The sequence below is a fragment of the Arachis hypogaea genome, chromosome 6 (genome assembly GCF_003086295.3).
Source record: "Arachis hypogaea cultivar Tifrunner chromosome 6, arahy.Tifrunner.gnm2.J5K5, whole genome shotgun sequence".
Taxonomy (NCBI): Eukaryota; Viridiplantae; Streptophyta; class Magnoliopsida; order Fabales; family Fabaceae; genus Arachis; species Arachis hypogaea.
This window is the reverse complement of record NC_092041.1, coordinates 3,682,569-3,959,493: the sequence shown is the minus strand read 5'-3', so window position 1 is coordinate 3,959,493 and position 276,925 is coordinate 3,682,569. Positions and strand designations below refer to the sequence as shown.

The 276,925-nt window shown below is 33.1% G+C and overlaps 22 protein-coding genes, 2 long non-coding RNA genes and 1 pseudogene across 41 annotated transcripts; 13 read left to right on the top strand and 12 right to left on the bottom strand.

Annotated features, from left to right (window-relative positions):
* Window positions 1-14,204: 14,204 nt before the first annotated feature.
* Window positions 14,205-18,937, bottom strand: LOC112695431 (uncharacterized). The gene has a single exon (XM_025747774.3). The coding sequence runs from the start codon at window positions 18,637-18,639 to the stop codon at window positions 17,758-17,760; it is 882 nt and encodes a 293-aa protein (XP_025603559.1). The 5' UTR covers window positions 18,640-18,937; the 3' UTR covers window positions 14,205-17,757.
* Window positions 18,938-30,042: 11,105 nt separating this feature from the next.
* LOC112695430 (uncharacterized) lies at window positions 30,043-31,469 on the top strand. Its single transcript, XM_025747773.3, has one exon. It carries the CDS (start codon window positions 30,312-30,314, stop codon window positions 31,212-31,214), a length of 903 nt encoding a protein of 300 aa, XP_025603558.1. The 5' UTR covers window positions 30,043-30,311; the 3' UTR covers window positions 31,215-31,469.
* Window positions 31,470-43,380: 11,911 nt separating this feature from the next.
* LOC112695428 (probable aldo-keto reductase 1) lies at window positions 43,381-46,084 on the bottom strand. The gene is made up of 7 exons (XM_025747771.3): window positions 45,862-46,084; window positions 45,614-45,784; window positions 44,868-45,068; window positions 44,591-44,763; window positions 44,358-44,454; window positions 43,954-44,107; window positions 43,381-43,829 (listed from the first exon to the last, which is right to left on the bottom strand). The coding sequence occupies exons 1-7, from the start codon at window positions 45,925-45,927 to the stop codon at window positions 43,606-43,608; spliced, it is 1,086 nt and encodes a 361-aa protein (XP_025603556.1). The 5' UTR covers window positions 45,928-46,084; the 3' UTR covers window positions 43,381-43,605.
* Window positions 46,085-56,712: 10,628 nt separating this feature from the next.
* Window positions 56,713-61,570, bottom strand: LOC112695429 (probable aldo-keto reductase 1). Of its 3 annotated transcripts, none has more exons than XM_025747772.2 (7): window positions 61,435-61,570; window positions 60,903-61,070; window positions 60,623-60,826; window positions 60,374-60,546; window positions 57,544-57,640; window positions 57,117-57,270; window positions 56,713-57,034 (listed from the first exon to the last, which is right to left on the bottom strand). In XM_025747772.2, the coding sequence occupies exons 1-7, from the start codon at window positions 61,486-61,488 to the stop codon at window positions 56,832-56,834; spliced, it is 1,053 nt and encodes a 350-aa protein (XP_025603557.1). In that variant the 5' UTR covers window positions 61,489-61,570; the 3' UTR covers window positions 56,713-56,831. The 3 variants fall into 3 exon arrangements, with proteins under 3 accessions (XP_025603557.1, XP_072054001.1, XP_072054000.1); XM_072197900.1 differs by having other exon boundaries at window positions 57,133-57,270; XM_072197899.1 differs by lacking the exon at window positions 60,374-60,546 and having other exon boundaries at window positions 57,544-57,645.
* A 30,505-nt stretch (window positions 61,571-92,075) lies between these two features.
* LOC140172975 (protein FAR1-RELATED SEQUENCE 5-like) lies at window positions 92,076-107,019 on the top strand. 5 transcript variants are annotated; one of them, XR_011862797.1, is made up of 2 exons: window positions 92,076-92,503; window positions 106,836-107,019. XR_011862797.1 is itself a non-coding variant. In XM_072197898.1 (2 exons), the coding sequence occupies exon 2, from the start codon at window positions 100,822-100,824 to the stop codon at window positions 102,019-102,021; it is 1,200 nt and encodes a 399-aa protein (XP_072053999.1). In that variant the 5' UTR covers window positions 92,102-92,503; window positions 100,333-100,821; the 3' UTR covers window positions 102,022-102,884. The 5 variants fall into 5 exon arrangements, 1 of the variants encoding a protein (XP_072053999.1); XR_011862796.1 differs by lacking the exon at window positions 106,836-107,019 and adding an exon at window positions 92,690-95,954 and having other exon boundaries at window positions 92,086-92,503; XR_003150390.3 differs by lacking the exon at window positions 106,836-107,019 and adding an exon at window positions 93,798-94,282 and having other exon boundaries at window positions 92,086-92,503.
* A 2,301-nt stretch (window positions 107,020-109,320) lies between these two features.
* Window positions 109,321-112,065, top strand: LOC112695427 (ammonium transporter 2 member 4). The gene is made up of 3 exons (XM_025747770.3): window positions 109,321-109,947; window positions 111,011-111,296; window positions 111,385-112,065. Exons 1-3 carry the CDS (start codon window positions 109,381-109,383, stop codon window positions 111,972-111,974), a joined length of 1,443 nt encoding a protein of 480 aa, XP_025603555.1. The 5' UTR covers window positions 109,321-109,380; the 3' UTR covers window positions 111,975-112,065.
* Window positions 112,066-116,468: 4,403 nt separating this feature from the next.
* LOC112695426 (uncharacterized) lies at window positions 116,469-120,443 on the top strand. The gene is made up of 4 exons (XM_025747769.3): window positions 116,469-118,085; window positions 118,601-118,795; window positions 119,553-119,734; window positions 119,914-120,443. The coding sequence occupies exons 1-4, from the start codon at window positions 117,785-117,787 to the stop codon at window positions 120,223-120,225; spliced, it is 990 nt and encodes a 329-aa protein (XP_025603554.1). The 5' UTR covers window positions 116,469-117,784; the 3' UTR covers window positions 120,226-120,443.
* Window positions 120,444-121,334: 891 nt separating this feature from the next.
* Window positions 121,335-124,530, bottom strand: LOC112695425 (GDP-mannose 3,5-epimerase 2). Its single transcript, XM_025747768.3, has 7 exons — window positions 124,259-124,530; window positions 123,474-123,884; window positions 123,260-123,353; window positions 123,035-123,164; window positions 122,801-122,933; window positions 122,158-122,365; window positions 121,335-121,696 (listed from the first exon to the last, which is right to left on the bottom strand). Exons 2-7 carry the CDS (start codon window positions 123,881-123,883, stop codon window positions 121,541-121,543), a joined length of 1,131 nt encoding a protein of 376 aa, XP_025603553.1. The 5' UTR covers window position 123,884; window positions 124,259-124,530; the 3' UTR covers window positions 121,335-121,540.
* A 10,488-nt stretch (window positions 124,531-135,018) lies between these two features.
* On the top strand, window positions 135,019-138,273 carry LOC112695423 (light-inducible protein CPRF2). 2 transcript variants are annotated; one of them, XR_011862795.1, is made up of 7 exons: window positions 135,310-135,754; window positions 136,508-136,604; window positions 136,847-137,066; window positions 137,186-137,261; window positions 137,354-137,479; window positions 137,651-138,112; window positions 138,199-138,273. XR_011862795.1 is itself a non-coding variant. In XM_025747765.3 (6 exons), exons 1-6 carry the CDS (start codon window positions 135,371-135,373, stop codon window positions 138,047-138,049), a joined length of 1,302 nt encoding a protein of 433 aa, XP_025603550.1. In that variant the 5' UTR covers window positions 135,019-135,370; the 3' UTR covers window positions 138,050-138,273. The 2 variants fall into 2 exon arrangements, 1 of the variants encoding a protein (XP_025603550.1); XM_025747765.3 differs by having other exon boundaries at window positions 135,019-135,754; window positions 137,651-138,273.
* A 161-nt stretch (window positions 138,274-138,434) lies between these two features.
* On the top strand, window positions 138,435-140,967 carry LOC112695424 (sec-independent protein translocase protein TATA, chloroplastic). The gene is made up of 2 exons (XM_025747766.2): window positions 138,435-140,194; window positions 140,701-140,967. Exons 1-2 carry the CDS (start codon window positions 139,880-139,882, stop codon window positions 140,845-140,847), a joined length of 462 nt encoding a protein of 153 aa, XP_025603551.1. The 5' UTR covers window positions 138,435-139,879; the 3' UTR covers window positions 140,848-140,967.
* A 240-nt stretch (window positions 140,968-141,207) lies between these two features.
* Window positions 141,208-149,354, bottom strand: LOC112695421 (mediator of RNA polymerase II transcription subunit 14). Of its 2 annotated transcripts, none has more exons than XM_025747763.3 (8): window positions 148,642-149,354; window positions 147,307-148,383; window positions 146,669-146,766; window positions 146,406-146,580; window positions 145,280-146,273; window positions 144,173-145,173; window positions 142,747-143,801; window positions 141,208-142,390 (listed from the first exon to the last, which is right to left on the bottom strand). In XM_025747763.3, exons 1-8 carry the CDS (start codon window positions 148,852-148,854, stop codon window positions 141,589-141,591), a joined length of 5,415 nt encoding a protein of 1,804 aa, XP_025603548.1. In that variant the 5' UTR covers window positions 148,855-149,354; the 3' UTR covers window positions 141,208-141,588. The 2 variants fall into 2 exon arrangements, with proteins under 2 accessions (XP_025603548.1, XP_025603549.1); XM_025747764.3 differs by having other exon boundaries at window positions 146,669-146,763.
* A 5,104-nt stretch (window positions 149,355-154,458) lies between these two features.
* On the bottom strand, window positions 154,459-157,040 carry LOC112695420 (uncharacterized). The gene is made up of 4 exons (XR_003150388.3): window positions 156,866-157,040; window positions 156,720-156,773; window positions 156,501-156,624; window positions 154,459-154,779 (listed from the first exon to the last, which is right to left on the bottom strand). It is a non-coding gene; the product is annotated as an uncharacterized lncRNA (long non-coding RNA).
* A 1,337-nt stretch (window positions 157,041-158,377) lies between these two features.
* On the bottom strand, window positions 158,378-164,291 carry LOC112695419 (mediator of RNA polymerase II transcription subunit 14-like; annotated as a pseudogene).
* On the top strand, window positions 164,108-168,379 carry LOC112805186 (uncharacterized). Its single transcript, XM_025847591.2, has 5 exons — window positions 164,108-164,147; window positions 165,727-166,151; window positions 166,773-166,864; window positions 167,430-167,565; window positions 167,988-168,379. Exons 1-4 carry the CDS (start codon window positions 164,108-164,110, stop codon window positions 167,482-167,484), a joined length of 612 nt encoding a protein of 203 aa, XP_025703376.1. The 3' UTR covers window positions 167,485-167,565; window positions 167,988-168,379.
* Window positions 168,380-185,334: 16,955 nt separating this feature from the next.
* Window positions 185,335-185,958, top strand: LOC112695418 (pathogenesis-related protein PR-4). The gene has a single exon (XM_025747762.3). It carries the CDS (start codon window positions 185,371-185,373, stop codon window positions 185,806-185,808), a length of 438 nt encoding a protein of 145 aa, XP_025603547.1. The 5' UTR covers window positions 185,335-185,370; the 3' UTR covers window positions 185,809-185,958.
* Window positions 185,959-186,594: 636 nt separating this feature from the next.
* Window positions 186,595-189,620, top strand: LOC112695416 (E3 ubiquitin protein ligase DRIP2). Of its 5 annotated transcripts, XR_003150387.3 has the most exons (9): window positions 186,595-186,927; window positions 187,009-187,108; window positions 187,177-187,399; window positions 187,514-187,989; window positions 188,073-188,123; window positions 188,385-188,467; window positions 188,564-188,607; window positions 188,740-188,812; window positions 189,250-189,620. XR_003150387.3 is itself a non-coding variant. In XM_025747759.3 (7 exons), the coding sequence occupies exons 2-7, from the start codon at window positions 187,042-187,044 to the stop codon at window positions 189,421-189,423; spliced, it is 1,059 nt and encodes a 352-aa protein (XP_025603544.1). In that variant the 5' UTR covers window positions 186,595-186,927; window positions 187,009-187,041; the 3' UTR covers window positions 189,424-189,620. The 5 variants fall into 5 exon arrangements, 4 of the variants coding, with proteins under 4 accessions (XP_025603544.1, XP_025603540.1, XP_025603542.1 ...); XM_025747759.3 differs by lacking the exons at window positions 188,385-188,467; window positions 188,564-188,607 and having other exon boundaries at window positions 187,182-187,399; XM_025747755.3 differs by lacking the exons at window positions 188,385-188,467; window positions 188,564-188,607.
* A 234-nt stretch (window positions 189,621-189,854) lies between these two features.
* On the bottom strand, window positions 189,855-193,753 carry LOC112695415 (uncharacterized). Its single transcript, XM_025747754.3, has 13 exons — window positions 193,427-193,753; window positions 193,278-193,340; window positions 193,030-193,200; window positions 192,785-192,916; window positions 192,533-192,672; window positions 192,257-192,343; window positions 191,849-191,974; window positions 191,492-191,644; window positions 191,100-191,162; window positions 190,684-190,785; window positions 190,388-190,558; window positions 190,203-190,282; window positions 189,855-190,098 (listed from the first exon to the last, which is right to left on the bottom strand). Exons 1-13 carry the CDS (start codon window positions 193,455-193,457, stop codon window positions 190,041-190,043), a joined length of 1,377 nt encoding a protein of 458 aa, XP_025603539.1. The 5' UTR covers window positions 193,458-193,753; the 3' UTR covers window positions 189,855-190,040.
* Window positions 193,754-200,860: 7,107 nt separating this feature from the next.
* LOC112695417 (uncharacterized) lies at window positions 200,861-202,397 on the bottom strand. The gene is made up of 2 exons (XM_025747761.3): window positions 201,815-202,397; window positions 200,861-201,082 (listed from the first exon to the last, which is right to left on the bottom strand). Exons 1-2 carry the CDS (start codon window positions 202,395-202,397, stop codon window positions 201,000-201,002), a joined length of 666 nt encoding a protein of 221 aa, XP_025603546.1. The 3' UTR covers window positions 200,861-200,999.
* Window positions 202,398-204,420: 2,023 nt separating this feature from the next.
* Window positions 204,421-207,418, top strand: LOC112695413 (receptor-like protein kinase ANXUR1). Its single transcript, XM_025747752.2, has one exon. The coding sequence runs from the start codon at window positions 204,421-204,423 to the stop codon at window positions 206,998-207,000; it is 2,580 nt and encodes an 859-aa protein (XP_025603537.1). The 3' UTR covers window positions 207,001-207,418.
* Window positions 207,419-207,884: 466 nt separating this feature from the next.
* Window positions 207,885-210,869, bottom strand: LOC112695414 (uncharacterized). Its single transcript, XM_025747753.3, has 8 exons — window positions 210,377-210,869; window positions 210,033-210,302; window positions 209,735-209,861; window positions 209,451-209,512; window positions 209,107-209,334; window positions 208,771-208,892; window positions 208,517-208,655; window positions 207,885-208,390 (listed from the first exon to the last, which is right to left on the bottom strand). The coding sequence occupies exons 1-8, from the start codon at window positions 210,668-210,670 to the stop codon at window positions 208,229-208,231; spliced, it is 1,404 nt and encodes a 467-aa protein (XP_025603538.1). The 5' UTR covers window positions 210,671-210,869; the 3' UTR covers window positions 207,885-208,228.
* A 6,494-nt stretch (window positions 210,870-217,363) lies between these two features.
* Window positions 217,364-222,271, bottom strand: LOC112695412 (uncharacterized). 3 transcript variants are annotated; one of them, XM_072196559.1, is made up of 8 exons: window positions 222,124-222,271; window positions 221,906-221,949; window positions 220,083-221,651; window positions 219,576-219,664; window positions 219,362-219,461; window positions 219,203-219,274; window positions 219,019-219,129; window positions 217,364-217,929 (listed from the first exon to the last, which is right to left on the bottom strand). In XM_072196559.1, exons 3-8 carry the CDS (start codon window positions 221,619-221,621, stop codon window positions 217,753-217,755), a joined length of 2,088 nt encoding a protein of 695 aa, XP_072052660.1. In that variant the 5' UTR covers window positions 221,622-221,651; window positions 221,906-221,949; window positions 222,124-222,271; the 3' UTR covers window positions 217,364-217,752. The 3 variants fall into 3 exon arrangements, 1 of the variants encoding a protein (XP_072052660.1); XR_011862087.1 differs by having other exon boundaries at window positions 217,791-217,929; window positions 219,019-219,274; window positions 219,362-219,467; XR_011862088.1 differs by lacking the exon at window positions 221,906-221,949 and having other exon boundaries at window positions 217,791-217,929; window positions 219,019-219,274; window positions 219,362-219,467.
* A 10,093-nt stretch (window positions 222,272-232,364) lies between these two features.
* LOC112695411 (flowering locus K homology domain) lies at window positions 232,365-236,958 on the top strand. Of its 2 annotated transcripts, none has more exons than XM_025747748.2 (7): window positions 232,365-232,493; window positions 232,615-233,040; window positions 234,984-235,236; window positions 235,499-235,647; window positions 235,722-236,003; window positions 236,095-236,289; window positions 236,496-236,958. In XM_025747748.2, the coding sequence occupies exons 2-7, from the start codon at window positions 232,636-232,638 to the stop codon at window positions 236,688-236,690; spliced, it is 1,479 nt and encodes a 492-aa protein (XP_025603533.1). In that variant the 5' UTR covers window positions 232,365-232,493; window positions 232,615-232,635; the 3' UTR covers window positions 236,691-236,958. The 2 variants fall into 2 exon arrangements, with proteins under 2 accessions (XP_025603533.1, XP_025603535.1); XM_025747750.3 differs by having other exon boundaries at window positions 232,371-232,493; window positions 232,618-233,040.
* A 1,654-nt stretch (window positions 236,959-238,612) lies between these two features.
* On the top strand, window positions 238,613-242,660 carry LOC112695410 (myosin-binding protein 1). Its single transcript, XM_025747747.3, has 4 exons — window positions 238,613-238,855; window positions 239,205-240,297; window positions 240,567-242,075; window positions 242,269-242,660. The coding sequence occupies exons 2-3, from the start codon at window positions 239,283-239,285 to the stop codon at window positions 242,060-242,062; spliced, it is 2,511 nt and encodes an 836-aa protein (XP_025603532.1). The 5' UTR covers window positions 238,613-238,855; window positions 239,205-239,282; the 3' UTR covers window positions 242,063-242,075; window positions 242,269-242,660.
* Window positions 242,661-254,857: 12,197 nt separating this feature from the next.
* LOC112695408 (uncharacterized) lies at window positions 254,858-257,742 on the top strand. Of its 3 annotated transcripts, none has more exons than XM_025747745.3 (5): window positions 254,858-255,059; window positions 255,133-255,353; window positions 256,169-256,245; window positions 256,670-256,754; window positions 256,953-257,742. In XM_025747745.3, the coding sequence occupies exons 2-5, from the start codon at window positions 255,273-255,275 to the stop codon at window positions 257,391-257,393; spliced, it is 684 nt and encodes a 227-aa protein (XP_025603530.1). In that variant the 5' UTR covers window positions 254,858-255,059; window positions 255,133-255,272; the 3' UTR covers window positions 257,394-257,742. The 3 variants fall into 3 exon arrangements, with proteins under 3 accessions (XP_025603530.1, XP_072052658.1, XP_072052659.1); XM_072196557.1 differs by having other exon boundaries at window positions 254,880-255,059; window positions 255,133-255,506; XM_072196558.1 differs by lacking the exon at window positions 254,858-255,059 and having other exon boundaries at window positions 255,061-255,353.
* Window positions 257,743-270,317: 12,575 nt separating this feature from the next.
* On the bottom strand, window positions 270,318-272,410 carry LOC112695407 (uncharacterized). The gene is made up of 2 exons (XR_003818908.2): window positions 271,100-272,410; window positions 270,318-270,975 (listed from the first exon to the last, which is right to left on the bottom strand). It is a non-coding gene; the product is annotated as an uncharacterized lncRNA (long non-coding RNA).
* Window positions 272,411-276,925: the final 4,515 nt, after the last annotated feature.

The window sequence follows — 276,925 nt, the reverse complement described above, 5'->3', positions numbered from 1 at the left end:
GTGTGATCTTCTATCATTGAATGGTTTTTCTCTCATTTATTCTTGGTTTTATTTATAAGATAAGTGGTGAGAGATCATACTTTATTCTGTAAAGTGAAATTCAAAATTTATTGGTTTCATTGTTTTGCATCATGACAAATTTCTCGGGTACTGTAGTCCATCTGTGCCAACTTGCGTTAGTAATACAAAGATATATTTATTTGAGATATTCAAACATTAAATAATTTTTACTTTTCTAAAAGATTTTTTTAAAGATTACTTGAAAAAGATCTTTTTGTAAATGTTCACCAAAATAAGCCCTCAATTTTTATTAGTTCAAACAGATTTTGACTCTCATCGACATTCATTCGATATGCTCATCTATTGTATCCAACTGTATCTTAATTAAAAATAAAAAATTCAACATGTTTGGACATATTTGAATATCATTACGTGTTTAAAATGTATTGTTGAAATAAATTTATAAATATTATATATTATTATTTATTAAAATAAAATATTTTAAATATTTTATATAATTAAAAAAATATTAAAAATAATTAAAAAATTAATTTATATTTTAATATTAATGAAATATGAAAATATCATTACAATTTATTCCATATATATATATATATATATATATATATATGGTTAAGTATTTTTTTCGTCCTTAAGGTTTGGGTCAAACTCAAAATTGTTTCCGACTTTTTTTTCATATTAAAATTACAATCAACGTTACAAAACATTATAACTTTGTCCTTTTATCCATAAACAACATTTTTCAGACAATTTTACCTTTAAAAAAAACCTCCCCCTCCCCTCCCTAGCTTCATCAATTATCATCATTACCGAGCCTCTTTCTTTCTTTCTTTTTTCCAGACTTATATTCTCCCTCACCAAATTACTTTTAACTAAAAAAAATTATAAAATAAAAATAAAAAACAAAAGAGGCAAAGAGAATTTAAAGCGGTGAGAGGGGAGGTAGAATTGGAGTGAGAATCATTGAGATCGGAGGAGGGGTGTTCGATGGAGAGACCTTCGAATTCATCCTCGTCGAAATCGAAGGTGGTGAGCGGCACTTTCGAGAGATTGGAAGGTGCGGGTTTGGGATCGGGTTGCGGATCGATGGGGGTAGGAGGAGTGAGGTCAGTTGTGAGAGGTTGGGAAGGTAGAAAGCGGAGAGTGGTGGGATCGATAGAAACGTCTTCGAATTCTTCGTCTTCAGCTTCAAATCCCCTGACATGGTGGCACTGTGACGTGTTCTAGGAAGGGTGAGGCGACGCTTGTAGTGGCTGTTGGCTTTCGACGAATGGCGACGGTGGGTGGTAGTTGGAAGGAAGAGGAAGAAGAAAAGAATGGAAGGAAGAAGGAGGGTAGAACCGGCGCACTGAGGGTGCGGCGGCTAGAGGTTGATGGCAGTAAGTTCCCACACCGTCACTTGCTTCCTCCTCTTTTTGTTCTTCTTTTTTTTTTTGTTTTTTAAGTTTTGAAGAACATATACATCATTTCTTTTTTTTTTTAATTTCTGTTGTTGCTGATTTTGGATCTGAAGTTGCGGTTGATTATTGCTAAATTGTTGTTAAATCTGAAATTTTTGTTGATTTATTTTGTGGATGTTGCTGTTGATTCATTTTGTTGTTGTTGTTGCTGCTAAAAGTGTGTTGTTGTTGCTGAATTTGTTAAAATTGTTGAATTTGTTACTGAATTTGTTGTTGCTGAATTTGGTTGTTGCTGTTGCTGAATTTAGTTTGTGGGTGGGTGATAGTTATTTAGGATGATGAATAGGTAATAGAAAGAAAGAAAGTGTGATGGTTATGATGGTAGTGGTGATGGTAATGAGGAAAGGGAGAGGGAGAGAGAGAGATGTGCATAGCGATGATGATGATTATGTAGAAGTTAGTGGTGAGGATAAGGAGGGTTTTTTATTTTTGTTTAAGGGCAAAATAGTCCGAAAAATATTATTTATGGACAAAAGACAATTTTATAAGGTTTTGTAACGTTGAGGATGATTTTAATACGGAAAAAAGGTCGGGAACAATTTTGATTTTAATCTCAGACTTTAGGGATGAAAAAAGTACTTAATCCTATATATATATGTCCCCATGTTTATAAGATTTTAAAATTGTGTGTCTCCGTGTCCCATACCATAGTGTCCCGTATCCATGTCAGTGTCCGTGCATCATAGATTGATATTATATTAAAAAATACATGTATTTATATATGAATATATTATGGTTAATTTTGTGTATATGTAGTATTTTTTTAAAATAATATTTTGGCCATGATGACAATGATGTCTGTTCATACTTTAACCCTAAAACATTAAGCCAGGATCAAAAACAAGAAAAGCCCACCTAAAAGAATGATTCCTTCTACTCTTACGCAACCTCATAGAGGTCGGGCACGATGACAATGTTCTACCTATTTGAATAAGTAACTGACTCTTGAAATATGTCTTACTTTCTCTCCACTTTATCTAGACTAGAAAGGAGTTCTAAACTAATTCCCAAGATAAAGGGAACGGTCATCCACTATCAAAGGTGGAATTACTCTAAAGGTGGTTATCCTTCAACTATAAATACACTCACAAAACCTAAGGTATATTCAAGACCAATCTACTAAAAACTTACTTAAAACCCTTGCTAACTTAAGCATCGAAGTCCCTTGTAGGTACCACCCCCAGCTCCTCACAAGGAACTTAGACAGCGACACCTCGACAACAAAGAAGTCGGACGCTATTCCTAAAGGAGCTTGGAGGCCCAAAAGTAACCCAGTTTAAGGTAATCCTCGGAACATTGGCGCCATTGCCGGGGACGTAGAGGTCTACATCCAACCATGGCGGACGAACAATTAGAAGATGGACGTGCTGCATCTGAGTTCAAGCCAGAACATCACAATGATGGCCGAGCACTTGCACTACCCCCACCACGGGAAAGAACAAGCGCCCCCCTATGGGAAAGGAACATCAGGAAACTCCCATCCACATCGAATCCACTCAGAAGTCCACTCAGCCGAGACAGAGGAACCTCCTCATCTGACGGAGATATTAGAACTAGTACATGGACACCACATTGGAACAGCTTGAGCAGGAGGCTACACGACATCGAGAAACAAAAAGAGAATTACGAAAGGAAGTACGCCGGAGAGAGGTGAAGGAAAAACTCTCGAAGTTAGAAGTCGAGCTTCGAAATCGGAGTCATCGGACGGATCGGGAGGAAAGTCCTCTCGGAGGGGAGGATCCGTTCATTGAAGAGATCATGCGAGTCAGGGTTCCTAGAAACTTTAAAACACCCGACATGGATTTCTATCACGGAACAACCGACCTGAGACATCACCTTAGAAATTTTAAAAGTCGGATGTATCTAGCTTATGCGTCCAATGCGACTCGTTGTAAGGCCTTCGCAATGAAGTCGCTTGATAACTACCACCCAGGTCAATAACCTGCTTAGGAAAAGGTTACTATAAGGTGTCCGACTTGAAAGGGAATGAGCTCCCTATGTCGTGGCATGCATGTATCTTGAAGAGGTATTACCGTTAGAAAAGCATACCTTGCTCCCTGGTGTATTCTTTATACCGACTTCATGATTTTTTCTCAAAAAGAATTTCGCTGAAGGGGGTTTTAATGAGGCATCATAGCAAGGGTTAAGGATTACAAGAAAAATCCTTAGTAGCAAACAAATTTATGTAAACCCTTTCTCCCTTATTAATAATAAAGTATTTTTTCAACCAGATTTTTCATTTCAAACGCATTAATTTAAATTCAAAAAATTGCGAAAATCATTGCCCGACCTACATGGTCAGCGAGATGAAGTGACCAGGTACAAATTAGTATAAAAAGTTATGTAAGCAGTTCGTGAACCGACCTCAAAACAAGTTGGACCGAAAATGAAATACAAAAGTAACTTGGTAAAAATCCAATTACTTGAAGTTGGAACGCTAACACTTAAAGGAAAATAATATTTACGAAAGGTCCAAAAAGGATCGATCTACTTCGTCGACGTCTTTTCTATCTTAGCAAAAAGCAGCATCGAAAGTTGTCGAAATAATAAAAATTTGTGTTCAACTAGACAACTGTATCGACTAAAGAAATATGTTTTAAATGATATAATCATTTATGCCAAATATCCACTATTAAAATAGCCAAGGAGCTCGGAATAAACTCCCTAGCTAAAGCTGCATAAATGTAAGCTGTTCGGACTCTACCTCAGGTAAGGAGATGAAGGTGGCTTTTAATGGCAACATTATCCATACTGATAAAGCTATGTGGAATGATGTGCTTTTCACTCCAAGTAAGGACATCAAAATCCTGCTCATATATACTTTCTGATTCCGAAGTCTTGCATTTTTTGGGATTGGGTTCGATAGTAGAAGGTGGAGGATGGGCTGTTGGCTTGGCCGAGTTAGAAGGAGGAGGAGTCGGTTGAGGAGTCGGGTCGGGAATAACCTTTAGAGAGGTTGAGGCACCCGAGTCCGACTTCGATGGCAAGGAGAGGTCGGCGGTTTCACCCACTTCTTTCAATTATATGCTCCGAGCGACAACATTCTCTCTGACGGTCTGAAGTATTTTCATTGCAGTTGATTTGGGAGTCATCGTATCTGCATCAAGATCGAAACATGTTACCCATGAAAAAAAAACAAAACTAACAAAATTACACTTAAAAAATGGAAAGAGAGCTACTTAGTTCGGATTGAAGTTGGCTAGGATTCTCTAAAACTTCTTCGTATCCAAAAAGGGAGCTCGACCCTAACACTTCTGGAACAGACCGACTACACTCTCATCAAGCTCATCTAAGTCGTTCACGTTATACTTAATTATTATAGGTTTTTTCTCCCAATATAAAGGAAAAACAGGCTCATCCCCCTCACTAAGGAAGAAAGGTTGGACCCCCTCAACAGAACGGATCTTGAAAAAATAATTCTTAAAATTATAGAAAGATTCGTCAAAGATAGCAAAGACTTTTCTCCCCTGGACAGCTTGGAAGGAGACCCAACCGTATTTTTTGGAACAAAAAGGCTTGGTAAGGACAAAAATATAGAAGAACACCTTAACCGAAGGTCGGACATCAAGTTTCCGACAAAGAAGTGATATATCTTCAAAAAACTCCAAGAATTGGGATGCAATTGAGTGGGGGCAATATTACAGGTCCTGAGGACCTCAATCTCGAAGTCCGTAAAAGAAAGGCTAACCTCTAACTTAGTAAAAAAAATCATACATATAGATGAAATGCCGCTCTGACCTATGCAGTCTGAAAAAACAGATCCTCTCCTTAGGATCAGCGACAACAATCTCATAATTCCTCTCATCCTCCTAAAACACATCGAGTGTCCAACTCACCCCAAAAAGGCGGTTTACCCGACGTGAAGGAAGATCCATCAATGCTTGAACCCGATCTCATACAAGCTCGAACTCAAGTAGGGGCACTGTTCATACCCTAACCCAAAAACATTAAGCTAGACCCAAAAAAAAGAAAAGCCCACCCAAAAGGATGGCTCCTTTTGCTCTTACCTATGAGGTTGGGCATGACGACGGTAGTTCTACCTATCTGAATAAGTAACCGACTCCTGAAATATCTCCTACTATCTCTCCACTTTATCTAAAAGGGAGATCTCAACTAATTCCCAAAATAAAGGGAACGGTCATTCACCATCAAAAGTGAAACTATTCTAAAGGTGGTTATCTTTTTACTATAAATACACTGACAAAACCTCAAGTATATTCAAGACACAATTTACTAAAAACCTGCTTAAAACCCTTGTTATCTTAAGCATCGGAATCCCTTGTAAGTACTACCTCCCACCTTCTCACGAAAAATTTGGACGGCGACACCTCGATAAGAAAGAAGTCAGACGCTGCCCTTAAAGGAGCTTGGACCTCACGTTCAGAATCAAAAGCAACCCAGTTTTAGATAACTTTCGGAACAATGTCTATGCTACACAAATTTAAACATTTAAATATCGTTTCTGCTCCCTATATATATACTATTTCATGGAAAAAAAGTTTCATTTCATTTTTTAAAAAATAAAATTTTAAGACAATTTTAATTGTCAGTGTCGTTACTAACTGTTTTCATGGCATTTTTATACTAAATCTTTTAGCCAGTGATTCCTTTAAATATATTTCCTGTGAGCTGAAATAGAATTTGTGCGCCACAAACCTTGTGTAATATAAGTCTGAATAATAATTCTAGGGGACTATGTACATTGTGTACTACCTACACCTACACACGCTTTACACTCCATTGTGGTTGTTGTCCTCTTCATCATCTGCTGAATCTCCTCATAATCTGCCAAACCAGATGGATCTAAACACGAGTCACAATACTGTAGTATGCTAATATAATATTATGTTTTCTAACACGCATGCATAAAATCAATAAATATTTTATTCCACTTTAAATGAGTTAATAATAGACACTATTATAAACTATCCACTTGATGATGGTTAGTATCATCACCTACATGCATTTTAGATAAACATAAAAAATTTATTAATTGATGAGGGATGAATTGTGAAGTGTGAGGGAGAGAGAAAGAAAAGGAAGGCTAAGAAAAGGAAGGCTAAGAGTTATTATAGGAAAGTTTTGTTTCTATCCATTGAAATTATAGCATATAACCACTATATAAACGTTTGTAGAATTTCAATTCAATCATCATCAACAATAACAACTATATATACTCACATCTTCTTTTCATATTATTATTATTATTTTATTTTATTTCCTTTTCTTATATAGCGAGTGCATTATTGTGAGTAGTGTTCAATTTCATATTACTTTGTAGCTATTAGAAGTCAAAATTCCGCTGCAGACTCAACAATTGGTATCAGAGCCAACATTATATTATTCATTATTTGAGTGGTAAAATTCAATTTTGAATATAATGGCTTCTACTAGTAGTAATGTCAAAGTAGGCAAATATGAAATCGAGAAGTTCAATGGAAAAAATGATTTTTCCTATTGGAGGATGCAGATGAAAAATCTGCTTATATCACAAAAGTTACACAAGGCACTAGCAGGAAAAGAGAAAAAGCCGGAAGGAATGGAAGATGAGGATTGGGAAGAATTAGATCTTGAGGCACGGGCTGCAATAATCTTATGCCTTGAGAGGGATGTTGCTTTCTTGGTGAACGAAGAAGCAACTGCAGCAGGCGTCTGGTTAAAGTTAGAGAGTAACTTCATGACGAAGACTCTAACTAACAGGATCTACTTAAAATCCAAATTGTATACATGCAAGATGGAGGAAGGCACCTCAATCCGAGAATATATCAATAAGTTCGACAGGATCATATCAAACTTAAAGGATATAGATGTGAAGGTTGATGATGAAGACCAGGCACTCATATTGTTACTTTCATTACCGAAGTCCTATGAAAATCTGGTGCAGACATTGATGCTGGTGGGTGACACTCTGACCATGGATGAGACGAGGGCATCACTTTTAGCAGATGATCTACGTAAGGTTGCTACAAGTGTAATGTCATCTTCAAATGGAAGAGAGTATAATGATCAAGCACAAGGATTGTTCGCGGCCAGAGGAAGGACTAATGAAAGAGGAAAAGGTAATAAGCGTGGAAAGTCTAGGACAAAATCTAGACCTCACGCGGAGAGAACATGTTTTAAATGTGGTGAGGCTGGACATTTTAAAGCAAATTGTCCAAATAAGAAGATAACTTTCAAGAAACAGAACAACGACAACCCAAAAGAAAAGCAAGAAGCAAGCTACGTCTCAAATGATGAGGAAGATTGTTACTCTGTGACAGAACAATCTTATGAAATCTTCGATAAGTGGATTCTTGATTCAGGAGCCTCTCACCATATGTGTCCAAATAGGAAGTGGTTTACTACCTATGAAAGCATAAATGGTGGCACAGTTTTAATGGGCAATGATCATGCTTGTAAAACTGTGGGATTGGGTACTGTAAGAATCAAGATGCATGATGGTGTCGTAAGAACCTTAAAGGATGTGAGACATATTCCAGACTTGCGGAAAAATCTGATCTCCATAGGTTTGTTGGAGAAAAATGGTTGCAAAATAGTTGCGGAAAATGGGGTACTGAAAGTTGTTCGTGGTTCTTTGGTAGTGATGAAAGGAGTTCGTCACGGTAATCTTTATTCCCTTTTGGGGACAACAGTTATAGGTGAGTTAGCAGTTGGAATCGGTCGAAGTAGAGATCAAACAGATTGCACGAGAATATGGCACATGCGGCTTGGACATATGTCAGAGAAAGGTCTATCATTGCTTTGTGGACAAGGTTTGCTGAAGAATATGAAGAAACCACAAATGGAATTTTGTGAGCATTGTGTGTATGGAAAGGCACATAGGGTGAAGTTTTCTACAAGCAAGCATAAAAGCAGAGGGTTGTTAGACTACGTGCATACTGATGTTTGGGGCCCGGCTAAAGTTACTTCCAAGGGTGGTTCCAGGTATTTTGTTACTTTTGTTGATGATTATTCCAGGTATGTTTGGATTTACTTCCTCAAACATAAGAATGAGGTATTCGATACTTTTAAGCGATGGAGAGCAATGGTTGAAAACCAAACAGGTAGGAAGCTGAAAACTCTACGATCTGATAATGGCACAGAGTACACGGATGGGGCTTTCAAGGAGTTTTGTGACCGAGAAGGCATTACAAGACACTGGACAGTTAGAGAAACACCACAACAGAATGGAGTCGCCGAACGACTGAATCGTACGCTACTTGAAAAGGCAAGGTGTATGCGCTCTAATTCTGGGTTAGGCAGAGAATGGTGGGCAGAATCGATTGCTACAGCTTGCTACATAGTGAATCGATCCCCACATTCTTCTCTAGATGGAGACACACCTTATAAGGTATGGTCAGGGGAACATGCAGATTACGAGAAACTCAGAGTCTTTGGATGCACAGCCTACTATCATGTTAAAGATAATAAGCTTGATGATAGAGCTAAGAAGGCAATCTTTTTGGGGTATCCAAGAGGGGTTCAAGGCTATCGCCTCTGGAGTGTAAATGATTCTAAGTTTGTAATTAGCAGGGATGTTACCTTTGATGAACGATCTATGGTAGCTTTGTCTAAAGATGTGGTGCCAGATGATGGTGATGTTGGAAAAACTTCAAATACTCAAGTGGTGGAGATAGAGTCTAAATACCAACAAATAGACTCTAATAATGTTCAGGTGGAGCATCCTAATGCTACTCGAGATGACGCAGAAGATGAACTTGATCATGAGGAAATTCAGCGAGAAAATGCACATGCATTACAACAGCAGCAGCAGGATTCTTTGGCATCTACTAGGCCAAAGAGGAATTATAAATTTGTTCAGAAGTTCGGGTCAGACAAGCCTTTGAGACATTATGGGCAGCTAAACCTGGTAGATTATGCACTCTCAGTGGAGGATGATGAGCCGGTCACCTTCAAACAGGCTATCAAAGACAAAGATAGAGAGAGTTGGTTTGTCGCTATGGAGGAAGAGATGCAATCTCTTCATAAGAACAAGACATGGGATGTGGTCCCATTGCCCGTGGGAAAAACTGCAATTGGTTGTAAGTGGGTGTATAAAAGAAAAGAAGATCCTACTAAGTCAGATGGTACAAGATTCAAAGCTAGGTTAGTAGCAAAGGGATTTGCACAGAAAGAAGGTGTTGATTACAATGAGATATTTTCTCCTGTGGTGAAACACACTTCCATACGGGTGCTTTTAAGTCTTGTCGCTCATGGTGATTTTGAGTTGGAACAACTAGACGTGAAGACTGCATTCTTGCACGGTGACTTAGAAGAAGAAATCTACATGTATCAACCTGAGGGTTTCAAGGTTGAGGGTAAAGAAAGTCAGGTATGTCGCTTGAGGAAATCGCTATATGGATTGAAACAATCTCCTCGGCAATGGTATAAGCGATTTGACTCCTTTATGTTAAAACAAGGTTTTTCCAGAAGTAATTATGATTGTTGTGTATACATTTGTAAGCTTCCTGGAGGTGATTATATCTATCTTCTATTATATGTGGATGACATGCTTATTGCCTCTAAGAGCAAGGTAGAGATAGATATGTTAAAGGTTCAACTTGGTAAAGAATTTGAAACAAAAGACTTGGGTGCTGCACGAAAAATATTAGGCATGGAAATTAAAAGGGAGAGATCAAGCCAAAAATTGTTCTTGAGCCAAAGAGGATACATTGAGCGCGTCATTGAAAGATTTGAAATGAAAAATGCTAAATCAGTGGTAACGCCGTTGGCTCCACATTTTAGGCTCTCTGGTAAACAATCTCCCATAACAGCAGAGGATAAGGCTTACATGGAAAATGTACCTTATGCTAGTGCAGTCGGTAGCCTAATGTATGCTATGGTATGTACACGCCCAGATATTTCACAGGCAGTCAGTGTCGTTAGCAGGTTCATGGCAAACCCGGGTAAGGCACACTGGGAAGCAGTCAAGTGGATATTAAGATACTTGAAGGGCACCATTGACACAGGTTTATGCTTTAATGGAAAATCATGTCAAATCAGCGACTTTGTTGATTCTGATTATGCTGGTGATTTAGATAGAAGACGTTCTACGACTGGTTATGTATATAAAATACAAGGTGCTCCAGTTAGTTGGCGATCGATGTTACAAGCTACAGTGGCACTATCTACTACAGAAGCTGAGTACATGGCAGTAGCAGAAGGGGTGAAAGAAGCATTGTGGCTAAGAGGTCTTCTAGATGATTTGGGGTTGAAGCAAGATTGCGTGGATCTGAATTGTGATAGTCAAAGTGCAATTCATTTGGCTAACAATCAGGTTCATCATGCTCGTACCAAGCATATTGATGTTAGATATCACTTCGTGCGTGATGTTATGGAGAAAGGTGACATTTCTCTTGTAAAAGTACACACGGATGAAAATCCCGCTGACATGTTGACTAAAGTGGTGTCAGGAAGCAAGTTCCAACACTGTTTGAAATTACTCAATATTGTTCCATGTTAGGCAGTCATTGTCAAATGATGCAACCGAATACGAATACAATTCTTTGATCGTCCAAAATTTGCATAGATTTCAAATTGTGAACGAGGTGGAGAATTGTGAGGGAGAGAGAAAGAAAAGGAAGGCTAAGAAAAGGAAGGCTAAGAGTTATTATAGGAAAGTTTTGTTTCTATCCATTGAAATTATAGCATATAACCACTATATAAACGTTTGTAGAATTTCAATTCAATCATCATCAACAATAACAACTATATATACTCACATCTTCTTTTCATATTATTATTATTATTTTATTTTATTTCCTTTTCTTATATAGCGAGTGCATTATTGTGAGTAGTGTTCAATTTCATATTACTTTGTAGCTATTAGAAGTCAAAATTCCGCTGCAGACTCAACATGAAGCTTGGCTTGTAGGAAGCATTTACCAAACAATGCTGTGGTAGCTTCAAGATTATAAGATCAAAGTTTGCGATATTTTAAAAGAAAAATATTATTCTTGTCTCCTCAACAATTTTGCTATATATAGATATAAGATATTCTCTGTTTAGAACAACAACTCGTGCTATTGATCACATGAAATAAAAAATGGCAATTTTTGAAAACAAACACAGATTTCTCTTCCTTTTCGCAGCAACATCCTGTCATCGTCATCATCTTCGATAAACAAGAATCTCAGTGTCTTGCAAGATCTGCATCAGTGCATTCACAACAAGCTTTGGCAGGAGAATGCATCCATGAACTATTAGATGGAATCAAGGGAAAGCGTGTGTGAGCTCGAGTCAGTTTTTTGCAGGCGAAGTAAAGCCAAAGATAGAATCTCAATTGAGGTTGGAAAATACATTGCATCAAGGAAACAGATCAAGAAGGCAATAATTCAGAAAGCCTTTGAAAGGATTCAAGAAGGATATTATGGTTGCTTCTTCCTCAAGCAAAGACAATGCGGTCTTAAAAGAAGCAGAATTAGTCACATTGAACTCATTGGAATCTTTGTTGTTCATCAATGTGGTCCAAAGGAACAACAAAGTGTGGAAAGTGATGCAAAAATTGTTGAAGTCTAATAGTGTAAGTATAATACCCACAACTAATTGGCCCTAGGATCATTCACTCATATAAATGACACTATCATATTTTTCATCTCTCAAACTCACTAACACTCATAAAACAAGGAAGAGAATTTTCACATTTCAAAACATACACATTTCATTATGGAACACACACATACATTTCACAAGGCATATGTGCCTTTATATAGGCAATGCTTCTCTACTAAAATAATAATTTATGAATTACAACTTAATTTTGTAATGACTACTATTTTATGAGTTGGCTTCATGAATCTTCTTTCAACTTGTATTCATGTAGTTTCCATAATCTTCTAATTTGCTTAACTTCCAATTTCAATTCAATTTGATTTTGAATTTCTTCAATGTTGTAGAATGTTGTAGGTATACTACTCTCTTGAATGCTCTTCAAAAATCTTCAAGCTTCCAACATTAGCTTCTAGCAATATCTAGCCAATTGATGATTATTGTATTCAACTAAAATTTTGCTTCTTCTTTGACCATTTTGACTTCAAAAACTCTTCATGAAAATTCTAGTGATGCAAGTTGATTTAAAATTTTAATCAACATTGCCTCCCTTAAATCAAACTTGCAGAATTAAGCATCTTCTTCAATTTGTAAAATAACTCGATCTTCAATGGCTTTATAAATATATTAGCAACTTGTTCCTCAGTTGGACAATACTCGATCACTGGTTTTTGTTTGTATCCTTTTGCAACTAATCTTGCTTTGAAACGATCAACTTTGCCATTGGGTTTGTACTTAGTCTTGTAAACCCACTTTACTCCAATCGGCTTCTTATCTGTTGGTAAATCTGTCAGCTCCCATGTGTCATTCTTCTCAATGGCATGAATCTCCTCATCCATTGCTTTTTTCCAATTGTTGTCTTTAAAGGCTTCTTCAAAGTTCAACGGCTCATAATCTGAAAATAGAGCAAAATTTATGATTTCTTCATCAGACGGATCGTTGTCATTGCCAACTTCATAATCTGCTAATCTAGCAGGTAGTCTCCTCTCTCTTTGAGGTCTTCTAGATGATTCTGTTTGTTCGGTTGTGTCTGGTTGTCTTTCTTCATTATCATCACATGTATTTGAAATTACAATCGACTGTTTTTCTGTCTTTGTGTTCCAGTCCCACATGGCTTTCTCGTCAAACGTCACGTCTCTGCTGATGATCACTTTCTTTGTTTCTGGATTGTACAACTTGTATGCTTTTGAGTCTGTGCTATAGCCAATAAAGATACACTTCTCGCCTTTGTCATCTAACTTCTTCCTTAATTGATCTGGTACGTGGGCATAAGCAATACACCCAAAGACTCTGAAATGATGAATGGAAGGCCGCTTTCCACTCCAAGCTTCCTCTGGAGTTTTATCACGAACACTTTTTGTTGGACACCTGTTTAAAATATGAACTGCTGTTGCGACTGCTTCTGCCCAAAACTCTTTAGGCATTTGTTTTGACTTGAGCATGCATCTGACCATATCCATGATGGTTCTATTCTTTCTTTCAGCAACTCTATTTTGTTGAGGAGTGTATCTAGTTGTTAGTTGGTGTTGAATTCCGTGTTGCTTAAAGTATTATGAACATGCAAGATATTCTGTTCCTCTGTCTGTTCTGAGAATTTTGATTTTACAGCCACTTTGTTTTTCGACAAACGCCTTGAATGTCTTAAAGACATCACATGCTTCTGATTTCTGCTTCAGAAAGTATACCCATGTATATCTACTAAAATCATCAATAAAAGTGATAAAGTACCTGCTACCACCATTACTTGGAACTTCTACAGAACAAAGATCTGAATGCACAATTTCAAGTAATCTTCTAGCTCTCCAAGACTTTCCTGTAGGGAATGGATCTCTGTGCTTCTTTCCCAGTTGACAAATCTCACAAATACAATTGGGAATATGAATCCGTGGTAGACCAGAAACAAGTCCTTTTCTTGACAGGTAGTTTAGGCCAGAAAAATGAAAGTGCCCAAACCGCATATGCCACAACCAGTTATCATCAAGTATCACAGAACTCATGCAAGAGGGATTAACATGTTGAATTTTTAACGGAAACATTCTGTTTGAGGTCATCTTTGCTTTATCTATGAACCTTCCGTTGTTGTCAAATACAGTACAATATCCATGATAAGTTATCATCTTATATCCCTTCTCAGATAATTGCCCCATACTTAGTAAATTGTAATCAAGTTCAGGAGCATAGAAAACATCAGAAATATAACTCAGAGAACCATCTTTCAATCTAATTGGTATGTGCCCTTTTCCTTCAATAGGGATCTTTGTACTATTACCAAACTTCAATAATAGTTTAACTGAATCATCTATTGAAGAAAATAACTCCTTTCTACCAGACATATGATTACTGCAAGCATTATCCAAGTACCATATATTTTCATCTTCAGCACATGAATTACTTGTAAAAAATAAAGTCTGAGTACCCGGATTATCATCAGTGTTTTGATGCTGATTTTCTGCAACGTGTGCTTGATTGTTATTCACCATTTTGAATCTGCAATCTGCTGCTTTGTGTCCATACTTTCCACAATGAAAGCAGTTGAAATTGGTTCTTTCTTGATGAAAATTTCCTCGACCTCTTCCTCGGTTGACAGGCCTGAAATTCGTTCCACCTCTTCCTTGATTAGGTGGTGTAAAATTGTTGTAACTTCCTTGGTTGTAATTGCCACGACCTCTACCTCTAAAACTTCCTCTGCCTCTATTGTGAAAATTAAAAACACGACCTCTTCCTTTCTTGTGTACGGCTTGATTCTGCAACGTTGTTGAAATTCACTCGACTTTTCAGGGCTTCCTCGGTTGATTTTTCAGACTTCTCTAGTATTCTACTGATGTGGCTTTCCATGGTTCCTTGCAACTCTGCAATCGTCATAGTATCCATATCGTGGGACTCTAGTATCGTAGTCACCACATGGTCATACTTCATCGGCATAGTGCGAAGAATTTTCTCCACCACTTTGCTATTGGACATATCTTCTTCATAGACTCTCATTTATTGACAAGATCTGTAACACGAGTAAAATATTACTCAACGGTTTCTGAGCTAGACATCTCGTACCTTTCATATTCTCTTCTTAAAGACTGTAGCTTTGCTTTCTGAGCTTTATCTACGCCTTTGTATGACAGCTTCAACGTGTTCCATGCTTCCTTTGCACTTTTGGCATTTGCTATTTTGCCAAACACCGTATAATCTACTCCTTGATGAATTTGAGATAGCGCCAATTGATCTCTCCTTTGTTGGGCAGCATCTGCTCCTTCTTGCAAACCTGGTTCAATGAAATTCCACAGGTTCTGGGCCTTCAAATGGGTGGACATCAAAGTCTCCCAATAACTATAATCAAGTTTCCCATCTAACTTGGGACCGGACCACACAATATTAAAAGTGTTTGCCATACTGACTCTATGAATAAACAACTATGTGAGAACTCTCTCACACCTCACAAACTCTCAAACACCAGGCGCTGGACTAACCAGCTCTGATACCAATTGTAAGTATAATACCCACAACTAATTGGCCCTAGGATCACTCACTCATATAAATGACACTATCATATTTTTCATCTCTCAAACTCACTAACACTCATAAAACAAGGAAGAGAATTTTCACATTTCAAAACATACACATTTCATTATGGAACACACACATACATTTCACAAGGCATATGTGCCTTTATATAGGCAATGCTTCTCTACTAAAATAATAATTTATGAATTACAACTTAATTTTGTAATGACTACTATTTTATGAGTTGGCTTCATGAATCTTCTTTCAACTTGTATTCATGTAGTTTCCATAATCTTCTAATTTGCTTAACTTCCAATTTCACTTCAATTTGATTTTGAATTTCTTCAATGTTGTAGAATGTTGTAGGTATACTACTCTCTTGAATGCTCTTTAAAAATCTTCAAGCTTCCAACATTAACTTCTAGCAATATCTAGCCAATTGATGATTATTGTATTCAACTAAAATTTTGCTTCTTCTTTGACCATTTTGACTTCAAAAACTCTTCATGAAAATTCTAGTGATGCAAGTTGATTTAAAATTTTAATCAACAAATAGAGTTGAATCATGTGACACAAATGAATTTGAAAAGGTTGATGCAGCTTTGAGTTTTATTGTTATGTTGACAAAAAAGACAAATATATTTTGAAAAGAAATTAAAAATTATGCGTGTATGTAACGTGTAGGATTCAATATTCATGAATTAGGATATTGACTTGCACTTCTTTTATCTTTTTTTCTTAAAGAAAAATAAACTAACTCATTAAAATTATGCCCACAAAATAACATCTTTGAAAAATATCTTCTTCAAATGTACCTTTAAATCATAACTTATCTGTCTTGCTGCTAGTAGCCAACAAATCAATTCCCTCAAATTGAAGCCGGATAGACCACATCCATAAATTCTCTCTTCTTACTCTACATTTTTTGTTTATTTATTTATCAGCCCTACTACACAGCCCCTGGCTGAAATCGCCGCAAGAGATCTTGTTTGAACCTCCTCCACGAGAAGAAAGGCGTATTCTCCTCCCACCATTCCAACCACGTTAATGCTTCTCCATGGAAAGCCAACATGACGTAGTCGAGCTTCTCTCTGGAAGTGATATGGGTCAGCCGGAAATAGCGTTCTATCTGCACCAGCCACCCACACACATCGTCCCCATCAAACATTGGTAACTCCACCCGTCGGTTCTCCTCTTTCCTCCGCACCCTCTCCGTGCTCTTGCTCTTCTCTATCACGATGCAATCGGTTTCTATTTTCCTCCACATTCAACCCCTTACTCAACTCCTCGAGTCTCTTCGTAATCATCTCAGTGCTGCGTGCATGTTCGCCTCTAAATTCCTCCATCTGTCTTTCCAATCAGTCCGCCCTAGCCTCTATAGTTGCAGCTCGCGTGGATGACATGTACAAAATCTCCAGGAATCGTGTTCTAATACCAGTTGTAACAACTGGTACCTGCACAACTAAAAATATGCACATCAACAACACAGCAACACACAGAACAGAATAGAAGAGTGATATAGATGTAGAAAATAGTAAGGAAGATACAAGAACAATAAAGAAAAATGATAAGGGCTGTGTGTAAGAGCCAGCCTCAACTCTCCTAATCTATGTCTTAACTTTTTTCAAAACGTCCCTCCTGCCACCCCAATTCTGTTACTGGTATACTCAATTCGGTTAGGATTCTCCAGCTGATCCTTTTTCACGTTTTTTCCACTAACAGTGCCAGCTGGCATATTAATTACATGAATATCCCCTTCTTTCTTTTTTCCAATTCTCCCTTCCACTCTCCTCTTTCTACTATAGTACAAAGGCAGAGGAGGAATTTTTCTTTCTTTAGGAATAGAAACTTCTATTCTCACTATTGTGTCTGGGTATATAACACGAAAAAAAAAAATTAATTATCAATTAGAAATTATATATAAAAAAAAAACTTAATTGATATGACATTTTAACTAAGTGTTCTCTCTTATTATATAGAAAAGAATTTAGAACAAGGAGGGATAAATTTATTCTTTTGCTTTGCATGATTTGCATTTAATTTCAAATTCAATCATAAGTTTACTCAATTTTTTTTATTTATTTTGGCTGAACACAATTAACTATATATAATTTGTAATTCCATCCTTATCAGTTAAACAATTTCATCGTTATCATAAAAATAAGGGTTAATACATTATCTGCAATAATTGTATACAAGCTGCTAATTAATTAATATATTACAAAATTCAAAAGCCGTTAAGTTGGATCAACAACTAGTGATTAAGAATGTTGAGAAGGGCAACTCTGATTTTGATTAAGCGCCTAAACAATGACTCAAGTCCTTCTTCAAGATCTTGAATGCATGACCCCAATCTTAGTAACTTGTTCTGCAAGTCATCGATGTTTCCCATATTGAATGCAAAGAACTGCAATGCATCATCCACTTTTGCAAATTCATTATTGTCCTCTGTGTTGGATAACATCCTTTTCTTGTTCATCAGCTTCGAAACCAACAGCCAACCGCCACGTTTCGATTGTGTAGATCCAGAAATAAAGTTCAAAAGGGACTCGAATATGGCAAAACTAGTAACTTGAATTTCTTTCAACAAGTTAACTGTTTGATATTCTTTGTTGATCATAGAAGGGTTGCATTTATTTGCATTATGACCCTTTAAATTTTCCAAGGCTTTGAAGATTGATTTTCTCACCACTTTCCTTGATGTCAAGAATTTTTTAACCTCTATTGTTAGCTCAACTTGGCCTTGCCTTCTTCGCCGGATTATCGATTGAAGCTCGCGGCTGCACTCTTTGGTGTGAAGTAGAGCATCTTTTGTTGTTGTGCAAGCATCTAGAAGCATCAAGGAACCTTCCAAGAGTTCATCCACCCATTTTTCGCGGCGTTGGTGGACTAATGCTTCTTGTGTTAGAGGTAGTTGAACCAAATTTTGGACACAATTGTGCAAATCAAGAAGGATACTTAGTTTTTGGGTGAGCAATGAAGCAGAGGAGGTAGTGGTGGAATCAGAAGAAGCACCACCTCCCCCTAATATAGCTAAGTATTCATCGCATTGTAGAATAATAGGGTGTGGCTTAGAAGGCAAACTATTAGAACGAGCATGGTTATGAATTTTGATGTTCAATGAGGAGGCTTCCATGTTTTTCTTCTAAACAAAAGAGGAAAGATTAAAGGGTGTTTATATTAAGATTCAATATGTGGAATTGAATTTCCAATTTGCTTTCCTTTATTGGCTATGATCAATATATATATGTGTGATAAACTCTATCATATCAAATTATATGATAATAAATAAATATTATGTGCATAAAAAAAAAAATCACGCACTAAATCAGTTATTATATTAAAAAATATATTTTAGATGAATAGTTAATTTAATAATCGATATTTATATATATTAGCATGATTGATATATAATTGATTACTAAATGATCTAATACTGATCAAGACAAAAATCAAAGATATGTTATATCTAATGTCTCCTTAGCATATCTCTACAACTCATACTTCATTTTTTTTTTTAAATTGTGAAATCATATTTGGCCAATATTTGTTTATGGTTCATTGTATCTTTATTATACAATGCACGAGGGACATTGACATTGCAATTTAGTTGCTATTGCATAATTATAAATATCTTGTCCTTTTGTGAAGTATTAATTTCTTAGAACATGTAGATGCAAACTACTTTAATGCATGAAAATCAAAAGCTCCATGCTATGCGTTTGTTTGTAGTATATAATAATGGATCTCGCTAGGGAGACAATGGTTTATTTGTACAATGTGTATAATGAACTATATGAGTTATAAAATGAACATCTTTTATACTATCTAGAGCTTTAATACCATGTCATGATACCACTCATCCCAAAAGCTTTCACTGATAGAAAAATGTAACACTAATGGTTATATCTCTAATACTCTTTAAATCTTCATTGTATACATTATACAAATATTTCATTGGCTCCTTATACTTTTCCTATAATTATTTACATGACTATATACCAATAATTACTTATAATTCTATCACTTTCTTCCAACTCTTTAATGGCAATTGACTTGAGTTTTTTTTTAACGAGATGATCAAACAATATTTACATGTAAACGATTTTTTAATAAATATAATACATGATATAATTTAATAATATTGTTTAATTCATATAGCCGATCTCACCTAATAAAACAAGACTTTATTGCTCATGTTGCTTTGTTCAATCATCTCCTTTTAGCTCCATATTAGTAATTTCAGGTAAAAGAAATCTACTAGTAAATGATAAACAAATATATGAAAGAATAAAAAAGTGCCTTTCTTTCTGTTGCAATATAATGACTACTTTCTACATTAGTTTGAAATATATATGAACTTTAGTCAAATCAATATTATTTTACTATTCTTTTCTCTCCCTCTTTTCCTACAATGAAAGTGATGGTTTTGTTTTTCCTCTTGATTGAGTGAAATTATAAGGTGCTGAAACATTATTGTCAAATATAAATATATATTTAACATATGTTTCTTTTGCCAAAATTTTGAGTCGTGACGGTGGTGATGCATTATAGATTATGCTGTGCTATATCTTCCTATGATGTATGTATGTATATATATCTAGAACTTAAGGAGAATGCATATTGATTTAATTTAATTTGTTTATTTATCATTATAATAACAAGAAGACAATAATCAAATCATTCATTAGATTCAACATGTGGAATTTAAGCCCATTACTTATAATTGATAGCAATAATAGAATTTTCATCATTGTTCAACCACCAACTTGATCAGCTTCAATATTCATTCAAAACAACATGTGTATTTAATACATGTACTAATACTAATCAAGTTGTAAATTAAGTAAAATTATTCTGAACATTTTAACTGTGTCCATATATATAGATTCATTTGAAACATAACAGCTATAATTGAAGTCTCAAATCAAATAATGTATACTGATTAACAAAATTTTCATTTACAAGTGTATGAATATGATATTATTATCTACATAATTTCTTAATAATTATATATGTTGAGAAGTGAAACTCTGGTTCTAATAAGTTGCCTTTCAAGTTGCTCAATTCCTGAGTCCAAAATCTTAATGCATAATTTCTGAATGATAAATTAAAATAAATTATAAAAATTTAATTTATTTTTATTTTTTTATTTAAAAAAATATAATATAAAAAATATAATTATAAAAATAATAAAAAATAAAAAATAAATTAAATTTTTTGTTAATATTTTTGTATTTTTTATCAAAATAAATATAAAATATATTAGTTTAAATATTTAATATTTTTTATTTATATTTCATCTATCAAACACAATTTTATATTTTTATATTCATATGTCTCAATATTTTGTACCTATAAATAAATACAGCCTAACCTAAGTGTGTATAAAATCAGAAATCAAAATGGTTATTATTCTAATAATTAACGCTGAGGCCATTATAATTTTGTTGGCTACTAGCGGCAAGATAGATAACTTATGCTTTAAAGGTGTTTTTTTTTGGGGGGAAAAAAGGTACATTTGAAGAAGATATTTTTAAAGATGTTATTTTGTGGGCATAATTTTGATGAGTTAATTTATTTTTTTTAAATAAAAAGGAAAAAAAAAGTGCAAGTCAATATCCTAATTCATATATATATCTATATATATGATGAATCATACACGTTACATACACGCATAATTTTTAATTTCTTTTCAAAATATATTTATCTTTTTTTGTCAACATAACACGATGTGTGTTCAATTATAACTTTATAAGGAATCCGGAACCATATCCATATAATAAAACTCAAATCTATCACAGTAAACCAAAGAATAATATAAAACACTAATGCCATCTCATTTTGTATTCGACTGTTTTTTATGCCTTTAACCTAAAGCATTGATTCTAGTTCGTAGTTAACACTACTCATCCAAATCAGATGCATCGCACAAATAATACAATAATAATAATATAAGGAATGAAAAATATAAGATATCAATATATTATCTGTTAATTTATTGTTAAAAATAATTAATTATTATATTTTAAAATATGTATAAAGAGACACATTTAGAAAATATATTTATAAAGACACTTCTATTAAACACAATCATAAAAAAAATATTTTTATTAGATACATTCATAAAAATACTTCTATAAAACATTATTATAAATAAGATTTGACAAAAATTAACAGAAATATTGTTGGCAACGTAACAAATTGATAAGTAATTATCATTCGTGAATAATTTTCTTCTTTTTTATTATTATTATTATTATTATTATTATTATTATTATTATTATTATTATTATTATGTTCTTCCTGCACGCTATGTTCCATCAAGAATGCAAGAGTTACATTTCTATAATGTTGGGATGCATTATTGGCGGAGCCATTGGAGACAAAACAAGGACTGTGGAGAGTGGAGACCATCAAAAAGTTAATTCTAAGTTCTTTAATTTCAAGCTTGGGGCCTTCAATGAATATGGATGAATTTTATGGTATTTTTATTGTGGTGTTTAGATTGTTTAACGCACTTTTAAAAGTAAAAAATAAAAAATTTAAAATAAAAAATTTAAAATTTATTAAATATTATTTATTTATTTTTTTAATAAATTAAGTATAATATTAAAAATATACTATAACATTTACCTATCTATATATAAATACAAAAATATCATATGCATAAAAAAGTTTGTCATAAAATTGATTATTATATATTGATATATACACATTGTTTTATACGGTGTATTTTAATTTCAGCATATATATATATATATATATATATATATATATATATATATAATTTAATAATTTTTTTATGTATAATTAGCATGTTTGTTATAAATAATTAAATATAGGGAAATTAAAGTAAGAGTGCGTGTCCTTTCTCTTAGCCATGAAGAAAATTAGTTGCCGATTTATGGGATATGTTGCTATTATTCAATAGTGATCATGCCACAAATTTCACTACTAAGACTATTAACTAAGATATTAACTAATTATTTTAAAATTTAGCTAACAAATATTCTAAAGATATTAACCAACATATGAAATATAAAAATTTGTAATAAAAAACTAAAAATTTATTTTTTTAAATTATTATATAAAAATGTATATGTACTAAAAAAAACGTACATAAATAGTTTATTTTAATTAGTGTTCTTAAGGCATTTGTTGCTATAAAAATCTATAATTTTGCACTTGTTATCATGTATTTATTTATCTTTAAATTTATGTGATGTCTTAAATAAACATTAACTTGGAGTGTGCAAATAACATGAATATGTTTTTTTATTATAGACATGTACGTTATTAGTATATATTATAATTTGCTTAATAATTACTTTTGTCCGTTAGCTCGTTCAAAAATTGTCAAGGAGTTATAACTTAAATAATATAATCATTTTATTCTTATTTAAAAATTTTAAATTCGAGTTTTATTCCTAACTTTAAATAAAAAAAATTCATTCAACAATTTAAGAAGAATTATTTATTCTCAAAATTGGTCCTCTTTTTAAATTAAATTTATCCTTCAAAAATTTTAAATTAATCATGTTAGTTCTTTCGTTACTTTTTTTATTGATGATGTCAAAATTTTCTAATGTGATACATTAAGTGACATTCTAATACATACTTAAGAGTCTTAATTGACTATTACCATAATAAATTTATGAAATTATATCAAATTAAAACCTAATTGAAGAAAAAATTTGAGACACTGAAATCTCTCAATTTGGGATTGATTTGATCTAATTTCATAAACTAATTATGTTAATAGTCAATTAGAATTACTAAGTGTGTATTATGATGTTATTTAACGTATCACATCAACAAACTGTTATGCTATTAATAATGGAAGTGACAGAAGGACTAACATGACTAATTTTAAATCTTTAAATGATGAATTTATTAAAAAAAAATTCGAAAACTAATTTAGAGAACGAATGATCTTTTAAAGACTAATTTGACCATTTACTCAACAAATATATTGTACCTTTTTTTGTCTAAGATAGTGATTTCATTACTAGAAAAAGGTCTATTAAGAACTTACATGCACCAAGGGGTAAATATGAAAAAGTTCCACCAACAGAATTTATTTAAAGTTTAATATTTGAAGAAGTATGAAGAATTGGTAAGGTCAGTTCATCCCCTTCCATTCTTGTTGCATAGCACGGGCTTCTTCAACACAAAGGGACGGAGGCTTCCTGTACCCATCAAAGATGAAGTTATTCCTGACCTTCCAAAGCTGCCATAGAAGGGTTGCCGCTAGCTCTACTCGATTTGATTTGTCACTGAAAGCTTCCATTTTCTCTATAACTTCTTTCAAACATTGCCAAGGGTGTTCATCTGGATTTGGGATGGGAAAATTCACTAAGTGTCAAGCTTCCAACGAATCAGTGCAATACCACAAATAATGATGGACTGACTTTTTCGTCAAACCACATCTAGGACAGGTTGAATTCACTCTTTCAATTCTGGCACTGATTTTGAGCTTTACCAGTAAGGCATTGTGTAGTAATTTTCAAAGAAAGCTTCTAATTTTTTGTTGGCTTTTCAAATTCCAGATGCTAGACCAAAGGGGTTTCGAGTGGCATTGTTTCGGGAGAAACTCAAGCGGTGGATGATTGATTTAAAAAGCAATACTGTACCCAGACGCAGCCGAGTATGCACCAGTTTCGTTCAGCATCCAGGTAACCTTATCTTCTCCTATATGGATATTTGTCTATAAAATAGCTATTGTTACTGTTGGGCTGAATGTCTCTATTATTTTTTTGTTGATTCCACTGGCCATTTGATTGAATTAGTTCAAACAACCATTTTGGAGCATGATTTGAGATTAGGGTAGGATTAGGAGTAATAGCCACAAAGTTCATGACCCAAGAATCTTCCTTAATTCTGATTGATCTGCCATATCCAACTCCCCAGAGAATTCCTTTTTCCAATACCTTTCTGCTTTCTATGATGCTACGCCATCCCCAAGAGGGGTTTGTTCCTGTCTTAGCACTCAAAAATGTGAAAAATCTAAAGTATTTGCTTTTTAGGACCTTGTAGATTAACGAATGAGGCCTTGTTAAAAGTCTCCACCCTTGCTTTGCACAGCAGCCTAGTGGCTGTAAATGGCGCCTCCATTAATGAAGGAAGGGGTTCGAACCCTGTCTCTACCATTTTGAATCCTAATGGCCTCTCGGATGGACTGGTGGTGGCATGGAAAAAAGGGGTAGAAGTGTAGATTTTACGTCAAGAGAGCTTCTTTGTTCATTTCAAGATGGATAACAATGGGAGGCTATAGGGGTATATTTGAGCACGGAAGGGCGAAGAAGGGAGGAATAATTTTGTCAACTGCTACAAGTCTTTGTTCATTTCTCTTATAAGAGTCAACAAGGTGGACAACAATGGGAGGCTATAGGGGTATACTTGAGCACGGAAGAGCAAAGAAGGGAGGAACAATTTTGTCAACTCCTGCAAGTCATGAAAAACAGCAGGGACAATATTATAGTTCTTGGTGATTATAATGCCATCCTAGCTAACCATGAAAAGGAAGGAGGTAGACCTAAATTGAATACATCTATCCAAGCATTTAATGACTTTATTAATGAGGGTAGACTATTGGATTTGGGTTATGATGGGGAGAAGTTTACTTGGTGTAATAGACAATTTGCTGGTAACTTGATCCGAGAAAGACTTGACAAAGTGTTGGTCTCTAAAGATTGGAGAGAAGAATTTTTCAATGCTTATGTCTCTCATTTGAACGATATTGGGTCTGATCATAGGCCATTGCTTCTTATCACAATGAGACTCGAAAGAAGAGCAAAGAGGAGATTCCGATTTCAGGAAAGGTGGTGCGAGAAATTTGAAGTGGTGAATGACAAACCCCAATTTGACGGTTTATCTTGTATTGAATTTAGGGGATTTTATCACCTTTTTCCCACATTTACCCAATGAATTAGCATGGTTTTGTATATTCTCCTTTAATTGTGCTTAAGAGTGAAAACATGCTTTTTAGGTCTTAAAATAGCTAAATTTAATTCACCTTGATTCTATTAGATGCCTTGATATGTTTGTTAAGTGATTTCAGATTTAGGAGGCAAAGATTGGATCAAGGGAATGAAGAAAAAGCATGTAAAGTTGGAGAACTCATGAAGAAATGAAAGAACCGGAAAGCTGTCAAGCCGACCTCTTCGCACTTAATTGACCATAACTTGAGCTACAGAGGTCCAAATGATGCGGTTCCAGTTGGGTTGGAAAGCTAACATCCGGGGCTTCGAAATGATATAAATTTTGCCATATGTTGCTTCGCGTTCAGGGGCGCGCACGCGCACTTTGCGCGCGCGCGCCGATTCTGTCCGTGGCCCACTTTAATGAAATCGTCCCCAGCGGTTTTAGGAGCCATGTGGGCCCAATCCAACTCATTTCTGATGCTATTTAAGTCAAGTATTGAAGGGGAATCAATATACTTTAGATACTTTTGATCATTAGCTTAGTTTTAGGAGTTAGAGTTAGTTTTAGAGAGAGAAGCTCTCACTTCTCTCTAGGATTAGGAATTAGGGTTAGATTAGGATCTCATAGTTCTAGGTTTAATTCAAGTCTCCTTCTACTTCTACCTTCAAGTGGTGATTGCTACACTTTGGTTCTTCTTTCTATCCCTATCCTCTTGTTGTAATTTCTCTTATTTTGTCTCTAGGTTTTGTAATTGAGATATTCTTGTTCTTTTGTTTCCTTTTAATAATGCAATTTGAGATAATTCATGTGATTGTGATGTTGTTGATTGTTGTTTTGTTAATTCTTTGTAATTGTTGGTTGTTGATTCCTTTTATTCTTACAAATAAAAATGCTTTCTTTCATTACCCTCCAAGTGTTTGATGAAATGCTTGAGAGGATGTTAGAGTAGGATTTTATGTTCTTGGCTTGAGAAGGTAACTTAGGATTTCTTGAGTCACTAGTGTCCAATTGATTGCTAGTCGATAGCCATTAACTCTAGCCTTCATTAATCCAATTAGTGGAAAGCTAGGACTTATGGACTAGGATTGATATAACTCACTTGACTTTCCTTTGTTAATTGATTTAAGGATGACTAAGTGGGATTAATCCTTGCAACTACCATACTTGTGGCTAGTGATAATGATGAAGACCCTTGACAACCAAATCTTGCCAAGACCATTTTGTTAATAAAGTTTTCTTACCATTTACTATTCATTTTTCTCATCTAAAACCCCCAAAATAAATAAATCCATAACCAATAACAAGAACACTACCCTGCAAGTCCTTTGAGAGACGACCCGAGGTTTAAATATTTCGGTTTATAGATTTTAGGGGTTTGTACTTGTGACAAACAAATTTTTGTATGAGAGGATTATTGTTGGTTTAGAGACTATACTTCAACGAGATTTCATTTGTGAAATTCTAAACCGTCAAAAATCCAATCGTCAGTGAATTTGATAAAGAGTTGTTGGAAACATACAAATATAGGGTCTTCCATGTTTAGACTAGTTGAAAAACTCAAGCTATGCAGACACAAGTTGGTGGTGTGGCAGTAACACTCTAACTCCAATTCCCAAAGCAGAATCTCTGAGTTAAAGGGCCGATTAAAAAATGAGAAAGAAAAAGTTGATCAAGCTAATCCAGTGATAATCCAGTGTTTGGAGGCAGAAATAGAAGATGAATTAGAAATGGAAGAGAGGTACTAGAAAGAAAAATCAAGAGTTCAATGCTTTAATTGGGGACTGCAACACTAAATTCTTTCATTCTAAGTTTAAGACAAGGAAACGTAAGAATAAGATCCATATGTTAGAGGATGAAGAGGGGCATATAGCAACGGATACAGAGGGAATAGCTTTTATTGCTCAGAATTATTTCACAAAACTATTCTCAACCAGTGAACCGAAGGACCCCACAGAAGAAATGTGTGATATTCCACCTAAGATCAACGCTACCACCAACCGTATGTTAACCAGACCAGTCACAGAATAAGAGGTTAAAGCTGCTACTTTTTCTATAAACCTATTCTCAGTCCCTGGTGATGATGATTTCACAGCCAAGTTTTTTCACTTCTTCTAGGAAACAATTAAGGAGGATGTGGTACAAGCGGTCAAGAGCTTCTTTGCTGGAGGTAAACTTTTAAAAGCTTTTAATCATACAAATATCTGTCTTATTCCGAAGATTGAAAATACTACCTCAATGACACATATTAGGCCCATAAGTCTTAGTAGTATTTTCTAGAAAATTATTTCTAAAATTCTGGTGCATAGACTACAGTTGGTCATGAACAGAGTTATTAGTAATTCTCAAAGTGCTTTTATCAAGGATCGTTTGATTAGTAATAATGTTCTGATAGCACATGAATTTATGCACTTTCTAAAGAATAAGAGATTTGGTCAGTATGATTTGGCTTTTGAAACTGGATATGAGTAAAGCGTATGATAGGGTTGAATGGTCTTTTCTCTGGGAGATAATGAGAAAATTTTGATTTTGCAACAAATAGATTAACTGGATCAAGGAATGTGTGATGACGGTTTCTTACTCTGTTACTGTGGATGGACAACCTCATGGTTTTTTCAAACCATGTAGGGGATTGCGACAAGGCGACCCCTTCTCCCCATATCTATTCCTTTTTTGTGCAGATGGATTATCCCATCTGCTCCACAGAGGAGAACAGAGACACAAATTTTTTGAATTGAGACTAAATCACAGTTGCCCAAGACTCAGTCATCTATGTTTTGCAGATGATTCCATCCTTTTTCTGCCAAGTCTCTGAGGAAGATTGTCACAATCTTATCAGAATACTGAAGACATATGAGGAAGTAAGCTGCGAAATGCTGAACATGAATAAATCATCTGTGTTCTTTTGTAGGAATACCCCAGGACCTACTCAAGATCACCTAGTTAATATTCTCCTAGTGTCTCATGTGGAGAATCAGAATAAGTATCTGGGACTCCCAGCAGTGATTCAGAGGTCAAAAGAGTTACTTTTAACTATATCAAAGACAAAGTAAACCAGAAACTCCAGCTATGGAAAATGTCTCTCTTGTCTTCTGTTGGTAGGAAAATTTTAATTAAAGTTGTCGCAACAACAATTCCGATTTACACTTTAAGCTGTTTCAAGTTACCAGACACTCTATTAAAAGAGATTCAAAAAGCTATTATGTAATTTTGGTGAGGATAAAAAGATAATGAACAAAAGATGTATTGGGTGAAGTGGAAAATAATGTGTAGACCAAAATCACAATATAGACTCAATTTTAAAGACATGAAAGTTTTTAACTTTGCAATGCTTCCAAAAGAGGCTTTTAACAAATATATTGTACTTAGATCAACTTGTATTTGTAAAATGTAAATTGTATAGCTTTTCCTTTTTAGTATTACTTTAATTTTGATCTTGTAGCATGAAGAAGTTTCACGTGCTGTTGATTGGCCCCTAATTAGGTTCAACACTTTGCAATCAAGAAAACAAAGTGCATTATCATTCGATTAAATATTCTATACTTTTTTTCATAAATAATTTTCAATAATCTTATTTATATAATAAAAAACACAAATATAATATAATGATAGTGGCAAGCAAAATCATGATTCTGTGTCTTTAGTTGTTATAATATCTATATTAAAAACCGTACTAATTTAGTATTGAAATAATATTATTCTCTTTGCTATGTTGGATTGTTTAGAAGAATCTATCTCCATTAACTTAAAGCATACCTTTACCAAAGTAGGTGACTAACTCAATAATAGTTAGTAAAGATAATTTTCTTTTTCTCTTTTTTTTTTTTAAACCAAAGATTGTCTTGTTCACACTAGGTATACATTAAAACTTTTTGTTAAGAAGTGCTAAGAGCACTTGTTCAGATCCTTAATTGTAAAATATTATTATTAAAAAATAAAAAAATTATAGCTTTTTAATGATGGTTTTATAAATTTTAACAATTCTCTTTAATAACATCTTTAAAACTTTATTATGTGGAATGTGGATATGCCACTAATCTAGTTTAGTGCATGACTTATTGTCAATAAAGGAGACACCTTGATAAAACACCAAAAAGTGAAGCTAAAGTAGATAAAGGAATATTGAGAAGGAAAAAATATATTTTTTTAAAAAAAGATTTAATAAGTTAGAAATAAAATGATTGATTTTTTTATGGACAAAAATATTATATTATGTGTATATTATCTACACTAAAAATCAATAACTAAATTATTTATTATATATTTTTGTATAAATATATGTATTAATTTATATACTTCTAACATTTATATTTTAATATATATTTTATATAAATTATTAATTTAATAGTTAATTTTTTACGTACACATAACATAATTATTTTGTGTATTCAGTATTCACTTGAAATTTAATGTTTTATCACTCTAAATTAAAATATGACTCATAGTCTCATACTTCTAATAAAAACCATATTCCATCTTAAAATACTTAAATAATGAATTGCAAAATAATTACACACCAAAAAAAGTTAAAGAAATATTTTTTTTCTTCAAACAAAAAAGAAAGATAAGATTCCATTTCCACCCTATAAATAAGAGTAAACAAGAGGAACTAAAAAAACCGTCTTCCAACAAAAAAAAAAAACAGAGGAGCTTTGTTTCACTCACTCCATCACTGACTCACTCTGTTTCTTTTGTTTCTATGCTTCGAAGTGCAAGAACCGCTGCAGTGATTTCTTTGTTCTATGCTTTCAAATACATGTTTAGTATCACTTCTATTCACAAGCTTCCATTTCCCTTTGAGTGAGAAATATTTAAAAGAATAAAAAAATAAGTTACTTCTCTGTTAACAAAACAATTCACATAACTCTTAACACCCTTGGAGCAATGGATTCATTCAGTTTCCATAATCTTCAAGCCGAGAAAGCCAACGCGATCCTTAAGAATCGAAAGCTTGGAAGGATCACAGGCATATTACGCTTCCTTGAGGTGTGTATTGTTCTAGTTTTGATCTCAAGGCTCTCTCTACACCTCCCGGTTGCAGTTAAGACCTCGAGTGAGTACTTTAGGGACTTGTCCATATTTGTTAACAATCCTCGGTTCGTTTTCCTCATTGGAAACGCAATAATCATCGCTCTTTTCGCTCGGTCGGGACAGTTTTCGGCTCAAGGCTCTAGAAGAAACGATTCGGAGAACGATCTTTACCAAGAAGTTCTTCATAATGCAACAAAGAAACAGAGAGTTCAACAACAAAACCTAATAAACAGAGCAAAACAGGGGATAGAAACAGAGGATCCCATAGAAGACATCAAGAATCAAGAAAAGGAGGGAATAAAAAGTGAGGATAGCACAAAGAATAAAAGAATCAATAGAAACATGGTGAAACACGAAGAAAATAATGGAATCTTTTCAAGAAAAGAAGCGAATTTCGGCTTAAGGAGCAAAGGAATTGATGCTGGAAATAACAAGTGTGATGTAGAGAAACAGAGCATGAAAACAGGGGAAGTGAATAATTGCTTGGAGATGAAGAAATATAGAAGGTGTCAAACAGAGATTTTTCACCGTGAGAATCGCGATGAACAACGACATGGCGATCTACGAAGGTGTGAGACAGATAAGAGAATCAAAGCTATTGAACATGCTTCTAATAGGGAGGAGGAAGAAGAAGAAGAAAGAGCTTCATACCCTGAAGATACCATGAGCAATGAAGAGTTTCGCTGCATCATTGAAGCTTTCATTGCAAGACAACAAAGGCTCCGAAGAGAAGAAGAAGATTACTCTCTAGCTTGAAACTATTTCAGTTCTGATCTTAAAATTAGGATGGAAAAAGGGAAGATATTGTAGAAACTAGAAACTATGTAAATAAAGTGAAAAAAATGTATCAGTAGGTTATCAGGGGTGTTATAGTGTATGAGTAGGTTGTTAATCATGTTTAGAGTAATGTGATTATTTTTTCTCCACCTAGTATTGATGTGTATATATTGTATAAATTTCGTATAATACCAGTATGAATAAGAGAATTAAAGCATGTTTTATGATGGTAAATACTTTGGTTTCTTAATTACAGATATTGAATTCGAGTATTAAAAATGAAAAATTACATTATATCAATTCAGTGTCATGTCATGAAGAGGGTACTCTGATTCCTTTACGTGCAATAACAGCATGCAGCTAAGAGCATTTCCAAGAGCATATGTCTTTCTCTATTTTGGGTTGAAAAGGAACTATTTAATACCTGTGTCTCACAATCTTGTCTAAAAATCTTGTTATATTCTTTGATGCCAAAGTTGCCAAGTGGGTTAACATAAATTCCTGACCTAAGGGGAAAGGAACAAAATTACGTGGACAAAAGCATTTCCATTTTGAACAGCCACTTAGCTTCTGTTTAAGTGAGGAGAATATTGAAAATAAAAAGGTATACACAACATGACCGCACATAGTCTGGTGTGCCCTTGACATGCAAATTAGCAAAGTCTAACTTTAAAAGGCCAAACTTTAGGTGTAGAACAAAATCAGTTATAACAATAACAAAGTCTTGTTCCATTAGGTGGGATTAGCTCTATGGATCAAACAATGCTATTGACTTCTATCATATATTATATTTACAAAGAAATTGTTTACATGTAAATCTCGTTTGACCACTTTATGGATGGTCTTTCTCTGCCTTTCACCCCTTATCCATCTTCCATCTCATTCACCATCCTGACTGTCTGTTCTATCGGTCTTCTTTTCACATGTCCAAACCACTTGAGACGCGATTCTACCATCTTTTCCATAATAGGTGCTACTTTAACTATCTCTCTCTCTTATATCTTCGTTCCTTATTCTATCCAATCGCGTATGACTATTCATCTATCTCAACGTCTTCATTTCTACCACACTTAACTTATGTTTGTGTTCCTCTTTGATCACCCAACACTCTGTACCATAAAGCATAGTTGGTCTGATAGCAATGTGATAGAATTTACCTTTAAGTTTTAAAGGCATTTTTTTGTCACATATGAGATCAGACGCACTCTGTCATTTTGACCAACTTATTTGAATCCTATGATTTACATCCTATTTAATCTCTCCATTATCCTGTATGATGCACCCGAAATACTTAAAACTTTTAACTTTTCGTAAGATGTTTTCTCCAATATTCACCTCTATATTAGGAATTTTTCTTTCGGCAGCCGAACTTACATTCCATATATTCCGTCTTGTTACGGCTTAGACGCAGGTTATATACTTCTAGAATTTCTCTCCATAAATTCAACTTTTTATTTAGGTCTTTCCTTAACTCTCCTATAAGGAAGATATTATTGGCAAAAAATAAGCTCTTGGATATGCTCTGTGAGTACTTTCAAGACTAATGTGAAAAAGGTATGGACTTAAAGATTATTCCTAGTGTAATCCTATACTAGTAGAAAATTTCTCTGTCACACTACTTTAAGTCGTCATACTAGTTGTAGCCTCATCATACATGTCTTTAATTGCACGAATATATGCGATTATTACTCTCTTCCTTTCCAAAATCTTCCATAAGACCTCCCTTGATACCGTATCGTACGCTTTTTCCAAATCAATAATACCATATGTAGATTTCTTTTATTACTACGATATCTCTCTATCATCTTTCTTAACAGGTATGTAGCTTCAGTGATGAATTTGCCTGGCATAAAATCAAACTAGTTCTCTGTTACTTGTGTCTCTTGTCTCAGCCTCTATTCTATCACTTTTTTCTAAAACTTTATGGTATGACTCATGAGTTTGATCTCTTTATAGTTTCTGCAACTCTATATATCTCCTTATTCTTGTAGATAGGTATCAAGGTGTTCTTTCTCTACTCATATGACATCTTCTTTGACCTTAAAATCTTATTAAAAAGCTTGATTAACTAACTGATTTCTTTCTCTTTAAGGCCCTTCCAAACTTCAATCGAAATATTATCGAGTCCTACTGCCCTTCCATTTTTCGTTTGATTTAGAACCTCTTTTACCTCGAAATCTCGAACCATTTGATAGTAGTCGAAGTTTTGATTTTCTTTCCTCGTAAATAAAAGACCAAGGCTCGAAAGTGTCTTCTGTCCTTCATTAAATAACTCGTAGAAGTAACTCATTTCACCTTTCATTGATCTTCTCATTTTGATCCAAAACATCTCTATCTTTATTCTTTATGCACTTAACCTAATTCAAATCTCTTGTTCTTTTTTCATGGCCCTTTGCGATTCTATATATACATTTTTTTGAGAAAAACCCAAAATAGCCCCTGACAATTACCTCGAAAGACAACAAGGCCCTTGACAAAAAAAATACCAACCCGGCCCCTGAGATTTGCTTTTATAGGACTGATTAGCCCCTGAGCCAAAAAAAGTTAATGTTGGTTTTTTTTTGGCACATGAGCTAATCAGTCCCAAAAAAAAATATTAGGGGCCGGATTGGGTGTTTTTTTTTTTTTGAGAGCCTCGTTGTCTTTTCGAGATAATTGTCAGGGATCGGGTGGGGTATTCACTCTACATTTTTCTCCATCTTTCGTGCATAAAGACTGGTAGAGACCCTCATATACTCTTGTTCTTGCTTCACTTACAGCCACTTTTGTTTCTTTCTTAGTTGTCTTATATTTTTTCCAATTATCTGCGTTGCGGCACAAAAACCACTCTTTAAACCACTTTTTTTTTGCCTTTATCTTTTTTTATACACTCGCATTCTACCACCATGGCTCCTTGTCTCTTGATTCTATCCCTCCAGATTCACCAAAATTTTCTTTTGTTGTTCTTCTAATAACTTCTGTCATCTCCTTCCATATTTGATCTCTTCTGTGCTTCCATCCCCTTCCCACTTTGTCTCTTCTCTTACCCGTCTTAGTAAGCTTTTTTGTTCCTCACTTTTCATTTGTTACTACCTCATCTTTGGGTTCTTCATATGATGTCTTTTTCTCAACTTTTATTCAACGCGAAAATCTATGACGAACATCTTATGTTGTGTTGTTAAACTTTCTCTTAAATAATTTTATAATTAATGCAAAATTTTCGATCGACTCTCCTCAATAAGAAGAAGTCGATTTGAGAACTTGTCATATCACTCATATAAGTTATAAGATGTTCATCTTTGTTTTTAAAACATATATTTGCGATAAAAAGGTCAAAAATTAAAAAAATATAAAATAATTTTATCTTCGGTATTGACCACCCTAAATTATTATTTCTATAAATATTTTTATACTCAGTCCCTTCTCTTCTAAAAATATATATTAAAATATAAATATATAAAAATAAATTAAATAATATTATTTATATAAAAATATATAATATCTAATTTTAGTATATAAATAATATTTGTATACTCATAATAATTGTTGTCGAACTACAAATATAAGGTGACAACTACTCTAAAACGTCTATATGAATACTTCTGTCAGCAAAACATCTATCCATGAAAAAAAAAATCCTAAAAGTATAAAAATCCTAGTAGTACACCTTGGCGAGCAAGAGTTCGTTAGCATTAGCATCATATATATAACCAGTGTCGAAAAAAGTGATGCCTTTGTAGAATGCATGCTTAACGATGGAGTTGCCTTAGTCTTCATTGAGAAGGTGATTGTAAGAGCAACTCCAATAGCATTAATTTTGGATATTATTTTTATTTTTATAGTAATTAATTTTGGATTTTTTTTTGTTTGATTTTTTTTATTTTTATTATTGTTAAGAGAGTAAAATAAAAAAATACTTAAGAAAGTAAAACAAGAAAAAAAAGATGAATAAGAAAAAAAAGGAAGATGATGATGAAAAAGAAGAAAAAAAAGTAGCTGAAACAACAACAACAACAAAGCCTTGTCCCACTAAATGGGGTCGGCTACATGAATCAAACGACGTCATTGTGCTCTGTCATATATCATGTTTACAGAGAGACCGTTTACATGTAGATCTCGTTTGACCACCTCATGGATGGTCTTCTTAGGTCTTCCTCTGCCTTTCGCCATATGTCCATCTTCCATCTCATCCACCCTCCTGACTGGATATTCTATCGGTCTTCTTCTCACATGTCCAAACTACCTGAGATGCGATTCAACCATCTTTTCCACAATGGTGCTACTCCAACTCTCTCCCTTATATCTTTATTCCTTATTTTATCCAATCGCGTATGACTACTCATCCATCTCAACATCTTCATCTCTGCCACACTCAACTTATGTTCGTGCTCCCTTTAGCCGCCCAACACTCTGTACCATACAGCATAGTCGGTCTTATAGCGGTGCGATAGAATTTACCTTTAAGTTTTAGATGCACTTTTTTGTCACATATAAAACCAGATGCACTCCGCCATTTTGACCAACCTGCTTGGATCCTATGATTTACATCATGTTCAATCTCTCCATTATCCTGTATGATGCACCCAAGATACTTAAAACTTTTAACTTTTCATAGGATGTTTTCTCCAATCTTCACCTCTATATTGGGGTTTTCCCTTCTCAAACTGAACTTACATTTCATATATTCCGTCTTGCTACAGCTTATGCGCAGACCATACACTTCTAAAGCTTCTCTCCATAACTCCAACTTCTTATTTAGGTCTTCCCTTAACTCTCCCATAAGGACGATATCATCGGCAAAAAGCATACACCATGGCACAGGCTCTTGGATGTGCTCTGTGAGTACTTCCAAGACTAATGTGAAAAGATATGGACTTAAGGATGATCCCTGGTGCAATCCTATACCAATGGGGAATTCCTCTGTCACACCACCTTGAGTCTTCACACTAGTTGTGGCCCCATTATACATGTCTTTAATTGTCCGAATATATGCGATCCTTACTCTCCTCTTTTCTAAAACCTTCCATAAGACCTCCCTTGATACCCTATCATACGCTTTTTCCAAATCAATAAACACCATATGTAGATCCCTTTTATTACTACGACACCTCTCCATCATCCTTCTTAATAGGTATATCGCTTCAGTGGTAGATCTGCCTGGCATAAATCCAAATTGGTTCTCTGTTACTTGTGTCTCTTTTCTCAACCTCCGTTCTATCACCCTTTCCCATAACTTCATAGTATGACTCATAAGCTTAATCCCTCTATAGTTTTCGTAACTTTGTATATCCCCCTTATTCTTGTAGATAGGTACCAATGTGCTCTTTCTCCACTCATCATGCATCTTCTTTGACCTTAAAATCTCATTAAAAAGCTTGGTTAACCAGTTGATGCCTTTTTCTCCAAGACCCTTCCAAACCTCAATCGGGATATTATCAGGTCCTACTGCCCTGCCATTTTTCATCTGCTTTAGAGCATCTTTTACCTCGAATTCTCGAATCCTTCGATAGTAGTCAAAGTTTTGATCTTCTTCCCTTGTGCATAATCGACCAAGGCTCGAAATAGTCTTCTGTCCCTCATTAAATAACTCGTAGAAGTAGCTCTTCCACCTTTCATTAATCTTCTCCTCTTGAGCCAACACCTCTCCATCCTTATCCTTTATGCACTTAACCTTATCCAAATCTCTCGTTCTTCTTTCCCTGCTCTTTGCGATTCTATATATACATTTTTCTCCTTCTTTCGTGCCCAAAGACTGGTAGAGACCCTCATATGCTCTTGTTCTTGCTTCACTTACAGCCACTTTTGTCTCTTTCTTAGCCGCCTTATATTTTTTCCAATTATCTGTATTGTGGCATAAAGACCACTCTTTAAAGCATTCCCTTTTTATCTTTATCTTTTCTTGTATACTCGCATTCCACCACCAGGACTCCTTATCTCTTGGTCATATTCCTTTAGATTCACCAAAACTTTCTTTTGCTGTTCTTCTAATAACTTCTGCCATCTCCCTCCACATCTCTTCCGTGCTTCCATTCCCATCCCATTTTTCCTCTTCTCCTACCCGTCTTAGGAAGCTTCTTTATTCCTCACTTTTCATCTGCTACCACCTCGTCTTTGGGTTCTTGGTATGATGTCTTTTCCTTAACTTTTACTCAACGCAAAAATCTATGACGAGCACCCTATGTTGTGTTGTCAAACTCTCTCCCGGGATAATTTTACAGTTGATGCAAAATTTCCGGTCGACTCTCCTCAACAAGAAGAAGTCGATTTGAGAACTTGTCATGCCACTCTTATAGGTTATAAGATATTCGTCTCTCTTTTTGAAACATGTATTTGCAATGAGAAGATCAAAGGTTGAGGAAAAGTCCAAAATAGTTTTACCCTCGGCATTGATCACCCCGAAATTATGGCCTCCGTGAAAACTCCCATATCCATTCACTTCTCTCCCAACATGGCCGTTTAAATCTCCTCCTAAGAAAATGTTATCTCCCAAAGGTATGCCTTGAACCAAACTCTCTAGATCCTCCCAAAACCTTATCTTGTATTGTTCGTCCGAACCCACTTGCGGTGCATAGGCGCTAATCACATGGAAAGTACCTCCCTCCACCACAAGTTTTATAGAGATGATCTAATCTCCCATCCTTTTGACATCCACTACGTCCTTCTTCCACTGCTTATCCACAATAATTTCAACCCCATTCCTATTCTTCACCTTTCCTGTATACCAAAGTTTGAAACCAGAAGTATCCAACTCCGTAGCCTTTGCACCAACCCATTTCGTTTCTTGTAGGCACATAATATTAATCTTTCTCCTTGTCATGGTGTCCACCACCTCCATGGACTTTCCTGTTAGAGTGCCTATGTTCCATGTCCCAAATCTCAATCTTCTGTCACTTCGACCTTTACCTTTTACTTTGTGAACTAGCTTATTTACCCTTGTCCGTTCACGAAAACGTGAGAACCCTTACTCATTTAACATTACATCCGAACATCGATGCAGCGGCTCTTACTTTGACACCGTACTCGAGCCATACGGCGTGTTACTTCCAGACAACGACCTAGCTTTAGCGCAATAATGTCTTTGATTCATGTCATGGGGGTTCGGCTATATTTTTATGTTGGTTGCCGAAGACCTAACACAACCCTCCTCCTTTATTCGGGCTTGGGACCGGCTATGTACCGCAAGTGTAACATATGCGGAGTTAAAAAAAAGTAGCTGAAGATGAGGAAAAAAAATAAAGAATTTTGAATTATGCAGAATTTATCAGAATAAAAATAAACCAAAATTTCTTAACAAAATACATATAAATTTCTTAGTTTTTTGCATCGAAACTTTGCTATAAAAGCATAAAATATCTTTTTTAATGCTATATTTTTTTTCTTCTTCTTTTTATTTATTTTTTCTTTTAGTTAAATGAACGTAGGTTCATTATTTTTATTCTTATTAAAAAAGTAAAATAAAAAAATTGAGAAAGTAAAATAAGAAAGAAAAGATGAATAAGAAAAAAAAGATGATGATAATGAAAAAGAAGAAGAAGAAGCAATTGCAAGACCTATAGTACTTTAGATATCCTAACACAAGTAGTTATGGAATGATTAACACTTTAATACTGCGACATCTCATTAGCAAATTAATGTGCAGGAATAATCGAATAAATTGTGTGCTTTTTGGTTGGGTTGTAGATAATATTCTCCCTCACCTTGAAGAAGGAAGGGTTGAACCCCTCATTGTTGTGTTTAGTTATGAATTATACAAAACTTATCAGAATAAAAATATATCGAAATTTCTTAACAAATACACATAAGTTTATTAGCTTTTACACCAAAATTACTTAATGATTGTGATACGCAAACTCAGTTCAAAAACAAGTACATACACAAACAAGACTAAATTATGAATAAAAACACATCCAAATTAATTTTGCATCAAACAATGTCATTAATATGACAGAAATTCAACGATAACGATAATAATAACGACGATAACGATAAAGAAGATGACGATAACGATGATAATGATGATAATATAATGATAACAATGACGATGATAATGGAAAAGAAAGAGGAGAAAAACGAATGAAAAGAAAAATTCAAACGAAAAAAAGGAAGAGGAGTAGGAGAAGGTAGTGATGGTGATGGTGACGGCGATAACGAAAGGAAAAAAGAGAAAAAAGAAGAACAAGAAAAAATAGCAACTGAGATGTTAGTGAGAAGAAGAAGAGAAAGAAGAGGAGGAGGAGAAGGAGAAGGAAACGAAAAAAGAGAAGGCGCATGATTTGAAAAGCTGTTATAACAATTTGGGTAAACTTGATTAAGAATTTTATTTAGATGTAGAGCTTTATTCATTTTTTTATGCTACGCATACAAGCCTTTTTGTCTTACAAGCTATACAAGTTGGTCCAAGTCCAAGAAAAAAAATGCGCACCACTCCTTTAAAATCGAGCGTCCAACACACGCGTTCATTATGCCACACTCTTCCTCTTCTTCCTCAATCAAAACGCAAACCGTCAAGATTCGCACTCTTCCTCTTCTTCCTCAATCAAAACGCAAACCGTCAAGATTCAAGTGACATTCGAAACAAAAGACACGTTCCAACTCCTCGCGAAGAGTAGAAGAAATCAAGAAGAAAAGATACAAATCTCCATAAAAAATCACCAGAAAAAATAAAGAAACATTATTCAAGGTACTGTTTTACTGTTCTTCTAGGTTTTTTTTCTAGATTGTCCCTGTCATGTGCCTCATCTTTAACCAGCACAACATTAAAAGATTTCAAGAAGAAATATATTGTCTCCCCCATATTTTGGGTGTATTTCTTAAATCTTTCGGTATATTTTTGTAATTCTTTGAGTGTATTTCTGTAACCGTTTGGGTGCATTTCTGAAGTTTCATTATCTTCAAAACAATTTCAAAGATTGATTTCAGAAACCATGAAAATCGAAAAAAAAAACAAAGCAAGAAGAAAATCCAACAAATTTGGCAAGAAATTCGAAAAAAAAAACGAAATCTTTTGAAAAATGGGAGTTATATATTTGCGCGTTAATTGATTTGAATTGATTTAAAAGTCTGTTAAAGAGGCACGTAACATAAGCAGCGTGTTTAGTGGATTTTGTTTTTTTTTAGACTTGTATACACAAAACACTTGTATGTAGAGATTAATTCTATTTAATTATTCTTGAAAAATCAAAAGAGGATTCATCTTTAAACACTCCTTACTTATTCTTATTAAATAAGGAGTGTTGTACTCCTTGTTAATTAAAAAGATTTCAGCTCTTAATTTATTATATTTTATATCAATGATTCAAATTTAAAATTTAGAGTTTAGAGTTTAAAATTTAGGATTTTAAAATTTAAGATATAGGGTTTTAAAATTTAAAATTTATAGGTTAGAATTTTAGGATTTAGAATTTAAAATTTAGAATTTAAAATTTAACGATTAGAGTTTAGTGTTTAAAATTTAGATTATAGAGTTTAATGTTTAAAATTTAACCTTTAAAATTCAAGAAGTAGTTTTGTACAATTGCACTTCTTACTTTTTTTTGGAATGTATTAATATTCGGCTATTCGTCAAAAAAAAAAAAAGATAATACCTAAAATGATCTTAGAATTTTCAAACGCAAATCAAAATAGGTCCTGACTTTCATAATTAATCAAATAATAAGTCCTTTAAATTTACTTTGGTGAATTTCCATTCGTCTCTCATCAAAACTTCTGTTAGTGCAGTACTTATTTGAATTAGTAATAAGCACCAATATGGCATACTAAGATAATCAAAATAATGTCTTAAATGATTGATTAGACTCAATTTAGTCTCATCCCTAATATAAAATCTTAATCCCCAAAATTAGAGCAAAATCTTTATGTTCATCTTTTATTCTCCTCTTTTTGTGTTTGGTGAGTAACTAACACTTTATTTGGATGAAAGATAGAAAATGAGAAGAAAGAAAATGAAAGGAAAGAAAATAAAAGGAAAAGTTGATTTTCTTTTATGTTGTTTGGATGAAGAGAAAATGGATGAAAAGAAAATAGAAGGAAATTTTTCTTGTGTTTGAATGAAAGAAAAAGTAAAAAGAGAAAAAATCATAACCAAGTGAAATTACATTAATACTCTTCTTTATAATATATATAAATTATAATATCCTAATGTATATTATGTAAAATAATAGTTGAAAATGTGTTGCACAAATGCTTTCTTGTGCAGATAAAAAAGGAAATAAAAGAAGGATATAATTAAGAAATGAAATCAATACAAAAAAAGGAAACAAATAAAAAAGAAAGTTAAAAAATCAAACATGTATAAATGATTGTCATAACTGAGCAACATGTGTACATATTTTATGAACATTAAAATTTAAATTTGAAACTCCCAGCTCCTTAAAACTTTGTTTATTAATAATTATACTATACTAATATCAGTATGTAACACAAATTAATCTCTACTTTTAGACAATAAGAATATAATTAGAATTTATCAACGGTAATTATCATTACATACATATAGATTGAAATTTAACAAAATTAAATATAAAGTATGCAATTAAAATTTCTTAAACTTTTCAAGGTGGAAACACACTTTATCCATGAGCAATTGAGAACAAATAGAAACATGTGTATTGTATATAGCAGCCGGGAAACGAAACCAATTCAAAGACCATCAAAAACTCATAGATGTATGGCAAAGTAGTCCCACAACCAGGCTTGCAGCAGCAAAGTCTTTCCTATCAAAGAATGTTCTAAAACATGTTTTCCTTACTCAAGTAGGCCCCTTGCCTTTAATTTGATGGCTGCACCATACTAAACTTGTTCCTCTTTTTAAATAGTATTTGTTTATTGACTGAGTAACCTTAAGTTAGAAACAAGTATACTATAGTATTAAATTGCTAACAGGAATTTTTTTTAGCAATTCAAGTTCTTTTCAGTAGCCTTGTTATTTTATCTAAGTGTATATTATAGTATTAAATTGTAGTACTACAAAAGGGCTAAATAACCCTTCAAAATATCTAAGATTTACATCACACTGCTAAAGTATTTGATTCAAAATATTGTTGCATTGAATACTCCAAATTAACAGTTATTTAGTCCCTTCTTTGTCAAATTCAAATAATTAAGTTTTAATTTTTGAATGACCTCATTTCCTAAGAAAGGTTCTGAAATGAATTTATAATGAACTTGAAATCTCAATTTATTTATTTCATACTGTGTTTTGCTATTTGTATCTTTTTAACTATTGTGGGTATCTACATAACTATTTTAGGAAAGTCAAAATTGAAGTTTGAAATGAGATCATACCAAGACACAGTAGAGAGCAAGATAAAGCATATAAATGATGATAGTCGATTGCTTGGATATTTTAAGGATAACATAGCTAAAGAACAATTGAAATCAAAAGTTCTTGAACAGTCTTTATCTAGAATGACTGGAAAATTACGCATCACAATGAAAGAAAACCGTGTTATAAGGGAGCGTGTTAAAGAACATCACCTTCGTCTGCCCTTTACACGAATGAAGACGCGGTGGAGCTCTCACGATGCCAACGAAGCTGCTAGTGATGTTGAGGACGGTGGAAATTTGCGGTGGCTCTGTTGAGGACGCCGGCAAAATAGGAGAAGAGTACATCAATTTTTCAGAGAGTGTGGGTTAGGGATTTTGCTTTTTGTTAGTGAAAGTGTAACTTTGGAATTTCAACATTGTTTAACTTTCTCTTGTAGTTTTCTTCGCAGCATTGAAAAGAAAAAATTTGTATGAGGCCCATGGTAACTTTTTTGTTTTCCATTCATTTTCCTCTCTGATCCAAACAATGGAAAATGAGCTTTTCCTTCCATTTTCTACTCTTTCATTTTCTTTCCTTTCAAAATCTCTTATTCCAAACAATGTGTAAATGTGGAAATGATAAATTAAGTATTGAATGATAAATTTTTCATTCAATACTCTAGACTCTGGGACTGAATTGAAAGTTCATACTCTATATCAAACTTGCATTTCATTATCACCGCGTCTAACGTTAACGGAATGATTAACTTAATCCTTGCTTTATTCTTAGTTGGATAACTAAGAATGACGAATAGTGATGTGGTGTTTTTTTATTGTTTCTGCTTTATTACGATTTACAATTGGATAAATAAGAACAATTAAAATGCCACTCTAATAATTTTACTAATAGCAGGTACATGAATGGATAATAAAGGAAAGCCCTATTATTATACATAGTTGTTACATTAAAAACCTGTATTACACATAAAACTGAGACATCATGTAGTATCTACCTAGCCAATCAACTAGAATAGACTTGGACTAATATCTTTCTATATTTTCAAGGAAGTCAGATTTCAACATTTTCCAATAAAACAAAGTGTTATACATCTGGATCATGTATTGATAGATGTAAAATTACCCTTTTTCATAATTTAGTGCTCCCTACTCTAGGTACAGTTGAGACACTTGAATCATTTGGGGGTGTGTTAGCAGATTTCCAAGAAAATTTAGCATGCCTTTCATTATAGTACCTAATTCCTGCCACTTCATCAATTGGAACTGCTTCCGAAATTTCCCTTAGGTCCTTTTCACTAAGTTTCACTGACAAGGCACCTATGTTTTGATCCAGGTTCTTGATTTTAGTAGTTCCTGAAAAACTCTACCTCCATCAACATAATTGTCACAAACAAGCTAAGCAGAGTGCGCGCGTACGCACACACATATATCACATTACCAGAACAAGATTCTATCCAAATTAAACAATTGATCATACCAGGAATAGGCACAACATCATTGCCTTGTTGGAGTACCCATGCTAATGCCAACTGAGGAGTGGTGCACTCATGCTTCTTTGCAAGGCTTTCTATTCTCTCATATATCCTCTTGTTCTTCTCCATGTTCTCTGCTTGATACCGAGGATGACCGCTCTAAAATGTGAAATAAATTAAATAACCAGCAACCAAACATGCAGATCATGTTTCTTGTTGAAAAATTAATAGTCTAATGATCTTGCTGTTCATTAGAAAAATAACATGGATGACACCCTAATTCAAATTCATCACAAACTAGTTCAATGTTCCTTCTAGGATTAAGAATTATATTATTTCTTGCTGTTTATTAATTTGCCACATCCTAATAACAAAAATGAAGCATAGTAACCAAACATATATGGCATACCAAGGAGCTAACAGAAGGCACGGTTTCCACAACTCCCTTGCCGCCAAAAAAGCCACGACCAAGAGGGCTATAAGGCACAATTCCAATACCAAGTTCCCTGTATTAAAACAAGCATAAAGAAAAGATTAAAGACAAAAAAAGTGTAGTCACATAGAGAGACATAGTTTCAAGTAGCTGACATCTAATCACTATGTTCTTTAAATAGAAACTCTAGAAAAACAGCCATAACTAACCTGCAAAGAGGGATTACTTCGTCCTCGATGTCACGAGTCCAAAGGGACCACTCTAATTGAACTGCTGTAATAGGATGAACAGCATGCGCTCTCCTTATAGTATCAGGGCTGGCTTCAGATAACCCTATATACTTCACTTTCCCCTCCTCAACCAGTTTCTTAAGTTCACCCATCTATTACATACGCCAAATTTATTCAGATATCAGAATGTAACAAATGAGATAAGGCAGATAAATAGATCAAGTAATTTCTTTCATTAGTGTGTATCATCACTTACTGTTTGTTCTATAGGCACCGATGTATCGACTCTATGTTGATAATAGAGATCAATGTATTGAACATCAAGACGTTTCAAGCTAGCTTCACAACATGACCGCACATAGTCTGGTGTACCCTTGATCTGCAAACCAGAGATGCCTCTTGACATGCCAAATTTTGTTGCTAGCTGTATCTTGTCCCTAGGCAATTGCTTCAAAGCCTGGTTTGTGGTCAAGAAGGAAATCCATAACAAAAATGTTAGGAAACCATCAAAATTTATTGTTTTTGTCTACCGCTTAGTCATCAATTCAATTTCTTTAGTTTAGTAATCTAACAATATATTTTATTCAATATTTTTAAACATTAATGGCTAACTAATAACAAAAAATAATAAATTCTGATAGTCCTCTAACATTTCTCATTTCATAAATATTTTTTATTAATTGGTAGTAGTAGCAACATAACCACGGTTACATGAATTCACCAATTGGCGCATAGTAATTCGTAATTCAAAATCCATGTGTGAAGGGTAAACACTAATTCGTCGTAAATCGCAATTCTATTTAAAAATTTGTTGTTAGCAAATAAATTGCTGCATATACAGAACAAGATTTGAGTCCTCATTCTTACTTAAACGTATGAGTGAATTAACCACCGAATCAACCAAGTTGGTTATCTGCGAAACACTATGAAGTACTTTCCACCTAAGATCTGTAGCATACCGTGTATAAAAAGTAATGACGATGATTAGTGAGTAGTTAGTACCTTGGCAAGCAAGAGTTCGTTAGCATGATTAGAACCATAGATATCAGCAGTATCGAAAAATGTGATGCCTTGAGTGAAAGCATGCTTAATAACTGATATGGCTTCTTCTTCTGGGAGAGGATCGTTGTAAGCTCCAGTAAGCCCCATACACCCAAACCCTAACTTTGAAACCTACGTATAAAAAGAGGAATTTCAAGGAATTGGGGGTGAAAATAATTACATGGATTAAGTGAATGAAAGAAGCTAACTTGAAGGCCTTGGCAACCAAGGTTCACGCGAGGAATGGAAACGCTCTCACTCCCTGCTTCTGCCATTATTATGCTGCTTCACTCCTCAGTAAATTGCAAGTTTGCAACTGTACAGTGTACGTAATGATCGAGGATGGATGAATGTATTTGCTCGTATGGACAAACATCATCCCAACGAAAGGTTCATGTGTTTTACTAAAGATAATTCGACAAAAATATCCTCTCATTGACAAAATTATTTATAAAATTATTAACAACAAAAGTATTTTTAAAATATGATAAAAATAATTAAAATTGTAATTTTTTACAGGATAATTCACTTAAATAAAATATTTAGAAAAATATTTTATCAGAATACAATTTTGTAAAACTGAAGACGTGATTGCAATATTCATTAATTTATAAAAATAGCTACTGTAGTAGCAGATTAGAGCATTACGTAAACTGCTATTAGTAGTCGTAATTTACATGGGATAACGCACAAGCAGAAATCGTTATAGACAATAGTGGTTTTTAAATGAATGAAGTTGGTCATAAATCGCTACTGGTAGTAGTAATTTATGTGTACTGTATGCATATGGATCTTGCCTATATGTATACTATCCCCTCCAAAGTAATGAGGTAGCAGTGGAGTGCCATTTTTCACAAATAAATGGTGAGGAGAGTTTTCTAACTCTAGTATATTATTATCGTAAAATTCATAAAAACAAAAAACATGGTGTTAAATTTACGGATAGAGAACCGCTTAAGTTTTTTATCCTGTCGTCGAGTACGTTAGCCGATATAAAAAGTACCATATTACAGAAGTTGGGGTGTTTGGGACAAAGTGGGTAAAAAGATTGTTTTACAAGATTTTTATTGGTGTTGTGTCAACCGATGTGAAGTATGAGACATTTGTGATAGGGTCCGATGAAGATATGCAGGTCTTGTTTCACTGTAAGTGAAGTTTTCTGAAGTTAGAATACCCGAGTTGTTTGCCAAGTTGGAAGATGGCGTCGACAGCTCTGGAGCATCAGCGCTGAATCCTCAGTCGATGACGATGGGATGCCTTGACGTCGATGCCTGTGGTAGCACCTGCGTGTCTGTTAGTTGAGCCTCCATGTGTTACAGTTGGTACTGCTAGTTTACCTTGGGGTGTTCTTGATTTTGCAGTTGAGTCTGGACTGGCTCGAGTTGAGAATGCGATGCACGACGATGATTCGGACAATGAGCCAGTGGACATTGTTGGGGACAGTGATAATGATATTCTGAGGAATTCACATGTACCCTATGGGCCATCGAGTTCCGACACACAGGAACATCCTCCACATTTGTCGACCTTGGACTTGAAAGCCATAGGCCAACAGCCGGATGTCGATGCAACCTTTGGGAGTTAGGGACTGCATGATGCAACCGCTCTAATAGAATTTCAGATTGGTCAATCTTTTCAAAATAAGGAGGAAGTTGTGCTAAGTGTAAAGAATTATAGCATTTGGCGTGGAGTTGAGTATAGGATGATGGATATAGCGGTTTATGACCAACTCCATTCATTCAGAAACCGCTGCTGTCTATAACGGTTTCTATTTGCACGCTGTTTCACGTAAATTGTGGTTGCCAGTAGTGATTTACGTATTACTCTAATTCGCTGCTGTCAGTGATGGTTTTTATAAATTAGTGAATGTTACAATTATGTCTTCCGTTTTACAAAATTGTATTATGGTAAAATGGATCTCTAAATATGTTATTGAGTACTGTTATACATACAAGTCTTTTTGGCATACAGGTCATATAAGTTAACCCTAATCCAACAAAATCCACTTACATAACGAGCGCGTGAAATCACATTGTTTCTCTTTGTATCCCGCGTTCCTCCTCCTCCTCCTCTACCTTCTTCTTCTCCTTCTTCTTTGTGTTTCTCCTCCTTTTTCTTTGCGTGTTTCATCTTCATCGTCGTTTTTTATTACTGTTGTTGCTGCATTTTTTTCTCCTCCTATTTATATTGATTTTACAATATTATGTATTTTTTTTCTTCTTTGTTTGATTTTTTTCTTCCAAGAAGAATTATGAGAATATGAAATAAGAAGATAAAGAAGAGAAAGCAGTAGAAGATGAGAAAGAGGAAGAGGAAGAGTTTTGAATTATGCAGAACTTATCAACACACATACACCAAAAATTCTTAAACAATACACTTAAATATCTTCGTGTTACACCCAAATTTGTTACAAATACAGAAAAATATTTTCTCTAATGCTACATTTTTCTCTTCTTTTTTTTCTTATTTTTTTCTCTTAGTTGAATGAATGTAAGTTCATCCTCTTCCAAGTAATTTTGCAGCATTATATATTTCTTCTTCTTCTTTGTTTGATTTTTTTGTTTTTATTTTTGTTAAGAGAGTAAAATAAAAAAATTAAACAAAAAGAAAAATATGAATAAGAAAAAAAGAAGAAGAAGATAGCGATGATGATGAAAAAAAGAAGAAGCAGCAGAAGGTGAAGAGAAAAAAGATGAAGAATTTTGAATTATGCATAACTTCTTAGCACACGTACACCAAAAATTCTTAAACAATACACTCAACTTTGTCTTATACCCAAATATCTTCGTGTTACATCCAAATTTGCTGTAAATACAGAAAAAGTTTTTTTCTCTAATACTGTTTTTTTTTCTTCTTTTTTTTCCTTATTTCTTGCTTTCTTTTAGTTGAATGAATGCAAGTTTATCCTCTTCTAAGTAATTTTGTACCATTATATATTTTTTTATTTTTTTATTTTTATTTTTGTTAAGAAAGTAAAAGAAGAAGAAACTTGAGAAGGTAAAACAAAAAGGTAAAGATTAATAAGAAAAAAAGAAGAAGAAGATAGTGATGATAATGAAAAAAAGAAGAAGTAGAAGATGAGGAGGAGGAAGAGGAAGAGTTTTGAATTATGCATAACTTACCAGCACACATACACCGAAATCTTTTAAACAATACACTCAAATATCTTCGTATTACACCAAAATTTGCTGCAAATACAGAAAAATATCTTCTTTAATGTAGAACTTTTACATTACATTATTCAATTCAAACAATCAACGATGAACAACAATTTTCACAAACAAAAACAACATTATTTACGTACAGAATCATAAACTACTAACGAAAACATTAACTAGAATCGAACCACATACACCTCAGCCACTTGATTAGATTTAAAATAATAATTAATTTTGTTTTGATTCAATTGACAATATGAACATAAATTATTCATTATCTTCAACAACGAGATAACTGATGATGAGGGAGAAGAAGAAAAAGGAAGGAGGAGAAGAAATTCTAATGAGAAAAGGAGGAGGAGGAGGAGGAGTTGGTGGTGGTGGTGTTGGTGACGACAATAACAAAAGAAAAAAATAACAAAGAAGAACGTGCAGTAACGGCACAAAAAAGAACGTGTGCGTGTGAATATAAATGACTTGTATAGACTTATATCGAAAAATAAATTATATGTGAAGAATAATTGTATTTTATTTAAGTGAATTGTCCTTTTTGTATATAGTAAATGATGTATATATTTATAAATTATTTGTATGTTTGATTCAAAATTTTATAATATTTAAATAATTATTTAAAAATGTACTAAAAGAAAACAAAAATGTAATCTCTATTTTTTAAAAAAAAATGGCTATTTTTCAAATTCAATTGCAAAAAGATATCTAATTATGATAAAATAATCAAATTTAAAGAATAATAATATCGCTTTTGTAATTATACTTGCAAAAAAGAAAATGAGGTAAGTATTATTTTGGTCTCTGATGTTTAGGGTTAGAATTGAAATCGTTTCCAACGTAATTTTTTATTTAGAATCGTGTTTAACGTTTTATTTTATATTAAAATCGTCCTTTTTAATAAAATTTTTAATTTTATTACTAAATTATTCCTATCCTAATAAAAAATTATAAAAAAAAGAAAAGACGCGAGAGCGAGAGAGAGAGAGAGAGAGGGGAGAAAGGGAACGGGGAACGGACGCGAAGGGCGGGGGAGGAGGGAGGGGAGAAAGGGAAAGGGGAAAGAATGTGAGGGAAAAGGGGAAAGGGAAAGGGAGAAAGGGGGAGGTGGGACGGCGCCGGCGAAGCTTGGAGCCGTCGTCACCATCACTGTTGCCATCATGAGTTAGGAAGAGAGCTTTTATTTCTGCACCGCTTCTTCTCACCGCCGCCTCTTCGCTGCTCCTCGCCGCCTCGCTACTGCACCTCCCCGTTTCTGCTTCTTGCTCGGCCTTTGTTTCTGCTTCGGCCTCTACTTCTTGTTTCAGTTTCTGCTTCTTGCTTCAACTTCTGCTTGAGCTTCTGCTTCTGCTTCATTTTTTTGTCTACTTTTTCTTCTACTTCTAATCTGATTTTGATTTGTTATTTTCTGATTTTATTGTTGTTGTGTGTTGATTTGGTTATTGAACTTGATGTTGTTGTTTCTGGATTTGTATAATATATTATTTTTGGTGTTCTTGAATCTGATTATTAGTATTTGATGAAAGTAAGAGAAGTAATGGTGGTGGAGTAAATGAGATGGTGGTGATAAAGGTGTTGGTGGTGATGGAGGGTATTTTTGTTCGTAAAAAATTAAAAGAACGATTTTAATATGAAATAAAACGATAAAGACAATTCTCAATAAAAAATTACGTTAAAAACCCGTTTCAGTTCTAATCCTAAATATTAAAAACCAAAATAATACTTATCTTAAAATAAAGGAAAAATAGACAAAAGTACACCCGATTTTCACACGGTGAACAGATGTACTCCTCAATTTTTTAATGAGTCATTTGCACACATGAGTATAAAATTCCGTTGTCAATTCTATCCTTCCGTGGCCTGAGTAAATTTTCCAGCGGTGGTGGAAGCCAGGTGGCACGGTATTGTATGATGTGGCCAATTTGAGATGACACTGTAAAAAATAGAAAAATTCATTATGAAATTTGTTAAAATAAATATAAGAAAATGGAATAATGAAATCACTGTTCATCCTCTTCCTTCTTTAATTTCTTCAAATCATATGAACCCTAACACTGAGTGAAAAAAAATTCTTCCTTCACTATTCTCATTTTCCTTTGTACATCTTCGTCCTTTCTATTGTAACAAGGGTTTGTAAACTCTAATGTATGAAAATGTCACAGTCTCAACGAAGAAAGAATATATCTCATGCTTGTGCCAGTGGTTGCGGTGGCTCGTCTTCTGCACCAAAAAATAGGAAGAAGAAGAAGGATGACTACAACAATGGCAAGTGCCTGCATGGACTTGACGCAGTGATGCTTGATTCTGCTATAGAGTGGAACCCTGGAAGATTGTTTCTTCGTTGTCCATTATGGGAGGTATGTGAATTCTGATTTTGTTTATGATGACAAATGTTAATTTTCTACAAAATGGTCAAAATTATCGTCGAATTCATGATGCAAAAAGTTGAATTGAGGTGTGACTATTTCATTTGGATTGATGAAGTTGTTGATGCTGAAAGAGACTGCGGGATTCAAGAGCAGAGTGAAGAAAGCAAATGAAGGTTTGCAGAAGAAAGCAACTGAAAGGTAGAAAAATAAATGAAGAAGATGTTGCAGACAATTGATGGAATTAACCAAGAATTGAAAAACATTAGAAAATGGATGCGGTATGTATGCTTAGGGATAAATATATGGGGCAAAAAACAGAAATAAGCCAAGAGAAAAGATAATTTACGTGAATCAGCCAAAACAAAAATTGCTTCATGAATCCACCAATGCACGTTTATACGTAATTCGAACTTGGTTCGAACTCCATTTCTACATAATTCGAACCAGCTTGGTTCGAATTACACACAAACACACGCACACACTAATTCGAACCAGCTTGGTTCGAATTACACAAAGTAATTCATGGTATAATTCGAATTATGCTGTTAAAAAATTAATAATTTATTAAAAAAAATTTAATAAAAAATTTATTAAAAAATTAATAATTTAAAAATTAAAAAAATATATTTTTTATTTCATACGTTAAAAAAAAGCTAACAAAATATTTAATTACGAGACTTCTTTAAAATATTAATGAGCTATCAATTCGAATTCCATACAATACTTTTCTGTCCACTTTTAATAGCTCATGAACATTTTTTAATAATTTTTTTAATAATTTTTTTTAAATTATACTACAAAAAATATTTTATGCTATGCAAAACAATTTAAAAAAATGGCTTAAAAAATGTTAAGAGTACTATAAAAATTTGTAATGTTATAATAACTTAGGTAAATATATGCATGTACTCAAATTTTAAATAAAATATTCTACATAGTCAATAATAATTTAGAAATGAAAGAAAATATTTTATTCCATATAAAATAATTAAAAAATATATTTTATTCTATACAAAATAATTTTAAAAAACAGCTTAAAAGATGTTATGAGTACTATAAAAGTTTATAATATTCTAGTGATTTAGGTAAATACATGATAAAGATATTTTTTCTTTAATTTCTAAATTATTAGTGACTATGTAGAGTATTTCTTTAATGTCCTAAGTCATTAGGACATTACAAATTTTTATAGTACTTCTAACCTTTTTTAAGCCATTTTTTAAATTATTTTGCATAGAATAAAATATTTTTTTGTGGTATAATTTAAATAAATTTATTAAAAAAATATTCACGAGCTATCAAGAATGGGCAGAAGAGTATTGTATAGAATTCGAATTGCTCACCATATAATTTAAATCAGAGTGATTTGAACTTCCTCATGCGTAATTCGAATCATGTAATATCTCACCATATAATTTAAATAATTTTATTAAAAAATTATCATGAATATTTTTTAATAAATTTATTTAAATTATACCACAAAAAATATTTTATTCTATGCAAAATAATTTAAAAAATGGCTTAAAAAATGTTAGAAGTACTATAAAAATTTGTAATGTCCTAATGACTTAGGATATTAAAGAAATACTCCACATAATCACTAATAATTTAGAAATTAAAGAAAAAATACTTTTATCATGTATTTACATAAATCACTGGAATATTACAAACTTTTATAGTACTCATAAGATCTTTTAAGCCATTTTTTAAAATTATTTTGTATAGAATAAAATATATTTTTTAATTTTTAAATTATTATATTTTTTAATAACATTTTTTTAATAAATTATTAATTTTTTAACAGCATAATTCGAATTATACCATGTAATTCGAACCAAGCTGGTTCGAATTAGTGTGTGCATGTGTTTGTGTATAATTCGAACCAAGTTGGTTCGAATTATGTAGAAATGGAGTTCGAATCAAGCTGGTTCGAACTACATATAAATATGCATTGGTGGATTCATGAAGCAATTTTCGTTTTGACTGATTCACGTAAATTATTTTCTCCTTTGGCTTATTTCTATTTTTTACCCCTAAAATTATCCGCTCAGTTATTAATATATTTATATATAAATATATGTATATTTTAATTTATTTTTAATATATATTTATATCTTTAAAAATAATATATTTAAAATAAATACAATAATTATATATTTATTAGATGTGCTATATTTATATAAATTATTATTAGATAAAATTTAAAGACTAATATAAAAAAAATATGAACAGATTTTAATAAATACAAAATATCTTAATATATAAATAAATAATTTAAATAACAATAATTTAATACACAATATTTTAAATAGTAGTAGAATATTTTATTTTTAAATAATTAAATATAAAAATTAAAATATATAAATACAAAAAATATAAATATTATTTATTCATTAAAATTTTATGCAAGAAATTTTTATAATATTAAAAAATTATATTAAAATAATATTTTAAATTATAATATAAAAATATAAAATAATTAAAATTTTATTTTATATTATTTATTAAATAATTAGATTATTATATTCAAAATTTACTATTTTTGTTAAAAATATTATATATAATATATAAAAATATTATTTTTTATTAAAAAAACAGAATAATTAATATAATTTTAAATACATGCCTATCACATTATATATTTATTTATATTAGTAAGACCTAAACTAATCAAACTTATACAATTAAAAATATTAAAATTGTATATAAAATTAGGCTATTGTAAAAATATAATCACATAATATACTATTTTTTTATACTTTTTTTAAAATAATATATACTATATACTATCTGGGGCAAAAAACAGAAATAAGCTAAGGGAGAAAATAATTTACGTGAATCAGCTAAAACAAAAATTGCTTCATGAATCCACTAATGCATATTTATATGTAGTTCAAACTAGCTTGATTCGAACTCCATTTAGTTCGAATTATAAACAAACACACGCACATACTAATTCGAACCAGTTTGGTTCGAATTACATGGTATAATTCGAATTATGCTGTTAAAAAATTAATAATTTATTAAAAAAATGTTATTAAAAAATTTATTAAAAAAATTAATAATTTAAAAATTAAAAAAATATATTTTATTCTATACAAAATAATTTTAAAAATGGCTTAAAAGATGTTATGAGTACTATAAAAGTTTGTAATATTCTAGTGATTTAGGTAAATACATGATAAAAATATTTTTTCTTTAATTTCTAAATTATTAGTGATTATGTGGAGTATTTCTTTAATGTCCTAAGTCATTAGGACATTACAAATTTTTATAGTACTTCTAACATCTTTTAAGCTATTTTTTAAATTATTTTGCATAGAATAAAATATTTTTTGTGGTATAATTTAAATAAATTTATTAAAAAATATTCATGATAATTTTTTAATAAAATTATTTAAATTATATGGTGAGATATTACATGATTCGAATTACGCATGGGTGGGGAAGTTCGAATCACTCTGATTCAAATTATATGGTGAGCAATTCGAATTCTATACAATACTCTTCTGTCCATTTTTGATAGCTCATGAATATTTTTTTAATAAATTTATTTAAATTATACCACAAAAAAATATTTTATTCTATGCAAAATAATTTAAAAAATGGCTTAAAAATGTTAGAAATACTATAAAAATTTGTAATGTCCTAATGACTTAGGACATTAAAGAAATACTCTACATAATCACTAATAATTTAGAAATTAAAGAAAAAATATTTTTATCATGTATTTACCTAAATCACTAGAATATTATAAACTTTTATAGTACTCATAACATCTTTTAAGCCATTTTTTAAAATTATTTTGTATAGAATAAAATATATTTTTTAATTATTTTATATGGAATAAAATATTTTCTTTCATTTCTAAATTATTATTGACTATGTAGAATATTTTATTTAAAATTTGAGTACATGCATATATTTACCTAAGTTATTATAATATTACAAATTTTTATAGTACTCTTAACATTTTTTAAGCCATTTTTTTAAATTGTTTTGCATAGCATAAAATATTTTTTGTAATATAATTTAAAAAAAATTATTAAAAAAATTAATTAAAAAATGTTCATGAGCTATTAAAAATGGACAGAAAAGTATTGTATGGAATTTGAATTGATAGCTCATTAATATTTTAAAGAAGTCTCGTAATTAAATATTTTGTTAGCTTTTTTTTAACGTATGAAATAAAAAATATATTTTTTTAATCTTTAAATTATTAATTTTTTAATAAATTTTTTTAATAAATTATTAATTTTTTAACAGCATAATTCGAATTATACCATGAATTACTGTGTGTAATTCGAACCAAGTTAGTTCGAATTAGTGTATGCATATGTTTGTGTATAATTCGAACTAAGCTGGTTCGAATTATGTAGAAATGGAGTTCGAACCAAGTTGGTTCGAACTACATATAAACGTGCATTGGTGTATTTATGAAGCAGTTTTTGTTTTGGCTGATTCACGTAAATTATTTTCTCCCTTGACTTGTTTTTGTTTTTTACACACACATATATATATATATTTGTCAAAAAAGAATTAAAAAAAATAAATTATATTATTTATTTAATTTTTTTAAAAAAATTTAAAAAAAACAAAAAATTAATATTTTTTTGTATTATATATAATTTTTTAAATAAATTTTATTTTTACAAATGTTTTGATAAAGAATTTTTTTTATAATAATTAGTTTTAATGAATAAAATATATTTATATTTTTTGTGTTTTGAATTACGTAAATTTGATTAGTTTAGGTCTTACTAATATAAGTAAATATATAATGTGATAGATATATATTTAGAATTATATTATTTATTCTATTTTTTTAAAAATAATTTTAAAAAAATAAAAAATAATATTTTCATGTATTATATATAATATTTTAAATAAATTATATTTTTTAAATATTTTGATAAAAAGACTTCTGGCTATGGCGTGTATCTACTATCTACCGAGAAAGTAAAACCTGAACGCAAACCGTTATTTCATTTTTGCTAAGCCGAAAATTGGAGGTACAAATCATGAATAAATTTGCAAAGCGCCCCATCATGAACCTGTATCAATATCGACTCCCGAGTGGGGAGCAATGTTATAGTCAAGCTCCCAGTCTAGGTCAAAGCTGTTATCATCCCAATTTCGAACCATATTCATGGAGGATTCTGTGCTTATCTCGCACATATTAACTAAATTCATCCCCAAACACTTTAAATAGAAAACTCAAGCATATATAGGTTCTAAGTATGCTAACTATAAAGGATAAATTCGAACCATACCCACATATTAATGCCTAATCATTATAAATAGATATGATTATCTTGGGTTAATAACTTAATAGGTGAAAACTCAAGTGCAGTTGACTTCACGTGAAGTTGATATCTCAGAGCCGTTAGATAATTTGACTTATTTGACTAAATTTTCATCTAACGACTCTGAGATATCAACTTTACGTGAAGTTGACTTCACCTGAGTTTTCACCAACTTAATATCATATATCATATATCATACCATGCATACTATGTCTATATATAATAAGGAACTTACGTTCAAACTTTCATCAATAAAACTGACATATATTATTTAATTACTAATAGTATCATTGCCTATGCATGTTACCATCATCCCTTCAATTCATGATTGTGTGTTTCAATTAAGTTCATAAACGCTTGAATCTTTTGGAGGTGTGTTAGCAAACTTCCAAGATAACTTGCCATGCCCTTCATTGTAGTGCTGAATTCCTGCTATATCATCAACTGGAATTGCTTCCGAAATTTCCCTTAGCTCCTTCTCAGTAAATTTCACCGACAAAGCACCTATGTTTTCATCCAAGTTCTTGATTTTAGTAGTTCCTGTAAAACTCTACCTCCATCAATATAATTATTATCTCATCACCAGAACGAGTTTATATCTAAATTAAACAATTAATGATACCAGGAATAGGCACAACATCATTGCCTTGTTGGAGTACCCATGCTAATGCCAACTGAGGAGTGGTGCACTCATACTTCTTTGCAAGGCTTTCTATTCTCTTATATATCCTCTTGTTCTTCTCTATGTTCTCTGCTTGGTACCGAGGATGAGCACTCTAAAATGTTAAATAAATAACTAGAAATCAAACAATCAGATCATTTTTCTTGTTGAAAAATCAATAGTCTAATAATGTACTTTACTCTTGATGATTAATTTTAAATTAGAAAAAATAAAATGGTTGACACCACCTTAAATCAAAGTCACAAATTGAACTAGTTCAGTGTTCCTTCTAGTAGGAGTAAGAATTATTCCTAGCTGTTTATTAATTTATTTATCACAACTTAATGACAAATTAAAATCAAGCATACATAATGAACAAATATGGTACCAAGGAGCTAACAGAAGGTAAAGTTTCGACAACTCCTTTTCCACCAAAAAAGCCACGACCAAGAGGGCTATAAGACACAATTCCAATACCAAGATTCCTGTACTAAAATAAGAATAAAGATTAAAGACGAAAAGAAAAGTGTAGTCACATAGCTACATAGTTTCAAGTAGGAGGTTAATAAAAAAACATAACCAAACTGAACTAAAACTGAATCAAACCCTTCTAAATAAATCAATATCATCTCTCTCCTCAAACTGCTTCAGCACCGGCCGAATGGCCGGACCGTACCAACCGTCCGCACTAACAGCGTCACCCGGCCCGGCAAAGGCTAGAGCCTCCGAGAGTTCGGTCCACCATAACATATTTTGGCTGACCACGTTGGCTAAATGCGGTTAAAAACCTTTTTCAATATATAAATTAGTTTAAACTCGTTTTTAAAATTAAATTGCTTTTATTTTCATGTGTGTTTATTATGGCGTATCATATTATAATTTATTGTTTTTATTCAATATTTTGTGTCATAAATTTAATTTTTTTAGCTTATATTTTTAAATATTATTAATTTAAATGTTGATAAAAAAATAATAAATTCTGCTAATTTTGTAGTGTTACTAAAAAAAATACATTATAAATACTCTACTTAAAAGTAGCTTATATATCTAAAAAATAGTGTTTATTATATTTGTTTAAGTAGAGTGCGTTTGTAATGGAGATTAATACTAAAAAATAAAGATTAAATTAAATTTTTATATTGTATTTGATGTAAAATATAGACCGAACTGAATCATATCTTAAAGATAAATATAAGAAGAATGTTAGAAGATTAGCCATTTCTTAGCCATCAATATTTAAAAATATAGGATAAAATATGTTGTTGAATTTTTAGATTAAAAGAATTAAGTTGATGGCTAAATGATGACCAAAAATAATAAATTGTGATCATCTTCTAATATTTTTTAAATATAGAGATTAAGAGATAAATTTAAAAATTTTATTTTTGTATCCAAAAATTTTAATCCTCTAAGTGTGAATTTTAATTTTTTGACCACCAAATATATTTTTAGACCATCTCCATTAAAAAACTCATCTTAATTCCTATTTATGATTCACTAGTCATAAAAAGTAATTCCACATCAGTTTTTGAGTCATAAACAATTAATAAAAACTCAAAACATCTCTTTCTTCTTCAAGAGAAACTAACTTTACTTTCTATTGTGACCTCACTTAATTAATTAATTAAAACTAATATAGTTACTATTTTTTGCAATAATATTATTAAAAAGTGTAAATTCAAAAATAATTTACTATTAAAAATATAAAAAATGCTATTTGTACATCAAAATTAACCACTAAAATCAGCCACCAATGTATTTGTGTATAAATACATGTGTGATTTAATTTATTTTCAATATGTATCTATATTCTAACATGTATTTTATAGTACTAGTGGTTGACTTTGATGGCTGATTTTGGTATACATGTAGTATTACTCTAAAAATATTAATATTAAAAAAAATTAATTCGAGATTACACTAATTTGTAAAATTACGAAAAAAAAAGTATAATAAAGCTCTATAGTTGACGACAAATATTATAAAATTGTCATATATGTTCAATTAAGTCTTCTTTCAACGGTTAATATTGTTACTTATTATAAAGTTGGACATTTTTTTGAAGAAATTAATAGTACGATACAAAATCTTTTTCTACCAACTAAGATAATTAATATAAATTAAATAAAAATATAATTATTATAATTATTTATTAATTATAAATTTATATAATTATTTATTTTTATAATAACTTGTCATACTACAAATTATTATTAGATAAAAAAAGATACTCTCTTCTCTTAATAAAAAAGATGTAGGACTCTCTTTTCTTCTTTTTTCAATAATTGAGCACGGTTTTTTTTTTAAAATAGTATAATTAGGTATTTTTTAAAAATTATTCATTATTTAATTTTTTAAAAGAAAAAAAATAAAAAATAAATAATTTTTTTACAAAAATAAATAAGTCTTTATAAAAATAAATATTTAAATTAATTAAATAATATTATTTAAATAAGACTAACTAAGGACCGAAAATTTAAAAGACAGAATAGATTATGGTTCTCAAAAATAAGATCATTCTCAAAAATAAGATCCCATATTTTGGTCGTTGGAGTTGGTTTTATATATTTTTTTCACTTGAGTTTTAATTAAGGGAGACACTCAAATAATGACGCTGAAAACGTCTTTTTATAAAAATGTTTTTAATAATTAAAATTTAATACATATAATCGATTAAATCGTGTTATTTTTGTCAAAATTATGCTAGACAAATTGATTTGACCGAAAAATGGTGAATTAAATCTTAAACTGATTTAAATTAATATTATTTTTTATAGAAAATGACTACAATACCCTATTATAGAAAATGACTAAAATACTTCTATTATATATATTAATTTTGAGAATCCTAAATTTTAGTCTTTTATTTTTCTATCATAGATTAGGATTTATAATTATTAAAATTTTTATATATAATAAAAGTATTTTAATCATTTTTTATAATAAGAATATTGTAGTCATTTTTTATAAAAAATATAATATTAATTTAAACCAATTCAAAATTTGATTCGCCATTTTTTCGATTAAATCAATTTGTATAACCTAATTTTGACAAAAATAACATGATTTAATCGATTATATATGTTAAATTTTAGTTACTAAAAAAACATCTTTTAGAAGAGACGTTTTAAATGTTTTTATCTGAGTGGTTTCTTTCAACTAAAACTAACCTGTAAAGAGAACAACAAACTCTACCTAAGAGAACAACTAAAACTAACCTGCAAAGAGGAACTATTTCGTCCTCGATGTCTCGAGTCCAAAGAGACCACTCTATTTGAACTGCGGTAATAGGATGAACACCATGCGCTCTCCTTATTGTATCACTACTGGCTTCAGATAGCCCTATATATTTCACTTTTTTCTCCTCAACCAGTTTCTTAAGTTCGCCCATCTATATATTCATACACCAAAGTTATTCAGAAGCTAAGTGATGAAAAGAGGAAAAAATGAAAATCATGATGAGTTACTGTTTGTTCTATAGGCACGGATGTGTCGACTCTATGCTGATAATAGAGATCAATGTAATCAACGTCAAGGCGTTTCAAGCTGGCTTCACAACATGACCGCACATAGTCTGGTGTACCCTTCACATGCAAATTAGCAAAGTCTAACTTTAAAACGCCGAACTTTGTTGCTATCTGAATCTTCTCCCTAGGCAACTGCTTCAAAGCCTGCAGAAGAAACAATGACTTTATTAGTTCTAATTGCAGCATCTAATAATGAAAGAGAGAAAGATAGAATAGTTACCTTGGCGAGCAAGAGTTCGTTAGCATTAGCACCATAGACATCAGCAGTGTCGAAAAAAGTGATGCCTTGATTGAATGCATGCTTAATGATGGAGATGCCTTGGTCTTCAGGAAGAGGATCATTGTAAGTTCCAGTGAGGCCCATACACCCCAGTCCCAACTTCGAAACCTGTTAATAATTAAATAAGAAATAATGTAATATGCTATAATTGAGGCTAAGGCATTATTATTGGCATGCATGCATATAATAACATTATCAATAAATGTTCTTTCCGGTCCTAACTATTTGTCCGATAGACTTTTCACCTCCTAAGAAATCTAAATACTCAAATTGATTCTTATCTATTTTGATATATGTACGTTCCAGTCTCTATCTACTTTGAGTAAATGCTTTTTTTAAGTCCCTAACAAGAGACGTACATATATCAAAATAAATAAGGATTGATTTAGCCTTTTAGATGTTTTAGGAATAAAAAATTCATCAGACAGATAATTAGACACCAAAAAAAGACATTTACTCTAAGATTATTTACCACAAGGCCTTGGGAACCAAGGTTGACAGTAGGAATTCTCTGTGGTTCTGCCATTTTGGTGAAACTGAATCATCGTTATGGAATATATATAGAAGGATATTTTCCCTGAGGAATGAATGGTTCACGACATTTAATTTGTTACAATCATATACACAGTAGTAGAGCACATTACATGACAATCATCAATGGTGGCGCGCGTGTTCAATGGTGGCGCGCGTGTTTAAATGTTGGCCAAAATATCTTTGATAGTTATCCATGTAAACAACGGATCCTTGGTGTTTGTGAGTTGTGAGTTGTTCTTTATCATCACTTTTGAGATTAGGGGATGCAAACGAGACATGGGTGTTGATGATCTTCTTCCTCTTCTTTATTTTTTTTTTCATTGAACAATGCTAGGGAACAAAAAAGTATTAGTAAAAAATCAGTCAAAATATTTTTGATGAATCTAAAATTTCTATAGTTAATATATATGGATGTTTCTTCTGCTAAATATCATAATGTTTCTTTTTTATACTAAATGGATGTTTTTTATATATTTTTCAAATTTTTTTGTATTACAAATGTGAATGCCTCTATTTCTTTAAAAATTTCATATTTTTTTTTATTTTATAGATATTTAATTATTTTTGCTAAAATATAACTGGATATTTCTTTTGTTAAGTATTAGAAATTTTTTTCATATTAAATGAATGTATTTTTTATATTTCTATAATTGTGTAGTTTGCAGTCTCTTTAATAATCAAAATGGCACCTAATATCCTAAAACGCAAAGAGCTATCGTGATGATGCTTCTACCGTGCGAACTACTGTGAAAGCCATTGGCAATCCAAATTTCACATGATCACCTGCATCATAATACCTTCCAACCAAGTCCACCTTCAAAAGTAAGAACATATAAAAAGGGCCAGAATCATCAGAAGCAAAAAGCCTTCCCTTCTCATGCGATCCACTTTGAGCAAAGGAGGTGGTGCCTAGCCGAGATGAGAGTTTTCGTTTCATCCACTACATCAAACCCGAAACTCGTAGAAAGCACAATCGACCTCAAGTCTATGCCGGAGTTACTTGGTCTCGACGCGCCTGTTCCTGTCGCTGTTGACGCCGGCTCCGAGGGAAAAGTCACATGCGCTGACGCGCAGAAGCTCCGAGACCCGAACCCGAGTCTGAACATAAGGTTCACGAACTCCCGATCTGGTAAAGACAGTTCGGGGTGGAAGCAGAAGCGATCGGAGGAGTGGGTCGCGGTGGGGAGGCGAAGAGGACCTGACGGTGAGAGAGAAGTCTGTGTGTGTGATTGTTAGAAGTGGGTAGGTTAATGTGAGAGAGAAGAGGAAGGTTTTTATAGGTTTTAATTAGGTTTAGTTAATCAATTTTAAATTTTTAAAATTAATTATTAATATAAATTAATGTGGTTTTGTTTAGTTTTTGACTGGTAACTTCTTAGTTCCATATACTTTTCCTTTTTCATTTTATTCATAAATATGCTGTTGTTTGTAGATGTTGGCCGGTATTTGTGGGTTAAGAGATGTGGTACCTGTAGTTGTTTGTTTGGGAAGGAAAAGTATATGGAACCAACTATAACCAGCCAACTTTTAACAACTCTATTTAATAATTAATTTTAAATTTTTTAAATTCAAATTTGAATAATTAATAACTGATTAAATAAATCCTAATTAAAAACGATAGAAAGTAGAAACCCTTCTTTTTCTCTCTCATTTCTATAGCCCGCACACAGAAACCCTTCCCCTTCTTTCCCTCTCCCACTCCCACCACGCCGTCCACACTCCTCTCCAATTGGCATAGCCACCGGGACACCCAGAACTGCGCTGTTAGGCAACACCCTATAGCCATCTCTCCTCCGTCGCGAAGAAAATCAGAAACAGCTCTGGAAGGAATGCCATCGGCAACCACCGTCCAACAGCGCGGGCATTGTCCTCTCGCGCTCGCAACCACCTTCGCACACTGCTGCCATCACGGCTTCCTCCACCGTCGCAGCAACCACCGACGACGTAGCAACCTCCGCCTTGACGTGTACCCTAGTCGATCAACCGCATCTCCTTCCCAGCGACCTGGGTTTTTTTTCTTTCCATCTTAGAGTTTTAGTTTAACTTGTGGTTTTTATTATGAATGTTTCTTTTGGATGTTCTTATTTGATATTGTTCTGAGAATTTAACTCTTATAGTATTGGATATTTCTTTTTGAGATAATTAGTAGTTTCTTTTTAGTGTTACTCTTTCTTATGCAGTTTATTTCTTTTATACTTAAGGTTCTCCATGCCTTCTTTATTAGGTTTTAATAATTAGGATTCAATTTAGATAATTCATTCTTCTAATTTTGACTAATGAATGTTTTGACTTGAATTGGAAGCATGATCAAGATATTTAGAGATGAAGATTTTTTGTGCTTGCTTGTGTTAGATTACTGCTTTTACCATTAAAATAAATGCTTTTACATCTGAAATTGATATTAAAAATTTTCAAGAATTAATTATTTTCTATTAAAGGGGTTGATGTCATTTTGTAATCTGTGATCATGTAACTTTCATATTCTTTTCAGCTATTTTATATTGCCAAACTTGATTCTACACTGTGTATAAGAAAGTGAAGTCAGTTTTGAGCTTATACTTTACATATTTTCACCCATAACTGTATAAGACAAGATTGATAAAATGGAATTTTCTTTTTTAATACAAGATTAATTTACAATGAGTGATAAAATCAGTTTTTTCCTTTCTTTTTTAGTTTTACAGCTTTATTTACAAAAAAGAATAACATTATTTTTTTTATTTTGACAATTACTACTCGATGTATAGGCATAGACGCATAGTGGAGCAACTAGCAAGACAAACAAAGAGAAGTACAGAATCTGTACAAGGTGTTGAGGCCAAATTATGGCAAGCATGTATTAATTAATTAACTAATATTTTTGACTTACCATATAAATATATGATATCATTCCTAACCATATAGATTTTCATTTGCAGTATATATATCCAAAATATCCATTTGAGTCAAATTTTCTTATTTGAAAAAAAATGATATTAATATGAGCAGTACCTGAGACACTACCAAATGGAGTGCTTTATAAGCTGAAAGGATGTTGCATAAAGCATATAGTATTTTTGTCTCAGTGAAAAGAATATTATACCACCACAATGATCGAAGATTTTTGGTAATTTTTTTTACAAGGTGATATTGATTTTTATAGAGTTCTATTCTAGTACTTTTGTGTTTATCAAACACACAAATAGATTAAAGTTTTATTTTAGTCCTTTAAACTTTATGAATTAGTCACTTGTCATGGATAAGGTTGAGAATGAGGACTTTGTATTTACTTTGGAAACAGTTATATATGGCCAGATTTGGGAAGAAATGGCACCATATGCATTGGATTGCTTTTATAAATATTTACTAGATTCAAATAGCTAGATTTTTTTAGGTTGAATAATAATTATGTCTTTTATGTTTAAAAGTATATGTTTCTTTGTATATGATTGTTGATGTTTTTTGTTTTTATAATTGTCATTAGATGGTTGTTTCTTTGTTTTTTAGATAGATATTTCTTTGCTTATGGCTGCATATGTGTCTTTGCTTATGATTGCAGATGGATGATTGCAGAAAGTCTACTTTAAAATGATTGATAAATTTAAACTGATTGAAGAGGAATTTGAAACAGTTGATGAATTTGATGAAGTAAAAGAGACGTGATCCAAGTGTAGGAACTAGAAAGTTATTCTTTGTTTAGCTAGTTGTATAGTAATGATATATCCGTTTTCTAAACGATGTAGCTTTACCCCTCTCACAAAATATAAAGTTTACATCAGATGTTTCTTTTATTAAACAAATAGATTTTTTTATATACTAAATAGATGATTCTTTTTGTATTACTTTTGGTCCTGATAAATTTCTGTATCGACAGTGTTCCAAATTGTATGGATAAGTTGAATGAATATCATGATTCCTTTCATTGTATTTTAGCATGATGACAAATTTATAGTTACTTATGTAGGATAAACTTTTTTGAATTTTCATTTACATGGCTTCTGCTAAAGTAACATTTATTTAGTATGAAAAAGGAACATCCTAATGCTTGATAGAAGTAACATCCTAGTAGATCTTTGAAAAAATAATTAGTTACCTAATTGAAGTTACTTATATTTATTCTTTACTACAGAGATAATTCAATTGATAGTGAATACAAGTATCATAAAAGATGGAAAAAAATTTGTATTTATTTTGTTGCTTGTTTAACAAAATTTAAAAAAGACAAAAAAAAGGATAAGGAGAAGAACAACAAGAATATCTTGTTATTTATTTTTTCAAAAGCAATCAAAGTATTTTGACAGTTTTCTTTTTATCCACTGTTTGCTTTTTGTAGTTATTACACTTGAACTTTGGAGTTACAATTTTTATCAAATTAAAATTGAGTCCACATACACAACATACTACTTAGTACTACTTAGCGATGAACTTATGAGCAAGTGTTACTTCCATAATTAAATTTATTATCAAGTGGGGAAGGTGTATGCAACAAATGAATAGCCATCTATGTCTATTATATATTAACTATAAAAATACTTATAAATCACAACAATTGAATCAATAAGTACAATATGCATTCAATTACTTCAAAGTTAATTTTTATCTTAACTGATGATTCATTTCAAAGAATCATCCATTTAGTATAAAAAGAAACATTCATTTCTTTAACAAAAAAAATATCTGAGGTAGATTTTTGCATATTGTGCTCGGCTTTTCAGGATGGCCCTGGAAAGTGAAAGCAAAACAAACCAATTATGGTCAAGGGGTATGCAACAAATGAATAGCCATCTATGTCTATTAGGTAGCATTTGGTGGAGAGACAGATACTGAAAGACTGAGATTGAGAGATAGAGACTAAGAGACAGAGACTGAAATAAGTTTTGGTATTCTGTTTGGTGCCAAGTGAGAGACAAAAATTGAAACAAGAATAAAACTCTAATTTAATTTGCACAAAGGATAAAATTAGAATTAATTAATTAAAATGAGAGTATTTTAGGTATAAAATGTTATTAAAATTTCAGTCTCTGTTTCTAAAAATATCAGTCCCCTGTGTCCCTATATTTTGGAGGCACTGAAATACTGAAATTTTAGGGACAGAGATAGAAATTTTAGTACCAATCTCTGAGCCAACAAACATGATACTGTGTCCCAGTCTCTCAGTCTCTGTCCCAGTACTGCAGAACAAACGCTACCTTATATATTAACTATAAAAATGTTCATAAGTCACAACAATTGAATCAATAAGCACAATATGGATTAGTTTACTTCAAAGTTAATTCCCTTCTTAAATGATGCTTTTTTTTAAAAGAATCATCCATTTAGTATAAAAAGAAACATCTATTAGTTTAACATAAGAAATATGTGACAAAAATGTTTGCATAAACATTCAGGTTGCCTACAAGAAGAAAGATACAAAGTAGGACCAAAATAAAATGCATCCTATTCTTAAAGTATTATAAAAATTCACAATTGTAACCTAAGAAAAATCTCAAAATATATCAAAAGTGTTTCAAATGGTAACGTCATCACATGTATACATTATAATGAATTCCATTCTTTGCATAATTTTTAGGTGTATAGACTCAAACCGAACTTTAAATTTGGCAAAATTAGACTAACTCTAGTCTAATTTTTATCCCAAACTCACAAACCACATTAAAAAGAACCTAGTGCAGCATGTTCTTGCATTATCAATTAAAACAAGGATCATTAAACTAATAGTATAAAATTAGCAGCATCCACCCATTGAACGGAAAATAACAATTCTATAGAAAATTTAAAAAAGCTGACATATCACAAACGAAACATTCGCATTTTCATTCATAAATATCATCTTTGTTGTTCAATTTCTTGCAGCAATTTTATATGATTAAATTCACACCGAACTTCGAATAAATCCAAATTAAGTTAAATTAGAACTAATCTTTTTTTTAAATAACAATCTTATGGTAAAAACAACATTCGTGATCATTTAGTAAGAACTATCCATTCACAACAAAAAGCAATACCCAATAAATTATAATTAAATCATATAATTTGCATGATTAGAAACATCCAACAATTGAAATCAGAGACAAATCCATTTATCAATCTAGAAAAAATCAGAATATCTTCACACAAGAACCAACATACATTGTTCTAAAACTAGAAACAGAATAGAAGCATCTTCTATTACTTAAACCCCTAACAGTATACTACCCCAAGTTGAGAACATCTTGGTGAATTCAACAAAATTAAACATAAATCGACAACAACCGCAATTCCTGAACCCTAGTATAGATTAGCAACATCCAATTTCTAATAAAACCCTAACATGCACTGACCTGCCAGCGTCAAATGAGGTGGTTCATGTGCAGTAGCGTGCGACAGAGATGGAAACCAGGGACATCCTGACGACAGCGCCGGCTTCCACGACTGCGTAATGAATGCCAAAAACGGTGGACGTTGTTGATGCACCTACCGGAGAAGACGAGTCCGTAATGGCGTATTCAACTAGCGTCCGATGCAGAGGCGGCAGTAAGTAGAGTCGCGGTTGAGGAGGATGGCTTCCTTGCATGTGATGGCAGCGGCGTCTTCGCTGGAGTACTGGATGGCGCTGATTGAGGTTAGTGGTGGGGGAGAAGACAACCAGGGAGCGAGACCCAGAATACGCCGCCGTGAAGAAGAAGCTCGACGATAGTATAGAGTTGGAGAGAAGATAGCCGCAGTTGAATTCTTCATGGTAATTAGGGTAAAAGTTAAATATTTGGGTAGATGATTTTTGGGTCATTTGGGTTTTGGACTCAATCCAATTGAGTTGGCTGATAGTTGGACTGAGTTGGTTCCCTAGCAAAATTGGTTTGGGAATTGTGTATTTTTGTCTAAGTTTCTATGATTTGTGACATGATATACGAATAATGTTAGATAATTATTTTTTTTCAATATTAAGTTTATCGTAAATTTTAGATTTTAAATCATAATCATTAAATTTTAAATTATACATTTAAAAGATTAAAATTGGTTAATACTAGTTAACTAAAAGTTGGTTCTTTTTATTTTTTATTTAATCAACAAAATAATAATAAGAAAAAGATAAATGTTATGAGCTAACACTTTTTATTAATATTATCTAGTATACACTCGACTAATATTTTATTTTTATATAATCATATTAGGTGATGTACACTAAAATTAGTTACTAGCATAAATTATATATTAAAATATGAATATATATTAAAAATAAGTTAAACAATACATATAGTCAAATACATAGTGATTTATTTTAATGGCTAATTTTAATATATAAATAATATTTTTTATTTTTATACTATTAGAATTTATGATTTAGAATCTAAGATTTAAAATTTTGATTAAAATTTATGATTTAGAATCTAAAATTTAAAATTGTCTTTAATTTTTAAAAATGACCAAATATTAGTAAAAAAAATAAGATTTAAGGACAAAGCACATAAAGAAACTAAATGAGAGATAATTTTACTTCGATCCCTAAAAAAACGTTACGTTCATGTCTTGAACCATATATATATATATATATATATATATATATATATATATATAAATTGAATTGACTAAAGTAAATTTAGCCATTCTAGTGTTAAATCAAATCAACATGATTTGAACTACTAGAAAAATACATAAATCGAATCCGGTGGATTCGATTACTAGGGTTTAAAATTCGAATGGATAGCAACCTATAGTAAATCAAAGTTAGTTGCTTTGATTCATGCCCATGGTTTATATCCCTAATAATTCGAATTGATTGAATATGAATTAGGTCCATAGTAAATCAAAGTGATTGAATTTGATTTACATGCAAGGTACGCTAGCGGTAAATCGAATCCACTAACTTTGATTTAGTATATATATATATATACCTATATAAATAATTCGAATCCACTTGATTCGAATTACACTTTATCAAATCTCCAACTTCTCAACGCCGAATCCAAAGAGAAGTGAACAAAAAAAACAATATTCAAACTACGAAAATGGAAGACGACTTGAATCGTATCTGTTAGTTGGACAATATTGTCTATATTGTTGGTTCCATCCATAAAGAAATTAGTGACTGAAATTTACTTTTTAAAAAAAATAAATAATTGTTTGTGATATTAAGTCGTTTAGAATTTTATTATATGCATTTTTAGAAATTTTAAACTACAAATAGTAGTTAGAGCAGTGATTTAAATTGCTTATTAAAATTTTGAAAGTACAAATGCAAGATGGAGAAGTGATAAACAATGATTAGTTAGAATAGTAATTAACTAGGTTAGAATTATTTTTGGAGTTTAAGTTAATCTAGTTTAGATTTAGAACGTTAAATTAAATAGGCAGTAGAAATTTGACAAAGATTTAATTTAATTTAATTTTTTTAATTTAATTTAGTTCTTAAACATTAGATTAACGAAGCAATAATTTAGTTCAATTTTAATTTATTTAAAATTAATTTAAAATAATCCTTCAATGTTAGAGTTTGTTAATGTAATTTAACTTAGTTGAATTTTATAATTTACGTCTTAAATATTAGATTAACTATGTATAGTTAGAAATTAATTTAATTTGATTTAATGCTTAATTAAATGATTGAATGTTAAGTTATCTACGTCTACGGTTGCAATATAATTTATATTAAAGTTTATTTTTAATAGAGTTATCTGCTTTAGGTGATTTTTTATATAACTTGGATATGATTTTCTAAAAAATGGTCTACATTATTTAATGGTCTTTTGGGAATTGGTTTATTAATTGTCATGGTTCTAAGAGAATTTTTTCATCATCATGCAATCCACCGATGTATCACCAGTATGAGGAGGCAGTATGATATGCCCCTAAATGATATGATCATATTGTATCTGCAGATGGTCGAATCATTGCATCTCGTGAGGCTCATTGACCACTGGTTTAGATTGGATGTACCGCTAGTCAGTGCATTTATCGAGCAGTGGTGGCCTAAGATGTATACCTTCCATATGTCTTTCGGAGAGTGCATGGTTATGCTACAGGATGTTGCGTACCAGTTAGACCTCTTCTTTGACGGACAGTATGTCAGCAGATGTCTGACGGACTTCGAGTAGTACATTGATGGCAGCCGACCTGCATGGGATTGGTTCCAAGAGTTATTGAGTGTGTTGCCTTCGGCGGACTGCATCGATAAGTTCGCTGTGAAGTGCACTTGGATGCAGGAGATATTCAGATACCTTCCCCAAGATGCAGACAAGGAACAATCAGGAGGTACGCGATGGCGTACATCATGATGCTATTATCTACGCAGCTCTTCAGTGATAAGTCCGGTACACGCATGCATATTCGGTGGCTACCATACATAGAGAGATTAGAGGACATAGGTGGATACAGCTGGGAATCTGCTGTTCTCTCGTTGTTATACCATTGCTTGTTCCATGTGGCCAACAGGAATGTGGTTAAGTTGGACAGTCCATTGCAGCTCCTGGCTTTTAGTCATGGATCTTCTAGCAATTCCCGAGTTTTAGGCCCGATGGGATAGACGCTTTTCAATAATGGCCATTGATTGGCGACGAGGTACTTACCATTTATGGTTGTCATGTTTAGTTATATATTAAAGATTATTGTCGTTGTTTATAACATGTTTTGGATGTCAGGTGGTCCGGTTATCAGTCAACATTGAGCAAGAAGGGGTCTAGAGTCACACAACGAAGGCTTAGGATAGATTTACTTCAAATACGGGATGTGAGTGTTTTAACTTTTAAGTTTATTTTGTTAAATTTTTTTCAACTATTTACTGGATGTAAATTGACCTGCAATATCTGTTTTTCTTTATCCGTTTACGTGAATGTCATATAGCGTACTGGATGTCGTTTAGGTGGTTCATCTCGAGATCTTAAAACCCCAACATATGGCACTATAGAAAATTGTGATGACATTGATTTACTTTGCTGTGATAGAATGACATCAAGTGGATAGAGCCCTGAACTTTGTTGCTACCTGGATCGATCTTGTCCCTAGGCAACTGTGCTTCAAAGCCTGGTATCTACGGGGTCAGAAACAATGACTTAATTAGTTCTACATGCTAACACACAATTATATTATTGCAATAATTTTCTATTGTCAGTTGCTATTGTATAAGTTATATTATTATATCAACAATAATTGTTATCACAATAATAAATATAAGGTGAGTTTAAAGTGGTAACAACATTAAAAAGACGTGACTGTATGAATACTTTTGTTAGTAAAAATTTTGTCCTTGAGAAAAAATCGTCGCTATAAATATAAATGATATTACTCGTAGTATACCTTGGCGAGCAGGAGTTCGTTAGCATTGAAAGGTATCACAAGTTTGTAATCCAAGCAAGGAGCTGAAGTTCTAAGTGTGAGTCAGATTAGAGAGGAGAAGAATGAGGGAGACTTTGTGATTCTTTGCATTGCATCCAGTATGATACAGGTGTTAGTTTATATGCAGGGGAGTGTGGTCAATTGGTTGCTAACAGAATTTACAGCTCAGCATAACAGAAATAATAGAAGGGGAAAGGAAAACATGTTGCATAACTAACTTTACCAACTTACTGACTGAAGTTCTAACTGAAGCTCCTGAACTTTCATCATAAGCTTTACGTGTCTTCATCACCATTCCTTCTGTCATGCCCCCGCAAACTCAAGGGGGCTGAATTTTTCAAATTCTGCACCTTGAGTTTGTCCCTGAGATGAAGGAAGGCTAAGGAGGGAAGAGCTTTTGTGACGGTGTCTGCGATTTGAACTGTGCTAGGGACATGGCTCACCTGAACAGTTTTGCTTGTGTCATGATCCCTGACAAAGTGCAAGTCAAATTCAAAGTGTTTTGTCTTTGAGTGCAGAATAGGATTTGCTGCTAAGAGCACAACACTTTGGTTGTCACAATAGGCCATGGGATCTTCATGAACAGGCCATTTCAACTCTCCTATTAAGTCTTTGATCCAAATTAGCTCGGCTACTAGATTTGCCAAAGCTCTATACTCTGCTTCTGTACTTGATCTGGCTACTATTCCTTGTTTCTTTGATTACCAAGAGACCGGGTTTCTTCCCATATACACACAGAAGCCTCCAATTGATTTCCAGTCACTGGAGTCACCAGCCCAGTCTGAGTCATAGTAGGCTGTTAGCTTCATGGATGGATCTTTGTGAAGTTTGAGGCCAAAAGTTGCAGATTCACTTACATAGTGCAGTATCCTTTTCACTAACTTCCAGTATAATTCTAGTGGAGCTTGCGTGAACGGGGCCAGCTTGTTTACACTGAATGCAAGGTCAGGCTTTGTTACTGTCAAGTACTGCAGGCTTCCTACTACTGATCGATATAGGTGGGGGTTTTCAAATTCTGTTCCTCCAGTGGCTTGAATTTTTAAAGAGGATGGGAGTAGTGTTGAACACGACTTGCAACCACTCATGCCTGCTTTTGCAAGGAGATCTTTTACATACTTGCTTTGAGTCATTAGCAGTCCTCCATCATTAGTCGTGACCACCTGAATTCCCAGGAAGTAATGCAGCTCCCCCATGTCTTTGAGAGCAAAGGCTGAGTTTAGCCTTTGAGTGACAGCTGTGATTACCTCATTCGAACTCCCAGTTACAATGATGTCATCAACATAGATTAGCACATAGGTAATTGAGGAGTTTGTTTGTTGAACAAACACAGAAACATCAGATTTGCTTGGAGAGAAACCAAACTTCTGAAGGGTTGAGGAGAGTTTGTGGTACCAGGCCCTGGGTGCCTGTTTCAGGCCATAGAGTGCCTTAGTGAGCTTGCACACCAAAGTACTGTCGCTTGAGATATAACCTGGTGGCTGCCTCATATAAACATCCTCTGTGAGCTCACCATGTAGGAATGCATCATTAACATCCACTTGCCTTATTGACCAGCCTCTTGCCAATGCAATGGAGAGTATTATCCGAATGGATGTCGGCTTGACTACTGGACTATAGGTCTCAGTGAAGTCACGGCCTGGTATCTGGGAGAATCCTTGAGCAACAAGTCTTGCCTTGTATTTCTGCAAGCTCCCATCAGCATTATATTTGACTCTATAGACCCACTTGCTACCTATGGCTTTCCTACCAATTGGCAGTGACACCAGTTCCCAGGTGTTATTTTTTTTGCAAAGCTTCAAATTCTACATCCATCGCTTCTTTCCACTTTGGATCATTCAGTGCCTGTTGTACACTCTTAGACTCCATACTTGCATGAAAGACTTTTGGTTTCAGTGAACCAGTTTTGGTTTTTGTTACCATAGGGTGAGAGTTTGTTACTGCATCACAAGTTTTAAGAGAGGTTGAAGTTGAATCCCAGGAAAGCACAATTTCAAAATCTGATATAGGGACAGGGACAGGTGTGTCAGATGGAGCTGTGTGAGGATTGGTAAGGATTTTGACTGAAAAATGTATAGGGAACATTCGAGCTGGAAGGTATAGTAGGAGAGGTAGCAGGAATGCTTTGGGGTGGGGATGTGTTGTTGGACCTGGCTGGGATAGGTACGGGTTGAGGTGTTGTAGGAGGTTTGGGTATGACTTGTAGTAGTGAAAGGGTATGGTAGAATGATTGTTTTGAGGCTGCTGTATTGCTTTGCTAAATTCTGAGTGAGGGTCCTTGAAAGGAAAGTTGGTTTCATCAAATATTACATTTCTAGTGATCACTGTCTTGCCTGAGCTTGTGAGACACTTATAGCCTTTGTGACTAGTGCTATATCCAAGAAACACACAAGTTGAGGACATGAACTGGAGCTTGTTCTTGTTATAGGGCCTGATATGTGGAAAGCATTTGTATCCAAACACTTTTAGGCTGTCATATTGTGGTTTCTTGTTAAGTAATCTCTTAGTGGGTGACACACCATTTAGCATTGGTGTGGGCAAGATATTTATGATTTTTGCAGCTGTTGTGAAGGCATCCTTCCAAAACTTGATAGGCACTAATAATGCAGCAAGCAATGTTAGTCCCATTTCCACCACATGTTTATGCTTCCTCTCAGCCGTGCCGTTTTGTTGATGAACATGTGGACAGAAAAATCGATGAATGATACCTTGTTCTTGTAGTGACTTTGAAAGGCTAGTGTATTCTACTGCATTATCACTCTGAAACACTTTCAATTTAGCATTTAATTGCAGTTTAGCCATGTGTTGGAAATGTAAAAATATAGATTTTAACTGAGCTCTACTTCTGATAAGATAAATCCAGGTAAATCTAGAGTAAGCATCAATAAAATTGACAAAGTAGTTATTGCCATTTGAATCAGGAAGTGGGGCGGGACCCCAAATATCAGAGTACACGAGTTCTAAAGGCTTATTATAAACAGATTCAGAATCAGAAAAAGGTAAGACATGGGACTTTCTAATGCAACAGGAGCTACAAAGAGACTTATTTGGTGAAAAAGAATGATTACAAGACTTTAGGACTTTGGAGATAACATCAGCTGAGGCATGTCCAAGTCTGGCATGCCAGAGCATGTACTTGTTAGTGTCTGTATCGAGTGAACTGGTGAGTGCAGAGAGTGAGTGTTTAGGACGAAAATTGAGAAGCCTGTACATGCCTCTTGCAACATCCCTTTGCAGGATTACTTCTTTAGTATCCTAAAATTTGACATAACAACCGTGAGAATGAAATTCAAATAATACATCATTATCACAACAAAATTGATAGACACTTAGTAGATTCTTTGTAATATCTGGTACCAATAACAGTTTTTGCATTATTAGTTTCTTTGAGCTCAAGTTAGGTTTGAAATATGCTTTTCCAACACAGTGAATGGCCAAACCTATACCGTTTTCAACTACAACTTGATCTGGCCCCTCATAGCTTTGCTTCTCTGCTATATTTTATGGATCTGCAGTTATACGGTGAGTGGCCCCAGAGTCTGGATACCAGACTACATCTTGAATTGTTGCAGGATTTGCTAAGTCACTGCTCATGTTTGCTTCTGGTTGCTTAGTCTTTTGTTGCCTGCTATCATACCTTTCTCTATGCTGAGGCTGAGAGGAGTTGATTTGTGCATCATCATCTTCATACCTATACCAGCAGGTTCTTGCAGTGTGTCTAAGCTTGTTACACAATTGACATTGGGGCCTGACCTGTTCTTGCATCTTTTCTTGACCTTGTGGTGATCTTCTATAACTTTGGTATCTATTTGAGTAATTTTGATTTCTGGACCTGTCTGAGTAAAATTGTTGTGATTGCCTTCCTCCCCTGAAGCTTTGGAATCTGCCTCTACCTCTAAAATTGCTTCTTGAGCTACCTCTTTGAACGAAATTTGCCTGATAGCTTTCTTGAGGATACTGACTTTAGTAACTTGATTGAGCCACATTCATTTGTACCAGGTGATCTAATTCAGGCCTTCTGAACCTCTCTAGCATGCTTTCATGTGCCAAAAGAACTGCCTCTAACTCTCCAACTGTGATTCCTTGAGGCCTTGTAAGAATTGAGGTGAGGACTGGTGCGTACTCTTCAGCGAGACCGTGAATAATTGCATTCACATGCTCGCTTTCATTTACCTTTTCTCCTACCGAGGTTAGTGCATCAATTATTCTCTTGATTGTTAGCACATAGTCACTCATTGAGGCACCAATTTTTGTACTGCTTAGCTTATTTCTCAACTGAATTACTTTTGTTTTGACCTGCGATGCAAAGTGACTCTCCAACCTATTTCAGATCTGATAGGTGAAGACACAGCCAACCATTCGAGTTGTGTATGGCTTAGACATTGAAGCCAGCAACTACGACTTGAGCAATACATCTTTCTTCTTCCATCTTTGAAATTCTGGATTGGCTTCTCTAGTTTCAAGAAACTTTAGTGGAAGGTTTGTTCCTGTGATATGATCGAGTAAATCATTTCCTTCTATTGTGGCTTCTACCTGATCTTTCCATTGAAAAAAGTTATCATTGTCAAATTTCATGTATATCGAATTTGCTGTGAAATTTGGTACACTCGCCGTTTGAGCTTAGTGTGAATCAATGGTGGGATTATGTGGAGCAGCCTTGGTTTGTGCAAGAACCAAGTTCTAATACCATGAAAGGTATCACAAGCTTGTAATCCAAGCAAGGAGCTGAAGCTTTAAGTGTGAATGAGATCAAAGAGGAAAAGAATGATACAGATATTAGTTTATATACAGGGAAGTGCAAAGAAATGTGGTTAATTGGTTGCTAACAGAATTTACAGTTCAACATAACAAAAATAACAGAAGAAAAAAAAAACGTATTGCATAACTAACTTCACTAACTTGCTGACTGAAATTCTAATTGAAGTTCTTGAACTTTCATCATAAGCTTAACGTGTCTTCATCACCATTCCTTCTGTCAAGCCTTATTATATTAGCACCATAGACATCAGCAGTGTCGAAAAAAGTGATGCCCTTATTGAATGCATGCTTAACGATGGAGATGCCTTGGTCTTCAGGAAGAGGATCATTGTAAGTTCCAGTAAGGCCCATGCACCCCAGTCCCAACTTTGAAACCTATTAATTAAACAAGGAACAATAATATAATCGAGGCTACAGCCTACAGGTATTGTCATGCATGCATATACATAATGAAGTAATGAAAGATAAAAAATTCTATTTAGATACTAAAATTACTTACTAAATTTGGTTATTAGTATAAAATGCACGTGAAAATATAAAATATATATTAAAAATAAATTAAATAATATATATTTTTACATAAATATATAATGATTGATTTTAATAGTTAATTTAAGTTTAATTTAGTAAAATTTTTATTTTTTAAAAATAATTTATTAAACTAATTTTTAAAAAATTATAACATTTATATTTAATAAATTGAATTAAAAATAATTTTTATTAAGTATAAACAAAATAATTTTTAAAATAGATATTATTATAAGAATTAAATTTATATATTAATTAATATATGAAATTATATTAAATTTTTTAATTTTAATAAATATAAATTAATTTTAAATTTTTTTAAAAAATATTTTTAATTTTTAAAAACAACAAATATAAATATAAATATATAAACTTTAAATTTATCAGTATAAAATGAAGTGTTGTATAAACACTTTTTAAAAAATTTTATCAAGCTAAATCTTAGTATTAGGATGATTAAATTAAGATATAAATTGCCTAAAGATCAGACCTTAGGAACCAAGGTTGACAGTAGGAGAAATTCTCTGCGCTTCTGCGATTTTGGTGAAACTGAATCATCGTGATTATATATATAAAGATATTTTCCCTAGGAAATGGTTCATATTCAATTCCTTAGGATCAAATTAAATCTCATGATATCATATTCATATACACAGTAGTAGAGTACACTATATGCCTCTATATATATGGCACTCATCTACCCTACTCATCAGTCTAGAAATAGTGTGGTGGCGTCAGGCGTGCGTGTTTAAATGTTGGCCAAAATATTTTAATAGTTAATTAATTATCTTTATTTTAAAAATTAAATCGAAATTTTAACTATTATAGATATTACAATATCACAATATATTCATACTATATATTCACCCACACAACACTAAAAAATTCATATTCAATACTTAACATATTTATTAAAATTCGAATTCAGATAAAATATATTAAAAGACATATAGTTTATTATTTGAATTAGGTCTCAGCTGCATTGTTATCCACTTATCCATGTAATGAACGGATAAATGTTTGTTTTTGTGTACACCATACATGTAATCACTTTCTGTTTTTGAGAATTTGGAGTTCACACATACTTGAGATTTGTCTTCACCAAATTAGACCTCTTCTTCTTTATACAGTACACACAAATAAAAGCCCAATGCGAAGCTTCATTGAATAAGCTACTGAGAGAAGAGAGACTAGCCCAAATGCCCAATTACCTTTTTTTTAGTGAAAAGCACCCGAAGGAGAGAGAATTGATGTTTCCATTGCTTTTGTTATACACTTTCTTTTTATATATTTTTTATATTTTATCTTTTTTCATTTTTCATTATCAATTATGTTTAATATTAAAATAAAAAAAAGAATACGCAAAATTAATATATAATATTTTTCGTAAAATTAACTCACTTTAATTCTAAGCTAAATTTATAGAATACATATTCACAAAAAATATTATTTATACATTAAATATTTTTGACACATGTATAAAAAATATTGTTATTATTAATTAATGATATATATAAATTATTTTTTAATTAATAAAATAAAAATATGTATTTAATTATTAAAAAATATTAATATTAAAATAATATTTATTATAAAAAGTGTAGACAGTACCGAGATTATTACACATTCACCCTACTCCTTTTTATTTGATCTAGTTCGCGAAAATGTCTATTACATATTATTCATGTCTTAATAATTATAGAAAAAATTATTATAAAAGCCTATATATATGTTCATACCCTGGCCCAACAGTAAAGGTCAAGGTCCAGGTCCAAATAAAAGGCCTAATTCCACGGATTGAGTCTCACCCAATACCCACTTTCGTCCTATGAAGTCGGTTCTCACCACGACTTGCTCTAAAGAAGTCGGGTACGAGGGTTAGCTGGCAGATAAACACTCATTCAAATGAATAACTGCCCCTAGAATCTCTCTAACCACTTCCAAGAGCCATATCCTAACCTCCCTAAGATAATGGGACGGTTAACACCCTAAAAAGGTGGCACTACTCCAACGGTGGTTATTGGTTCACCACTATAAATACACTGACACCCCACAGGTATCTCTAAGTTCCAATACATTCTAAACCTGCTTAATCCTTTGCTGACTTAGGCATCGGAGTGTCTTTGCAGGTACCACCCCCCATTCTTTCGCACACACAAGTCGGACGGAGGTTCCCGAGTTGAAGATCCACTTGAAGCCTCCTTCTTCATACGTTTGGGCCAACCAATGCCATCCAGCCCATTAATCTCCGGTTACCCACCGTAACATTGGCGCTGTTGCCGGGGACCCGAGAGATCAACCAGTGATGGCGGACAGATCCCCTGAAGAGAGTCATGTGGAGTCAGATTCTGAACAAGAGAATCTGGACACAGGTAATAATGATGCAGACTTGACCCTCCACCAGGGAACCAATGATCAACACAGGGAAGGTACCTCCGGAATAAAAAATCCGAAGGTAAACTCTTCAGAAGGTCGCGAATCAGAGAAAGAGGGACCATCCCACGCAACCGAACTCATGGGATTAGTCCACAGTCGCCTGGAACAATTAGAACAAGAACGGGAGCGACAAAAGGAGACCAAAAAGAACCTAAAAGAGGAGATGGAACGACGAAAAGAGTTAGAAAGAAAACTCTTAAAGTTAGAATCCTCCCTCAAAGGCCGGAACTCCCGTGAAGAGCAAGAAGAACCGCCCCTAGGAGGGGAGGATCCTTTCAGTGAGGACATAATGAGGGCAAAAGTTCCGAGGAACTTTAAAAGCCCCGATATGGACCTCTACGATGGAACCACGGATCCGAAGCATCACTTAAGCAACTTCAAAAGTCGGATGTACCTAGCTGATGCTTCCGACGCTACGCGATGCAAAGCTTTTCCGACCATTCTATCGAAAGCAGCGATGAAGTGGTTCGACAGCCTCCCCCCGAGGTCGATCACCAGTTTTGAAGACCTCTCAAGGAAGTTTCTGATGAGGTTCTCTATCCAGAAAGACAAAGTGAAACATGCACCGAGCCTCCTGGGAATAAAACAGGAGGTCGGAGAACCCTTACGAGTCTATATGGAAAGGTTCAACAAAGCATGTTTAGAGATTCAGAACCTGCCCACAGAGGCAGTCATAATGGGGCTAGTCAATGGACTTAGAGAAGGTCTCTTCTCACAGTCCATATCTAAAAGACACCCCGTCTCTCTAAGTGATGTACAGGAAAGAGCTGAAAAGTACATCAATATGGAGGAAAATGCTAAGCTGAGAGACCTGAGTTAGCGACCTGGACACCCTCCCTCAACAAAAGAGAAGGAGAGGGAAACCAAGAAAAAGGAAGAACTCGGTCTCGAGAGGCCAAGAAAATACCACTCTTATACTCCTCTGAAAGTTTCTATAGTGGATGTATACAGAGAGATTTGTAATACTGAAAGGCTGCCGCCCCCTAGACCCATTAAAAATAAAAAAGGGGGAGCTGCAGCGACTACTGTGAGTACCATAAAATATATGGTCACTCCACAAACGACTGCTACGACCTTAAAAATGTGATAGAAAAGCTGGCTAGAGAAGGTCGGCTTGACAGGTATCTCATAGAAAGGTCGGACAGTCATGGAAAGAGAAAGCGAGATGATATGGATAGAAGAGACCCACCATCGCAGACTCCGGAGAGACATATCCATATGATCTCAGGGGGGTTCGTGGGAGGAGGGCTCACCAAATCCTCTCGCAAAAGACATCTCAAAAGAATCTACCAGGTCGGAGAGGAATCATTCAACCTCCCTACCATTTCATTCACAAAAGAAGATGGGTAAGGAATAATCCCTGGACACGATGATCCAGTAGTAATAACTATGATCCTGGCAAATGCCCATCTCCACAGAACCCTAGTAGACCAAGGAAGCTCAGCGGACATCCTTTTTAAGCCCGCTTTTGACAAACTAGGGTTGGATGAGAAGGAATTAAGAGCCTACCCCGACACCTTATACGGATTAGGGGACACACCGATAAAACCACTGGGATTTTTGCCCCTCCACACCACTTTTAGAAAGGGAGAAAAGTCAAAGACTCTGAGTATAGACTTCATAGTCATCGATGTGGGGTCAGCATATAATGCTTTAATCGGCAGAGCTACTCTAAATCGACTCGGAGCAGTAGTATCCACTCCCCACCTTTGCATGAAATTCTCGACTTCAGCGGGGATAGCAACGGTAAGGGGAGATCAAAAGTTGGCAAGAAAATGCTACAATGAAAGCCTAAACCTAAGAGGAAAAGGCAGAGAAGTTAACACAATAGAGCTCGGTGGCGCAAGGGCTAGAGAAGAGCTGCGACCACAACCGGGAGGAAAAACCGAGAAAATACAGGTCGGCAAAGAGGAAGGAAAAAATACTCACATAGGAGCCAACCTAGGGGAAACCCTAAAACAAGAGTTGACTAAGCTCCTAAGAGATAACTCCGATCTCTTTGCCTGGAAGGCCTCCGACATGCCTGGGATAGACCCCGAGCTCATGTCCCATAAGCTCTCTGTCTATCCGGGATCCCGACCTGTACAACAAAGAAGACGTAAGCTCGGTCCAGAACGAGCCCTAGTAGTGGAGGAGCAAGTACAAGCGCTCCTGGAAGCCGGCTTCATCAGAGAAGTCAAGTACCCAACATGGCTAGCCAATGTAGTGCTGGTCAAAAATCAAAATGGCAAATGGAGAATGTGTGTGGACTATACCGACCTAAATAAGGCGTGTCCCAAGGACCCTTATCCACTGCCAAGCATCGATACCCTAGTAGACTCCAGCTCGGGGTATCAATACTTGTCGTTCATGGATGCCTACTCGGCGTATAACCAAATCCCGATGTACGAGCCAGACCAGGAGAAGACATCATTCATCACACCCAGAGCTAATTTCTGTTACGTGGTCATGCCATTTGGATTGAAAAATGCATGGGCCACATACCAGAGGTTGATGAATAAGGTGTTTGCTTCTCACCTTGGGAGCCTAATGGAAGTATACGTCGACGACATGCTGGTAAAGACCAAGAAAGAAGTCGACCTCTTGTCGGACCTCTCACAAGTCTTTGACACCATAAGGCTGCACGGGATGAGACTAAATCCCGCAAAGTGCGCCTTCGCGGTGGAGGCAGGGAAATTTATAGGATTTATGCTAACACAAAGAGGGATCGAAGCCAATCCCGATAAGTGTAGAGCCATCCTAGAGATGAAAAGCCCGACTTGTTTAAGAGAGGTCCAGCAGCTAAATGGCCGACTTGCAGCCCTCTCCAAATTTTTGGCAGGATCAGCACTAAAATCCCTTCCACTGTTCTCCTTATTGAGAAAGGGACGTCAGTTTGAATGGACCCCTGAATGCGAGGAGGCGTTCCAGGAGTTCAAAATATTCTTAAGCCAACCTCCTATTCTGACCCGACCCGTAGCTGGAAAAGACCTCGTCCTATACTTATCTGTAGCAGACAAGGCTGTCTCATCAGCCCTGATAAGAGAAGATGAGGCCGGCCAACATCCAGTATATTTCATCAGTAAAGTTCTACAAGGCCCTGAGCTAAGGTACCACAAACTAGAGAAGTTTGCCTACTCCTTAGTAGTAGCCTCATGAAGGCTACGGCCTTACTTTCAAGCTCACACAATAAGAGTCCGTACGAACCAACCCATGAAGCAAATCCTCCAAAAGACGGATGTTGCAGGGAGAATGGTTCAATGGGCAATAGAGCTCTCCGAGTTTGACCTGAGATATGAAACTCGGACAGCGATTAAAGCCCAATGCCTCGCCGACTTCGTTGCGGAATACGCAAGAGATCAGGAGGAAAAACCAACTACATGGGAACTCTATGTAGACGGATCCTCCAACAAAACAGGAAGCGGTGCAGGCATAATATTGGTAGATGAAAGAGGAACCCAGATAGAGGTCTCCCTAAAATTTGAATTCCCAGCTTCAAATAATCAGGCAGAGTATGAAGCCTTGATTGCTGGATTGAAGCTGGCAGAAGAAGTCGGTGCTACAAAGGTGATGATATACAGTGACTCACAAGTGGTGACCTCCCAAATAAGTGGAGAATATCAGGCAAAGGACCCAAATATGAAGAGGTACTTGGAAAAAACTATGGAATACCTTGGGCGCTTCGCAGAAACCGAGGTCAAGCACATAACTCGGGATCTGAATAGCAGAGCAGACGCCCTATCCAAGTTAGCAAGTACCAAGCCAAGAGGAAATAACAGAAGCCTGATCCAAGAAACTCTCCAGGAACCCACAGTGGTAAAAACAGAAGACAAACAAGAAATCTTTGAAGTGGTCGGATTAAACCTCGGATGGATGAACCCCTTGGTCGAATACATGAAATTCAACACCCTCCCCAAGGAGGAGAAAGAGGCTAAGAAGATCCGAAGGGAAGCACAACACTACACCTTGGTGAGAAATATTCTCTACAGAAGGGGGATATCAACACCATTGTTAAAGTGCGTACCGACCTCAAAAACCACCGAGGTGTTAGAGGAAGTCCACAGTGAAATCTGCGGAAATCATCTCGGAGCAAGATCACTAGCCAGGAAAGTAATCCGAGCAGGATTCTACTGGCCGACCTTGCAGAAAGATGCCACAGAATTTGTGAAAAAGTGCCAACCATGTCAGATGCATGCAAATTTCCACGTGGCTCCCCCAGAGGAGCTCATCAGTATCATTTCTCCATGGCCCTTTGCAAATGGGGAATGGATTTGTTAGGTCCTTTTCCCCAAGTACCAGGACAAGTCAAATACCTGATCGTGGGAATAGATTACTTCACAAAGTGGATAGAAGCAGAACCATTGGCCACCATCACCGCACAAAGAAGTCGGAGGTTCCTCTACAAAAATATCATCACAAGGTATGGGATACCTCATTCCATTACTACAGATAATGGAACCCAGTTCACCGACTCTACCTTTAGAAGCCTAGTAGCCAGTATGAAAATCAAGCACCAGTTCACCTCGGTGGAGCACCCGCACGCCAATGGGCAAGCCAAGGCAGCCAACAAAGTCATACTGGCAGGGCTAAAGAAAAGGTTACAAGATGCAAAAGGAGCCTGGGCTGAAAAGCTCCCACAAGTGCTATGGGCTTACAGGACGATCCCCCAATCCGCCACTGGAGAAACACCCTTCCGACTAGTTTATGGCGTGGAAGCCATGATACCAATAGAAGTCAACGAACAAAGCCCAAGAGTTATTCTCCATGATGAGATCGGAAATATACAGGGGCACAAAGAGGAGCTCGACTTGCTCCCAGAAGTCCAAGAAGAAGCCCAGATAAGAGAAGCGGCGTTGAAGCAAAGCATGACTACAAGATACAACAAAAAAGTCATTCGAAGAGCATTCACCCCAAGTGACTTGGTCTTGATCAGAAACGACATTGGAGTCAGCAAATCAGGGGAAGGAAAGCTCGCTGCAAATTGGAAGGGACCATACAAAGTCAATGAGGTCTTAGGAAAAGGTTATTATAAAGTGACCGACCTGAACGGCACCGAGTCACCGAGGTCGTGGCATGCTTGTAATATGAAAAGGTACTACAGTTAAAAGCGAACTCTACTCCCTGATGTACTCTTTTCCCAACTTCACGATTTTTTCCCAAAATCAAAGGGTTTTTTCTGGAGATGGGTTTTTAATGAGGCATCATAGTAGGGGCTAAGGGAAACAGATTGTCAAAAACCCTTAGTAGCAATAAAGTACCTTCCCCAATTAATAAAGATCTTTTTCATCTTACAAATATCTCTTATAAATTCCTTTTTGTTTTCTCTTTCTTTCTACGAAACGCGCCGACTTAAGCTCGACAAAACGTGAAAATCCCATGAACCGACCTAGATGGTCGTCAGGATAAAACGACGAGGTACAAGTCGGTGTAAAGAGGTTATATAAGTTGATCGTAAGAAACTCAGGGACAATCTGACTCATAAGTCGAAATGAAAACCCGAGTAGAAAAGCTCGGAAACACTTCGACCCGTAAATCGGAATGAAGAACCGAGTAGAAGAAAAACGCATCGCAAAAATAACCTAAGGCATAAAAGCTCAATAAACCACAAAGTTGAGCATAAAGGAATAGTGAAAAAAAGAGGTCGAAAAACTATTGAAAAGACTGTCCTAGGTTCTTAAAGCGAAAAAAGCTCAGAAGAACAGACAAGTCGAATAAAAGGTTTCTGGGAAAAGGTCGAAAAGACTTCCTAAAATATCAAAAACAGAAAAACATGCACGCATAAGGTAACTTAAACCCTTATCAAAAAAAGGGGTATTTATTTTTTAACTTAAACCCTTATTAAAAAAGGTGTATTTTTTAAATATTTTGTTAACAGCCTTAAAAGGCCAAAAGAAATTGTTCAAACACCACCAACAAACAAGATATAAAGAGTTTAAAAAAGGGGGGACTCACAGGTCGAGCCCCCATATAGCCATATAAAGCTATTTTTGCAGAGGAGTAGATGGATCACCACCACCAGAGTCAGGAAAAGCGCCATCAGGACCGGGAAGAGAGGCAACCACAGGAAATGAAGAGGAAGTCGGAGGAACAACAGAAGAGCTCGGAGCGTCTTTAGAACGAGGAGGGGACTCCATAATCCTCTGCCCCCGAGTCTTCAATTCTGACTCGGAAACAATTACGGGGGCAGGAGGATCCACAATAGCACCATCAATGACGACTTTGTCCGGATCTAAAGGAGAAAGGTCCAGGTCAGGGGCAATGACTCCGACCTGCTCCTTGAAAATCCTCCAAGCCTCCTCGGCGCCATCGGCAATAGAGTCCTCCAACTCAACATATGCATTCCGAGAGTTCAACAAGTCCTTCCTCACCGACACAAGATCTTGAAATAAACTCTGGTAACTCTCCTGTGCTGCCTTCCTCAAACCCGCCTCCATGTTGCATTGGGCCTGCAACTTACTCTCCTTCTCCCGAAGGGTATCTCTCTCCTCCTTCAGCTTAGCGACCTCCTCCTTCAACTCCCTCTCATGCTCTTGATAAGCAAGAAGCCTTCCTTCCAGCTCCTCAACCTTCGAGGTCAACCCCAAAGAGCTGAGATGAGTCTTCTCAAAAATATCAAAGAGCTTGCCACAAACACCTGCCGCCCTAAAACTCTCCTCAGCCAGAGTGGTAAGGTGGTTCCGAACAGAGACATCATCCATACTTATATGAGGATAGATGTTCTTTCGGACGAATGCAAGAGCATCCGCCTTAACCCCACCATCAAAAGAAGAGCCAGACTCTAAAGTCTTGCGCTTCTTCTTCTCTGGCTCAGAAAGAAGTCGGGCGGAGGGGAGTGGCCGAGACAAAGCTGAAGAAGAAATCACAATGGGTTGGGAACAAGTCCCCACGTTCTGAGGAGGAGGAGGAGGAGGAGAGACGATCGCCCTGGTGCCACCAGTCCTAGCCCGAGATCTTGCCTTAGCCTCCTGAACTCTCTGGTAAGATTCTTGAGCATTCTTCCTTGCCATATATGCAAAAGAAACAATTAGCAAAAACAACAAGTCGACAAACCTCAGGTCGGCAGACACAAGTTGAAAATAAGAAACGTATATACATGTATAAAAACTACCTAGTTGCGACCGAACAAAAGTTGGCGATCCCTGGAGGAATTTTCTAGTATCCAAGTATGGGGCCCTCCCCCACACTTCTCGGAAAAACCCCACAATGGCCGCCTCCACCTCGTCTAGGTCGTCCAGACCATACTTCTCACAGGGGGAGGCCTCCAACCAATAAAGGGGAAAGCAAGGGGAAGAATTCTCATCTAAGAAAAAGGGGTGGTGACCCTCTACAGCTTGCACTTTGAAAAAATAATTTTTAAAGTATTTATAAGTACGTGGGGGGCACAATGGTAAAAACGGGGCAGTCATTAATGAGAACGCACCGTTACCAAGAATTCCTACGCACATCCCTAAACGGACACGACGCTTGATTAGACGTAACTGTCAGAACCAAAAGGCTACGAAAAGTCACGTCGGTTTCGGACCATCACGTCGGTCCTCCTACAAGTCGGCTACGACCCCGAGTAGAATACTCGAACCCAAATCTTGAAAAGAAAATTGGGCTCGAGTAGGGGCACTGTTCATACCCTGGCCCAACAGTAAAGGTCAAGGTCCAGGTCCAAATAAAAGGCCTAATTCCACGGATTGAGTCTCACCCAATACCCACCTTCGTCCTATGAAGTCGGTTCTCACCACGACTTGCTCTAAAGAAGTCGGGTACGAGGGTTAGCTGGCAGATAAACACTCATTCAAATGAATAACTGCCCCTAGAATCTCTCTAACCACTTCCAAGAGCCATATCCTAACCTCCCTAAGATAATGGGACGGTTAACACCCTAAAAAGGTGGCACTACTCCAACGGTGGTTATTGGTTCACCACTATAAATACACTGACACTCCTCAGGTATCTTTAAGTTCCAATACATTCTAAACCTGCTTAATCCTTTGCTGACTTAGGCATCGGAGTGTCTTTGCAGGTACCACTCCCCATTCTTTCGCACACACAAGTCGGACGGAGGTTCCCGAGTTGAAGATCCACTTGAAGCCTCCTTCTTCATACGTTTGGGCCAACCAACGCCATCCAACCCATTAATCTCCGATTACCCACCGTAACAATATATATTAGGAAGATTTAATTATTAAAAAGGATTGTTAATATGAAGATTATTAAAATTAATTAATTTTTATAATATTTAGAGAGAATGACTAAATTTTGTTAGAGAGGCAAATATATTGTTAAATGATTTTAAGATTTGTCTTATTATTGTTCAAATCTTTTATCTTGGTATGTCTAAAATGAGCTCAACATTTATGTGTTTATTTAATGTGTCACATTTATATAAATCATTAGATTTTATTAGATTAAAATCAAAAATTAATATAAAAGAAGAGCATTGATGAACTCTAATAAATACAGAATATTATAATATATAAATAAATGCTTTAAATGACAATACTTTAATACATAATACTTTAAATGGCAATAAAATCTTTTATTCTTAAATAATTAAATATAAATATATAAATACAAAATATCTGAATATTTTTTTTATTAAAATTAATTATTATGCAAAATTTTTTTATAATATTAAAATGATATTTTAAACTGTAATATAAAAATATAAAATAATTAAAATTTTATTTTATATTACTTGATAAATAATTAGATTATTATATTCAAAATTTATTAACTAATTACTTTTATTAAAGATATTATTATATAATATAATTTTTCATAAAAATATTTTAAAAATATAATTTACGTATATATAGGATTGTATAATCTACGTACATATATCATGTATTATGTACAATCATGTATTATATATAATATTTTAAATCAATTATATTTTAAATTTGATTATATTTTCTTTCTTTTTTTCCCTTTCTATTTGGTCGTTTAGAACGTTACTTCCTTATTACTTGATTCCTAAGTTTATGAATTTTCTTTGCCTTACTTAATTCCAGTTGGTGTTTCTATATGGAATTTCACTTAAAATTTCGTCCCGTAATGCTTATAGTTTATTTTCTTTTGTGTTTTTGACGGACTCTCTGGATTCTGAATATGAATTCGTTCCTGAAGCCTGAAAACGCCCTCATGAGGACTGTAAGTTTGTTCAAGAGATATTTCATTTAACATTTTGCGGTTTATTTACTTGATGTTTGCCCTTGTTTTGAATAAACAATGTAATCTTAATTTCAATGCACATAATTGATCAATGTTGTGTTGGGCAGAAACAAATTATTGTTATAGATGGTATATAAAATTATAAATAAGGATTTGAATATAAAAGTAAATCATAAAAATTATATTTATAAAAAAGAAATAAATAAAAAAATTATTTGTCTATTTAAAAGAAGTTGATTTTTCTCTCTAAATATTATAGAAATTAATTTTTTTAAATAATTTTTATATTAACAATTCTTTTAATAATTAAATCTTTCCAATAATTTTCCCATAATTAGTTCTAACATGATTCCTTATCCGGCCCCGCCTCTTGTGGCCTAACCCATCGTGCAACTGCAACAAAACTAACAATGACTCGCAAAATTAAATAATACTCCTAGCTATAAAATAAATATATGTGACAAGTACTTAATTTGAAGAAAGTTTCGATTACAACTATTATGTTCATGTGGCTAGCTTGCAAAACATCAACTTGAAGAATTATAATGCTGCACTTCTTTGGTTAGAGAATCTAATCGAAGGCTCTATCAACTACCAACAACGCACGTAAAGGTATGCATATATAGCATGTGGGGGCTTTGTAGATCCCTGTTCAAGGGGAATAGATCCTCTCAAAAAAATAAAAGTGAAATAAAAGAATAATAATTTAATTATTCTTAAATTTATAATTTCTATCATATATGAATTGTACAGCTTTAATTCAAGAGAGATTGAAGCTTATTAGTATATAAGAAGAGGATGGTTTCTTTCAAATTGATAATAGTTACATATAAGGGTTAAGTACAATTTTGGTTTTTAAAATATAGGCTAAAATTTTTTTGTTTTTAATCTTTTTTTACATATAAAATTGTTCCTAAGATTTAAAACAAAGTTTTAAAATCGATATTTTTACTTAAATTTTAAAATTTTGGACCAAATTACCTATAACAAAAAAATTATAAAATAAAAAAAAGAGAAAAATAGTATTTTTGCTCCTATAAAAAAGAAGGAAAGAAGAAAGAAAGAAAAAAAAGAAAAAGAAGAGAAAAAAAAGGAAGAAGAAGCTGTTTCCGGTCCACTTTCACTACCACCTCTGTACGATTTTAGTCTCTAAAATAAAGACGATTTTAAAACTAAGTTAAACTTTAAGGACGATTTTGTATGAAAAAAAAAAGTTGGAGATAAACAAAATTTCAATCTATATCTAAAAGACCAAAATCATAATTAATCCTATATATAAATTTCTCTATCTTATAGTTTGGTCTCCTGATTTTATTTTTTGCGTCCTTTTAATTAAATTATGTCTTTCACGTTTTCCTCTTCCAGCAAAAACTCTAATACTGCCACTTAGGCCTATCATTTTTTTTATTTATTTTATCAATCTTTTCACTTAAAAAAATGTTTAGTCTTTGTTTAGATAGACAAATTTTTTAGCATAATTAAACTTGTTGTAACCAAATAATCAAACTTTTGTTTAGTAGCATAATTAATTTTTTTTTTCTTGAGCATCTAATATGTATTTATGTATAATGGCTATTTTAGGTATTCATGATGTAGTGAAAATTTTGTTGCGTATGATAAAAATTTTGATACTGTTTTCATCCTTAACTATTTCCCCTTTTAATTGTGTGAACCGTATGGCATATGATCTGATTTGATAGAACCTATGCAGAAAAGTGAAAATTGCAAAATGGTCCCCTACTATAGGGTACCACTACTACTACTCATTGCTCGCACACATTCTAGTTTATGCCTACCTTACATGCAACACGGGCAGATATATATATAAGAAAGATAAAGTTGTTAAAGCATGAAAGGTTCATTCAACTAAAAGTTTTAAAAGCTCTCTTGGGTTATATCTAGAATAATAGTTATAATTTATAGACTAGTCTCTGTGGTGGCGTGAGCGTGATATTTTTAAATTCGTTATAACTATTGGACCACATGCATGCATCTTTCGCTCCTTGTTTGTTTTACTTTTCAGCATCTATTGTATATATGGTTTAATATCCAACTCATCTTTATTTGGCCTAGTTAATATAAATTGACTACTTTAATTTGTTCTCAAGTGCAGCTATTTCAAAATCAAAAAAATATTAACTACAATATGCATACATAAAGGGATTAGGTATGGATGTCTATCAATAGGGTAGATGCTGCTACTCATAGGCAACGTTTTTTTTATAAGAAAAAAAAAAGTAAAAACAAAATATAAAAAAGAGAGACAGCGATCTATCTTAATGTATGTGTATATGAGACAAAAGATATGACACCGGAGACAGCAAAACCTAGCTGCTTTTTGGAATCAAGAGAGATGGTCCAAGTCTCTAGCCGATCCCTTAATTAATAATAATAATAATTTAATTTTAATACAATTTCAGTTTGAAATAATTATATATTTATGTTTAATTATATAATCACATATCACTACAAATAATTTTATATTAACATGTAAAAATATTATTTATACATTAAAATAGGAGTGTATAGGGAACAGATAAAACTGAGTTTGTCCTCATTTAGACTCGATCCTAAATATACACTGGGTCTATTTTTTAGATTCTGATTCGATTCTAAACTCGATGAAACTTAAATATTTTTGGGCAACAATTATATCGAATCCAAACCGGATAAAAACTGGACCTTTATAACTTTAACAATAATTTATAAAAAAAATTTATTTATGATGTATTTATTTATAAAAAAAACTTATTACTAAGAAGCTAATATCCATATTTGAACTTAAATTTGTCTATAAATTCTAATTTAATACTTTTTTAATCTATTTTCTAATTCAATAAGTATGATTAAAAATAAAATAGTAAACTTATAATTAATATAACATAATATTGATATATACTTTTTCTATTTCTTAGGATGCACACGAACCGAATGAAGCCGGGTTCGCCTTGACTCAGATCTGACATGAAATTATGACCGAATCTATTTTTGAAACTCGTACCCAGTCCTAAATCAGATAAAATCACACCAAACTAGCTCTTAAAATATTCGGGTCTAGGTCGAATTGGGCCATGTACACCCCTATATTAAAATTAACAATTAAAATCAGTTATCAATATATTTGTGTATAAATATTTGTGTGGTTTAATTTATTTTTAATATGTATTTGTATTCTAATATGCATTTTATACTAGTAGCCGACTTTAGTAGTTAATTTTGACATACACGTAATATAGTCATTATTTTATACATTGACCAGATAAATAGTAATTAAAAAAATAAATGTAATTAAATAATTACATAGTTGATATATTAAAATTAAATTTTTAGTAATAATAGTAATAATTAAAAAAGGGACAAAAAATAAAATAAGGGAAAATTATAAGGAACAAGTGGATATATATATTCCTATTTATTTCTACTTATATAAAGTTTGTATGAGAAGTGTGTTATCCCTACTTAGAGGCTCAAGTTAAGAAAAGAAGAGAGATAATAAGCAGCGCAAAATTCAAGTGTATTTGTTCTCTCTTGTTGTTGGCGAATCTGGTGCACCTGCAACAGTTAAAGCTGCCAGCATGATCTGAACTTATTACCTTCCTTCTTCCTTATATTTGTGTGTGGTGGCAAGATCAGATCATGTGGGAGCTTCATCTGTTGCAATGGTAGCATATATATATAAACCCTAATTACTTCTTCCCCTGCCACTACAAAACCCTAGCTAGAACAAGGTTTCCTTCCTTCTTTCTTTCTTTTTCTTTAATTTTTGTTATATATGGATGGATAAGATAAGAGATTTCAAATTATGCGTTGTCGCTGAACGGCTCAAGAATTTGCAGGATTCAAGTATTCATCATCAGGTGTGTATTCAAGTATTCAAGTATCCATATATTCCTAGCTAGGTTTTCCGATCTGCGCGTAGCTTGATCTGATCTATGAATTACAGTAATCTTTTTTCCTTTTAATATCGTCTCAATTCATCACTTACGAATTAACCTGATGAATTACAATATATTAATTAAGGTCGTGTTCCTCTTAATTTCCAGATCTGAAGAAATAAACTGAAAATAATTCTTCCTGTTATTTGTTTCCAATGCATCATATATAATAATTCCAGAGAGGCTTGCAAGTCACAAATTGTTTTCAACAATAATATTGTATATTGGAGCCATTGAATTCATGCTATAAGTTATACTATTAAGCAATTCATTACTGCAACATCCATTGAAATATCCTATCATTGTTTTAATTTAGCGTAAACAGTGTATAAATTTCTGATTAAGCCATCTTAAATAAAGCAAGAGCTAGTTTGTGAACATTAATTTTAAGAAACTAATTAAATTACTGTCCTTTTTTTTCATTTATAAAAATGACTATAGATCATATCATATGTAGCAATTGGATTTATAGGAAGAAAGGATCAGGGTTATCATTACTGAAGTTCCAGCTAGCGTAATTTCCTTCTACTCCTTTTTGGTCCTAGCTCCCATGGAGGTAACATATATAGAGGGTGGCTTTTCCTTCGCTCAAGCCACCATTTGGTTTCGATGGAACCAACACAATCTATATTATTAGTTTGTAATGGAGTTTTCTAATATTTATTAGGAATGGTAGAGGTAAAAATTGACTAATATCAGTTCAAATATAATATAAGGTAAAAAAAAAAATATTGATCGCTTAATATTCATCCAAGATAAAAACTTGTATTATTTTTTCTCAGTATTTTTAGCTATAAATTTAATTTTTTTAATCTAATAATAATCCAATAATGTAATTATAGCTAACACTTTTAAACATTACAAATAATAAAATTATCATTAAAAATTATCACTTTTAGAGATAAAAAGTGAAAAATTAGTTAGTGTTAATTTAAATGCACAATAAAATAAATAAAAGAAATATTAGTTATATCTGTAAATCTTCTTAATTATTAAGCAAGACAAAAAATTTAATATATTTATGGCATTTATCTTATTGACTCATCATTTTAATTATTATGATGAAGAAAGTCTATTTTTCTTTTATTTAATATTTAAAAAAGATATTTAGAAGGTTTATTATATATGATGTTACATCATAATACTCATTAAAAGGAGATTCAATTTTTTTCCTCCCTAACTTAGCTTGTTTCCATATTATTGGTTATTATTGTAGAATAATATTTCTGATCTTATAGAAGTGGGATTTTGGATAATATGGATTTAGTAAGGAGAGATATTTCCAATGGTGTTGACCTTGTGACGAAAGTAATGAAGAAAAAGGATTTCAGAGTGGGTTGGGCTTGGTGAGTGCATTAGGAACGATTAATGGTGACCCATTGAGTTAATTTAATCTCATCCGTCCTTAATGTCCATTCAATCATGCTTTGAAGAACAAATATATTATTAAAGAGTATCCCCAAAATTAGAAGTTTTTTGGATTATGAGAAACTAGCAGAAGCAATGCAATCGAGGAAAGAGATCGGAATTGTATTGGATAATGTTTCAATTAATTTATGTTGTTGATCATGTGTGCATGGAGTGTAACAATGTATTATATATTGCAATGCCTGGCCTTTTGACTCTTTTCAGCACAATGAGCACATAATGTATTTAGAAAATCTCTTCCCATATTAATGATATGTTATATTATATTATTGACGGGGCATTTAATTATATAATTAAGTACTTGGACATTTGAAACAGTTAGTTCGAAGGTATTTGAATCCAAGTTAGCTAAGTATAAAGGATGGGACAAATTAAAATAACATATTAGGTGTTAGGATTTGGTTGAATTAGTCCCACATTGCTTAGGATAGCAAATGGAGTGGGTGGCCTAGGCTATAAATATGAGGCTAAGTTCTCCATTTGTTTTTGCACCAGTCAGAAACACTTTAAGCTTGTATCTGATTTTTCTTTTCCTCTGTACTCTTTGATTAGAGAGTGTTGTGAGGTGTAGTTAGATATTTGCTTTGAAAGAGTGTGGGTGTACTGGGGTGCCGGTGAGAGAAAGAAGTCTATGTGTTGTAACAATTTTCACATAGTGATATTCTCTGGTTGTCATTTGACAACGGCCGTGGTTTTTTCTCCGGTAATTGGAGTTTCCACGTTAAATTCTTGTGTTGTGATTGTGTCTATTTTATTTCTCTGTCAAAGGTGTTTTCTCAAGGGGGAATTGTGTCTTATTCCCAACAAGTGGTATCAGAGCTTCGGTTCGGTGGGATTTATTCTTAGTATGCTCTGTGGTTGCAGCCTAGTCTAATCTCTTTGGTTGCTGTTGTTGTTGCTGGAAGGCAGTGTGACTCTGTGAGAGTGCAGTTTGGAAAAGGTTCTGGCTAAGGAAAGACTTGGTATTTAAGTGTGTCCATTGTGACCCACCTCTCTTTCCTGGGGACCCTTCCTAGTGCACGGTCTACAGTTGAGTTATACTATTCCAGTATACGGTTGCAACAATGTCAGGATATTCAAGTGCTGTGAAGCTTGAAATAGAAAATTTTGATGGAAGAATCAATTTTGGCTTGTGGCAAATACAAGTCAAGGATGTGTTGATACAATCAGGTTTGCACAAGGCGTTGAAGGAGAAGATCTCTGGTTGCTCTCTCTATGAGAGAAGATGATGTTCTCTAGAAGACAAGAAGTATCCTCATGGTATTACCGCACTGCCATGGATAAGGATGAGTTGTGGCAATCAGGTCCACAATTGCACACGGGCATTGGTTGGCGTTGAGATGCAAGGTGTGTGGCGGAGTTAGGTCGATGGCTGAAGAACTTCCAGGAAAAGCCAATTTGGAAGTTGCACCATGAATTTTCAGCAAGGTTTCGATCTGTACCAAGGCGAAATGCTTGGAGTGGTCTAATTCCAAGTGAGTATACTTTCATGGTGGAGTATGATAGTTCTCTGAACTATGATTGTCGGTATAGACAATGGCAGCAAAGAATTGTCGGTGTTGACAATGGAAGCTGAAGATGTGTGACTATTTCAATCAAGGTGGAGATTGTTAGGATTTGGTTGAATTAGTCCCACATTGCTTAGGATAGCAAATGGAGTGGGTGGCCTAGGCTATAAATATGAGGCTAAGTTCTCCATTTGTTTTTGCACCAGTCAGAAACACTTTAAGCTTGTATCTGATTTTTCTTTTCCTCTGTACTCTTTGATTAGAGAGTGTTGTGAGGTGTAGTTAGATATTTGCTTTGAAAGAGTGTGGGTGTACTGGGGTGCCGGTGAGAGAAAGAAGTCTATGTGTTGTAACAATTTTCACATAGTGATATTCTCTGGTTGTCATTTGACAACGGCCGTGGTTTTTTCTCCGGTAATTGGAGTTTCCACGTTAAATTCTTGTGTTGTGATTGTGTCTATTTTATTTCTCTGTCAAAGGTGTTTTCTCAAGGGGGAATTGTGTCTTATTCCCAACATTAGGGTGCATATGCAATAGCCTTCGGCTAACTAGCAGTATACTTAAAAAATGGTTACGCGCTAATCATCACGTATAAACTCTCACATGCATTGTCTGTGTCTTTATTAATAAAATTATAAGACATTTTCTATTTTTTAAACAGTATACTAATGTCTTATTCCCCAACTTGTTTTGCTTTCTAGAAGTATGGAAACAGTTCCTCACTCATTTAATTTCTCATCAACATTATCTCTTACCTTACCCGCTGTTTTATTTTATTTTTTTTTTTTAACAAGAGAACCCAACACAATTACAGTGGAGCAACAAAATAAAAAACAAAAGAAATATAAAGGAATAAACTGAAAATAATCCCTAGTGTCATCTCCGACATTGCCATCAACAACTAAAAGGATCCAAACTACTCCACTCTCTATAACTGGTTAAAGATCTCTAAAACACCTCATTTGCACTCCCTTCTTTGTTATTGAAGATTCGTTCGTTCCTCTCTAACCAAACGTTCCAAATAACCGAAAAAAAAAACAAATGAGCCATATGTTTCGCTCCCCCTTCCTGGTAGCAATACCTGTCCAGCTTTCAAAGTGTTCTTTTAGTGAACCCGGAATAGACCACAATCTCCCCAAGTCAGATAGCCATTGACACCACACCTGCCAAGTAAAGTCACAACTTAAAAACAAGTGGTGAATATGTTCAACGTCTTTTTTACACAAAACGCATATGTTATCAGTATGATTAATAATCCCCAATCTAAGCAGTCTTTCTTTCGTATTTACTCTACCTATCAAAGTAAACCAAGTAAAAAACTCCACTCGTGGTGGAACCAAACCTTTCCAAATGGTTCTGGTGAAACTGTATCTGGTTATTTCCTCCGAAAGGGTTTCTGACTGCATCACCTGCACAAAAGAGTTAGTTGAAAATATACGTTCATTGTCAAACTTCCAAACAACTCTATCTTGCTTATTATATGATAGCTTAATAGGGCTTAGCGTCTCATGTAAATGATCCACTAATTCCAACTCCCCTTGGTATAACTCTCGCTTCCACTGGAAGTTCCAGATCCACTCTAACTCATCCCAAAATCCACAATCCCCTATGACAGATCCTTTTTAGTTTGAAACAGAGAAAAGTCTCAGAAAACATATCTTTAATGAACCACTACTTTGTAGCCATACATCTTCTCAGAATCGAGTCCTCCTTCCGTCACCCATCTCCATAGATAATCCTGCAATCATCTTATCTCTCACATTATTATCCCTCATCACCTGCAGCTGACATATATCCTTCCATAGATCCCCTCTAGTAGGTAATGTTTAAGCCAATAACATCACATTGGGGTTCAAGTCATAGTAAGAGCACACAACCTTCTTCTATAATGGACGCTCCTCTTTTGAAAACCACTACCACCACTTGAAAAGTAGTGTAGTGTTTCTAATAACGGCATCACCTACCCCTAATCCACCCACCTTCTTAGGGGCCTGAACCACCTCCCATTTAACTAACGCTAAACCATTTCTACCTTCCTTCTTACTCCACAGGAATCTCCTCTGCAACGATATCAACTTTTCTTCCACAGCTATTTAACACAGATTTAATAAGAACTAACTTACCCGCTTTATTGAGGACTTTTGTCTTTCACACGCTAAGCTTCTCCTCAACCTTGTCAATTATCGGTTTCTAAGTCTTGACCAGTCTTGGATTCGCTCCTAAAGAAATGCCAATATATCTGACTGGTAGGCTGGTCTCCTTGCATCCCAATAAGTTACACATGTTGTATGTCCAATGCTGTTCGTAATTAATTGGGATTAAACTTGATTTATCAAAGATAATAGTTAACCCTGATATCATCTCAAAGCACCTTAGCAACCTGACATAATTTCTGATGATTTTCTCCTCTGGTGGACAGAACAATATAGTGTCGTCTGCAAACTGTAGATGTGATAACTCTATATTGTCCTTTCCAATCAGTAGTGGCATAATGCGATTGTTCCTAACTGCCTCCCCTATCATCCTATGCAGAACATCCACAACCAGAACAAACAAAAAAGGAAATAGTGAATCTCCTTGTCTCAAGCCCCTCTCCATCTTAAAAGGTTTAGATGGGGAGCCATTTATTATCAGGATCTACATGGACGCTGTACCAACACATTCCTTTACCCATTTCCTCCATCTCCAACCAAAGCCCATCTTTTGTAGCACAATATCCACAAAACTCCATTTTACTCGGTCATAAGCCTTCTGGAAATCTAATTTAATGATTGCCGCTTTCTTCTTTCTCGTCTTTAACCAGTGCACTGTTTCACAAGCGATAATTGCCCCCCATCATGTATTTTCCGCCCCTTCACAAATGCGCTCTGAGTCTTCCCTACTAGATCTGGCATGACTGGTCTCATCCTCCTAACCATTACTTTGGAGATTAGCTTGTATACGCAACCTACCATGCTGATCGGCCGAAGGTCCTTGATCTCCTTGGCTCCAGTCAACTTAGGTGCAAGGGCCACCCAAGTTATATTGGAATCAGAAGGCAATCTCGACGATCGAAAGAAATTCAGTACAGCTGTCATGAATTCTGCACCAATCTCACCCCAACACTTCTTAATGAAATTCATGTTATAACCATCACTTCCTGGAACCTTGGAAGATTTGCAATCTTAAACAGCTTCCCTAATCTCCTCTACTGTCGACATTCTCTCCAAAACTATCGCATTTTTTACATCAATCCGATTTACCAGTACGTCCCTAAACCCCTCAACTGGGATCTTTACTGGTGATACAAATCTTTACCCCCTGTTAAAGTTGGTCTTGCTAGTTATTTCTTATGGCATAAAGAATTAGTAATTTAATGAAATCATTTTTCATACATTCACATATTAAAATAAAATATTTAAACCCAAGACTGTTGTGCATCTCAATTAACCTACAGGGCAGCATTAATATCATTGAGACATTTGCCAATGTTTGTGATATATATATAGGTGACTTCTATGGTGGCCAAGGTATTTGGATGGACAAGGTGGCTAATAAATATGTAGCCAATTGAAGCGTGACACATGGAATGAATGTTGACTAACTTCCAAATGAGTTTGACCATAGAAATAATTAGTTTGGTTAATGAGCCACGGTAAATGTGAGTAAACACCGGTAAGTAGGAAATGTAATGGATTAGTAATTGTAGTTTGTGAGGGTCATTTATTCAAATTTCAAAATACTTGAAACAGGGGGAATTGAAATAGAAATCAAAAAGAAAAATTAAAAAATATCCCAAATTTTAGAATTGAATGAGCAGACCTTTAAGCAAGTTAGAGAAGTTATGGTTCATCTTGAAGTTGTGCAAACTGTTGCGGGAGGTGACTGCATGCCATCCCCAAAGAGGCGATTGGAATCTATGTCGGCGATTCAGCGGAGAAGAGCAGAAGAATAGTGGAACAGTAGGGTTCGCGCCATCGTTGTCTCTCCTCTGTCTCCTTTGAAGTGCCCCTTCGATCTCTCTCAAGGGTGGAACCCTTGAACTCTGGAGGCTGGTTCTGGATCTCTGACTCGCCTGGTGTCCCTTGTGTTTGCTGGGTTGCGTCGTTGCTCTTCGGAAATGGTGAAATTTGGCTCCTGTTCATTCTTATTCTGTGCTCTTACATTGGTGAGTATAATTTTTTAGCTTTGTTCTATATTGGAGGAATATGCAATTATGCTGAATTTGTTGAGATGGTTGTTAATCTGTTGTGTTAAGCATTGGATATACTGGTTTTGTTTCCCAAAAAATGCACAGAATTGCTTAAATTGAATTTCTGAAAGTAAGTTAATACCTCTATTATGATGCTTAGGAACAAGATGAACCCTGTAATCGACCGCCGAAAAAATTGTTTATTAGGGGCTGCTTGTGATTGGAACAACAGCAAATCCTTATGACTTTACCAAGAACAGTAAACTTAACAGAATATTTAACCGTTGTCATGGTCTTGAGGTCCCCATGCTGTAAAATCAAATGACCAAACTTATGCTTTTGAAAACAAAACTATGTGCGTTTAGTATAAATGATTTTAGTTAAACTGAATTTGATATATTCTTTTAGCAATTCTCTTCTGGTCAACCTTAACCCAAAAATTAAAAAATTGTCTTTGTAATGTTAGAAACCAATGAGTCAACCAATTTATTTAGACCATACACTGTAATAAACTATTAATTGACGACTATGGACTTCGCTTAATGCTAATTTAAGTAGCAATTTTCTCCATTTAAGTTAATTCCATAAGCGACAATGTGTACGACATGCTTTGTTCCTCAATGGATATTTTTTTTAAAATCCAGGGATGTCTGATAGTGAGTCAGATTTGGATGATGGCAGCACGTCAGGGTTGTCAGGTCATTGGACTGATGGTTGGAGCACCGATTCGGGAGATGGGGATGACTTGAATGGGTTGGAGGAACCGCTGACTGAGGAAGGGGATAGTGGCCGTTCCGACAGTGAATACGACGGCAGGGATTGTGGTGGAAGCTATATGCATGCTGCTGCAGAGGATCATGCAAACTTCGAGAATGTCATGGGTAAACAATTCAGCTGTCCAGACCCTGTGATTGCTTCCGTGTTGTTATCTGTAGAATTTAAATGGGATTGGAGATGCGTATGCAAGCTATGTCGCGTATGCAAAGGGTATTGGCTTTGCAGTGCGAAAGGGAGATTCTATTAAAGACGAGGAGGGGAATATTGTTAGAAAATTTTTCTACTGCAATCGGCAAGGGCTGCGTAAAAAGAAGCATTACAAGTGAGTTGATAGAAAAAGGACTCATAAACCGGAGATGAGAACGAATTGCAATGCCAAGCTTGTGGTGTTTCTGGACAAAAGTTGTAGGAAATGGCGGACGAAAACATTGGTCGAGGAACATAATCACGAATTGGCGCCCCAAGAGTTCACTAATGTCATGGCTCCACATATGAAGATCCCAGAAGGGCACCAAGCGCATATACATAGCATGCATGAAGATGGGTTCAAAACAACTCAAATAATAGGCTTCTTTGCCCACATGTGTGGTGGATATCGGAATCTTAACTTCATTAGTAAGGACTTGTATAATTATATGGATGGAGTTAGGCAATCAAGGATTGTCGAGGGAGATGCAGCCGCAGCAATAAGCTACTTGAAGGGCAAGGCTGAGTTGGATCCGACGGCAGTTGTGCAGTACTCTTATTGCGCTGAGAAGCACCTTGGGCACCTATTTTGGTCAGATGGTAACATGCAGCATGACTATGAATGCTTTGGTGATGTGTTAGCATTTGACTCAACGTACAGAAAAAACTTATATAACAGACCTCTTGTGATCTTTTTTGGCACCAACCATCATAGACAGACAATTATTTTTGGGTTTGGTTTGCTAGAGGACGAGAAGATTCCGTTCTACAAATGGTTGTTAAGTAGCTTCTTGGAGGTAATGAGGCACAAGGAGCTGAAAGTCGTTATCACAGATGGCGATGAATCCATGCGAGAGGCCATTAGATGTGAATTCCCTAGTGCGACACATAGACTATGCACCTGGCATCTTGCTCGAAATGCAGTTGTTAATATTAAAGACAAAGATTTGTGTGCTGCGTTTAAGACTGCTGTGTATGGTCACTTTGATATGGAAGAGTTTGACAGATATTGGATGGACATGATCACGTCATTCGGTTTAGAGGACAACGATTGGGTCGCAAAGACATACGAAAAGAGAGAGATATGGGCAAATGCTTATTTGTGTGAGAAGTTTTGTGCCGGCATACGAACCACTTCTCGGTGCAAGGGTATTAATTCATCACTTAAGAAATTTATCAAGTCTGGGAATTGCTTACTTGAGTTGGTCGAGAACTTGGATCGAGTAGTTAAAGATTACCGAAATAACGAGTTCATTACAGATTACAAGACTCTTTACTCAAATCCGGTGTTGACAACGGGTCTTGAAGCATTGGAAAGATCTGTGAGCAAGTTCTACACGAGAAAAATATTCTATGAGGTGCAAAAATAGATTGAGGGAGTTGGGGCATTGTTAGTGTTGCACAGGGACAGTATTGGTGGCACGGAGAAGTTCATGTTCCGAAAGTATCAAAAGTCCCATCATGTATACTCGGTTTTCGTGGATAGAAGTTGTGATAAGTATGAATGTTCTTGTAAGTTGTGGAGAGATTATGGATACCTTGCTGCCATATATTTTATGTCCTGAAAGAGCTAGAGAAAGAAGAATTGCCGAGCCGATTGGTCCTGCGCAGGTGGTGCAAAGATGCCAAGGTCGCTGATAGTAGTAGTCAGCATGCCTCAGTCAATCCCACAGATGGATTTCGCGTTAGATACGGTGCATTGTGGAGTGTCTGCCTGTCACTGTGTTTTACAGCCGCGCAATGCACGAAAACATACAACACTGCCATGACAGAGGTGGCCAGAATGTCGAGGGAGTTTGAATCTCTAGGTGGCATAGGACAAATGAGCAGTCGTGTTCAAGTAGGGGCGGATGAAACTCATATTCTCGACTCAAAGGTTATCAGGTCCAAGGGTGCACCTCGGGGGAGCACAAATGCGAATAACGGGAGGCGTACTATTGAGTTTTTAATACTATTGAGTTGTTACTATTATAAATTTTTGGTATTTTGTGTACTCCTTATTTTAGAGATTTTTTATATGAGGAGTACTAGGGGGCTAGCAGAATTTGTGATGTTTAGCCATCAATTAGCCATCATTAATATTTTTAATGGTGTGAAATGGATTAATCATTTTCCTTTTGATGGTTAAGTGCTGGCCAGATTTCAACAAAAGTGCTAGCCCCCTAGACTTTCTCTTTTGATATTCTTTTACTGTTTTTTTTTTTTACCAAAGATATGAGACTCAAACTCGCAACTTCTTAATTGAGTATGGGAAGACTATGTCATTTGAGCTATAACTCATTGACTTGATATTCTTGTACGGTTAGTACTCATATTTTTATTAAAAATATTATATATACATCAATAATTAAAAACTAAATTAATCATGATGCAATTCTGTATAAATATTATTTAACTTATTTTAAAGTTTAAATTATACTTTTAAGTTGACTTTTTAAATTTAAATACTTATATAAATGATACTATTTCTACTCGTTATCATTGTTTTACATGGAATAGAAAACCTATAAATTTAAACTAATATAAGATATTAAAATTATATATACAATATAAAATTATTCATGATGGACACTCAATGCAATTTGATAAAATAATAAACACTAAAGAAAGTGTATTTATGAATGTTATATGTAAAACAGTCATTTAAAAAAAATAAACCGTCTATACTGTAATTTTATTTTTAAACAAACTTTATTTAATTTAGACTAAATTTTATTTTTATTTGTTAATAATAATAATTCTTTACAGTATGTAATTAATCAATTTATTTTTAATCACATATAACTAAATTACTCTTAATAAAACTTTTGCTTTGAATTAGCGTTTATAAAAGAGTTAATTGCTAATAAAAAATTATTAGAAAGATAATTTTTTTTCAGAATTTTGACAACAATAAATAATATTATAGATTTTTATTTTCGCTAATTATTACTCAAAACTGTTCCTAAAGCTGGTTCACATGAATAATTTATCTTACTAAGTTGAACAAGGTTAAGACGAATTAACTGTAATATTGTTCCTAACTTTAGTTCGCGGTGTCCATCTAATGACTTTAATTAAGAAATCAGAAAAAGGATTAAACAAATAATGTATTACAGAGCCAAAATGAAGTACCAGAGCCAAAAACAAGTATTGTATTTTTTTTTCTGTTATGCTTAATTAGATTATAGTTTAATCTCTATCCTATGTTCATGTGTAATGAGTTTTAAACATGGTACAAAATTTGTAGTTCAATAATTCTTTATTGTAGTTAACTTATACTATTTAAAATGTATACAGTGGCCGTGGCTAACAAAAATTACACACAAGCATAGTATTCTAAGCTAATTCACATTTCTCATGATGCACCTATCGAAACTCTATAATGGTTTTTCTAGCCAATAGGTCTCCACTCTTTCTGCAAATGAACAAAGTAAGTGGAGCCCATTTTATGTGGTGAAGGGGATGGATCTCTTGCCTATTTATACTTGTATCCAGACATTTTCTTGTCTTCACGCTGCCTCGTATAGAACACACATAAGGCCCTTCAAACTCACGTTGTCTCTCCAACCCGACAACCATGTCGCACCCGATCAACCCTGCCGCCATCGCCGATGAAGTTGCATCTATGGAGCACATCCGAGCACTAATTTGTGCAGCGCGATCAGCGCGGGCGATGATCTGGCTCAAGCATTCGTGCTAATCCATGGTCATTCAACCAGAACGATGTCCTTCGCCAGTTGACCCTCGCCGACCGCCACGACCACGGTACGTGTCCGTCATCCTCCACCTACTTGAACATTCCCATTTTGCACATGCAATACGTGTTTGACCACATGTTTCTTTGCAGGAGTCGAATTCGTTCCAGATCGTGATTGGAGCCATGTGGCTCTTTACAAGAGCCGCCAAACCTCACTCCGGCAAGTGTTACTAGTCTGCACGAACCTCCGCCTGTGTACCACAAGCAGACCTACGAATCCACCACCAAGGGAACTGTTCACAGATTCCTGGTTGTCGTTCCAACCGACTCGGAGTATTCCTCTTGCAGTGCGGCCGGTAGATACTCGACGGACGAACATCTTGCGCACGAAGATGCTGCAGCGGCCTTGATGAGAAAGCTGTTGGAGTTGCATTCGATGGTCGTTGATGACTTCAACCACGACTTGTTAGAGGAGGAGAAACTTGTCCACTATGAGACCCGCAACGCGCTTGAACGACTTCGTGCACGTTATCGCAACATGGCTTCATCATTCAGGAATTATCGCCGCCTGAATCACCCTGAGTACATGTCATCAAGTTCCGAGTATGTCTCGAAGTAGACGATCCCTACGTCTTTGTAGGCCTCAACGACGTCTTTTTCACAACCGATATCAAGTTACCTTTAGAAATAGGAGAACCTTAAGCCATTAGGAACAATGCTTTTTATTTTGCTATGGCACCAATTTAGATGTTGCACTTTGGTGTACTACGCGATCGAACATTATTGTGTATCGGTGTACTGTCTCTTGTATAACTTTTACGTTGCCTTTAAATTTGAAACTATTTATCATAGTTTGTGATCTTTTTACATATCCATTTCAATATTAATTAAAAAGATAAAAGGTACCTACATGTCAGTATTATTGTTTTATAAAATGGCTAAAAATTACAAATTTAAATTTAAAAGTAAAGAAATAAAATGAAGTTTACAAAAACTAAAATATTTTTTAGAATTAATTTTGTTAGTGAAGTAACAATGTTACGTATTAAATTAGATTTTGAAGGATTGGCATACATAAGGTTTATATTTTTAAATCGACAAACAGGCTTGTCGTGTAAATAAGGCAGGTTAAAAAAGTTTGCATGCGATATTAATGGATTTGAATTCTCTAAATTTTAGATTTTATTTTAGAGTATAAAGAATGATCTTACGCCATTAGAAATAATAACACAAAATGAAATATATATTTTTATTTCCTATTGAATTGTGCAGTGTTAATTTATAATATATTAAAGTATAATGTTCTCATAGATAAGAAAATATGATTTAATATTATTCTTTTCTAAAAATCATATCTGTGCAAACGTATTAGAAAATAAGGAGGTTTTTTTGCTGGGAAAAGAATAATCTGAACCCTGAAGAACCAGGTTATAAATTCAAATAATAAAAAATACAGAAATTGGTTCACAAATAAAGCAGAATTACAGTTGAGAGGAATTTGAAAAAAAAGTATAAAATTTTTTATTACAAGAAAGCACCAATGTCGCGTCATGCTGGAGGGGATCCACTTGGTCTCATCGCTGCGTTGTCTTCCCCGGCAAGTTGGCGTAGACTCAGTGCTGCTAGTTGAGGAGATCTAAGAGAAGAGCAAAACAGAGAGATTCATAGAGGAGAGAGACCTCGCCTCGCCGTCGTCGTTGCCGTCGCCACCGCTGTTCATCGCCTCTCCAGATCTAGTCGCAACGTCCAAGTCTCTGAGAATGTTCCATTACGAAGTGGGGGTGTAGGTGGAGGCCACTATCGGAATTCTTTGCAGCCATTTTTCAGTACTTGAAATTTAATGGAGATATGGAGGAGACAGAGGATTCGATAAGGGTACTCAGCAGCAAGAAGATTGTCTCCCTTAGCTTGAAGTTCATAACAAGATGATGAGTTGGATTAAGGATGTGGAATCAAATGTGCCTGCAATTGATGTGCTGGGAGGCGATTCACATAAACAAATCGGTGAAATTTTACAGCCAGAAGAAAGATGGGAACACGAACTGCCCTGACTTCAAGCCCGAATGTGTTGGGGTGTTCGAGGTCATCTCAATTGACTCAGTCACAATACTGCAGGTCCGATGTCGCGACGAAGCTGGAAGCTGATCAATCTTGCTATTCTTTTTTTTTAATTAATCAGAGTAGTATTTTGTGGATTGTGTTGGTATATAACTTTTTAGGAATTTCGTTACCTGATGCACCGATTCTATTCAACCAAGACACTATGGTTTTTGAGAATAAAATGTTATCTTCCAAAATAATACTAAATAAAAAAATATTGAGAATATTAAAACAATTATAGAATATTTTTTGTTTGATATTGTAAAATTTATCATTGTAATTTTTGTGTATTGTTTATTATTCTAATTTTTTTATAATATGTATTATTGTTCCTATTAGAAATGATAAATTAAATCACTTGGGATTTACTATAAACTCATTTTCATTTTCTTCAAATTTTTGCAGGAAAAAAAAAATCATATGTCAATATGAAAGCTGAAGTTGTACAGGAGAATATGTGTTTCACTGAAATATGTAGTGTTTGATCATTAAGATATGGTAGTAATTCAGGCAATTTTTTCAGAGTATGGAGTTATGTTACATTATTTTAAGTCCATGTTACAAAAAAAATATAATTGGTAAAAAACAATTCATTTTTTGTAAAAAAAAAACAGTCTTTAAATAATTGGTCCAACCAAACTATAGTGAACTGGTCTGCAAATTCATTAAACTTTAGGTCAAACATAGAAATTCTAACAGTTGTTGTAAGGATACAATCCTAGCTATTGAATTTGCATCTTTCCACTAGATCCATCAAGATATGAAAAATACCATCACCACCAAAGACAAGGTCTAAAAAATAATAGTATGCCATCCAATGAAAGAATATAATTAAAAATAATAATTCTAGAAGTTTAACCGGTTCGATGATCAGCTCAGTTTCGACAACTATGACACAGAGGCAGTAACGAAATATGTTCTGACGAGGATTCCACGACAACGTGTAGAGAGTTCACAAAGAACATCATCTTCTTCAACGTTCGTGGAACTTTTATATGTTACAATTGGAGGAAGAAGGTCTACGTTGGAGTGGGTGGGATCCAAGTCGGAAGTATAGGTCTGTTGGGAATGGGTTGAATTCTGCGGATTTGGTCTGCTTTTGTGAACCTTAACCCAAATCTAAAAAAAAGACAAGTCAGTCATTAAACTAATAAATTAGATTGCTTCATGTATTTCAACTATTTTATCTTCTCGAAAAAAATAGAAGTCTAATTTTCTTTATAATTTTAATTATTTTTTTGTTTTTCTATTTTCAGAATATTATATTTTATAATTTTAATTCTTGCATTAAAAATTTAGTCTTCACTTTAATTATCTACGATGTGAATGCTTTTTTTTCCTCCAAATCATCAAAAGGATACACGATTAATAAAAATTACTTAAAATGTCTTTATGTCATCTGATAACAATAATAGGCAAATAATTTTTTTCTAACACAAAAGAATTATTTTAAGTAAATAAATCTATAATAAATCGTAAAATAAACGAGATAACGGAGCAAAGGAGTTTATTAAGTTGAAAACAATATGCCATCTAAATTTTAACGAGAGAAAAAAAATTATGTTTTACATTTTAATTGTTAAGTTATAACAATAATAATAAAATTGAATATAAATTTCAAAATAATAATAATAATAATAACAATTGAGTTTTATTTTTTCTGGGCTTCTTCCAACTGAATCTAGGTTTTTGCTCTCCACCATTTATTTCATTCAGCTTTGTTTTTTATTTAATGGTGAACATCCCAACGGCCCATCCTTTTCAATTTTTGGCTGATTGTTTCTCTGTGGTCCATCTCAACCCATTCTTTTTTATCTTAAAATTACTTAAATGCCCTAACAGTAAACCCAAAATAATAATCGTGCTCAACTTTAAACTTGTTTTGACAACCCCTTCAGCAACTCATTCCAATAACCCATGTGTTTCAAGGTTATTGGACGGTCAACCAAAAGTCATTTTTGGTCACTTTTGGTCGCCTAATACATTGTCACCACAGAGTTGCCCATATATATATATATATATATATATATATATATATATATATATATATTAAGTAGGAAAATTAAAGTAGCTATCAATACAGAGACATAGAAAACAATGAGTAAAAAAGAAACTGTGGCCTGCAAACTGTCGTTGATATTGGTTTGGCATGCATTGAAGTGGTGGTAAATGTCGATATTATCTAAGTTGCACTAAATCAACTAAGAAACATAATTCTACTTCAATTCCATGTTGTGCGTTAGAATGTAACTGATGATATTATTTACATTCGCGGTCCTTAATTAACTCTAGATTGTTTAAAAATCTTATGACAAAATAATCACGATTGGAGAGGAATGCGCAAGGCCATCATTAACTTAAGAGTAAAGTTAGGAACCAAAAGTATATCAGCCAAAACCCAACCAAATATCTTTGGATGAATTTAAAATTTTTACGAGTTAATATATATAGATGTTTCTTCTCCTAAATATTAGAATGTTTCTTTTTCATATTAAATGGATGTTCTTTTATATATTTTTTGAATTTGTGATTGTTAGAAGTGGATAGATTAACGTGAGAAAAAAGAGGAAAGTTTTTATAGGTTTTAATTAGGTTTACTTAATCAATTTAAAATTTTTTAAATTTTGAATTTAAAAAATTTAAAATTAATTAATTATTGATATAAATTAATATAGTTTTGTTTAATTTTTTGCTATAAGCTTTTGGTTCCTTATACTTTTCCTTAACTTAAACTTTAAAATTAGTTAAGCAAAATAATCAAACATCACTCACTTTTAGAATGATTTGATAGCTGACTTTTTCATGTATGTGTTGCGATTATTTAGCCGGCCTATCCAGTCCTATATACGAAGAAAGAAAGATTAGAATGAAACTAATTAATAAGGTTGATTATAAGTGACATTAATTAGTAGCTAATTGCATAGAAAGAAGCTAAGGGAGGTGATCGATAATGGGAGACGAGACGAGTCCTGAGTGGATGAACAAGGGAGACAATGCATGGCAGCTGATGGCGGCAACAATGGTGGGGATGCAAACAATTCCAGGGCTAGTAATCTTGTACGGAAGCATGGTGAGCAGGTCATGGGCCATCAACTCGGCCTTCATGGCCTTATACGCTTTCTCCGCCGTGTTCGTTTGTTGGGCCAGCTGGGCTTACCGCATGTCGTTCGGCGAAGAATGGGTGTTTTTCTTGGGCAAGCCGGCGGTGGCGTTGGACGAGAAATTCCTTCTAGGGAAGTCGTTTCTGGGAGCGTTCCCTACTGCAACGATGGTGTTCTTTCAAGGAGTATTTGCGGCCATTACTCTGGTTCTTATTGGCGGTTCATTGCTAGGAAGAATGAACTTCCGTGCATGGATGCTGTTTGTTCCTCTCTGGCTTACATTTTCATACACGATCACTGCTTTCAGTATTTGGAGCCCGAATGGGTGGTTATTTAAACTTGGAGTTATTGACTTTGCTGGTGGCCTTGTTATTCATGTCTCTGCTGGTGTTGCTGGCATTACCGCAGCTTTTTGGGTATGCCATTACATCTTTTTTTTTTTTTTCCATTAATAACCCAACTTTTCTTTTTGGTGACTATTAATAACCCAGCTTGTACAAACTAGTAAGGCCTCCACTCCTACAAACACAGTAAAAACAATTTTTTCTAAACTTGTTCATTTCACAACGGTTAAAAAATATTAATAATAAAAATATAAACTATGAAAAAAATTAAATCAACAAATAAATTAAAAAATAATTAAATTACATAAACTAATAGACCAAGAATTATTGATTTTAACTAATATTAATTCAAATGATGATACTGAATTTTTTTCAAATCAATACAATTTTTTTATTTTAATTTTATAATAAGTTTTATTTAAAAATTCAAAAATAAATATATATGAATTGTTAAAATAAAAATCCTAAATTTATCATATATCAAAAAATTCTAAAAGCATTCAAATAAACATTTAAAATTAAAAAAAAAAGAGAACTCAAAATCTTACCACCAATAAGATCATTCAAAATATTTAGGGTTAAGTATGTTTTTGGTTTTTAAAGTATAGATTGAATTTTTTTTCATTCCTAATATTTTTTTGCATACAAAATTATTCCTAAAATTTAAAATTAAATTTTAAAATCGTCTTTTTTGCTTAAATATTAAAATTTTGGACCAAATTATCCATAATAAAAAAATTATAAAATAAAAAAATAAGAGAAATGGACTGTTTCTGCTCCTATAAAGAAAAAGAGAAGAAGATGGGAAAAGGAAAGAAGAAAAGTTTCCCACAATCTACTTCTGCTTCCTCTTCTGCCATCACTTTTGTATGATTTTAATCTCTAAAGTAAAAATAATTTTAAAATCAAGTTAAATCTTAGAAACGATTTTGTACGTAGAAAAAGGTTCGGAACGAAAAAAAATTTTCACTTGTATCGTAGAGATCAAAATCGTACTTAATCAAAATATTTACGATAAATTATCCAAAATATGAAAAGGTTGGGGAAGAGAGAGAGAGAAAGAGGCTTTTTGTATTAATATTTTTTTAAAATAGTTATTGTGAATGTTAATATATTTTGGTCACAATTAAATTAGGTGGGTCCAAGATCAGAGAAGGAAAGAGAAGCATTTGCTTCAAATAATATGATTGTAGCATTGGGAGGTGCGGGCTTGGTTTGGATGGGGTGGTCAGGCTTCAACGGCGGTGCTCCGCTTGCTGTGAACACACTTGCATCTCTCGCAATTCTAAACACTCATGTCTGCGCTGCTACTAGCATCGTCACATGGCTCGTCCTCGACAGTTTATGTTTCGGTAAGCCAACCATGTTTGGCGCCATTCAAGGCTTGATCACCGGCCTTGTTTGCATTACCCCCGCCGCAGGTATACTTTAACGCCCAAGATTCAATGCACCTGCAGTTATGTTTTTTATAAAGTTGATAACTGAAAACTGTTAGATAATAATTTTCAGGAGTAGTGCAAGGTTGGACAGCAATTTTGATGGGTTTGTTCTCAGGAAGTGTACCATGGTACACATTGATGGTGCTTCACAAGAAGCTCAAATTCTTAAACAAAATAGATGATCCAATGGCCATTTTTCACACACATGCCATAACCGGAATTCTTGGTGGAATTCTAACAGGCTTATTTGCTGTTCCTAAATTGTGTCGCCTCTTCTATGGAGTGCCTGATTGGAAGAAATACACTGGACTCTTTTATGGCCTTAAAAATGGTTTAGCCCATGCTGGTTTGACTCAGTTGGGGATCCAACTTGAAGCCACTATTTTTGTAGTTGTATTTAATGTTATTAGTACAACCGTGATATGCTTGGTTGTGAGGAGCATAGTGCCATTAAGGGTTGATGATGAGGATGCATTGCAAGTAGGTGGTGACAAAAGCATGCATGGAGAAGAGGCATTTGCCTTGTGGTGTTCCCATCAGGATAAGGATACCAAGTTTGAGAATGTAAAGCAAAACAAAGTTTATGACACAAAAGATTTTTCGTCCTCCATTGACGAATCATCAACCAAGAAGGCTTCTAGTGAAGTTCAAATGGTTTGAGTCTCACTTGGATTCTTCAATTTATTATAGAGCAATGCTAGGGGCCAGTAATATTTGTGATTGGTAGTCATCAACTAGCCATCAATGATGATTTGATGGTATGAGATTGGTGTGAGATTTCATCCAATGACTCACATTTCTCTGCTGGTTACATGCTGGCTAAAATGCAATAAAATTGCTGCTCCTAGACTTTTCCTTTATTATATTCCCATACATGTAAATAAAGAACAATCCACATGGAGTTCTACTTGTAAGGGGAAAAAAAGAAAATCAAAGATAGGATAAAGGATATCATCATGTAGAGTTGGAATATAACGATGACCACGCTGATTTATAAAGAAGATTAAATGAGTGTGTAGTGTGTATTGTACGGGTGATATCTTTGTAAATGTGAACAACATTGAAATAACTAATTAGGACACTAATTAAATATATAAAAATATAAAATACAAAATACAAAATACAAAAATAAGTTTTTTTTTTTAAATACAACAGGGATATTCTCCAAATCTAGATATCAGGTATAAGATAAAGGAGTTCTTTTATAATTATCGATAATGATAAGCTTTAATATGACATGGGGTAAGACTAGAAAGTTTAGGGATCAGCATTTTTATTAAAATTTAGCTTGTACTTAACCATCAAAAGAAAAATAAGTAATTCTACGCTGTTAGATGTCATTTCACACCATTAAAAATATTAATGATGGCTAATTGATAACTACATATCACAAATTCTACTGACTTCCTAATCTTCGAGTAAGAAAGTCTCGGTAAGACTTGAGACTTTCTATGATAAGTTACCTCGCTCCTCTGTTCCCTTATGCAAAACAGTGTTGACATTGCAGTTTTTATTCTCTATTTATCAGCTGAAAAATACTACGAATGATGGAATTTGAGTGATCCATTAGATCTTCCCTCCTTGTTAAGACCTTAGTTGGTAATTATTTGGTTAGTATCATTCAAAGTCAGAGACAGACACACACAAAAAGAAACACAACAAAAAGATCATTTGTATATTGTTGATAATGATGCACAAGACATAATAGTTTAAGAGAGGAGGTGAGAAGGATAGAGAAGGGAGCGTACTTGGATGAGAAAGTAGGAGGCAGAATAAGGAGGGACATAAAATGGAGAAAAAGAAAGGAGGTTCAAGAAGGATTAAGACTAGGACAAAGGTCAAAGTTAAAATTTTAAAAAATAATTTTGGACAAAGTGAAAACAGTGTCTCATAAATGGTGTGTTTTCGTTTTGTAACTTTAAAGAAATAAAACGAATATATATATATATATATATATATATATATATATATATATATATATATATATATATATATATATATATATATATATATATATATTAACCTAGCTAAACATAATTAACCTAAAACCTCTCTTCTAATTTTACCGTTTTATCGTTTCACAACTCAGAAACCATAAACGGCAGTGCCATACTACCAGGTTCAGCTCGTGGCGTCATCCTCCACCCCTGACAGACGCTGCTCTTCGGTCCACCATGTGTGGGCAACATCTGACTTCCGTAACTCGCTTCAGAACGCCGCAAAGTTTCTTTCCCATCAGCGTGGTCACTGCCGCGTTACTTAGAGTTAACACTATTTACGCTGCAGCATCGCCGTGCCACCCAGTTGCGAGGAATAAAGAGGTTCTCTTTCTCATCAAGAGTGCACTGCTACTGCTGCATGTCGGTGATGGCGGCGTCCTTGAAGCCTCTTTGCCCTGCATTGTCGCGATAAGACGTCCCTTACCCCAATCTCGAAACATCGCTTGACAGAACTAATTGGTAAGTGTTTAGTAATTGGAGTTGATTGATATAGTGTCTGAGTACCATGGTTTACAAGTTGTTGGATGTTGCCATTGATTTGGTAATAAACATAGATTTGTTAGATGTTGATGTTGATTGCATTTGACGATTTTGTTAAAGAATTTGGTTATGGTGTTTTATTTTGCTAGATGATTCTTTTCTACTATAGTTGGAAAATAATTGAATACTAATTGTATACATTATTCGATTTTGTCCAATAGTTGATTTTTAAAATAGGGTGCCCCTGATCTGTTGCTGAAGCTTAGCATCATACATAAATATAGATTTCCTTTCATACTTCATATGCACTTCCAACTTGTTGCTGAAGCTTAGCATCATCTGTAACGGATCAGCTAACTTCATATGCACTTCATCAGTAACGGACCGCCACTCGGCACATGCACCGGTACAACCACGCGAGTGCTGCCGACCCCCAGCTGTAACCACCCATATCCTCAAGCCTAGCCACGTAGGGTAGCCACCTAATGTGAATATAGGTTCCGGACTTGTCGGCCAACAGCTGAGTGCCTAATAGCATCATGATATAGGCTCGAGCATAGCGCCTGACTGTCTCCTCGTCGGCTCCCTTAGGGCACTCTCCAAACGTCTCCTGGAACTAGCTGCAATTCACTGCAAACTTCTGGATTTGGTTCGCAGGAGGTAACACACCGAGCAACTCCTGAAACTACACCCAAGCTGGACGGCCACCCTGGATGTATATCTGGAAATCCGTCAAGCAACCACTGACATAACGTCCGTCGATCGGCAACCCCAACTAGTACACCACATCATGCAGTGTGATCATGCACTCCCCGAACGGCATGCGAAATGTGTGAGTTTCTAGACATCACCGCTCGACGAAAGTATTGACAAGGGACTCATCCAATCTGAACCATCTCTCATTCAGTCTCGCAAGATGATATAATCCCGCCATCTGTAAGTACGGAACGTATCTCTCGTCGAGTCGCATGCCCTGCCGCCGTCGCATGCTCGAGATGCATCGCTGGGGTTGCACATATAATGGACCAGATTATTAAAATCAGTTACAAAATCACTAATAGAAACCACTAACAAAACCCACTAACATAATTCACTAACATAAACCACTTGTAAAACCACTAACAAAATCACTTACAAAATCACTAACAAAACCACTAACATAAACCACTAACAAAACCATATACATTGTCACTAACAAAACATAAAAAATTGGTCACATACAAACTTTACCAACGTCACTTACCAAAAAAGCCACTAACACGACGTATATAAACAAACGAATAAGTTACTTAATCCTATTTTTAAAAAAATATTACGTACTAACCTCGTCGTTGATGACCCCGACTATATGAGCAACTCTATCCAAATGATATAGTCTGTCTGGATTATCCTCCAAGGGCTGAATATCCTGCTCGAGCCTTTGTTAGAGTGAATCTGGGTCATTTTCTCTGGGATTTTGGGGGATATGATAATGGAAAAGTGATTCGAATGAGGTTGGTTCGAACTCCTTTTATAGTCGAAGCAAGTGTAATTTGAAACACCCCAATTCGAATTACTACTAGAGCCAAAAAATGACTAATTCGAATCAGCCAGATTCGAATTACTTAGGAACGCGTGCTTGGGTGTAATTCAAATTACTGTGTGTATAATTCGAATTAGTGGGTGTGTGTATGTGTGTAGTTCGAATCAGTATAATTTGAATTACATGTAAATAGAATTCGAATTAAGTTGATTCGAACTATATAAAAATATCTCTTGGTTGATTCATGAACCAGATTTTGATTTGGCTGATTTGTGTAATTTTTAACTCCTCTTGACTTATTTTAGTAGTTTGCCCTAATAAATATGTTTTTTTTACTTCATAAATAAGTGCATCATAATATTTTGACATAAAATTTACAAGACCTGGATTTCATCTATTTTAAATTTGATTTTAGTATAATTCAAAAGTAATGTGATTTTACCAAATTTAAAATTGAATAAAAAATTTAAAATTATTATTTAAGATCGAATCTAAATCAAAGACAAATCTAACTTCATTCGACTTATATGCACCCTCCGTAAAGGTTTTCTCCCTTGGTTTTTGGATTTCAGCTAAGTTTGAAAATTGAATTAGGTTGTAACTTGTAAGTAAAGTAGTAAACGCAATGCTTATTGCTTCTGTTAGTTCGGTATTAATTTCGTAGTATAGCATTAAGTTAATGGTAATACACGTGATACTTGAACTACGTTATTGAATAACTTAGAGAATGAAAAACCCTACATTTTAAGCAAGCCTGCAGCAAAAATCACTTTGAATTCCAAAAATATATTGTACTAAATACTAATTTGACTATAATTATAGCATATAAACAATAAAAACTTGAGAATCTACTCTTTGTCCTGTCTTGACTAATACTCCATCAAAAAATTTTAACAATATTAAATCTAAAAAATAATTTATATTTGAGATAAATATTAAATCGATATTCAAAAGATTCTGACGCTTATAAAGTGATACCTGATTTTTATTATTAACAAAATAGTCCTTGAATAATTTTAAAATTTAACAATCATACCTCTAAACTTACTAAAGCACATCTCCGACAAAAAAAAATGTTGAAATGGCCACCGTATTTAGATAATATGACAACCTTATTAAATATATATACCAAAGTGAAATTTTTAATTAATTATCTCAATCTAACCTGAAAACTCCCACTCCCTGAATCCTAATCATTCCTCCTTTGCCAACACACATTCTCACTCACAAAGCCAAAACACAGCGCCTCAACTTTCTCACTCTTACAGAGCAGCTGTCGCCGACACCGTACAGTCATCGCCCCGTCGATAGGTCCTCTGTGTTTGCCAACTCACGTCGTTTCTGCACCTTTACTACTATCGCTTTGCCTGACCCACTCTCTATCGTCCATGCACCTTTATTGTTGTTTATCACTTATTGGCCTCGTTGCGCCTCTCGCATGTAGTTGTATCTCGTCTTTCCAGCAATCACTGCTTATTGTTTTTGTCAGTCGTCGCTCGTATCTACTTGTTGCTCGCTGTTAGTTATTGCAACTGCCTTTTCTGCCTCCGCCTCTTAATGTTATTTGAGGTTTTCATTTTAGATGGTTGTTTTCTGATTTTGTTATTTATATGTTGGATATCAAGTTTGAAACTTGAAGTTTCTATTGTGCAATTTGGTGTGTTGTAGCATCATGGATCATGATTTACTGTGTTTTAGCATCTAGTTTTTTTTTATTGTTCTTCAGCGTTTGTTTTTGGTTTTTCTTTTTGAACTATTTTGTTTTGTCTTGTTATGGTAGACAAACTACTTCTTTTTATGGTGATTTTCAGACCAGTGGTGGTGGTACCTAGAACAACAATAGTAGAAGAAGGAGGGACTGTGAAAGGCGTGAGGCGAATCCTTTTGCAGAAATTAACTTGGAAGAGGGTAGCTTAGCAAAATTAATTAAGAGAAAAGAATTAGAATTTTTTTGTTTGTAATTTTTAAAATTAATTATAAAAAACATACAATATCATTAAAATACGATGGCTATCTTAGCATTATTTTTGTTAGAAATGTACTTCAACTAGTTAAAGAGTATACGTGTCAAATTTTAAAATCATTTAATGACATTTTTTCAATAAAAAAATTAGATATAATTTTTATCCGAATCTTTCAAGTACCAATTTTATATTTACTCCTTTATATTTTAAATACTTTTTTTGCTGACCTTGTTGTTGTAGTATTAACCAATAAAAGAATTACAATTTTATTACTTGACCATCACAATTCACAAGCTTAAAAAAGCAAAACCTTTGAATATTTAATAATATAATAAATTAAATTAAATTAAATTAAAACTTGTTGAAAAGTAGTAAGAAATTGGAAGAGTAGTTTCTTTGCGTGAATGAATTTGAGAGAGAGAGGGAGTGAGTCGCAAAAGACGCATTCTAATACCGTTTTTCATTCATCCGTTTCCAAAGTCGTAAAGTCTTCGCAGTCCAAAAATGTCAGACGGAGCATTGCAGGTACTCGACGGAACGCATCTTAGGGACGTCGATCTCACCCTTCCGCCGCCGCCGGAGCTCCATTCCGCACTCTCCGGAGCTTACATACTCGACATTGCTCATTCCAGAGTCTCTGCTTCTCTCTTTGGTCTCTCATTGCCCCAACGTCTCACCGCCACCGCCCTCACGCGCCTCCCCGCCGCCTCCGACCACCACGCTTTCCGCTCAGCAGAGTTCGACCTGGAAAAGGCCTCGCAGATTCTGAGAGACTACGTAACCGCGATCGCCGATGAACTCAAAGGTTAGTTATGTCTTCTTTTTCGTTTTCTTTTTCTGCTGCTTCTGCCGATGATGATGATGCATTCGTTACAGGTAACGTCGTTCGTGTGTTCATCGTTATCAAACTCAATATTAGCAAATTAAACTAAAAGAATCAACTAATTGATTAAAATGTTTTCTTATTTCAAGTATTAAGGTATGGATTCTCGATCCACAACTTTGTTCAACTGAACTGAATAATAGGAATTGCAGAACAGATCCATGCCTTTGGTATCACGTGGAAGAAAATAAATAATAATACTAGAAAGCAGAAAGCCACTGAGCTTTCTATATGATCAAATTTGACGGAAACATGATCAGGAATTCAGGATAGTTGAAACTGGTGGACTTGGATTTAACCTTCTTAGGAATAGAAAAGCCACTGGAAATTTTGTTCTGTTTTTAAATTTCATATTTCAATGCAATATTTACAACTTGGTTGTAGTATTTAAGATTTAAGAACAATACATATTTATTTATTTAAGCTTCCGTGTATAGATAATCCTCTTGTTGTATCGGTCTTGGATGGAAGCACTCTCAATTTGTTATTAGAGGACGAGGATGATTTTGCTATGTTAGCCGAAAATCTGTTCACGGATTTAGATGTTGAAGATAAGGGAAAGATCAGCAAGAGTCAAATTCAGAATGCGCTGTCCCAGATGGGCGTTGATATGGGCGTTCCTCCTTTCTCAGGTTCACTTTCTATTCATTGTTCTTGTTTCCAGGTTTATTATAGATTACCCAATCAGTATTTGACATGAGGGCCTGCAACTTTGTCAGTTAATCAAATTGTTATTGATGATGTGTTTTGATTTGTCTAATATCTCATCCCTTTTTTGTTTCTTTTTGGTTCCATGAATTATTGTCTAAGCTATGTTAGATTGATAGGAACAGGTAATATAATGCTATCATCTGTAAGACTGTAACAGACAATTGCATTCTTGTCTTAAGTTTTATATGGTATCAAAATGGTTTCCCAATGCATTTTAATAGAAATTTGCTGACTGCAGAATTTTACAAAATATTCTATCTTGAGAAAAAAACAAAGATTTTAGCTTGCCCTGACTAGTGATTAGTCCCGAGGCTTATATGACTCTGTTCGTTGTTCAATTCTGGAATGCACAGGAGTTTGCATCACATTACCACAATTATTAGAAGACTTCAATAATAATATTAAATAAATAAAAACTGATCCCTTGGATTGTCATGGCCTCACGGGGGTATTTACAATTGAGAAATCTATATGCATTCTATCTTTCACCCCTCAAAATTATTGAGGGTATGCAAGATCGTAAGCTATATGTTATGCAACATAGCTGTGAGTCTGTGACTTTGTTTATTGACGATCATGACTCATCACTTTGTGAACTAATCTTTTTGCCCGTTGTGCACTCAGTTTGATTAACTGAGTACTCCGATAAAAACTAATATTTTTAGCGCAAATGAGCAGAATTTCCTCAGCTAAATGACTTGTTGAGAAAACATGGAGCGGATGGAGAGGAAGAATTGGGTCAGGCACAATTTGCACAGCTTCTCCAGTCTGTACTGCAAGATCTGGAAGAGGAACTTTCTAAAAAGAATGTTGTTTATATCCACAATATTCAAATCATAAATGGCTCTAAGCTAAGACAGGTATTTTGTTCCCCTCCTTTGTGGCTACATCATGTATCTTCATGTTGTAAAGTTTGACTTCTGGCCTTCTCTCTAGTTTACAGAAGAGTAATGCATCATCATCATGATTAAAATAAAAAATAAAAAAAGTAAAAAACACAAACTTGACTCATCAGTGTATGTTATGGACGATGCTGCAGGTATTGGGCAATGAAGAGGAGCTAAACAGCATCGTCGTGAAGGTATTGAAGGAAAAAGCAGAGGCAAAGGATGGGTTAGGAAGCATAGAAATAATAAGGAGCTTCCTGGAGAAAAACGCTAAGGAGTTAGGTTTACCACGATCTGAAGCTAACGAGGCAGTTGTTCTTCTGTACGATGATGTTTTTACTAATGTTGCGAAAGCAAAAGGCAGTGCAGAGTTAGAGAAAGAGGAGCTGGTAAAACTTGTGAAGGATATACTAGAAAGATTGGCAGAGCAGCTCCAGTCAAATCCTATTTTCGAGGAAGCTTGAGGTAAGTAAAGAGCCACATGTATTGTAAGTTATACCTAGTGAGTGATGTATGTTTAAAATGCGGAACCATGATTTGGGATCTCACACAGGAGGATTATGTTGTGTAATGAATTTTACGGATGTGAAGCTTGCTTCAGTAGCATGCCCGTGGCATTATTAGTATCTCTATGACTATCATTATTGTTATTATTAAATATTAATATATTATAATTACTACATGAAACTGGACACAGTTGTGTAAAGTGTAAACCATATATAGAGAGGGTTGGAATCATTTGCTAAGATCATATAGAAAGTTGGTGGTGAATACTTTTGGCAAAGTAGCAAACACAACCAGCGATGAGTGCAGATATCCGAAAGCCTGGGAAAGTGATTCAGAATAAACCAGCAACCCATTTGGGGAACCATCGATTTGATTGGCATCATGGCAAAAGTAGCAGTGAACTTTACAAGAAACAACATCAACACACAACACACATTGGCCAAGTTCCACTCCGACAAGAGAAGAAAGACTAGAAAAATGTGCGGTCAGCGTTTTACGTACGAGTAGGATTAGTAATTACTTCATTTAGTTGGACCTCCACGTTGGTTGAAGAATGTGTAAGCAAAGGTTGGCTCACAGGAATCAAATATAAGCCGCGCCCGACAACGACATAAACAAAAAGGTGGTGTGCCCATCCTAATCCCATTACCAAGTCCGTAGCTTAGCCCAGAAGAAAAGAGAGACAACTTACAAAACCTACCGACAGAATCTAACCCCACTTGCTCTTTTTCCGTGGCTCTCATCAAAGTCACACTTTTCTTATGGTCTCTACGGCTCTACAAACAAACAAATAACTTGAGACCAAATAATATCAACAAAATATATTAAAGGATAACAAAACCTCGATTGATAAGAAACTCAGATCTCGTCCAAAAAACGAAACTGAAAGATTAACAATTAACAGGCTACATAATGATAACTGACTTAATTAAGACAAAACTTGTGTGTAATATCTGCTTTATTAGATCTACTACACGGTTTATTGTAATACTCAAAATTTTTAATTTACTTGTTATTTTCGCCACGTCATGGACATCACTTGCATTGAAATTCATAGAGGCGAAAATTACAAATTTCGAAAATTTATTAAAATTCCACCATTTATTTAGACTTAAAAGCACATGCTATTTTAAAATTTATAATGCCTTAATAGCACCTTATGCACCACAATTTTGCCTTAACAGACTACACTGAACAATAGGAACCTCCAACCTGAAGTACACATGACACATTTAGATGATTATCACAACATCTCACTGCATTATATTAACTTTATTCTTTGCCATCTGCTGCACGAAGTGAACCCAGTTGAACCGGGGCTTGAGTCTGAACCACTTTGGATGAGCCATAGCTTGATAAGTCAATACCTTGAGCCTTCTCCTTCTCAAGCTGCTCTTTAATCCAAAAGTATGTAATTCTTAGACCATCCTACAATAACAGAATTGATATATTGATCCGTAAACCATACAATCCTTATCCAAGAGATACAAAGAAAAAGACAATACTGAGACAGAAGCAGCATCATGGAAGATAAGATCAACTATGCAGAGTCAAATTCGACGGATAAAATCAAATATTTGATGGATAAACTACAAAAGGAATATTCTGAGAATGTAAGATAGGATCGAAAGGAGGCGCGGCAGGAAGAATGTTTTGATTATTCCAGTACTCTTCTCTTGAAGATGATGATGGTTTGAAATTAGCAGGATTAATAATTAATAATCAGACAGAACTAACGGGAAGCTTTGTCACAACACATTAAACTGAAACCTGTGCAATGGGTATATGATTGTTAAGCAGACCTTAAACTGAACTCAGAGCTAAAAATAAATTTTATAAAATGGAATCAAGAGGTAAGGTAACTTTCACTACATCAATAGAATCAATACCTTCAATTTCATAGTTGGAGCCCAACCAAGTTTTTCTTTGATTAGTGTGTTGTCTGAGTTACGACCACGAACACCCTCTGGGCCAGGAATGTGGTGTATGGGAATCTTCTTGTTCTCAAAGCTAAGAACAATCTCAGCCATCTCATTCATGCTGACCATCTCATCACTTCCAATATTTACTGGATCCCGAAAATCTGATTTTGTCAATCTACAAACAAAACCAGGCCATGTTAAAAATAACTGACCAATAAACAGGAAACATGCTTTCATATATATAGCAACAAACTTATGAGGTTTTCCGGCAGAAAAATCCCTCTTGCTTTCATATATTCAATGGTGGATAAGGCTATTTAATAAGATAATTTTCCATTTTGAAAGCTCAACTTAATGTACGGAAATTTGCAAAGAAGCCTTCCTAAGAATTTTGGAACGCAAATATTATTAAACTAACTTTAACAACATCTTTGGAAATAGAAATCATTACTAACAGAGACTGATCTTAATCTTCTTTAAATTTCTGACAACCGTAAATGGAAATTACAATGTCAAGTTCATCATTAACAGAACCACAAATCTAAGATTTCAATTTCAAAATGAGAAACGCTAGAAAGAATTAATATAGCTGCATGAAAGAACAACAAACCTAAGAACACCTTCAACACACTCGTCAATAAAGGTAAATGATCGTGTTTGTAATCCATCTCCCCACATCTCAAATCTATCTGCAGAAGTAATTGCCTTTCGACAAAATGCAGCAGGAGCCTTCTCCCTTCCACCTGCACAATAAACAAAAACAAAGCAAAACAACTTGTCAAATTCAAAAGGTTATTTGTTGGTTAAGATAACGCAAAACTTTCAATTCAGTGAAAATGTATACCTTTCCATGTCCCAAAAGGACCATATATATTATGGAACCTCCCAATGCGACACTCAATTCCAAAATCCTTGTTATAGTGCTTGCATAACTCTTCTGTTGCAAGCTTCTCAAGCCCATATGCATCTTGTGGCTAGGAGGAGTTATAAAAACACATTTATATCGAGTCTAATTTGCAGCTGAATAACCAACATAACTGAATCAAACAATTAAAATTGATCAACAAACCTCAGCAGGCCAGGCATCAGACTCCTTCAAACTGACATTAGTTTCCAACTGTTTGAATTCAGGGTAGATACAAGCACTAGAGGCATAGAAAAACCTAAAACAAATGTTTGAGACACCGATAAAGCAATCATATAATCAAAACTATATATATGTCTGCTAAAAGATCAGTCCAAAAACTGTTTGTGACATGTAATTGAACAATGGACTTGCTAACCTCTTAACACCATTAATCCTGGCAGCCTCAATCATGTTAAAGCTAATCATTGTGTTGTTATACATAATGACAGAGTGGTTGGACTGGATGAAACCCATGCCACCCATATCAGCAGCAAGATTGAAAACATGGTCCACACCCTTGGTAACAGTGAGGCAGTTATCCATGACCCTGAGATCAACCAGATGGAATTCATGGCAGAACATGTCCTCAGTCATGTGCTCATTCTTCTTCCAGTCAGAGGCAATGATGTAATGCCCCTCGGTCTTGAGGCGCCGCGCGATGTGAGAGGCGATAAAACCACCGGCACCAGTGATGGAAATTCTCAGCTTCTCTGATGGCCAGTAAGGTTCTCTCTCAAGCTCCTGGTAGGTGTATGCACCATAGTCGGTTGTTCCAGAACTTCCCATTCTACAAACAGAATCATAATCATTCACATTCACAAAAAAGGCACATAATTGTTCCGGGAATTAAATGCAAAAACAATTGCGTATCATGAAATTAGAACACAACAACATAAGACACATGGTTGCACATGGAAGACAACGTCAATTATTACATAAGAACAATAAAAATAAGGGCAGCATATGCAAATGAATCACTCGCTCTATTTCCCTGTGGAAAAAAACATACTTTTTTACAATTACGGAAATAAACAAGAAAATTCTAATATATTCAAAGCTAAATGACAGGAAAGTATTGAAATTGAAGCAAAACAGAAAGAAAATAAGAAGTAACTAGAGGATTTGATAGAGAAATTGCGTAGAAAAAGGGAAAATAGGTACCTGAAGGTGAGATTGGAAGGCTAAGAGGAAGAGATAGTGAGTTGGGAAGGAGAAGAATGGTGCGATAGGTTTTATATATAAATATATACACTGTTTCTGAACTGTAAAGTCAGTGAGGACTGCGGACCACTCATTTCTCTCGTTTCACTTGTCACTAATATCACAACGATTTTCATATGCAACGAAATCATTCACTTTCCACCCTTACTATTTACTCCTTTAGATAAGCGTTTAGACGAGTACAGAAAGATTATACTATTTTTTTTATGACTAAAAAATTATGTTATTTAATTTTTAATTTATTGGTCTCTAATATCTTTTATTTTACTTATATGATCAATTCATTTAATTGTTTCTCATTCTTTAATTCCAAAATAGAATTCTTTTAAATAATTTAAATGAAATTTATGAATACAAAATGTGTTTTTTTTTTTATTGAAAAACATCTCTTGATTTTAATGATAATTGAGTGAAGTTTTTCTTATTTTAGAGACGATAATTTAGTTTTTTTTATTCTATCTCTTATAAAATTTACTTTATTCAATAAATATTTATTGATGTGTATTTATGTAAAGTACGAAAAATATCTATTTAATTTATGTTTTTATTAATATTTTTTAAGTTTATTTTACCAATTTATAAAAATTATTAAGAGTCTTAATTTATTTTTTTAATTATTTTTCTAATTTATAAATAAATAAAGTTTTATGCTTTTTATCTTTTTAATGTTTCAGAAAAATAACATATATATTTAAATTCTTACTCTTTAAGTACTAGGAAGATGAATTAGGCCTCTAATTTTTACTCGTATTTTATTATTCTATATTATATATTTGTATACATATTTTTCAATAATTACTAAAAAAAATACAAATTTATATTACATATTCATATATGATCAATAAAAATTAACATGTTTATAACGCAATAGTGTAATTACAAATAAAATGGCTAAAATAAAGGTATTGTAAATTAAATAAGATAAACACTTATATTATTATTATTATTATTATTATTCAAAATATCAATTCACATAATTCATTTTTTATTGTATCTCTCGATTAGATTCTCATATATATATCAACTATTTTTTTAAAATGCGATCTAAATAGTAAGAATCCAATAATTTAAATACCCACATAAAATCATCCAAGTTATTAACTTTTTTTACCAATATTATCCAATAATATATTGTAAATAATCTCTTCCAAAATTTTAAATCACATAAATAGAAATAGATAATTTAAATCATAAACAGAATTATATACATACTCATATTTATTTATTTATTTATTATCTCAATATATCGTATCTAACAATTTAAGAGTATTGTTCTAAAGATGACCTGAAATCGGACTAATTGGATTTGAATGTATGGCCCAAACATTGGAAATAGGTGGTTTTCGACTGGTTTATGTCTGTAAGCCGCTTTTCAAGTTGTTTGTAAGGTTGAATAGATGGGGGTGGTATCTGCAAGACACTCCAATGCCTAAGTCAGCAAGGGATTAAGTAAGTTTAGAATATTGGAATCTAAAAGTATTTGAGTGTGTTAGGGTATTTATAGGAGATGAGCTAATAACCACCATTGAAGTAGTTCCACTTCTGATGGTGGATAACCGTCCCTTTATCTTAAGGTTGTTGAGATCTCTCTTTTAGAAGTGGGAGAGAGATTTACGGAGGCCGTTATTCACTTAGATAAGTGTTAAGTGCATGCTTACGTGGAACCCGACCTCTTGAAGGAGGTCGGACAAGCGGTAGAGACCAATCTGCTGGATTGGGCCTTTTAACTCGATTTTGGCCTGGCTTTATTATTTGGGCCAGGGTATGAACAGTGTCCCTACTCGAATCTGATATCTTTACTGTGAGTTGGGTTTGAGTATTAGTCGAACTCGGGGATACTTAGGTCAAGGTTCTCCTTTCAAGTCGGAAAACCGACATGATTTTTATTTTAAAACCGACTTGATTTTAAATTATCAACCGTCGCATCTTTTGGCTCTTCGCATTTACACATTGAGAGCAATTACATTGGTAATTGCGCCCCCTTCAATCAGTGGGCTACTTTTATAGTTATGCCCCCTGACTTCTTATAAGTACTCTTCAATATTCCTCTTTCTCCTCTTTCGTCTGCTCTCTAAATTTTCTCTTCATGCTTTCTTCCATATTCGAAAGACCTTCGCGCTTTGGTGCTTGCCTTCTATGTTCCTGGTTTTTCAGCACTTTCGGCGTCCCTTTCATTCTTGCTATCAGTTCTTTTCTCCAAGAAAGGTTAGTTTCTCATTACCTTCACTCTTTATTGGCTTTTACAGTATCTTCGTTGTTTTTATTAAGTGTACTGAATAATCGAGGAAGAGACTCTCAGTAGGCTTTATGGCACCTTCATTATTTGTAGTAGGAAACTTTGGATTTTCGTGCTTTTCTTTTTACAAAAATCGTTTCCTTTGATGTGGTTGATTGTTTTGTTTGAAAAGGAACCATTTTGTTTCAAAATCTATTTTTGATGGTTTCTTTTTCTTTGTGCAATTAAGGTATATCTTCCTATATAATTTTCCATTTCTGAAAATATCCTCCCAAATTTCAGAAGCCTTATTGAGATGGGTAGATTTTTATGTCCTTTCAAAACACCAATAGTAGATGACATTTTTATAACCGAACTTAGGAAACACCATATGATCTGTAGTCTTGATGCTAACGAACCCAAATACGAGATAGTGGCTCTAAACCCTGAAGACCGAGTTTGCTGTGGGAGAATTAATGACTCTGACCCCCACTTTGGTTTTATGTACGATTGTCTGTTTATCCACTTGGGGATTATCCTTTCATTCTCTGATTTTGAAATGGAGATGTTATCCCATTGTTGGGTAGCTCCTTCTCAACTTCATCCCAATTTTTAGGGTTTCCTCAAAATTTACCAGCTTGTCAGCCATGCACTCAATTTTTTGATCTCTTTAAAGACCTTTTTCTATCTTTTTTACTTAACAAAGCCTTTTAGTGCTAAAAATAAGCAACAGTGGATTTCCTTCTGAACTATACAAGGCCGGAAATTTTTTTTCATTTTTGATGAGTCTTTCCATGACTTCAAAAATTTCTTTTTTAAAATCCAAGCCACTGAAGGCCATCATCTTTCTAAATGAAAATAATGAGTCCTGATTTCCTCTATACTAGGTTGAAACTTCTCCTGTAGAGAAATATAGCCTGGTAGATTTGGACGAGGTAGAGGACGCTATGGTAGAGTTTTTTTCGAGAAGCTTGGGGACGGGCTCCAAACATGGACACCAAGAAATTTCTTCTTGGATCTCCGAGCTACGTCAGGACCAAGCTAGGTGGTTTTTATTTTTTATTTTGTAGGCAACTTTTTCTACTTTTGACTTGTGTACTAATCGTTTTTACTTTCCTTTTCAGAAAAAATGAAAAGCGGGTCGAAAGCTTACCAAAAGGTGCAGGAAGCCAAGAGGAATGCTCGTGCCCGAGCTGCTGCACAAGAGGTCAAAACCTCTGCCACTTTTCCGTCTCAAAGCTCAGGTTTGGGGACTTCTTCTTCTCAGTCAATTTTGGTAAATCCAATTCTTACTCCTCCTCTTCCTCCTCCTGCCCCTATCCCCCCAATTCTTTCTTCCTCGGAACTTGAAAAGAAAAAAAGCAAGATCTTGGAAGCCGGTGCCTCTAACGTCGGGGACACCAGTTTTGACAGAGTGAAATTTTTAGAAAGCACATCCTTTCACATAGTCAAATTGCTATGGATGATGCTACTATCCGCAATCATCTTCAGATTTTAATCCGAGGAGGAATTTAGACTACCATGGTCTGTACTTCTCTTCTTGATATGTTAGAAAAAACCCCTTTGAGTGTGACCCAGCTTTCTTTAGAGAATCTCCAAGGGTGACTGGCCATGTATCAAGAATACGAGAAGAGGCTACAGGAGGAGAATGCTCAGCTGAAGGAAGAACTTTCTAAATCCCAGGAGAGGGAGAGAAGCTGATGGCCTCTTGTGCGATGGCTGAGGGCTTGAAGGAGAAAGTCGAGCAAAATTATGTCAGGATCTTTTTGGACAATATTGACTTCTAAAAGGAGTTGGAACGGCTCTGGAAAGGTTATCAGGATTTGGAGGATTCCATTGTTGAAGGGACTGAGGAGGTGTTCAGGGTTCTGAAGGAACAGGTCGGAGTTATTACTCCCAACATGGACCTGTCACCTCTTCACCCTAACAAGGTTGTCATTAATGGCGAAATAGTGTTTCCTCTCCATCGTGTAATTGATTCCGAGCTGAAGATGGCGGGCCAACGCATAATTGAATCCCCTCCTCATGAAGTTAATGTATTCGAGGAGTTACTGCCGAATTCTTTTGCCCTACCTGATGCTGCTCCGACTTTTGTGGCTAACCCGACTTCCCCTCTAGATGATAATCTTCCCATTGGTCCTATTTGAATCTTCCCTTTAAGGCCCGGCTTGTGGGTATGTTTTATAAACACTTCATGTATTTTTGTTTATTTTTGCTTTGTTGATAGTTCCTGACTCTTGATCTCTTAAAAAATATCTTTAACAACAACTATTGCTTGCTTTTTGGATGTTTTTGGTCCTTTTTTATCTAAGTAGTTGTTTATGCAAAGTTTCTATTTTATTTATGTTAGATAATTTTTGCTGCTGTTTAGCAAAGTTTTTGAGAAAAACTCTTTTACTAAATAATCTCTATCTTGGTAAGGTTTTTATGAGGACACCTTTACCTTCAATTTTCTAAGGGACTTTCCCATTTCTTGCTTTTCATTACTTTGTTCGTATACGCTCGAGCTTTGCTTTGTTTATTAACCCCCGGCAACGGCGCCAATGTTCCGGGGGTTATCTGAAACCGGATTGATTGGACTTGAATGTGTGGCCCAAACATTAAAAAGAGGTGGTCTTCGACTGGTTCGCGTCTGTGAGTCGCCTTCCGAGTTGTTTGTATAGTTGAATAGGTAGGGGTGGTACCTGCAATAGGGGTTAAGCAGGTCTAGAATATTGGAACCTAAAGGTACCTGAGTGTGTCAAAGTATTTATGGAGATGAGCTAATAACCAATATTGAAGTAGTTCCACTTCTGATGGTGGATAACCGTCACTTTATCTTAAGGTTGTTGAAATCTCTCTTCTAGAAGTGGGAGAGAGATTTATGGAGGCCGTTATTCACTTAGATAAGTGTTAAGTGCCTACTTACGTGGAACCCGACCTCTTGAAGGAGGTCGGATAAGCGGTAGAGGCCAATCTGCTAGATTGGACCTTTTAACTCGATTTGGGTATGACTTTGTTATTTGGGCCAAGGTATGAACAAGTGTGTTGATGCATGCAGAATGTGAGATTCAAATTTCTTATACTTACTTAAGCGAACGAGTGAGTTGACCACTCAACTAACCCAATTTAATTTTATATACATAAAATTATATGATAATATATTTGCACCATGATTTTTTTTGGTAGTTAGCACCATGATTTATTTGTTGGCTACACTACATTTGTTGTTGAATATGTTAATACCATAAGATTTAAGGTGCATTGTATCAAATTGTCTTATGTATTTATTTGTTTATTTATTTTGAGCAGAGGGTCCAACGACCCAAGAACAAGCTTTAACATGGAGTTGGAGTAGAACCATAATCAATTATTTATGTTACGGAATTGGATTTGGATTCCGGAGGCTCTACAAGGCACCTTCCTAATTTAATTTATTCACATGGTTCACCTTCCACACTTAAAAAATGTTGGACGGTAGTGGGATTCAAATTCTTTACACTTATTTAAGTGAGTTAATTATTCAATCAATTCAATTTGATTTTATACGTAAAATTAAGTGAATGAGTTGACCACGCAACTAATTTAATTTGATTTTATATACGTACAATTATATGATAATATATTAGCACCATGATTTTTTTTTTTTTTTTGGTAATTAGGACCATGATTTATTTGTTGGCTACACTACATTTGTAGTTGGATATGTTAATACCATAAGATTTAAGGTGCCACTGTATCAATTTGTCTTATATATTTATTTAATTATTTTGGGCAGAGGGCCCAACGACCCAAGAACAAACTTTAACATGTATTTGGAGTAGAACCATAATCAATTATTTATATTACGGAATTGGATTTGGATTCCGGGGGCTCTACAAGGCACCTTCCTAATTTAATTTATTCACATGTTCCACCTTCCACACTCAACAACTCAATCTCGAAAATGTTGGACTGTGGCCCAAACCGTAGCTTAGTCCAAATATTTTGAGAATAGGGCCCAAATAATGGTCCACTTAGTGTTAGTCTATGTTTTTTTGCCGAACTTTCGCTTTTTGGAAAGATGCAGCTAAGGGTTAGTTGGTAGTTGATACATCACCCATAACTAGGGGTGTGCATGGGCCGGATAAAATCGGTCCGACCCGAAATATATACCGGGCTTATTTGTTAGACCCAAATTCAGTTCTAAACCCGATGAAATCTATAGACTTTCAGGTAAAAACCGGATGAAAACCGGGCCATTAATATTATATTACCTTGATACCTTCTTATAAGTTATCATGTAAAAATATCCAAATTTCTAAGACTCTAACCATTATTTGACATGGTAAAATTCACTTAGAAAAATATAACAAGATCCAACTCTTCTCTAAAATTAAATCATAACCATAATCAATATTAATATTGTCTAATAACACCAAATATTTAAATCAATACAAATAACACAAGATTATGCATTAGTCTAAAGTCTTATGCATTTTAAACATAAAACATTAATTTATATCTTATATATAATGACTAATAACACAAAATATTAAGGTTTACAATACTTAAATTCCACATAATAATAGCCATCATCCATCACTAATAACACAAAATATTAATTGTATATGTTGATCGGGTCACCGGACCGATTTCAGGTGACCCGAGCTATGACCCGGACTCGATCCGAAATAATGACCGGGTCTATTTTTGAGACCATTACCCAACTCTAGACCCGATGAAATCACACCAAATTAACTCCTAAAGTGTTCGAAACCGAACCAGATTTTCGAATCGGACCAAGCCATGCACACCCCTACTCATAACTAATAGTGTTAGTTAAATATGAAGCTATGTTAACTTGCATAGTTTAATTTAACCATAGTTAATTGAATTAGTTTGTTATAAGTAGCTTGTCAAAAGCTCCTTTATTAACTTGTATTTCTATTCATTAAAATATGATTCATGTTTTGGGATACTTTTCATTTTCTAATGCAAAACTTCGGTCTTTACAAATCTAACAAGGTCGTTGTAAAATATAAATAAATGAAAATAAACGATATCAAATTTGTTTAAAAAATTATAGACTAGATTTGATCGAATGTACATGAAATCCAGACAAGCATAAAAAAGGTGAAGACTTTCTAAAAAGTAGATTAATATATGGCGAATACTATAGTATTTATTACATTGTACCTAAATTATTAAAAATAATAAATAAATAATATTTAATAAATTTTATATGATTTAATTTTTATTTAAATATTTTATTTTTTATTTTAAATTAGACAATTTAAATATCATAATAAAAATACCATAAAATTCACTTTAATATATTGTGAGTTGAATACTTTAATAATTGATTATTTAAAAGCGAGGTTAGAAAGGTGGGGGCCACGGAGACACTTGTGTTTATCCATTTGAGTCAGTGACAACGCAACCATGACTTGGACACACGCCTCGCCGCATCCCTCGTTAACCCAAATGGTCAAATCTCAAACTAATTCGTTCCTTCCTTCTTTGTCACCAAAACTGGCTAATTTTTTAACAAATAAAAAAAATTAAAATAGCGTGTAATTTAGTATCATGATTAATAATTGGTATATTTTTTTACTTTAAACAATTATTTGGAGAGTTAAATTTTACAGTGTAAAAATCGAAATATCTAATTAGTATATTTAAAAGATTTTAAAATAAAAAAATTAAATTTGATTTCAAATTTATATGTTTTAAAAAATAAAAAATACAAATCTAAGAGATATTTTATTTACACAAAAAATATATCAAATTTTTACATTATTAAAAAATACCACTAAAATTACAACACTAAAATTAAAAAGCACCACACAATACTAAAATAAAAAAACACCAAAACTTGCTCCAATTTCAATTTCAATTCCACCACTATACATTCCATTCCTATCCCTAGTTAGGGTGGCAATATGCACCCTAACTGCGGATACTCAATTCGATCTCATTCGATTGGATAGAATTGTCAATTCGATTTGTAGTGGATAAAACAGAATACAGGTAGAATTTTTGTATGGATCGAATAGAGTGTGGGTTGAGTCTCAATCCTATCCGCACTTTATATATGTATATGTATATTTATATAAAAATATGTTTCAAGTGAATGTTGAACTAAAGACCTCTCACTAAATGCAAATAATTCTTAGCCACTAAAAAAAATGAGAAAATTCTACTCCCCTTCCCTGTGAGATGCTAAAATGACACTCCATTCCCCTCTATTTTACAAATGTACATTTCCCTCCCTTCTAACTTTTAAAAAACCTCATTTTTAATCCATTTTAAACTTTTTGTGTTAACTAATGTTAACTTTATCCATTTTTTAAGAAAAAAAATTATTTTTAAAAAAAATATTCATTAACAAAAATTTTATTTTTTATTATTAAATTTTGCTTAATAAAATATTCTTTAATAAATTATTTTTTTATTAATTAAATTATATTTTTAAAAAATTTAATAATTATGTTATTTTTTTAAATACCCTTTAATAATTTTTTAATTATTAAATTATAATTTTACCAAAATTTTTGTTAACAATTTGTTTATATTTTACTATTAATTTTTCGATATCTATATATTATTTTAACATTAAATAAAAAATTTTAGTAAGATTATTTTTCAATATCAATAAATATTAATTGTTATACATATTACCAGTGGTAAGATTTTTTTATTTAATATTAAAATAATATATATTAATATAAAAAAATTAATAGTAAATATAAAAATAATTGTTAACAAAAATTTTAGTAAAATCACAATTTAATAATTAAAAAATTATTGAAAAATAGGTATCTTAGAAAAAAATAATTTAATTATTAATTTTTTTGAAAATATTTCGTTAAAAATACAATTTAATTAATAAAAGAATAATTTATTAAAGGATATTTTGGTAAGCAAAATTTAATAATAAAAAATAAAATTTTTGTTAATGGATATTTTTTCAAAAAATAATTTATTTTTTTCATAAAAATGGATAAAGTTAACATTATTAACACAAAAAATTTAAAATGGATTAAAGATGAGGTTTTTTAAAAGTTAGAAGGGAGAAAAATATATATTTATAAAATAGAAGAGAGGGGAGGGACATTTTAACATCTCACAGGAAAGGAGAGTGGCATTTTCTCAAAAAAGATTATTAATTGATAATTTAATATTTTATTTTACGTTAAAATCAGTTCTATTTTAAATTATAATCAGATTATATAATAATGCATATCTTTTATAACTCACGAATAAAATCGAGTATCCGCAAATTAAAAATAGATAAAAATAAAATTGGAATATTCTCAACCCACAAATAAGATTAGGATTAACTTAAAATCTTACCCTAACTTATCCTATTCATTACCACTCCTATTCCAATTCTCAGTTCCATTTCAACGTTGATACATTTATTGAATCTTCTTATCTAATGTTTATTTAAGAAATGTTAGGTCTAAGCATGCACACTTGACGTGCACTCTATGTTGGTAATGTTGGTATATATAACGAACAGACGAGAGACCAGAAAAAAAATCAGAGGGGAAAAGGAAACATTCAAAAAGGGAAAGGGGTTTAGGATATTGAAAATTAAAGGCTGAAATTTTGGATAGGGCAGTATTGATATTGAAACATGATCCATAGAGTGTAGGAGGATTTCTTAGATTTGTTCCAAAAATACAAACTGCTACTAACAAGTTGGTTGGAGAAAGCGATGGATGGAGCCACTTTTGAATTCCATAAAAGGCAGAGACTAGAGATGTGGATTAGGATGCACAAACACAACACCAACCAAAACGGATGAACCTTTCATGCCATATCACCGCCCATTCATCCCCACAATATTAAATTCTCCTAAATACTATAAAAATTAAATTTATTTAATAGTGATAGTGGTGCCCCCAAATATCTTAAATTAAACGTGACATTATTTTTGTGGTGATCATTTGATTTACTACACTACTAGTACTACGCTTTTACACATCCATACAACTTATCAATATCAAATAATGGTATATTAAAATTCAAATACTATTTATATCCAAAATTAACTACTAAGATCAGTAATTATGTATTTATATATAAATATATAATATAATTTAATTTATTTTTAAAATATATTTTATATTTTAATATATATTTTATTTTAAAAATTTATTTTAATCATTAATTTTAATATATCACTAATATAATTAATTTAAATTAATGTGTTATTTTTATTAAAAATAATATTTTTACTTTTTACATTAAAATCAGTTATTAAAATCATATTTGTATATAAATATTAAATACATATTTATTTAACTCATTTTTAATATGTATTATATAATTTATATATATTTTATATTAGTAGTTAATTTTAGTATATATCTAATATAATTGATATTTATAATATATATATATATATATTTTTTTTTAAAATATAAAATATTTATTATTTAAATAAGTTAAATATATAATAATTAATTTAATATATATATATATATATATATCATTTTTTTTATTAACATCCATTGTTAGCACGCTGCCTAGCTAGGGCACCCTAATAAAAATCTCAAAATATTTTTTATTTAATTATTTTTTAAAATTTAATTTTGATGTATATTATATACAATAATCTAATTGCATATATTTTATTAAATGATCATTTACATAATATATATAAAATGCATTTTTTTTTGCTAACGTATTATAATTAGATTAGATACAAATATAAAATTAATTTACATTAATAAATTAAATTCTGCCTTTTATCCTTATCCATTAATTCTGCCTTTTATTAGTTACCCCATGATAAATTTGAATATTAAGCATATAAATACTAGAGAGAGAGAGAGAGAGAGAAGAGAGAGAGAGTTAAGAATAAGATGGAAAGGGTGTTCTCAGTTGATGAAATATCGGAGCCATTTATTCTGCCGGCGGCGAAGAAGATGGATGAGTTGACGGCGAAGTCAACGATGAATCGCAGCGCTTCAGAGTGGGCGTTCCAACGGTTTCTGCAAGAAGCTTCTTCGGCAGTATCAGCAACAGTGGCGTCGCCGTGTTCTTCGTCGTCTTCTGTGGTTGAGATCAAACAGGACCTCTCCCAAAACATGGAAACCAAGCCTCTTCAAAACGGCACCACCGTTGCCGTTTTGCCCAATGCCACTGCTTCTTCTTCTTCTTCTTCTGTCGCCGTTGATTCAGAGGATTACCAAGCTATCCTTAAGACCAAGCTCAAGCTCGCTTGCGCCGCCGTTGCTTTGACCAGGGTAACATTCTCCTTTAATTTCTCTTCTCTCTCTTATCTTTCTCTTGATAAAAACTCCAACTTTTCAGGAACACAACTTGAATTTTTTTTTTTTTTAAATTTATTAGTGGTGTTTTTTACTGCATAAATGGATAATCAAATTCAAGAGTTCATCTATACGAGTGTAGGTAAAATTTCATGAGAATTTGTTAGGAGTTTACATTTTGACTTGAGAGTTTGATAACAATGGTTTTTCTTTCGGCATAAATCATAAAGGATCCACCTTTTTTTTTTTTTTCATGGAAGGAATTTTAGTAGCAAAAGCAAAAGGTGATTCTTATGTAGACAATAAACTATTTATGAAACCAAAAAGTTTTACTTAAAATGGGCAAACAAGTTGGCTCTTCATGGAAGAAAGAGGCATCTTTAGATGCACTGATGCAGCTGGTAGTAGCACTTGCATCTCCAAAAGTTAAAAGAAGAAAAAGTTTTAGATCAAGTTAGCCTTTTAATTTTCATTTGGACAAAATGAGATAATGTTCTTTTGACTATTAGGTATACAGAAGGCATAGTAATTAGATGATGATATTTTAAAATTAAGGTTATGCATAAATGCATGGATGGATGAGTCTCTACCTACATGAGATTCCATTTTAGATTTATGTATGTCAATCCTAGTCTTTAGAGTTGCAGCCATTCCTCATTTGCATTTCATTTTTTCCCTTTGTGATGAATAGAACCAGTATCTAATGTTTTCTTCTGCTCATGGTAATAGGGATCTTTGGTAAAATCTCAAGTTCCTGCCTCATTTTCTGAATGTACATCACAGGCAACTAATCTTTCTCAAGTTGCATCTCATGCTACTTTAAAAGGTTTGAATTAGCACATTCATTTGGATTTGTTTATGATAGTTTATGCATGAATTAGAGCATCAACCTAAGGTAGTAGATTACATTTGTAACGGAAACTATGAGTATGGTGAATGAACAGATCAAGGTTTACAGTTTTGTTTTTGCTAGAATGCTTAGAGGTTGAGTGTTGTCTCTCTGTATACATGTAACATCTGCATCTACTGAAATAAAAAGTTATATATCTCCTTGTATTTTCTTTGTAGGATCTGGCCCTTCTGGAAATGATTCATCTAAAGTACAAAATAAAGATGCCAAAGTACCAGTGGGGATTCCTTCCTTATCTGGTGTGCAAAATAAGCCTGCTGTTGCAATCAGATCAACCACAAGTGGATCATCTAAAGACCAGTCAGATGATGAGGAAGCTGAGGAAGAGATTAATATGACTGAAAACATGGACCCTACTGATGCAAAACGAGTAAGGAGGTAAACATAGCCGTAGAATTCATATATTCTTTATTTAGTTTCCTTTATTGTAAGACATTAATTTTGTGAAATTCAAGGACACTGCTTGTTATTCAACAACTAATAATGTTGTCTTTCAGGATGCTTTCTAACAGAGAGTCTGCAAGACGCTCAAGACGAAGAAAGCAGGCTCATTTAACCGAGCTTGAGACACAGGTGTGTAGGTTTCTTGTAGATCTGGCTTATGCTCTCTGTATTAGCCATTGCAAATTAGTATTCATATTTTCTGACCTAATATTCTCTCTTAGGTTTCTCAATTAAGAGGTGAAAATTCATCGTTGTTAAAGCGTCTAACAGATATTAGCCACAAATACAATGATGCTGCTGTTGACAACAGAGTATTAAAAGCCGATGTTGAAACCTTAAGAGCAAAGGTAATGCCTTCCATGAGCATCAATTGAAATTATGAAGTCTAATGCTCATTCAAATTTGTTCACTTGGCCTGGTTTTTCTGACAAGCTGAGGATCGAGCCCAATCAGGGCCTCGTCCTTTTTGCCATCTACAATGGCGTTTATCATCTCTGCTTACATGCTTTCTTTTTCAGGTAAAGATGGCTGAAGAAACTGTCAAAAGAATTACTGGGTTGAATCCAATGTTTCCAGCCATGGCTGATTTATCATCAATCAGATTGCCATCATTTGATGGAAGCCCTTCTGAGACATCAACTGATGCAGCAGTTCCTGTTCAAGAAGACACGAATCGTCACTTCTTTCAACGCACTTCAAACAATCCTATGTCGAGCCATGATCATGGAGTCAACAATTGGTTGGCAGACGTATCTTCAGACGAAAATGTGCAGCATAACACTACCGCATCGACTGGTGGGAACAAGATGGACCGAACATCTTCCTTGCCAAGGGTGGCTAGCTTGGAACATCTTCAGAAGCGAATCCGTGGCAATGCAGATTCATCTGCTCCTGTTTCTAATGGAAAGCACCAATAAAAATAGCGATTAAACAATCCCTTAACCGCGAAATCATTATTAAATATTAGTTCCACTATCTCTGTAAGCAAAGTTCGATTCTTCACACCAATTTACTTTGTAAATGAATTTGACGTTTCTTAGGATGATTGGGCATATGATGCTTTCAGTTTGGAGTACAAATGCACGCGTGTAGAGTTAGCAGCTTCACTTCAGAAATGCAGAATTGTATATCTGTTACTTCATATGTCTTTAGTTATTGTTAGTTTCTGTGACTGCATCAATGCAACCATGCATAATATTCCCTCTACTTGAGGCAGAAGTAATACTGATACAAAGAAGTACCTGAGGTCTGAGGATTAGAGAATGAGCTATGATGTGAAGCTCAACAAATTAAGATAACAAGATCAGAATATTTAGCAAGGAAGAACAATGACTCGAAGTGGCTACAGTTTGTTTTACTCTTAGATTGGGTGCAAATAGAGATAACTACTAGATTGGATAATGACTCGCAATAAAATTAAGAGGAATGTTAAAAAACATCAGAATTTATTATTTTTTTATTATTAGTTAAATATTATTTAAAAATATGGATAAAATATGTTGTTAGACTCCAACCCGATAGATCAAGGACTAATCCGCCGCGAATCGGAGTTCAATGCCCAATGGGTTGCTGCATGCACAAGACGGAATTTAAATCCCCAACACTTGCTTAAGCGGAAAGTGAGCTGACCACTTGACCAACCCAAATTACCAAGTTGGTTTGTTCTGTTTTATTTGTAAAAACAAACGCTATGATCCCAAAACGCAAGCCCCTTTCCTAAAAAATATGCCCCTTTCGTATGATCTGAAAAAGTCTTTTTTTTTAAATGCATTTCCACCAAACAAAATTGGAAGCTCCAAAACTGGTCTTTCATGCACTAAAATAGTATCTAAAATTTCAATTACACTAATAAATTTTATAAATTTGTATTGGTGCAATTAAGATATCGAAAACTATTATTTCAATAACCACATAATCTGGTTTAACTAAAAAACTAGACAAGATAAGTTAGGAGTTTTGATTTTTGTCGCTGTGCCATCTTACTTGTTAATAATATATGTGATAAAAATTAAATATATAATAAATTAGGAATGAATTTTTATTTTTTTAAATTTTTTTAAGTATGAATTGATATGGATACTAAACAAGTAAAACATATAATATAGTAATATACAAACATATTAATATATTGATATTGATAAATTAAAATATTTTGTATTAGTGACTAATTTATTATTTGTTTTTGCATTATAAATTATATTTAAAAATTGATATTTAATTATTAATTAATATATTTTTTGAAAATGCATTTAATTTTTTATTTTATTTTTATAATTTTATATTTTTATTTAATTATGACTGGATCATTGATCAGTGATCCATCAGTTAAACTAGTAATCCGATCGTATGAATGGATCAATAACTATAAATTTTGCCAATGTAAATTATGTTTGTAAAATTTAAAACTAAATAAAAATAATTAAAATTTAAAAAATTAAATTAAAATTTGCAAGTAAATACTAAATACAATGACCAAATTGAATATTAGTTCAAGATGGTTAAAGTTAGGTAGATATACTATACACGTGAGGAACAAATGATTTTCTTATTGTTAGTTGTGTTATCTAGGAAAGGACCCGCTGGTCAAATGATGCTGTCTTCATTTTAATTTTGAGAGACAGAGTCGTGTTAGGTTACTCCTACGCCCATTCCCATTTCTCATAAAAATAAAAATAATAATAAAAGAAAAAGAAAATATCTTAGCAGAAAGCAGAGACAGAGCCACCAACCAAAACAAGAAGAAGAAGATGGAGATGACGAGTATGAGAATGAGGGCCGCAATCCCCTTAAGATCCACACCCTCCATTAATGTTGCTCCTCCTTTCTCCGCTTCCACTTCGTCCTTCTGTTCCGCCAACGTTGCACTCTTCAGGAGAGCTTCTTTATCTCTCACTGCTCCAACCACCATCAGAAAGAAGAAGGGTCTCACCTGCAACGCCCTCTTTGGCCTCGGCGTCCCCGAGCTCGTTGTTATTGCCGGTGTCGCCGCCCTGGTCTTCGGCCCCAAGAAGCTCCCCGAGGTTGGTCGCAGCATCGGCAAAACTGTTAAGAGCTTCCAACAGGTTCATCCTCTTTCCTCTCTGTCTCTCTTTTGTTCATCGATTCAATAGAGTTTAATTCAATTGTACCTTTTTGGAAGTTGGGTTCTGATAAAGTTCGTATCTTTGGTCGTTTCTCACGGGATCTGTGTTCCTTTCTGATGTGAGCTTATTAATATGCCTTGAAGTTAGGGTTTTGGGTTTTCATATTGATGTGTCCTGATCTAAACTAAACAAATGTTAAATGTGATGATTTACTCAATTGAATGATTTGACTTGTTCCGCAATATGTTGATACAACTCAATTGAGAGCATACAAAACACTTAACCCTAAATCTATCAAACATTATACAAGGGCCTTCAAAGAACTGATCCCATAGTAGTTGACATCTTCATATGGCTATGGATAAACTCATACTGATTATGCATTGTTTGAGATTGCCCCATGTTATCATTTGTTAACTGTTAAACATTTTTCTTCATTGCATACAAGATTGTTTATTTGTTCTGTTTTTTGTTAATCTTTGTAGGCAGCAAAGGAGTTTGAGTCAGAGATTAAGAAGGATCCTGAGTCCCCAGGAGAGGGTCCATCAGAGGAAAAGCCTGTTGTTGCTCTGAGTGAACAGGAGGAGAAGAAGCAAGGCATGGAGGTGTCTAGTTCTAAGGATAGTGTGTGAACCGTGTAGTGTGTATCAACATATTATGATTAAGTAATGCACCAAATTTTCACCATGGCATCAATTGTGCGTTTTGGGAACACCATTCTTATCTTATTGAGACCAAGTCTTAGTTCTTCATTTTTCACCTCGCATGATGGAAAAGAACTTTAAAAAGGATGATATTAGCAAGTAGATATAGGTTTGGTGGGTTGATTTATTTAAGAAACCAATAATCTTGCCCCTCGTTTGCTTCTAATATTATCACTCACCATGGTAAAAAAATGGGATGCAAAGAAGCCCACCTATTTTCTTCGCACAAAATTATCATTCAAATTCTAAAAGACCAAAAGCGTCACATGAGGTGATGAAAAAAAAAAGTAAGAAAACTAAGTTTGGTTTACTAATCTATTCATTTGATATTGTCATCTGTACAAGAAAGAAAATCCACCACCCAAAAGCTTATACCATGACTACACTATCACCAAAAGATATTGTACAACCTAATTCCAATCTTAAATGTTCTGAAGAAAACTTCAAATACTGATATTATGAACCTCTGTTAGTAATCTAGTATTGGCGCCCGGAAAACGTCATTCTTCCATAAAAAATCGGCTGTTATTATCACCTGTGCCCTTTTTCTCCATTACAGCAAAACCTCATTTCCAAAGGAAACTGCACAACCTATAACTTAACCCATGCAGTATTGACAACACTACCCCGAAACTATATGTATAAACACTGCTGCTAGCAGCAAAACAATCATGTTGCTCCAAAGTTGGCTGGAACCCCACTACCATCTTTTAGCCCTTGAAGGCACATGTGCAGATTCCTTTGCACACTGTCTGCAACCAATTTTAGCCTACCTTGACTTGCATCGGCTGGTGAGCTCCCACTAACCTCCACAGTTCGTGCCACCCTCTGTTTACACTTATCCCAATCGTCGGCACGCAACCAACAGGCCCTACCTCCATGGCTACCTTCCATGCCAAGAAAGGATACACTGGGACTTTCGCCGAAAGAATATCTCAACCTTACTGAAACACAGTACGGTAACCAAGCAGCACCGCCGGCAGCATTGACATGAGGGATGTGAGCAGAATCAAGAACAACAGTCAGTGCAAAATCAACAGAATTATGATTCCGGTCATAATGGATGTTGCTTCTGAAAGCAGATGAGCTCTCAGAGTTGTCATCTGTGGTCAACCCTGCGTGATTTTCAAGACATAATTCAATTCGTGGTTTTTGAGCTGAAACCATGTCCCCAATTTGTGCCTGGGATAATCCCTTTTTCCAAGCTATTAGTTTCAAGAATTCTCTGAGAACTGAGACAGGTAAGGTGAGCATAGTTATGAATGATGCAACACGAGAAGCATCATAGGGCTCTGATGCAACCCGACGACTGAAGTAGTCACATATTTCACTTATTTCTGTTTGACTTAACTCTTCTTGTGCAGGATTTGAGTTTTGCTGCTGTTGCTGCTGTTGGTGATGAAAGCGTTTCACACTTAACACCTGAAGAAGCAGCTGAACTCTGTGGACACTGACAGCAAACACATAGCCCCTGCATATGAATGAACACAGATGCCATTTAGTGAACCCAATATGAATAGCAAGAATGAAACCAAAATATATAAATTTTTCTTTTTGGAATTTAAGCACAATTTGTCATATATTCACCAAACTTGATTTTGGTTCCTCTAGTTCCAATTGCAAATTATCCCAGTCGTTGAACATAAGAAATTAATAGGTGTACTGTATGAATATATGTTAGTAGGACTATGACCACAAACCCCATTTAGACACAGTAAACATGATTCTTGTAATAAAGTTTTGAGCGATACACATGTGAGTAAAACTACAGCAGAAAATGTAGCACATAAATGAGTGAGATAATATGGTAAGGCAAAAATTACTTACCCCACAAAAAAACGCAATGCAGGCTGCTCTGGGTCCAAGTTCAGAAGTGCACCTTCATTTTCCTTCAAAATGGATCCTAGAATCTCTTTCAAAAGATCTGGCAACTGGGCAAATAACCATAGTACTCCAAGATACTTGAGAATACCTCTGAGAACCTTCTTAAGTGCAACAAGAGGAACCCAGCCACCCCCATATCCTCCATCATCACCAAGGCCAATAATGGCTGTGTTCAGCTCGCCTCTAACGTGGGCAGGGACAATTGCTCCAGGTGGCCTACGTAAAGAGACAGCAGAGTTCATCAAAGCTAAATTTGAAGGCCCTGCCAATGCATTTCCCACACGATTTAAACCAGCTGCTGGATTTCCTGTCCTAGACATTGCAGCAGAAGCTGGCAAGTTTATTCTACTTCCATTTGCACCCATTAACTGGGAACTTGAACTAGGATTTGGATTATTTGAATTTGCCAGTCCGCCTGCCTGTTGCGCAGTGAAATTAGGATCTAATCCATTCAGCTCCTGGGCAACATGTTCCATGATGAAAGGGCGAAACTGGGGGCATGGTAATGACCCTCCAGAAAGACGACCCTCTTTAGGCGGTGTTGCAGGCTGCAACCACACCTGATCACCGGCAAAGCAACGCATGTCAACAGCAAACTGTTTCCTGTACATGATTCGTATCCAATACGGACCGCGGAGCACAACAGAGACGTCGATAGGTAAAAGGGAACTTGGAACAATGCCCGGCCCACCTCGCCCAGCTGCAGCTAACATGGATAGGGTTTGATTGGTAAGACCACCAGGAGCAGACATGGCAGTGTTTCCCCCAGGACCAGAGGTAGGCTGGCCAACGTTTGAAGTTGAGCTACCAAGAAGTCCTTGTGGTTGTATATAACCAGTTTGTTTAGGAAAGGAAGATAGAGCAGCTGCAACCCCTGGAACAGGACCAGCTCGAGCTGGCCTGGTTGCAGCAGCCAGAGCATGCAAGGGACCCGCGGTCAGCCGAATGCAATCCAAAAGCGATGAAACTTCAGCTCCATTTATGAAATCTTCCAGAAACTGTACAAAGTAAAAGCATAAAAAAAACATTCTGATAAATGATATTGTTGTATCTACAAAAAAAATTCATTTTCACATGTTTCTGAAACCAGTTACTTCATGTAAGTAACTGGTTTTTTATCACCACTAAAATAGCAGAAAACAGATGCAATTTAAGCACTGCAAGTTAAAGGAAAGGAAACTGATAAACAAATTAATTTCAAGTATTTTCTAGTTCATACTGCAAAAATCAGCCAACAAAGCACAAGAAAGATGCCCCACAATAATGTCACTCAATAAGTAGCATAAATAATCAGAGTATGTAAGAAATCGACCAGCTGTAGTCAAAGGAAAGAAACAAACAAAAATCAGTTCACGAAAAACAAACCTACCTTAGTATGGGGCCAAAGTTGGTCTGGAGATACATGCATTGTGCAACCCTCTTTACCAGATTCCCACTCAACAACAAAACGAGCAAGGACAGCTGAACCAAAGCTAAACCACAAGCTCATCAGTCCAACTGCCTCAATCTTGAATGCTTTTCTCATATGTTCTGTAACTTTCTCCGCAGTGTCTGAAGCAAACTTTGTACCCGATACTTTGGCATCAGAACTTGTCTCTTCTGACTTCTCATCAGCTCTTACCCCAAGCAATTGCCGCATGCCAAGGGCAAAAGTTCTTGCATTAGCAAGCCTTTGTATATCAGCCACTAGTTTCTTTATACTATCTACCTCAACTGACTGATAGCTCAAAACAACACCATCTGGATCATAATGTATGTGTGAATCAATGTCAGCCGTATTGGCGATTCGAACACCTGAGCCCCATGGTGTAGCACTGCTCCCTTTCTGAAGCTCCCATAAATCCCTGAAGTGCTGATCATTTATTTTAACATCCCAATGCATGCAACCAGGTCTGCCAAGTCGCAAGCATATATGTTGCCATGAATCACCTCTGGCAAATGGAAGTCGGAACCAAATGTTAGAGGATGCACTTCTTAAACCCACTTCTTCGACGTATGAGATATCTAATGAATCCATTTGGCTCGTCAGCCTAGCATGCTTAATGCAAAGTGAACAGTGCCGGACCACATGAAGCAGGGCTGCTATATAAATGCTAGATGGGGCATTCCCTTTATTTGCTTCTGCAATCAAACTTCCATAGCTGTATCCTTCAGCCCTAGATATCATTTCACTAGGTACAACCCCTTGTGGCAAAGACAGTTGAGAGCCAGATGAATCCAAAATCTTTCTCCTCTTGCAAATTGCTGAGTTGTTTTCAAGACCCTGAAGAGATGGAATCAAATTCAACATATCTGAAGCTGTTCTCTTCCGAGATCTTTTATCGTGTTTGGGTATAACATCTTCATTGCCTGTGGATTCCATTGCCTGGGCTGCAAAAAGTCATTTCGGCAGTGATGTGTGTTTTTAGGTAATATATATAACAGAATGCAAATACATTACACGATAAAGATGAAGAGAAGAAAGAAAGTATCTTACATACGGGAGTTGAAGCACATGAATTGGCTCCAGCAGCCTTGAGTGATTCAGCTTGAGGTCCATTAGGTTTGGAATTAGGTAAAGATATGCGAGAACTAGTTGGAAGAGGAGGAGATAATAGTCGAGATGACCGACTTTCACCTAAACCATCATTAGAGGAATCACTCAGTACTCTAAGTTGATCTTCATCCATTGCAGTTGAGGACACAATGTCAACTGAATGCGGAGATTTAAGAGAAGCCAGATCCTGTTCAGACTTTGAAACAAATAACCTTTTCCCAGCTGCGCTCCTTCCTTGTCCTGTGGAAATTGATCCAACAGAATTGGATTGAACTGGGCCCTTCACACTGCCTGATGAGAACATGGAATCACTATAGTGGTTTGTAACACCTGAAGGTTTTGTTATATTGTTAACCTGAGATATTTGCATGCCTCCTTCCCACTTTGGAGATGGGGTCCCAGCTTTTAGACTATGGAGATTCATTGGGACAGAACCATAATGTGAAGGTAGGGATCCATGATTTTGAACAGAGAATGGAGATGCAGAAGAACCTTTCTCGAGTCCAAACACTTCATCAACAAGTGATGAAAAACCTGAAGGATGACCTTTTGCATTCTGTATGGAACTCTCAAGTCGAATATCAGAAAGAAACTCACGTACAGATTCTTGATTTGGACAAGCAGCATTGGGCAAAAGAGAGTGTAATTTTCCCCAGTCAACCAGGCTTAAATTCATTTCATCTTTAAGTGCCTGCAGCTGTCCTATATCAATTCTTTTGACCCGCAGCACCTGATTAAGGACACCAAATAAAGTATCTTTTCCAGAAGAATCTGGCTGAGTCTCTAACAGCTTAAACAAAGGTTTAAAATCCTTATCAAGTTCCATCATCAGGAAATAAGAGCTCCCACAGTCTGGAAACGCCATAATTAGCATTGCTGAACCATTCAAAATGTTTTTGGGTACTTTTACTGTACTAAATCCATGCTCAAATACCTACAAGAATGTCCAATAAGCCAGTGGTCTTAGGTAAGTCATTTCTAATAACAACTTAAATTCAGTCCAAAATAGTTTGGGAATTTGTCTTTTTCTTATAACAATAAAAGGAATGAAAACAGGGAAATATACCTCTAGCCCTAAGACTCTTCCGATAGATGCAAACAAGTGCAATAAACTTTTGCTTCTCAAGCTTACAAATACATCAGCTGCAGTCATAGATCCCTGATTCAAAGCTTCTTCACATTCTAACAATGCTGAAGAAGCAACTATGTTTTGCGATGATTGAAGAAGGAAACGGCCATTTCTGAATAATATAACAGGGACATAAATTTGAGAAACTAAACTCAAATGCCTAAGATATTAGGAAAAAGCATCTTAGAAAAGTAAGGTACCTGATATTAACTCCAAGAGTAAAAAAACATGAGGCATAGGCACGCACACGCAACACCTCATACCCTTCAGATTCCTTGCTGAAGCCTTTATCATCCTTCTACAGATAAAAGCAGCTTCATCTTTTAAAATTTAACGAATGGTTGAATGGGAAAGTGGTAGGATATAATATTACAAGATTTGTAAAAGGGTATCACAAATTCAGCCACAAATTGTATCATAGCTTGCAAAATTTAAAGGTCAACTGTGTTTACTGGAAGATCAACTACATGTCAAAAGTGTTCAGCAGCAAAGTATTTACCAAGCAGCGGAAATTCCACACACACACACACACATACATACACATACATACATAACAGACAGAAGATATCAGAATCTAGCTACAGATAGTCCATGCAAGAATGATGAGAAGTACCTATGGTGGCAAAATACGAAAATAGTCAAATATCCGTAATTCACGATATCGATATAGTTCTCGAAAGTTACAAGAATGTTAACAAAGGAAAACCCCAAATTGGGGTGATACCAAAGAAGAAGCATCAAACCACATATGCCAAAACCCAAAAGAAACAAAAACAAATTGCCTGATGTAGCATATCAAATTGATACTCCAAATGTTCCCTAACAAATGTACACTAACCTGTTTATATTCAACATCAGGTCCACCCAAGTGAGACTGGAGTACAACATCATCTGCTGCTCGACAGACGTGGTTATTTTTTCCCAGTTCTCTTTTAATTTCTAGTAGACGAGTATACCGGTTGCAGCTAATAGCTCTTAACAGCAACCTCTCAACATCAATACAACTCTGGTCCATGAAAAACTCTGCCTCCTTGCCTGTTAGTGGATCTATGACAAAATTGCTGTGTATGCACTTTATCTGAAGATCTGGCCCAGGTTCAATTTTTATGAATGGGCATGCACCTGAGTCAGACATGCCAGCATTTTTATCGAACTCCAGCCAGTATATGATTTTTAAACCAGGAGTTCGAGGACCGGATGAATCAGATTCCCCGTCAGGGTTCTGCATGGAACTGGAACCTGCCGCATGACCCATTCCACCATCGGATATGAGCTCAAATCGAATTGCATCTTTCCATCTTCCTTGTCGAAGAGCTTGCACTTGCCTGATGACAGTATCCATAACAAGTGAAACACATAGATCGTGAAGAACCGAGTACAATATTAAAAATGGATTTTCTGCTGCCGCCATTCGTCTCTCTAGATCATCCCCGAGAACATGGCGCCGCATTAATTCCAGTTTGATAGGTTTATTCTTCTCACCAACAAGCAGCTCCAAATGTAATATCCTCCACATGGACAAGTGTCCCCTGTAACCAAGAGTCACTAAAACCTTAAACTCTCCATCCACCTTAATCAATGCCGTACCATCCGAAACTTTTATCTCGGAAATTTCCTTTGGAAGAGAAACTTCTAGCAATTTCGACCGCACAAGCGCGTCCAGCTTCTTCAAAGCAGGCTTTTGCTGTTCTTCATTCAAGGTATACTGAGTACCAACATCCTCTATACATTTAGGCAACCGCTGGTAACTCCCCGTTAAGAGAATGTCAATGGCAGAGGGCACATCATAAACCGGAGCACGAGCTTGCTGAAGCCCCTCGTGCATAAAAAACAAAGAATCCGCAGCTTGAGTAAAACACATATCATGATTTGAAACAGTCGAAGCCAGCTGCTGGCAGTGCTTTATCAAAGGAACCTACAAAGCAAAAAAAAAACTATAAGCACATCCCATCCAACAAAGAAAGAAAGAAAGAAAAAACTTCCTTTCCCTGATTTATGACAGCTTTTAGTTTTCAGCTCAACCAGTGCCCCAAACCACCCCTTAATTCTATTCATTATCAATTATGTATCTCCCAAATACACAAAGTTTTGGAATTCGTAGAGACCAATGGATTGAATGAAGAGTAGTGCTATGCAAGAAAAAAGAGCAAGATTTGATTTTTGGCGGGGTAACCTGTTGGCACCACTTGGAGAGCACATTGAGGCGGATCATGCGCTGCTGGGTCTTGCTGAGGAACTTGAGGATACTGATCTTCTTGTCTGTATCGGACAATTCGGTGGACCTGCATTTCTCAACCAGTTCTTTCAGGTTGCTGTATGAATCTTGGGCAGCTCGGGAAACCAGGGTGGACAGCTCCACCGTCTGTTGCCCTAACTCCGCAGCCATGTCTGTCTCTCAATCCTCAGAAATTAGGGTTCTCTCTTCCGATCTGTGTTCCGTTCTATACCGTTCGTTGCAGCGGCATTGAATAGCTTCAGAAGCTAGGGTTTTATGTTAGGTACGCCGCAAATTTCCCCAATTTTGTTCCAATTAGAGCGAGCAAGGAAGCAAGAAGCAGGTATGAGTAGGAAGCAGAATAGGGCTTTCCCTCTCTCTCTCTATATCTTGGTATATGGTTTCGTTGGAATCCCGTAATAACAAGGAACAAATGCGAGAGCAGCCAGCCCCTTTCACTTACACACTCTTCATCCCTTTTAAGTCATTGCCTTTGAGGGTGTGCTATGCCTATGTTTTTGTTTTGTTTTGTTTTGTTTTTTTGGTTTTTTTAATGCTTATTTATATATGGCCTTTTGCCTTCAGCCCTTGACTCAATGCCAAATTTTCAGACTCTCCTTCTTCCTTTACTCGGCGCTTTCTTCTTTTTTAGGTTTTAGAGCTTTCATTATATGACCTACAAATTTACAATTACCTCTCTGAGAAGGATGTATTACGACTTTTTGAATATAATTACATTTCGGTCCTAAAATAATTTTATGTAAATTATTAGAGTGCAATAGATTTTACATTTACATGTAATCATAAAATTCTATCATGGTTTACTTAAAAATTAGAATGCATTATAGACCACTTGCAATTTGTAATAGACTAATAATTTATAAAAAAAATTATCCCAAAAGATAAAAATACGCCGCCTTGCTACGAATTTATGAAAAAAAAGTATAATCCGTGACTAGATGCAGCAATTTATAAACGTGATTGTGATGTATATTATCATGATTGAGGATTGACATAATTATGATTTAGAGTGGTCAAATATAATGTCGGGTGTCATTAAATCAATAAAAGAAATTATAAAAAATGTATTTGACAAATTTTTAATAATAAAAATAAATAATACATAAAAAATAAGTTAAAAATCTATGCACCAAATCCAAAAAAATATATATATATTAGAATTTTAGAAAAATTAATATTAAATATATATTATGTATATAATATTAAATATGAACACAATGATAAAAGATTTTGTGTTATATAAAGTTAATTAAAAAAAACATATATACTCACGTAAAAAGTAAATAATATATAAAAATTTTATTTTATGTGAAATAAAATTATAATATTAAATATGAACACAATGAATAAGATTTTATATTATATAAATTTAATTTTAAAAAATATATATACTCACGTAAATAGCAAACAAATATATAATAATTTTATTTTGTGTGAAATTAAATTATAATATTAAATATAAATACAATAATAAAAATTTTGTATTATGTAAATTTAATTAAAAAATATATATATTTAGGTAAAAAGCAAGCAAACATAATATAATAATAATAATAATAATCTCATTAATTATTTATCTAAAGCTAAATGTAGCTTCTCAAATATTAATGAAATTATTAGAATGTGTTTAAATAATAGATTAATATTGAGAGAGAGATTAAAAGATAAAAATTAAAAAACAAAAAGATTATATAATTTTTTTTATTGTATTTAGTGTAAAGTGTATAAGATTAAATTATGTCTCAATATTTTTTTATTTCGGATACATATAAAAACTGAAACAAATAAAAATAGTTAAATATATTTTTTTAAATGAATATTTTAATATTTAAAAATTATAATATAAAATTTTAAACATAATTAAACAACCTTAATTTTAAAGGAGCATTTTATTATTTCCAAGATTAATTTTAAAAGGCTATTTTAATATCCTAAAAATTAAACATAAGAGTATTTTAATATTTTTAATATTAATTTAAATTTTTAATTCCTAATACAATTAAATAATATGAATTGGTTCTTTTAAAATTACTTTAATATTGTGTTTTTATAAAAATTAATTACAAGGGTATTTTAGTTTTTATTTAAAGTTTAAATTTATAATTTCTAATATAATAAAAAAATATTTATTCTCAAAGAGTATTTTAATCTTTATTTTAAAAGGATATTTAATTTTTTTTAAAGATTAACTTTATTTTAATATTAAATTAATATTTTTAATTTTTAATGCAATCAAAGATTTTCAAATAATTCTATAAGTGTAATTTAGTATTTTAAAATTAATATGTAAAATATATGTTAGTATTTTAAAGAGTAAATAGTCAAATTAATTTTTGGAAGATCACTCGTTTTCTAATTTGGTTTTTGAATTATTTTTTAATTAAATTCGTCCTTTAAAGATTTTAAATTAATCATGTTAGTCATTTCGTCACTTCCATTGTTAAGAATTTATTGATGTAGTACGTTAAATAACATAACAGTACACACATAATAGTTCTAATTGACTATTAACATTATTAGTTAATGAAATTAGATCAAATGAACCCCAAATTGAAAAATTCCAATACCTCAAGTTCTCCCCTCAATTAAATTTTGATTTGACCAAATTTTATAAATTTATAATGTTAATAGTCAATTAAGACTCTTAGGTTGCGTTTGATTTTAAAAACATGACAAGACAAGACACTGCGAACTAGACAGAAATGACAGAAACACAAATTAATGTTTTTATATTTTATTTGGTGATAAACTAGAACAACTTATGAAAGTCTAATTTATTCTCAATTTTTTATTCAAAAAATTTAGGAAAAAAATATAATAATAAGAGTTATAATTATTAAAAATTAACAAAAATAATGAAAGAAAAAAATAAAAAATAAGTTGTGTCTCTTATTAGTGTCTTTGTGTCTTTCTTGATTAGATGAACACACAATATACTAATTCGGTGTCTCTTAACACAATGTCTCTGTTCATGTCTCATATGTCAAATAAGATTTTGTGTTTCTGTCCCAATGTCTCATGGCTTTAAACAAACACACTCTTAGATGTATGTTGTGGTATCACTTAACGTGACATATTAACAATTTTTTACCCATCAACAAAGAAAGTGACAAAAAGACTACCATGAATAATTTAAAATCTTTAAAGAACGAGTTTCATTAATAAAAAAATTTCGAGGGCCAATTTAAAAAACGAGTAATCTTTTAGAAATTAATTTGACCATTTATTCATACTTTAAATATAAACTACAAGCGCATTTTTTGTTTTTGTTTTTTGTTTTTAAACTAATGCTATAAAAATCTTTTAGTCTCTTAAAATAGAATATATGAAAAAAATTTTAAATTTTTCTTATAGTTTAACTTTGTTTGAGTTATAAAAAAAGTATTTTGGATTTTTTAAATGAATTAAAAGTGTAATAAAGGTTTTTTTTCTTAAATCGAATTTTAATTTTTAATTTTTAATACAATCAAATAAGATGAATTAATTTTATAATGACATTATTTTAGATTTATTTTTTAAAAAATTAGCAGTAAAAGTTATTCCGAGTTGTAATCTAAAATCATGGTGAGTTTTGAATATGACATGAGATCCAAACACTTAAAGTTAAGGGTTTTAATTTGTTTGTCGAGATGGTAGTCATTTTTGACACGTGTGGGCAACGCCATGTAGATTGAAGTTGTCGTTATTGAGTCGACTTAGATACAGTTTATTTGGTGGTTTATCCATTTTTTATTCGGTATGTAGACTGGACCATGTTTAATGGGTGTGTGTATGAATAATTGCTTTATTCTTTTTAAAATTATTGCGAGAGAATTTCAGTTTTTAGAATTCACATTTATTATGTCAAATACAATTAAATAAATTTTATTTTAAAAGCGTATTTCAGTGTTTTTAAAATTAATAATAAAAAATAATTATTTTTTAAATGAATTTAGTAGGTATTTTAGTCGAACTGCAATTAAATTCAAATTTTAATTTGTAATATAGTGAAAAAACTTAAACATAAAGGAGCATTTTAGTCCATTTAATATTAATCCTAGAATACTAACTTTTAATAATATTAAAAAAAGTTTTAATCTTTTTGAAAAATTAAAGTATAATTGTACCTAAAGATTCAAATAATATGCTATTTTCACAGGTTACATATGTGTCTTGTTGTTTTTATTTACGTTAGATTATTTTCTTCACGACTTTAAAATTGTTGGTGATATTTTTATTATTTTTATCATTTAAAATTATTTTTTTGACACTTATATTCTTGAAAATATTTAGTAATTTGTTTTTATTTTTCTATTTTTTGGTGACATATCTAGATTTTATTAGATAGACTAATTTGTTTATAATTTTTACAAGATAATATATATTATATTTTGATTATCCAATTTTTTTTAATTGATTAAGGGATAAATTTATATATTTTCAATTTTAAAAAATAAATTTATGTTTTAAAGTAAATTTTTTCATGCCTTTTGATAAACTATGTTTTATCCATGTAAATGTTTTTTGCTTAAGAAAAAAAAAAGAATTTAAACTCAATTTTATCTCAAACAAACCGAATAATGTCTATTTTCATGGCATAAAGGCATAATAAAAACTATTCCTAAAATTTTACACAGTTCACTCTAAGTTAGTCAATTAGCCATAACCACTCCTATAACGCTATTCTCTGATTAAAAACAAAAGTTGAAAATTATTGTACTTACAATACATCTGTCATTATAGCAAAGTTCTAAAATTGAACTGGTCATCGAACCGCTCTAAATATTAATTTATGGTTCAATCGATTCGACTGTAGTTTAACCGAAAACCCGTTTTTAATAAAATCATACATAAAATATAGATACACACAATAAAACATAATTATAATCTAATATAACTTTAAAATATTATCCAAAATAAAAATATTACATAAACCACATTATTATGATCACCTTCAAATACAAACTCAAAAGTCAAATTAAACAAAAAAACAACCATAAAATGTCATATGATAAACTATTCAAAATTCTTCACAATCCTACACCACACAGTAATAAAAAATCACATTTCACAGATTAACTAACAATAATGACAATTAAAAAAAATACCTAGAAGAGAGCAGACTGAGCAGTGAGCACACAAGGGACAGGGCACGACGATTGGAGGGGCTGACGCGACTAAAGGGGAGGAGCGTGGTGGAACAGAACTGGCGCCGACTGGATAGTACTGCGCAAGGAAGGCAGGAGGCGAGATCAGTTGCAACAGCGACGATGGCAGTGCGATGGATGCAACTTCCAGAAGTTGCAACGGCAACCGTAGAAGGGCGGTGACTGGACGGAAGTGAGGGATGAGGGAGGAGATTGATGAGAGGAAGGAGATGAAGAATGAGACGGTGAGATAGACGAGGCATGAAGGTGCTGTTGAGTGTTTTGGACTTTGGTAGTTTAGTTAGATTTTCTCTTTCTAAACCAAACGGTGGGGTTTTGTACTTTTGAGAGAAATCGATTGGATCTCAGTTTGGTTTGACCGACCGAATGCGATTTTTGAAACTTTCGTTTAAAGTATCTTACCGATTCGTTGTTTCCACTTGGTCACGGTTCGATCTGTAACACCCTAACACACATAGTCTTATGCTTAAGTCATAAAGTTGAGGTGGCAAGATATTACGACCTCTAAAAAAAAATAATAATAATAATAGATAAAAGGAATTCATATCGAGGAGCCTGTGAAGAAAAGTTTAAAACAAAAATCGTAATGCTCACATGAACGGAAAACTTGTGTACGAAGAAAACTAAGGTTCGTAAACCTACATATATAGAAAGTAAGGGCAAAGAGTGAAGGGTACAAAATAACAAGCTCCTAACTCAGCCTGCGAAACTAAGGCTGGTCGGAGAGTATTTACATACACATATACATACCCCAAAATCCCAAAATACAAAGATAAACCCTATTTCTCTATAAACCTCTAAGAGGTACAAAATAAAGTAGCTGTTCGGAGAGTCAAGTACATATATAAACATAAATTGTACATCAAAATAACACCCAGAAAACCGCTCCGCTATAGGAGTCCAAATGCCTACTGGGAAGCTCCTTGACCTGCATTTGAAAAACAACAATATAGTATAGGGTGAGAACCAGAGGTTCTCAGCATGGTAAAGGTGTCACGCATATAAGATATAAGGTCCTGGAAATGCCAGAGGCAATCCTAAAACATCGACACTCAGATATAAAGTTTAAGGAACTAAAAACAGAAGCCATAAATAGGTGGTCGTCTAAAGGTTCTTAACCTAACCAAACTTAACCTGTACACTAATCTTTTTCACCTCTCCTCCGTCTCATATGATGAGTTGCACAGACAAATAAACAAAACAAGGCAAACACAAGTAGTCCACAAATAATACATATAGCAATTATAACAAATATCATATTATAATCACGTAGGCAATCCCATATAATTCACAAGCAAGCAAATCATACAATATGCACATGACGTTTGCCTGTCATATGGCTGTTGATATCAACTGTCGGTTACGTAGCCAACCCAACATGTCCTGGTTGATGACCATATGAAATTAACTATGGAAAGAATCCCAAGCTGACATGGGGGAGTCAACACCCTAAACTCAATGATAACCATGGGCAGGATCCCAAGCTGACATGGGGAGACAACACCCCAAGCTCGATATTATCCATGGGACGAATCCCAAGCTGACATGGGGAGAACAACACCCCAAGCTCAATATTAACTAATCATTTCTCATAAATATCATTTCACTCTCAATAATAATTCATAGCTCATCACATCTTCCTCGACCACTCATTACCTCATAAAAATCTTCCTTCATCTCCAAATTACCACAATACCCTAACTTCCTCCTATTATTAGGCTTATTAACAGGTTCTAGGGCCAAAGGAATGAAAATATAGGTTTAGGATGTCAAATTTGCTTTGAAAACACAAAATAATGATTTGCTGAAAATAGGGGTATGCGTACGCATACACATGTATGCATACGCATAGGCCTCTTTTTAGGCAAGACGCGTACACATGCATCTGTCCGCGTATGCATGTACGCTAGACAGAATTGAACGCATGCGTATGGCTCCTGTATGTATTCGTATAGGTACCAAACAGAATGTAATCAATGCGTATAAGGGTGTATGCGTACGCATGCAAGGCTTTCTAGCAAAAAAATTGGCTAAGTTTGAAATCTGCATATTTATCATTTAAAATCTCAAACTTTCGACGCGCATAATTTTTTTATTTTAAAACATTTTTCATCCATTCTTCGAACGGTATAAACTTTACAGACCTAATTTTCATATAAAATAAGTTTAAAACAATTTAAGGATCTAAAAGTCAAGTTATGCCTCGCCGAAATTTGGCTAAAAACTAATTTTTCACAAAACCTCAAAACCTCAATTTTCATTAAATCTCAACCTCAATTCAATTTACCATATCTATATCCATCAACACAACAACATACGATACCAAACTAACACTAAAATCTCCACACATCAATCATACTTTAATCTTATGCACATTCACACTTAAATGTCTCACCTTAACCAACAATGTTATTAACATTCATATATACATGATCAATATCACCAACTTGTCAACCACTCATCAATACACCATATAGCATTATATTTCCACTATAACTATGATCACCAACATATATTCAACTCATATCAACAATCATCATCACAAGCACTAATTATTCAACATGCTTAATCATTCCAACCTAACCTAAGGTTTTTTAGCCTAAGTTTTTACAGAACATTATATATAAATACGCGAAACCTAAACCATACCTTGGCCGATTTCCAAGTATTACCCAAGGCAACCCACAAGGCAAGAAGCAAGTCTTCTCACCACAATTCCAACTCTAGCACCAACCCAAGCTTCCACCAATCACCAATGTCCACAATTCAAACTCTTACACACACACACACACACATATATATATATATATCTCAATTCAATACCCAATACACAAACTCAAAGAATTAACTAGGATTGATGATCCTCACCTTATCCAAGCGTCACATAAGCAAAAGTGAATATTTTCCTCAAGTTATTTTAGCCTAAACATCAAGACATTGAATTTCAATAACCAGAAATCTAAATTTTTGAAAATTCAAGAGAATGAGAGGCTGATACAAGAGATGAGACTTACCTATGAAATTGTTTTGATGGAATCGTAGAGCTCGACGCGGTTAACACGTGGCCGCAAACGGTGTGGCAATCAGAGCTCCGGATAAAAAATTATTGGGATTTGATTATATGAGTGAAAGCTAGGGTTGTTACTTGTTCTTCCCCCTTCTTTGAATGTTTCCAGCGTGAATGAGGTTAGAGAGGAGAAAGGGGAGCTATGTTGGTAAAATATGGTTGGGTTTAATTGGGCTTTGGGCTATTTTGGGCCCAGTTTAACAAGTTCGGCCTGTTCGACTTAATTTTGGATTAAATTCTTTAAAATTAGTGTCAAATTTCTCGTTTTAATTAGTTGTATCCTAATTTAATATAAGATTTACATTTCTAATTTTTCTTATTAAAATTTAATTTATTAATTAATTATTTACTAATTTAACGAAATTTACACGATCGGCCGGTTTAATCTGATTTTTAGGATCTTGTATTATAGTAATAGCTAAAAGAGAATATCTGTGTATTTATACAAATTAACTTACCTCTTTATTTTATAATTCATCATATATATATATATATATATAATGTTTAATATTGTTGACAATAATAATAATAAAAATAATAATTTATTAATTCAGTTATGAAGTATACTTGAAACTTAACATGTGTTTAATTATTCATGTACTTAATTTAACAATATTTTTCTATTGATACTTTAAATATTTCTAATAGTATGTTTGATAATTTAGTTTTCATGTTAATACATATACTAAAATGGCTCAAAAAATAAAAAGAATTGAACTTTCGAAACACAGATAAACAAACTAAACACTAGTTTGACACTAATGTTTTGCCAATGAATCAATATGCTTTTTCTTTAGTTTGTTAAAAGAGAAATAATTTAAACATACAATTAATTAATAATAATTATATTTTTATACAGATTTTAGAAGTATTTTGTATATAAATAGTCTTTTTATATGGATAAATTTTGTATATAAATTTTTAAATGTGTTTCTAATTAAAAAATTTGAAAAAATAAATAAAAATTTAATAACATTTATAAATAAGTAATCCTCAAATAATATTAGTCAATTTTTATATTGATTTTGTTCACATAATAACAATTTATTTTTTTAATCTTAATTTTTTTAATTTAAATTCATTTATTTTATATATTACACATGTTAAATAACTTAAAATATTTTGTTTTTTTATAATTTATTTTTAATTATTAATATTAAATTTATAATTTTAAAACTATATACTATTTAAAAGAACGTTTAAAATTTATTATTTTGTATTAGTAATATTATTAAAAATATTTTATTAATTTTTTTTAAAATAATATTTTTTTTTCTTTGGTTCATCAAATAATATGGCAACAAAAATATTTTACATAACTGGGTCTACTAAATAAATATTATATCTATTTATTTTTATATTGCATGCAAAATAAATAACTAATGTTTAAGAAAGTTAATTACATAATTTTATCTTAATAAATTATAATAAGGGAATAAAATGCAATGTAACATATATATTTATTTTTCATAAAAAAAATACTTTTAAATTATATCAATATAGAATGGTTTGTACATGATCAAGTCCTATTTTAAGTTTAATTAAGCTATTTTAATAGTTTATTGGCACAATACTTTAGGCGGTGTTGATCACCGGCAAAGCAACCCATGTCAACAGCAAACTGTTTCCTGTTGACCGCGGACCACATCAAAGACGTCGATAGGTAAAAGTGAACTTGGAACAATGCCCGGCCCACCTCGCCCAGCTGCAGCTAACATGGATAGGGTTTGATTGGTAAGACCACCAGGAGCAGACATGGCAGTGTTTCCCCCAGGACCAGAGGTAGGCTGGCCAATGTTTGAAGTTGAGCTACCAAGAAGTCCCTGTGGTTGTATATAACCAGTTTGTTTAGGTATGGAAGATAGAGGACCAGCTCGAGCTGGCCTGGTTGCAGCAGCCAGAGCATGCAAGGGAGCCGCAGTCAGCCGAATGCAATCCAAAAGCGATGAAACTTCAGCTCCATTTATGAAATCTTCTAGAAACTGTATAAAGTAAAAGCATAAAAAACATTCTGATCAAATGATATTGTTGTATCTACACAAAAATACAAATTCACATGTTTCTGAAACCAGTTACTTCATGTAAGTAACTGGTTTTTTTATCACCACTGAAATAGCAGAAAACAGATGCCATTTAAGCATTGCAAGTTAAAAAGAAAGGAAGCTGATAAATAAACTAATTTCAAGTATTTTCTAGTTCATACTTCATACTGCAAAAATCAGCCAACAAAGCACAAGAAAGATGCTCCACAATAATGTCACTCAATAAGTAGCATAAGTAACCAGAGCATGTAAGAAATCGACCAGCTGTAGTCAAAGGAAAGAAACAAACAAAATCAGTTCACGAAAAACAAACCTACCTTAGTATGGGGCCAAAGTTGGTCTGAAGATACATGCATTGTGCAACCCTCTTTACCAGATTCCCACTCAACAACAAAACGAGCAAGGACAGCTGAACCGAAGCTAAACCACAAGCTCATCAGTCCAACTGCCTCAATCTTGAATGCTTTTCTCATATGTTCTGTAACTTTCTCCGCAGTGTCTGAAGCAAACTTTGTACCCGATACTTTGGCATCAGAACTTGTCTCTTCTGACTTCTCATCAGCTCTTACCCCAAGCAATTGCCGCATGCCAAGGGCAAAAGTTCTTGCATTAGCAAGCCTTTGTATATCAGCCACTAGTTTCTTTATACTATCTACCTCAACTGACTGATAGCTCAAAACAACACCATCTGGATCATAATGTATGTGTGAATCAATGTCAGCCGTATTGGCGATTCGAACACCTGAGCCCCATGGTGTAGCACTGCTCCCTTTCTGAAGCTCCCATAAATCCCTGAAGTGCTGATCATTTATTTTAACATCCCAATGCATGCAACCAGGTCTGCCAAGTCGCAAGCATATATGTTGCCATGAATCACCTCTGGCAAATGGAAGTCGGAACCAAATGTTAGAGGATGCACTTCTTAAACCCACTTCTTCGACGTATGAGATATCTAATGAATCCATTTGGCTCGTCAGCCTAGCATGCTTAATGCAAAGTGAACAGTGCCGGACCACATGAAGCAGGGCTGCTATATAAATGCTAGATGGGGCATTCCCTTTATTTGCTTCTGCAATCAAACTTCCATAGCTGTATCCTTCAGCCCTAGATATCATTTCACTAGGTACAACCCCTTGTGGCAAAGACAGTTGAGAGCCAGATGAATCCAAAATCTTTCTCCTCTTGCAAATTGCTGAGTTGTTTTCAAGACCCTGAAGAGATGGAATCAAATTCAACATATCTGAAGCTGTTCTCTTCCGAGATCTTTTATCGTGTTTGGGTATAACATCTTCATTGCCTGTGGATTCCATTGCCTGGGCTGCAAAAAGTCATTTCGGCAGTGATGTGTGTTTTTAGGTAATATATATAACAGAATGCAAATACATTACACGATAAAGATGAAGAGAAGAAAGAAAGTATCTTACATACGGGAGTTGAAGCACATGAATTGGCTCCAGCAGCCTTGAGTGATTCAGCTTGAGGTCCATTAGGTTTGGAATTAGGTAAAGATATGCGAGAACTAGTTGGAAGAGGAGGAGATAATAGTCGAGATGACCGACTTTCACCTAAACCATCATTAGAGGAATCACTCAGTACTCTAAGTTGATCTTCATCCATTGCAGTTGAGGACACAATGTCAACTGAATGCGGAGATTTAAGAGAAGCCAGATCCTGTTCAGACTTTGAAACAAATAACCTTTTCCCAGCTGCGCTCCTTCCTTGTCCTGTGGAAATTGATCCAACAGAATTGGATTGAACTGGGCCCTTCACACTGCCTGATGAGAACATGGAATCACTATAGTGGTTTGTAACACCTGAAGGTTTTGTTATATTGTTAACCTGAGATATTTGCATGCCTCCTTCCCACTTTGGAGATGGGGTCCCAGCTTTTAGACTATGGAGATTCATTGGGACAGAACCATAATGTGAAGGTAGGGATCCATGATTTTGAACAGAGAATGGAGATGCAGAAGAACCTTTCTCGAGTCCAAACACTTCATCAACAAGTGATGAAAAACCTGAAGGATGACCTTTTGCATTCTGTATGGAACTCTCAAGTCGAATATCAGAAAGAAACTCACGTACAGATTCTTGATTTGGACAAGCAGCATTGGGCAAAAGAGAGTGTAATTTTCCCCAGTCAACCAGGCTTAAATTCATTTCATCTTTAAGTGCCTGCAGCTGTCCTATATCAATTCTTTTGACCCGCAGCACCTGATTAAGGACACCAAATAAAGTATCTTTTCCAGAAGAATCTGGCTGAGTCTCTAACAGCTTAAACAAAGGTTTAAAATCCTTATCAAGTTCCATCATCAGGAAATAAGAGCTCCCACAGTCTGGAAACGCCATAATTAGCATTGCTGAACCATTCAAAATGTTTTTGGGTACTTTTACTGTACTAAATCCATGCTCAAATACCTACAAGAATGTCCAATAAGCCAGTGGTCTTAGGTAAGTCATTTCTAATAACAACTTAAATTCAGTCCAAAATAGTTTGGGAATTTGTCTTTTTCTTATAACAATAAAAGGAATGAAAACAGGGAAATATACCTCTAGCCCTAAGACTCTTCCGATAGATGCAAACAAGTGCAATAAACTTTTGCTTCTCAAGCTTACAAATACATCAGCTGCAGTCATAGATCCCTGATTCAAAGCTTCTTCACATTCTAACAATGCTGAAGAAGCAACTATGTTTTGCGATGATTGAAGAAGGAAACGGCCATTTCTGAATAATATAACAGGGACATAAATTTGAGAAACTAAACTCAAATGCCTAAGATATTAGGAAAAAGCATCTTAGAAAAGTAAGGTACCTGATATTAACTCCAAGAGTAAAAAAACATGAGGCATAGGCACGCACACGCAACACCTCATACCCTTCAGATTCCTTGCTGAAGCATTTATCATCCTTCTACAGACAAAGGCAGCATCATCTTTTAAAATTTAATGAATGGTTGAATGGGAAAGAGGTAGGATATAATATTACAAGATTTGTAAAAGGGTATCACAAATTCTGCCACAAATTGTATCATAGCTAGCAAAATTTAAAGGCCAACTGTGTTTACTGGAAAATTAACTACATGTCAAAAGTGTTCAGCAGCAAAGTATTTACCAAGCAGCGGAAATTCCACACACACACACACACACACATACATACATACATACATAACAGACAGAAGATATCAGAATCTAGCTACAGATAGTCCATGCAAGAATGATGAGAAGTACTTATGGTGGCAAAATACGAAAATAGTCAAATATCCGTAATTTACAATATAGTTCTCGAAAGTTACAAGCATGTTAACAAAGGAAAACCCCAAATTGGGGTGATACCAAAGAAGAAGCATCAAACCACATATGCCAAAACCCAAAAGAAACAAAAAAAATTGCCTGATGTAGCATATCAAATTGATACTCCAAATGTTCCCTAACAAATGTACACTAACATGTTTATATTCAACATCAGGTCCACCCAAGTGAGACTGGAGTACAACATCATCCGCTGCTCGACAGACGTGGTTATTTTTTCCCAGTTCTCTTTTAATTTCCAGTAGACGAGTATACCGGTTGCAGCTAATAGCTCTTAACAGCAACCTCTCAACATCAATACAACTCTGGTCCAAGAAAAACTCTGCCTCCTTGCCTGTTAGTGGATCTATGACAAAATTGCTGTGTATGCACTTTATCTGAAGATCTGGCCCAGGTTCAATTTTTATGAATGGGCATGCACCTGAGTCAGACATGCCAGCATTTTTATTGAACTCCAGCCAGTATATGATTTTTAAACCAGGAGTTCGAGGACCGGATGAATCAGATTCCCTGTCCGGGTTCTGCATGGAACTGGAACCTGCCGCATGACCCATTCCACCGTCGGATATGAGCTCAAATCGAATTGCATCTTTCCATCTTCCCTGTCGAAGAGCTTGCACTTGCCTGATGACAGTATCCACGACAAGTGAAACACATAGATCGTGAAGAACTGAGTACAATATTGAAAATGGATTTTCTGCCGCCGCCATTCGTCTCTCTAGATCATCCCCGAGAACATGGCGCCGCATTAATTCCAGTTTGATAGGTTTATTCTTCTCACCAACAAGCTGCTCCAAATGTAATATCCTCCACATGGACAAGTGTCCCCTGTAACCAAGAGTCACTAAAACCTTAAACTCTCCATCCACCTTAATCAATGCCGTACCATCGGAAACTTTTATCTCGGAAATTTCCTTCGGAAGAGAAACTTCTAGCAATTTCGACCGCACAAGCGCGTCCAGCTTCTTCAAAGCAGGCTTTTGCTGTTCTTCATTCAAGGTATACTGAGTACCAACATCCTCTATACATTTAGGCAACCGCTGGTAACTCCCCGTCAAGAGAACGTCAATGGCAGAGGGCACATCATAAACCGGAGCACGGGCTTGCTGAAGCCCCTCGTGTATAAAAAACAAAGAATCCGCAGCTTGAGTAAAACACATATCGTGATTTGAAACAGTCGAAGCCAGCTGGTGGCAGCGCTTTATCAAAGGAACCTACAAAGCAAAAAAAACCTATAAGCACATCCCATCCAACAAAGAAAGAAAGAAAGAAAAAACTTCCTTTCCCTGATTTATGACAGCTTTTAGTTTTCAGCTCAACCAGTGCCCCAAACCACCCCGTAATTCTATTCATTATCGATTATGTATCTCCCAAATACACAAAGTTTTGGAATTTGTAGAGACCAATGGATTGAATGAAGAGTAGTGCTATGCAAGAAAAAATAGCAAGATTTGATTTTTGGCGGGGTAACCTGTTGGCACCACTTGGAGAGCACATTGAGGCGGATCATGCGCTGCTGGGTCTTGCTGAGGAACTTGAGGATACTGATCTTCTTGTCTGTATCGGACAATTCGGTGGACCTGCATTTCTCAACCAGTTCTTTCGAGTTGCCGTATGAATCTTGGGCAGCTCGAAAAACCAGGGTGGACAGCTCCACCGTCTGTTGCCCTAACTCCGCAGCCATGTCTGTCTCTCAATCCTCAGAAATTAGGAATCTATTCCGTTCGTCGCATTAAATAGCTTCGGAAGCAGGTATGAGTAGGAAGCAGAATAAGGCTTTCCCTTTCTCTCTATCTTGGTATGGTCAATTATAAAGAGATTCTATTGTAGCCGTTAGGATGGAAACCGTATGGAGGAAGTTGGAGGCGGCTCGCAGAGGTAGTGTCAGACACCGTTGGAAACTAGAGATGGCTTGTGCGGAAAACGGGCGACTTTGTGTCTTTGGGTTGGATATTTTTCGTAAAGGGAGGTAAAAAAATTGGGAACAGTATAGACCTGAAACTCAACTCTCCTTGTAACAATAATTTTCTTTCAAATATTTTCAACAATAAAAGAATTGTTTAGTATAGGTATTGTACCATCTTCTTATTAGGTAAAACATAGGTGTTTTTGTCAACATGAGTATTTAGTATTTTAAAATTGATAACAGTTCAGCAGCCTAGTAAAAAGAAAAATTTTTTTTTTGCCATTATTATGTTAATTCAGTTAAAAAATTATATAATTGACTAAAATAACTTTTTTTTATTTTGATCTAAAATATGTATTTAAAAAATAAAATTTCAATAAAAAATTTATCGAAGTTTTATTTATCTTTTTAAGAATCATTATCACTAATAATTAATAAAAATAATCAGATATATAAAAATTATTAAAAAATTGTTTAAATTTATCATCAAAATTAAACATTTTCATGTGATTTTAAATTTAAATTAGAAGATAATGCACTTAAAAAACGAACGTATCTAATTTAAAATTTAAAAAGATAAAAATATTAATTTTAGTAAATTTTTAATAGCCAATAAACAACTTTTTAAAATATAGTCGTAACTAATTCTATATTTATTGGATTTGAATAATTTTTGGTTATATGAAAATATAAGAAAATTGACTTTATTCTTTGAACAACATTACATCAGTATTGTTTTTATTTGGTTTAATTACTTTACTAGGCCCTATAATTTTACTAAATTTATGATTAACTCTATATATTTCTTTTTTCTTTTAGTTTAGTCCTTATATTACTTTTAATTTTGTAATTAAGTCCTTGATAATGTAAAAAATATTAGAGTTAACTGAATATTCGCAAAGTTAAGGTATCCAAAATTAAGAATCTTATTAGATCACTGACTACGTATTTTTTGAGAGAAATATTTTGTTATTTTTAACATTTTTAATATGAAAAGAATCCAATTACAAAATTAAAAGTAGTGTAAAGACTCAATTGAAAATAAAAAAATTTAGACACCTAATTGTAAATTTGGTGAAATTATAGGGATTAATAGAATAATTAAACTTTTTTATTTTAAAATTCAGAATGACTGAAAATAGATACGATAACACCATATGAATCTGTTAATTTTTTTTGTGACTGAAATAAAATAAACAAAAAAAACAAAACAAACAAAACAAGGAACTGCTTAAATAGGTGAAAAAAGCTCCACATGCGAAAGTTAATTTTTATTTGACATGAATAAAATTTGTCATTGTTTTTGTCTTTATAATTTAGTATATTTATTTTTTATGTTTGTATCACTGGATCCACTTATATTTTTTAATTAAAGATGTTATTTTATATTCTTTTAAAAAATTAATATATAATTTTATTAATAATAAATTTTTAAATATTGACTAAAAATAAATTTTTTTAAATTAAAAGAATTTAATTGTTAAAATTAAATAAAAATCATTAAAACTTAAAAATAAAAATAAATATGAAAAGTAAAAACCTAATTCTAAGTAAAAATCACTCTCTATGCTCTCCTCTCATCTCCTCCCACAGTTTCTCAAGTGCTCAACAATGGAGCTCCTGGAGGAAGAGCCTGCGCCGTTAGCAATGCCTCGTCTCTGCCACTCCTTCGCACTGGCATCTACCAGCGCCGTCCTCTTCTGCGTCGCCGTTCGTGTTCGTCATCTCCTCTACGTCGTCGTCGGTTCCTGCTCCGTCATCCACGGTGTTGCTCCTCTGCGTCATCGCCGCTCGTGCTCGTCTGCCATCGCATCCTCTGCGTCGCCGTTCCTGCTCGTGCTGCTCCTCTGCTTCTGCTACCCTGGTCCCTGGTCCTCTGTCTCTGCTACCCTGGTTCATTTCGGCCGTTCTCCTTCCTCCACGGTGGTTCATCTCTGCTGCTCGTCCCTTGGTTGCTGGTTTTTTATCTGCTGATGGTAAAGATTATTTGAATATTGTTGCCTATAATATTGTTCTTTAATACTCTTGTTGTCTATTAACGTATTGTTCTTTTGTGATTTTGTCCATGATTATGTGTTATCAACTGATTTTAGGGATAAACTTACAAATGTTGTTCTTGTTATTATTGTTATATATAAACCTACTGAGTTCCATATGTGGCTGAAAGAAAAGAAAAAGAGGTATGTGAGTCTCAATTTTGGATAATTTTAATCCTTATTATTTGGGGTTTTAACACTGAGTTATGTTATATTTTAACTCATATAATTGAACTCATAATTGCTGTTGTATGTGATTATACATACACTCAGTAGGTATTGAAATCTAGAGCTTTTGAAATGATTTGAACAAAATGAATGGGAGTGAAACTAGAAAAGGATAATGGTGTGTGGGCTTCTTTATTTGAGAATTCTTTTTGTAGGTAAGGATAAGGAAATATTAAGTTTAGTTGTTTGAAAGCTTAAAGGTTAATGAGAAAATTTTAACGAATATGAAGAAAGTGTTTCAACTAATTCACTATTATGTTCTGTTTTCCTAAAATGTGACCAGTCCAACTAACTCTGATTATAGTTCTTTGTGCAATTGTTTTTCTACTGCAGGACCCTTGTCCCATTATTTCATATATGCAAGACATTAATTACTATCTAACTGGACCACTGCAAGATTGGATATCTAAACCAGAAGATTTTATGTAAGTTGTCTTCCAAATGCTAATACACTATTCTTTGAATTAAATTTATCAATTTATTTTTTTCATGTTAATTATAGTTTCTTTTCTTCTTTGAGTGAATATAGTGAACACTTGCAAATTTTATAGGTGCTTCTTCTTTCAAAATTTGAATTGTACTCAAAGGTTCTTCTCGCAGTGCTGTCATCATTGCGGTTGGCAGCGCAGTACTAAGACTGTCCAGTTTATTTGTTTATTCATTGATTTATTTTCTTCGTTATTCTTAATACTCCTCATTGGTCTATTTCAATGATATTCCATCATTACCATAAGGAAAATAATGTTCTGAGAATATCTTTTCATGTTTGTCTATGAATTATTCTACAACTTTTTTGAAGCATGCTCAAGTTATATTTAGCTTTAGTACTTAGAGAAAATTTAATTAGTTGAATTCATAGGTTACAAAAGAGCTAAAGCCAAATGAAGTATTGTTACTATTATTATATTTTTATTAAGGTTCAAGTGCCTGGTATCTTGGTATTTACTTTGAAATGCGGGTTGTTTTATTTCTGCTTGGTGTTTTGATCAGGCAAATCAGAGCAGAGGTCTTTACTCCCTTTGTTAGATCATCCAGAGAAAGCTGAGCTTGAGTCAGTACCTGACTGCTCAGATTCAACTGTCAAAACTAAACTCCAGTGCATCATGCTAATCCAAACTGATCTTTGGTAATAATTTTGTTGTTGGTTGTTTGAACACTTATCTTTATCTTTAAAAAAATTGTTTTGGAAGTGCTATTATTTTAATTAGTTCTGTTTTAGAATTAGGTATATATAGTAGTTATTCTTTGAGATTGTGGGGGATGGTGCTAGACTTTTATAGTTAGTGGAAGTCATAGTGAATTTATATGCTTGAATTAAATATGCCACTCCTATCCTTTGAGATTATAGGGAATGATGCTAGACTTTTATAGTAAGTTATAACTTATAAACATGCTTGCATTGCATAAGTAATGTACTTTTTGCTAAATGAAAATATGCTAGAGGAATTGTTTGGTATTTATACTAAAACAGCAAGCATAGTTATTCTATGTTTTGCTTTCTTCACTTGACATATTCTTATAAAATTTTGCTTATTCGTGCTACTGCAGGATCTTGCTCCTGAACGTGCCTTTGCTGATGTTGTTCTTTGCAATTTGGTTCTCCATCTGATGATCATAAACTTTCTCAGTTAAATTGAGTTTATTTGCCTCCAATTGAACCCCAAGGCTTAAAATGAAAAGTAGAATACAAGAATCTTGCTTTTGTTATAGTATTTGTAGACTCAATGACATTATGAGTCCTTGTTTAAATATATTTCCGTCTTTGGATTCTGAATGTACATAGGTTTGTTTTCCTCCTCATGTAAATGGAATAAGGGTTATCGGGTTATCGGTCGCTATTTCTGTAATTTTTTGTAGTGATATATCAATTAATTTTAAAAAAATTGTTGTAAAATAAATGTTGTGCTTTTGTAACTAAAGGAATGAAAGTTGTTACAAAATCAAGTTATATTTTGCAACAAAATTTTGTGATAGGAAAAATTATATTGTTACGAAAAATATCTCATTGGATAAAATTTGTTATCGCTTTTGTAATATATTTCTGCTTTTGTATTAAAAATTTGTTACAAAATATTACTTTGTACAGTAACCGTTTCATTTTTTGTTACAAAATTTTTTTGTAACGAAACATACTGCAAGAGTCATTTTTCAGATTTTTTGTATTTTTTGTAACAATTTTTTTTGTTACAAGTTACAACTGCTCCTTTTTCTTGTAGTGATGAGGCGGTGAGATAGACGAGGCATGAGAGTGCTGTTGAGCGTTTTGGACTTTGGTAGTTTAGTTAGATTTTCTCGAGAGTGCTGTTGAGCGTTTTGGACTTTGGTAGTTTAGTTAGATTTTCTCTTCTCTAAACCAAACAATGGGGTTTTGGACTTTTGAGAAAAATTGACCAGATCCGAGTGCGATTTTTTAAACTTAAGTTTATAGTATCTAACCGATTCGTTGTTTCCACCTGGCTACGGTTTGATCAGCTGATTTAAACTGATTTTTAGGATCTTGTATTATGGTAATAGCTAAAAGAGAATATCTGTATATTTATACAAATTAATTTACCTCTTTATCTTATAGTTCATCCTATATATACACAATGTTTAATATTGTTGACAATAATAATAATTATAATAAAAATAATAATTTATTAATTCAGTTATGAAATATATTTGGAACTTAACATATGTTTAATTATTCATGTACTTAATTTAACAATATTTTTTTATTGATACTTTAAATATTTCTAATAGTATATTTGATAATTTAGTTTTCATGGTAATACATATATTAAAATGGCTTAAAAAATAAAAAGGACTGAAATGGTAGTTTATTTCAATGTTTGTTTTCGAAACGCAGATAAACAAATTACATAAACACTATTTTGACACTAATGTTTTGCCAGTGAATCAATATGCTTTTTCTTTAGTTTGTTAAAAGAGAAATAATTTAAACATACAATTAATTAATAATAATTATATTTTTATACAGATTGTAGAAGTATTTCGTATATAAATAGTGTTTTTTTTTTGGTGACTATATAAATAGTGTTTTCATATGGATGAATTTTGTATATAAATTTTTAAATTTGCTTCTAATTAAATAGAATTGAGAAAATAAATAAATTTAATAACATTTATAAATAAGTAATCTTCAAATAATATTAGTCAATTTTTATATTGATTTTGTTCACATAATAACAACTTATTTTTTTAATTTTTTTATATTTAAATTTAATTATTCTATATATTTTACATGTTAAATAACTTAAAATATTTTATTTTTTATAATTTATTTTTAGTTATTAATATTAAATTTATAATTCTAAAACTAAAAATAAAAAATTAATTTTTTAAACTCAATAGAAAAATGGTAGAACGGTGTTGAGCTACTAGTAAAAAGATAAAGCCAATTAAGGATCCGTTTGGAAAATTTCAAAAGTAATTTTTCTAAACGTTAACTTATGAAAAATGGTAGTATTAATGTCTAATACAATTTTCAAAACCAAATTGCAGTTTCTAAAATGCTACTTAGAAGCTTATAGAAAAGTTAAAAAAAATGACTTCTCTCATAATACTACTACTTTTTTTTATCACATTTCTTTAAAATAAGCACTTTTAAGACTAAAAATTCAAATACAAAATAACTTATTTATAAACTACTTTTAATATAAATATTTATTGTTTAAGCTAATTTTTTAAAAGTATCTTAAGCTGTTTACCTAAACTGAGCCTAAGTGTGTTACATATCTAATTAATCTGTAAAAAAAAAGCTAATAAATAAAAATTTAAAAATTAGTATTAATTTTTTTTCCATACAATACATTTGTTTATCAAAACCATTTTTCATAAAATCTATATTTTAAATATTTTAAATATTTATCTTTTATATACTCATATGTATGATAAGGTAGGTTAGATTAAATAATCTATATTGTATGACTCCAATTTATATATGTCATATTTTATGATGGATCAAATCCTAACCAAATAGAAAATAAACTTAAATATTCATGTAATATTTTATCATATATCGATAATATTTTAATTGTTCTTGCAAAAAAAAGAAATCTAATAAAAAAATTTATATAAAAAAGTATTGATATATTTTCTTAATTACAAATTTTTTTATTAAAATATGTTACTTTACTATATTTTAAATATATTACTTGGAATACTTATATTATTTTAAATAATATATACTATTTAAAATTTATTATTTGTATTATTAAATTATTAAAAATATATTATTAGCTTTTCTTAAAATAACATTTTCTTTTCTTTGATTTATCAAATAATATGACAACAAAAATATTTTACATAACTGGATCTACTAAATAAATATTATATTCATTTATTTCTATATTGCATGCAAAATAAATAACTAATGTTTAAAAAAGTTAATTACATAATTATATCTTAATAAATTATAATAAAGGAATAAAATGCAATGTTACATTTATATTTGTTTTTCATACAACAAAAAATATTTTTAAATATATATTAAATAGAATAATTATCCATTAAACTCATTTTTATGCAAATAATAATTTTTCTTAATTTTATATCTGTAATATTTTATACTAATTAATTTCAAATTTTAATTACTTTTTGAATAACTAATAAAACAGTAATACAAATAATTGTATAAATATAATTTTATTTTAATTTTTTATTTTGTTACCATTTACGTTAACATCGAGGATAATTTGAAATAAAAGATAATAGAATTGTGGTAACTATCATTTATTACGTGCTTTGACTGCACTCTCTTCTTTGTTAAGAGTGTACTAATTTTTGGCGGGGTAATCTGTTGGCATCACTCGGAGAGCACTAATTTTTGTTCCAATTGTTCCAATTAGAGCGAGCAAGGAAGCAAGAAGCAGGTATGAGTAGGAAGCAGAATAGGGCTTATATGGTTTCGTCGGACTAATAGTTTAGGAAGCGGTTCTGGTATTCGTTGTACTTGAGCGAAACTTCGATGTTCCGTTAGTCTCTATCATTCAAATGTAATATAAATAATGTAAATGATTAAGATCATCAAAATTGTGCTTGAGTGAAGATAAAAAAAAGACTGTGCAGAAGCTTGGATAGATAAAAAGATTTGTCTTTACTGATCATATACACTGATAGATAGGTATGCACTGTGCAGAAGCTCAGTCTTCAGTCAAGTCGTGGTGCTACTTTCAACTGAGTTGGGAAGTTTTTAAGCTTGGTCTCCTGACTCTCCTCTCACCAAATTTCAATTCGATTCTTTCTTCCTTTCTCTTGCATGTGACCTTGCCTTTCTTATACCTTTCACGTATTTTTGTTAAAAATAAATATTTTAAATTAATATTAAAAAAAAACAATTACTAAAACTTTAATTATATATTTTTATTTAATATAAAAATTTAATTATAAATTTTAAAATTATACTTTTTTATTAGAAAATAAAAAACTACAAAACTAATAAAATAATTAATAATTTACTTGCTTATGTGCTTTAAATTCCTTTTTTTGTTTTTTTTTCTAGTATCCATATAGTTCTAGCTTTTCTAAGGTTAGATAATTTAAAATTTTCAAGTTTAAACTAAGGCTCTATTTGATTAATATGATTCTATTTATTATTAAATTTTTTCATTTGAAATTTGAATTCCTCATTTTTTTTCTTAACTTGTTTTTGAAGTTGTTTATTATTTAAAATTAAAATTTAAACTTTGATAAGGATAATAGATGTTACAATCAACTTAATAAATATTAATATAACGTGTTTGTTAATATACTTTTTCATAAGTAAATATATAATAATAATTATTGGATCAATTAATATGGTAAATATTTTATATTTAAATTGAAAATTTTAAATTCAAATTTTATAAACATTTTTTATAAATTATATATGATGAAACATAATTTTAAAAAAATAAAATTACATATAAAACATTTTCCCAATCTTGATTATATATAATACACTAGTATACTAACATATGTTTAATATTTTATTTCTTAAAATTAATGATGCATGATACTAATAAAGGTAAAATTAATCAAAATATTTTTTTTTAATCGTGGATAAAAATTCTGCATAATCAGTACCGAATGTTATTTCCTTTTCTTTTAGTAATTAGTTATTCCCTCTCCCATCTCTTCTGCGTCTCCATCCCAATTTGAAGAATTAATTAGGGTTTAGTGCATAATAAAAATTTTTAGTGTTACTGGATTTGAATGCAGAATCATTTTAAGTTTGAGAAAAGAAATAGATATGAAAAATGAATATGAGTATATACTTAAAGGTGCATTTTATACACAAAATCATAAACCATGATATGATGAATGCTGCAAGAATTCCACTAGCTTACAGCATGGTATGATAAATGCTGCAAGAATCCTGCTAGCTTAGAGCTGAATTCTTCGCTCCTTCACTATTAAGCCAAGAGTTTATAAATTGTTTACGGTCAGGGGAGCACTTGATAATTTTCCAATAGCTTATGAAAAAATTATCCCAAAAGATAAAATACGCCGCCTTACAACGAATTTATGAAGAAAGTATAATCCGTGAGTAAATGCAGCAATTTATAAACGTGATTCCTTGTGTTGTATATTATCCTGATTGACATGATTACGATTTAGAGTGGGCAAATATAATATCTTTGTTCGGGGCAAATATAATATCTTTGTTCGGGTGTCAATAAATTGATAAAATAAAATTTTTAATAGTAAAAATAAAAATATTAAAAAAATAAAAAATATATATTTTTTAAAAAGTTACATTTACATTTTTTTTTAAAAGATTTTTTTAAATAAAAAAATATTTTTATATAATAAATTAATAAAAAATATTTTTATCTTATTTTATCTAAATATAATTGATAAATAAAAAATCATTTTATACGAGATATTCAAACATAAAATCACTTTTATTTTTGTAAAAAAAAATTTTAGAAAAATATAATTAAAAAAAATTTCGAGAATGATGCCAAAACAATGGCTCATTTTTAAGGTAGCGTTTGTTTTGAGGGACTGAGACAGAAATTGGGATACTAAAATTTACTGACTTAGTATCATGTTTGTTGATTCAGGTACTAAAATTTGTGTCTTTGTATCTAAAATTTCAGTATTTCAGTATCTCCAAAAAGTAATGACATAGAGAACTGAAATTTTTAGAGACAAAGACTTAAACTTTAATAACATAATGATACAAATTTTTGTCTTATATAAATTTAATTAAAAAATATATATATACTCATGTAAAAAGCAAACAATATATAATAATTTTATTTTGTGTGAAATAAAATTATAATATTAAATATGAACACAATGATACAAGATTCTATATTATATAAATTTAATTTTAAAAAATATATATACTCACGTAAATAGTAAACAAATATATAATAATTTTATTTTGTGTGAAACCAAATTATAATATTAAATATAAACATAATAATAAAAAAATTTGTATTATATAAATTTAATTAAAAAACATATATATTTAGATAAAAAACAAACAAATATAATAATAATAATAATAATAATAATAATAATAATAATAATAATAATAATAATAATAATAATAATAATCTCATTAGTTATTTATCTGAAAGTAAATGTAGCTTCTCAGATGTAAATAAAATTATTAGATTGCGTTTAAATGATAGACTAATACTGAAAGAGATTAAAAGATAAAAATTGAATGACGATAGAAACTACATAATTCTCTTTATTGTATTTAATGTAAAGTGTATAATATTGAGTTATGTCTCAATATTTTTTATATTTAAGATATTGAAATTAAACAAACAAAAATAGTTAACTATATTTTTTTCTAAAGAGATATTTTAATATTTTAAAATTATAATATAAAATTTTAAACATAATTAAACACCCTTAATTTTAAAGGAGCATTTTATTATTTCCAAGATTAATTTTAAAAGACTATTTTAATATCTTAAAAATTAAACATAAGAGTATTTTAATGTTTTTAATATTATTTTAAATTTTTAATTCCTAATAGAATTAAATCATATAAATTGGTTCTTTTAAAATTACTTTAGTATTGTATTTTTATAAAAATTAATTACAAGGGTATTTTAGTGTTTATTTAAAGTTTAAATTTATAATTTTTAATATAATTAAAAATATTTATTTTCAAAGAGTATTTTAATCTTTATTCCAAAAAGATATTTAATTTTTTTAAGATTAATTTCATTTTAATATTAAATTAATATTTTTAATTTTTAATGCAATCAAAGAATTTTAAATAATTCTATAAGTGTAATTTAGTATTTTTAAATTAATATGTAAAATATATTTTAGCATTTTAAAGAGTAAATAGTTAAATTAATTTTTGAAAGATCACTCATTCTCTAATTTAATTTTTGAAGGATTTTTTTAATTAAATTCGTCATTTAAAGATTTTAAATTGATTATGTTCGTTATTTTGTCACTTTCATTGTTAAAGGTATCAGAGTTTGTTGACGTAGTACGTTAAATAACATAACAACACATACATATTAGTTCTAATTCACTACAACATTTTGGGTCTTTGATCACGATATTTTATTGTGACAAAAAAAATTACGGTCACGGTTTTTTAGAAAAAGGGTGACCATAGAGTACCTATGGTCACGGATTTTAAAAAAATGGTAGCCTAAAAGGCTCTATGGTCACAGTTTATGGGGTGACCAAAAAGGGTCTATGATTATGATTTTTTATAAAAGGGTGACTTAAAGGTATCTATGGTCATGGTTTTTTGGAGTAATCTAAAGAGGTATATGGTCACGGTTTTGGGGGTGATCTTAAATGGTCTATAGTCACGATTTTTTAAAAAAGATTGACCTAAAAGGGTCTATGATCACGGTTTTGAGGGGTGACCTAAAGAGGTCTATAGTCACGGTTTTGGAAGTGACCTAAACTGGTGTATGGTCACGGTTTTTCATTGTAACCAAAAGACATTTATGGATACGATTTTGAAGGGTAACCTAAAAGAATATATGGTCACAGTTTTATGAAAGGGTGACCTAAAGGGTTTTACGATTACGGTTTTTTAGAGTGATCTAAAAGAATGTATGGTTACGATTTTAGGAGGTGACTTTAAATAGTCTATGATTACAATTTTTTAGAAAGGATGACCTAAAAAAACTTATAATAGAATGACTTAAAAGGGTCTATAGTCATGATTTTGGAAATAACCTAAAATGATCTATTATCACAGATTTTTCACATTGATAAAATAAAATTTCTAACAAAGTAATATAATTTTATTAATTTCATTATAATTATAATTTTTAAACATAATTTTTTTTTTTCACGACAACAAAAAATTGAACTAACACAGAAGGTTACCCCAAGTCCAATTCAAAAACTTCAGTAATTGGCCTAACACAAAAAATTTCATTAAATATTAAGTAAAACTATTAAACTAATTTAAACGAGACACAAATTTTGAAACTTTCTACTTGTGTCCGTAACTTTTTTATAATAATTTAGATAGTGGGCTTGTGAATAATAATTTGTTCATCAATATAGATTTTATTATTATAAATAAAATTTAATTTTATTTTAACACCTCAAATTTATATATGTGAAAATGTTTTATCATCTACATAATAACATTGACCTTATTTGTATTTAATTCGCAATTTGCATATATAATTTGATTCACAAAATCATCGAATCAAATCTGATATAATCCATAATCAATTAAGATTGAATCACAAATTTAATATTTGTATAATTATATCTGCAGATATACAAATGCACAAAATAAACACTTAAAACATTAATTCCTCTCATCCTTTGGCTATGCTGGCAGTGTCCTCAACCCCTCACTCACTTTTGACTATCCTCTCCTCATCATCACCGCCATGTTGAAGGTGATTCACCTACCTCGCTCATCCTCTGTGCCGCCAACTCACCACCACCATTCAGTCTTCTCTTCCTCAGTTCATGAAATAATTTTATTAAAATTTTAATTTTTATTTTAAAAATTTTTAGTTTTATATATTTCAATTTTTTAAAAGTGATACTAAAAAATTAAAATTTTATATCTTGAAATTAAAATTTTAATTTTAATTTTTAAATATCAAATAAATTTCAATCTCTGCTTCCAAATGTTACGTAAAATTTTTTTGTTAAAAATCGTTCCAAACATTAAATTTTATTTTAAAATCGTCTTACCTTTACTTTTTGGATAAAAATACTTTCCTTTCCCAATTTTTCAAACATACACACCCTCTTTCTCTACATTGCTGATACAACTCCTTTGCTCACTCTCGCTCTCTCCGCCTCTTTCTAATACGGAAATAAAGAATAAACAAAAAGATAATAAATAAAATTGAATAAAAAAATTTATTGAAATTGAAATAGAAAATAAAAAAAATAAGTTGAAATTGAATAAAAAAAATTATTTTATCTTTTACCTAATCTCTTGAAACAATAAAAAAGAGACTTCTCGTTCTAACTTGTGTACATCATAATTTGAAAATTGAATTGAAAAAATTCACTCAACCTTCTACCCAATTTTCTGATGCAACAAGAGAATGACTCACTCAACCTTCTATCCAATTTTCCGATGCAACAAAAAAATAGCTTACTCAACCTCATTTGTCAATACTATGATTTTATCATGAAACTAAAATAGAAGTTTTACATCTCTAATCATTCTATATGACGACTACAATAGTTTAAGAGGTATTTATAACCTCTTATCAGGTTAAAACAAAGAAAACTCTAATCCCACAAACATAAAACTCAATTTAGTAACTAAATAAATAAAATAAAAATACACCAAATTAAGTTGAACATTCTAAAGATATAAATTAATAACTTTTAAATAATACTTAAATTCTTTATATCATGAACATTTAAAACACCTATCATTTTTCTCCTCTTCAAAAAATTTCTTCTTCGAATATTATAGTTAAAAAAATAGTATATGAAAAGAACAAATACAAAAAAGATAATTTCTATTTTTTGTTTCTTTTTGCATTATATGCTTTTTTATTTTTTAAATAATAAAATCAACAAGAATGACAAAACAATAATGAAACACAAACAGAAAAGACAAAGATAAGAAGAATATAAAGAATGACGCGAGAGACACTATAACCCTTTTTTTTTACATAAGAAGAATAAATATAAATTAATAAGGATTAATCTAATATCTGAAAAGAAAAGAAACATCTTTCTTGTATTTTATCTTTTCATACACTATTTTTTCGACTACAAATTTTGAGAACGAATCTTTTTTGAAGAGGGGAGAATGATTCGTGTTTTAAATGTTCGTGATATGAATAGTTCAAATATTATTTAGAAGTTATTATATTAATTTATATTTTTAGAATGTTCAATTTAATTTAACGTATTTTGATTTTGTTTATTTAGTCACTAAATTGAGCTTTATGTTTGCCGGCTTAAAATTTTTTTTGTTTTAACCTAATAAGAGGTTATAAATACCTTCTAAACTATTCTAGTCGTCATATAGAATGATTAGAAGAGTGTCAAAGTATTTTTTGGTTTCGTGATGAAACCATGGTATGAACAAGTAAAGTTGAGTGAGTCATTCTCTTGTTACATCAGAAAATTTAGTAGAAGACCGAGTGAGTCCTTTCAATTCAATTTCCAAACTATAATGTGGACAAATTAGGTTTAAAGTCTCTTTCTTATTGCATTAAGAAATTAGGTAAAAAGTAGAGTGATTCTCTTTATGTTCAATTTCAACCTATCATTTTATTTTCTATTTTCTATTTTCAATTTCAATTCATCTTTTTTCTATTTCAATTCTTATCTTCTTGTTTATCATTAGGTATCATTTTGTATCATTTGATATTAGATTTCACGTATTAGATTAATCTTTATTAATTTATATTTGTTCTTTTTGTCCAAAAAAAAAGGGTTTGAGTGTCTCTCACTTCCTTCTTTATGTTCTTTTTATCTTTGTCTTTTTTGTTTGTGTTTCATTATTATTTTATCATTCTTGTTGATTTTATTATTTAAAAAATATCAAATATACAGTACAAAAAAATAATAAAAAAATTATCTTTCTTATATTTTATCTTTTCATACACTATTTTTTTAACTACAAGATTCGAGGATAAATCTCTTTTTTAAAGAGGAAGAGAACAGTGATACATTCTTCAAATGTTCGTAATATAAATAGTTTAAGTATTATTTAGAATATATTAGTTTATATTCTTATAATGCTCAATTTATTTTGATATATTTTAATCTTGTTTATTTAGTTACTAAATTGAGCTTTATGTTTATGGGTTTAGGATTTTTTTATTTTAACCAAATAAGAGGTTATAAATATCTAATAAACTATTATAGTCGTCATATAGAGCAATTAGAGGAGTGCCAAAATATTTTTTGATTTCGTGATAAAATCATAGTGTGGATAAATGAGATTGTGTGAGTCTCTCTTGTTACATTAGAAAATTGTACAGAAGATTAAGTGAATTCTCTTGATTCAATTCTCAAATTATGGTGTGAATAAGTTAAGTTGAAAAATTCCTTTCGTGTTGTATTAAGAAATTGAATATAAAATAAAGTGCTTCTTTTTATATTAAATTTTAACCTATTATTTTATTTTACATTTTCAATTTTAACTCATTTTTTCTATTTTAATTCTTATATTCTTATTTATCATTAGTTGTTGTTATATATATACATTCCTCCCTTTTTCCCTTTCTTTTTCTTCACATTACTAATATAATCCGATTGAAAAAGATATATCCCTAAATTAGGCATAGAAAACAAAAAAAAAAGATGAATCTTATCTAGCTAAACCAAAATCTGCGATTTTGACCCAAAGTTTATCTACATAATACTTCACTGCCAAAATCAAAGGAAGAAGAGCCCAATTAGAGAGAGGCAACATTTAGCGAGAGCCTGGTAATAACAGCGACGACAACAAAATAATAGCGGTAGAAACAGCAACAATGACGACGTAAAAAATAAATAACAGCGACATCATCACTACCATTACTTTTTCCTCACTACTGGGTTCACTTTCTCCCCACTCAATCTCTAACTCCTCTGTGTCGTCTCTCTTTGGTTCACATTTGGTAGAAGTGGCAATGGCATTTTCCGCTGCACCATCGTCGTATTTTTCATTATTTTTTCATTTCTTCGTTTATCTCTCTCTTTTTCTAATTAAATCTTCCTCTCACTCTTATTTCACAGATTATTTATCTTTCTCTCTTTCTTTTTGCCCTTCATCCTCTCTTTTTCTTTTTTTTTTCTTTCTCTTCCTTTTTCTTCTTTTTCTTTTTTTTTCTTTTTCTCTCATCTTCTGTTTTTTTTTTCTTTTTCTTTTGCGTCTTTGTAAGTGTGGGTGTGAGTGATGTGTAGATGTGTATAATGAATGAAAATGATGAGAAAATGTATATGTATGTGATAAATGTATGTAAAAGAAAAATTGAAAAAACTAGTGTTGTTTCGAATGATGATGACTCTAAAAATAAGAGTGTATATGATAAATTAAAAAAATTTGTTCGAAGATTAAAAAAATTTAAATAAAATTTAATATTAAGAACAATTTTAAATAAAAAAAATTAAGAATAAATTTGATTTAAAAAATCATAAAAACTAAATCGTGCTTTAAATCTAAAAAATTAGAAAAATAAATGGTCTTATAATCCAATTCTTTGCGATGAGATGATAAATTTCAAAGAAGTTAAACTTCTTACGGTAGCCTTCATCAGCTACCTATAATATTTCTTTTACGCTTCTTTTCATTAAGTTATACAATAAACATATATTTCTCAAATGAAATGAAGGCAAAATGCTTTTAAGTAAATTATATTACGATCAAGCAACGAAAGTATGACATGTGGTATAATTTTATTGTTTGTCAACTTTATTTTTTTATTGAACTGAAAATTATAAGACCAACTGAACTAACCAATTTTTTTAAAAAGGTAATATATATATAAAAGATTAAAAATATCCTTATTTAATATTAACTATTTTATTTTATTTTTTAAAAATCGATCAATTCAATTAGTTTAGTCATTTTCGATTAAAAAAGATTAAGTTTGAATAAATAATATATATCGCATGTCATATTTTTATCATTTACTCATATATAATATCTTGTCCAAAAATTTTTTTACTCCATTTTGTTATAACATCTACCTTAGCTTATATCATGTACAAATAATCTATCACGGCAAATGATTTGTGGACTATATATATATACCCGTTAATAATTTATCGTGGGTGGTTCACATTTTTTAAAGTAAATGCATTAAAGGTATTGAAGAGGTTTTAAAAAAGCAAGCATCTAACTTCTATAAATAGTAAAATGTAGTTTTACTTTATACAAACAATAAAATAATATTCTTTCTCTTATACTCTTGTCTCTTTTTTCTACTATTCTCTCTCTTATATATTTTATTATATTATTATTAAATATATTAATTATATCTACTATATTGATATAGTAATTCTAGTGAATATTACTACTTGAGTTATCTAATTATATTTTCATATTTTATACTTCTTTCTTATTTATTTAGTTATTTTATAACACATTATCGGCACGAAACTCTAACGAAATTTTAGGAAGACTTCAGGTAACAAATTTTTATTATGTCGAATCTCTTTCATCTTGAATATAATGCTTTTGATATATCTGAAAATAATTATTTATCATGGATACTAGATGTTAAAATCCATTTTAATTCAATAGATCTTGGAGATACCATTAAGGCTGAAAATAATATATCCCAGAAGGATATAGCCAAAGCCATAATTTTCCTTCGTCATCATCTTGACGTATGATTGAGAAATGAATATCGCACATTAAAAGATCCTGCAGATATGTGGAAAGGCCTTGAAAAAATGTACAATCATCAAAAGATTGTGATACTTCCTCAAGCCCGATATGTTAGAGAAAAATTTTTTTGACCTTCTATGTCTCGAATGTGTTCCTGCAGCAGCAGTATTGAAAAAAAGAATTTAAAAATATTCTGAGTTAATTTCTTGCTTTCTTGTCGCTGAACGCAATAATAAGTTACTTTTGAGAAATAATGAAGCGCATCCAGCTGGCACCACCCCATTTCCTGAAGCAAATGCGGCAAATTATAACCCCAGAAGAGGTAAATGACAAGGTTTTAGTAGCAAGAAAAATTATGGAAGAAAAATAAATGATATTCACAAGAAAGGATCTCACCAGAAGTGAGATAAAGAAAGAAACAATGGGTAAAGTAAATCAATTGAGGATAAATGCTTCCGTTGTGGTGAAAAGGGTCATTGCTCACGTACATGTTGTACCCCAAGGCACCTAGTTGATCTTTATCAAGCATTCTTGAAAAAGGATGACAAAGGAAAGGAAACAAATTTTGTTTCAAATGATGAAAATTCCATCACTCATTATGATGTATCTAATTTCTTTAAAGATTCTGAAGGTAATATTGGCTATTTGATCAATGATGAAATAGTTTAATATGTGTGTTTGCTAAGTATTCATATGATTAATTTTACTGTGCATGTACTTTTACTTATTTTATTATTATTATTTATTTTTGAAGAAAAATGGCAAGGACATATTTTGAAGATATTTTCCTTGCGGATAGTGCAAGTTCGCATATTATTCTTAAAAGTAATATATATTTTACTCATCTTGTGCCAAAAGAAGAATATGTTAATACTATTATTGACTCAGGCAATGTGATAGAAGGCTCCGGAAGAGCTATAATTTTGTTTCCTAGAGGAACAAAATTCATAATAAATAATGCACTATTGTCTACCAAGTCTCGAAGAAATTTGTTGAGCTTTAAAGATATTCGCCGAAATGGATATCATATTGAGACTATGAATGAGGGAAATCATGAGTACTTATGTACCACAACTCATGATTCAAATAAGAAAGTTATATTAGAAAAGTTGCCCTCACTTTCATCTGGGTTATATTATACCAAAATTAGTGCAATTGAATCACATGTCATTGTAAACCAGAAGTTTACTAGCCCAAATAAATTCATAACTTGGCAATTTGGCATGATAGATCGGGTCACCCGGGAACAACCATGATGAGGAGAATTATTGAAAACTCTCATGGACATTCACTAAAGAACCAGAAGATTCTTAATACTAGTGAATTTTGTTGTGCTGCATGTTCTCAGGGAAAGTTAATTTTAAGGCCATCACCAGTAAAGATTGGATTTGAATCCCCTGAATTCCTAGAAAGGATTCAAGGTGATATATGTGGACCTATTCGTCCATCATGTGGATCTTTTAGATATTTTATGGTCCTGATAGACGCATCTTCGAGATAGTCACATGTGTGCTTATTATCTTCTCGCAACCTGGCATTTGCGAGATTACTGGCTCAAATTATTCGATTAAAAGCACAATTTCCAGAAAAGCCAATCAAAGCAGTTCGTCTTGATAATGCTGGTGAATTTACTTCCCAAACTTTTGATGCTTATTGTATGGCTAATGGAATAAGTGTTGAACATCCAGTAGCTTATGTTCACACACAAAATGGGTTAGCAGAATCACTTATTAAACACCTCCAATTGATTGCTAGACCCTTGCTTATGAGAACAAATCTCCCAACCTCGGTTTGGGGCATGCTATTTTACATGCCGTAGCACTTATTCGTTTGACGCCAACGAGTTACTATTGCACCACCTAATCGCACCAAAATGGGACCCCAAAGAAAATTGGGGATATATGTTGGATATGATTCTCCCTCTATAGTGAGGTATCTTGCTGTGTACGTTGATAATTTAAATATCATTGGGACTTATGAAGAGATTCCAACAATTATAAAAACTCTAAAAGAAAAGTTTGAGATGAAAGATCTTGGAAGGACTAAATTTTGTCTCGGCCTGCAGATCAAGCATACAAAAAATGAGATCTTTATTCATCAAGCGACACACATAAAGAAGATCTTGAAAAGATTTTATATGGATAAGTCACATCCTTTGAGTACCCCAATGATCGTAAGATCTTTACATATGGAAAATGATCAATTCCGTCCTAAAGAAGAGAATGAAGATATCCTTGGTCCTGAAGTACCATATCTTAGTACCATTGGAGCGCTAATGTATCTTGCCAATAATACGCGACCTGACATATCATTCGCGGTGAATTTACTAGCAAGATATAGTTCCTCTCCAACCAGAAGACATTGGAGTGGAATCAAACAGATCTTTTGATATCTTCATGGAACAGTTGATATGGGGTTGTTTTTGTCCCTATGGATCCAAGTCACAACTAGTTGGCTATGTAGATGTCGGATACTTGTTTGATCCACATAAAGGGAGATCTCAAACAGGATACCTGTTTACATATGGTGGTACAGCTATATCATGGAGGTCTACAAAACAAACGATAGCAGTAACCTCCATCAAAGGTGATGGAACAAAGCATATTTCTCCCAAATTCTTCTTCACTCATGATCTTCAAAATCAAGGGACAATTGATGTCCAACAGATCCGCTCAAGTGTTAATCTGTCAGATTTGTTCACAAAGTCACTCCCAAAATCCTCCTTTGAAAGATTGGTACATGAGATTGGAATGCACCGATTTCGAGACATTAAATGATGTCGACAAGAGGGGGAGACTGTACTCTTTTTTTTTTTTGTTAGATTTTTTTCCATTAAATTTTTCTTGACAAGGTTTTTAATGAGGCAGTCCCATCAATAAAGGATATTGTACTCTTTTTTTTTCACTGAGATTTTTTTCCATTGAGTTTTTCTTTAGTAAGATTTTAACGATACAATAATATTGAATGGTCATTAAAGGGAGAGTGTTGTGATAAGGTTATAACGTGGATGCCCATTCATTGTGGGCAGTTCACATTCTCTAAAATGAATGACATTAAAGAGGTTTTGAAAAAATAAGCATGTAACCTCTATAAATAGTGAAATGTAGTTTTATATTCGTACAAGCAATAAAACAATATTCTCTCTTTTATACTCTTCTATATCTTTCATACTATTCTCTATCTTATATACTTTATTATATTATTATTAAATATATTAATTATATCTACTATATTAATATAGTAATTCTAGTGAATATTACAACTTGAGTTATCTAATTATATTTTCATATTTTATACTTCTTCCTTATTTATTTAATTATTTTATAACAACTTCTAGCATTCTTCTAATTATAATAAATTTTACTCTTTTTTTCATAATTATATCCATCAACTTACTTAGTAAAACTCGTTTTATTATACATCATAATAGCACAGAAATTAATGGTTATTGCAATGCCACGTAAATACGTAAGCGGAAAAAGGCAACAGTCTTGAACATTATTTTCTCCTATTCAAAACATGTTAACATAAATAATAGAACAAACAAAAACGATAGTTACCATCATGCTTTCCAAAATGTACAAGTAGTTCTCTGAATTTTGACTACTTCACACCCATCAGCCATCACAACACTCTATAATGAAAACCGCCATGCATTATTGCTTTTCTAGATTAACCTCATTGAATTTTTACTTGTTTCATTCTCAAAGACGTACTCTGGAATTTTTTCTTTGATAAGATATGGAATCAGCAGAAGCCACGTGTGCAGCGTGCTGTCTACGAAGCTAGTAGACAACATCCTTAAACCCTTAGCTTCACGTAACTAAGGAAAAATACTCATAACGCGCGTTAATATTCGTGGTATAAAAATAATAGTTGAGAATCATTAACTAGTTTAACATATTTGATTCAACTATTTAATATATAATACATCCAAATCTAAATTATCATGAAGACATTTTCAAGAATGACTGCAGGTACGACTGACGACTTTGAAGTTTTTTTCCTTGTAATGATAAGATGTGAAGCTAGTAAAAGTCATGACATTCACGCATCATATACTTTTCAACAAGGGTAGGCATTTCCATAATTTCACGGTTAATTGAAGACTAATTAAGCAATAAGCAGTATAAATAGAAGCAGGCAAGTGTGTGTTAGAAGTCGTGAAGAGAGATTGAAATGAAAATGGCGAAGCTTATTGTGTTGGTAGTGTGTGCAATTTGTGCTTTAGTGGGAGTAGTTTCAGGGCAGAGTGCTACGAATGTGAGAGCGACTTATAACCTATACTACCCGGAGCAGCATAACTGGGACTTGAATGCGGTTAGTGCGTACTGCGCCACCTGGGACGCCGGTAAGCCCCTCGCATGGCGCCAGAAATATGGCTGGACTGCTTTCTGTGGGCCTGTTGGGCCTACGGGCCAAGCAGCCTGTGGCAAGTGCTTGAAGGTCACTAACACAAGAACGAATGCTCAACAAACGGTTAGGATCGTTGATCAGTGCAGCAATGGAGGGCTGGATTTGGACATCGGTGTTTTCCAGAAGCTGGATACGGATGGTAATGGGAATGCTCAGGGCCATCTCACGGTCAACTATAACTTTGTTGACTGTGGTGACTAAGCTTGCTTCTTTTTATCTTTTATATGCCCTTCTTATTAGTAACTAAATAAATGTACTCATCTTCATTATACCCTTTGCCATTGTGCTGGTATGGTGTTTCGTTTACGAATTATGACTAAATAAAATAACAATGTGGTATATTCATCACCATATGATTTGTAGACTTGTCTATAATTAGCCATAAACATTAAACACAATGGTAGAGTTATTAATGCAACTTTTTAATTATACGGTTTACAAATTTTAAATTTATGTATTTTAAATAATAATTTTAAAAAATTAACTTACAATTTTATATTTATGATTAAAAAATTCTATTAAAATATCCAAATGTTAGTTGATTCACGTAACTCGTCATGTATGTTTTTTTTTTCTTTTTAAAAGGAAATCAACTTATGGTGACTCAAATCTTCATCAACTTGTTATGGCGTTAGTAAGCGTATTACTCCGTCATAATTATATCTCTAATACTCTATAAATTTTTATTGTATACATTATATAAATATTTTATTAACTTCTCATATTTTCTCAATATAAATACATTGAAGTCGGGGAAGGATTCAATCAAATCCTGTCTGCCAAGTGACCCTATCACTTTCTTGATATCTTGAAATTATACAAAGGCTTGTGTTGTGGGTTTAGCCCATCCTGACGTGCTCCGAAAGGCACTGACTGTGGGCCTGTTGGTCCTCAAGAATATTTAATTTCAAGGATGTGGTTTGCGGCTAGCTTAGCTTTGTGTGCCACCGTAATAAGTATCTTATAAACAAATCCTTCGACTCATTTGTCGCTTAAACAAGTTTTTAGATTTGTAATAAATTAACTCTTAACCTCTCCGCCGCCGACCAAAAAAGAATATCTTGTAAATTGAGATTGATAAGTTGGATTTAGATTTAAGTTAACAATAGGCGCATTTGAGTTGAGTTGGTGCAAAGTGAAGTCAAACGGTAAAACAGTAAAAGAAAGCGATCCAGAAACGAAGTGGTGTTGGAAAGCAGATCCGCATTGAGATGGTTATGGCGAAGGTGAAGAGGCAGAAGCTGCAAGCATGCATCACGTGCCCACTCTGCCACAAACTCCTCCGAGACGCCACCACCATCTCCCTCTGCCTTCACACTTGTCGGTCTTTCTTCTTTCCTTGTATAACACCACCATTTACTTGTTCATATATTCTGAGAACTGAAATCAGTTCTGAACCAGTTTGCAGGAAGTGCATATATAAGAAGCTTTCAGATGATGAGATGGATTGTTGTCCAGTATGTTATGTTGATCTCGGATGCCTTCCATTCCAAAAACTCAGGTTCATTTAAATTCGTGTTTATCTGCAATTTCTAGTTAAATTCCTTCTGTTCATAAGTAATCATGCAGGCCAGACCACAATTTGCAAGATATTAGGGCCAAAATATTCCCTTTTAGGCGAAGAAAAATCGATGCTCTTCAAGTTGTTTTGCCTGCAAAGAGGAAGGAAAGATCACTTTCATCATTGGTGGTTAATGCTCCCAAGGTTTCAAATCAGACTGGCTTCACAGCCAAGAGAACAAAATCTGGCATAAGAAAGGCAGCTGAAGAAACATATGGTGAAGATAATCTGGTAATTGATTGTTGAAAATGAAAGTCATACTTGTAACTTCATGGAATTCAATTCTTGATAGTTGTTACTGTTTTCCTGTGATACTGGCAATGCATGATCAGTACATTGTTGTAGGGTTCTTTTGTAGCTGAGAAGAGGCCCAATGAAGATACAGAAAACAGTATGGAACTTGCAGAAGGGAAGGGTGATCTCTGGACGCCCTTGAACTGTCTCGTTGAAGCTGCCAATCGAACAAAGTCCTCCAAATCAAACTCACAAGGGACTCCTCATGCCAAGTTAGAGTCTCCATCAACTGCTTATGGTGGACTAGACATGGCTGCAACCACAACCAAATCAGACCTACCTACTTCATTGAAGAGTGCTTTTCACATGGCTAAAACTAAAATCAAGGATAATAGACATAAAAGGTTTGGAGCTGACAAGGAGGGACACACCCTGCATTCAGGACCTGCAGTGAAGCAAAAAAGGCCGCTGCGTCCTGGTCAGGAAAGAGCAGAAGCATCTGAGACATCTGCCTCAGATACAACAGGGAGCAGGTGTGATGGGAAAAACAGTCCTATTTGGTTTTCCTTAGTTGCTTCGGAAGACCAGTAAGTTAATTTGATATATGCATAAACCATGAAGTTTTTATTTTCTGTGGATCCTAATGAGTTGGATTGATGTTATGATTCAGGAAGGGAGATGTTCCTTTGCCACAGATTTCAGCATGTTATTTAAGAATAAAGTAATATTCTCAACTCATTACTTTTTTTTTGCTTGTCCAATTCCCCTACCCTTAAGGTTTTTGCTTGACTTTGCAATTTAGAAACTGTTACTTTGGAGTTTGGAGCATGAGTTAACATATTTTTCCTTTTTCTATGTGCCAAAATTCCTCTATATTTCAACAAAAATATACAAATATGTGGTTTTGTTTGTTCATTCTTAATTTTGTAAACGGATTTTCAAAGCTGTTGGTGTAGTTGAAATTGCGCTTCAATTTTGCTAGGCCCAAAAAAAAAAAATTTCAAACTTGCAGATTAAAAGCAACCTAAGAGGAAAACAAAAAGACTGCAACTGTATGAAAGATATGTATGTCTCTAATACATAACTCTATTCATCATGAATTACAGTTTGCGCATTCAACTTGTACATCTAAGTTGACATATTATGTTTATATTTTTACAGAACTTGGATAGTTATACACAAGCCTGCCTCATTGATCATATTTTGTATGTTCACCCACAATTTATGTTGTAGCAAGCAACTGTCTTTTCTATATCTATGTTTGGACAGCATAACAGGTTTTTTCCCCTTCACATTGGTCGTAAGCATATGATTCATTTCTTTTAATATTATTGCAGGGATGGTACTGTGCCTGTCTCATTTATACAAAAGTATCTTGTGAAGAAACTTAATCTAACAAATGAAGCAGAGGTGAGCTTATGATTTCTAATTTTGCTACTTGGTTATCTCTGAAAAATTGCTACAGGAGAGGCCAAATAATAAACTCGAATTACATGGATGTTACCAAAATTTGCTGGATGTTAAAGATATAACTGTTCACGTTGTCTTCTCGTATTAGTTTAAGCTTTTGGAAGAAGTAGTACCATAATGTGGTATCAGAACTCTATGTTCGAAAAGTCTAGAGTTCGATTCTTGGTGAATCCTAACAAAGAAAAAAATAGCATAAAACAAATAAAAAGAGAAAATAAGTCCTATACAAAAAAATAAGCAAAGCCAAAAGAGGTTATTGTTTGAAGGAGCATGTTAGAGATATAAACATTTATATTGTCTCCATCTATCAGCTTAAATTTCTGAGAGAAACGACATAATGACATGAGTATCAGTAACATGGTATGTTTCTTGTGCAGGTGGAAATAATGTGCCGGGGTCAGCCTGTGTTGCCAAATTTGCAGCTGCATAACTTAGTAGACTTGTGGTTCTGCTCAGGTTCAACCACAAAGAAGATGCCGGCATCTGTGGGCTCCTCAGCTAAGGACTTTGTCATGGTTTTATCATATTGTCGAAAGGTCGTACCTCATTGAGATTATCATCCGCCCTACTACAATGTTGCCTTCCTTCTTTACATAGACATTCAACTACTTGATAAAAATATCTGATATATCCAAGCAAAGGAATATGTTCTTTGATTTCTGTTCAGCTCTTAATCCCCTTTAGTTTGTTTCCCTCACAATTTTGCACCTTATACTCTATTATGCTGTTACTTGAAGAGTTTACTCTATCCTATCCTCTTTTCTTTTTTTTATTTCTTTCCTTTTTTCCATATGACATTGTGTTATAGTGATACCGCAAAAATTAAAATTACGGTAAAACTGATTGGTTGGGTTAGTTTGTTTGTTTGTTTTCTTAAAACCCATAAACCCTTTGGGAAATTTTGCAATTCTTCTGGTCTTATGACTCAAATATTTCATTTAAGTAAACAAAAAAATGATGTCAAACAGAGCACCAAACAATCTCAAGAAATAAGTGAAATTAATGGCTAACTAACCGTACGAGAGTACACTCATTACAAGTGGAAAACACCACCTCTCTTTTTTCCCCTTAAATATTTGTTTATAGCAAATAGTATTACATGAATAATGCTGCTCTATATGCAATGTTGGTCTCTCTTCCCTCAACAAGGACATTGGTAAAGACCATATTATGAATTATTCTGAGCTGTTTTACCATGAAACTTCCTCCCAGCTTCGACAGCTTCCCTGTAAAAAATGACACATCGAGATACAATCATCCAAGATCAAAGTGAGTGAATAGTGATACGTATGAAGTATTTGTCTATAACTCTATGAAATAGTATGAAGACCTGAATGCATTTACTAGCTCCTTATTCTCAGGATCAAGCTTTACTCCCTCATAAAAAGCATTTGCAGCTTCATCAAACTTCTGCAACAAGTATAGCCAAGTTTAGTTTCTACAAATACATAGTAACTACGTTGACACATCCTGATGCTAATGTAAAAGGGAAAAAGCATTGATAGAAGAGCATGCCTGTAAAATTCTCAAAGCTGCTCCTTCCCTATAACAGGCTTTCGGCCAATCCGGTCTTAATATTCTGCATGCCTTTGCATCGGCTAAAGCATGCTCAGCTTGACCCAACTTAATCCAACAGAGACTTCTATTGGATAGCAAAGTACCCTCACTAGGGTCCAGATCAATTGCCTGTGAACCCATGGCAAAGAATAGAAGTTATTCAAAGGAACCCATCACTAGGTAAGTACACAACATTATGAAAGCACAGAAGAGGAAGAAATTCAAGAGTCAAATGAGAGAACAGGATACTTTACTTGGGTATAAGAATCTATGGCCATGTTGTAGTCTTGCCTCTTAAAGGCCTCATCCCCTCTTGCTTTTGCTTCTGCTGCTCTCTTTTTGGCTTCAGGTGCCACCTGATAAGTTCACAACCGATTATGCAAGATGCAATGATAAATAAAAAGTCATTCATGTGCAGACCTAAAAACTTTCGCTAGAGAGATAGTTGACCATGTATTATAACAATGAATATTGCATTACCAATTATCTAAGAGAGTAAAATAGGGGGCTCGATTGACTAAACATAATTGAATTGTACTTTCATCATTGAATTGTACTTGTCTATTTTATTTTATTGTAATTTTTACACTAGGCAGCTATATTCATTAAATAGTACAGATAAAACAGATTATAGTAAAACTAATATGCAATTAAGAAAGGAAATGCACACCTCAGGGACATTTTTCTGATGAGACACAGTGGTATCCTTCGGCCGGCTAGTTGTTGATTCATCCTGTAAATCGTACTTATTATTTTATTAAATAGTTATGAAAAAAGGCCAGAAAAAAATGCAAACAAACATCAAAGAGGGCTAGTAGTGAAATCTGTTTGTCGGCACAAAATTGTAAAACGATGGTAAAATTCAAGGCCTTCTTCTCTGTAAAATAATATAATAGGAATATATTTACTTCAGGACAACTGAAAAAGCTATAAGCAATAGTGGCGCAGTAAAGAAATATGTAGTTATTGCAGTCGCAGTTTCGTAATTATTTGATTTTCCTGCAGCACTGATATGGCGTAGCTCAAACCAATTGGAAAATGAGAACTCAAGACTTTCAGTACCTGTTGCTTCTTAATTTCAGACTGCATATACTCAATTATCCCATCAACAGTCCAATTAGGAACGGCATCAATCTTGGATGTCAGGGGGAACAATATCTCAACAGCTCCACGATTGCCCCTTGCAGCCGCAACTTGTATTGGCTTAACACCATCCTGAAATGCAAACAGATTCAAATTTTACTCCAAATATTAACAAAACCAGTGTTCACAACAACCAGAAGCACTCCATTTGACAATGACAAAAAAATGAATGATACTGAAAGTTTGGATAGATCATGGACACAAACTAAATGATTGCTAAGCTCCTAAAAAAAGATGGTGATGAGCGAAAAAGATAACACAATATCTGTCTCTCACCTCATCGGACACATTAGGATCAGCTCCAGCTTTCAATAAGCAATTTATAATTTCCAGACTGCCATTATCAGCTGCAATGTGTAAAGGAGTTGCTCCACCGGCACTAATATTTACTTTCGCACCTGCCTGCATACAATAAAATTCAAATATTAGGATCCAGAAAGAAGCACAAGATAAAAATCATAGGGAAGAAAGTAACATGCTACCAACAAAGATATACCCACATCTAATACACCCATGAAAACAGTACATAAAAGTTAAATTGCAATAACAAATAAATAAAACAGTTTGCACCTGCCATCTCTCACCTACTTCCTTTTAGGAGCTGAACTAGTTTGTATTTCGGTTTAGATTAACCATTTACATTCAATCAACCTAAAACTCAGAATTTAAGAATGGTCTGGTTACCTGAATTAACTCCTCTAAGCATGCCAGCGAGCTGGCTGCCACAGATGAAAGGAGTGGGGTAATACCATCATCGGTTTCAGCATTAGGCTGCAAAATAATACCAACAACATGAAACGTTAAAAAAACTACATAGCTTCTACAAAAATTGGGGAGCTCCAAAGATCAACTAGAGGAAAGCATTTGAAGATTATGGGGGATGTGTGAAAAATCTCATTTTCTTTCCTGCTTTTAACAAAAATCCCAAACAAACAGAAGGTAATATACATATACACTTACATTTGCACCATGTTCTAGTAGAACACTGACGGCAGCTTGTTGGCCATGACCGGCAGCCCAAACCAAAGGCGTTCCGGCATCACTTTCCAAATCAGGATTAATTCCTGTAGAAAGCAAATGCTTGAGCAGCTCAGTATCCCCTACAACAAAGCAAAAGTTACAAAAACAAAGTCAGAAAATACAGAACAAAAAAGAATCCAGGTAACAAAATTTAATAATACTTTTGCAAGATCACACAGTGTCAGAACCAACCTATCCCTGCAGAATGGTGCAAGGCCGTAGCCCCTAAATTGCTAGCTATGGTAGGATTAGCACCACGGTCAATGAGATATTTAGCAGTGGCAGTGTGCCCCTGACGAGCAGCATGAATGAGAGCAGTTTCCCCTGAAAAGCAATCCCAATTCCAAAAAGTTACAACCTTGCTAATCAGGAAAAGCCTGTTCAAACTTCAAATACATCAATCGCAAAGCATGTGTATGAGAATGAGAAGCACACACCATCATCGTCTTTTGAATCGACATGGAGCTTCAATTCCTCAAGCAAGTACTTGCAAACCTCGGTCTGGCCTTCGCGGGCGGCGAAGTGCAGGGCTCCTCGCTTGTTTGCGTCCTTAATTGAGTCCACGGTCTTGGCCAAATCCTTGGACTCATCCAACTGAGTCGCTAAATCTAGAAAAAGCATGAAAAGATTAGTGCAGTTTGGAGGGCGATGAGGAACAATGAATCGGAGTGAAGTGAGCTCTTACTCTTGAGGAGATCAAGATTGCCGGTGCGAGCAGCGTTCAGAAATTGCTGAACTTTCTGCCTCACTGCATCAAAAGTACATTTTGAAGAACAAACAATACAACCTCATAAGATATGGAGAGAGAGAAAGAGAAAGAGAGAGATATGAAACCTGCGAGAGCGTCGGAAGCATCGGGAGCCATAGGTGTCGACTGAACACTGACTTGAAAGTGAGAGTGAGTGAGAGAGAGTGAGAGAGAGAGAGAGAGAAAGCTAAGGAGGTTTCTGGGGTTTATGATGAACGGTGAGTGAGTCTCTCGGTGTCAATGAAAAACAAAAACCCAAAACCTTGAACACGTTGTCGTTGAGGTTTGACGTATCTTTGTGACTTTGTTAGCCTCAAAATGTATCGTATTTATAGTTATACACACCGTTTTTTTATCAATGAAGAACCGTTTCGGATTACGCTTCATTAGAGCCCAAACATAATTCATAACCCAACTTGATTAGTTTTTATTTTTTAACTTTTTATTCTCCCTCGGATACTTTATCGTTTTCAACCTCTTTCTTCGTCATAAACTCAGCAAGTTAAAAAATAAAAAGTCACAAAATTCAAAACACACTTTACACATTTTATATTTTTTTAATTAAATTTTTAAGAGAGAAGAAAAAAAAATTCTTATACTTATTCTGTATATTATTTCAACTCTTTTTTCATTATTTTTCATGTGTTCTTCAAGTGTTTAATCCGTACAAACACAAACTTTTTTCTATTTTCAATAATTCTTGTGTTTATATCAAAATTTTGATAAGATAAACTATTATTCTTTCTCCTTTTTTTTATTTTTTTAACAGTAAACATAATGAGTTCTTACTCTTCTTCATGTATAAAAAATTAATCTTGAATCACCCATGTAACATGCTTAAGAAGCTAAAAAAATTTGAGCTCAATGTGATTGGATTTCGACATTTTTATGACGCTTTTCGACCAAAAAAAACTGCACCACCACCAACATGCTTATTCCTTTGTGTGCAGATTTTTTACTGTGTGAAAGGTTTAAGAATTAAATTAAATAAGAGGTAAGGGTCAAAACTAGTTAAAATATGTTTATGCTTAATTTAGTATTTATATAAATCACTTTGCGATGATTTTGTACCTAATTTTGTAATTTGTAAATTCAACGGTACTTTTTTATTTTGTCTTATTATTTGAGTGATATATAAATTTTATTTGCCTCTAAAAATGGTATGAAACCACTAAAATTATTTGGAGTATTTGGAGTTTAAGTTTCAAGCCTTATAAGTCACTAAAAGTGAAATAAAATAAAAAATTGCACCCCTTAAAATCCAGTCACTAAATGATCATGAAAGTCATGTGTATAAAAGTTTAAAAGATGTTAAAAACTGATTTTAATCCTATAGAACAAAGGTGTAAAATTAAAAAGGGTATTATAATCATTTTTAGGTAAAAAGAGGGTTAAAAATATAATTTAATTGAAAGATAAGTAAAATTTTAAACTCAGAGTCATGAAGAATAAATTCGTAAATATATAAATTAATTGGATCAAAATTATAATTATAATAGAATTTTGAGTCTAAATAAAAGGTTTAGTAAAAATTAGAAGTAAAATGATAAAAAAAACAGTAATTAGAATAAGTAAATAAATTAATAAAGGATAAAATGATATTTTAGGTTCCTAAGAGTAGAATTAACATTAATTAAAACTATTTTGGATAATTTTGTCATAGAAAAATGTTAGAATTAACCCAGTAATATTTTGACGCTAAATCAGGTTAAATGGCAAAACCAGATTACTTAAGGGTATATTAGTAATTTTAGGTATAAAGACAAAATTAAAATTTATTAATTAACTTAATAAAGGGTAAAAAAGTTTTTTAGAAAAAAATATGAGGATAAAATAGTGAAGTAATAACACTAATGGTGAAAGTATCACTAAAAGTCTAAAGAAAACTAAAAAAATAAAGTTATGTACAAAAAGAGATAAAATTGAAAATGTACAAAAATACAAAGGGTAAAATGGTAAAATATGTGACAAGGCTGAAATATTTGAAGGAAGGACTGGGTACAAATTTTCAAAAGAAAGGCAAAAAAGTCCCTTAGAGATAAATTTTATTGAGATATGCTGCGAAAAAAGAACTGTAAACCCCAAGGTGCTTGAGGTTATTTGGAGGGGAGTATTATTCACTGACTGCTAAAAATCTATTTCTCCTTTGTGTGTCATATTATTATGGCATCAATTTTTGCGACGATTACCTGTTGTCATAGACTGGTAGTATTCTTAACCATATCGATATGTATGCATGGACGGACGCAATCAGGAAATCATATTTAGGACTAGTTCCCAGATAACGTTGGGTTGTGGGTAGTCAACCGACGCGTGAGCGCATGGCCTGCATAGGACCAGATATAAATCATACTTGGTTGTTGCATTCTCTATGTTTGTGATTGCTTACTTGTACCTGTGATTGTGTTTTATCTCTACTTGTATTTCGTGCTTGATTACTATTATGCTATATACTCATGCTTATACCTATTTGCGTGAGTTACCTACATAATTGTGCAAAGTCTTAGATTTAGGATGCGGAACCCCTTAGAATTTCTGTGTAGCACCCTGCTAGAAATCTTAGGTTCTCACCACTTACTTACCCATTTCGTAGATGCAAATTGGCGAGATCCTCTTTGAGTTTCCAGCCTTAGGACTAAGGAGCAGCAATGGCATTACCGGAAGATCAGAAAAACTATTTTACTTCCACATAGTACTTCTGTGTTTCTTTAGCTACCAGGGATCGATGACCAGCCGTAGTTATAATAGTAGCAGTAGCAGTAGTAGTAGTAGTCATTGTCCTCGCTTTGCATAGACTTTTAGAGGGTTAGATGCTTTTGTAAATACCTATATAAACAAGTTAGAATAGGTTCCAAACTAGAGTGACTCTTGTGAGTCGAGACCTGTTAGTATAAATATGGAGTTTGTAAATATTTTCATGAATAAGCAACGACGTAACCCGGTGTGAATTATGATGTACTAAATGAGCTTTCGGGCATATATGTATGATATTTCTATGCTTTCTGTATTTTCTATGTTTTATGTATATATTATTTATTTATCTATTACCTATTTCGTTATATCTATATATCTGACACGCAATCTCGACTAGCGCTACAGGTTCATATGTATATATTTAATATAAGGTCTAGAGCCTCTAGGAAAAGCTGTATAGTATTGCTTGTCGACTAGCATTGGCCATGACATGCTAGAAGTTGGGTCGTTACATCATCCACTATGACTTCATTGTAGATGCACCAAATTAGTCCTTCATTTTGCATTAAGTGACTCATTTTAGTCTCTAAAATTGAATGTCGTGCACCAAACTAGTTTCTTCACTAGTTTTTTCCTTTTTTTATAAATTCAAAATTCTCAATATCTTTGAGTGCATTAATTTTAATTCAATTTGTTCACATATTGTTTAAATACAAGAGTTTTTATAAAATATTTTTTCTCTTGCAGGTACCTGTACTCGTTGTCTTGGAGCTGACCACTACAAGAAAAATGCTGAATACTGTCAGATTTAGCGTTGCACAATAGCATCGACTTTACCGGCGAATTTATTGATGGTTTAGGTGTCGTATTCGTCAAGTCAAATCATTACCGGTAATAATTGGAGAAAAACAGAAAATATAGGCGTAAAATGTGTCAAAACTCGATTAAACCATAAGTAAATAAGTAATTAATTAAATGTGGGTAAAAATGGTTAAAAAATTTAGCGGTCGTAATTTAAAAATTTAACAATGATATTTGGATTCGGAGGATTTTTTCGAATAGAAAAACATAGTTTTCTTCGTAAAAATGCATATTGTTGTTATAACTCGCAGTATTAGCTTAAATCTATCCGGTACTACAACAGAGAAAATTTATCATGAGTGGAGAGGGTTAAAAAAATTAGAATTTATAATTTGAAAAAGTAAAAATAATTCAAATATAAATTAAAACATTAATCTTAAAGGTTTTGGTTCAAAATTAGGTCAACGGGCAAAAACGAGTGAATCGGACCCAAAGCCCACTCACTTACACCCTTACTCAACCTACCTTTAGTACATACACTTTTCATTCGTTCAAACATAAACCATACCCTAAAAGAGGAAAGGGAGAAAAGTGAAACCATTATTACTATTCACCTCCTTCTTCAAACTACCATAACTTTCTCTCCGGAGTTTCGATCGCCACATTGTTTATGGCCACGCAAAGCCTATCTTATGCTCTACATTTCTATATGAATAGATTGGTAAAAATTTCGAATTTTTTATCCCATTTTTGTTGTATGTGACAAATTCGAGTTTGAGCTTTGGTTATTAAAAAATCTTATGATTTTGATGGTTTAGGGGTGCTTTAATATAAGCTATAGCTGGATTTCATCACCAAATTCAGTAGGTAAAGATAAGAACCACTTTTTTCCTTGTGTTTATGAAATTTTACGAAGTCCTAGTTATTAAATATTGTGAATATTATGTAAATTAGTGTAGATTGAGTAGAAGCTTTGAATTGATCATTGGTGGTGCTTGAGCTTGGTGGAGGTGAAAGTTAGAGCCTAACCTTGGTAAAATCCAAAATTGAGGGTCGATTTTGGCTTCCTAAAGGTATGATTTAAGTTTTATTTAAATATCTGTAATGTGACATGAAATCCTAGGCTAGATGCCTCTAGGAATAGGTTTGAATTGTGTATTGGATGGAATGAATATGTGTAATTAATGTATTGTTAAAAATTAAATTTGGTTGATGATTATGAATCTATGAATTATGAGTTGAATTGATGAATGTTAGGCCAAAGGCCGTAAATTTTGGGTCGGGGGCTGGAAAAGGTAAGTCCAGTAAGTTATTGGAATATTAGACTTGAAATTGAGATGTGAAGTTGATGATGTAGAGTTTTGTAATGTGTGAATTGAGTAGGTTTGAACTTGGTTGATTGTAAATGATTGAAATAGATGGTTCAGGGGTCATTCGATTGAGTAGAAATTGAGGTGGCTTGTGAACCTTTGAAAAAATTGATAAATTCTGTTTTTAGACAAAAATTGATTTTTGACAATTTCGACAGATCGTAACTCGATCATCGAAGTTGAGAATTTAACGAAAGTAGACTTTTATGAAAATTTATCTGACAATCTTTTCAATGGTTCAAGAATGATTGAAAATGAATGTTGTACAAAAAGTTATAAAAGTTTAAAAATTGGGATGAAAAAATGAATTATGCAGCATATTTTTGAAAATCTGGTATGCATGCGTACGCAAACATTTGGCTCGACTAAGTGCTCTCGCATACGCGGCACATGTCATGCGTACACGAGTATTCGTTCTGCCCAACATCTCTGCGCACACGAAAGTGGTCTGCATACGCGAGATTTGCAAGTTTACACTCATGCATACGCGAAAATACATATGCATACATGACCACCCCTGTTTTACTGAAGAGTGAACTTTTAAGTTCTCAACCATTTTTCAAACTTTCTAAACCTCTATAAACTCTGTCATGAGTCTAGAGTTGAGAATAGCGGCATGACGCGATATGGAGGAGGCGAATCACGTAGGGAGAGAGTAGGAATGTCAATGTGGCAGGACGAGGGCGGGGGATGCCTCCCTACTCCCCATCCTCGCCTCTAGATTTGCTCCCCGTCTCCATCCCCATTCCCCGTTGTGGGAGAATATTGCTCCCCATCTTCATTACCCATAGGGTCCCATTTCCCACGGGGTCCCCATTCTCCATCTATCTGATAGTTATAACTAATTATTAATTTTCATATGAATAGAGCTACAAGTATCCACCATATATAAAAACAGCAAGATTTTATATAGAAAGTCTAAACGATAAGATGGTGACTTCTTACGAAATGACGCAGTGGGGGGACACAACGGTGAGCTAGAGGATAGATCAGTGGACGAGGTGGGAGATGTGGCAACAGAGAGAAAAATGGATACGACGGCAGAGTTATGGAAGGGAATACCGCAAATAGAGAACACGACGCGATGAGGGTGATGGCACGGTGAGGTGTGACGAAGCAGTGAGAAGGGAGAGTGGCGAGTAGGTGGTTGCAAAGAGGTTGGATGAAACATGGACAGTGTTAGGGATCTCTGAATTGAAGAATAATTATGCAAATGAGGATTAAAAATTTTGGGTTTTTATGTGTGTGTGTGACGAGGATTAGCGGGGATGGGGCGAGAATCTCCGCTTGAGTCCCTGCACCTGCCTCTGGGTAATTTTGTCTTCCGTCCCCATCCCTACAGGAAAAATTTTCCACAGTCGGATCCCTATTTGGAGCAGTCCCCGTAGGGATTTCCGCGTCTCGAAAAATTTTGCCATCCTTAAAAGAGAGTAAAAACAACGTCATATCGAATAGGAAAAGAACGGCTCTGTACCGTTTCTTATAAAAAGAGGTTTTTTAAATGCAAATTTAAATTTTAAAAATTTTAAAATTAATTTTTTTTAATTTTAAAAAAAATTTAAAGTCATTTATCGTCATCAATATATCTATATCTATCTATCTATATATATATATATATATATGCAAACATAAAAAAATAACATATTTTATTTATCATTTAGAAATATTAAGATAATTATGATATTGGAAAATTTATTCTGATTTTATCATTATATTGGAAATATAAAACCTTGAACTATTTATTGTTTTTAATTATTATCCTTAACATATTAGTTCACTAAATTGAATGTAAAATACACCAAGAGTTGACAGACAAACATACATATATTAATGCCTAGTTTAAATAAGGGACAAGTCCTTTTATATTTCTTTTCTCTTATGTTTACTAAAATCAAGAGGAAGCGAAAATATAAAATAATATATAAAAATGATACTTTAAAAAATTTTAAAAATAGAGTTAAAATATCTCTTAATTTAATTTTGCATGCAGTTCGTTTCGTATTTAAAATTTTATTCATGATTTGATATGTTTTAAGAATATTACATACACTGTTTTTGTATATATATATATAAGAAACGAAAAAAAAAAGACAAATAATTTATCTAAGATTTTTTAGTTGTGTATGAAGAGTTTCTTGTCTGATTAAAAGGAAAAGAAAAAAGAAAAAAACGCAGTACTACTACTAATTAATGCATTTCATTTGATTATGAACTTGGGACGAAGAACTAAATACTGCGGCCTGCAGCATTTGCCAGTGTCGCAAAATACAATAATCCAATATATATTGCATGTAACATTTTCCCTCTTATTATTGTCATATGAAATTAAAAAAGACAATTACTCCTTAATGAAAGGAAATTGAATTAACCCCACGAGGTAATGCGTGATTGCTTAGATCATATATAATTGATCTCCAACCAGTCAACCACTACTACTCTCATTGAAGCCAAATCTTTGAATTTGTTTAGCTCCAACGGAAAAAACCCCAACGAATTAAAACAAATTTCCACATTTTTTTTCTTATGATATTTTGGCCTTTTCTTTTTAATATATATAATAAGATCAACAAATGCCCATAAACTATAACTAATAAACTTGAAGGGACTCCCTCTTCCTTCTGTTGGTACCACCTTTCCTTGGTTCTTCTTGCTCTCTCTATCTTTCTCTATTTCTTTCTGCATCTATATATAGAAACATATGTATATATATATATGTGTATATTTAATTAATTAATTTTATCTTCCTCTGTACAAATTCAAAGCACGCATGGATTCATCCCATTCCAGACTTTATTTAATGAGTTTGCATTATAACAGAACAAGCAACCGCTTGAGCCCAATGCCTTAACTTTGTCTTCACGTGTTTAGGGTCATCCCCTGCACCATTAATCATATCAATTATTAACAAATTAAACATAGTGAACAATCATATTATGTGCTAAGAAAAAATTAACTATCGAATTAACGATTTATATCAAATATATAATAAAATATAAAATACATATTAAAAATAAAAATATCATATATATTAATATTTTATACATCAATTATATTAAATATATACAAAAAAATAATTATTAAATTAATAATCCTACAAAATATATATTAAATTATAAAATAAAATATTAAAAATAAATTAATAAATTGTAGTTAATTTTTTTTATGTATATATAAAATATTTTTTATTTATACACAAATATAACAACAAATTTAGTAATTACTTTTTTATTTACAGATAATATTTTTATTAGGTAAACACTATCTTTATATAAAATTAATATTTAAAAATTATTAAATAATTTAATAAATTTAATTAAATTATTTTTAATTATTAATTTCACGTGAAACCATTTTTATATAAATTCATACAAATTTTTATTCTGTTAAACTAAATTAATAAGGTAAAAACTCAGGTACAGTCGATTTCAGGTAAAGTTGATAGTTGGGAGTCGTTAGATAATTTAACTAATTTGACTAAATTTTCATCTAACGATTCTCAACTATTAATTTCACGTGAAATCTACTGCACCTCAGTTTTTAAAAAAATTATTTAATTATTTAATTACCAATCTACAAACATATAAACACATTAAAAATTTATTTAATTACCTGGATTACAAATCTTCCAAGAATCGGAATCAACAGGGACGCCGGGGCTGCCAAAGGAAGAGCGACGACTATGGCAGCAGATGCTCCGAGGGGTTGACGCCGTGCTACCGGAAACTTGGCGGTTCACGGCGAAATAAAGATCTAGAGCCGGCAACGTGTTGCAAAGTGTCTGGCCATCTTCTTCGTTGAATCCAAACCCTAATTCAATGGAGCCTTTCAGCTCATTAAGGTCCTCGTCCGTCACCTCGTCCACGTCGTGCATGCTGCCGCTACTGTTCCGCCTCTGCTCTTGCGTCTGAATCTGCCTTCGCCGCCTCTCCCACGCTATGTCCCGCGGCGTCTCCGATTCGCATTCCGTCTTAATCATCGACAGCTGCTTCGACATCGTCCGCTTCCTCTTCTTCCACGCGGCCGCCGCTGCTGCCGCCACCGGCAAATCTTGCAGCAATTGCAATTTGTCCTCCTCCGATAATGACTCGCCCGACGAAGAAGATGGCGATATTAAGTAGGTAACGTTTCCTTGAAGCTCTTCTTCTTCCCTTCCAGTTGATACAAACAAAGGCCTATACATGGTTACCGCCATTAATTACGGTAATAATACTAATTAATTAATACAAAGTAAGAATTAGATGAGAGATTTTTAATAATTTGTGTGTGATAATGGCGGAGGCAAGGATTATTGAAATCGGCCTTGCCTCGCCGAAAGTCTGATTAGGGAGTTACTACTTTGTTAACTAATTAATTATGAACAAGAATATGAATCAAATGAATAAGGAATTATGGCTAAGTAGATATGAAGGGTGCTAATATATATCTGTATGAGCTATTAATGGGGCTTTCATCATGGTGTATGGTATATTTAACCGTTGGTTTATAACTGTCTTATGCCATATTCTCGCGTTTAATTTAACCAAGTGATTTGTGGGAGGTAGTTTAGGTAATATTTAATTAGCACTATTTGTGGGAGCGATGATATAGGGGATAATCTATTTTCCCTTTATCGGAGGTTAGGTTGCTAGCTACTTTGTATGCACCTATATTCCGGTAAAAATCTTTTATCACTTGAAAACTGCATGCCCAAAATTAAGGTAGATGATGATGATGATGATGATGATGCAGTTTCCCTTGATCTATGTGGTATTTCCTGTATCTATAGTTCATTAGTTCTAACTTTTAACTGTTAAAACCTCTTTAGTTCTTCACTCTGCGTGAATTCCTTCATCCCCAATGTTCCCCTTATTGACTGGCTACTTGGAGCTTGAGGGAACTGCCAGAACAAATAACTAAAAATCATGCTATAACAGTTCTATACCTAACATAAAAAACAATAGAAAGAAAATAGTTGGTTATTCTTTTTTTTTTCCGCAATGAAATAAAAAACAAATTCACAAACCAATCATATTAGCTACTCACAGGAGTCAACAATTAAATTAGTTATATGTATAAAATACATGTTAAAAATATTAAAAAAACACACACACACATATATATATATACACGTACAAATACAATTAATTTACTAGGGATTTTTAGTGTACATATAAAAAAAAATTTGTTAATCAACCAGAAGGTTTTATTTCTTTGAATTGTGAGACTCTTACTTTTTTGTTGCATGTTAATTTCTTTTATGACATTCCATATCCCAAAAACACTAAAAAAATGACTACACCAACATTTTTGAAAAATTGTGATATTCGTTTTATCACTTTCTTTATATTTTTATTATTTTATGTTTCATACTCGAATTTCTTAACTTATAGTTTCTATTTTTAGACTGAATTTGATGTTTATAAACACAAACCACTCTCTCAGTCTCTCTAGTCTGCACAAATATCACCGTTATAAAGAGTTATATTTTTACCAAAAATATTTAAAAAAAAAACTTTATTCCAACAATTTGTCTAAAATTGTCAGCACCAATCGAATAAATAAATTTTGTTGGGAACACTCGGATATAATGCATAACTAATGTTGTTTTGTTTTTATTTTTTACTTTTTTAAAAAGTTTATACATTTTGCTGTCTACTAGTTTTTGAATCATCCGAGATTATACTATGCACGCATGAATGCAAATACACACCTGTTCCTCTTTGAGTCTAAGTGAATCATTACAGACTGTAAACAGAACAAATAGACCATAAATTGTAGGGGGGAAATCATAATAATCTATATCTTAATGCTAAACATAGCTTATTACCTGTTTCATAAAAAACAAAGCCACTTATTAACCATTCACGATTCTTACTCCCCACCTCCCATTTCTTAACTGTGGAAAACAAAAAGAAAATAAAACAAAAGATAAAAACAAAAATCAAAACAAATTCTTCATACCATTATCATACAGAAGAGAATACGAACAGAAAAACTTCATCTCTCTCCCTTCTTACCTGGTTTGGTTGTCTCCAACCCAGGTAAGTCTTCCTTGACTCTCCAGAATATGGCTTGAACCCAAGCCAAAAACCTTAAAACTAAACACCCCATAATTTCATAATCATCTCACATCACGAAAGCAAAAAAGCCAAGAATCCATCATAGTCTTTTCTGGCGTACAGGGAATTAAAACCCTTCTTGTTCCTGTATGCCTCATATCTTTGTCTACTCCAACCATGCAAGAAAGTGCAGGTCTCTTGCTTGTTATTTCTCTTGTTCTGTCCAATGCCATTCTTCACGTATGGAGCCAGGACACAGGGGCATTACTCTTGACTTGTGGCGATGAAGCCGGTGCCAAAGATCTTGATGGAAGGCAATGGAGCCCTGATGAGAAGTACTTATCAAAAGGAAGCAATTCCATAGCATCCAGAGCCACCTATCAAGACCCTTCTCTAATCTCAGAAGTTCCATACATGACTGCAAGAGTTTTCGAATCCAAGTCAACATACAAATTCCCTATCAAACCTGACAAGCGCTATTGGCTGAGGCTGCATTTCTATCCTTCTTTCTATGGAAGCCATGACTGCGCGGATTCATATTTCTCTGTCACAGCAAATTCCATCACACTCCTCAGCAATTTCAGCGCCTCAATCACTTGCCTTGCTCTCTCACAGGCTTACATTGATAGGGAGTATTCCCTTGCAGCTCTGGGTTCTGACACCTTGACTCTCACTTTCAAGCCTGCTGACAAGAATGGTGCTTTTGCTTTTGTCAATGGCATTCAACTGATCCAAATGCCAGAGCTTTTTGATTCTGCTTCTATGGTTGGTTTCGACCAAACATTCGATGCTAAGAGCATGCACGTGCAAACAATGTTCAGATTAAACGTTGGTGGAAAATACCTCTCTCCTACACAAGATTCTGGCCTTACAAGGATTTGGTACGATGACTATCCTTACATCTATGGTGCATCCACTGGAATCACCACAAGTGCTCCCAGTGATGTGAAACTCAACTACCAAAGCATGCCAGAGTACACTGCTCCTTCTGATGTCTACCTCACATCAAGATCAATGGGTACTGACAAGAATGTCAATATGGGCTATAACCTCACATGGGTTTTCCAAATTGATCCCAACTCCATGTACCTTGTTAGGCTGCATTTCTGTGATTACTTTAACAAGGAAGTCAATGACCTTGCTTTCAATATCTTCCTTAACAGCCAAATGGCAGAAGCTGGAATTGATGTGATTGCAATGGCAGGAGGCAGAGGAATCCCATTATATAGAGACTTTGTGGTTTATGCTAGAGATGGGGCTGATAGTGACCAACTTTGGGTTGCTCTTCACCCAAATGGTATTACAAAGCCCTCTTACCTTGATGCCATACTTAATGGTCTCGAGATTTTCAAGCTCAGTGACACAGACTTGTCTGGCCCCAATCCTACGCCTTCAGACAGGTTCAATCGTGAAAGCGAAGAGAAGTTTGAAAGCCACAAACCATACAATAAGACCGTTGTTATAGGTGGCGCTGCGGGTGGTGCCGCTGGTTTTGCCTTGGTGGCTGCCATATGTCTTGCTGTCCATAAGAAGAAGAAATATGCCGGACAACACACGCATTCAAGCTGGCTCCCCATACATGGCAACTCATCAGGAGCCAGCAAATCCTCCATGTCTGCTAGTAGCATCGGTAGCTCCAACGTCACTGCCATGGCTCAAGGTCTTTGCCGCTATTTCACCTTGCAGGAGATGAAGCATGCAACGAAGAACTTCGATGAGGCCAATGTTATTGGTGTTGGAGGATTTGGAAAGGTCTACAAGGGTGTCATTGATAATGGAATGAAAGTGGCCATCAAGAGATCAAATCCAGAATCTGAGCAAGGAGTTAATGAGTTCCAGACTGAGATTGAGATGCTTTCCAAGCTGAGACATAAGCATTTGGTGTCACTGATTGGTTTTTGCGAGGACAATGATGAGATGTGCCTGGTTTATGACTACATGGCTCTGGGAACATTCAGGGACCATCTCTACAAGGGAAACAAACGTCTAGGTACTCTTTCATGGAAGCAAAGATTGGAGATCTGCATTGGAGCAGCAAGGGGGCTTCACTACCTTCACACTGGAGCTAAGTACACCATCATTCATAGAGATGTCAAGACAACTAACATTCTCTTGGATGAAAACTGGGCTGCAAAGGTTTCGGATTTCGGGTTGTCAAAAACAGGTCCAAACATGAACAACGGCCATGTGAGTACTGTGGTGAAGGGAAGTTTCGGCTACTTGGATCCTGAATACTTCAGAAGGCAGCAACTGACCGAGAAATCTGATGTGTACTCATTTGGGGTTGTTCTGTTTGAAGCTCTATGTGCTAGGCCTGTTTTGAATCCTAATCTTCCAAAGGAACAGGTTAGTCTTGCAGAATGGGCACTACTATGCAAAAGAAGGGGAACACTAGAGGAGATCATTGATCCTTCTTTAAAGGGAAAGATCAACCCAGAAAGCTTGAAGAAGTTTGTAGACACTGCTGAGAAGTGCTTGTCTGACATTGGAGTCGAACGTCCTACCATGAACGATCTGTTATGGAATCTTGAATTTGCTCTCACCCTGCAAGAGAGTGGTTCAACTCACTCTTCAGTGTCACACAGCGGAGAAAGTGAGCTTGAAGAAATAAGTTTAGACGACAAAGACACAGCAAGCCATAATAAGAGCCAGAGCCTTGGGGTTCAGAATGAGCTTAGCCAGCGGCAGCAGCAGGATTCTACCAGTGATAATACAGGTGCCATCTACTCACAATTTGTCAACCTCAATGGGAGATGAAGAACTGCTATGGTCTATGGATGATTCTTGATTGTTTAGTTTAATTAGGGGAGATACAAGGAAGCCATGGGATTCAAGCAAAATAAAAACACCAGCTTCTTTGCGTTGCTTCTTCAAAGGATGTAATGCTATGATTGCTCTTTTTCTATTCTCTCCTATTTGTCATGTTCAACTTGCCTCTTGTTCATAATATAGATATACATATATATATTATATATACGTATATTTTTTATTTATAGTTAGCAAGTTTCGGTTCTGCATAGACCGAATCTCATTCATGTATTATATGCTCTATAGATCTCAGTAAAGGAAGCATTTGGATAACTTGCTTGCAAATTGCAAATTGCAAATTATCATGTAGGTACTGTTAATCTTATTAGAATTATAGAAACAGAAAGTCTGTCTTATTTTTCCTTTATGGCCTGCCTTCTAGTTGACTTATGCACCAAATATGCATGTACTAAAAGCAAAAAGTAACTTGAGCTTTCTAGAGAAAGATCAATGAGCACCAGCGTTATGATAGTCATAGCTCAATACTTTTCATGTTATTTATCTTTAGTTGCAGTTTATCTTTTATACTATTACTAACTAAATAGAAGTCGTTAACAATTACAATTATCGATCAATGGTTGTCCTAGAATCCTAAAACATATTACCAACAGGTAGCTCAGATAATTTTTTAGTAAAGTGTACTAAAATTGTTTCCAGCCATTGCTTGGCAAAGTTAAGATCATCAATTCAACATATGATCACTAGTTGTATCATGTTTTAATAACTTCTCATCATTTTAAACTAATTCTGATATCAAATTTTCAGTCAACAAAATTATGGTAAATGATGAAAATTAGTATGTTAGATAGCCGGTGAAAGAGACAGACAACAAATAGAGCAAACATGATGCTATTGATTCATTACAAAAAGAATAATGACATGCTCTCCAGAATCATTATCCTAATTTTTAAGTGAAGAAAATTTTACAAAATTTTAATTGCTTGAAAATATACAAGTTAATTACAATCATGTATCATATTTTCATGTCATGTGGCTGTTAAGGGAGATAATAAGGCCCCTTTTCCCCTAAGTAGAGTTGCAATTTCTAGTTGAATCTCTAACGTTAATACTTTCCCCGCTGGGGAGCAGGGGTTTCCTTTGCATGGATATGATATCAAACCTGTCATGAATTTTATGCTTCCAGAGAAGAGACCTTCGTGATCATGAGCACCATGGCCTATTTTGCAAGTTCGTATAATTGTGCTTCATCTATCTTATCATCTGACCGCAAACCTGGGAATTGTCCAATATCATGGCCTTCCAGTGGTTGGAACTCTTGATTTAAACCGACTGCAAATTCTGCAGGATCAGCTCCAGTGCTTTGAAAATAGTCTGCAATCTGCAACCCAACATAAAAAGAATATTTTCAATGCGCTTGACGGCAGAGTAAAATTGAATCCAGTATGCTGAAAATGCCCAACTAGGCACTGGCATTTTCTTTAGCATTGTCTTAAAAGTAACATACGTGGTTAGCCAGAGCGATTCCACTCAGTACTGCTGACTCTATATTAGAACCTAGCAGCCAATCACCGCATATCCCAGCCCTTCCAAAGGGATCAAAGATGCAAGGAATTCGAGGTGTATTTGTAGGGAGGGCTGCACCCCTGCAAATCTCAATCAGAAACATTTTGAGGATTGAGTTGTGACTGAGAACAATCACACAAGAAATGCAATGGAGAGAGCATGTGTGATATCAAAGGAAATGAACATGACTCTCACCATAATTGGAGCCTGGTATAAGACAGCTTTGGAAGTGACCCTTTTGATAGTCCAAGAGCAGCCTCAACACTCTCTAGCATTTCTGCCGTTACCCTTGATGATGTAGCAGCAGGGATGTTTTCCTGATAAACAATAAAAAGCTGGGTCAACTTCCAGAGACATGGGGAAAGATTTAAAAAAGGGAATGCATGTGATATATGTCACTATATTGTCCTCGCCAATGCATGACGCTAGGTAATGAACGATGGATCATTATATCCTAAGTCTAGCCAATTTCACACTTATGAAAGAAAGTAAGAAACTAACTCATACTGTACTGAAAATTGAACCCCTTACCTGAGGAACCTTGTTCTGTTTTCCATAAGCAGCAGTGCTCAGGAAGGTCCAACAGTGAGGACCACCATTATGAGAATTCTGTAGTTTCTTTGTATTATTGGCCATCCATGACAATGAATCAACTCCTCGCACAAAAGCTCCTTCAAAAGGAACTTCTGTGGCATCCCAAAAAGGAAGAGGGTCCTCAAATGCCGCTAGAAGGGCCCATATTGAACTCAGTTCCAATCTCTAATACAAGCAAAACAAAAACAGTATGAGATGTATATAACTGTGCTTTATCAGTAAGCGAACCAGAAAAGAGTACAGGTTATAAATGAAGTCAACAGGGCATTTCCTGAATTTACCTTCATTTGTTTTGCAATTAAAGGTAACCCTGATGTCATGAGCAAGCGATTCGCACATTTTCCTGTCGGCAAAGAAGCAGTAGTTACTAGAAGAATCTAAAAATCAAGCAATGTTTGTGCAAAGGGTACTCCAGTCGCACATTTTTGTGGTAAAGTCCAAACTTGAGATGACATGTACGAAAAACAAAAACCTTTGATAACTTCTCCCCTTTCTAAAGATTAAAAATGAAAGCATAGTCATAATCACAGTCGCAGATATGCAAAAGATAGACAAGGAAATTTACCATTGTGTGCAATAACAATAGCATCGAACTGGCCACAAGGTTTCCCATTTTCACTCAAGTGCCACATCCCATTGAAGGGCTCGAGCTTGCTGACCCAGCACGGTCTCACCACATTAACCATGCGAGCCTGCACTGAGAGAGTTAGATTCTTGTTAGGGGAACAACACCAAAAAATACAAAAATCTTGACAACAACAACAACAACCGCAAACAAGTGTAATTCAAGTAACAGACACTGAAATTCACTCCTAATTGTGGAATGCAACAAAATGCTAGTACTTTCTTGAATATGGAATAACCTGAGCAAGTAAAGAATCAGCAAGGGAACGCATTCCATGAGTGGCAATGTATCTTGGAGGAGATGATGGGAAAGGAACAAAGTTGCCACCGCTCTGAAGCTCTCCAATGGGACCCTTCCACTCTGAGACAAGACCCTTATCGATCCAATCATGAACCAGCTCAGCAAAACGAGAATCATTGACAGTGAAGAACTGAGCAGCGTGGTCAAATACCAACGAATTACGATCAACAACCCTCGTTCCCAATCTTCCACCAAGACCATGAACACCCTGCAATGTTAAATTAGTTTATTAACAAACAAGACGAATGCGAAAATGAGGGGAGTGAGGAAGAGAACACTGACGGTGTCGAAAACGGTGGAGCGAACGCCGCGTTGTTCGAGGAAGGAGGCGCAGAGGAGGCCGGAGATGCCGCCGCCGATGATGGCGACGAGAGGGTCGGGGGAGAGCGGGGCGGTGAAGGTGACCTGTTCCTGAGTGAAGGTTTTCTTGAGAGCTGATCTTCTAGAAGCGCCGTACGACGATGGCTTCTTTCGGGTTTTGGAGCGAGGGTTTCGGGTTTGGGCATTCATGGTGGAGCTTTGAGTTGGGAATGGACACAATCCAAAAAGGGGAAATAGTTTGGAGGTGTTAACCATGGTTGATGGTTCCTGAGATTTTGGAACACTTGCCAAAAAAAGAAGCGCCAAGATGAATATGGTTCCTCTACAATCTACATCTGCATTACTTTGGATAGAAAGATAGAATCATCTATTTAATTTAATGCATTCTCTACTACTGTAAATGTGAATATGGCCCCATAAATTGGCGAAATTCCACAAACGGCCCAGTGGGGGCATTTCAGTAAATGTAGAATAGAAATAGTCCATAGGAAGAAAGGCACTCCTCAAATTTTGGATTTAAATGACCAAAAATGTTTTTTCAAGAGTATTTTTGTCGTTATAAAATTTTGGGTTTAAGGCGAAAACTCACATGATCCTGTTATACAAATTTTTTATTGGATATCTAATAATTTGACAACAAAATTTTCTTTTTTTTATTATGAATATCAGTTTTTTAAATATACACCAAAAATTTCTCTTTGAACAGAACCAAAAGAATAATATGACGTAAACTAAAACTTAAAAATTTAAATTAAAAGAAAAGAAAATTACAGATTAATAAAACAAAATAAAGAAACTTCAGCAAAGTTAAAAAAACTCTTAAAACTAAAATCAATAATTCGAAAACTTTAAAGAAAAGACAATTAATTTACTGAAGGAAAATAGTTTACATAAAAGGAAATTACAGAAAAATTTGAAAAAAAATGTAAAGACATGGAATAAATCCTAACAAAAAAGTTTGTGGTACACTCAAAAAATTGTTAGGAATGTGAGTGTATAAGAGTATTTTTTGAAAATGAATTCCAACATCTTGCTTTCCCTAAACTTCATATATTTATAGATTTCTTTGACCAATCAAATGTTGCTAAATATCCCTTTCTAAAGAACTCTGAAAAGTAATTGTTCCCACCAAATGCGGACACTATATAACCATCTCCAATTGGAAGGAATCTCTAATCTTATTATTTGTAACAGATCTGCTTCTCTTTATCTCGACAATCTTCATCGAACCAATTACCTTTTTCCTTATCAATCTCCTTTATTCGACAAGAACTTATCACACTCGATGAGACTTATAACACACAATCTTCAACATTTCGATCACAACATCTCTTAACTTATGATTTATTTCAGCCAATAAATTGTCTCTTTAGAATTGTCGCTTTCATGCATGAAGGTAAAACATTTAATCCTTATTGAAAATTTTTTCTTAAACATCAAACTAAAATTAAAAAATGGGAAGAGTTAATGTCACACGTCTCTTAACCAATCACATCTGCACAGTCTCATTAATTGTGCCCACTTCAGACGTTTCTACTTAATTACTTTTTTCTCTCTTCTAAACTTTTTAACTTTCCAAAAGGCTACAAGTTTTTTTCTAAATAAAAACCCAAAATCTTTCGTCTTTACAATTCAAAAAGTTTCCTATTTCTACTTCGCAATTTCTCCTTGACTGTTACAAGAAATTTCGTATTACAGGCTCTTCCATTCTTTCACACTTTCTCTGAAATGTTTCTATTTCATCCTATATGCTTTACTTCATACATTTCATCTTCCCTAATCTTCACCAAACATATTCCTTACAAAACCTAATTTCACCTTCTTTATTTCACAGACATGGATACATCAACCCCTCTCATAACCTCTTCAACAGAAGTTAAAGAAAAAACAACAAGAAGAACATGCCATCACTCAAGTTTTCGAACATTCAAGCTTGAAAATCCTAATTCAAACAACAGACACTATTATTGAAGACCTAATTGATACAATAAATAACAAAAAGATTCTCTTCCCTTTCTCCGACGAAAATGAACTCCATTGCTTTGTAAGCCCTTTGAATTCTCCTCGACAAGCTAAAAAGGTTTTTCATTACTTCCCTAGTATCGAAGGTCAGGATTTACTTATCAAACAAGACTTGTTTGCGGTTCCCTTTGTTGACAGCAAACGTCTATTTCGCAATAATCCCAATATTTCCTTCAAAAACTCAAGTTTTCTTGCTTGGTACAAGAGAATTGAGCCTCTGAAATTAGAAAAATGGAAGTTTCGGAGATTTTATGATCTCCTCAGACTCTCACATTTTCCACCAACAACATATCATTGAATGATTAGGGCTGCGCTATGTTTTTGGAACAAAAACACCAATAATTTCCATCTTTCGTGTGGTATGATCAGACCTATACTCTTCGATGTTGCAACTATCATAAGGCTTTCTTTAAGTGGACCTACGGCTATCTTCAATATGATGCTTGAACGGAGATACAACATCATCGAGAAAAATTCTTATGGGGAATTCATCAAACACAACATGGGAGATGATGGTAGTTTGGTCACAGATGATGAAGATGTTGCCTTTTTATACTACTGGCTTAACGCTATCATTTTCTGCTCAAGAAGGGTTTATATACAAAAATTGTTCATTCCGTTAGCTGTCCTAATCCATGAAAAGTGCAAATTTAGCCTAGCCAAGTTACTCCTATGCAGTCTCTATGACGAATTAGGACAAATGGTTGACAGCCTTCGAAACAAGACTTCAATTAGCGCAGGAGGCCCTCTTTGGTTATTATAGCTTTGGTTGAACGCTATTTTTGAAAAACATATGAAACACAAAGAAATTGCCTCCACAGTCAAACAAAACACTAAAGGACATCGATTGATTACCTTGGAACCAAATTTTGTCAACTCTCACTCTACTAGTGAACTCTTCTGGGAAGCATTCTCGAAACTTCATTCATGCAAAGACTTTCAAATGAAGACTTAAAGCTTGCTCCGTTTGTCGACAAAAAATGTGGACCAACCTGGTTTCGACTCTCTTTGGTTCAAAAAGATGAGAATAAGGAACAACAACATTCAAATAACACCATGTGGTCCAATTTCCTTGCCATCCAAGTGTTTCCGACAGAAATTCCTCAATACAAAAAGGAACAAGTTCGAGTACCACTACATGCTCCCCATTATGTTGCAAGACAAATGTGTTTTTCTCAAGCTATACCAACACTATGTCCAAGCAAGTCTCCTCCTCTTTGCCAAATAAATTTCAACAAAAAGAGAGAAATTCACAAATGTCTCGAGTGCAACGAGAAATATCAAAGCCACTACTTCCCACTCAACTTTGTTCGAAGCTTTATGTTACCAAGTCCTTTGTCGAGTGGTGGGCGACTACTCTCGCTACAATCGATCACTTGATGATATCTCCAAAAACCTTATCAAGACTTTTCCAAATATCATCGACGTACCCATTCAAAAATCTTCCAAAAGGAAACCTGAATCACCAAAACTTTGACAAGGAAAGAAAGCACGACCAATCTCGACAAAAGCTCCTCCGACTAACAAGGTAACTTTAGACAAACTTCAATTCTTTAATATGAATTTCAATATCACTAGCTTTTGATCCTAAACTCTTGAAAATTTTCAAACATCAATGTAGGAAGGGTCATCTGATAAACCCACCATCTCATCTCCAAAAAAGACTCTCATTCATTCGAGTGAATCTTCTGCCACCTCAAGTACTTCGGATTCCAGCAGCACTTCGAAAAGCTCTGCTCACTCATCAAACTCTCAACCCCAAGAAGTAGAGGTATTCTATCAATTTTTGTTTTGCAAATAACTGTAATGATGAACCAAAACTAAAATTGAATTTTAAAACTGAACTATTTTAGATTGAGATTCCTCCTAAAAATTCATAACTATTTTCGACAACAAAATCTCCTATCGATGAAAAGAGAGGAAATTCTTCGAACTCCTTATCAAGTGGCCATGTCTTATTACATTACCTACAAACTGATCGAGAAAACCAACAGCTTGATGAACAAACTGAAGAACCTATCGAAGAAGTTGTCCATCCTGTCGAACAGATAAATTCTCCAAATAAACCAAATAAAGAGAATCCCTCAAAGGTTCAAGCAATAGAAGAAGAATTTTCTACTCACCAAATTGATGTCGGTCCCACTCTTGTATCTTCTCCTTCTAAAAAAACAATCCAATTGAAAAAACAAAGAAATGAGCAAAACTACTTCTCACACCAATCCAGAAACCAATATTACATTCAATCCTGACAATCAAGCTGGACATACTCCTGAAAACCTCAAAAAAGTCATCAACCTCCATCAGTTACAATCTCTAACCCACCAAAAGCATATTTAGATGAGTTTTTTTCTGTTGTATTTAGTATTTCTTACAAAATAGAAATTTCATCTCCAGTTCAGGCTACTAAAGAATCATTAGGGCATGGGATCTCTAAAGAACTAACCCCTCGTGCTATTGAAGGGCTAAAAATTCTCCTTCAACTTCTGAAGCACATTATTGATGAATGGGTGAATCGAGATGACTTAAAGTCCATGTTCTCTGATATCTTGAGTGCTACTCTCGAATATCGAGTTCCTCTCAATTTTTCTAATTTGGTGAAAAAAATTATAGAAAATTATCAACAACTTATTCATCTCCCACAACAAGCTCACTAACTTCAAGAAAAGCATGGTAGAAATTGAAACAAAATCTATGCAACTAGAAGCTTCTTATGCATCAATACAGAAGATTTACAAGAAGTATGAAATAAATGTTGCTCGTGCTGCCAATGCTCGAGAACAACTAGCTCGAGGCCAAGAGGAACTTGAAAGAGAACTTGCTAAAATTCATGAGGAAGAAGCTTTACTAGAAGGACCCTTTCTTAAAGCCGATAAACAGAAAAAAGACCTCAATCGAGACTCGAGAGCTATTTGAAAAGGAAAACAATAGGTTGCCTTTTGGTTGCAATTGCGCAAGATGGGAATCAAAACATTATACTGATTGCTTTTGCCATTATAGAGGGTGAGATTGTTGATGCGTGGCACTTTTTTTTCAGTAATTTACGAACACATGTTGTAAGAAAAGACGGCGTGGGGATAATCTCTGATTGTCGTGAGTCAATCTGGGCCACAGTAAATCGTAGCAGTGGTGATTGAAAACCTCTGATAGCATGGTGGATGTTTTGTATTTGGCACATTGACAGTAACTTCTTGAGGGAATTCAAGGTTCTGTACTTGCAAAAGCTTATGGTCAACATTGGGTATTCAAGGACAGTGGAGGAGTACAACGCCAACTATAGGAGGTTGCAAGAACGAGGTGAGACATATGTTCATTAGTGCGACAATATCGATCGTCCCCAGTGGGTGTTGGCGTTTGACGAGGGACATCGATGGGGGGTCACATGACGACGAACTTTGTCGAATATGGCAAACCCATGAAAGATTTATGTAATTCTTGGAGGACCACTTGGGGTTCGCTGCCGAATATCGCAAAGCTCTGCGTGATCAAGAAGTCGTGACTGCTATCGGTCCAACTAGTCACAACCTCTTCGTCGATCGGTAGGCCGAATATGTATAACACGTCCTCTAGTGTCACTGTGACCTCATCCACTGGCATTACAAACGTACATGTCTCCGGCCGCCACCTTTCCACAAGAGCAGCTAGCATTGCGGAATGTCCTCTTATCACTCCAACTCTTAAGAGCTGATAAAATCCGGTGGTCCGTAAGGCTTGCTCAACATCCAGATGCCACGTCTCTGGTTAGTCAAGTTTACGGGGCAAAAGATTCCTATTAGCCTGATAAAGTTCAACCACAAAAGGAATTAATTTAATAAATAGCAATACGAATAAATTGATAACTTCTTATTACTCACATCTATATTCTTTGTTAGTTCACTATAACATATAACTATATATTATTGGCTAGCAAAATATATGTTTACAAAATATAAAATACCATATTCTAATAAATAATAAAAAATATATATTAATTTAAAAAAAATTAATATTAATTATAATCTATATTAATATTTAACATTATACTTAGAATAATAATACCCAAATAAATAATAATCAACTACTAAATAAATGTTAATCAAGTAAATACTAATAAATTAAACAAAAAAACAAACTTACATAATTAAGATGTTTCAAATAATTGGCCACATGGTCTTCAAGAAATATATAATTACCTACCATTTTGAGTATTCTAATCTCACTCTCAACCTTAAAACTAACTCAAAATCCTAAGTCTCAATGAGTGAAAATTCCACCCTCATCTCCCTCAACAATGAAAGGAAACCCTAAATCTCCAACCCCACCACCCTCTTAATATAGACGACAGCCCTACCAACCACCCCTCCCACCATTAACGATGCTTGTTCCCAGAGGGGGCCTACCTCTTGCATGTGCTAACACGAGGCAACACACATCCCACGTGTTGCTGCATGCTAGACAAGTGGCACAACGACGTTAACACGCAACTTGCGTGATGCTGCATGGTGGCCACATGGCGGAGCGCCACCAACACGCAACCTATGTGCTGCCTTGGTGGTATGCACGTGTTCGTAGCGTCCTCAACTCGCATCCTACGTGATGCTTGGTTAATCTGCATGATTCTTGGATGAAGAAATCTTCGCTTGAGTATGTATGATTGCCTCTTGTCGTTTGTCTCTTGTCCCTTGCAAGGACGACACGTCAGCACGCAAGTTACGTGGTGAGCAACATGGAATTTGCGTGTTGGCCAACATTTTTTACGGCTTCATAATTGTAAAAATTATCCCCAACACCAATATTTAAAGAAAACACCATTGCTTTCTCTATGTAAAAAATAATTTCTGTAATCTAATTGCATATATTTCTTTCGATTATTACATCATTTAAAACATTAGACGACTAACACTTTTAATATAAAAGTGAGATAATTAACTAATATTAATTCAAATATAATAAAATAAAAAAATGGCGAAAACTCAACCCATTCCATATTTTAAAACTTACAGCAAAAACCAACTTGCTTAGGACTTCCAATGTTGCTGGTTTCATTTTTGGGACAAAACAAGTGTCCACATAACCACATTAATGATTGAAAGAATAAATAAATACAAACCCATGTTACAAACAAAGATACATCTAGTATCACTTAATCTTAATGGAATAGACACAATGGACATCACATCCTACAAAATGGGAACATATTTCATATGGATTCAGATAACGTGATTTATCCAAATTTTTTACTTACAAAACATCATATTGCACTTCAAAAACGAAGAACGTTAGAGAATCTCTCCCCATCTGTGTATGAATTTGTGGAACCCATAATGTGTCGAGCTTAATTAATAGTTAATTTTGGAAGCAGCGTCATTGCTGTTGTGTCTGGTGATGGGTCTCTTACTACCAATGCTACGCGCTGCACGTGAACAAATTTCTGGATGTGCAGTTAAAGCATCACCGCAGCTCCGTCTCCTTGACACTTTGGTCAGGTTTGGTGACTTTGGCCGAGTCAGGGGTGACTGCCATGCATGAAACCAAAGGAATTACAGACATGGAAGGAAGAGATGTTTTGGCGACAAAAGTTCAAAGTCTAACCAAATTTATTTTTTTTACTAATATCTTTAGTCATCATTTTTATATTTTTTTATTCAGCAGTTTAATAATATATTTTTAATTTATATTTTATTATTAATAAAAAATAATAAATAAAAAAATTTAGAAAATTAACATTTTTATTAAAATTTAGTCGTATTTAACTAGTAAAAAAAAAGTGAATAATCTTACGTCATTAAATGTAATCTTATACCATTAAAAATATTAATAATAATTAATTAATAATTAAATTTTACAAGATTTACTGGTCTCCTAACACCCTTCATAATAAATTATAGTGACCTTTTAAGTTTTTAGGCCTTAGCATTTTTTTTTCTGATTATTCAAGTTGTTTATTGCATTTGCATATAAAGATAATAATTGATAATTATTAAATAATAATTTAATTAAATACGTTAAATTATTTAATGATTTTTATCCATCATTCTCCTAAAGAAACTACTTTATTTGAGTAGCAATCTTATTTTTTATAAGTACGTAGCTTGTGACTTTTGAACCATAATATTTTAAAGCAAAATGATAATGTCACTCACATTTTTTATAATGTCATTTCACAAATGATTTTTTTGTATTGTATGTGTGTATGAATCTATAAAAAATAAAGTGGTATTATCAAAATAAGAGTGATAATATTTATTTTTTTAAAAATTATCATATTTATATTTGATAAATTAAATTAGCAATAATTTTTAATAAACAAAAATAATAATATATTTAATAAAATATTTTAAAATTTAAAATAATTATAATAAATATAAAATAAAAAGAAATTTTAACATAAATATAATTTAACATTAATAATTAATTAAAAATAAAGTTAATTATTTTTTAATCCATAAAATTATATTGAATTTTTTATTTTAATAAATATAAATTAATTTTAAAAACATCTTTCAAAAACATTTGTAACTTCTAAAATATACAGAAACACCTAATCTTGCACCTTTAATTTCCAAAAACAAATTTTTACAAAAGCATGGTGAAACAGAGAGTACCTTCTTGAGTTCACGCTTAGGGGGAGGGTTCTCATAATAGAAGCTTGGTACTGGTTTCGCTCTGATCACCAACTTCTTTCTCAACTCCTTTAAAGCTGCCTCTTCCTCTTCCTATTATTATCATATTAATTAATTACATATTAGATTAGCATCAAACTTAACTGTGGATTAATTAAGGACTTGCCTTTTTCCTTGCCTCGTACTGCTTTCTTTCTTCTTCACGAGCTCGTTGTCTCTCCTCTAACTTCTGATAAAACTGGGCGCATAAATCAAACACATGATGATTAATTAAGAACACAGATGACGTAATTAGAGTGAGATTAATTGTTAAGCAAGACATTACCTCCCTCCGTTTCTCTGCACGCTCTGGGCATTTAAATGTAGGGGCTGTGCCTACGGTTACCTTTGATCTAAATGTTCGCATAGATCCGGTAGATTTCACACTGTTACTAATTATGCTTAGTTAAAGAACAAATCATGATCTAATATACCTAAAATTCCTCTTATCATTTAAAAAATAACCATGAAAAGAAAATTGTTCATAATTTTAAGGATACGGTGATGTAGAAGATGAACTATCCTCATCATCACGGTGTTTCTTTCCATCACGTAGCAATGCCTTCTTTGATGAAAAAGGTGAGTTTGGCTGAAAACCAAAAGACACATCAAATGGGGAAATGTTTCCGGATATATTAGTCTCAGGTGAAAACTCAGGTATAGTCGACTTCAGATGAAGTTGATATCTGAGAGAGAGCCGTTAAATGATATGAGTGATTTGACTAAATTTTTATCTAACGACTCTCAAGTATCAACTTCACGTAAAGTCGACTTCACCTGAGTTTTCACCTTAGTCTCATTATACTTATCATGTAAGGTGAAAATTTAAGTACAGTCGACTTCACGTAAAGTTGATAGCCGAGAACCTTCAGATGAAAATTTAGTCAAATAAGTCAAATCATCTAACAGCTCTTAATTATCACTTTCACATGAAAACCACTCCACCTGAGTTTTCACTCAGTTTTCAAATCACATGAAATTCTTTATTGAAAGAAATGAAATAATACCTGTGAATTTTTTGATGAATTAGGTGAGTCTATAACAACAGTAATTTTTGGGAACAACAAGTTTAAATCGTTAGGTTTTGGCGACAAGTCCATAGTTTGTGTATGTGTGACATGCCTTTCAGTGGTTTGCTCAGATGGTTGTGGAACAGAAGAACTTATCTGTTTCTGTATTTCGGATTTTTGGCTCTTGTCTCTGGGTGATTCAATCTTTAAGGTAGCAACTTTAACATTGGGAAAATCCTTCTGCTCATAAAATGCTGCAATGTTGTTATCATCACCGCTTTTTTGTACCTCAGGTTTCTCAATTTTATCTTTCGGAGATTCAGTCTTCAAGTTAGTGATTTGAGCATTGAAAAAATCTTTCTTTTCAAGAACTGTAGCTGCATTATCATCATCAACTATCTTTTTTACTTCGGTTTTCTCGTTTTTTTCTTTAGGCGATTCCGTCTTTACGGTAGTGATTTTAGCATTGAAAAAATCTTTCTTCTCATGGAATGCTGTTGCGTTATCATCATCGACTACCTTCTTCACTTCGGATTTCTCGTTCTTTTCTTTGGGCGATTCAGTCTTTACAGTAGCGATTTTAGCATTGAAAAAATCTTTCTTCTCATGAAATGCTGTTGCATTATCATCATCGACTATCTTCTTCACTTCGGATTTCTCGTTCTTTTCTTTGGGCGATTCAGTCTTTACAGTAGCGATTTTAGCATTGAAAAAATCTTTCTTCTCGTGAAATGCTGTTGCGTTATCATCATCGACTATCTTCTTCACTTCGGATTTCTCGTTCTTTTCTTTAGGCGATTCCGTCTTTAAAGTAGAGATTTTAGCATTGAAAAAATCTTTCTTCTCATGAAATGCTGGGTTGTTATCATCTTCCCCCGTTTTCTGCACTTCAAATTTTTCGTTCTTCTCTTTTGGCGATTCAGTCTTTGAGGTAGCAGTTTTAGCATTGAAAAATTCTTTCTTCTCATAAAATGCTGATTTATTATCATCTCCCATCTTTTGTACTTCGGATTTTTCATTCTTCACTTTGGGCGATTCAGTAGTAGCAATAATCTTGGCATTAAAAACATCTTTCTTCTCAGAAAACGCTGATTTGTTATCATCTCCACTCTTTGGCGCTTCAAATTTCTCGTCTTTTTCTTTAGGCGACAACGATTTTGAATTGGCGATTTTAGCAATGAAAAAATCCTTCTTTTCATGGAATGCTGCTTTATTATTATCATCGAATTTCTCGTTCTTCTCCTTGAAGGATTCAGTCCTTGCCATAGTCGCTTTAGCTTTGAAAAATTCCTTCTTCTCATGAAATGCTGCTTTATTATTGTCGTCGAACTTCTCGTTCTTCTCCTTGAAAGATTCAGTTCTTAACATAGTGGCTTTAGCAGCGAAAAGCTTCTTCTTCTCACTAAATGAAAGAGATTCATAAGATTCATTTTTCTCACGATCCATTGCTGCAATATTGGGAGAAACCTTCACACTACTGTTATCACTTAAATTTCCATCTGAAGCTTCCAAACCATTCGGCTTCTTGCCTACCATATGTATGCCTGCAACTTCCCTCCCCTAACACTGCATGATACAATAATAATTAAGAAAATCCATCACCTCCAAGATGCAAATTTCATGAAAAACACAATAAAAAAATGTGGAAACTCAAGTTAACTTCATGTAGAAGTCGATATAGCTGTGAGATCGATAAATAATTTGATAGGTTTGACTAAATTATCATATAACAACTCTCAAATATTGAATTTACATAAAGTTAACTGCATCTGAATTTTTGAAAAAAAAAATGTAATTAATAAACATCATGATGTCATTACCAGAAGAAGTGTTTATGTCATTTTGAGCATTGTTAGCAAGTAGCCTGAAATTTTTGAAACAAAAAGAAGTATTCATCTTCAATTAGTGTTGATTCATTATATTAAGTGGGACAAATTGCAGAATCATTCATTAACATGCATATTAATTAATTAATTAATTAATAATAACACAAAAAAAGGGGGGGAATACATGCATTAGTTGAGGAAAAAGAACGTACCGTAACAGCGGAATGGGTTGCGATCAGACAAGACAGGATCTCAAAGGAGTTGAGCGCTGTTCGTTCCTTGTTTGTTGTTGCGAAATGGAAAATTTTGAAGTTTGAGATATTCCTTTACTTTAGGGGAGACTCTCTTTTTAGTCTTCTTTTCCTTTTAATTCTTTTCTAATTCCTGTTCCTATTCCTGCGTTGCTCTTTGTTTATATATAGATATAACTAACTATACGTGTGAATTCCTTGACGCCGTTAATTAACATGACAGCGAGGTTTCAACGCCTGAAATAATCCCCAAGTTTGTTGTAACAACATACCAATAAAACTTAACTTAATCACCTCTATCTTTAACAGGTGATGGGACACTAAACTTTCTTTTAAAAATTTAAGCAATGTTTTGTCTCATTCACCTTTTGGAGTTTTGGTTACTACACTAAGTTCAGTTTTTTGGCATTTTTTGTGTTTGGTTACATGCAATGCAAGTATGCAAGTTGTAACTGCACCGCAATAAGGAATTGGGTAATTGACCGTGAAAGAGATAAGCACCAAAGTCAACGTGAATATTCCACTTTATTTTATTTTAACGCCGTTACCCCACGTCAACTTCTAACTATATATGTACAAGTGACTCGTATGAAAAAGATGTTTATCGTGAGAAATAGGAATTTACAATCTTAAGTCATTAAATTAAAAACACGGTTAAGATTGGACTTTTTTATTTACATAAATTAAATATATTATTTATTAAAATTCGTAATACACATAATATTTATTGATATATACAATTTTACACATTTTGAATATAGTGACCTAAAACACGTTAGACATAGGGGTGGCAACGGGGCGGGTAGGGGCGGGTTTTTGCTCTACCCGACCCCGCCCCGTCCTACAAAAAACCTGCATCAAACCCGCCCCGCCCTACCCGCGGGTTGTAAAATGTTAAACCCTAACCCGCCCCGTCCCTACCCGCCCCTATAATTATTAAATCCAACAAATAAAATTAAATTTTAAAAATTATATAACCACCATTTACATACATAATATAAATTAAAGTAAAAATTTATATATGATATAATATTATTAATCATTTTACTAATTATTTTATATATGTTACATATATTATATATTAAAAATATATATATTTACATATATATTATATATACCGGGGCGGGTAGGGGCGGGTTCAACCTAAACCCGACCCCGCCCCGCCCCGCCCAAGAATCCGCCCCGTTAAAACCCGCCCCGGTGCGGGGGCGGGTAATTACCCGCCCCGAGCGGGTAGGAGCGGGGTGGGTACCCACGGGTTCGGGTAGTGTTGCCACCCCTAGTTAGACATTTATCTTAATACTTCTGATTTAACAAAAATTGAATACATCACAACTCGAATATAGCATAACTGCAAAACTGTGCATATAACGGGTACTCAATACTTGAGATATAGGTATAATATATTTAATATTAGTGTATATGAGATATGTATATTATTTAATGATTTAACTATAATATTACGCATTTGTATTATTCTACTCGTAAATTAATTAAATATTTAATTTAAAAATAAAATTTGTAAATACAAAAAATTAATTTTTTAAAATAATAAAAAATTAATAATTTTATTTAAACCGATTTAAAAAAATAAAAACTGATCTTTTTGTTACTATTATTAATACGTATGCAATTTTAAATCACTAGTTTTAAATTAGTCAAGGGACACAATTCACTTCCAATTTTAAATCCCACTTGCGTGACAAGGATTGGGTATTATCCTGCTTGGGTGTTGATTTGATAATTGTTTTAAATAAGGACGATGGTATCATCTCGCTTGCTAAGAGCGTAAACTACTATGCAAGGATGGTGATTTTGTCCGGCCTGCGGTGAGGTTGGTGGTGTTATTCCACTCACGAGAAAATGAAATTGATTACTTAATAGAGAGTTGGGTCTAAATGACCGAAGTGACAAGGTTTGAGTGTTATACCGCTTGAATACTGATGTGATATTTATTTCGGGTAAGGTCGGTGGTCTTATCCCCACTTGTTCGTGGATATTAATTGAATACTTGTTATGGCAAGGTCGTGAGTTTCATTCCGCTTGCGTATTGGTTTGGCACTGACATCAGGCAAGGATGGTGGTGTTATCCCACTTTCATGATTGCAATGTCGTTGTGGAAATTGTGGTTTTGTCTCGCCCACGGTGAGAACAGTGGCATTGTCCTGCTCACGATTAGGCAAGTTGAGATGAAGGATTTTCTCTCTTACTATGATAGACAAGTTGAAGTGAATGATTCCCTCTCTTATGATGTGATTATGATTAATGTTGTGAGGACGGTGATTTCATCCCATTTATGAATAGACAAGTTGAGGATGAATGATTTCTTCTCTTGTTGTGATGTAGATGTGAAAAAGGTGGAAATACAGACTCCTTCGTATTAATCCCCCTGAGTTAAGGGAAGGTGAAAAGACACTCTTCTTCTTATTGATTTTCTTACATCTCTCTCTAGTTGCAAGGTGGAAAGACACGCTCTTTCGATGTGCAAAGGCACACTCCTTCGTAATTCCTCCAAGAGAAGTTGGAAAGGCACTTTCCTTTGTTTATGTTCTTCCTAGGGGGTGTGTAATCGATAGACGATATCCGGGTTAGATACCGGGTGTGTCGGGTTCTGACAGTTTAATCGACATATAAGCTCATGGCCAATAGGACAGACATACATCATGTGCATTCGTTTGTAATTGTTTGGGTGTGCATAATTGTTTGGTTTGCCTACTTGTTCATCTATCTGCTACTTGCATTACTTGAACTAATTGTCCTTGTTATGATTGACTTGTATATTTTGTTTGTGGTTGATACTATTGAGACTTGTTGAGACTATCGAGACTTGTTGAGAAAATTGAGATTTATTGGGATTATTAAGACTTATAAGACTAAAAATATTGATAAGGATGATTGTTTAGTACTGCCAATGTAACACCCTTACTATTATAATGTTACGCTTCCGACTGCACCACTCTAATAGTGAGAAGTATTATGACGACTTCATATACTTAATAATAAAATAGAAGCTTTTGACTTGAAACCGTATTGCTGTCTTTTTTGAAAAAAAATGAAAAATACTTTTTCTTGAAAACGAACAAGCATATACATATGTACAAAACTTCTTACTCAATCAACTTACAATTATTATATACATACATGTCATTACAGTCATGACTCTTATCCTTCTTACAAGAATATAATAATATAGGGGAGGAAAATCTATAACATATGTATGCATACAGATTTAAAAGCAAATTATAAGTGGAATTTTTTTTTTAAGTGCAAAGATTTAATTTAGGTTTAAAAATCAATTCTTTTCTAGATTCTCTCTATCCATCTTTCTCTTCTTTTTTTCTTACGCTCTTTTTCTCTCTAATTGAGTACATAAATGGAGTGGTGACTAACCAGGAGGAAGAAACAAGGAGCTCACTGCTGATAGAAGCAATAACAGTGACTGCTGATAATATAAAAAGGAGAGAGAGAAAGAAAAAGAGGCAGAACGAAGCAGAGAAGAAGAAAAAAAAGAATGACGAGAGAGAAAGGAAGAGGAGTGAGGTGGCGATGGCGATAGAGACGACGCTAATGGATCCGTAGAACAGCGTCACAGTCGCTTCTTTACTGAGGCAACAACGGCAGGTGCTGCAAATGCATCGAAGCAGTTCGTTACAATGTCATTGTACATCGGGGATCTGGACCCTGACGTTGATGAGAACCTCTACGATTTCTTCGACCAGGTCGGACAAGTAGTTTCAGTTTGTTTTGTCCCCACCATTTTCTCAAAATTATTTTTGTTTTGTTTCGTTTATTTGAGTTTATTTTTTCTTTTTCTATGATTGTTTGTATGAACAAATGGAGTGTCATTTAGTTAGGACTTTTGGTATCATTGTGAAATTATTTTCAAGTTTTACTCTTTGTTGTTGATTTTTGAAGTTGTAGATACAGTTGATTTAGGAAGTTTTTTCGGATGTTGTTGTAATACGAAAACGGCCCATTGGATTTTTATGATGAAAGAAGAGAAGAGAAGAGAAAATGCTTAGTCCACGGATAAAGGCATTTGATTTAGGCAGTGACTTGACCACTTGCTGATCGCCCGATTGAGGTTACATTAATTTCCAGTAAGTATAGATGATTTGTGTGTGAACTACTTTGGTAAGAATAATTGATTGAGACAAAGACAAATTTTTTGTGTTTTTATGTGTTTGAATTAAGAAAAAACAGGTTGAAAGTCTTTTCTGATTGGAATTGTCCATGATTCCTTTAAAAGAAGAAGTTAGTTTAGTAATTTTATCTAATATCAACAAACTAGAAGAATTGATTTTCGATCATTGGAATATGTAAAATAGATCATTTGTGGTTTCTAATTGTGGAACTTAGGTAAACTTAAATAGTAAAACTCAACTTAAAATCGATTCAGTGAGTAAACATGTAAATTGAGGAGTGTTAAGGGCCAGCAAGTTTTGTAAGTTGTATCAATTAATTAGCCATTATTAGTATTTTTATTGGTGTAAAATTACATCTAATGATATAGGATTGCTTACTTTCCTTTTGTTGGTTAAGTGCTGACCAGATTTTAATAAAACTGTTGGCCCGTAGACTTTCTCTAATTTTAGAATTTGATACCCTTTTCAATATCTACTGCATCATTGTAGCTATAAGTTGTGGTTGTTTGTATACATTTTTTAATCAGAACTAATGAGTGATCTAATTTGTATTGCTATTTTCAATCCAATACTGATTACTTGAAAGAGGATCTGAAGTGTGTGATTGTCAAAAACAAAAAATTGGCTGAAATACTCTTTTTGTGCTTGTCGAAATAATTTCATCTCTAAGTTTATTATTGTCATTTAATTTTTCGAAACTTTTCCTTACAATTCTAGAATTAGAAGTAGATGACATCCAGGTTGTGTCCGTTGAAGTAGATCTTAATTCTCTTCTCTTTTGCTAGAAAACTTAGTTATTGCAAAGTCATCTTTAACATAAATATTTATAGACTTAAATATTAGCCTCTCAACTATGTTTATATATTTTTTAAAAGTTTATATAATTTTACTTTAGCTTACTCTTAAATATTAGAAAGTTACATTTTTATTTAACATAAAAATATAAGAAAACAGAAAAAAAAAATTAGACCCTTTTTTTCCCTATCTTTATTATGCATGTTTTCTACTATATTGTCTTAATTGTGTGTTTTTATCTAAAATGAAAATTAGTATAATTGATTCCGAGACCAAAGCTTTAGAATTTTCGGCTTTGTAGGAGAACGATGATAGCACCACAAATATATCATTTACTTCTCGTAATAATCATCATGTACAAACATTACCTTTAATTTTGTTAATTTTTTTGTCTTTTAATTTATGTTATTTTAAACCATAGATCAGTATTAATGTTGTTATTACTTTGGAATTTTGAAAAATTAAGGATTTTTATTTGAAATGCATAATAATTTTTATATTATCTATAAATTTAAAGCAAGACATTTATTACTATTAACACAAAAAAAAAACATAATAATTATGTGCTAAAAAATTAGGGTGGTAAGTTTGGTGTTAGTCGCAATTTTATAATGTTTGGTGTTTTTTTACTTCTTTTTTTTATTGTATTTAAGTTTTTAGTAAATTTTAAAATTCACCTATTCCAATAGTATTTAACTATATATATATAAACTATTTAAGAGTAAAAGATCATACTTTACCCTCTAAAGTAAAATTAAAAATTTAGAGAATCCAAATTCAATTAAAAAAAAATTACTTTCATAAATACACATGAAAAAATATATATATGGAGATAGGTTTTTTCATGTGTATTTATGAAAGTAATTTTTTTTAATTGAATTTGGATTCTCTAAATTTTTAATTTTACTTTAGAGGGTAAAGTGTGATCTTTTATTTTTAAATAGTTTTTATATATATATATATTTACTTTTAGTCTCATTTATAAAATAAATGATGAGAAATCACACTTTATTTTCTAAAGTAAAATTCAAAATTTAGAGAATCCAAATTTTTTTTATTGGAGTTGTCCATGGTTCTCTTAAAAGAAGAGATTCACTTAGTAGTTGCATCTATAAATCAGGGACGGATTCATATTCATGGATGTGGGGGCAAGTTCCATTAGAGTTTAAGATATTTTTAACTAATACATAATAACAAATTTTATTTGTTCTCACTATATAATTAAATTTGACTCTACTATGATTGAATTTCACTCATTAACTTCAATTATGTAAAAACAAATGGTAATTCAAGATTCAAATGAATTTGTTACAATAACCTTTAAAAAAAAGAGTGAAATAATTATAGATTTGTTATTTTATAATTGCAACTAATAAATAAATTTAAAATTAAAAAAAATCTGTTTATATACTTAGATATATATATATATATATATATATATATATATATATATATATATATATATATATATATATATATTTGTTCAAAATAGAGGTATCTACTAATTTAGTATCCAAAAGATTTTAGGCGCGGATAAAATAATTTTTAAATGATTTAAAAATTACGATAAAAATAACTAATACATATTATATTTATTAAAAGTGACAAAAAACTTTTGTATTTAACAAATGACATATCTATTTAATCTAAATTGTTTTATCAATATTTGAATAAATATTTAGAAAATGCACAAAAATATTTAGAGCAAAATTTGATCTCTAAATATTTTTTTATTTTTTTAAAAAAATTAGTCATTCACAATAAAAAATTAAAAAAAATTCACTTGACATAAAATTATAAATTTTTGAAAATGAAAAGATCTTATTTTTTTAATATTTCTTGCAAAATATTGTATCAAAATATGACATCTAAAGTCTTTTTTTTAGAATATATATATATATATATATATATATATATATATATATATTTAATGTATATTTAGTTCTTCAAGACTTATTTGTTGTTAACACTTTTTAGAATTATTTTTTGTTAGCAATGTAAATTTTTTGATACTATTTTGATTGTTTACTCGTTTAAAATAATAGGTTTCAAAATATTATTCTCTCTTCTATAAATTACCACTAGATTAGCATTTTAATTTTAAAATAATAAAAATATTTGGTAGTCAATAAAATTTACTCCAATATTTATTAGATTTGATTACAAATATATAAAATTATTCTGCTATACTAATTTTAAATTAAATAAATTATCTTCTTAAACTAATTTAAACATTAAATTAAGAATGACTAATAAAAATATTAATCTTATATTGACTATTAAATAAAAAATGGTTAAATAAATAATATAATAATAAAAAAATTAAAATAATACTGTTTATTTATTGGTTTTTTTTAAGTTAACTTTAATTTTTTCTATGACAATATCAGTTGATTTTTTTTAAAATATGAATATTATAAAGAATCGATTTCATAATCATATGAGAGATGAATTTTTAAATGATTGTTTAACAATATATATAAAAAGGGAGACATTTAATTATATTGACAATAAAAATTTTAATTTATATATTATTTTAATATTTTAATTTATTGATTAAATAATTTAAAGATTGATTACGTTTATAATAATAAAATATAATTATAAAAATTATTATCATATTATGTATATATTCTCTTCAATCACAAAATTTTCATTGTTGCCTATTAATAATAATTTGGAATAAGTATGATTTTGGTCCTCAACGTAAGGGTTGAAAATATTTTTCGTCCCTCGTTTTTTTTTCGCTCCAAAATGGTCTCCAAGGTTTTAGTTTGTTTTAAAATCGTCCTTAAGACGAAAATACCCTTCTCCCTTCACCCCAAAATCAACCACCACCACCACCAGAACAGAAGCCCAACCCGAACCACCACCACCACCACCAGTATCATCATGGTCATCATCATCATCAGAACTTTTTCCAAAATCAAACAAAAGTTCAAGCTGAACAAGAACCCACCACCACCACCACCATTATCATCATGGTCGTCATCATCATCAACATTAGAAAAATCAAAATCAAGCAACATGAATAATCAACAAATTCAGCAACAATAATATTTCAAATTCAAATTTCAGCAACAATAATATTTCACAAAAAATCCAGAAATTTCACAAAAAATTCAGTTCACAAGAAGAAGAAATGGTGGTGGTGCGGTGGTGCAGGGCGGCAGAGCGGCGGGACGGCAAAGAAGAAGAAGAAGAAGAAGAAATGATAGTGATGCGGTGGTGCAGGGCGGCAGAGCGGCGAGACGGCAAAGAAGAAGAAGAAGAAGAAGAAATGATAGTGGTGCGGTGGTGCAGGACGGCAGGGCGGCGGAGCGGTGGTGCGGCGGCGGTCCCCCTTCTCTACCCCCCCTTTTCTGCGCCCTCCCTTTTCTTTCTCTCCCCACCCCCTGGCCCTTTCTGTATCCCTTTCTTTTTTTCTTATTTATTTATTTATTTATTTTATATTTATTTTATTTTATAATTTTTTAATAAAAAATAATTTGGTAATAAAAAAATAAAATTGGTAAAAATGACGATTTTAAAACAAATTGAAATCTTGAAAATTATTTTGGAGCGGAAAAAAATGAAGAACGAAATAAATTTTCAACCCCTACATTAGGACTAAAATCATACTTATCTCTAATAATTTAGTGCAATATAAGATAAAGTTATCAAAAGTGCATTAGCTATTTTCATTGTTTATAACTTTCAATTTCACCTCAAAAGTATTAATGAATTAGAGATGTAAGAAATATTAATTTCATCTCTTCTTGATAATTATTAATCATCTTAACATAAGTGCTTTTGTTGTTGATTCAACTTGGTACATTTTATTATATCCTACAAATATGATATATCTCTATGTAAATGTGGATTTTGTCTCAAATTTTATTTTATTTATTTTTGTTGTTGAAGGGTAATCATATTAATGGAGTGTAAGATTTAAACATGATAGCCTTTTTAGGAGCAAAATCATAATCATTTATATATGAAAAAATTTAATTTGAATATCTTCTATTCTTGATAATTGTTGTATTTGTTTCGAACTATAAAAATACTTTATTTATTCATGGATAATGTATTGAATGTTTGAACGTAAATTCAAACTATTTATTTATTTTAAAATATTTTATATAAAAATTGGTGAATTTGAAATTATTATTGTATTTTTTTTTGAAATTTTTTTTGAAGTTAAAATATTGGTTATAGAATGATTTATGTTTTGTTATATATTCATATATGAGCTTTTTGCGTATAGATTAAGAAAATAAAATAAAATAGATTTGTGAAAAAATATACTCGAGAATTAGAGAACATATTAGAAAAATATTATGAAAAATGTGTTTTAAAAGTTACCATTTAAAAAAAAGTTAATAAAAATAACTAAATTAATCATTTAATTTGTATATTAAATAAATTAACTGTTTTAAAAAATATATATTAATCTTTTTGCAAAAAATTATACATAAATACAATAAAGTAGATTAAATACATAATTTGTGTGTAGTGCGGGCTAAACACTAAAGATCTAATAATATAATTAAATATCACTTAATTAGTATTCATTATTTATATAGCTACAATAATATAAATTATTTTTATTAAAATTTTAAACACACAAACATAATAACTTTTACATATAAATAAAATTCGTTAATATAGACTAGAAAAATGATAAGATTATTCAGTCAAAAAAATAAATAATAAAACAATTTTATACACAGTACAATAAACTTTTATGCACCAAAATTTGTTCAAATAAAAAATAACAATTATTAATATAAATGATCATGTAGTAATAAATTTTTATAATAGATTAACATTTAGTCCGCACTTAGCGCGAATAAATTTAAATGTACTGCATAAAAAAATTAATATTTTATGAATAAGAGTCTTTATTAAGTTTAGTTAATATTTTTTAATTAATATCTTTTATTTTTTTAAAATCTTAAATTTGAATTTTAAATATTTAATTTTTCAAAAAAATAAATTAAAAAATAATTTTATACTTATTGGTCTTTATTAAAGTATTTTTACTTAAGTTTATATAATTAATCAATAATCAATATAATATAAAGAAAAATTTAGGAAGTCAACAGTTTTATTGAATTTTGGCCAGCATATAATCAGCAGAAAAAGGTGAGCCATTGAATGAAATTTCATACCAATCTCACACTATTAAATTATCATTAATGGCTAATTAATGGCTAACAATCACAAAAATTGCTGCCCCTAGCATTGCTCGTAATATAATATTGTTAGAAGAGTTCCCGAAGATATAATAGCATAATACCCAACAATAGCACCATCTCCGGTGCGCCACACTCTCTCTCCAAAACCCCAAACCCTAGATTCCCCAATTCCATCCCTCTTGTCGTAATTCTACCTCAGCTCGTAACCAAGGTAGTTTTAAACAACACCACTCACTTCTATTCTTTGGTTGATGACAATGAGCTAGCTGGCATTTCTTTTTCTCGCATCTGATTTTTCTCCAAATTTCTTTACGATATTGTTTGTGTTGTAGTAGTGGAATCAGTGAAACTCTATGGCTGATGCTGAAGTTGATCAGAACATAGAGGAACATGAGGAGGAGGAAGAAGAGGAAGAGGAAGAACAAGACCAAGACCAAGACCAAGTGATAGAGAACGTGGAGCATGAGGAAAACGAAGGGCAGGAGGTGGCGGAGGAGGAGCCCGTCGCGGAGGCTGCAGCAGCAGCAGCACCACCACCAGAAGTAGCAGCACCAGCAGGGGGAACTGGTGGTGATGGCGGCGGCGGCGAGAAGAAGTGGCCCGGGTGGCCAGGCGAGAGTGTGTTCCGTATGTTAGTTCCTGCGCAGAAGGTTGGAGGTATTATTGGACGTAAAGGAGAGTTCATTAAGAAGATTGTGGAGGAGACACGTGCTCGCATTAAGATTCTTGATGGTCCTCCTGGAACTTCTGAAAGGGCTGTAAGTAATCCTAATTTCCCTTCTATCAATTGGAAGTATAATAACTTGAATGCATGCTGGTGACTCGTTAAGCTCAAGCTTCTTTATTATTGCCCTGGAAGGATGGTTTTGTTGTTGCTTAAGCTAATTGCTATTGATGGAGAATTATTGATATGGGATCTCTTATTTGTTCTTTCTGATGCTTTCCTTGCTCCATTTGGTTGATGATATTGGTTATTAGAGCAGTTGATGGGTGATGATATTATCTAATTTTTTACCATGGATTTTACTAGTGATTGTGGTTATTGCCTGCATGTTGCAATTATAAATTCAGGTTTATCATTTTTTACTATTTTTACTTGATTTAATATATATACCAGAAAAAAAGAAAAAAAGAAAAAAGAGTGTGAATTGACATGTAACTATGTAACTTTGTAAGACTCTAGATAAATTACGTAATCTGCCACCCAAACTGCTTCTAAGTACTTAGAATATAAATAACGGGCAAAAAACACAGTTACATTTACACACTACAAGCATTGTTCTTTTGGAAGAAATGGAACATTATCCAATGTGATTGAAAGTTTGCCAAAGATGTTAGAGAGGAGAACAGAGTGTGGCTCTGTCTCTTTGTCAATCTTTAATAAAAAATTTCAGTCTTATGTTTTAGTAGGTAGATGTTTACATGAAAGTATAAAAACAACCAAGAAAATTCACCAATAGCTTGCATGGTCAAAGGGGGTAACCTTGCTTAAATGTACTATAATAGTAAAGAAACCAATACAAAGCAAATGAAGCGAATTCCAAAAAGAAGAATGCTGGCAAGAATCCCTAAAATATTAATTTAATTCTAACAGAAAATGAATCTGTGCAGGTTCAATGTCCCAATTTTAAAGGCAACGACTCAATCATCATTTAGATCCCAATCTTGAAGAACCAAAGATCCAGATGCAAGGATCAGCTTTGAGCGTTGCAAAGTGCTGAAAAGTTTATTTATTTGTAGACATTTTGTACCAAAGTACCACGAAGCTCTGCATTTCATCTGGTAAATTCAGAACCTCGATGATTGATGTCTTGCCTCAAGCAGATTGCAAGCAATGAAAAAACAGCTTATTGCCAGCTCTTATACAATATTAAAATCACCATGTATTAAAACTGAAGTATTTTTATTATCATACATATTATTAAAAGAAAAGGATTAAAAAACTACCTAAGTTCTAACTATATCAGTCAATTTTCCTCTTAACACACAGAGCTTCCCTATGTATTAATGATTTTAGTTTTTCATAGTAGTTCTTCAATAGAAATCCTTGCCATACTGATCTATAACAAGCTAAAATGCATTATACTAAACCAAGACTTGGTCATTGAAGAATTAGAAGGCACTTCCACTTTGACATGTGTCTTACATCTTGTCTTATGTTACAAATTAGTGGTAAACTATAAAGATTATTTTCCACTATGAGACTTCAAACTTTTGCAAGCTTTGGATTTAGTAAAATGTAAAATATTAGCTGGTTTAGTTGATCAAACAAAAATGGTAACTTTTTTTCTTAATGGAACATTAGGGCCTTGGGGGTTATTCCATACATTGGTAGAGGGAAGGGATATCATAAATATGGTTGAGGAAGGTTGTTCCTTCTGGTATTTTGCTGACAAGTGAGGATAGTTAAGGATTAGTTGGGAAAGAAAATATACTAGAAGGTGGATCAGCCATTGTTCTAAATCCTCTAAACTATTGAAATTTTATCATTGAAAATCGTTTCTTGTATGCTTTTGTGTTGAGATTTTAGCTGGCATGCAACATGCTTGGGGTTGGTATGTTTTATTGTTGGTTAAAGATATATATATATATATATATATATATATATATATATATATATATATATATTTTTTTTTTTTCTTTTTTTTTACAAGCATTGGACAGAATGTTTAGGATGATGATTTTTGTTCACGTTGATCAGGTAATGGTATCAGGAAAAGACGAGCCTGATTCATCTCTTCCTCCTGCTGTGGATGGCTTATTGAGAGTTCATAAGAGGCTTCTTGATGGTTTAGAGAATGATTTCTCCCATGCTTCTTCAGGTGTGGCCGGGAAGGTTTCTACAAAACTATTGGTGCCAGCATCACAAGCAGGAAGTTTAATTGGGAAGCAAGGAGGAACTGTAAAATCTATCCAAGAAGCATCAAATTGTATAGTTAGGGTTCTTGGAGCAGGTTCTCGTTATATTTCTTAAAATTTTTGTTAATTATTATTATTATTATTATTATGTGTTGTTGCGTAATTATGTTTCTTCTGGCCCCACCGCCCACCCAAAAAAAAAAAAGAAATTCAAAACAAAAGAATTCTTTCTATCCATGAACTTTTATGGTGGTTTCTCACATATTTTGCTGTGTTTTTTCCTTTAGTCCTTGGTTAGGCTGTGACATTTTCTAGTTGCTAAGCATATGGTTGTCCACTTGTCTTACTATTCTGCAGAAGACCTTCCTGTTTTTGCTCTTCAAGATGATAGGGTGGTTGAAGTACTAGGGGATCCCACTGGGGTTCACAAGGCAATTGAACTTATTGCATCCCATCTAAAGAAGTTTTTAGTTGATCGCTCTGTAATTCCAATTTTCGAAATGAATGTAAGTGTGTGATTTTATCCGAATAATTTTCGTTTTGACAAACTGAGGCATTTACGTAAACTGTTATTTCTCAGATGCAAATGGCAAATCCTCATCGAGTGGAGCACATGCCACCTCACCAATCATGGGGTCCACCTCAGGGTCTTCCTCCAAATGCCGGTGGAGGTCCTGGTTTTGTACCTACTCCTCAATACATGCCACCTCCGCGACCACTTGATAGTTACTATCCCCCAGCTGAAATCCCACCTCCAGTGGAGAAACAGCCCCATCACGGTATATCTGCCTATGGAAGAGATTCTTCAATAGGTGTTCATGCGTCTTCAAATACCCAATCTGCACCTTCCATAGTGACTCAGGTACCTACTAATTGCAAATTTGGTCTCTTGCACTCTCCAAAAGTGAATACATCTTTTTGTTGACCTCAATTTGCACTTGCTATTTTGTCAGATCACACAGCAAATGCAAATTCCCCTATCTTATGCCGATGCTGTTATTGGAACAGCTGGAGCAAATATAAGTTACATTAGACGGGCTAGTGGAGCTACGGTTACTATACAAGAAACAAGAGGTGTTCCGGGAGAGATGACAGTTGAAATTAGTGGAACCGCTTCTCAAGTCCAAACTGCCCAGCAATTGATACAGGTAATCCTCCTTATCCTGCATTTAACGGTTTAATTTATGCACCCAAATTCAGACCACGTGGGAGCTTTGTACATTATAGGTCATCTTTTTGGTTTCAAGTAAAAGATATTCTAAGCTTTGGGATAATCTTAGCTTGATTTATAAGTATTTTAACCTAATTAGTTTGCATGGCAATCAAGCAACGTGATTATGAATTTGTGGTGCAGAATTTTATGGCGGAAGCTGGAGCGCCAACAGCGGCGGCAGCAGCAACAGGGCAGCAGCCACAAACAGGGGGACCTGGTGCAGATCAAGGATATAATTCTTATCAGGCTCATAGTTCTGTTTATGCATCTCCACCATCCAACCAAGGCCATACCGGAGGCTATGGCTCAGTTTATGGTGCAAACTATGGCTATTGAGCTGAGCAGTTCTACAAAATCTGCTCATTGTTGAAAGTATAGAACTGATTTATGTAATAATTTGACGAACATTAGGACGCACTGCTAAATTATGCTTCTTTTTCTTCCTCCCTCCATTTTCCTGAATCTTCATGAATGTGATTTTTGTATGGCGCTAGCTTTCTGTTTGTATTGGTAGTCATTTGGAAATGCTACACACACTATCCATGGCCTGATGTATTATTTACTTGTTTTGGAAAGTTGGTGCACCTATGACCATATGATGATACTCACTCTGCGTCAATTAAGTGCAATTTCTTTCAAGGGGTCCATAATTACGTACTAGATAAATATAAAGTCATTGATATTTTCACTTACACAACAATAAATGCCTAAATTTAAAGCCAGAAACTCTAAATAAAGAGATACGTCATAATTCTAGAATGAGTGTAATAATTCAGTAAATCAGAACATAAACCATAATTGTGATTCTTGAAAACGCCAAGTCAACAAGTTCTTCGGTCGGTATTACTATGATTAGATTAGTCACAGTCACAGCTCACATCGCTAAAGTTCACGCCGACCATCTACTCATAGCCGACATATCTGATATCTAATCTCTCTCGGCTTTCAACTTACCATTACTTCCTTACAACGTTTATTCATTATTATAATTAATATAGTTATAACACATACGAATAATAACGGAACAATTATTTAATCTCTTGAAATTATTCAATTAAACGTGTTCTTAAGTGTTTTCTGCTTTTTTTAAAAAATATGGAAATATTGTAATATATTCAAGCTCACTCGCTCTCTTGCATGATTTGACCTTTTCCTTTCAACCTTTTACATAGTTTAAACTAATATGTACGTGTCATGGTATGTTCTGATCTCTTACATTTTATTCCGTAAATATTGATATGATTGGAGTGGAAGATGGAAAGGGATGGGCCACCTGTAACTGCTTTGTTACTTTCGGGAATGTTCTCTGTTCATAGATAGCTATAGCCTAAGGTTCCTTGTTTTCTAATCTTCCATGCGCCAAAAATCAGACATTAAACCAACAAAAATGTTATTGGTATATTAAAATTAATTATTAAAATTAGTTATTAATATATTTATATATAAAAATATATATAATTTAAAATTTTTTAATATATATTTTATATTGATAATTAATTTTTAGCGATTGATTTTAATGTAAACGAAACAAATAGGATGAGAGAAAGAATAAAATTGGTGTCCCAATCCTTTTTCTTTTTATTATAATATTGTTACTACTATTATTTATTTTCTGATACAATTACCAAAATGGGACATAAGAGATAACTCCTAGACTCCTAGTCAATGTTTTTCCGGGGTAGTTCCGGTATTTGAATATTTCTCTCTCTCTCTCTCAACACTCTTGAAGATAGGGGTGGCAACACTACCCGAACCCGCGGGTACCCATCCCATTCCTACTCGCTCGGGGCGGGTAATTACCCGGCCCCGCACCGGGGCGGGTTTTAACGGAGCGGATTCTTGGACGGGGCGGGGCGGGGTCGGGTTTAGGTTGAACCCGCCCCTACCTGCCCCGGTATATATAATATATATGTAAATATATATATTTTTAATATATAATATATGTAACATATATAAAATAATTAGTAAAATGATTAATAATATTATATCATATATAAATTTTTACTTTAATTTATATTATGTATGTAAATGGTGGTTATATAATTTTTAAAATTTAATTTTATTTGTTGGATTTAATAATTATAGGGGCGGGTACCCGCAGGAGCGGGTTAGGGTTTAACATTTTACAACCCGCGGGTAGGGCGGGGCGGGTTTGATGCGGGTTTTTTGTAGGGCGGGACGGGGTCGGGTAGAGCAAAAACCCACCCTTACCCGCCCCGTTGCCACCCCTACTTGAAGACGCTTTTTGTCTTTGTCGGCTTGTTTTACTTTATTTTTCAACTAGAAAGTAAATGTGTGTGTGCGTGGATTTACGTTGGAAAGCTTCAAACTTTGGGTTTGATTCTTTTTGGTTTACTTTGTTGATTATTTTGTACATCACTAAGCTCCAACCATCGCCACATACTAAGTGTTGATACCCTCTTGATGCCTCTGAATCTGATTGGACTCAACATTTACACATACATATATGACACATAATAATTACTAATCACTCCAATAAGGTATTTATCATACTTCTCTGATGTTATATTCTTTCAGTTTCTGTAATAAGTATAACTCCTTTATTGATCTGATTCTCTATCTCCCATAATTATTCATTTATCTATTATCTTGTATGTAACGTTTATACTGTTTAAAGTTTCTGCAGCTGATCATAGTTGTATGATTTATAATGACTTCTTTTTCTTCAGGGTTTTCTGGATATTGATTCGTTTGTTTCTAATTTAGCATCTCAATGGGACTGTTTAGTGTTCATTGTATATCAAATTATCAATCAATATCGTGTAATTTTGATCTTATAGTATGCTGAATAAATCCTTCTATGTTCTAACTTTTTTTTTGTGCAATCAGTTTTGTCTTTTGCCTTGAAATTTGGTATCAAGTTTGATCTGTTTCAACTTTCAAGAAATTGGTTGCTCCCTTGATTCAATGGCGTCTTCTGGAGTGTCAACTGCCATGTTATCCAGAAATTTTAGCACATCATTGGCATCGGCATTGCTGGAATGGTTTCTGATCTTTTTCCTTTTTGTTGATGCTGTATTTTCTTATGTCATTACAAAGTTTGCTAGTTACTGCAAATTGCAAACCCCATGCCTCTTTTGTTCAAGGCTTGATCATGTGTTAGGAAAGCAGAAAACAGGATTCTATTGGGAATTGATTTGCAGTGCTCATAAATTGGAGATTTCTTCATTGGTTCTTTGTCGTGCGCATGATAAGCTTGTTAATGTTCAAGGAATTTGCCAAAACTGCCTCTTTTCTCTTGCTAACATCAATAAAACCAATGCTGAAAATTGCAACTTAGTAGGTAAATTTGGGGATGAATCTGCCTCCAGGTTTGATCAGGATCCATTACTTGGTGACCGGATTGAAACACGGTGTTCTTGTTGCAATGAGCAAAGGATTTTCAATTCTTATGATGAAAGATTGGCTTTCAGTAAGTCAATTGAGTCTGAAGTTGTGGATCTTGATGAGTTGGAAGCTGTTAGAGACAATTTACATGACAAGAAAAGGAGAGCAAAACCATCAGTATCATTCAGAGTTTCAAACCTTAGAAATAGCCAGCTTGACCCTTTGTCTCATGTAGGTTATACAGAAGTCAAGGTTACTTCTGATACTGAGTCTGAATCTGAACTTCCCTTATCCGAAGATGACGATACCAATATACCAGTTTCTGTAAAGGATGATACCAAGGAAGATGTAAAACTTCCATGTGAAGACATAGAGCCTACCATCATTGATTTAAATAAGGCTTCAGGGAAGCCCAGGAGTTTAGCTCCTCCACTTGAGCCATTACTATCAGAGCCGGAAATTCAGTTAGAAAATACGGATACTCATGCTATAAAATCTGTATCAGAAGCAATGGGAAGTGAGAATAATGAAGAAGAACTTGATTGGCAACAGGCTGAAAAAAATGCTGATGCTACCACAGTATCAAAGGAAAGCTGTAAGTTATTCTCAGCTTTTAGTTTTCTGTACCATGGAACTCTTCTGTTTGAATGATTTAGGGGTGCATCACAATTTGTTAGCTGATGAAGGATTGAAGATGAATAGTTTATAGCCTACTTTAACCAAATCATTTTTCTGAATGAATAAAATAGTCAGTAACTCTATATTCATTTTTTATGTCTAAAAGTTTTAATGTCTAATTATATTAGGCCATAAGTTCATGATTTTTGGTACTTACAATGAACATTTTGTGCAATACTTTTATAGATGAATTGACAACAAATGAAGTTGGGCTAGCATCTGATAAAAGATCTGCCATGGATTGTGAGGAAATCATCAAGTTAGGCAATAAGCAAACAACATCCGAAGCAGGTTCCGAACCAAACCCGGTTTCTAGCGACAGTTTTCAGCAAAATCCCATTATATTGGATCTTGGTGATGCTTATAAGCTAGCTGTTGGTAACAAAGGAAGACAGTTATCCGGCATTCTTGCTGAACAATGGCTTGGTAAAGATTCTACAAGAGTTAGCGAAGACTTGAAGATTATGTTGTCACAATTCTCTGCCACTCGAGGAACTGATCTGTCTATGAACGATATCAGTCCCAGGTTGTCTATAAACAGTGACGAAATGAAGAATTCTGATGTTTCTAACTCTACCGGAATGCAGATACTTCAAAAGATGATATCACTCGAGCGAAATGAGTCCGGCTTGTCTCTGGATGGAAGCATTGTGAGTGAAATCGAAGGTGAAAGCGTGGTTGACAGACTAAAAAGGCAAGTTGATCATGACAGGAAACTGATGAGTGCTTTGTATAAAGAGCTGGAGGAAGAAAGAAATGCTTCTGCAGTTGCTGCTAATCAAGCACTAGCCATGATCACAAGGCTGCAGGAAGAAAAGGCAGCATTACATATGGAAGCCTTGCAGTATTTAAGAGTGATGGATGAGCAATCAGAGTATGATACGGACGCTTTGCAAAAGGCGAACGATGCTATTTCTGAGAAGGACAGAGAGATTGAGGAATTGGAAGCAAAGCTTGATTTTTATAGGAAGAAATTCCCTGATGAATCAATGAATGAAAATGTTTTGGTGACAAACTTTGAGATGAAGGTGAAGGATATTGGATTGGATAACTCACAATGTTCTGCCATTGAAAGCGAAGAAAGTATTCTTGGAAAATCAGTTACTGAAAATCCTATTATATCTGACAAAGCTCAAGAGTTAGTCACATCTTTGGAGGGGGAAAATGTTCAACTTGTGAAAAATTCATCGTTGAAGTTTCAAGAGGAAAGGCTGTATATTTCGGAACGGTTGAAGAAGCTGGAGAAGCAAGTTTACCTTTTCTTGAATATGCATCACTCAGAGGAGAAGTGCATCAATTCTGAAAGTTCTGGAAAAGAATCCCCAGTAAACTGCGAAAAGTTAGACAGCAGTCTCATGATGCCAGATTCTGTTTCCATATTAAAAATGAATTCAGATGCCAAGGATTGTGATTACTTATCATCCAAGGAACCTAAAGATTTCGACGAAAATGGTGATTCCCCTTTGCTCTGTGGAAATAATGATTTAGCTTCAACTGGAAATTTGATTCATAACTTCGTCGGAAGGCTTCAAATTATTGAGGCCGACCTGAGTTTCCTTGAGCATAGTATGAACTTACTAAGCAATGGAGATGAAGGACTCAAATTGTTAAAGGAAATAGCTGATCATCTGCAACAGTTACGTCGAATCGGGATTAGAGAAATTGATCAACAAGATGCTTAATGTTGTATTTAAGGTTAGTAATTATTGTTAACTATTGCACAAGAAATCAAAGCATTTCCTTTTTATCCCTTAAAATTAGTTACATTGCTGCATGCTGCTTTTCTAAATTAACTTGTGCATGGTAAATATGTGGTTTGACTTTATATCAAAGTTTTAGGCATGATATAGAAAATATTTAACCTATGTTTTTTTTAAACATTTTACAGATTCATAGAGCAGTGCTCAGTGATCAGGAGGAAGGTAAATTGTACATTAGTAAACCAGGTTACCAGAGACTGGTTGCAACTGTACAGTAACAATAGCTTATTGCTTCCACTCACAAAATAAGGTAAAATAGAAACAGGATTTCAAATTATATATGGAGAGCTTTTTATTTATTTATTTTGTTTTTCATTTGACCCCTGCATTTTTTTTATTTGGGGTTAGCTTTTATGGAGCATTTTGCTCCACTGAGTTTGCATGGTTTTCATGTAGGATAAAATTTTTATACTGCAGTTTTGACATTTGTAAAAGATAACATGTACCTAAGAGTGATTGTTTTGTGTATCTCGCGTATTCTTGTATCAATGTGAGTATTTTAGAGAAGTGTGACCTAAAATTAGTATGCTATGTATTGTTGTTTTTACGTGGACAAATCATGTTAATACACGTAGCACTATCGTTTGCTTTGACTTGTCAGTGTTATTTACGGACACTTTATTCTGACATGTGTCACTGATTATCTACGTCAGCATAATTCTAGGACCAAATTTAAACTTGAATGAAAATTGAGGGACTCGTTTTTGAAGTCTCGTTGCATGAAATGAAATACCAAGATTATTTTCCATCGATTCGTCCAAATTCAATTTAATCAATCCAACGGATACGAGTGACAATTTAAAGTGTGAATATAAAAATGTTTAAATTAATATGCTAAACTATAATTGATTCATTGAGATACATCATTACTTTCACCTCAAAGTACCCGATCTTTTATTTTTTCTATTATGACAACTGTGTCTAACTGGTCAACTCATTACTCATCATCAAAACAGTTCGAGTCTCCTCAATTAAGCCCTATAAATATACTCCACAACCATGATAAATCTGTGGCTTAATTTTCATCATCATCCCTACTTGCTTATGACATAAGAAAGGTGTGTATTGTGTTGAGAACAACAAACACAGCATTCCTTAAGTAAGGATTTTTTTTGTGTGTTTAATTTTTGTATAATTTTTTTTTAATTTCTTTTATGTTATTTTTTTACTTTTAAAATTTATAAACAATCCGAACTCTAAATCTTTTGAATATAAAATTTTGATATCTTGTCGTAATATCAATTATCCTAGTAATACAGGAAACAAGAACTGAAGAAGAAGGAATTACATGTTCCTAATTTATTGTTGTTGGAGTCAAAGCCAAGGCCCAAGGGGACCCACAGGTCAAACCCAAATTAACTTTGCAGGCCACCTTCTTCTCAAATTTGGCCCACCTTCCAATTAAAGTCATCATCATCATACCATAACATACATATGCATATACATACCCCATTCATTATTCATTTCTCTGTATTTGATGACAGTTTCTGCTATATACACTTTCAAGCTCCGCATAGAGGATTATGAAATATACTTATTGGTATTTGTACTTTAGGTAGGTGTCTAATTCTTCTTGCATCATGCATCATCCATGCTTATAATTGTAGTATGTAATTGACTTTCACTTTTAATTTATTCCTACTTTAATTTGTGAAGAAAAGTGAGCGTTGACTTTCTTATATTATGAGGATGTTTTCAAGTATTTTAAAAATATTAATTTTTTAGTAATTTTAACGATTAATTTTTGTCATAAAATATAAAATTAAAATTATTAAAACATTATATTTCAAAAATATTCAAAATATTTTTTATATTATATTTTATATATTATAATATAAGAAATGATATTTATACTAATTTTTATGTATACTTATATATATTATTTTATGGTATAAAAAATAATTTCTTTTCATTTATTATCAATTATTTTAATTTTAAAGATAAAGCCTATGTAAAAAAAATATACATATAATATTTTTCGATATATATTTGAATACATTGGGGCAACTTCTCATGTAGTCAAACTTGTCAATATCTGGCTACTAATAATAAATGTTTATTACGAGTGGACCATTTCAGTTTTTTCACACAAAATGTTACTTGAGGTCAATAGAACATGTTACACACATGTATATATTTTGATACACATATTGCAGCCTAGTTTGATAGTAGTAAACTAAATTAGAGGGGGAACCTGCAAGCTATACATCAAATTTGTATTAATTAATTAATTAGGGTCAAGCTATATAGCTAAGTAGTTATTGTTGGGGTGATAAGAAAATGTACTTGTAAATTCATATATTGATAGATGTCATTTGGCTCCCCTAGATATTCCTTTTATGACACATGCATGAGATGAGAGTTTTCCAACAACCTAACCACGTACACACTACTGCACTGTTTTTTTCCGTTGTATTCTTTCCAACTAATTTCCTTCACTATGCAAACTTTTACTTACCCCTCCCATGCTCGGGCTAATTTTTTGTGGATATTGAAGAAAATTTTGGTATAACACTCAATTATTAAATTTTACCGTGTTTTTTTAAATTTTGGAAGCGGAACAACACGCTCTTTGCATGTTGTATATTTTAAGTAGGAATGTATTGTTTTGCATCTAAAATTTTAAAAAATACAATAAAATTTAATAACTAATTATTACACCAAAAATTTTATCAATATCTAAAAAAATATATGCTATGCTCACTGCTCTCTTTTATTATTTATAAACTATTGGCTACATTGTCAAAATGTAGCTTATCGAATTTGTTAAAAAAAAAAAAATTCTGTTAGATAGATAATGAGGAGCGCGGATAATATGAATAATAGGCTACACTTTAGGTCCAGTAAAACAAAAAATATTCTACTCTATTTATCTATCACAATCCTAATCTCTTACTTTCCACTTTTTTCTCTTTTTATGGCAGCCGCTTTACTCCCCCTTCCATGTCGCGATGTCACCAATGCACCTCATCGCTGCCGCCACCGTCGGAAGAAGCAACACGCCGCACCATCGCTGTGCCTTAGCTTCTTCTCCAACGTGTCGCACGGCACCGCTCCACCTTCTTCTTCCCTGTGTCGTGTCCCTTGCTCTCGATGCCGCCGTTGCACCTTCTTCTCCCATGCGTTGCGCCGTCCCTGTTCTCCCTACAAGCGACACTGCCGCTGCGCGCCTTCTTCTCCCCTTTGTGATGTCGCACCGTCGCCGATAGGGGTGTGCATGGCCCGGTCCGGTCCGAAGATTCGGCCCAACCCCGAACACTTTAGGGACTAATTTGGTGTAATTTCACCGGGTTTAGGGACGGGTAAGGGTCTCAAAAATAGACTCAGTCAATATTTCGGGTCGGGTCCGGGCCATGGCTCGGGTCACCCGAAATCGGCCCGGTGCCCTGGTCATCATCATACACAATTAATATTTTGTATTATTAGTGATGGATGATGGCTATTCTTATGTAGAATTTAAGTATAGTAAACCTTAATATTTTGTGTTATTAGTTATTATAAGACTATAATTTAATGTTTTATATTTAAAATGCATAAAATTTTAGACTAATTAATGCATAATATTGTGTTATTTGTATTGATTTAAATATTTGGTGTTATTAGACAATATTAGTATTGATTATGGTTATGCTTTAATTTTAGAGAAGAGTTGGTTCTTGTTTTATTTTTCTAAGTGAATTTTACCATGTCAAATAATGGTTGGAGTATTGAAAATTTGGATATTTTCACATGCTAGCTTATAAGAAGGTATCAAGGTAATGTAATGTAAACGGCTCGGTTTTCACCCGATTTTTACTCAGTATAATCGTGGCCCAAAAGTGTATAGGTTTCATCGGGTCTAGGGTCGGATTCGGGTCTACTAAATAAGCCCAGTATATATTTCGGGTCGGGTCTGGGTCACATCAAACCCGGTTTCACCCGGCCCATGCACACCCCTAGCCGCCGAGCCAGAGGCCTTGCTCCACCGTTGTTCTAACTTTGCACCTCTATCCTTACTTTCATCATGTCGCTGCGTTGTGTCGTCGCTATTTCCATCGCGCACCGCTTTGTTTTGTTCACCCAAATGGTATGACCCAAATAAACATCTACATTTTATTTAAAAGAACCATTTGCATACATAGTAAAATGAACATCCTACGGAACATGTGCATGCAGAATCAAACAAATCAAGTAAAATAACAATGATATACCCAAATAAACATCTATGTTAGAATAAAAAGAACCATTCGTATACATAATAAAATGAACATCCAACTTTGTTGATAAGAAACAAGTAACGAGGCGAGATAGCAGTTGTGGGGGCACCGGAGTCGTGATACAGCAACGGCGGTGGCTCTGGATTGCGAGAAAGCGGTTGCGACAAAAATAAAAAAATTAAAATTATGATTAAATCTAATTAATTCAAAATTTGATTTTTAAAATTCAAATTAACTTTCCTTTTTTAACATATTGTATACGTTGTTCCGGAAAAGCATTGTTCTGCTATACTTTCTAAAAAAAGTAGAATATACATTCAATTTTTTAAAAATTACTTATATCAAACAGTTTAATCTCTCTATCACTTAAAATAAAATATTTAACATATGTGTTGGACAATAACTTTCAATCAAATTCTGTTATAAAATAATTAGATTCTTAACAAATGTCAATATAAAACAAATAAGATCTCTTTAGAAAAGAATTAATTCGTATCGAAAATGTCTAAAATAATAAAAATTTATTAAAAATCAAAATGTCCAATTTAAATTTTTTTAGGAATTAATTTGGAAGTTGACTTAAAAAATATAACAAGCTTTATAAATTAGTAAATTATAATTGTTGGATGAAGGATTTATTAATAATTTTATATTAAAAAAATCATATATCAAGCCAAATTTAGCAATTTGAGTATGAAAAATAAGACACTAGAAAACTGGCCTATTTATAAATCACTGACCACACCTATTGTAATGTCTCAATATTTTTTTTAAGTACACATGTCTCAACACATTCGAAATAGTAGTATAAGTGTGTAACCTCATCTCGTCATTCAATGTTGAATGTGGAAAGGAGGCAGAAAGTGTCAAAACAATGTGGGGGCATCTAGCTCCAACAAGTCACATGCCAAAGCGCAGAGCAAGTGAGCCAAAACAATGTATATAATTGCAACCTCATTTAAGAACAAGCCTCAAATAAACGATATTGGCATAGTAGTAGTGTTAACAACACGAAAACGAAAATGCGTCAAATAAGAAATTCAAAAAACTATTAAAGCGTGCTATCAACACTCAACATTAGATAGCTGTCATCTTATTACAACATTCTTGTATTATAATCTACTCAACGTGTTCTTCTATTATACTCTTCACTTTTTATTTTCATTACGTGTTCCTTTGCTTTTTTAAAAATATACTACATGCATAATTAATGCTTATACAACTTGTTCAGAAATACTTGGATTCGGCGAGGTTAATTTGTAAGAGAACGAAAGCTTCCAATCAAGTATAAGAGTAAAGTGACCCCAAAAAAAAAAAAATTATGCTACATATACACTAAAATTAACTATTAAAGTCAGCTATCAGTATAAAATACATGTTAAAATACAAATACACATTGAAAATCAATTAAATCACACATGTATTTATACATAAATATATTGATGGCTGATTTTAGTGGTTAATTTTAGTGTATAAATAGTATTTTTGTAAAAAAAATATCAATAAATTTTTTTAAAACAAACGTAAATAAATTAATTTAAATTAAATTTTTTTATTCTAATTATAGAGATTAATTTAAAGATAATGTATCTATTTCTAAAATGCATGTAGGCCTATATAGAAAGAAAAAATATAGGATATTAATATACTATCTGTGAACTTATTACTAACAATAATTAATTATTATATTTTAAATACATGTATAAAAAGACACATTTAGAAAATATATATATATAAAGATACTTTTATTAGTTACAGGCATAAAAAAATATTTTTATTAGACATATCCATAAAAACACTTCCATTAAACACCGTCATAAATAAAAGTTGACAAAAATTGATAAAAATATTGTTGGTAACGTAGCGAAATTGATATAGAAAATGTCTTAGACGTAGTTGAAAATATTTAACCTTAACATACAAACTATTTTTACTAAATAAGTGTATGTAATACGTTTAATGGTTACATTATGGTAAGTAATTAATATTTATACAGTATTTTGTACAGATATTTTTTATAGTATGGACGTACTTTACCTATGTGGTCCGTAATTTTCTGTCGGCACTCTTCTCAATGATATTGTACTACGTACAGTGCTCAACTGTTATTTAACAACGGACTTTGTAAGAATTCTTTCTTGGTACAAACAAGGCTTTCCTCTGTTCACTCAACTATTTTCTTTTTTTGGTAAACTTACCAGCTTTTTGCACCAAATGCACAGCTCAAGAAAAGTAGTAACTTTTAAAAACTGTGTCAAACCTATTTGTGTACGTTTTATTATTCGGTTTCTGTAACAAAAATTTTTCTGTAGATAATAATTATTTTAAAATAGAAAAATATTAAGTGGTTAATATATTTTTATATGTATATTAAGTAAAAAGTTAACTACCAAAAATGTTGAATTATTTTGACACTGATATAAATAACTTTAAGATTTACTAACGAAAAATTTATCTTTAATAATATTAAAAATATGTCAAAAATATCCAACTATAAAGGAAAATATGTTTGATTAATAGATTGGATGACGTGGCACAGGCTTCAATTATAAATCCTAATTCTAATTGAATCTCAACAAAAATTCTAATTCTTAAATTAGCCTCTAATCCCCACCACCGCGACGCCATAGCTATGATTGCTGTTGGAGTTTTATCTTATTCTTTTCTCAACGTCTTTATTGTCTTTTTCTCCTTCTCCCAAATATTAGTCATTATTCGCTCCTTCTCTTTGTACCACTATTCTACTCTTCTCCTCCCCACGTCAAAGCCACCGTCACTTTCAACACTATAAAAAAATCAGAAATTACAACACATTTCCGGCTAGGGATGTCAATGGGGCAGGACGGGGGCGGGGGATGCCTCCATGCTCCCATCTCCGTCCCCAGATTTACTCCCCGTCCCCGCCTCCGTTCCCCGCTGTGGAGAATATTGCTCCCCATCCCCATTCTCCATAAGGCCCCATTCCTCGCAGAGACCACATTTCTCATCTATCTGATAATTCTAACTAATTATTGATTTCCATATGAATAGAGATGTAAGTATCCATTATATACAAAAATAACAAGATTTTATACAAAAAATCTAAACGATAAGATGGTGACTTCTTTTGAAATGACGCAGTGGGAGAACACAACGGTGAGCCAGAGGATAAAGAAGTGGACAAGGTGGGAGACACAGCAACAGAGAGGAGAATGGACATGACGACAAAGTTACGGAAAAGAACGCCGCAAATAGAGAGCACGACTCAGTGAGGATCATGGCACGGTGAGGTATGACAATGCAGTGAGAAGGGAGAGCGGCAAGAGGATGGCTGCAGAGAGGTTGGATGGAGTGTAGACATTGTTAGAGATTTCTGAATTGAAAAAGAGTTATGCAAATGAGAATTAGGAATTTTGGGTTTATGTGTGTGTGTAATGACTAAAAAACATATATGTGTGTGTGTGTAATGACTAAAAAACATATATGAGAAATAAACTATTAAGGACAATTCAGTAAATTTATGAATTTCGGGATTAGTGGGATGGGACGGGGATCCCCGCGCCTATTTTGGGGGAATTTTGTCCCCCGTCCCCATCCCCACGAGAAAAATTTTTCATAGTCAAATCCCCATTCGGGACAGTCTCCGCAGGGATCCCCGTATCTCGAGGAGTTTTGCCATTCCTATTTCCGGCCCAACATAGAAACTAACAACCGCCACAACACACAACCGTCAACAAAAAGCTAAAACCACAACAAATCTGGAATGCGATGGTCAACAGAATAAGAAAAAGAAGAGTGTTAGGGGTCACCGAATTTTGTGATTTGTATCCATCAATTAGCCATCATTAATATTTTTAATGGTGTGAGATTACTCACTTTTTTTTGCTGGTTAAATACTAGCCGAATTTTAATAAAAGTTCTGCCCCCATAAACTTTCTCTAAAAAAAACCATGACATCCATAACTAGAAGATGAGCATGACTGCTGGTGGAGGTGAGCACGAAGTGAAGACAATAGCAACAAGAAGAGAAAGCCGACGGAAAGGCAATAACGACGATAGAGCTTCGACAAATTGAGTGAAATCATGATTTCAGGCTCATGGAAAGGAATAATGATAGAATTGACAATTGGAAGAGAGAAAAAATCGAAGAAGACAAGGACATCGACTGGCTCAAAGAAGATAAGAATGGTGGAGGTGGAACTAGTAGAGCAGAGATTTGATTTTATTATGATTTGAAAAATTAATTAGAATTTTAAATTATAAAAATTAGGAAAATTAATAATTTTAGAAATTTTTTTAACAGGACATTCATAAAAACGGATGCCATGCTTGCATCTTCATTTGTCACGTCAACTAATTCTGTTAATGGAATACATCTCTCTTTACAGATGGATACTTTTGACATATTTTTAATATTATTAAGGACATTTTTGTCGTTAGTAAAAGTGGAAGTTATTTACGTTAGCGTCAAAATAATTCGGAAACGTTTTTGATAGTTAATCCTTATAAATAAATTTTAATTTTTTATTTATTATATTTTATATTAATGACTCAGATTTAATTTAGAGATGACAAAAAGCTCGCACATGTGAATATCCGTGGAGATTACCCGCGACAGGAGGGAGAGTATGAGACCTGCAAAACCCCCTAGGAGAACGAGGATATGTCTCGCGAATAAATGAGAACAGAAGCAAGGATTGAAGTACCTGCTTCGTGAAAACTAGTAAAATCCATACGAAGAAGAGTTTACTTAAATGTCCGACACATATGTGTATATATATAGTTATGTATGTAATCCTAATTCATTTCTAGTGTTTGTGAAAAAAATGTTCTATTTCATTTTATTTTAATTTGTATACTAGATATTTTGAGTGTTTGTTGATTATATTAAATTTATGTTGAAATCGTGTTTTAATTTAATATGTTTGGTGAATTGTATTAGATTTGTTTATGACTGTGTTAATTTTTTTAAAAATTTTCTAAGAACTTAATATCCATGCGTATCTGTGGGTATGTATTCGTCTTCCGCAGGAAAAAAATAAACGGAATTCATAACAGAAATGGGACGGGAACGAGATATTTAAATGGGGTGGGGCAAGGGAGGAGTCTCTGCCCATGGAGATCCATTGTCATCCCTACCCGAATTTAAAGTTTAGAGTAAAGTATATTTTTGTTCTATAAATTTGTCAAAAATTTTAAAAATACTACTAAATTTTATTTTGTTTTAATTTTGTACCTGAAATTTTCGATTTGTATCAAATATATCCTTAACAGCAAATTTTTTTAAAAAAATTTAGAATCAATCCAACAAAAATGATGACAACTATATTTGGCTTGCTTGTATTGAAGATTGTTTTTTTGTAATTGTTGTTGAATTGGTCCTAAGTCTTTTTGAAAAATTAGTCATCAGAAGTGTCTTTGATGCAAATTAAAAAATTTTAGGATTAAACTAAAACAAAATAAAATTTAGGAATTTTTTAAAAACTTTTAATAAATTTTAATGACAAAAATAAATATACTTTATCGTAAAATTTAAAAATTAGAATTTAGAATTTAAAATTTAGAATTTATGATTCAGAATTTAAAGTTTAGAATTTAAGGCTTAGGGTTTAAAATTTAAGATTTTAAATTTAGGTTTTAAAGTTGAACAACTGCTACATTTGTATTTTTTGAAGCGCATTAGAATTATTATCTGTATTATATTCACAATAATATTAATAAATTCTCCATTTTATTAAAATATTAGTCATATTTATTTAATATATTAGTGAATTTGACTATTTTTTTTTTCTTACACAATAGACATACATGTGAAAATACTATTAAAAGATAAATTAGAATAATTTTTTTTCATATTCTAAAAGTATCTATGAAATTTTTTTTACATAGTCAACATTTATTAATGTGAAAAAATTAAAAAGTAGAATAAAAAGTTTTTCAAGAATTATTGTGTGTAGTTAAAATTGGAATGAGAGGATAACGAGAAAGCTAGGACCTACCTATATAGAGTGGGGAAAAGCAAAAAATAGATGGAGAAGACAGAATTGAAATTTAAGCAGAGAAAGCAATTGAGAGTTGAGACATCCTAACCACCCATCATGTTTGAAGAACCGAAACACCTTGCTTTAGTCATCATCATCGTTATTTGATTCTATTCATGGTCAATACTTACTCAATACAACACAGTGTGTAGTACTCAGAACAACCATTATATTACATATGGCATCTTGTAATAATAATAATAATAATGATAATTCAAAATGATATTATTTTTGTTTGGTTTCACAAGAATAATAAAATGGATGATTTTGGGAATGGAATGAGAGTGAGAGGGGCAAAGCATGCATCAAGCATGTATGAATTAATGTACATTAGTTGTTGGGGGGTTGCAGTTATATGTGTGACCCACATATGATATGTTATATGTATGGGCTCTGAGTTCTGAGTTCTGAGGGCTAAAGACGCGAGTTTGAGTTGAGTTCAGTTTGACCTTTGTATATATTCATGATTCATATTAATAATACAGTTGGATATTGACTGGACAACACTCTCTTCTATCTATTACAAAATCTATCATGTGAACCCTTTTGGGTCCCATTTTCATCTCCAAATTAAATGAAATGAAATGTAATGTGATTTTCGCCATGCTTATCCAGTGTCCTTTCTGCCAAACCAACATTCACTACCCAATTATATTATTCTCTTCAATTCCCTCTCTACTCTCCTTAATCTTATTCTCAGCTAATCCTGTTTTGCTATTGCTACACTACTAGAAACTCAATTTGTTAAAAGTTCTTTTAATAAACATTTCGTTTCAAACACAATGTAAAGAATCTAAAATAAAGATAAACAAAACAATAACTTCTTATCCAACTAAAATTGGATACATAAATTAAAGAATGAAAAATGCTATTTGTGTTAAGTAGCAATCGTGAGAAATGTAATGAATTAGTCTAACAATTAAAAAATAAAAAAGTGAAAAATTTATAAGATGAGAGACTTTGTTAAATTTTTGTGTCGACGTGTCCAATATATTTTAAATACGATCGATATTTATTGATACTCGTCTGATACGCGTATTGTGTGTAACGGTGTCTTAATAAAATATAAAAAATTTGCTTCGAACACATTTAAACACACTTAAATAGCATCGTTAGTGTGTCCAATATTATTTATAACCTATATTTTTGAAATAAATTTATAAATAGTATATATTATTATTTATTAAAAAGAATATTTTAAATACTTTATATAATTAAAACAAGACTTTTAAATAAAAAATTATTTTATATTTTATTATTAATAAAATATCAAAATATCATTACGATTTATTTAAAAAATATTTTATATTTTATATATAAACGTATCTCTATATCTTATAAGAAAATTTTAAAATTGTTCAATGTCGTATCGCATCTTGTGTCCGTACATCATAATAAAAGACTATTAATTTAATACTTTAAAATTTTGAATTGAATACGATATCTGATATCTATTGTTTAACTTATTTTTAATATAAAATAAATGATATTATTACATTAGATATTTTTTATACCGAATACTTTTCGTTTTATTATTATTATTTCTTATTATTGATCTATATTTCATATAAATCTACTCTTGCGATCAGATTTTATCTTTTTTTCGTTGTATATCCAAATTATTTATGATAGTCAAAGTATATATTTTCTAAAATATATATTAATATTAAATAATAAATATTTTTCATATAAAGCCTTTGTTTCAGAGTTGAAAGAAGATATACACTCTTTTCATAATAAATTTATCTAAAGCAATTTTGTTTATATAATAAAAATCTTAAAAACTTTTTCTTTTTCTTTTTTAATAAAAACCTCTCACAGTATAAACTTAGAAAGTTACTTTTTATAATATACAGTACTACATAAAATTTGATTTTACCGTGTATATTGACAAATTAGGGGTCAACGTAGTTTGACTACTCCAACTCTGTACAGCAGTTATTATCAAGTCACATTCAAATTCGTTAAAATTAAATAGTCCTATTAAAAAAGTTGAACATCACTGTATAACAAATGGTTACGTTTCCTTGATTGGTAAATGAGAAATGCAGTTGTAAGCTTAGCTAAGCTCCATTATTAACAGTTTTAAAATTTATTGTAGATGGTATTGATAAGATAAGAATGTGTAGAGAGAGATAACGGAGGAGGAGAACAATGATTTGCACGAAGGTCAAGGAACGTGAGCGGAGATAACGAGAGTGTGACAGCGCGTCGGGCGAAGCGCGCGTGACGTAATGAGTGAGAAGCCATAGGAATCTGCTTACGCAAGTCCTACGTCATGTACATTAATAGGTCAGATCAAACTGGACAAATCCACCACCCTCCGCCCATTGCCATCTTTAATTCACAACGCCCAACGTCCTTTTGCTTATTTATTTTAATATTATTATATTTTTAATTAAATAATTATTAGTTAAAAATTATAAATTAATTACTAAATTATTAAAATAAATAAAAAATTGACGTTAATTTAAGACGGAGAAATGTTTTAATAAAAAATAGAAATGTGGATTGAGACAAGATGTTTTTGAATTAATAAGAGAAAATGTTATTTGAAGGGTCCGTGTCTGAGATCACGTGAGGTACTTTGAGGGACACGGAGTTCAAGAGAGAGTGAAAAAGCAAACAAAAATCACAGCGCCAAACCCAATGCACCAAAACCTACCTTGTTCCGTGTGGTAGCATCAATTTTCAATAGCCGAGGTGCTGGGATAATAAAACCCATTTACATTACATTACCACTGCGTTTTTATTTCTTTCTTTCTCTTTGCTGCAGGTGGTGGGGTGTCCCTGTGCTTCTTCTGCTTCTCTGCTCTCTTCACCTTTCTTTTGGACCCAGAAAAACTAAATAAAAGAAAAGAAAGTCTTCCTGTATATATATATAAACAAGTTAGCGGGTGTTATCAAAATAAAAATATGCAGCAGCACCTGATGCAGATGCAGGCCATGATGGCAGCTTACTATCCCAACAACGTCACCACTGATCACATTCAACAGGTTCTCTTCTCTTCTCTTCATTCTTCTACCTCCCCACCACTCAAACGCCATCTTTCTTTCTTCTCTTGTGGAAGGGGTGGCATCCCTTTCTTGCTTGTGGTCAGGTTCAGGTTCAGGCTCAGTCTCAGGAGGGTTTGTTTTGTCTCAGCTTTGGTGGGTCTTTTCTTTGTATGCCACTTTTGGTCTTGTGTTGTGTTCTGCTTTCTCTTTTAATAAATACTCTCTCTTTCTCTTCTTTATTCTGCTTCTGCTCACTTCTTTTTCATTGTCAGCTTCTGTTACCACTTACTACTTGTTGGTATTGGTTCTGCTTTCTGGGTCTTGTTCCTTCTTGCCCCCCTTTCTTTCTTTTCCACCACCACCCACCACCCTTCCTTCATGTGTTTACATATATATGACGTGTCCTTCTCTCACTCTTCAGTTTAGATCATATCTCAATCCAAACATAGACTATCATCATCATCATTAACCTTGTCTATATATATTTGACATACCACTTTCATTATTATTATTAATTTGTAGTTATAATCTTTTTACTAATGGAATGATTTGTTCTAATAATAGGACAGCTACTTCATAAATACAACAAGATGAAAAAGTGGAAAAAAAAAAGGGTTTGTTACATCACATATCTTAAAAGGCTTTTTATCCTTCCTTGTGGTTTACACTTTATTATATGTATCTTGAGATAAAATACTAGATAGACAACACACAGTAGTAACTAACAAGGACGTTTTGTTTTATTTGTTTCTCTCCTTTGCTTCTATTTTCGCTGCATTTATATCATATGATATTATTCTTTTGAATTCATGCAGTACCTGGATGAGAACAAGTCCTTGATTCTTAAGATTGTGGAAAGCCAAAGTTCTGGCAAGCTCAGCGAGTGTGCTGAGTAAGAATCACTAATACTCTAATCATCTATTATGTTTGCTAAGTGCTATCACCAATCTATTATTGTATTGTTCAAGAAATAACCTTGTCAACAGCTAAGACATTAGCATATGATGGAAAAGTTTTAGGTATCAGTTCTTCATTTACTGTGATATGACCGATTCAATAATAGCACCAATGATGTGTTTGAAATTATTAACATCTTTGTCGCCACTTTCTATAGGATGTTGTATATGCTGCACACCTATGAGCTACCCTATGAATATAAATGGACCATCCATCAATTACAATTACACTATTGGATAATTAGTTCTGGATTCTGTTTAGGTTTTTGTTGAATGCTTTCTCTCACTTTCTAGTCTCTAGGTATTCTACATAATTAATAATCTTTATCAATCCTGTGATTCTGGTTTATAATAATTCAGGAACCAAGCAAGGCTACAGAGAAATCTAATGTACCTAGCAGCAATAGCTGATTCTCAACCACAACCACCTACCATGGCTGGCCAGGTACATTCATATTGAACTATTAATATATGTGATCATAATTTAAAGATGAGTAATGCTAGATAACATCACCAATTTTTTTAAAATTATTTTGTTTATCTTAAAATTTAGATTCTGAATCTAAATCTTAAATAATAAACCTAAACGGCAAAACTGGCTAACTGAAAATTGGTTGCATGGATTTTCTCTTTAATGATGTAGTACCCGGGAAGTGGGATGATGCAGCAGGGAGGACACTACGTGCAGGCTCAGCAGGCGGCGGCAGCCGCGGCGGCGCAGCAGATGACACAGCAGCAGCTAATGGCGGCACGCTCCTCCCTCTTGTATGCGCAGCAGCAGCCATACGCTGCGCTCCAACAGCAAGGCCTCCACGGCCAACTCGGCATGAGTAGTTCAGGTGGTGGTGGTGGTCTACACATGCTGCACGGCGAAGCCAGCAGCGGAAACATGGGAGGAGGAGGAGGAGGGTACCCTGACTTCGTGAGAGGCTCCGGTGCGGAGGGCAGGAGCATAATTGGAAGCAGCAGCAGCAGCAAGCAAGAAATGGGTGATGGGCGAGGTGGCGGTGGTGGTGGTGGAAGCTCTAGTGGACACGCCGGGGAAGGTGGTGAAACAATTTACCTCAAATCTGCTGATGAATGATCATGGAGTCATGGCAATTTAACTACCTAGGCTTCTTTTTTTTAGTTTATTAATTAGTTAGGAGAAGAAGAAGGTACGCAATGAATGGAAGATTAAATTATCAGTAGTAGTAGTAGTAGTAGTAGTAGTAGCCTCTAGCTAGGTTGGAAAAAGCCAAAAGACTTGTGTGTTTGAAGAAGAATGTTTGGCTTTTAATCTTTCTTGTGATTTATGGGAACTGGGAATGAAGGCTAAAAAGACAATCAACATAGAGAGAGTGTTTCAAATACCACTTTTAATTTGCCTTGACTTTTCTACCATACTTGCAACATAAATGAAATGAAATAAATGCATGCCTTTACTTGGTTTATGTATGCTGTGCTGTAACCACACTAATTAATAAGATTATAAATTAAAAATTTTTTGGTTCAAAATATTAATAGTAAATTTAATGTGTTTACATGTCAGTTAAATTCTAAGATATTTTGTGGTCTTGAGTGCTGAGTTTGACTCAGCATTGAATGGGTTTGGTGTTTTCTTGTGGGAGAGATGAGAGGGCACATTAAAAACCATTGGGTGCTTCTAAAACTTTTTTGTTTCTGTATTTTGATATTTGAACCAATTTTCCGTTGTGGTGGCAAGTTTATAGGAGTCGGTGGTGCACTGGTGTTAGCGGTGCGTCTAACATGATCAGAAGTATGTCTGGTGTCTCGTCTTTTTATAAGTGTTGATTTCACTAAAATATGAAAAAGCTCGGCAGCTTCATTTGAAACTGAACCTTTATTTCTATCCTTGTGTGATGATTTTAAATATATGTTAAATTTTAAATGTTAAATTATAAATTTTACCTAAATTTTATATGGAGAAAATCTTGAAAGTTAACCCCTCTTAACTAACATTATAGCTAATATTTATACTTAAAATTGAACAATAAAAAATATTTAAAATTAAAAACAATAAAACATCCAAACTCAAGTAAAAATATTTGAAAGTCAAATAAAATAAAATCAAGATATAGAATTGAGGATTTATAAATTATGGTTTAGAATTTAGATTCATTTAGAATTTAGGGTGGCTAGAGGTGACGATGGTGACTAGTGGCGACGGTGGTGAGTGGTTTATAGTAGTGGATGAAATTATGATATGAAAAGAAAAAAAAAGAAAAAAAATGGTAAAAGTAGTTTATAAGCAAACAACTTTAAACTAATCAACTTTAAACAACTTCAATTAATAATTATTAAGATTAATCTCTACATACAAGTGATTCCGCTCAAATGCGTCTTTAACAGATTTTTAATTTTTGAAAGGATTCCGTTTTTTTTTTCGAATTTTTTGCCTTCTCTTTCTTCTTCTTCATTTACGTGCTTTTCTCTCTATTTTCTTTCTTCGTTATTCTCGATTTCCATTGTTTTTGACATCAAGCTCTAAAATCATCTTCATCATCGTGTTTCTTCATGTATTTTTTCTTCTTTGTTTGATTTTTTTCTCCAAAAATAATTATGAGAATATGAAATAAGAAAATGAAGAAGAAGAAGCAGCAGAAGATGATTCAACCAATTTTGGGTGTATTTTCGTAATAGTTTGGATGTATTTCTGTAATCGTTTGGGTGTATTTTTGAAATTCTATTATCTTCCAAACGATTTCAAAGCTTGATTTCAGGAACCATGAAAATAAAAAAAAACGAAGCAAGAATACCAGTGATAGACGTAGGTAAAACACCGAATGAAAAGGCAAAGAGAGAATACACGAAGAAGATCGAACAAATTTGACAAGAAATTCGTTTTCATGGAGGAAGAAGAAGAAGAGTTCGTTTATAATGCATGGTGAGTAGCGCGCTTTGGAAAAAGGAAGTGGTTGAATAACATGCGTATATTTACTCTTGAATGTGGGAGTAATGCGCGTGTGTTTTATTGGAGTTGTGCTAACTTGTAAGATTTGTAAGTCAAAAAAACTTGTATATATAACAGGCCTCTAATTATTAATTTTGTATTTTTTAAAAGTAAAATTTTAATAATTACTAATAATAACAATTAATTAATATAAAATACAATTTAAAAATACTTGTTGACGTATTGTTATTAATTACCTAGCGAGATTGTCAACAAATTTGTAATTATTTTTTTTTTATGTTGGATGAACTTGGCCAATTAGTTGTTGATTTCTTAGCCCTATTTTTCTACATATAAACTATTGATATAAAGTATAATAAATAAAAAAAATTTAGGTAACATATGTCTTAAAAGACATATATTAAATTTACTATTTTTTTTCAAATTTTTTAGTTTAATTTAACAAATACATAATAAAGATTTTAAAAATTTAAATTTTATATTTTTTTTATAAAAGATTTTTCAATTAGTAGTTTTATTTATAACCTAAAAATACATATTAGTTAAATTTTAAATAAAAAATCAAAATTTGTTAATTGATAATATACAATATTCTTTACTTAGTAAATATTATTTAAGGATGAGCCAACTGAGGAGAATAAATCACCTACTATTATATGTTTTATTTTTATACCTATCACAAAAAGAGTTCAATTATAAGAAGTTCATTATTCTTAGTTAGCTAACTTTTTGAAATTATTTTTATCCAAAATTTTAAATAATAAATTATAAATCTTAAATTCTCACCATAAATTTTAAATTTATAAAAAAATTAGAATTAACAAATAATTATATACAAAAATATTAATATTAACTAATAAAGAGTTTATTCCTTATTTTATAATTGACTTATATTTATGTCTACTGTAAAATATAGTAGTTACTCTCATAAAAAAATTTATATATAAAAATATTATTACTAATTATAGATCATTTAAATTAAATATTAAATTATTTAATAATTTATAATATTATTTACACAAATATTTTTATAAAATTAGTCAATACTAAAATTTATATATGGTCGATGTAAAAGTATTAGTTACAATTTGTTTGTCAAAATCACTCAAAAGTTTTTTTGCTGGAATAACTTATTCTCGTTAATTATTCATCTTTCAATACAGTCTTATCGAAGTACCAGCAATTATCATGTGATGTTAATTTTGATGTATAATCCATCTCAAAGTGTTAAAGGTAAGTCTCGTAGAAAAAGCAAAAAGAGTAACATTTGTGATTTAGTTTGATACTTTAAGTAGATAAATTTTTAATTCAGTGAAAATTAATATTAAAAGTAACATAGAATAAAGAAAAGCTCAAATACATAAATAAGAACAAAACAATTTAATTTAAATTTATAAAAATATTATGTAGGTGAGAATGATGTATGAATAATGAAATGTTTATTAATGTATTATATCAAAAACAATATTTTTTACAAATTATTATTGAACTCTTCTATAAATTTAAACTCTGATATGATTTTAAACGTAAAAAATATTATTTTATCAATCAAGTTATTAGAATCAAACTTTAGAAGTAGTTATGTACTCAGAATTCCAAGTACAAATTAAAACATGATTAGAAGTGATTACGTACTCAGTTACTTATTCAAATTGAAATCATAATGGTACAAGTATATATACAAAAACAAGTCTTTCAAAAACTACTTTAGCATGATTAGATATAATTGTAATGGGAAAGTATGAGGAATCAATGAAATATTTATACAATGTGTACAATGGAGGTTTATGGAGTATTAGAGATATAATTATTAGTGTTACATTTTACCATCAGCTGAAGCTTTTGGAATGAGTGGTATCATGACATGGTATTAAAGCGTTAGATTCGAAAGGTCAAGAGTTCGATCCTTGGTGAACCCAAAAATATTATTTATATTGACCGTCTTACAAAAGATCTGCATAACATAATAATAATCACCATGAACACAGTGACATCCAAATACGTACATACTAGGAACTAAAAAAAAGATAAAAAGTATAAGGATGAATAGTATTTCGTTCGTATATACACATTATATTAATTTATATTTATAAATTTTAATAAATATAAGTGTATATGATTTGTTTTATGTGTGTAAATTTTTATAAATGTGAGTATAAATTATTATTAGTCAACACCAACAAATTATAGTTTAAATAACATAATTTTTTCATTATCACTTAGAGATTTTAGATTCGAATATCACTCCTTATTTTAAAAAAAAAAATTATTATTAATCAAATATTGACCCAAAATGATAATATTATTAGCTATGTAACATTGTTGTCGATTAGAAACGACATATATATATCCCGTGGCATGATATAGAAGCTAAGTAAGTAGTAATTACTAAGTAGAATCAATTCGAAACTCAAGACACATTCATAGAAGAAGGTGGTGAGTGGAAAAGTGATGATGGAGCAAAGAAGGAAGAATGTTGTTGTTGATGATGATCCAATAATATTGGCATGGCGTTCTGATCATCCAAGTTGGATTTAGATTCTTTACCAGTGAGTTGGTGAACAAGTGATCGAAACTGAGAAGCATGGTATGTCCTCACCAACACCGGCCTCGATATATATGTTACCTTCACAACTCCTCCTCTTTTGCCTTTTACTCTCTTCCATGGCTCCTCTATTATTCCATTAGCATTATTATTTTGTCTCACCTTTCCCATTTTTCCTCTAAGTATATGTTAAGCGAGTGAGCAAGATACATAGCATGATTTGCCTTTATATATAGCCTTCCAAAGACGAGGCTTCCAAGAAAGAACGTGTGTAGAATCTCTCCAATCTAAAACAAGATGAAATAAGACAAATATTATTATTTTTTAATTTTTAATATTTTTTATTTTTTAAATTTTATAAAAAAATAAAAATAATAAAATTCCATTCTTTTAATTTTTTTAAAACATTTTAAAAACTAAAAATATTAATTAAAAATAAAAATAAAAAATACAAATACAAATTAAACTCACCCTTTGTTGCGGTGGGACAACTGCCTTAAGATCAAGCACATTAAAGTATGATACTTAGCTAGTTAGCTTTCACTATTAATTATTATTATAATGTTACATTATTATTGGAGGCTGCCTTATTTTATTTGTTCTAAAATGACTGCGGTCCAGTCATTTCTTTAACTTTATTTACGTTTGCCGCAGTTGCTCGTTGTTTAAACTTTAGACCTTCTTCCACATTATTTATTTGATTATATTAGATTATTATCCTTTGTGGGAATGGTTTTACGGCTAATTTTTTTTATACGAAAAAATTAGTGTGTAATACATAGTTAGATTTATATATTAAAAATTTTAAAAAATTAAAATATACCAATTTAAAAGTCATATTTATATTTTAAATAACAAATTTATTAATTCCATTTGATTGTATTCTCCAAGTCTTGATGAAATACATCATATTCCAACAATATTACAATACATCATCACATTTCCAATATTAAAAATAAAAAGCATCAAGAAGTCATCTAGTACTCCAGTCCCTTCCATTTATGTATGTGGTTGTGTTTTAATCCATTATTATTGGTATATATCATTTTATTATGATACAATCATACTATATGTGTACTATAAATAGAATGAGTACAAGAAATTAATTTTGAATTAATTATATGAATAGTTTTTATTATAAAATTATTTTTTAATTTATTTTTTTGAAAGATTTAATATTTAGTGTTATAACTTAGAGTATAAATTTAAATTTTAAAATAAAAAATAATTTTAAAAAATTATTTTTTATAGTATTTAAAAAGAATGACTAATTTTTTTAAATAAATATATCCTTCAATTATTTTTTATCTATCTTTTTGTCATAAACGTATTATCTTTCTAACTGCTCAAATTCAAATCCTTATTAATATATTCTTTCATCAATGACATAGGTATACATAGAAAAGATCTAATTCTTCTTAAGAGCTTTTACAATTTAGAAAGAAAAAAAAAAAAGACAGTAGAATCACTGGGTTATTAGCATAAGAGCTTCCTTTATTTGTCCATTCATTCTTTCATCCTTCTCTCTTAGCTATACTAGTTAGTAATAATAAATTAATTAATCAACATAGATATATAAGATGGTAAACGACTGAACCTCGGTGACATGAGAGGTTATATTAATTAATTAATTTTGTGTTTGAATGTCTTCAAGGACTTTTCTCCTTTCTTTTTATTTATAGACTTTTTTGAAGTCGATAAAATTGAGAAAGAATAAAAAAAGAAAAATTAAATAAATTTTATTGATTGTTAATGGATTGAATTGAATTGAAGTGTAAATTATAAATGTAAAATTAAATATATGTCTATGAAAAATAAAAATAAAAATAAAATAAAAAGATAACATAAAAATAAGATAAAATAAGATAAAATAATAAAAATTAAATTTGTTAGACTCAATTTATGAGTCATCAGAAGTGGACGAATAGTTTAATAGAAGCTTCCATGGCCAAGACCAAGGCCATTGCATTGTCATTGCCTGATATGGAGAATAAGGGTTCACTGTTAAAGAAAAACACCAGATTTGGAAGTATTGAAGGATCTCTTGCAGTACATAATGGTGCCTTGAATTTCGTTCTGTGTTGCTGGAAAGTGAATCATCTTCCTACATACATATTATTTTGCGGCAATAATTTCTGTTATAGAAGACGGCAAATTTGACTATTTGAGTGAAGACCGTAGAGAAATAATGTGTATAAGAAAAAAAAAATAGATAAAAGAGTTAATCTAAGGATGTATTTTGTTTACAACATACTAAAATTAACGAATTTGGTTTTTTTAAAGTTATTTAGCCACTTTAAAAAAATAAGTTAATTTATACTATTAATCACTCTTAATCTAGATAGTGGACTCACAAATAAATGAATAATAAATATTACAAATTTAAAAATGATGAATGATGACTATTATAATAGAATATAATAAATTAAAATATAAAATATATATTAAAAATAAATTAAACTACATATATATTTATACATACATAAATATATAATAATTAATTTTTATGTGCAAAATAGTATTTTTAATTTGTCTATTTATTAAAAAAATTGATTTTTCTCTTTAAATATTACAAAAATTAATCTTTTGTAATAATTTTAGTAGTAAAAGTTTTTTTTAATAATTAAATCTTTTTATAGTTCTTTTTAATAATTTTTCCTTGATACTAACTAAAAAAAAAAATTAATACCCTAGTTGAATTCTGATATACAAAGTGATGAATATCATTCTTTTTCTACTGTCAAGTTAAATTTATCCATAACTAATTACTAGTTAGCGTATAAGAAAAAACCAAGGTACTATATGTTATTTATTTCTTTTGATTATAGATTACACCCGAGAGTAAACATTTGAATTCAATGTTGATGTACAAAATCAACATATAGATCATGGTGACTTTAATTTATATTTAGTGTTGACTGACGTGAGTAAAAGTAGTAGTGCTCGTGGTGCGACTCCAGGAAATTAAAATTAAGTATAAGTTGTGTTATTTGTACTATTATTTTGATATACTTATACTTTTGTCTATATATTTTATTTTTTATTTAAAGGTGGATATGATGAAAAAAAATATATAATAAATATGAATTTTTTTAAATAAATAAAATAAATATTTTATTTATTAAAATGCATCACTTCTCTTATCTCATTTACACACGAGATAAGGGCAAATAGAAATAAAGTGTATATATTGTTTATAATGTAAACGAGATACGTATAATTTTAATTCGTTTACACTGTAAATGAAATAAGAGAATAATTATGACGTTTACAGTGTAAAGGAGATATGTAAAGACTATTTTTCAGCAGCTATAAAAGAATGTACAACCCTTTGTATTCTCCACAAACATTTCATTACTTCTTTTCTACCTATTTCTTCCGAAAATAAGCCAAAATGTCTAGTAGCTAGTAGTGGATATTTGATTGTAAGTGTGCATCAGAATTGTCGTATGAGAAATAGTGATAATTGGGTGATATTTGAGTATGAGAATCTCATTCTATTGCATACTCGGCCAGTAAGTTCTTTGTTCAAATTGAAGAGTCTGATATTGGGTAGCATCGGTGGTAGCGGGAGAAAAGAGATTGAAATGGTGGAGTATAGGTTGCTAGCACCGATGGAAAACGGAGTTTTTCGGTTTCGTCTGTTTTGACTCCATGGCGACAAGCATGTGCGCCTGATGTTTGACATCTATGAGAGAATCATGACGGAGTAAGAGATGAGCTTTCTGCGGAGGTTAGTGACGACGGTGGCGGTGAATTTGGCTTGTCAGACTTCGTCCAGGATGACCCATCTCTCGCACCACCACCGATTTATGTTGCTAGTCTAGTGGAAGACATGGACGTCGACGGTGAGAATTCCAATGAGGAGTACGTTACAGATAGCAACGACTGTGATTCTTCTGAGGATGATGATGATGAGGAGTTTGTACTAGAGACCCTGTTTAAGGCATCACGTAGGTATCTTCTACCTGCTCTGCACCTAATTTCGGCATTGTCATCTGTACCAAGTGACTACAGTATGTTGGATCTGGACGCGATGCAAGAGAAGAATCCATTTTCCAACACGGGTGAAGACGATTACAACTTGGACGATAGTGTGGAGTTTAGGATTGGCCACAGATTCAAAAACAGAGATGCAGTAATGCAGGGTGTGAAGAATTACAACATTCGCAGAAGTACTGAATACTGAGTAATAGAGTCGGATCAATTAAAGTACCATGTGCGTTGCCGACAATATGTAACGGGCTGCTCTTGGAGTCTCCGTATTGCTCTCCCACAGAATCTCGGATACTAGTAAGTTAAAATTTTATTGTGTTCTATATTCTCAATTGTCATTGTCATACTTGTTGAACCTGTTTACCACTATTGTTCTATTTTGCTAGGGAGGTGCGTAGGATAGGAGGAGCACACACGTGTTTAGCGTCCACTATATCGCAGGACCACCGATAGTTGGACAGCAGTCTTATTTGCCGTATCATCCTCCTGTTGATACAATCCTACCCGTTTGTTAGCATTTTTGTCCTAAAAGGTGCAATTAGGCAAAGTTATCACTTCAAACCCTCGTACAGAAAGGTCTGGATGGTGAAGCAAAAGACAATTGTGCAAATATATGGTGACTGGGAGGAGTCGTACAATAAGGTTCCGAGGTTGCTACAAGCCCTGCGGAGTTGTTAACCGGATTCCGTAGCATTGGTTGCTCGCCATTGAATTGGCACTTCACACGATCAGCTTGGTAGAATTCCACTATGTTTAAGCAAATGAGGGGGATAACAGACATTCATGTTCCCCACTCTGCCTCCTCCTTCAGCCATAGTAGGCAGATATCCTACAATGTAGGTGGTCATCGTACGACATCTACGTGAACTACAACAGACGCATTGAAAGAAGTGTTACTAACAGTTGCTATAAAAGTTTAACTAATCTATACAACTTAACTAAATAAAAGGGTAACTCGCTTACCTCATTCTAGAGTAACTGATCTAATTTCCGACGTCATCGCATGACTCTCTACTCGTGTTTGTCACTGCTCTGCTGTGTCATGCCCATCAACCTGTTGACATTTGCAAGATCAACTACCATTCAATCAATGTGTCATAATATTGTTATGCGAAAAATGAAGAATAGTAAAACCATACTAAACAATTACCTCGCAGCCATAGGGTATATTTAAATTTGTTGTTCAGCTGGACACCACTTAGGAAACCTCTGGTATATCCAAGATACCAGTAGAGGAGTGCAGCTTGTGATGTCTGTGGTGGAGCGGTAGACCGCAGAGTATAGAAAATGGTATGTCCATGCTAGCACCATAGATCTCCAAGACAGAGATCAACGCCTCTAAAAGTCATCCAGTATTTGGAGCCACCGGAGATGAACCTGATTATTGGACTTATCAGTCATCAAGTAACCCCGATCATTAACAGTATGTAGCACCTCTATTGTCGGAAGGTGGCTGGATCATCTGTATCGAGCGGCATTTGTTAGACACGCTTCCGAAGCTATGTCAGCTTCAGGGAGAAAGACTCCTTTCTCGGAGCTCCTTGCTACTGGACTACAGTAGGCCTGGCACTGAGTAGCTTCTCAACCAACTTCCAGGCTCCGGTCTCGTACCATGTGTGAAAGTCACGAAAGCAACCACCCACGGGCTCTCCATTAGCGCTCAGCCCAAAATGGTATGCGATGTCCTATAGGATGATCGTACACTCACCCCACATCATGTGGAACGTGTAGGTCTTTGGACGCCGACGCTTAACAAATGCCATAATCAGGGAATTGTCGAACATAAAATTTCGGAGTGGCAACGCGTCACCAAACCCAGCCTCCTTCAAGTACGGGACAATAGCATTTGGTGGTGGAAGTGTGACTCACTTTCCTCGAATAAAGTAGGAGAGACCTCTGGTGAACAATAAAAAATTGACTTAGGAATTAATTTGACTTATAAGTAAACTATTTAAGCAAATAACTACAAACATTTAAATTATAAATTTATTTACATAAAAAATTTTACTTAAATAATAAAAATATTTAGTAAAATAATGAACTTAAACGTTTGTATAATATAATGTAAATGAAAATATTTCGTAAGATAATTAGTGATTACACTAAAAAACATCTATTTTATTTAATTTAAGTAAAATTATTTAGTTAAATAATAAATAATAAAATTCATTTCACATCTCCCATATATGGTAGATTAAGTGAAAACATTTATTTAAATAATCAATAAGTACACCATCAATTTGATAACTTTGTTTAAGTAGCAAGAAAATTTAAGAAAAAACCATTTACTTAAATATTTATTAAATACAAACATAAGCATTTTGCTACTTAATTAAGTTTATTAGGAATTGTTAATAACCTTAATTAATAACTAAATTAATAAACATATGCTTAATAATAATTTAGATTGAAGAAAAATAAAGCTAAACAAATATTTAACTAACATCCATTTGAAAGTATGCCTAACATCATACCTTAACATTTAAACCATTCCTAACTATATAATTATTTGGCTAACATATACTGCATACTACCTCTATAAAAGTACCCTAAGTATGGTAACACATTTATACTTTAACATAAGCATAAAATGAAAAACAACAACAACCTCAAAATCAGCTGCCCCTGCAATATGCCAAATCGCGTTCAGTCTGTTAATGTCTCCATCATGATTATCAGTGCGCACCATATTCTTTAAGTAATTCGGAATATGATTAAAAATGGTAGAAAAAGGCCAAAAAATGGAAGTCAAATGCTCTTATTCAATTCAAGGCTATAGACGAGATGCATATATATAGGCATCCTCCACTCTTATCTCATTTACAGTATAAACGAGATAAGAGCTTTACATAATACGTGTATAAACGTGCTACGGTCATATCGTCTCGTGCTTTATTTCGTTTACAATGTAAACGAGATACGTATAATCTTATTTCATTTAAACTGTAAACGAGATAAGAGAAACGACACAATTTGATAAAAATGTTTTAAATTATTTATTTCGATAAAATAAAATATTTATTTTATTTATTTAAAAAAATTCATAAATATGCGCTATTTTCTAAAAAAAAAAATACTTTTAAAGTGTATTTAAAAAATAAAAGAAATTATTGTAAGTATCTTATCTATCCAGAAGCACGTGAGGTCATACAGAAGAAGCATCTGAATTCAATGTTCAACGTTTCCTCTTTGTCGTATGTAGTAGGAGACTTCTTTATCTTTATTGATATATAGTGTTCAAACATTTATTCATATTTAAGTGTAGTAGTTATCTGTAACGATACAAAAGGTTAAGCTGATTGATCAACTGTGTATAGTGTGTCCCATGAAGTATGAATGATATATTTGAGTAATTTCTAGAAGGTGTTAAATGATGGCTTTTTTTTATTTAAATTAAATAAATTTAATATTTACTTATAAAACATTTATTAATTTAAATTAGTGTTACATATTTTGGGTATTGGGACACAAAAATTATAAAAAATACAATCTGGTGACTGGTGACTCAATATATTATTACATAGCTAAGGAAGAGGAACTAAAGTTGAGTAGGATTTTTAAAGAGTTGTGTAATGGAATTCGGAACATGCAAGTCCCACTAAAACTCAAACTGTTTTTGTAGAAAGCAATCCAGAATGTTATTCCAATTAGAGCTAATCTATACTAAAAGAAAAATCGCTAATAAAGTTATGTGTCCTATTTGTTTGCAGAAAGAGGAGACGGTGGAACACGCCATTTTGCTATGTGAATGGACAAAAGCGGCTTGGTTTGGCTTTCCAGACCAATGTATACCAACTCCATAACTAGTTAAATCTATGGGAGATTGGCTATTATAAAGACTAAAGAAAGCGGCTAATAAGGAGGGGTGGCAGAAAAGCTGAAACTGATCAAGGTAATTAATATGGACCATTTGATGCAGAATTTGAAGTCCACAAATTAATTGATAAGTGTACCAAGTCGTACCATGTAATATTTTAGGTGAGTGAAGGTTGATCTCACAAGGATTGATGGATCAAACAACAATGGTGGTTGAATGATTTACTTAGTCAGACAAGCAGAAAATAATGTTTGAGAGCTCAGTAGCATTTAACAGTAAATTCAGAAAATTAAAAAGCAAACAATAAATGGGTTGTGAAGAATATATGGGAAACAGTTAAGATTTTGGAGTTATTTATCTTTCGAATTAACTTTTCTTACCAACTATTTTAATCATGCAAGATTTAATTCATGGCAAACTATATGTGACTAAACCCTAATTCCTTAGTAATTTAGTCTCCTCTAACCTAGTTAACCGCCAATTCCTTTGTCACTTAATTTCAATTAGAGGTTTAAGTTCAATTTTAGTTTATTAGCCACAAAAACCCTAATTATCCAAATATAAGAGGATTATATGTCACGTATCCCGTTAAGTCCAGATAATTAGTGATTTAAGAGAAATTATTTTCAAGCTGTTGTTCGAGTAAGTTACTTTTCCAATGTTTACAAGAACTCAAATATAATAAGGGTTATTCTTTCGATTTACCCAAATCCTTAAGATGAAGAACGAAAACAAATTCTTGAAATTGAAATCAAAATATTAATTAAAATAGAGGAGTAATAGTACGTATCAATCCATACAATAAACAGAGCTCCTAACCTTAATAATAAAGGTTTAGTTGCTCATAAAGAAAATAAATCCTAGCAGATAGAAATTGCGAAAGTACAGAATGAGGTGCGTAAGAGAAAAGAGAGCCTGAAGGGCTAAATCTTTTCCCTTTTATATCTTATCCTAATTAATGTAAAATATATTTTCTAAAACTAAATAATATTTTTTCCTATTGTAAAATAAAATAAAGTTTAATAAAAAATAATTAAGGGATCTTCGAGTTACTCCTTGAGGATATGGGGACCATCGAATTCTTTACAGCCCAAGTTTGGCGCCATTGTGACCATGCTGATTATTTGGAGAGTTTGCAATGATCCTAGCGCCAAACTTGGAGAATCTCAAGTTTGGCGCCACCAAGGCCGTGATTCTCGAAGAAAAAGTGTATATTATTATATATCGTTGAAAAGTTCTGAAAGTTAGCTTTCCAATGCCACTATAACCGCGTCAATTGGATCTTTATAGCTCAAGTTATGCTTGTTGGAGTGCGAGGAGGTCAGGGTTGACAGTAACATCCACTTTCTTCCTTTTTTTCTACATGAATTCTGTCAAATCCATTTGAATGCTATCTGAAATAAACCAAATTACACACAAATCAAAGTAACATTCACAGTGGCCAAAAAATACTTAAATTTGGATTAAACTTAACAAATTCAGAGATAAGTTCACTAGGAAAAGATAGAAAAGACTCACACATCAGCCATCTAAAAAATAAGGAACTCAGCTAGTTTCAATTACACACAACCAGATCCTAAAGGAGCTATAATGAATGCAACAATTCTATCATTAGAGCATAATAAATTGAAACAAGAGTCTAAGTCAATTCACAAATAGAAAATTTGAAATAAAAATACTTGTTGTGTGGAGACCTCCTCTAATGAATGGATGCAGATTAATATAGATGTTGTCTTTAATGAGAAAGTTGGAAAAAGAACGGTTGCAATGGTATTCAGAAATTCAGATGATAGAATTAGAGGTGGAGCTACTACAACAATTGAGGCAAATTCAGCGCTAATGGCGGAAGCATGTGCTATGAAAGAAGCTCTGATCCTGCCAAAAAATCTGGACATAGGTAAATCTCTAGTGGAGTCTAACTTCCTTTCTTTGGTGGAATTGATCAAGAGTAGAGGGGAGTGTTGGGAAATCGATGTTGTGCTTCAAGACATGCGGTTTCACCTAGACACCGCGACAAGGAAATGAATTGGCCTATGTATTAGCAAAGCTGAAGCTCCAAGGAAGCTTGCCAAGAGATTGGAGCCTGAATCCTCCAAGAGAAATAGAGACGAGCATCAAGAAGGAAGCAGCAAATAAAACCTACTTTCCAATCACAACATCGAAAGCTGAACAATAGAGTATTCAGAGAAGGGTATTTCGGACATGAATTTGAATTCTCTAAATTTTAAAGTTTACTTTAGAGAGTAAAGTATGATCTATCACCATTTATTTCATAGGTGAGATCAAGAAAAAGTATGAGAGAGAAAACATTCAATAGTGAGAGATCTTAATTTATTCTCTAAAGTAAAAATCTAAAATTTAGAGGATTCAAATTCCTGGCCATCACATGAGTTGAAAGGAGGGTTGCAATGGTCTCTTTTATAGAGAAGAATTCCCATGCATTACATTCAATTCAAGAATTGGTGAGATATCTTTGAAAAGGAATTCAATGGTTGCAATAGTTTCCTTAACAAAGGGGATTCTTCAAATGAAGATGGAGTAGCTAATTAGGCAATGTATTGATAAGAACATTCAATAACTTCTCCCATATCCTTATTAGTGTTCAATTTGTGTTTGGTTGGGCCTAAGGCCGGAGGCTATTCAGTCTAAAAATTTGTTCAAAAAAAATAAAAATTAGAGTGAACATATTGACATACGACTGAAACAGATTTTTTCTTGTTATCATTCTTTCTTGGATTTTGACATGGGGCTTTTCTTTTGTAGATGGGTGGCCCAAGTGGTAAGAGACGAGCAAAGATAGGAAAAAACTAATGAAGATGATAAAAGTGAATCAAGTGATCCTGATTATTATACAGATGCAAGTGATGATGAAGATGATGAGGATGATGATGATGCATAAAAAATGTAGTATTTATATATTATTAATTTTGTTTTTTTGTTTGAATAGTATGTTGTTCAGCTTAGTATAATGTCACAATCTAAATAGATGATGCTTGAGACTTTGATACTTACTACTAGGTTTAAATATATGTTAGTTTGAGTTTGTTGACAAAATGATTCTGATATTGTTTTAGTCATTTATTTAGTTGAATGTTAATTGTTGATGCTTCTTTTATGTTTTAATAGTTGTATTTGTTGCGGATTATTTATATTTATTAATGGATTAATTATCTATGAAATTGCTTCAAATTAATTATTTGTGAAATTTGCTATAAAAGTTAATTGTAACTTTTGTTGTCTGCGAAATTTGTTGTAGATTAATTATCTACAAAATTTGCTGCAACGATTACCTGCGAATTTTGCTGCAAATTTCATTCATGTAAAAAAAAAAATTGCATCTGAAATTGCAATAAAATTGGACAAAATTCTTTAATTTTTTTCACAAAATTACCTGCGAATTTTACAAAGTTTTTGCGGCCAAAGTCGCATATAAATTACTTGCAAATTTGCAATAATAGTTATCCCCGAGTTCATATGTTGTGGATTTAAATTCGCAGTCGCAAGAAATAAAATTACTCGTAAATTTTAGTCAAAATTCATAGAAAAATGCACAACTAATATACTATCTTTTAATAATGTGCCCCACCACTAAACTATTATAATTCAAGGATCTATTTTTTTACCACTCCATATATATTTTTTTATCAGATATGACTATTATTAGATATAAAGGTCAGTGATTATTGGACCCCTCTTATTTTACTAACTGGAATCAAAGAATTAGTAGATCTGTTCCACCCAAAATGGGAATGGGCTAGGGTTATGAACTTAGAATCTAGAATCTGATGATCGAGTCGATTCCATGATTCTAAGTTCATTCCATACCGGACCAGACCGGAATAGGGTTATATACATTCTCATTATGAGAAAGGGGTCATTCGAGTATATCTAAATAGATACTATGTTTACATATAATAGATCCCTGCGTCATTCTGTTCCATTTAGGATTAGGAATAGGCGTAATCGAACCCGCTTTTTACACATCTATCATTATTTTGGACCCTATTCACCTCTTTGGACTTCTATTGAATCGAGAAATAGGTTTGATTGTCCATCTTTTTTATAGAATATATATAAGATATCCTACGGATAATTCAAATCGAACCAATTGAAAGATTATAATAATTTTTTTAACCATCAGAATATCAAAGGCCAAATCAATTATTATTAAGTAATAGGACAAAGAGTAATATTTCTCCTATTAATCATTCATTTTTATTCAATCTAGATACTCATAAAAAAATTGTTTTTGATATAATGACTAATGACTAATGACTTCACTCAAATAAAAAATATGTATTAATTGAGGAGTAATTTATGAAAAATAAAAATTAAAACATGTAGAAGATCCGAGTCAAACAATTAGTATTATCTAGTTGCCTTTCTTATTATATTATATGAATGAAGAAATTTCTAATACTTAGGTTGTAGCTAGGCATGCATAGGTTAATAGTTGTGGTTGTGGTTGCTGAGTCTTTAATTTACCAGTTATAGTTTTAGATATTTGCCTCACAGTACATGCTGATGATGAGTCGGTAAATTTTGTGCAAATTCATACATTCTGTTACTTGATTATACTGGTTGCTAATTATTATTTAATAGGAAATTAGATCTGGTAAGCCTTTATTATATTCTTTCATTTAAAAATCCAGGTATACCTATCACTAATATTATCTTCATTGGTGCGAACTACAGCGCGTGGAGCAAGGCCATAGTCATTGCTCTCACTTCGAAAAACAATTTGGAATTTGTTAACGGCACCATATTGAGACCAGAGAAAACTGATCCAATTTTCAAGGCATAACAACAATGCAATACATATGTTGTAGCCTGGATAAATCTTTGCCTTAGCCCAGACATCTATCAGAGCGTTCAGAACAATGTAAGTTATGAGTTGTAGAATGATCTCAAGCACCGCTATTATCAGGGTAATCGTTTCAGAGTAGCCGAGTTAAATGAAGAGGTATATGCACTCAAGTAGGGTGAAATGAATGTTATTACTTACTTTACCAAATTGAAGAACCTTTGGAAAGAAATTGATAATATTAGATTTATTCCCGCCTGTGATTGTGTGAAATGTGATTGTGAACTAGGGACTGTTCGAATGCATAGAGAGGAGGACAGAGTCACGAAATTCTTTCCTAGCCTTGGTAAACAATACTCAACTGTCAAGTCACAAGTCATGTTGACGGATGAACTGCTGAATGTGAATAAGATCTTGTCCATGATCACTCAGCAGGAAAGGCAACTCTTCAGCTTGGACAATAATTTAGATGTCAAGATTTTGGCCAGTGCTGCTTCTTCTTTGAGCATCACAAGTTCCTCACAAAGTGGAGGAAAAAGTCAAGGCAAAAGAGGGAAAACTCAGGTTGGAAAAAGGCAAGGTGGCTAGAATAAATTGCAATGCACCCATTGTGAAAAATCTGGACATACTGGGGACAATTTCTACAAAAAGCATGGTTATCCACCCAACTTCAAATCTCGTTTTGACAACAAGAGCTCTGTCTTCAATTGTATGGCAGCCATTGACAACAATGAGGGTGACAATGATGATCTCAGTGATCATCAGATGGTTAGAAGTGAAACCACCATCAATGAATTCACTCCAGAATAATGAGAGGCACTTCTAACATTGCTCAGCAGGAAAGATGCACACCATGCTCATAGCGTTAGTCAGGTTTCAACCAAAATCACTCCTCCTCATCAAGGTAGAATGATTCATATTTTGCATTTTAATTCTCATATCAAGGCTCTAAACATTTCCACCCAAAAACACAAGCCATGGATCATAGACACTGGAGCCACGGATCACATGTCTTATACCCTGACAGATTTTCAAAATCACTTTAAAATAGATCATATTATTGTTAGATTACCCAATGGTGTACTCACTACTAGCTGCATTATGGAAACCATTTTATTTTCTGACAATCTGTATATCTCACCAATGCTTTGTTCATCCCTACCTTTAATTTCAAACTCATATCTGTTTCCAAGTTAACCGCATCCTTGCATTGCAAAATGATCTTTACTAATAAAAATTGTAAGATACAGGATCTGCAAACTTTGAGATTGATTGGTGCAGCTAGCAATATTGATGGTTTGTATCTTTTGAACAAAGAAATTCAGGCTCTCTCCCACGTCGCAATGGTTTCTAGTAGTACTAATTCACAATATTTATGGCACAACAGATTAGGACATCCGCCCCATGATAGGCTAGTTGCATTACAAAAACATTTTGATTTCATTGATTGTAAAATAAGTCATGAGCCTTGTCACTCATGTCATCTTGGCAAGCAAAAAAGACTACCTTATAGTGATAGCTCTACTATTGCTTTAACTGTCCTTGAGCTAATACATGTTGACATTTGGGGACCTATTTTCAATTTCCACATTCTTTTGTAAACGTTACTTTTTAACCATTGTAGACGGTTATTTCAGATTTACTTCGATTCTTTTCATGAAAACTAAAGCAGAAGCTTCTCAATTAGTTAGGAACTTTGTTGCTTTTGCAAAAACTCAATTTCATGCAGTAGTCAAAACAATAAGAACAGATAATGACCCTGAATTCTTGATGCCTTGTTTCTACAATTCAAATGGAATCATTCATTAGCAGACTTGCGTTGAAACAGCACAGCAGAATTGCATTATTGAGCGTAAGCATCAATACATTCTTGCTGTGGCTCGACAATGCCATTCTGCTGTTTTAGAACTATGGCGTTGGACATGCAGTTTTTCTGATAAATCATTTATCTACCCTTTTTTGAAAAACCAATCGCCTTATCAAGTCCCTATCAAAAATTACTTGACATTTCTAACATCAAAATTTTTGACTGTTTAGCATATGCTGCCAGCCTTACAAGGAACAGAACCAAATTGGATTCGAGAGCAAAAAAGTGCTTGCTTCTTGGATTCAGGGAGGAAACAAAGGGCTATTTACTTTTCGATTTACAAACTCGAGAGATTTTCTTATCTCGAGATGTTCAATTTTATGAGGATTTCTTTCCCTAATGCAATGAAAATGAGTCAAATAACGGAGTTTTTTCAAAGTCTCATATTACATACAATGCATCTCATGATGATTTTGATTACAGCTTTTTGGAAGGTACCGAGATTCGGGTTTTGGAAAATAATGATGTTGCCATTTTACAAATAAATCCTCCTAATTCATAAGACATTAGTACTCTAAATCATGATGATGCATTATGTGATCCACATAATGAATTAATGATGATGAAATTTTGCCTTATCCTCAAATTCATGATTATTTAGAGTCTCCAACACACATAGTGGGTTCAAGTAGTGATGCAAATGTCATTCCTCTATCTTCTATGTTTTCTGAAA

Excerpts from the sequence above, each read along its gene's own strand:
- LOC112695411 (XM_025747748.2), top strand. The coding sequence starts at position 232,636 with ATGGCTGATGCTGAAGTTGATCAGAACATAGAGGAACATGAGGAGGAG. Across the intron at positions 233,041-234,983 it reads CTGGAACTTCTGAAAGGGCT|GTAATGGTATCAGGAAAAGA; the intron begins GTAAGTAATCCT and ends CACGTTGATCAG. Across the intron at positions 236,290-236,495 it reads CTGCCCAGCAATTGATACAG|AATTTTATGGCGGAAGCTGG; the intron begins GTAATCCTCCTT and ends TTTGTGGTGCAG.
- LOC112695413 (XM_025747752.2), top strand. The coding sequence starts at position 204,421 with ATGCAAGAAAGTGCAGGTCTCTTGCTTGTTATTTCTCTTGTTCTGTCC.
- LOC112695415 (XM_025747754.3), bottom strand. The coding sequence starts at position 193,457 with ATGGCTCCCGATGCTTCCGACGCTCTCGCAG. Across the intron at positions 193,341-193,426 it reads TGCTTCCGACGCTCTCGCAG|TGAGGCAGAAAGTTCAGCAA; the intron begins GTTTCATATCTC and ends CTTTTGATGCAG. Across the intron at positions 193,201-193,277 it reads CAATCTTGATCTCCTCAAGA|ATTTAGCGACTCAGTTGGAT; the intron begins GTAAGAGCTCAC and ends TGCTTTTTCTAG.
- LOC112695427 (XM_025747770.3), top strand. The coding sequence starts at position 109,381 with ATGGGAGACGAGACGAGTCCTGAGTGGATGAACAAGGGAGACAATGCA. Across the intron at positions 109,948-111,010 it reads GCATTACCGCAGCTTTTTGG|GTGGGTCCAAGATCAGAGAA; the intron begins GTATGCCATTAC and ends CAATTAAATTAG. Across the intron at positions 111,297-111,384 it reads TTGCATTACCCCCGCCGCAG|GAGTAGTGCAAGGTTGGACA; the intron begins GTATACTTTAAC and ends AATAATTTTCAG.
- LOC112695424 (XM_025747766.2), top strand. The coding sequence starts at position 139,880 with ATGGAGATGACGAGTATGAGAATGAGGGCCGCAATCCCCTTAAGATCC. Across the intron at positions 140,195-140,700 it reads CTGTTAAGAGCTTCCAACAG|GCAGCAAAGGAGTTTGAGTC; the intron begins GTTCATCCTCTT and ends TAATCTTTGTAG.
- LOC140172975 (XM_072197898.1), top strand. The coding sequence starts at position 100,822 with ATGAGAACGAATTGCAATGCCAAGCTTGTGGTGTTTCTGGACAAAAGT.
- LOC112805186 (XM_025847591.2), top strand. The coding sequence starts at position 164,108 with ATGGAAACCGTATGGAGGAAGTTGGAGGCGGCTCGCAGAG. Across the intron at positions 164,148-165,726 it reads GTTGGAGGCGGCTCGCAGAG|TAAAAATCACTCTCTATGCT; the intron begins GTAGTGTCAGAC and ends CCTAATTCTAAG. Across the intron at positions 166,152-166,772 it reads TGGTTTTTTATCTGCTGATG|GACCCTTGTCCCATTATTTC; the intron begins GTAAAGATTATT and ends TTTCTACTGCAG.
- LOC112695423 (XM_025747765.3), top strand. The coding sequence starts at position 135,371 with ATGGAAAGGGTGTTCTCAGTTGATGAAATATCGGAGCCATTTATTCTG. Across the intron at positions 135,755-136,507 it reads CCGCCGTTGCTTTGACCAGG|GGATCTTTGGTAAAATCTCA; the intron begins GTAACATTCTCC and ends TCATGGTAATAG. Across the intron at positions 137,262-137,353 it reads TAACCGAGCTTGAGACACAG|GTTTCTCAATTAAGAGGTGA; the intron begins GTGTGTAGGTTT and ends ATTCTCTCTTAG.
- LOC112695418 (XM_025747762.3), top strand. The coding sequence starts at position 185,371 with ATGAAAATGGCGAAGCTTATTGTGTTGGTAGTGTGTGCAATTTGTGCT.
- LOC112695414 (XM_025747753.3), bottom strand. The coding sequence starts at position 210,670 with ATGGTTAACACCTCCAAACTATTTCCCCTTTTTGGATTGTGTCCATTC. Across the intron at positions 209,335-209,450 it reads TAATTGCAAAACAAATGAAG|AGATTGGAACTGAGTTCAAT; the intron begins GTAAATTCAGGA and ends TGCTTGTATTAG. Across the intron at positions 208,893-209,106 it reads AACAGAACAAGGTTCCTCAG|GAAAACATCCCTGCTGCTAC; the intron begins GTAAGGGGTTCA and ends ATTGTTTATCAG.
- LOC112695431 (XM_025747774.3), bottom strand. The coding sequence starts at position 18,639 with ATGGAAGCCTCCTCATTGAACATCAAAATTCATAACCATGCTCGTTCT.
- LOC112695417 (XM_025747761.3), bottom strand. The coding sequence starts at position 202,397 with ATGGCGGTAACCATGTATAGGCCTTTGTTTGTATCAACTGGAAGGGAA. Across the intron at positions 201,083-201,814 it reads TTGGAAGATTTGTAATCCAG|GGGATGACCCTAAACACGTG; the intron begins GTAATTAAATAA and ends TTAATGGTGCAG.
- LOC112695428 (XM_025747771.3), bottom strand. The coding sequence starts at position 45,927 with ATGGCAGAAGCAGGGAGTGAGAGCGTTTCCATTCCTCGCGTGAACCTT. Across the intron at positions 45,069-45,613 it reads ACGAACTCTTGCTTGCCAAG|GCTTTGAAGCAATTGCCTAG; the intron begins GTACTAACTACT and ends ACCACAAACCAG. Across the intron at positions 43,830-43,953 it reads TGATGTTGTGCCTATTCCTG|GAACTACTAAAATCAAGAAC; the intron begins GTATGATCAATT and ends AGAGTTTTTCAG.
- LOC112695421 (XM_025747763.3), bottom strand. The coding sequence starts at position 148,854 with ATGGCTGCGGAGTTAGGGCAACAGACGGTGGAGCTGTCCACCCTGGTT. Across the intron at positions 146,767-147,306 it reads CTGATGTTGAATATAAACAG|AAGGATGATAAAGGCTTCAG; the intron begins GTTAGTGTACAT and ends TTTTATCTGTAG. Across the intron at positions 142,391-142,746 it reads GCATTGCGTTTTTTTGTGGG|GGGCTATGTGTTTGCTGTCA; the intron begins GTAAGTAATTTT and ends ATTCATATGCAG.
- LOC112695425 (XM_025747768.3), bottom strand. The coding sequence starts at position 123,883 with ATGGGAAGTTCTGGAACAACCGACTATGGTGCATACACCTACCAGGAG. Across the intron at positions 123,165-123,259 it reads CTGATGCCTGGCCTGCTGAG|CCACAAGATGCATATGGGCT; the intron begins GTTTGTTGATCA and ends AACTCCTCCTAG. Across the intron at positions 122,366-122,800 it reads TGTGTTGAAGGTGTTCTTAG|ATTGACAAAATCAGATTTTC; the intron begins GTTTGTTGTTCT and ends TTTTGTTTGTAG.
- LOC112695410 (XM_025747747.3), top strand. The coding sequence starts at position 239,283 with ATGGCGTCTTCTGGAGTGTCAACTGCCATGTTATCCAGAAATTTTAGC. Across the intron at positions 240,298-240,566 it reads CACAGTATCAAAGGAAAGCT|ATGAATTGACAACAAATGAA; the intron begins GTAAGTTATTCT and ends ATACTTTTATAG.
- LOC112695430 (XM_025747773.3), top strand. The coding sequence starts at position 30,312 with ATGGATTCATTCAGTTTCCATAATCTTCAAGCCGAGAAAGCCAACGCG.
- LOC112695429 (XM_025747772.2), bottom strand. The coding sequence starts at position 61,488 with ATGGCAGAACCACAGAGAATTCCTACTGTCAACCTTGGTTCCCAAGGC. Across the intron at positions 60,827-60,902 it reads ACGAACTCTTGCTCGCCAAG|GCTTTGAAGCAGTTGCCTAG; the intron begins GTAACTATTCTA and ends TTTCTTCTGCAG. Across the intron at positions 57,035-57,116 it reads TGATGTTGTGCCTATTCCTG|GAACTACTAAAATCAAGAAC; the intron begins GTATCATTAATT and ends AGAGTTTTACAG.
- LOC112695426 (XM_025747769.3), top strand. The coding sequence starts at position 117,785 with ATGTCAGACGGAGCATTGCAGGTACTCGACGGAACGCATCTTAGGGAC. Across the intron at positions 118,796-119,552 it reads GGGCGTTCCTCCTTTCTCAG|AATTTCCTCAGCTAAATGAC; the intron begins GTTCACTTTCTA and ends GCAAATGAGCAG. Across the intron at positions 119,735-119,913 it reads ATGGCTCTAAGCTAAGACAG|GTATTGGGCAATGAAGAGGA; the intron begins GTATTTTGTTCC and ends ACGATGCTGCAG.
- LOC112695412 (XM_072196559.1), bottom strand. The coding sequence starts at position 221,621 with ATGGTAGGCAAGAAGCCGAATGGTTTGGAAGCTTCAGATGGAAATTTA. Across the intron at positions 219,462-219,575 it reads AGTTCATCTTCTACATCACC|TGTGAAATCTACCGGATCTA; the intron begins GTATCCTTAAAA and ends AATTAGTAACAG. Across the intron at positions 219,275-219,361 it reads GTGCAGAGAAACGGAGGGAG|TTTTATCAGAAGTTAGAGGA; the intron begins GTAATGTCTTGC and ends TTATGCGCCCAG.
- LOC112695408 (XM_072196557.1), top strand. The coding sequence starts at position 255,273 with ATGCAGCAGCACCTGATGCAGATGCAGGCCATGATGGCAGCTTACTAT. Across the intron at positions 255,507-256,168 it reads TTTGTTTTGTCTCAGCTTTG|TACCTGGATGAGAACAAGTC; the intron begins GTGGGTCTTTTC and ends GAATTCATGCAG. Across the intron at positions 256,755-256,952 it reads CACCTACCATGGCTGGCCAG|TACCCGGGAAGTGGGATGAT; the intron begins GTACATTCATAT and ends TTAATGATGTAG.
- LOC112695416 (XM_025747755.3), top strand. The coding sequence starts at position 186,819 with ATGGTTATGGCGAAGGTGAAGAGGCAGAAGCTGCAAGCATGCATCACG. Across the intron at positions 187,400-187,513 it reads CATATGGTGAAGATAATCTG|GGTTCTTTTGTAGCTGAGAA; the intron begins GTAATTGATTGT and ends ACATTGTTGTAG. Across the intron at positions 188,124-188,739 it reads GCATGTTATTTAAGAATAAA|GGATGGTACTGTGCCTGTCT; the intron begins GTAATATTCTCA and ends ATATTATTGCAG.